At 46.7% G+C, this 222839-nt stretch overlaps 9 protein-coding genes, 2 long non-coding RNA genes and 1 pseudogene across 23 annotated transcripts in view; 5 read left to right on the top strand and 7 right to left on the bottom strand.

The window, feature by feature from the left end:
* The window catches only part of SFTPC (surfactant protein C), a 5784-nt gene extending 5546 nt beyond the window's left edge, over positions 1-238 (top strand). For both annotated transcript variants that reach the window (XM_081923026.1, XM_081923027.1), the window contains exon 5: positions 1-238. This exon is cut by the window's left edge and continues 134 nt beyond it. In XM_081923026.1, coding sequence (XP_081779152.1) covers position 1 — 1 coding nt within the window. In that variant the 3' untranslated portion in view covers positions 2-238.
* A 19190-nt stretch (positions 239-19428) lies between these two features.
* On the top strand, positions 19429-23156 carry LOC309376338. The gene is made up of 2 exons (XR_014171170.1): positions 19429-19857; positions 22936-23156. It is a non-coding gene; the product is annotated as an uncharacterized lncRNA (long non-coding RNA).
* Positions 23157-25144: 1988 nt separating this feature from the next.
* LOC309376289 (uncharacterized protein) lies at positions 25145-121191 on the bottom strand. Of its 4 annotated transcripts, XM_081922530.1 has the most exons (32): positions 121063-121173; positions 118550-118698; positions 79410-79477; positions 79095-79263; positions 76816-76957; positions 76619-76737; positions 76356-76505; positions 76099-76241; positions 75831-75945; positions 75583-75719; positions 75284-75403; positions 75049-75163; positions 74647-74781; positions 33447-33514; positions 33132-33300; positions 32143-32284; positions 31946-32064; positions 31683-31832; positions 31426-31568; positions 31158-31272; positions 30910-31046; positions 30618-30737; positions 30383-30497; positions 29981-30115; positions 29668-29832; positions 29210-29374; positions 28997-29101; positions 28774-28879; positions 28462-28524; positions 28033-28215; positions 27775-27943; positions 25145-25409 (listed from the first exon to the last, which is right to left on the bottom strand). In XM_081922530.1, exons 4-31 carry the CDS (start codon positions 79164-79166, stop codon positions 27930-27932), a joined length of 3462 nt encoding a protein of 1153 aa, XP_081778656.1. In that variant the 5' UTR covers positions 79167-79263; positions 79410-79477; positions 118550-118698; positions 121063-121173; the 3' UTR covers positions 25145-25409; positions 27775-27929. The 4 variants fall into 4 exon arrangements, with proteins under 4 accessions (XP_081778656.1, XP_081778657.1, XP_081778654.1 ...); XM_081922531.1 differs by lacking the exon at positions 118550-118698 and having other exon boundaries at positions 121063-121191; XM_081922528.1 differs by lacking the exons at positions 118550-118698; positions 121063-121173 and adding an exon at positions 92223-92352.
* Positions 72445-74088, bottom strand: LOC309376313 (uncharacterized protein). Its single transcript, XM_081922594.1, has 6 exons — positions 73876-74088; positions 73663-73767; positions 73440-73545; positions 73132-73194; positions 72703-72885; positions 72445-72613 (listed from the first exon to the last, which is right to left on the bottom strand). Exons 1-6 carry the CDS (start codon positions 74074-74076, stop codon positions 72579-72581), a joined length of 693 nt encoding a protein of 230 aa, XP_081778720.1. The 5' UTR covers positions 74077-74088; the 3' UTR covers positions 72445-72578.
* A 106-nt stretch (positions 121192-121297) lies between the features above and the next one.
* On the bottom strand, positions 121298-123083 carry LOC309376314 (uncharacterized protein). Its single transcript, XM_081922595.1, has 6 exons — positions 122952-123083; positions 122494-122658; positions 122281-122385; positions 122058-122163; positions 121750-121812; positions 121298-121503 (listed from the first exon to the last, which is right to left on the bottom strand). Exons 1-6 carry the CDS (start codon positions 122985-122987, stop codon positions 121313-121315), a joined length of 666 nt encoding a protein of 221 aa, XP_081778721.1. The 5' UTR covers positions 122988-123083; the 3' UTR covers positions 121298-121312.
* A 2-nt stretch (positions 123084-123085) lies between these two features.
* Positions 123086-169281, bottom strand: LOC309376304 (uncharacterized protein). 6 transcript variants are annotated; one of them, XM_081922574.1, is made up of 8 exons: positions 169132-169281; positions 128029-128096; positions 127714-127882; positions 125435-125576; positions 125238-125356; positions 124975-125124; positions 124450-124860; positions 124217-124338 (listed from the first exon to the last, which is right to left on the bottom strand). In XM_081922574.1, exons 1-7 carry the CDS (start codon positions 169177-169179, stop codon positions 124687-124689), a joined length of 870 nt encoding a protein of 289 aa, XP_081778700.1. In that variant the 5' UTR covers positions 169180-169281; the 3' UTR covers positions 124217-124338; positions 124450-124686. The 6 variants fall into 6 exon arrangements, with proteins under 6 accessions (XP_081778703.1, XP_081778700.1, XP_081778701.1 ...); XM_081922575.1 differs by lacking the exon at positions 169132-169281 and adding an exon at positions 140292-140455; XM_081922576.1 differs by lacking the exon at positions 169132-169281 and adding an exon at positions 136748-136768.
* A 1-nt stretch (position 169282) lies between these two features.
* Positions 169283-171144, bottom strand: LOC309376315 (uncharacterized protein). Its single transcript, XM_081922596.1, has 6 exons — positions 171021-171144; positions 170563-170727; positions 170350-170454; positions 170127-170232; positions 169819-169881; positions 169283-169572 (listed from the first exon to the last, which is right to left on the bottom strand). Exons 1-6 carry the CDS (start codon positions 171054-171056, stop codon positions 169382-169384), a joined length of 666 nt encoding a protein of 221 aa, XP_081778722.1. The 5' UTR covers positions 171057-171144; the 3' UTR covers positions 169283-169381.
* A 140-nt stretch (positions 171145-171284) lies between these two features.
* Positions 171285-182767, bottom strand: LOC309376299 (uncharacterized protein; the record flags this gene model as incomplete). 2 transcript variants are annotated; one of them, XM_081922558.1, is made up of 12 exons in its annotated part: positions 182617-182767; positions 174814-174881; positions 174499-174667; positions 173508-173649; positions 173311-173429; positions 173048-173197; positions 172791-172933; positions 172523-172637; positions 172275-172411; positions 171976-172095; positions 171741-171855; positions 171285-171473 (listed from the first exon to the last, which is right to left on the bottom strand). In XM_081922558.1, exons 1-12 carry the CDS (start codon positions 182638-182640, stop codon positions 171285-171287), a joined length of 1491 nt encoding a protein of 496 aa, XP_081778684.1. In that variant the 5' UTR covers positions 182641-182767. The 2 variants fall into 2 exon arrangements, with proteins under 2 accessions (XP_081778684.1, XP_081778685.1); XM_081922559.1 differs by lacking the exon at positions 182617-182767 and adding an exon at positions 175241-175366 and having other exon boundaries at positions 174814-175039.
* A 9054-nt stretch (positions 182768-191821) lies between these two features.
* LOC309376311 (surfactant protein C-like) lies at positions 191822-200593 on the top strand. 2 transcript variants are annotated; one of them, XM_081922588.1, is made up of 6 exons: positions 191822-191972; positions 194265-194591; positions 195310-195447; positions 197647-197748; positions 199474-199585; positions 200310-200593. In XM_081922588.1, exons 1-5 carry the CDS (start codon positions 191910-191912, stop codon positions 199579-199581), a joined length of 738 nt encoding a protein of 245 aa, XP_081778714.1. In that variant the 5' UTR covers positions 191822-191909; the 3' UTR covers positions 199582-199585; positions 200310-200593. The 2 variants fall into 2 exon arrangements, with proteins under 2 accessions (XP_081778714.1, XP_081778715.1); XM_081922589.1 differs by having other exon boundaries at positions 191824-191972; positions 199483-199585.
* A 428-nt stretch (positions 200594-201021) lies between these two features.
* Positions 201022-204017, top strand: LOC309376332. Its single transcript, XR_014171164.1, has 2 exons — positions 201022-202678; positions 203026-204017. It is a non-coding gene; the product is annotated as an uncharacterized lncRNA (long non-coding RNA).
* Positions 204018-206544: 2527 nt separating this feature from the next.
* LOC309376322 (uncharacterized protein) lies at positions 206545-215669 on the bottom strand. The gene is made up of 2 exons (XM_081922603.1): positions 215393-215669; positions 206545-207792 (listed from the first exon to the last, which is right to left on the bottom strand). The coding sequence occupies exon 2, from the start codon at positions 207780-207782 to the stop codon at positions 207306-207308; it is 477 nt and encodes a 158-aa protein (XP_081778729.1). The 5' UTR covers positions 207783-207792; positions 215393-215669; the 3' UTR covers positions 206545-207305.
* LOC309375742 (iron-sulfur cluster assembly 1 homolog, mitochondrial pseudogene) lies at positions 212036-212629 on the top strand (annotated as a pseudogene). Its single transcript has one exon. The product of its transcript is annotated as an iron-sulfur cluster assembly 1 homolog, mitochondrial pseudogene (transcript).
* Positions 215670-222839: the final 7170 nt, after the last annotated feature.

Below are 222839 nucleotides of genomic sequence, written 5' to 3'. Positions count from 1 at the left end.
GAGGAGGAGAGATGGGTGAGAGAAGTGAAGACCAAAGACCCAACAGAACATGCACACCAGCAACGAAAGTCAAACTTCCTGCAACAGGGATGCTGTGCAAGAGAGATCCCTAAATGGCCCTGTGGGAACCCTCAACCTTTATGTAGAGATAACAGAATCGCAGAATTAGAAGGGACCTAAAGTCTCATGTAGTTCAACCCTCTGCAATGAAGGAATCACAACAAATAGATAGATAGATGATAGATAGATAGATAGATAGATAGATAGATAGATAGATAGATAGATCTGCAAACAACACCCCTTTGCTAATGTCTTGGCCTCAGGGGATAAAGTCCATTCTCGGTCAATTGCCACATGCAACAAACACATGGATTGAAGCATTGCTAGACTAAGCCATTTCATGGGAAGGGGAGCCATTCCTCAAAGGCAGAGCCTATGCAGAAACTCCCAAGTTCAAGCCCTGGTATCTCCAAGGTGAAAGGCTCATGCCTGAAATCATGAGGAATCAGATGGTGGAGAACATGCTGAGCTAGGTGGACCCATCGGGGCTCAGGCTACAGATAGAAGCTGGAGTGCATGCTGTCCTGTCTGCACACACTTCTGGCATGGTATTTCATAATTATTTTATTTCACAAAATTTGTACTCAGCTTGATCGTAAAAAGAGCAACAACCTCAAAGCGGTTCGCAAAAAAAAGATAAAAGCAAAAAATTACCAATTAGAAACACTAACAACAATAATTTAAGACCTACAAAAGTAGGGTTGCCATACATCCGGACTTTCGCAGACATACATGGATTACCGCAGTTGGAAGCAGTGTCCGGGTGGAAAATGGGCAAAAAGTCTGTGAAAATCCGGACGTCTGGCAACCATGTATGGCAGTGTCGTTTTTGCCGATTTTTCTTAAAAATTGCTGGAAAACGTCCTTTTTATTGTGATTTCACCAAAAAAAAAGCGCAAGAACTTTGGGCAAAAAACCCCAAAACAAAACAAACCATCTCAACAACATTGCCGGGGGGGGGGGCGGGCGAAATTTAACAACTTTTGTGTCCAGATTTTCACTTTTTGAAATATGGCAACCCCACGAAAAGTTAAAATAACAACGGGCTAAAAAGCAGATTAAAACTCATATCAACCTTCTAAATATCTGAGTTAGGCTGGCCTAAAGCTTAAATATTTTTAGCAGGTGCTGAAAAGAGTACAGGGAATATGTGTGCCTGGTATCAATAGGCAGGGAGTTCCAAAGTCCTAAAAGCCTGAGTTCATACAAATGTGGAACAGGTATTACGTGGCCCCTGTAGCAGTGCCAGTTCTGCCAAAGAGGTCCAGCGGGCAAGGCAATCTTGCGGGTAATAACTCTTTCCATGCCAGCTTAGTATGTGCAGAATGCTAGTCCAACATGTACAGAGAGAGAGAGTTTGCTTTCAGATGGTGATGGGATGGGACATCCAAACATTTAATCCACCAGCTGCAATTTGAGGGAAGGCTAAGTGCCCAACCATGTTATCATTATGTATCCTGGTCCTAAGCTGATGGGAATTCAAGGCAAGGCAAGAAAACACATTTTATGTACTAAACCTTTAAAAAAAATCTATTGTTATAAGAATACAGTAATTCTGCTTGAACATCTCTAGCTGCTGATATCAACCATGCACATCTTTTTATTGTATACTTTGTACTGGTCGTCTGCTGGTTATGTTCCCTTTTTCTTAATGCTGCTTGTCAAATCTATAATCATCAATAAATTGCAGGAAGGCAAAATCTGAGCTGTTGTGGGGCGGGAATGTCTTAATAATGCCAGAAAAGATCTGGGCTTGAGTTTGCTGTGAGTTTGCTGGAAGATCCAGTACGTATAAAAATAAGTATTTCTTTATGCAGCACATAGTTGAACTATTGTTGTAAACAAAAAAATCTGCCCTTTCCCCCCTTATGGGGAATCCAAGAGCCCATATAGAGTCCTTACGTAGGTTTCCTATTGGTAGGAGAAAACAGCAGAGGCCAACCAGAGAATATTGAGAAGCAAAGCAGCTAGTAAGCCTGATCTTTATTGATCTGTTGCAACAGAGTCCTCGCTCACCACATGCAGGAGGGAGGAGGAACCCAGAACAATGGCGCTCAAGGGCTTATATAGACATTTTAAATTCCCTGCCCTGGAGCTCAAGACCACCCCTCCATACATCATACATACATCACAGAAGGGGGGGGGGTAACCTAAGGCCACCCCCCAGATACATCATACCTACATCACAGAAAAGGCGGTCTACAGCAGAAATCTGAGTGACTTGTTTATCTCGTCTGACAGGTTACCTGTTTAATGGTCACTTGATTGGATTGCCTGGGGAGCCTGGCCAGTCTTTTGTAATGATAAAGACTTAGTTCCTGGGCCAGGTCACAGGCTCACACCCTGTTCATGTCTTAAATGTGCCCTTAAGACAGGATTTGTGAAGGAAAAGACAATGGGGAGGTTTCCCACTTTGACCTTGCAGAGAAATAATTGAGGTCAATTTTTTCTGTGGGGTTTTCAGACATGTGGTTTATATTTTTATGTACGTGTTTGCTTGGTACATTTATGAACATTTATTACATATCTAAGACCTTAAAATTATCATCACACTATGACAGGGGGCAGTGATAGCCACCAATATTTGACTGGACAAATTTGTGGAGGAAAGGGCTATTGGTGGCTCCTAGCCACCCAAGTTTGTGGCTATCGCTGCTTCCTGTGGGAGCAAGTTCCATAGATTAACAATCTTAGCACAAGAATCGCTTGCTAACATGGACAGCCTGTGGCCCACAGCCGCTAGACTGGCTTCTCCTCTCCACGATTTAGGAAACTGCTCAGATAATTCTGGCCTAAAACAGAACAGCTGCCGTTTGGAAGATCGCGTGAGATCTTTCCTATGAACACATACTAAATGGTTTAGCAGTACATCTCTGCTGCTGTCATAACAGCTGAGCTCTGCCAATACACAAGGAAGGTTCACTTAGTGCTGCGGACAACGGAGAAAGGTAGGGCAAAGGCATATTGATGACACGGAATGCTTATCCTTGCTTCAGCTCACCCACAGTTAACCTCATACAAGGTGCTGATGGAATAGAGGACTATCCCACTGTTATAGGAATTCTAAGGTCTTATACTGTATATAAAAAATAAATGTTCATAGATGTACAAGGCAAACACACATGCATAAGTATAGTGTCTGAAACAGTACAGGAGAGCAATCCTGAAGTCATTTTGTCTCTCCCAAATTGACCTCAAATATTTCTCTGCAAGGAGGAAGGAAATGGGGAAAGCTTTCCAATTGTCTTTGGACTGTAGGGGCTTACACCTCCCTGTAAATACAGTCTGGCAAGTATCTGTTAAGCTGAGGACACTATCAATATGCGTAAGAGCATGGGTAGGCAACCTAAGGCCCGGGGGCCGCAAGTGGCTCAATCGCCTTCTCAATCCGGCCTGCGGACGGTCCGGCAATCTGTGTGTTCTTATATGAGTAGAATGTGTCCTTTTATTTAAAATGCATCTCTGGGTTATTTGTGGGGCATAGGAATTTGTTCATTTTCTTTTTCAAAATATAGTCCGGCCACCCCACCCCCACCCATCTTCCCTGTCACCTGAAGCGTATGCAACCCGAGGTACCACTGTATCCTAAAGACCCCACAGTGAGCATCATGCCAAAGGACCAGCGCACTCTGTATAGCCCGAAGCCTCTCACTGTTTGAGAGTTTGGGCTGCATGAAACAATATGGCTCCTTTTGTCAGTGCTAGCGCCACGACTGCAGGAAGCTGAAACAGGGTGTCTGAAGAAGGAATATTTCAGAACAAGCTTGCGAGGAGTCCTCTGCACAGACAAACAGACAGAGTGACTGAATAATACATTTCCACAGCAGTTTGGGGATGGGCGCCTGAGCACAAGGCTCCCTTTTAAAGTAGTGACTCAGAGAAGCACTCTCTGCTATGAATAAGTGAAAGCTCCTGTTTCTGAGGGAGGTTGATCCGTTGGGGGGTCTCATCCAAAGATGTTGGGGGAAAGCCTTAGGAGTGGATCGTCATTCACACTGGGCAATAGATATCGGTCATAATATAGACAGAGAAGCATGGGAGCGACTGTGGAATACAGATATAAAATTTACAGCATGTTATGGTTTAAGATGGTGACAGCAGTCATGAAATTAAAAGACGCCTGCTTCTTGGGAGAAAAGCAATGACAAACCTAGACAGCATCCTAAAAAGCAGAGACATCACCTTGCCAAAAAAGGTCCGTCTAGTTCAAGCTATGGTTTTCCCAGTAGTGATGTATGGAAGTGAGAGCTGGACCATAAAGAAGGCTGATCGCCGAAGAATGGATGCTTTTGAATTATGGTGCTGGAGGAGACTCTTGAGAGTCCCATGGACTGCAAGAAGATCAAACCTATCCATTCTTAAGGAAATCAGCCCTGAGTGCTCACTGGAAGGACAGATCCTGAAGCTGAGGCTCCAATACTTTGGCCACCTCATGAGAAGAGAAGACTCCCTGGAAAAGACCCTGATGTTGGGAAAGATGGAGGGCACAAGGAGAAGGGGACGACAGAGGACGAGATGGTGGGGCAGTGTTCTCAAAGCTACGAACATGAGTTTGACCAAACCGCAGAAGGCAGTGGAAGACAGGCGCTCCTGGCGTGCTCTAGCCCATGGGTTCACGAAGAGTCGGACACAACTAAACAACTAAACAACAACACGGTTTAAGAGAAAATTATATGAAAATGATATATCATTGGTATCTAACACCAAGTAATCTGGCAAAAATGTAGAAATCTAAATCAAACATGCGTTGGAAATGTAAAGAGAGAGAAGGTTATTTTTATCATATGTGGTGGCCTTGTAGTAAGGTTAAAGCTTACTGGGAAATGAAATGAAGGGGAAATGTGTGTGCGTCCTATGGAGCGAAGAAGCCGTAGCCCCACGACCCTCTCCCGGCTGGAGAGGTGACGCGCGGCTATGGCAGGAGCCTCTTTAGCCGCAAGCCACCTCTCCAGCCGGGAGAGCGCGCGCAGGGCTAAAGAAGCCATAGCCCCGCGACCCTCTCCTGGCTGGAGAGGTGACGTGAGGATACGGCAGCAGCCTCTCCGCTGCGCGCCTTTCCGCTGCTCCCCGACCTGCTCTTTGGGGCTGGTGGTGGGCTTCCCCCCGCCAGCCCCAAAGAGCAGGTCGAAAGGAACCTGAAGCCTGGAGAGCGACCCCTCTTGCTCTCCAGGCTTCCAAGGTAGCCGCATAAAGGTGACTGAACGCACCTTAAACGGCACCTTGTCTTAGAGGGGGAAAACAAGAGGGGGGAAATTCTCCCCCTCTCTGCACAGTACCTCCTGCCGCTTTGCTGAAGGGGCGCTGGGCAGAGAGGCGGAGAATTTTTTTTTCTTGTTCTGCCCCCTCTAAAACAAGGTGCGTCCTATTGTCCGGTGCGTCCTATAGAGCGAAAAACAAGGTATTTGATTTTAATTTGTAAATTTTAGCCAATTTTTCCCGTAGTTAAGTACCATTGGTACACCATTTTCATGAAATTTTCTCTGATTGTGTAACATGCCGTGAATTTAATATCATATTTCCATAATTTCTCCCATTGGTCCAGCCGAATTACATATCCTATATCACATGCCCATTTAGTCATAACTTCTTTTACTTCTTCAGCCTTTAATTCCCATTCTAATCATAAATTATGCATTTTGGATATATTCTTTTTTGAGTTTTGTAATAATACTTTTCAAAATTTTGATTCTTCTTTTTCAAATCCTATTGCTTTATCCTGATTGAATATTTGGGCAATTTGGTGATATTGTAACCATGTGGTACAATATGGGGTCACCTCTTCATATGGTCTTAGTTTTAATTGGCCCTGTTCTTCCTTTAGGAGCTGCTAGTATGTTGCCATTTTTCCTATCATATTTTTCTTTTTAACCGATATTACTTCTAACGGCGAGACCCACCATGGGGTTTTCGGTTCTAACAACCTTCTATGTCTCACCCAGACCTTGTATAATGCATTTCTAATTACATGACTGAGAAATTCTTTATGTACTGCCACTTTGTTGTATATTAGATAGGCATGCCAACTGTATCTGTTGTTCCATCCCTCCAGGTCTAAAATGTCACTGTTATCCAATTTGATCCAATCCTTGATCCAACTAAAGCATGCTGCATCGTAATATAGTCTCAGGTCTGGGAGTCCAAAGCCTCCCTGCTCTTTTATGTCGGTTAGTAATTTATGTTTGATCCGTGGCTTTTTGCCTTGCCATATAAACTTTGTTAGGTCCATTTTCCATTTTTTAAAACAATCATCTTTACCTATTATGGGAATCATTTGAAAAAGGAACAAGAGTTTTGGTAAAATATTCATTTTAATAGCCGAAATTCTACCCCAGAGTGTTAAATTCAATCTTGTCCAAATTTCCATTTCTCTTTTTGTTTCTTCCCAATTTTTTTTATAATTATCTTCAAACAAATTTATATTTTTCATTGTTATTTGGATTCCTAAATATTTCACTTTTTTTACAATTTGTAATCCAAATTTTTCTACCAGTTCCTTTTTCTCTTGGTCTCCCATGTTCTTTACCATTAGTTTCGTTTTTTCTTTATTCAAAGCAAAACCTGAAACCCTTCCAAAGTTTTCCATTTTTTCTAGAGCCTTTGCTATGCTTTCCTTTGGATTTTCCACCATTAACACTAAATCATCCGCAAATGCCCTTATTTTGTATATTTTCTCCCCTAGGGATATTCCATTTATTTCTTGATCCAGTCTGATTTCTTGATTTAGTATTTCCAAAATCAAAATGAATAATAATGGTGAAAGTGGGGACCCTTGTCTGGTGCCCTTCTGTATTTTAAAATAATCAGTCGTGTCATTATTTATTATTATATTTGATTCTTGTTGTTCATAAATTGCTTTTAACCCTCTTGTTTTTTAAAAAAATAATATTTATTGAAATTTCATAAGATTACAAAGATAAGAAAATAATAATAATAATAAAACAAAAAAAATACAAAATACTGAAAAATAAAAACAATTAAAAACAAATCAATTTTTCCATAACATATCTTTCATTTACTTATTTCCTTGACCTCCTCACACCTCCCTTTTTTGTATTCTACTTCAGTTAGTTAATTCAGCAAATCCTCTCCATCTTTGTTTTTATCTTAATCCTTTATCTTAATATATTGTAACTTTACATTCTCACCTGTTAACAACCCATTTTTACATACTCCTTTATAACATTACTGCTAAAACCACATAACTTCATTCCAGCATCCTTCTAACATTCATTAATTTTACAGTGTTTCTGTAGATAGTCTTTAAATTTCTTCCAACACTCTTCTACCGATTCTTCTCCCTGGTCTCGGATTCTGCCCGTCATTACCGCCAGTTCCATATAGTCCATCACCTTCATCTGCCATTCTTCCCTGGTGGGTAGATCTTGTGTCTTCCAATACTTCGCAATCAGTATTCTTGCTGCTGCTGTAGCGTACATAAAAAAAGTTCTATCCTTCTTTAACACCAATTGGCCAACCATGCCCAGGAGAAAGGCCTCTGGTTTCTTCAGAAAGGTATATTTAAATACCCTTTTCATTTCATTATAGATCATCTCCCAGAAAGCCTTAATCCTTGGGCACGTCCACCAAAGGTGAAAGAATGTACCTTCGGTCTCTTTACATTTCCAGCATTTATTATCAGGCAAATGATATATTTTTGCAAGCTTGACTGGTGTCATGTACCACCTGTATATCATTTTCATAATATTCTCTCTTAAGGCATTACATGCCGTAAACTTCATGCCTGTGGTCCATAACTGTTCCCAGTCAGCCAACATAATGTTATGTCCAACATCTTGTGCCCATTTAATCATAGCAGATTTCACCATTTCATCCTGAGTATTCCATTTCAGCAGCAGATTATACATCTTTGACAGAGTCTTAGTTTTGGAACCTAACAGTTCTGTTTCCAATTTTGATTTTTCCACCTGGAAGCCAATTTTCTTGTCCAAATCGTATGCCTCCATTATTTGATAATAATGAAGCCAAACTCTCACTTTGTTTTTTAGTTTTTCAAACCTCTGCAGTTTCAATATATCTCCCTCTTGTTCTGAAATTTCCCAATATTTCGGCCATTTGGCCTCCGTATTGAGCTTTTTCTGAGCCTTCGCTTCCATCGGTGACAACCACCTTGGGGTTTTATTTTCAAGTAAGTCCTTATATCTTGTCCAGACATTAAACAATGCTTTCCTGACAATATGGTTTTTAAATGCTTTATGTGCTTTGACCTTATCATACCACAGATATGCATGCCACCCAAATACATTGTTGAAACCTTCTAAGTCCAAAATGTCTGTGTTTTCAAGAAGCAGCCATTCTTTCAGCCAGCAAAATGCAGCTGATTCATAGTAAAGTTTAAGGTCTGGCAGGGCACATCCACCTCTTTCCTTTACATCAGTTAGTATTTTAAATTTTATTCTGGGCTTCTTGCCCTGCCAGACGAATCTAGAAATATCTCTCTGCCACTTCTTGAAACAGTCCATTTTATCCAAAATTTGCAATGTTTGAAACAAAAACAACATTCTTGGCAATACATTCATTTTTATCACAGCGATACGGCCTAGCAATGAAAGCTTCAGATTTGACCATATTTCTAAATCCTTTTTCACTTCCGTCCAACATTTTTCATAGTTATCTTTGAATAAATTCACATTCTTAGCAGTCATATTAACCCCCAGGTATTTCACTTTCTTAACCAATGTTAATCCTGTCTCCTTCTGAAACCTCTCTCTCTCAATCTCTGTTAGATTTTTCTCCAAAACCTTAGTTTTTAACTTGTTCAACTTAAATCCCGCAACCTGACCAAATTCTTGAATCAATTCCAATACACTTTTCGTACTAGATTCTGGCTCCTGTGATGTCAATACTAGATCATCAGCAATGTTTTTAACCCTCTTGTAATTTGGTCTCCCATGTCCATCTGGTCTAATAATATTTTTAGAAATCTCCATGAAACTTTGTCGAAGGTCTGAGGGTATTGACGGCGAGCTTTGCTCCAGTGGCGGTTAGGCATTGGTAGGGGTATTGTTATGTAGATGTATGGGGGGAGGGAAGCGCCATCACCTCCCCCGGATATTGAAGGGTAGTCCGGTAAAGGATTCCGGGGGGCTTGGCCCCGTCGGAAGCCTATGGAGGCCAGGGCCCAAGGCACGCCCCCGAGCGGTGACCCCGGGGGAGTGCCTAGTTGATGTGCATCAGCAGGGCTCCCCCTGCTGGTGTTAACCCTTCCGGGTCTTCAAGCAAGCAGGCCGAAGCTGGATAGTCGGATAGGACCAATAAAGTTGTGGCCAATTTTAGCCCATTAACCTTAAAATAACGGTGTCTTTATTCCTACTGGTGGGAGGCGGGAACTCGCAACGCAACCTGGCTTGGCCAATTCAGCTCACAATGCACTCTCAAAGTCTCTGGGGTCAGTTTGACACCATAGTCCCATGAGAAAGCCCTTTTGAAATTTGCTATCATACAGCCGAGGGGAGTGCTTGAATTACAAGCTGTTGAACACTCCCCCCGCATCGCTATGTCCCTTGTGAAGTGCTCCTCACCAGATTCCCAGAGATTCATTTCCCTTTGTTCGCGATCAAAATGCAGTTGCCTGATTTGGACATGCAGTACTGAAAGGTCCACATTCAGTGCCCCGGCACTCTGTTACCATAAATTCTGTTGGAACCGGTTCAGACCAGTTTGAACCAGGTGAAACCAGTTGGGAAAAGTCCATGTGGGTTCCAACTTGCCCAGACGAGTTTGAACGGGCCTAGACTGGTTAGAAGTGGCTCAGACTGCTTGGAACAGGTCTAGGCTGGTTTGAACCGGCTGGAACAGGTGGATGTCATTTGAAACTGGCCCAAGCTGGTTAGATTGGGTCCAGGTCGGTTGGAACAGGTCTATGTCGCTTGGAACCAGCCCAGCCCAGTTGGAACAAGTTCATACCAGTTGGATCCAGTCCAAGCCGGTTGGAACCATCACAAACCAGCTGGAAAAGGTTGTGGTGGATTGCCCAGACCAGCTTGAACTTGTTCAGACTGGTTGGAACCGGTCTAGGTTGGTTTGAACCGGTCAAGGCTGGTTGGAAGCTGTTTAGACCGGTTTGAACCAATCCAAGCCGGGTTCAACCTGTCGAGGCCGGTTTGAACCGGTCTTGGCCAGTTTCAACCAGCTCAAATCAGTTAGAAAAAGTCCAGGCAGGTTCTAACTTGCCCAGACCAGTTTGAACTGGCCCAGATTGGTTGGAACTAGCGGAGACATCTGCAACAGGTCTAGGCTGCTTTGAACCAGTCAAAACCAATTTGTGCCGGTCCAAGCTAGTTTCAACCAGTCTAGGCCAGTTTGAACCGGCCAAAGCCAGTATGAACATTTCCAAGTGGGTTGGAACTGGCCCAGACCTGTTGGAGCAGCTCCAGGCCAGTTGGAGCAGGTGCAGGTCATTTGAAACTGGCCCAAACTGGTTAGAAAACTCCAGGCCAATTGGAACAGGTCTAGGTCATTTGGAACCAGCACAGACCAGTTGGAACAGGTTCATACCAGTTGGATCCAGTACAAGCCGGTTGGAATCAGTGCAAACCAGTTAGAAAAGGTCCCGTGGGTTCCAACTTGCCCAGAACATTTGGAACTGGTCCAGACTGGTTGGAACAGGTCTAGGTTGGTTTGAACTGGTCCAAGTCAGTTGGAAGCTGTTTAGACCGGTTTGAACCAATCCAAGCCGGGTTCAACCTGTCGAGGCCGGTTTGAACCGGTCTTGGCCAGTTTCAACCGGCCGAAGCCAGTATGAACAGTTCCAAGTGGGTTGGAACTGGCCCAGGCAGGTTGGAGCAGACCCAGGCCAGTTGGAGCAGGTGCAGGTCATTTGAAATTTGCCCAAGCTGGTTGGAACAGGTCCAGGTCGGTTGGAACCAGTCCAAGCCGCTTGGAACCTGTTCAGACCGGTTTGAACAAGTCTAGGCCGGTTTGAACCAGTCCTAGCTCATTTGAACTGGCCTAGGCCAGTTTGAACCGGCCCAGGCCAGTTTGAACCGGTCTAGGCCAGTTTGTGCCCGTCCGAGCCGGTTTGAACAGTTTGAGGCCACTTGGACCAGTTCTGTGTCACTTGGAAGCAGCCCAGACCTGTTGGAACCAGTTCATACCAGTTGGATCCGGTCCCAGCCAGTAGGAACCAGCCCAAACTAGTTAGAAAAGGTCCAGGCGTGTTCCAACTTGCCCAGACTAGTTTGAACTAGCCCAAACTGGTTAGAACTAGCTTACACAGGAACAGGTCTAGACTGTTTTGAACCAGTCCAAGCAGGTTGGAACAGGTCCAAGCCAGTTGGATCCTGTTCAGACCGGGTGGAACCGGTCCAAGCCTGTTTGAAAAGGTCTAGGCCAGCATGAACCGGTCCAGGGTGGTTTGTACTGGTCCAAGCCGGTTTGAACAGTACTAGGCCGGTTTGAACCGGTTGAGGCCAGTATGTTTGAACTGTCCCAAACTCGTTGGAACTAGCTCAGACTAGTTGGAACAGGTCCAGGTCGCTTGGAACAGGTTTATGTCACTTGGAACCAGCCCAAACCTGTTGGAACCAGTTCATACCAGTTGGATCTGGTACAAGTCAGTTGGAACTGGTCCAAGCCGGTTTGAACCAGCTCAAACTAATTGGAGAAAAGTCTAGGCAGGTTTCAACATGCCCAGACCAGTGCCAGACAGGTTGGAACTGGTCTAGGCTGGTTTCAACCGGTCCAAGTTGGTTGAAACAGGTCCAAGCTGGTTGGAATCTGTCTAGGCCCGTTTGAACCGGTCCAGGCCATTTGGAACCTGTTGAGATCGGTTTGAACCAGTCCAAGCCAGTTTGATCCAGCCGAGGCTGGTTTGAACCAGTCTTGGCCAGTTTCAACTGGTATAGGCTGGTTTGAAATGGCCCAAGCCAGTTTAAACAGTTCCAAGTGGGTTGGAACTGACCCAAGCTGGTTAGAACAGGTCCAGGCTGGCTGGAACAGGACTATGTCGCTTGGAACCAGCCCAGACCTGTCGGAACCAGTTCATACAAGTTGGGTCCCGTCAAAGCCGGTTGGAACCAGCCCAAACCTGTTGGAAAAGTCCTGGCAGGTTCCAACTTGCCCACACCAGTTTGAACTGTCCCAGACTGGTTGGAACTGGCTCAGACTGGTTGCAATAGGTCCAGGCTGTTTGGACCAGTCCAAGTCGGTTGAAACAGGTCCACGCTGGCTGGAACCAGTCTAGGTCAGTTTGAAATAGTCTAGCCTGGTTTGTGCCGGTACAAGCCAGTTTGAACCAGTCTTGGCTGGTTTGAACAGGTCTAGGCCGGTTTGAAATAGCCCAAGCCAGTTTGAGCAGTTCCAAGTGGGTTGGAACTGGCCCAGACAGGTTGGAGCAGGTTCAGCCAGTTGGAGCAGGTGCAGGTCATCTGAAACTGAATTTGACCAGTCTAGGCTGGTTTGAACCGGTCTAGGCCGGTTTGTGTCAGTTGAAGCCGGTTGGAACCTGTTGAGACCGGTTGGAACCGGTCCAAGCCGGTTTGAACAGGTCTAGGACAGTTTGAACTGGTCCAAGCCGGTTGGAACCGGTCTAGGCCAGTTTGAAATGGCCCAAGTCAGTTTGAGCAGGTCTAGGCCCGTTTGTACCGGTTGAGGCCTGTTGGTGCCAGTCCAAGTTAGTTTGAAACTGCAAGGGGGTACCGAGTACAGACCCACCCATAGGAATTTGGCTCTGCTGGTGGCACCTCTCCCCTTTGGTTTCGCTCTGCAGTGGCATCTATTCTCCTTTCCTCAGCGTTGAAGATGCCTGCAATCTTGCCACCTGGGCAGATGGGTTACCATGAGTGAGGCCATTAGGTCCTGCATAGCTTGAGGCTTTTCAGAAAAAGGCAGGGTATGGGTTTTCCAGTTTAGCAGGTCAGTACAGTGGTGCACCGCAAGACGAATGCCTCGCAAGACGGAAAACTCACTAGACGAAAGAGTTTTCCGTTTTGGAGGTGCTTCGCAAAACGAATTTCCTATGGGCTTGTTTTGCAAGACGAAAATGTCTTGCGAGTTCCTGCGGGGTTTTTTTCCTCCCCCCCCCTTTTCTAAGCTGATAAGCCGCTAAAAGCCGCTAATCCGCTAAGCCGTCAATGGGCTTGCTTCGCAATACGAAAAAACCGCTAGATGAAGAGACTCGCAGAACAGATTCTTTTCGTCTTGCGAGGCACCACTGTAGTAGTGAATGGCACATATTGCAAGGAAACAGAACCTATGGGCCATGCACCAGTGGGTCGGCCCTGATCATCTGTGGACCCAGGCTCTTGGGGTCCCAAAACTGCTCTCAAAGGGAACATCGGGGCTTAGCCCCCCTTCTTGTTATGAAGGTAATGTCCTCCTTTAGATGGAGGTGGCATGGGGTGGGCTTGTTGCATCACTTTCCTTCATCTTTATTACTAACCTCTTTCCAGTATCACTTCTTGCATCCACAACTGCCCACAGGCCTGACTTTCTCTCAGTGGCTGGAGTGCCTACAGGATTGCTGATGTCACCCCGGGTTGGAGTTGCGGCCACTTCTCCAGGTTCGGCTCCTCCCACAGCTCCCAGGGCCTCCTTTTCCTGGGGGGCTTGGACTTGGGCAATTTGGGCTTGATTTTGTACCAGCACTGGGGCTGGCAAGGAGGGCACATCCGGAATGCTAGATGGAGTTTGTAATAATTGGACTGCAGCGGGTGGCTGGACTGGAGGTGATGGCACAATCCTGGCCGAAGGGGCATATGGAGGCAGAAGGAGAAAATCCTCCTCTTCTGGGTGGCCCTGGTATATCTTCTTAGCAGGGGCTGGAGGCTTGGGTTTATCTGTTTTTTCCGGGCCTCCTGCTTCACTGCTAAAATCCGGCAGGTGTCACCCTTGCACTTCTTCATCCATGGAGGATTTTTCATGCAAGCATTATACCACTGATCAATATAGGGGAATTGATCTGGGTGGCCTCCTGGGTCCCTAGTTACTGAGACCCAAACTAGGCGGCACAATTCCAAATCAAAACTACCTTCTGAAGGCCATTTCGGAAAGGCACTTCCGACCTCGGGAGGAGGTGGTGTTGCGGGCTTCACGCCCCCAACATGTGCGGGGAGGCTGGCTCCCAGCCCCGCGCGATCTGGGGAATCCTTGGCCGTGTCATCCCAGGCCAGCTTTCCTATCCAAGGGGGAGTGCGGTTAACGATGCAATACCACAGGAACTGTGTTCAGTGAGGTATGCCTCCTTTGACCAAGCAGTAAAGTTTATTCAGAGATTCGGCAGGGGAGCCCTGTTAGCTAAGTGTGACATCGAGTCTGCCTTTCGTCTTCTTCCAGTTCACCCGGACGACTTCCGTTGACTGGGTTTTAAATTTGAAGGGGCGTATTTTATAGATAAAGCAATGCCCATGGGATGCTCGGTAGCATGTGCAGCCTTTGAGACCTTTAGCACTTTTCTTTAGCACCTATTTTCAGCAGCTTACTCCATCACCTTTTTCGGCGCCTTGGGAATATGCGAAGTGGTTTGCGACGACCAGCCAGATTCTGTTGCACGTGGGATCCTCTTAAAGAATGTGACATTATCTCACTCAGATCTAGTTCTCCATATTCAGAGCTCAAAAACTGATCAGCTAGGTAAAGGGGCCCTAATTCGGCTTATAGCAACTCAAAAGAAAGGGCCACGCCCAGTAAAGGACGCAAGACTATTTATATATGAGACCAAATACCCCTGGACCATTTTTCATACATGCAGATGGCTCCCGCCTTACAAGACATCAGTTTACATGCGTTATGCCTGAGGCAATTGTTTTCCCCCAGCTGAATTTGTGGCCCACTCATTTCGGATCGGGGCAGCCACTACAGTGGTACACTTAGGCCTACCAGCTGAAAGGATAAAGGATCTGGGTCGATGGAAGTCAGATGCTTTTAAAGGGTACATTCGGAGGTCTTTATGACTGTTTTCATCACCCCATACCCCTCCTTGTTATGCTCTTTTCCTTTTAGGTGACGTGGTTGTGCGTCTTTGGATCAATGGCCATAGTAACGTCCACTGGGCCAGAAACCATGCTGTCAGCCATGGCCAGGGGTGCGGGTTGGATCTGCCAAAACATGTTGAAATCTCCTGGATCACTCGCCATGGAATGCGTTGGGCGGAATTTCTGCCAGCAGTAAAAGCTAGAGCCGCCATGAAAGGTCCACCCGATGCCCTTGTTATTCAGCAGGATGGAAATGATTTGGCCTACCGGAAGAGTGTGGACTTAATGTGGAACATTTTCGATGGTTTTGATGATCGGAGGATTTCTTTCCCAAATTTAGTCATAATTAGGTCATCACTGTTGGAAAGGCGCACTTGGAGGGACTGCCGATGCCCTATTGCTATGAACAAATCCAGAAAGATCCTGGAACGCTCAGTGGCGCGTAGAGTGGCAGCGCTGGGGGTGGATGGGTCATTGACCACCCAAACATCCAGTTCAGCAAGGTGACCCTCTACTGCGAGGATGGCGTGCATATTTCCAATGAGGAAAACAATGTTTGGTTGGCTGACAGATCTGTGGGGATTAGGGATTGGTTGCAGGTCTGAGGGTATTGGCGGCGAGCTTTGCTCGAGTGGCGGTTAGGCAGTGGTATGGGTATTGTTATGTAGATGTCTGGGGAGAGGAGCGCCATCACCTCCCCTGGATATTGAAGGGTAGTCCGGTAAAGGATTCTGGGGAGCATGGCCCCGTCCGAAACCAGGGCGCAAGGCACGCCCCCGAGCGGTGCCCCCGGGGGAGTGCCTAGTTGATGTGTATCAGCAGGGCTCCCCCTGCTGGTGTTAACCCTTCCGGGTCTTCAAGCAGATGGAAAAGTGGAGAGTATGGACACTAAGATTGAGAAAAGTTCCACATTAATAATGGACCTTTCTAATCAAGTGAACCAACTGACAACAAAGAACAAAGAGCTAGACAAGATGGTGCAGGAGATAAAGAATAAGTCATTAAAACAAGAGGAAGCCATGAAAAAAATTCAGGCGGATCAAAGAGATTCAAGGAAAGTCCAAGAGAAAAACAAAGAGGAAACTGAGGAACTGAGGAAGGTTCAGGAAGAGACCCTGGATGCAATTGCTGTCCTTGAGATGAAGGAAAAGGAGATGTTGTTGCGCTTCCGAGGAGTTAAAGAGAACCAGGAGGAAGAAATTTCAACAAAACGATTGAAATAACTGGCGGATTGGTTAGGTGTCGAGGGAGATGAATTACTTTTGGACATTGAAAAAATATTTAGGATTAAGGTGAACAAGTCAAGAAACAAAAAGGGACCAGGAGATGGTTTAGTATTTCTGAACTCGAGGCTACTCAGGGAAAAAATCCTATTAAAGAATAGAACTGATCCCTTGTGTATAGAGGGCAAAGTAATCGAGATTATGAAGGAGATCCCAACCAGGTTGTTGAAGAGGAGAGATAATTCCAGATTCTTAATGACAGCGCTGAAGAAGAATAAAATTCTGTTTAGGTGGGAATTTCCCGAAGGACTTACCTTTACATATAAAGAGAGAAGAAGAACCCTTAGATCGGTGGAGGAGACCAGAATTTTTTGGAGGAAGTACTGGGAGGAGCTGGGAGGAGAAAGGCTCCAAGAGCGAGAAGAAACAAGATAAAGCTAGAATTATAACGACTTCTACCTTTTGTGCCCTTATATTATTATTATTATTTCTTTTTCTTTACCAACTACCCCCGATTTTAAAATAGTTCATATAAACTTAATAAAAGTGTATGGCCTTTAAGTGTATTTCCTGGAATATTAATGGTTTGAACAGTAAATTGAAAAAGAACAAAGTAGAATGTACCTTAAAGAAAGGAAAATGGGATATAATATGTCTACAAGAGACCCATGTATCTAAAAATCATATACGGGTACTAAAAAACAAGAACTTGGGTCTGGAGTTTATAGCCGCAGGAACGGAAAAGAAAAGAGGGGTGGTAATTTATGTAAAACCAGCGTTAAGTCCACAACTAATATTTCAAATGAGGAAGGTAGAATAGTAGGAGTAGAAATACAAATAAATCAAGAAAAGATAATAGTGGCAGGAGTGTATGCTCCAAATAATAATAAATCCGAATTTTACAGAAAATTGGAAGAGAAGCTTTGGGAATTCGAGAATGGAAAGATAATTATGATGGGAGATATGAATGGAGTTATATCTATTGAAATGGACAGAACCGATAGGGGGGAAATCAAACATAGAGGATTCACTAATCATTTGGTGAGAAAGGCCCTATTCGAAGACTGGGAAAGAAATAAAACAATTTTAACAGCCAAAACTCCATGGTGGCTATCACCTATAGAGTCATCAGCCTTGCATAGAAGCAATATGAAAGCTAGCTGGCTAACATATAGGGAACTCGTAGAAGAGATAAAAGATTGCCCAACAGTAAAGAAATTTGAAGAATTAAAAGAGAGGGGGGGTGAATTGGTTAGAATATTTCCAATTAAAAACAATATTTGAGAAGGATAATAACCTTAAGGGATTTGATAAAAAAAATCTCAGTATGGGAAAAAGAAATTTTATATAACAACCAACAAAAGGCTAGTCTGGTAAAGGATTCCCGGGGGCTTGTCCCCGTCGGAAGCCTATGGAGTCCAGGGCCCAAGGCACGCCCCCTAGTGGTGACCCCGGGGGAGTGCCTAGTTGATGTGCATCAGCAGGGCTCCCCCTGCTGGTGTTAACCCTTCCGGGTCTTCAAGCAAGCAGGCCGAAGCCGGATAGTCGGATAGGACCAATAAAGTTGTGGCCAATTTTAGCCCATTAACCTTAAAATAACGGTGTCATGTGTCTTTATTCCTACTGGTGGGAGGCGGGAACTCGCCACGCAACCTGGCTTGGCCAATTCAGCTCACAATGCGTTCTCAAAGTCTCTGGGGTCAGTTAGACACCATAGTCCTGTGAGAAAAGCCCTTTTGAAATTTGCTATCATACAGCCGAGTGGAGTGCTTGAATTACAAGCCGTTGAACACTCCCCCCGCATCGCTATGTCCCTTGTGAAGTGCTACTCACCAGATTCTCAGAGATTCGCTTTCCTTTGTTCCCAATCAAAATTCAGTTGCCTGATTTGGAAATGCGGTACTGAAAGGTCCACATTCAGTGCCCTGGCGCCCTGTTACCATCAATTCTGTTGGAACCGGTTCAGACCGGTTGGAAACCAGTTGGGAAAAGTCCATGCGGGTTCCAACTTGCCCAGACCAGTTGGAACTGGCTCAGACTGCTTGGAACAAGTCTAGGCTGATTTGAACCGGTCCAAGTCGGTTGAAACATGTCCAAGCCGGTTGAAACCATTCTAGGCCAGTATGAACCGGTCTAGGCAGGTTTGTGCCAGTCCAAGCTGGTTTTGACTAGCTTGGACTAGGCTGGTTTGAACAGGTCCAAGCCGGTTGGAACTGGTCTAGGCAGGTTTAAACCAGACTAGGCCAGTTGGTGCCGGTCCAAGCCGGTTTGAGCTGGTCTAGGCCAGTTTGAACTGGTCCAGGCTGGTTTCTGCCGGTCTGAGCCGGTTTGAAGAGGTCTAGGCTGATTGGAACAGCTCTGTGTCACTTGGAAGCAGCCCAGACCTGCTGGGACCCCTGAATACTGGTTGGATCCAGCCCAACCCAGTAGGAACCAGCCCAAAGCAGTTTGAAAAAGTCCAGGCAGATTCTAAGTTCCCAAGGCTGGTTTGAATTGGCCCAGACTGCTTGGAACTGGCTCAGACTGGTTTGAACAGGTCTAGGCTGGTTTGAACCGGTCCAAGTCGGGTGGATTAGGTCCAAGCCGGTTTGAACCAGCTGAAACCAATTGGGAAATGTCCAGGCAGGATCCAACTTGCCCACACCAGTTTGAACTGGCCCAGACTGGAAGTGGCTCGGACTGCTTAGAACTGGTCTAGGCTGGTTTGAATCGGTCCAAGTTGGTTGAAACAGGTCCAAGCCGGTTGGAACCAGTCTGGGCCAGTTTGAAACGGTCTAGGCCAGTTTGAAATGGCCCAAGCCAGTTTCAACAGGTCTAGGCCAGTTTGAAATGGCCCAAGCCAGTTTGAGCAGCTCCAAGTGGGTTGGAACTGGCCCAGACAGGTTGGAGCAGATTCAGGCCAGTTGGAGCAGGTGCAGGTCATTTGAAACTGAATTTGACTGGTTCAAACCAGCCTACACCTGTTCAAACCGGCTTCAACCAGCACAAATCAGCTTGTACTGGTTCAAACCAGTCTAGACCTGTTCCAACCAGTCTGAGTTGGTTCCAACCAGTCTGGGCCAGTTCAAACTGGTCTGGGCAAGTTGGAGCCCACCTGGACCTTTTCCAACTGGTTTCGGCTGGTTCCAACTGGCTTGGGCTGGATCCAACTGGTATGAAATGCTTCCATCTGGTCTGGGCTGCTTCTAAGAACCGGCCTGGACCGGTTCCAACCCACTTGGAACTGTTCAAACCGGCTTAGACTGGTACAAAACTGCCTTGACCAGTTCAAACCGGCTTGGACCCGCAGAAACCGGCCTAGACCGGTTCAAACTGGCCTAGACTGGTTCCAACCAGCTTGGACCTGTTTCAGCCGACTTGGACTGGTTCAAACCAGCCTAGACCTGTTCCAACCAGTCTGGGCCAGTTCCAAGTGGTCTATGCAAGTTGGAACCTGCCTGGACCTTTTGCAACTGCTTTGGGCTGGTTCCAACCGGCGTGGACCGGACCGAACAGGTATGAATTGGTTCCAGTTGATGTGCATCAGCAGGGCTCCCCCTGCTGGTGTTAACCCTTCCGGGCTTTCAAGCAAGCAGTTGGAAAATGTCCAGGTGGGTTCCAACTTGCCCAGGCCAGTTGGAACAGGCCCAGACTGGTTGGAACAGGTCTAGGCTGGTTTGAACCGGTCCAAGTCGGTTGAAACAGGTCCAAGCTGCTTGGAACCAGTCTAGGTCACTATGAACCGGTCTAGGCCGGTTTCTGCCGGTCCAAGCCGGTTTGAACAGTTACAAGTGGGTTGGAACTGGCCCAGACAGGTTGGAGCAGGTCCAGCCCAGTTGGAGCAGGTGCAGATCATTTGAAACTGGCCCAAGCTGGTTACAACAGGTCCAGGCTGGCTGGAACAGGTCTATGTCGCTTGGAACCAGCCCAGACCTGTTGGAATCATTTCATACCAGTAGGATCCAGCCCAAGCCAGTTGGAACCAGCCGAAACCAGTTGGAAAAGGTCCAGGCGTGTTCCAACTTTCCCAGACTGGTTGGAACTAGCTCAGACTGGTTGGAAGAGGTCTAGACTCGTTTGAAACAGTACAAGCCGATTTGTGCTGGTCGAAGCCGGTTTGAACTGACCTAGGCTGGTTTGAACTGGTCAAATTCAGTTTCAAATGACCTGCACGTGCTCCAACTGGTCTGGACCTGCTCCAACCTGTCTGGGCCAGTTCCAACCCACTTGAAACTGCTCAAACTGGCTTGGGCTGTTTAAAACCGGCCTAGACCTGTTCAAACCGGCCTAGACCATTTCAAACTGGCCCAGACTGGTTCCAATCGGCTTGGACCTGTTTCAACCGACTTGGACCGGTTCAAACCAGCCTAGACCTGTTCCAACCAGTCTGAGCCAGTTCTAACCAGTCTGGGCCAGTTCAAACTGGTGTGGGCAAGTTGGAACCCGCATGGACTTTTCCCAACTGGTTTCAGCTGGTTCAAACTGGATTGGACCGGTTCCAACCCGTCTAAACCAGTTCCAATCGGTTTGGACCTGTACCACCCAGCTTGGACTGGTTCAAACAAGGAATTGAAATTGAGCAGAATGAAATTGAGAGAGTGCACCGGGTGTTCACATCACGAGGAGGCTCTGGACTTCCCAGGGTTGTAATTATGGCACTCACAAGAGAGAAGGTAAGAGATCAAATTTATAAATCACTCCGGCAGAAAGCAGACCTGCAGTTTAAACAGCGAAAGGTCATAGTGAGACCAGACTTTTCTCAGGAAACGCTTCAAGACAGGAAATGTATGCAGCGGTTTGCACAAGATTTCTACTATCATAAAATCCTCTTTACCTGGGCCTACCTTGCTACACTGTTGGTTTTTAAAGACAGCAGGAAATATTCTGCTAAGAACCCTGGTGAAGCGGAAAAAAAATGCTAGCTGATTTAGGAGTTGGACTACAAGGACAGACTGAGCAAGAACTCTCATGTTCGGAAGAATTACAGGTAGACCAACAGGGAGAGTCGAGTGAAGAAGCTCAAGAATCTCCAGTGCAGAGACAAGAGAATAAAAGAAGACGGAAGTCGAGAGGGGAAGGAAACAGCAAGAAATAATATATACTAGAGACATCTAAAATGGTCTTTTGTAAATATATATATGTTGCTTTTTTCTGATATAAACTTCCCAAGAGCGAAGGGAGAGGAGTGTGGTTCTCCAAGATACCATGAGACAGGGATCATGCAGATCCCTAAATGAGTCTCGGGGGGAGTTGAATGGGCCAGAATTGAAAATATAATATATGTACACAGAGGGATTCAAAAAATAAACAGTAGCTGGGATAATGGATAGATCCTTAAAGGTTTTATCTTTAAATGTTAACAGGCTGGCCTCAAACACTACAGAGCACTGACACTGGCAAAGAAAACGAAAGTGGATATACTATGGCTTCAGGAGACTCATAGAGCCAAAGCAAAAAACCGACCTTTGTTACGCTCTCAGCAATGGGGCCTAATAGCAGAATCGAAAGCGACAAACAAGGCTAGAGGGGTCGCTATACTATGTAATGCAAATCTTAGGCCAAAAAAGGATAATGATGGTAGATTTATATTCTTAAAAATTAAAGTGTCACAAAAAAATATTTACAATAGCTAATATATACAGCACTAACACCAGACAGAAAAAAATTATAAAGAAAACCTTGAATAGACTGCAGTTTTACGCTGAAGGGGAAGTTATCGTTACAGCAGACTTGAATTGGAATATAAAGAAGGATAGTATTTTCAGATTATCTAAATGGGGATTAAAGGATGTTTCTGAGAGAGGAAACCCCAATACCAAACCTACCTTCTTCTCCAACAGACATAAGACTTTCTCTTATATTGACTATGTGCTAATTAAAGAAGGGAATGAAATCAGTGTTAGAACGGCAAAAACTATGGGAATATGGATTTCAGACCATGCTCCACTATTTGCGGAGCTGGGACTGGAAGAGGATGGAAAAAGTAGGAGATGGCGGTACAATAACCTAATGATGGCAAAAGAGATTGACAGGGAATATATTAGAAAACAAATTGGTTGGTATTTTAAAGAAAACAATGCTTCAGCCAAGATCCCGGTAGGATGGGACGCTTTCAAAGCAGTTATAAGAGGACATTGTATTCTGAAAGAGATTGCGATTAAGAAGGATTGGTACTCGGGGAGACGGGGAAAAAATTAAAGAGATTGAAATCTTGCAACAACAGCAACAGGTTACATTTCTAAGGAGGAGACAGGAGCAGTTAAGAAAGTTAAAACAGGAATTGGATGAGCCGGATAAAGTTGGAAGAGAGATGATATGATCAAAAATGGTTTTCAGAGAACCTCAGTAGGATCATATAAGAGACTGGCAAACTATTTAAAGAAAAGGAGGGATAAACAGAGGGTGAAGGCCATTAAGACCAGAAGGAAAATACTTACACAAAGCTCTAGAGAAATAAGGAAAGAATTTGCAGGATTCTATCAATCTTTATATAAAGAAGAAAATAAAAATATAGGTAGGGAAAGTTTAGGGTTTAAAATCGAAGAAAGTGACAGATTAAGACTGAAGGAGGAAATTTCTCTGGAAGAAATCATTTAAAAGTAAGAAATCTCCAGGATTAGATGGAATTACGGCAGACTTTTATAAAGAAACAATTGATATCCTGGGCTCAGAACTGAAAAAAGAATTTAATAATATCTTAGAAGGGAGGGAAGCCCCAGACACTTGGAAACTAGCAGAAATAGTAGTGATAGAAAAACCACAAAAGGACCCTACAGAGGTGGGGTCACACAGACCAATTAACCTATTAAATCAAGACTATAAGATATTTACAAAGATCCTGGCAAGGCGACTGGAAAAGGTACTACCTAAAATAATTAAGGAAGATCAATATGGATTTGTTAAGGGAAGATACATAGGCCATCCTATAAGAAATGTGTTTAAATAAATACATTTAATAAATACATTTATTTTATATTTTATATTTTATTATTTTTTATTTTTTATTTTTTGTTTTTTGTTTTGTTTTAATAAATACATTTATTAACAAGCAGGGTAAAAGGAAAATTGGTGGTCTTAAAATTGGATGTGTATAAGGCCTTCGACACAATTAGACATAAGTTCTTATGGAATATTATGCAGGAGGTAGGATTAGGAGAGAACTCTGTCGAAGCAATCCGGGAATTGTAGAGAGAAGAGAAGGCTGTGGTCAGAGTGAACGAGGGGGTTTCAGATCAATTCAATATACAAAGAGGAGTTCAACAAGGATGTTCACTCTCACCACTACTATTTGCATTGGGTATGGAGTACTTGGCAGACAGAATACGGAACTCAGTAAGGATAAAAGGATATAAGGAAGGAAAGGAAGAAATGAAGTTAAACATGCATGCAGATGCTATCCTACTATTATTTACAAACCCCTTAGAGGGTGTAAGAGAACTTATGATAATCCTGAAGGACTTTAAAGAGGAGTCGGGATTGGGAGTAAATTTGTCTGAAATTTTAATTGGGGGTGTAAATAAAGAGGAGAAAAAGAAAATTGCAAAAATGACAAAGATGGATATCAATAGGGAAAAAATTGAATACTTGGGGTAAATATTATTAAAAATAGTGCTAGGATTCCAGATGTAAATTACAAAGAAGCGTGGAGAAAGATCAAGAAGGATATAAAGTCGTGGAATAATAAGAATTTATCTATTCTAGGTAGGGTTAGAGCAGTTAAAATGTTTTTGGTACCGAAATTATTATATTTATTTCAAGTAATTACACTACCCATTAGGAAAATATGGTTCAAAACATGGAATAAGGTATTTAAAAAATGGATTTTTGGAAGTAAAAGAGTTAGAACCCCAGCCATAGTAAATTATTCATCTCAAGAAGCGATGGGATGGGGAATACTGAACTTAGAATTTTACTATGAAACGTTCCAATTGAAAAATCTAATAGATATTGGATATAAGGAAGGGATTAAATGGATAAGACTGGAGAATGAAATAAATGAAGGAATAGGAAGAGAAGGGCTATTTAACAGATATATTAACACGGCTTTTAAGAAGACAATAGGACCAAGGAAAACTGCGTTAGGAATCCGGAAGAACTGGAATACAAAATGGATGCCAACATACTCAAGGAGGATGCCGTTAAAATATATGCAGGAGGGTCAAAGGGAGCCTGGTTGGTGGAAGAAATTAGAAGATCAGGGATTTTATAAATTAAAAGATATGTTTGGCTCCTAAGTGGCGTGGTCCATATGCCATCTTCCTTGCAACGCCTACTACGATGAAAGTGGCCGAGGTGACCCCCTGGATTGATCATTCTCATCTGAAGTGGTCTGAGGGTCATTGGAACTGAGAGCAGAATCCTTCGGATCCCCTGAAGTTGAAGATCACCAGGAACCCCTGCCCCTAGCCCCACCAGGAGTGGGGTTAGGGCACGAGCCCCAGACACCCGGTCTGTTCTCACTGCAGACTCTCACTGAGTCTATGCACACCCGAAGACTGAGGAACTGCACCGGCAGATGGGAGGATCTTTACCAGTTGAATTATCAGCCAGCCCTCAATTTGTGCCAGATTTAAATACAGACCAGCTGTACAGATAGTAGTAAGGAATGTGGGTGGGCTAGGGGACATAATTGATGAGTGGGTAGAGTTGTTGGGGGATTACGGATGTCATATCCCCTTGTGTTTTCATGATTGGTACATACCCGTTTGGGTACAAGCATTACCAAGGCAGCTGTGCCTTATACCCATATACCCTTAGAAGGGTTTCGGCCGAGACCAACCTATCATAGGAGGTAAATGCCCGAGGAACCTAAAAGAACTGTAGTCGGGTTCTCCCACCCACCACCCCAAGGTGCACTTCCTCCCACCATACTGGCCACAGTAGCCTTCTTTCCTCCCTTCTTTCCTCCACCCCCCCACAACCCTTTTTGGAGTAGCAATAGCAGGGTGTATACAGTGTGAATTGACCACTCCAGTTTGACTAGAACCCGGGGACCACTAAGAGGCTCTACTGGGTGCGGCTGAACAGAGGGTTGGCTCACTCTCCAGGTATGCTCTGGTCTTGGTTACCTCCAGTTCTTCTTACAGTAATAATAACTGTTCTCCTTCTTATCTTCTTTTACTATCCAGGAGGAATTGTTGATATCCTTGGACTCCTTGAACCCATGGAGTTCCTTGATCATGATGAAGTTGATGTTAACCCTGATGTGCATCTTGACCTTGTGGAGACCAATGACAAAAGAAAATGTTTTTGTAAAGAATGCTAAGCAGATGCTTCAAATATATGTCACCCTTTATTATGAACACCCTAGAAAGTTAGCTGACATGTCCCTCATCCCAGGACTAATCAGGGACCCTGACATTGTCTTGGCAGGCCTACTGTATAATCAAAGTGGCCTTTTCGTGACACCTCCTTCTGAAATGAATGATACCTCCTACCGATATTTCCGGTTCTCCAGAACCACCCAGGGCTTGTGCTTTTGTTGTTATGCCTCTAGATCATGGAACGCCAAATGGAAAGATTGGCCGCATGTCCAGCACCACCAACATAAAGGTTGGCTGGGAAATTACACACAGTGCACTGCTAAGTTTTGGTTGTGGGAATGGTTCCTTCAACGCCTCTTACCAAAGCAACACCACATCCTCAGATCTGTACCCGTACTTTCCCAGTCAACTTCACTGGACAGGGATCCATCTGCTCTGGCTGGCTGATCAAGGACCCCAATCTTTGGTTCTTGTATAATGGACTAGCCACTAATTACCACCCTGGTGATTATCAGTGTGTGGGAATAGGTGCCTTTACTTTCCCTGTGACTGTGGAGGCTTTTCCTCCTCTCCCTCTCTTAGAAACAGAAAGAGGAGAGAAGTCCAAGGGGAACAGTGCAATGATGAGATTTTCCTGGCCTAGTCTGTGGGTGCTGTTGGCGGAGGCTTCGTTAGCATCTTCACCATTGGTATACAGTACATCCGGGAGTTGTGGCTGAACAAAATCGTGAAGCACTATCTGCCCTAACATGCAGGTTGGAGAAAACCATCAATGCCACTACACATATCCTCCGACAGTTGCAGTCTGAGATTGAGGATTTGAACCAGATAGCAGCAGCTAATAGACTTGCTCTTGACTACCTTCTTGCCAAATCAGGAGGTTTTTGTAAAATGGTCCCGGAAGGCAAATGCAGAGTGAAGTTTCATGACCTCAACAACACTATTGAGGAGAGGACGAGTTGCCAAAATTACAGGCCCTTATAAATGATAACCAACCCAGTCAGAATCCTTGGGAATGGATGTGGTCTTGGGTCCCAGGAGTAGGATGGTTACACAGCCTTTTGACCGCCATTGCGGTAGGAGGATTAGTCTTGCTAATACTTCTTCGCATCGCCCCTTGCTGCATATCTCTAGTCAGAGGAATGGTGGCCCAAAGCATTAAGAATCTCACTGAAACCCACATCATGGCCATATACCAAGCCCTGCCCCCTCTGGCAGAAGAAGAGCATGCGTACGCTCGAGTAATTCGTGAAATGCCCCCTGAAGAGATCCCCTTGAGAGACACAGTTGTCTATACCGGGGTTCAACATGAGAGTCAAGCTGGAGAAACAACTGTGACTTGTTTCTAAGCTTGAAAGGGGGGAATGTGGCAAGGCCACCTGGAAGAGTTTTACCTTTACGTTTTATGTATAACCATGTATCCTAATAATGCTTAAATTGTTAAGGCTAGAAGTGCCTAAAATCTTAGGAATCAAGATTATATGCTTGCAACATACGCTTCTGGTTTCTTGTTGAATGATTTTTTAAAAATCTTAATGATTTATTCAAGAACTTTGTTCCAAAAGCTTTTTATCTCCTTACACCCCACCATATATGGTACATTGCTCCTATCTCAGTGTTACATCTCCAGCACACATTGGTTTTTTGCTTATAGATTTTTGCCAATTCCTCGGGGCGGGGGTTAGGTACCATCGGTAGATCATTTCCATTAAATTCTCCCTTATTGTATAACATGCTGTGAACTTGATGTCGCCCAATTTCTGTCCATGTTTGTCTTTTTTACCGTTATCATCTCCACTGGGGATACCCACCAGGGTATTTTGGGCTCTAATAGTCTGTGGTACTTATCCCAGACCTTGTATAATGAAATTCTGACTATATGATTTAAAAAATCCTTATGCACTGCCACTTTGTTGTATGTTAGGTAGGCGTGCCATCCAAACCTCGTATTCCAACCTTCTAAATCTAATATATCAGCCTTCTTCAAGAAGGTGGGGTTGTTTAAAATGATTGTTAAATGTATTATGCTGATTTTGAGTTTGTATTTGTGGGCTGGAGTGCTGTTTCAGGGCTCTTGTTTTGTTTATTAGTGTGCATACGTTAGTCTTGTGGCCATTTTTAGTATGTTTTTATTATTTTAATTTATATTATGTTCTGATATTTTTATTATGAATTTTGTGCAGTGATTATTCGTATTATGTATTTTGTGCTTCGTATACTTGGTGTTGTGAACCACCCTGAGATTCAAAATCAATAAAATCAACAGTCAAAAACAACATCAACAAGAAACACAACAACAACAACAACAAGGTTTCCTACCGCTGTGTACGGAGGGTCGTGAGGGCAGCACCACTCCTCTTGGTCCATCCTGATGATGTTGATGTTCCGGGCGCTGGTCCAGACTGGATCCCGCGGAGAGCAGAAGATGGTTTCACTGCAGCACAACTCTGGTGTTACGTTGCCTTGGCCTGGCGCTACTGCGGATGTTCTATCAGGAGGAGAAAGGGGCTCGTTGAGAAACGCCCCATCCAAACAACCCACCAGATGTCCCAATAGCCCACCAGATGCCTCACTTACCTGGCATGCAGCTCAGGAAGTCCTGCGGGTAAGGTTCCCTGTGAACGCAGTGGAGCAGCCTCCTCAAAAAGCGCTGGACCCTGCCTTTCTTCCGATGTTTATAGGCCCGCTGCATGATGTTCAGGCAGCTCCTCCCTGTCTGCCTGAGCCCTTCTTCCTCGTGCTGCTGCATCTCTTCCAGCCCTGAGTGGAAAGGGAGAAAGGTTGAGCAAGGCGGAGATACACAGGAAAAGAGCCATCCATCAACAATATGAAAACAGCCGTCAGGTGTGTTTGTGTGTGAGAGAGAGCAGTGAAGTCACATTCCAATTCTCTTTGCATGTTCATCTTGTGGCACCTCTGTCTGAACATACATCTGGGAATTTGCCTTTCCCTGAAGACCTTTCTCAGCAGAAGCATCCCTCCCTGCCCTCCGTATGTCTCACTCACATGTTCCATAGGATGCCATGTCTTGATCGTGGATGAAACTGGCATCCCGGAAAGCCAGATGACCTAGAGAGAGAGAGAAATAGGCAAGAAAAGGGACGTCATCTCGATGCAAAGCAAGTGGAGACAGAGGCAGCTCGGCAGGGGGACAGGTATGCTCTAGAGGTCTCCACCCTCACGGAGCACTCAGAGCAAGATCTGGGCACAGATGGAGGCCTACCTAGCAGGTGGCCTGGGGACATGTCCATCCTCCCTGCCATCGTTACCAAGATGTTTCTGTCCATCCCTACCAAGGAAGGACGTTGCTTGACTTACCCAGAAGCAGAGCTGCCACCCTGGAGACTGATGGCAGCCTGTTGGCGGACGGCTTCGTACATGTTAAGGCAGCACTCCGAAGGATGTCCGTGCTGAAGGTCTTGCTCTGTGGGCAAAGACAAAGGAGAAGTGGCATCAGAGAGGCTTGAGAGCGCGGCAGAAGAGCCTTGCACTCCCAGAGACATGCCTGGGCAAAGCTGCCAACGAAGCAGAGGGACCTTACCAGATGCTTGGCAGCCTGGTGGAGAGCAAAGTGGAGGCTAAATTTGTTGGAACGAGCCCACCACTTCACTTGTGGGGCTAGATGGGAAAGAGCCCTCCTTGCGGCCTGCAACACAAGAAGAGAAGAGGGTTACAAATTGCAGTACATAGTCTCGGTAGCTCCTGAGAACAATCCCTCCCTCCTACTGTGTAAGTCCACCTCTTTGGCCCTCACCTTGGCTACCTCGTCCTCGTCTTCGAGGTGAATGAGGACCACAACCAGTTCGTGAATGGCTTCTTCTTCTGTTGTTGTTGTTATGATGGGAAGCCCTTGGTCTCTCACCCAGCCCCGAAGCAGCCCCAGATGTTGGATGGCTGATTCCCGGACGGAGGCTTCCTCCTGTAGGCAGAAAATATCAGAGGTTGTGCTTCTCATCAGATCACTTTCCTTTCCCCTGCCCACTGGGGTGTTTTGAGGCTGCTCAGCCTCCTATCCTCCTCCTGGGGGAGACTGGGGGCAGGGGTGACTCTCCCCCTGCGTTTTCCAGGCAGGCTTCCAAGAGAAGGTGCTCCAGATGAACACCCTCCTGAAGCCAGAACATCTCCGCTGCATGCTAGTCTAAACCCCACCCTTCCTCTTCCAAAGCATTCCTCCTCCACCGGGTGTGATGTCATGTTTTCCTTCGTACTCACATGGGCAGCCAGACCGCAGTAGGTTGCCGCCAGCATCTTCAGGTCTTCTTCTCCCAGCTCCCTGGAATGGTAGGCTTGGTCTACCAGCTCTATCAACTCTGGGAGGACATCAGCTTCTGCAGAAGGGAGGGAATCCAGTAGCAACAGCCGCAGAAGCGAAGGGTCCTACACAAAAGAGAGAATCTTTTCAAAGGTCTGAAAGGCCTCACGCCTTTTAGCACAGGCCCTTCAGTATTGTGCCTGCAAAAGAGTGCTGGACCATGATTAGAATCGAGATCTGTACCCCCCCTCCCTCCCTCTGAGCATCACTTGCCATGTCAGAGTCCAGAAGCAGGGATATCCCTCTGATGCTGAGCTTCTGGACTTGCAGGTGGTCGTGTGCCAGCCAATTGAGGAGCTGCTCCAGTGTATCTTCACAGGGATAGACCTCCAGACGGCAGCTGAGCAGCTAAAGAGGCCCAAAGAGAAAGAAACACTTCAGGGATGAGAGGCTGAGGCAGGTTCTCCTTTTACTCATCATTTGCAATTCTGCACAGAGCAAACCCACTGAAGTGAATGCACCAAAGTTTGTCATGTACATCAAATCCAATGGGTCTACTCTGAGGAGCCCTAAAACAGGAAACAGTCCTTAGGCTCAAAGTAGCCCAACACTCGGCAGAAACCAAGCCAGGGCCTCCTTGCTGCATCCATTTCCTCCCGCGTCAGTCCCCCTCACCTCGATGTAGATAGCTGCCGCGACTTGTGGCATTCCGGCAAACTCCCGGTCCTCAAGAGCAGCAATGATATTTTCCACCATGGGAGGGATCCACCAGTGTTGCTTTCCGACGGCTCTGAAATGGAGAAGGAAATCTCAGTAAGGAAGGGAAAGACACTGCAGAAAGCAAACAGGGGCACAGTCCGATCCCGTGCCTTCAGCTCTGTTTGCCAGACCACTGCGTTCTTCCTCTTACCTCACCATGGCAGACAACCCCTGGCTGAAAGTCTCCCGGCAGAAAAGTTGGTCGACGATGGCCGCCTCCACTTGCTCTCCAGTGGTGCCAAGAAGGAGGTGCAGAACTTCCTTAGCCCCTCTGGAACCAAAGTAAGACCATGTTCAGCAGGAGGGTCATTGTCACACACTCAAATTCCTTCCCCAGCAGCTGCCTGAAGGACAGCCTCCCTTGGAAAACCAAGCTGGACCAGAAACCCCCCGAGGTTGAAGGGGAAAGGACTCCATTGGTCCCTTTGCAACACACTACTCACCCGAGGAATTCCTGATCATAGTGGAAGTTGATAACCATCCCCAGGAGAGCGATCAGCAGCTGTGGGAAGTTCTGGTGCACAGCTGCCTTGAAGTCCTCCATCCTGAGGATGGCGTGCAACAGGCTGGTGAGATGTTGCTGGAAGAGAGAGGGGTGCAAGTCACTTTATCTGCTTTCCTGCAGAATACAGGAATCCCTAGATATTACCCTGGGAAGAAGTAAGCCAGAAAGCAGGTGGTTGGTCCTTACCACTTGGGTGGCAGATTCCGCCAAGGGGCTTTGGTAAATCTGCTCGGCCATGAGATGCATCAGTTGTTCTGGGTTGGCCGATGCTAGAACCTCCCTCCATACTCTCTCGCAGTCTCTGTGAATGCAAAAACAAAAGCAATGGTCAGATTCAAGTCTTCTGCTTGCTGCCATGCTCCAGAGAGAGGAAATGGCAGCAAGGGCTTTCTGAGCAAGCCCTGCAGCTTGCCAACCTCCCCCTTAGCCCAGTAGAACCTGGAGGGCTCCATACCCGAAAGGAAACTGGAGGAGATATTCAACCACTGTCGCCAGGTGGTGGTGCGACAAGATGGACAACGTGAAGACGGCCATGCTTCTGCCTTGCACTGTAGGCCCCTGGCTGATCTTATAGAAGGCCTCCAGCAGCACCTTCACCTGTCAGAGAAAAGGAGAGGGTAACATGTGTCCTGGCCACCCAATGGCATGAGGTTGCCTCCCCTACACCAAAGCAGATAATCTTCTTCTCTCCTACCTTTGCAGATGCCTTACCTCCACTTTTGTGCCGCCAAACTGCTTGATGAATTCTTGCAGTAAGTGGGAGATATCCAGTGGGTTGAAGCTGCTCTCGACAACCAGGTCTCTGGCCAGGAAGCACATTGCCTCCAAGAGCTGCTCCGCAGGGAGAAAGGCGCCAAAGACCTGAAGCAAGAGAGGAAGGTCAGAGATGCCCACAGGGCAGGGCTGGGGAGCAGAAAGCCCAGGTGCTGCCTCTGCAGAAGCCAGAACATGTGGCTTGAGAGACAGCAACTTACCCTGGCAAGATGGTAACAATTATTCGCGAACAATTCAGGAACCGGTCCTCCGGTGGATTTGAGGACCTTCTCAGCTCTGGTGATAAGTATATGGTTCCATGACGTTCGTTCCAGCATCTCTGCAAAGGAAAGCCAAAGGGTTAGTTTGGGTCTTGCCCACCCCCACCCCATGCTGGGATACATTCTTCTAGTCTTACCTTCGTTGCACCGCAGGATGGGCAGAAGATAGCAGAGAGCCTCTGCTGCCCGCTGCCTGCTCTCCGGGTCCGGATCCAATGCACAAAGGCAGGAAATCGCCACCAGTTGGCCAAAGGAGCATGCAGAAACCGCTACCGATGGCTGAGAAGAAACCCAGAGAAGGGACTGATGAGAGAAGCAACCCATCACCATTTTTCCTATAACATTTTTATTAAATCTTCCAAATAGGAGGTGGGGTTGTGGGCTTCATGCCCTCCCCCACGTACTTGGGGGCTGGCTTGCAGCCCCCGCGAGAGCAGGAAATCCTCAGGCGTGTCATCTCCCTTGCCAGCCAATCGGCTGGCCCGGAGGCGTGGTCAGCACTATTTAGGGCCGGCACACCTGAGGATTTCCCTCTTTCTCCCAGTGCCCCAGCAGCTCCGGTTTTCCCACCCTCCCACCCTTTAGGTTTGGCTCTTTGACATTGCTATGGACTTCGGTTGGTCGCCATCAAGGGGCCTGGTAGGAATTTTTCCCACTTGGCAAATTGGCACCAGCCATTTGGATTTTTGCCTACATCGTAGCAAATCATCACAACTTCCTTGGCATTGGCGGTTAGGCATTGGTAAGGGTATTGATATGCAGATGGGGGGGGGGAGGAATCACCTTCCCCCATATGGAAGGGTAGTCTGGTAAAGGATTCCAGGGGGGGGTGGCCCCGTCCGAAGCCTATGGAGGCCAGGGCCCAAGGCACGCCCCCGAGCAGTGACCCCGGGGGAGCTCCTAGTTGATGTACATCAGCAGGACTCCCCCTACTGGTGGTTAACCCTTGCCGGTCTTCTAGCAATCAGGCTGAAGCCGGTTAGTCAATAGGACCAATGCCTAAGCCAATACCGCTCAGTTCCTGTAATCAATAAAGTTGTGGCCTAATTTTGCCCATTAACCTAAAATACTGGTGTCCTGTGTCTTTATTTCCGTGGGGGAGGCGGGAACTCGCCACGCAACTCACATGTTCCTGGATCTTCTGCAGGAAGGTGGAAAGATCTCGGAGCGCCTTCCTTCGGATCTTCCCATTCTTCATCGTTGCGATGACATCCGTAAATCTGTTCTTCAGCCGGTCGCTGCTGACGCTTTCAGGAGGAAGATCAGCCGCATCCAGAGAAGCTGTGGTTGGGATGCTGAGGGGAGAGAGGAGTAGCGCTTTTGTCAAAAGGGTTTATTGCCTCCCATCCTTCAAAGACCCCAAGCACCACCACCATAGAAATGGACCGGGTTGTTTTTTAAAAGCAATTGATTATGGGGGAGGGGATTAGCACAGGATTACCTTGGAGGAAGATCCTCCCCATCTTCCAGGCTGATTTCCGATATTTGATCTTCATCAAAATCAATTCCCTGTCCATGAGTAAAGAGAAAAGAGAAACAGGAACGTCAGAATGTGAAGAATGGATCAGACCCATTCATGTTGGAAAGCACAGACGAGGTAGGTTGGGAAGCAAACTGAAAATCTCTGGCCTCCATTTCCTTAGAGACCTTATTCATCCTTCTATTCTTATAAGCCTTCGGTTAAGAGTTTGGGTGTAATCCTTGACACCTCCCTTTCCATAGAGGCGCAGGTTACAGCAGCCAAGGTGACATTATTCCACCTTCGCCTCATCAAGCAGTTGGCCCCTTACCTTTCCCGCCCCGACCTGGCCACAGTGATCCATGCGACGGTCACCTCCAGGCTTGACTACTGTAATTTGCTCTACCCGGGGCTGCCCTTGAAGCTGTCCCAGAAACTCCAGCAGGTGCAGAATGCTGCAGGGAGGCTCCTCACGGGGTCTCTGCCATGGGAGCATATTCACCCAGTGCTTTCCCAGCTGCACTGGCTCCCGGTGGAGTACAGGGTCAGATTTAAGGTGCTGCTTTTGACCTTTAAAGCCCTACGCAGCCTAGGACCCTCGTACCTACGGGACCGCCTCTCCCGGTCTGCCCCACAGAGAGCCTCAAGGTCCATAAATAGCAACACCCTAGAGGTCCCGGGCCCTAAGGAAGTTAGATTAGCCTCAACCAGAGCCAGGGCCTTCTCAACACTGGCTCCGGCCTGGTGGAACGCTCTGATTCATGAGACCAGGGCCCTGCAGGATCTGATCTCTTTCCGCAGGGCCTGTAAGACAGAGTTGTTCCGCCTGGCCTTTGGCTTGGAGCCAATTTGATTCCCTCCCTCTCTTTCTATTTCCTTTTTCCTCCTGTGAAGAGGCTGCATCCTAATGCTTTAATGTTGTATCTTAATCTTTTAAATTGTATTTTAATCAACTTTTTATTATTATTGGTTGTTAGCCACCCTGAGCCCGGTCTTGGCTGGGGAGGGCGGAGTATAAATCAATTTATTATTATTATTATTATTATTATTATTATTATTATTATTATTTCGAGCATTTGTACCCCTCTCTTAAGCCAAGAAACTCCCTAATGGCAGACTTCTATTGTAAGAAACAATCTGACCAACAGAACACAAAAGGAAAGGGGGCAAGGAGGGCAGAGGAAAAGACAACTCACAAGCTCAGGCCCCAGTGTCTAGAATGCTGTTCTCATCTCTCCCACTGAGGCAGCCTGCTGAAATGGCTGCCGCCAGATGACAGTTGGGGGAGAGGAGACCTGAGGGAGCTGGCCTGTCTCAGCAGAGCCCATGGCGCTGTTTCTCATCCGTCCTTCCTCCAGGAGCAGAGCTCCGCCAGGGCTCAACCCTTTCTTTGACTTTGGATAGCTCTTTGCCTAACTTGGTGATACCATTAATCTAGGTTCCAGATGCCGATGATGCGGTAATTCTATCTAGAACCCCCATTGGACTCAAAAGAGCACTAAGAAAGCTCGCAGCATACTGTGAATCTGAATGTCTCAAAATCAACTATCAAAAAACCAAGATATTCACTTTTGGGGAAAAGCCAAAGCTTAGAAGCTGGGAACTCCAAGGCCATAAATTAGAAGAAGTCACAAACTACAAGTATCTAGGAATGGTGGTACAGACCTCAGGAACCAACAAACGACACATAAACTCCATCGGGAGTTCAGCGGAAAAAACCGCAAACTGTATCCTTAAATTCTTCAGAGCACAAGGGGGCTTCTTCGTCCCCGCAGCTCTAAAATTATACAAGGCCAAAACTTTGGCAGAACTCCTCTATGGTTCCCTCTTGGGCCCACCTTCCTCTGCTTTCTCCCCCCTTGAGAGAGTTCAATCTAGACTTCTTAGAGCTCTCCTCCAAGTCCCCAGATGTGTCTCAAACGCATGGATTGGATTGGAAACGGGGATGATGAGAGTGGAGGCTAGCATCTGCCTAACATCAATCTACAAATGGCTGACATTGAATCTGCTCCCCCGAGGGATAGCCCCTTTGATCCTCTGTGACCAATTCCAGTCGGGCTGGCAGACTGCAGTCCTGAACACCCCCCGGAAACTGGATTTTGCCCCTCAAGCCCTTCTAAGTCTGGGCTTGGGCCAGGCAAAAGCCACGGTCAGGCAAAGAATATTAGATACCGAGAGACAGCAGAACTGTGCAAGGTGCCCCGACTATAGAATTGGAGAAATCGAGAGATATATAGCCGCACCGGCAGCATATCTCTTCTTTCTTGTATCTAGGGATGCAAGAAGGGCCTTTACACTCGCCAGAAGCTCGGCTCTTCCCTCGCCGGTCCTGGATGGAGCCTTTAGAAGGGTATGCTCAGAGACTTTGCACCTGTCCATTGGGAGAGATAGGAAGCCCAGAACACCTGTTCTTTGTTGTTGTTGTTCAGTCGTTTAGTCGTGTCCGACTCTTCGTGGCCCCCTGGACCAGAGCACGCCAGGCACTCCTATCTTCCACTGCCTCCCGCAGTTTGGTCAGACTCATGTTTGTAGCTTCGGGAACACTGTCCAACCATTTCGTCCTCTGTCGTCCCCTTTGCCTTGTGCCCTCAATCTTTCCCAACATCAGGGTCTTTTCCAGGGAGTCTTCTATTCTCATGAGGTGGCCAAAGTCTTGGAGCCTCAGCTTCAGGATCTGTCCTTCCAGTGAGCACTCAGGGCTGATTTCCTGAAGAATGGATTGGTTTGATCTTCTTGCAGTCCATGGGACTCTCAAGAGTCTCCTCCAGCACTATAATTCAAAAGCATTAATTCTTCGGCGATCAGCCTTCTTTATGGTCCAGCTCTCACTTCCATACATCACTAGGGGGGAAACCATAGCTTTAACTATACGGACCTTTGTTGGCAAGGTGATGTCTCTGCTTTTTAAGATGCTGTCTAGGTTTACCATCGCCTTTCTCCCAAGAAGCAAACGTCTTTTAATTTCATGACTGCTGTCACCATCTGCAGTGATCATGGAGCCCAAGAAAGTAAAATCTCTCACTGCCTCCATTTCTTCCCCTTCTATTTGCCAGGAGGTGATGGGCCCAGTGGCCATGATCTTTGTTTTTTTGATGTTGAGCTTCAGACCATATTTTGCGCTCTCCCCTTTCACCCTCATTAAAAGGTTCTTTAATTCCTCTTCACTTTCTGCCATCAAGGTTGTGTGATCTGCATATCTGAGGTTGTTGATATTTCTTCCGGCGATCTTAATTCCGGCTTGGGATTCATCCAGCCCAGCCTTTCGCATGATGAATTCTGCATATAAGTTAAATAAGCAGGGAGACAATATACAGCCTTGCCGTACTCCTTTCCCAATTTTGAACCAAGCAGTTGTTCCATATCGAGTTCTAACTGTAGCTTCTTCTCCCACATAGAGATTTCTCAGGAGACAGATGAGCTGATCAGGCACTCCCATTTCTTTAAGAAGTTGCCATAGTTTGCTGTGATCAACACAGTGAAAGGCTTTTGCATAGTCAATTAAGCAGAAGTAGATGTCTTTCTGGAACTCTCTAGCTTTCTCCATAATCCAGCGCATGTTTGCAATTTGATCTCTGGTTCCTCTGCCCCTTCGAAATTCAGCTTGCACTTCTGGGAGTTCTCGGTCCACATACTGCTTAAGCCTGCCTTGTAGAATTTTAAGCATAACCTTGCTAGCGTGTGAAATGAGTGCAATTGTGCGGTAGTTGGAGCATTCTTTGGCACTGCCCTTCTTTGGGATTGGGATGTAGACTGAGCTTCTCCAATCCTCTGGCCTCTGCTGAGTTTTCCAAATTTGTTGGCATATTGAGTGTAGCACCTTAACAGCATCATCTTTTAAAATTTTAAATAGTTCAGCTGGAATATCATCACTTCCACTGGCCTTGTTATTAGCAGTGCTTTCTAAGGCCCATTTGACTTCACTTTCCAGGATGTCTGGCTCAAGGTCAGCAACCACACTACCTGGGGTATACGAGACATCCATTTCTTTCTGGTATAGTTCCTCTGTGTATTCTTGCCACCTCTTCTTGATGTCTTCTGCTTCTGTTAGGTCCTTTCCACTTTTGTCTTTTATTATGGTAATCTTTGTACAAAATGTTCCTTTCATATCTCCAATTTTCTTGAACAGATCTCTGGTTTTTCCCATTCTATTGTTTTCCTCTATTTCTTTACATTGCTCGTTTAAGAAAGCCTTCTTGTCTCTCCTTGCTATTTTTTGGAAATCTGCATTCAATTTCCTGTATCTTTCACTATCTCCCTCGCATTTTGCTTGCCTTCTCTCCCCCGCTATTTGTAAGGCCTCGTTGGACAGCCACTTTGCTTTCTTGCATTTCCTTTTCATTGGGATGGTTTTAGTTGCTGCCTCCTGTATAATGTTACGAGCCTCCATCCATAGTTCTCCAGGCACTCTGTCCAGGAAATCTAAATCCTTAAACCTGTTCCTCACTTCCACTGTGTATTCATAAGGGATTTGACTTAGATTGTATCTTACCGGCCCAGTGGTTTTTCCTACTTTCTTCAGTTTAAGCTTGAATTTTGCTATAAGAAGCTAATGATCTGAGCCACAGTCAGCTCCAGGTCTTGTTTTTGCTGACTGTATAGAGCTTCTCCATCTTTGGCTGCAGAGAATATAATCAATCTGATTTCGATGCTACCCATCTGGTGATGTCCATGTGTAGAGTCGTCTCTTGTGTTGTTGGAAAAGCGTGTTTGTGATGACCAGCTTGTTCTCTTGACAGAACTCTATTAGCCTTTGCCCTGCTTCGTTTTGAACTCCAAGGCCAAACTTGCCAGTTGTTCCTCTTATCTCTTGACTCCCTACTTTAGCATTCCAATCCCCTATAATGAGAAGAACATCCTTCTTTGGTGTCATTTCTATAAGGTGTTGTAGGTCTTCATAGAATTGGTCAATTTCAGTTTCTTCAGCACCAGTGGTTGGTGCATAAACTTGGATTACTGTGATGTTAAAAGGTCTGCCTTGGATTCGTATCGAGATCATTCTATCATTTTTGAGATTGCATCCCAGTACAGCTTTTGCCACTCTTTTGTTGACTATGAGGGCCACTCCATTTCTTTTATGGGATTCTTGCCCACAGTAGTAGATATGATGGTCATCCGAACTGAATTCGCCCATTCTTGTCCATTTTAGTTGACAATGCCCAGGATGTCAATATTTATTCTTTCTATCTCATTTTTGACCACATCCAGCTTACCAAGGTTCATGGCTCTTACATTCCAGGTTCCTACGCAATATTTTTCTTTACAGCATTGGGCTTTCCTTTCGCTTCCAGGCATATCCGCAACTGAGCGTCCTTTCGGCTTTGGCCCAGCCGCTTCATCAGCTCCGAATCTCCTTGTACTTGTCCTCCGCTCTTCCTCAGTAGCATGTTGGACACCTTCCGACATGAGGGGCTCATCTTCCAGAGACATAACTTTTATATGCCTGTTGTCTTTGTCCATGGAGTTTTCTTGGCAGGAATACTGGAGTGGCTTGCCGGTTCCTGCTCCAGGTGGATCACGTTTGGTCAAAACTCTCCACTATGACCTGTCCATCTTGGGTGGCCCTGCACAGCATAGCTCATAGCTTCTCTGAGTTATTCAAGCCCCTTCGCCACGGCAAGGCAGTGATCCATGAAGGGGACTTGTTCTTTAGATGTCCCTATTATGAAGAGGCACGTAGTAAGATCATGGATCCCCTACTGGTGAGGTTCACCGACCTCCCGCAAAAGCAAAAATTTGACCTTTTGCTGTTAGGCAAAGAGCAGAAGATGACCTGGATGGTTGCCAGATTCTGTGTACAGATCTGTAGGCGCAGACCATCACCCAACTCAAAATAGTGCGGCATGAAAAGCCCTGACTCTGAGTCAACTCCCTGGGATAGTTTATTGTTGTACATTTGTAGTGAAGTTAAGGATTTCAAACTTTGGTCAAGAAAGGAGCAGATTTTGGTGGGTAATCAAAAAGCCACAAGAGTTATGGAAAAGAGGTCTGTTGCTTTAACCCTGCAGACGGACAGTCTCTAAATGTGTAAATTGTTATCTTAGGAAGGAAGTTCTCTAGTTTGATTTGGGGGCTTGACACCTGGGGCTCCAGCTATTCACACCCACCTAGTGTTGTTATCAGTCTTTTAATTACCTGGGAATAAAGATCCTAAGAATGGCTGAGAAAGTGCGCTCTGCAACCTGCGATTTGCCAGGCTGTTAGCGTACCACCTTGCTGGCAGCCATCCTGTGTCTCTTTGTAATGGAGATTCCTGCTGACTTTGCAATGCGGATCTATTGAAGGACTTTGAAACTATCCTATCTCTGTCTTTGTTCTAAGAAGTGAGTATCTTAGTTAGCTATACTAAACAATGTCTTTATTTTATCTGCCTGCAAGATACAAAAGATGTGCCTGCTTTTTAAGCATGTTAACTTTCTGTTTTTTAAAATATTTTTTTTAAAAAAGAAACTTTCTTTTGTCTTATGTGCCAATCTGAGGGAAAATCTAAGTCCAACACCTGACTACTTGGTTCCGCTATACCTGATGAATTTCTGCCTGCAAGTTTGTGGAAGCAGCTTGCAGAGTGGGGCAACTGGTAACAAAGGGGCATAGTCTTCTCCCTTGGACTGTGCCTCCTGGTGCCCTGAGATGGAGTGGTGACAGCACTACCATTTCTGATGCGTTTTGTTTTGTCAAAAAGTAAATGGCTGCCGGCCTCCATTCCAGAAACCTGACCCAGCTGGAGGGTAAGGGCAGGTGAGGGAGGGGCGAGTGGCCAGAGCCCCTTTACTACATGGTGGCAGTGGTGGGATAGAACTTCCCTGCAGAAAGGCACTTTGATTTTAAATTGGCACGAATCTTTTGTGTAGTACAGGTGTTTCATATTTCTTTGGATAGAGATAGTCAGGAATTATGGAAGCTGGGGCTTCCCAGGGATACACTTTGCGTACTGTGGACGAATGGAGAAGGCAGTTCCCTTCCTTCGGAGACAAAGCCCCCCCCCCCCGAACCTCCAAGTCCCAGAGCGGAATCTGCCTCCTGGTTTTTGGGAAATCCCGAATCGGAGAGAGAGCTGGTGGACGCCAGCGAATTAAGTACTGTTCGGAAGGGTGGGGGAGAGTCCTGCAACTTGGAGTGAGGGGGGCGCCAGTTAACCAACCCTTGTCTCCTCGTGAGGAAGTGGGAGCTAGGATGGCCTCCACACGTCCTAGAGGGAACTATCTTGTTTATGCAGAGCCCAAAGAGATGGAGTTTTCAGAGGGCGATGCGGTTGAGTGGGTGCAAAACCCAGGCCAAGGTGGATACCGGTGCTGTGATAAGTTTCCAAAGATGGGCCAGTCCATTCTTATGGGGCCGAGAGTCAGCTGGATGGCTTATGAGTATCAAGATCTGCAGCAGCAGCTACAAGAAGTGTCTGTGAGAGACTAACGTCGAAAGCGTCCATCGCGCGACATTCACAGAACAGTGAGACGGCGTTCACCCAGCCTGGGATGGGTCTACTCGCCAGTAAGAGCTTGGGAAACTCCTGGAGCAGTGCGATAGTACGCAGCAGAGGAGGAGGAATTTCTCCCTAGACCCTCGCATGGATACGCGGCGGCGGAACACCTGCGTCCGGAGGGACAAGCGTCCCAACATCCTGTTCCAAGGTATGACTACAGTCACCAGGAGCCACGAGGAGAAAATCGCAGACAGTCTCCTCCGGGCTAACTTTGAGCAACCTTAACTGGAGGGCATTTCTGAAATATCAGGGCCCCCCCCACTGATGTTCTGAGTTATCTGACTCTTTTTGAAGTAACCTGCCGAGATATGGGGGTGTCCCTGAAAATGTACATGCCAATTTTGCGCTCCCTAATTTGTGGAGACCGAGCCGAATTGATGGTCCATCTCCCCTCATCCCAAATCAATGACTATGAGCGCTTAAAAAAATTAGTCATGCAAAGGCATGGACTTCATCCTGAGAACTATTGGAGGGCTTTCCGAAAAGGGGATAAGTCTGGTCCCTCAGACAGCATTGCTGTGTATTCTGAGAAAATGGCCCAGAACTTTGAACTTTGGCTTTCAGCCGACGGTGTGTGTGGCTTTGAAGAACTTAGGCAGCTGATGCTAATAGAGCAACTTATGCACCACCTGTCTCCAGAAATTGCGAGTTTGGTTGCTGACCAAAGTCCACAATCTTTAGAGGAGGCCACAGAATTCGCAGAATCTTTTAGACTAAATCGTTCTCATCTGGCCAACAGGGGACTGGCTGGTGGGTTCAGACTGGCAGCTTCAGCTTCTGGCGGGAGGTCCGGCCCTCCCGTTAAAGATCAAAGCAGATGTCCCCCTACTCCTGCAAAAGACTCCTCTACAGCAGGTGGGGAACGTGCTAAATTGAGTTCCAGACTGTGCTTTTATTGTAAGAAACTGGGGCATGTAAAAGCAGTTTGCCCCCAATTAAGTGAAAATAAGCCTCCAGTTTTGACTTTGACTCCTGCGGTGCGCATGATCCAGCGATGGAGGAAGGTTGGGAAGCGGAACAGCAAAAATCAGGAACTGAGGAAAGCCCGGTCCTGGAGGGGAAGGGTGGGGCAGCTCCTGATGCTATAGCTTCCAAACCAGCTGTAGCCACTTCAAGTGCAGTTATTGTGGGACCTGTGAGTACTGGTGCTGGTCCAAGTGTGCCTCATCTGAAGTGGGCTAATTCGAAGTTTACAGCCCCCATTGAGATCAACGGAATTGCTGTGAACTCTTTCTGAGACACTGGGTCTGACATTACCAGTGTGTCCAGAGATTTGGTTTTGCCCATGCAGATGCAGGCTAAACCCTTAAAGATTAGCCCCTATGGTGTGAATGAGATTATTCAACCTACTGCCATTGTTCCAGTATCGTATAAGGGGTACTATGGAAACCACCTAATTATAGTACATGATCCTGAAGTGTGCAAAAGTCCTGTCCTGGTGAGGAACGATTTGGAATTTAAGGTTTACCAACAACAACTTGCGGTGAACTCTTTTTCCATCAAGGTCTTACCCACCCAGGTACAGGGGATGGGAAACTGGGGAACAACACCTCAAGGTTTGAGGGCTGAGGGAAGCCTTATCCCAGATGGGAGGGGTGAAGGTTGGGCGCCTGATGCTATAACTCCTAAAACCACTGGAACTGCTGTGCCTGCTGTTCCTGAGAAATCGGTTGGGAAGAGGGTTGGCTAATACGCACTGCCACCCCTGGTATTAACTGGCCCACCTCAGCGTCCAGCAGACCTCCCAGTGTTCACCTTCATCGAATTGTTGTGCCTTCCTTTTGAAGCATAGACTCTGATATTGTGACTCTGCCAAAAGACTTAGTTTTGTCCCAGCTTGACCAGTCCGATTTTCGGAAGAGTAATCCTAGTGGTGGAAATTTAATTCCCCAATCTGCAACTGTTGATTCAGTTCCCTCCCAGGATTTTATGGGGGATCCCTTTGTTCCAGTCCCTGAACCCCAAGTTTGTGCAAACCTTACTTTGGGGGAAGGGGTTTTGAAATCTACCGTTCCCTAGCGACGCAGACTGTGAAAGATGCAAGCGGCGTGTCCTGTCAGCCAAAAGCTGAGAGGCAAGAAGAGAAAGGGGGGCCAGCTCAGCCCAGCCCAGCCAAGCCACTGTGGAGAGTTTTGAGTCCTCTGCCATGGTGGGAGATTTGGCCGCGTTTGAAGTAAAGCAGAAATTTGGTCACTCTCTCCTACTAGGTCATTTAGAAACTGCAGAAAAGTCTCTTTGCGCAATAGAGTTTACCCCTTTTGTGCCTGAAAAAGTGTTTTTCTATCCACAGCTCAAGGACTATAAAGACCCAGTCGATATGTTTATTGTTTTTCAAAAAATGTTTTGTAATGCAAATGTTTGTGTGGAGAAGAAATGGGATTTGGTGGGTCTTTTACAGAACTTTAGTCCTAGGAAACAGTGTGGTTATGTTATGAGTAAAAGTGTTTACAGGTTTGATTGGGATTCCATCCCACCCCACCTCTGTGTTCAAAATCTGTTAGGAATTTTGGTTGAGATTTACTCAAGGAGCCCAGAGTTGTGTCAGACCAGCCAGGTTTTGGCAAGCTCCTAGAAAATCCTTTGTCCATGCTCAGAGGGAGATGGGAGGGATTGGAAGAAGCTGAGTTAATTTTTTCTAAGTCATGGCCAGAACACCTTAAGCATGTGCAGAGAGCTTTGGCCCAATTGCAAGATGCTAACCTGACCCTTAAAATGTATAAATGTCAGTTTGCTCAAGGAGAAGTGAATGATTTCGGATTCCGATTGGGCTTGGGAAACATCAAATCCCTGGGAGGAGAAATCCAGTGTGTACTGGAATGGCTCTTACACCAATTCAAGCGAGCCGCTGAGTTGTTAACACAAGCCCTAGTAAGTTTGTGGGTGATTCTAGCCCCTGACCAGCAGCGTCCTTTTGAAAAGCAAACCAATGCCAGTCAAATAGGATTAGGAGAAACTTTGTTCCAACGGGACAATGAGAGAAGTTGGCAACCTGAGGTGCACCTGAGCAAAGAATTGTTGCCCTGAGAGAAAGACCATCCCACTGCTGAACAAAAAGGTCTTTCTGATCTGGAAATAGTGACTCAAAGTTTTGAGAAAGGAGACTGGGCTGTAACTTTAAATCTTACCAGTCTCCCCCCTAAGCAAGTCGTTTACTGGCCTGGCCTTAGTACATCCGAGGCCAAGCTAAGTCCTGTGCTTTATCAAGAGAAATACCCAAAGGTGCCTAATTCTTTTAGAGAACATCATGCTAATACTGTGAAAATGTATGTGGAACTTGAATTTTCTTTGTTAACTCCTTTTGGAAGTCGAACACAGGTAGCCTTTGTGCACTTGGACTTCCTAGAAGGGTACTAACAGGCTAAAGGTACTTTTGATGTGTTATCCTTGTCTATCCTGTCCAGAACATCGGCTAGGAAGTTTTTTGTTATTTCACAGCTTTTTTACTGTGCCTGCGGTATTGAACCACGATGAGTTATTTGTGCAGCCCCCCTAGTTTTGGGAAGATCAGTTTGAGTGTGCTGCTAGTGATTTTTTTCTTTAAAAGGCTGCTTAACCACTCAGGCTGGAAATGTTTACATCAGTTTGTACATACTTTGTTTTGATGAAATTTAGGGACTTAACCCTGTAATTTCATCTTAGAGGGGAGGGTGTAGTGAAGTTAAGGATTTCAAACTTTGGTCAAGAAAGGAGCAGAGTATGGTGGGTAATCAAAAAGCCACAAGAGTTATGGGAAAGAGGTCTGTTGCTTTAACCCTGCAGACCGACAGTCTCCAAATGTGTAAATTGTTATCTTAGGAAGGAAGTTCTCTAGTTTGATTTGGGGGCTTGACACCTGGGGTTCCAGCTATTCACACCCACCTAGTGTTGTTATCCGTCTTTTAATTACCTGGGAATAAAGATCCTAAGAATGGCTGAGAAAGTGCGCTCTGCAACCTGTGATTTGCCAGGCTGTTAGCGTACCACCTTGCTGGCAGCCTTCCTGTGTCTCTTTGTAATGGAGATTCCTTTCTTAAGAAACTGAAAAGAGGGATTTTTATTTTTTTATTTTTCTTTTACTTTATTATGTTAAATTTTGGTTTTTGTATTTTTTTGTGCTTTTTTATTTTTCTGTTTATTGTTCTGTAACCTTTTTCTGTTAAAATCTAATAAAATATCATTTTAAAAAAAAGTAATGGAGATTCCTGCTGACTTTGTAATGCGGATCTACTGAAGGATTTTGAAACTATCCTATCTCTGTCTTTGTTCTTAGAAGTGAGTATCTTAGTTAGCTATACTAAACTCTGTCTTTATTTTATCTGTCTGCAAGATACAAAAGATGTGCCTGCTTTTTAAGCATGTTAACTTTGTGGTTTTTTAAATAAATTTTTAAAAAAGAAACTTTATTTTGTCTTATGTGCCAATCTGAGGGGAAATCTAAGTCCAACGCCTGACTACTTGGTTACGCTATACCTGATGAATTTCTGCCTGCAAGTTTGTGGAAGCAGCTTGCAGAGTGGGGCAACCGGTAACAAAGGAGCATAGTCTTCTCCCTTGGACTGTGCCTCCTGGTGCCCTGAGATGGAGTGGAGCAGCACTACCATTTCTGTTGCGTTTTGTTTTGTCAAAAAGTAAATGGCTGCCGGCCTCCATTCCAGAAACCTGACCCAGCTGGAGGGTAAGGGCAGGTGAGGGAAGGGCGAGTGGCCGGAGCCCCTTTAGTACAACAAATTATTTCTAAATTTATTGTTGTAGATTGTTTCAATTGTCTGTTTTAACCATATTTGCGCAGCAGTTTCTAATGTTGTGAGTGCCCTCTATTTCAGAGGCTTCTACTCTGCAGCCTCTTATAGTTGTTTTAACTGCGAGTTTTTAAGTTCTTATGCTCTTACAGTTGTTTTAACTGTGTGTCTTTGTTTTTTAGTTCTTATCTGTTTTAACTATCAGTTTTTATCCATCCATTATCCGTGTTTAATCTTGTATTTTATTCAGATGTTTTATCCTATGCCTGTTTCTTGGTCCTCATTTGCTCTAACAATTATCGGTTTTAAAAAAAATAATCCTAACTGCTACTTTATTTATATGCTCTTTCTTTTTTTGTCCTGGTCTGCGACCATAATAATAATAATAATAATAAATTTTATTTATATCCCACCCTCCCTAACAACAATAAAACAGTACAACACAACACTCTAAAATCATTCATTATAAAATTAATTCGAATCAAACCACTGGCAACCATTGGGCCAGAGCTCATAGAGCTAATAAAGTTCATACTAGTAGGTTCCAGAGTTAAGTCCCCTGGCCATGGCAACCTACACTTACCTCCAGGAGTCTTCGGGACGCCATCCTCAGGCCACCTCCTCCAACCTCGGGATGCTCAGGGACCTCAAACGCTCACAAGCTCCGTTGCTAGGCAACGGCAGTTGAGAAGATGGAATTCCCGGCCTCAGTGCCAAGGCTCTAGGAGAGTCCGTGTGGCCTAGTGGTTAGAACAATGTTAATGCCATGCAACGCTAGGGTGATATATATATATATATATATATATATATATATATATATATATATATATATTCTTTGAAATGTACAGTTTAATACTTTTTCTTTTATGTGTATCCTGCTTTGCAGGCTCTTGTTGTCTCCCAAAGAAGCTGACAGGATTGCTCCCCTGTACTTATGTGTTTGCCGTGTACATTTATAATAATAATAATAATAATAATAATAATAATAATATTTTTATTTATACCCTGCCCTCCCCAGCCAAGGCCGGGCTCAGAGCGGCTTACAAGCAATAATAAACACAAGATGAATGATTACAACTTAAAAACAAAAATAAAATACAACATTAAAATAATGGAACATTAAAATATTAAAATGTAGCCTCATTGCAGGAGGAGAAGGAAAAGAAAGAAAGGGGAAAAGAGAGAGAGAGGGAGGGAATCAAGTTGACTCCAAGCCAAAGGCCAGGCGGAACAACTCTGTCTTACAGGCCCTGTGGAAAGAGATCAGATCCTGCAGGGTCCTGGTCTCATGAGGCAGAGCGTTCCACCAGACCGGAGCCAGAGGCCAATCTAACTTCCTTAGGGCCTGGGACCACTAAATTAATGAACGTTTATTTTATATTTGGGGCCTTTGAATTCTTAACTCTGAACTCTGGATTAATAACATTTTAGGAATCTTCCAGTACGGCTAATCCTATTGCTGGGTGGTATGGGGTTGGGGGCAGGTGAGATGGAGCTGCTTGGCAGGGGTGTGTTGTATGCAGAAAGCATGCGCTTCAATTCCCATGACCCACCTCCTTCAGTTACTGGTTTCTTGGGCTTGGGGCTAAATCCATGATGGGTCAGAGAAAAATGAGCGGCAGCAGGAACCAGTCAAAGCAAGGCAGATCTTAATTTTACTGTTGTGACAGAGTTTCTCACCTTACATGTTGCATGGAGGTGAGGAGCCAAGACAAGTGTGTGTAAGAACTTTTAAAGATAATAATAATAATAATTTATTTTTTATACCCCCCCCCTTCAATCTGGCTGGGTTTCCCTTAGCCCCAGAGGTTTTGGACTTTTTTCAGTCCACGGCTCCCTTGACCAACTACATTCTTTCTGTGAGGCTCCGGAGCCCAGCTATGTCTCCCCTTGCCAGCAGAGCTGGCAGCCTCTCGTCCTTTTTCTGACTCCTTCCATTGTGGAGTGTTCCTTCTTCTCCTCTCCCCTCTCCTTAGGAGTCCTCTGGACACCCGCAGTTGCTGCCCCTTCCCCAAAGAGAGGTGCCTCCTCACGCTGCCCCACGGGGGCCTGGGAAGTACCCCCTGGCCAGCTCCAGAGGCACCGGTCGCCTGGGGGGCTTGTAGCCAGGGGTGCTGCAACAAACAGCTGCGCAAGCCTTTGGGAGGCAGAGATGCAAGAAGGCATTGGGAGGAGGGAGAGGGACAGAGGCCAGTGTTCCTCCCAGCACCCTTGACCATCATTCAAGGCACCAAAGGGTGCCACAGCACCCTGGTTGAAAACCGCTGCCCACCCAACAAGCATCATACATGCATCACAGAAAGAGGCAGTCTTGTCTCCTGGCTTGTCTCTTGTCATGATACCTGACAATGTTTGCTGGTTGCCCTTTCCTGACCAGTCTGAGCCTTTCCCTTGAAATGGTAAATACCTCAGTTCTTGAATCCATTGTCACAGATCTACCCCTATTTATGTGAGAGGCTTATAGGTTTTGCAGGATTTGTAAGTGAAAAGAACTATTGGGAAAGGTTTTTCCTTCAACTGCAGAGTAAATATCTGGGGTCATTAAGAGGGTTTCAGGATTGCTCTGTGAACTCAAAGTGTCTTTTTTTCCAGGGAATATTTTATAATTTTTGAATGATGAAGGATTGTTTTTTCTCTAGGGTGCGTGTCTGCTATGTGTGCACCTTAAGATTTGTGTAACACTCATGCCAACTTCTGTTGCCCAGCGCCTGCAACCCCCCTACTGTGACATCATAGAATGCTTGCAGTTGTGTGTTTTTTAAACCACACCAGCCACTGCTCATCAGGAGCAGAACTGAGCAGCTTCTGTGAGTGAAGTGAAGAGCTGTTTCTCAGAAGGGGAAGCCCTGGGAGAGACTAGGGTTCAAATACCTCCTTACTCAGCTATGCAGCTCACTGGGTGACCTGGGGCAGGTTGTCATCTTGAGCTCCTTGGAGTAGGATATCAATGCAGACGCCCTCAGAAGGTGGTGGACTCTTCTTCTTTGGAGGTTTTTTATACACAGAGGTTGGGTGATCATTTGCAAGGGATTCTTGAATTGGATTCCTGTTTTGCAGGCAATTGGACTAGATGCACCTTGGGGTTCTTTCCAAATTTACAATTCTATGATTTTGTTTAAGTGTCATTTTATTGATTAGATAGGAAACCCCTTCGAGACTGCTCTGAGATGCCAGGTTGGATATAAGCGCCATAAATGAGAAAAGAGAGAGACATGTCGGCCTGTGAATGACCCCAGGCAGCTGGCAGAAGGACTCGGACATAGAGGCAGAGGGAACCCGGAGGCTTCAGGACGAAGTTGCTGTTGAGCACTGTGTAGGAATGAAAATCACGGGAGACGAGTAGTAGGTGTCATGTGAGAGGCGTGTGTCCGGGGCAAGCCCCGGGAACTCTCTTTTATTGATTATTACAAACATTGCCACAGGTGTGCTTGTGGCTGATTGGTTGATACAAACACAAAGCAACTTGTTGCTGATTGGTTAACATAAGTACAAGGCGGGAGTTACATATAAATATTAATCACCAATAGATTAAAGGCTGGGAAACGGGGCTGGAACTTAGACAGGTATGAAACCTCCTAATTAAATTATAACTAAAGATTGATATAGCATGACTAAAACAATTACTAGTGATTGATCATAACATGAAAGAATATAACAATCGAGTTCCGTAGAGGTGGTCAGCTATGCATTGAGAACAGGTCATCATGAACTTAAGATGAACTGAGCAAGAAGGGAATGTCTTGGTGTTTGGAACAGATTCGTACAGTGTGTGCAGAAGCAGAGAAAAGCTTATGAGTGAGACTTCCCAGAATGCCAGAGAAAAGAAGCAAGAAGCAAGACTTCCCATAATGCCGCAGTTATGTGCAGAAGGAGAACGAAGCAAGACTTCCCTTCAGGCGTGCCTGGCGTGCTCTGGTCCATAGGGTCATGAAGAGTTGGACATGACTAAACAGCTAAACAACAACATGGCTTAAGAGAAAATTATATGAAAATGACATATCATTGGTATCTAACACCAAGTAAACTGTCAAAAATGTATAAATCTAAATCAAACATGTGTTGGAAATGTAAAGAGAGAGAAGGTTCTTTTTATCATATGTGGTGGCCTTGTAGTAAGGTTAAAGCTTACTGGGAAATGAAATGAAGGGGAAATGTGTGTGCGTCCTATGGAGCGAAGAAGCCATAGCCCCACGACCCTCTCCCGGCTGGAGAGGTGACGCGCGGCTATGGCAGGAGCCTCTTTAGCCGCAAGCCACCTCTCCAGCTGGGAGAGCGTGCGCAGGGCTAAAGAAGCCATAGCCCCGCGACCCTCTCCTGGCTGGAGAGGTGACGTGAGGCTACGGCAGGAGCCTCTCCGCTGCGCGCCTTTCCGCTGCTCCGCGACCTGCTCTTTGGGGCTGGTGGTGGGCTTCCCCCCGCCAGCCCCAAAGAGCAGGTCGAAAGGAACCTGAAGCCTGGAGAGCGACCCCTCTTGCTCTCCAGGCTTCCAAGGTAGCCGCATGAAGGTGACTGAACGCACCTTAAACGGCACCTTGTCTTAGAGGGGGAAAACAAGAGGGGGGAAATTCTCCCCCTCTCTGCACAGTACCTCCTGCCGCTTTGCTGAAGGGGCGCTGGGCAGAGAGGCGGAGAATTTTTTTTTTCTTGTTCTGCCCCCTCTAAAACAAGGTGCGTCCTATTGTCCGGTGCGTCCTATAGAGCGAAAAACAAGGTATTTGATTTTAATTTGTAAATTTTAGCCAATTTTTCCCGTAGTTAAGTACCATTGGTACACCATTTTCATGAAATTTTCTCTGATTGTGTAACATGCCATGAATTTAATATCATATTTCCATAATTTCTCCCATTGGTCCAGCCGAATTACATATCCTATATCACATGCCCGTTTAGTCATAACTTCTTTTACTTCTTCAGCCTTTAATTCCCACTCTAATAATAAATTATACATTTTGGATATATTCTTTTTTGAGTTTTGTAATAATACTTTTCAAAATTTTGATTCTTCTTTTTCAAATCCTATTGCTTTATCCTGATTGAATATTTGGACAATTTGGTGATATTGGAACCATGTGGTACAATATTGGGTCACCTCTTCATATGGTCTCAGTTTTAATTGGCCCTTAGGAGCTGCTAGTATGTTGCCATTTTTCCTATCATATTTTTCTTTTTAACCGATATTACTTCTAACGGTGAGACCCACCAGGGGGTTTCCGGTTCTAACAACCTTCTATGTCGCACCCAGACCTTGTATAATGCATTTCTAATTACATGACTGAGAAATTCTTTATGTACTGGCACTTTGTTGTATATTAGATAGGCATGCCAACCGTATCTCTTGTTCCATCCCTCCAGGTCTAAAATGTCACTGTTATCCAATTTGATCCAATCCTTGATCCAACTAAAGCATGCTGCATCGTAATATAGTCTCAGGTCTGGGAGTCCAAAACCTCCCTGCTCTTTTATGTCGGTTAGTAATTTATGTTTGATCCGTGGCTTTTTGCCTTGCCATATAAACTTTGTTAGGTCCATTTTCCATTTTTTAAAACAATCATCTTTACCTATTATGGGAATCATTTGAAAAAGGAACAAGAGTTTTGGTAAAATATTCATTTTAATAGCCGAAATTCTACCCCAGAGTGTTAAATTCAATCTTGTCCAAATTTCCATTTCTCTTTTTGTTTCTTCCCAATTTTTTTTTATAATTATCTTCAAACAAATTTATATTTTTCATTGTTATTTGGATTCCTAAATATTTCACGTTTTTTTACAATTTGTAATCCAAATTTTTCTACCAGTTCCTTTTTCTCTTGGTCTCCCCTGTTCTTTACCATTAGTTTCGTTTTTTCTTTATTCAAAGCAAAACCTGAAACCCTTCAAAAGTTTTCCATTTTTTCTAGAGCCTTTGCTATGCTTTCCTTTGGATTTTCCACCATTAACACTAAATCATCCGCAAATGCCCTTATTTTGTATATTTTCTCCCCTAGGGATATTCCATTTATTTCTTGATCCAGTCTGATTTCTTGATTTAGTATTTCCAAAACCAAAATGAATAATAATGGAGAAAGTGGGCACCCTTGTCTGGTGCCCTTCTGTATTTTAAAATAATCAGCCGTGTCATTATTTATTATTATATTTGATTCTTGTTGTTCATAAATTGCTTTTAATCCTCTTGGTTTTTTTAAAAAAATAATATTTATTGAAATTTCATAAGATTACAAAGATAAGAAAATAATAATAATAATAATAAAACAAAAAATACAAAATACTGAAAATAAAAACAATTAAAAACAAATCAATTCTTCCATAACATATCTTTCATTTACTTATTTCCTTGACCTCCTCACACCTCCCTTTTTTGTATTCTAGTTCAGTTAGTTAATTCAGCAAATCCTCTCCATCTTTGTTCTTATCTTAATCCTTTATCTTAATATATTGTAACTTTACATTCTCACCTGTTAACAACCCATTTTTACATACTCCTTTATAACATTACTGCTAAAACCACATAACTTCATTCCAGCATCCTTCTAACATTCATTAATTTTACAGTGTTTCTGTAGATAGTCTTTAAATTTCTTCCAACACTCTTCTACCGATTCTTCTCCCTGGTCTCGGATTCTGCCCGTCATTACCGCCAGTTCCATATAGTCCATCACCTTCATCTGCCATTCTTCCCTGGTGGGTAGATCTTGTGTCTTCCAATACTTCGCAATCAGTATTCTTGCTGCTGCTGTAGCGTACATAAAAAAAGTTCTATCCTTCTTTAACACCAATTGGCCAACCATGCCCAGGAGAAAGGCCTCTGGTTTCTTCAGAAAGGTATATTTAAATACCTTTTTCATTTCATTATAGATCATCTCCCAGAAAGCCTTAATCCTTGGGCACGTCCACCAAAGGTGAAAGAATGTACCTTCGGTCTCTTTACATTTCCAGCATTTATTATCAGGCAAATGATATATTTTTGCAAGCTTGACTGGTGTCATGTACCACCTGTATATCATTTTCATAATATTCTCTCTTAAGGCATTACATGCCGTAAACTTCATGCCTGTGGTCCATAACTGTTCCCAGTCAGCCAACATAATGTTATGTCCAACATCTTGTGCCCATTTAATCATAGCAGATTTCACCATTTCATCCTGAGTATTCCATTTCAGCAGCAGATTATACATCTTTGACAGAGTCTTAGTTTTGGAACCTAACAGTTCTGTTTCCAATTTTGATTTTTCCACCTGGAAGCCAATTTTCTTGTCCAAATCGTATGCCTCCATTATTTGATAATAATGAAGCCAAACTCTCACTTTGTTTTTTAGTTTTTCAAACCTCTGCAGTTTCAATATATCTCCCTCTTGTTCTGAAATTTCCCAATATTTCGGCCATTTGGCCTCCGTATTGAGCTTTTTCTGAGCCTTCGCTTCCATCGGTGACAACCACCTTGGGGTTTTATTTTCAAGTAAGTCCTTATATCTTGTCCAGACATTAAACAATGCTTTCCTGACAATATGGTTTTTAAATGCTTTATGTGCTTTGACCTTATCATACCACAGATATGCATGCCACCCAAATACATTGTTGAAACCTTCTAAGTCCAAAATGTCTGTGTTTTCAAGAAGCAGCCATTCTTTCAGCCAGCAAAATGCAGCTGATTCATAGTAAAGTTTAAGGTCTGGCAGGGCACATCCACCTCTTTCCTTTACATCAGTTAGTATTTTAAATTTTATTCTGGGCTTCTTGCCCTGCCAGACGAATCTAGAAATATCTCTCTGCCACTTCTTGAAACAGTCCATTTTATCCAAAATTTGCAATGTTTGAAACAAAAACAACATTCTTGGCAATACATTCATTTTTATCACAGCGATACGGCCTAGCAATGAAAGCTTCAGATTTGACCATATTTCTAAATCCTTTTTCACTTCCGTCCAACATTTTTCATAGTTATCTTTGAATAAATTCACATTCTTAGCAGTCATATTAACCCCCAGGTATTTCACTTTCTTAACCAATGTTAATCCTGTCTCCTTCTGAAACCTCTCTCTCTCAATCTCTGTTAGATTTTTCTCCAAAACCTTAGTTTTTAACTTGTTCAACTTAAATCCCGCAACCTGACCAAATTCTTGAATCAATTCCAATACACTTTTCGTACTAGATTCTGGCTCCTGTGATGTCAATACTAGATCATCAGCAATGTTTTTAACCCTCTTGTAATTTGGTCTCCCATGTCCATCTGGTCTAATAATATTTTTAGAAATCTCCATGAAACTTTGTCGAAGGTCTGAGGGTATTGACGGCGAGCTTTGCTCCAGTGGCGGTTAGGCATTGGTAGGGGTATTGTTATGTAGATGTATGGGGGGAGGGAAGCGCCATCACCTCCCCCGGATATTGAAGGGTAGTCCGGTAAAGGATTCCGGGGGGCTTGGCCCCGTCGGAAGCCTATGGAGGCCAGGGCCCAAGGCACGCCCCCGAGCGGTGACCCCGGGGGAGTGCCTAGTTGATGTGCATCAGCAGGGCTCCCCCTGCTGGTGTTAACCCTTCCGGGTCTTCAAGCAAGCAGGCCGAAGCCAGATAGTCGGATAGGACCAATGCCTAAGACAATACCGCTCATCACCTGTAACCAATAAAGCTGTGGCCAATTTTAGCCCATTAACCTTAAAATAACGGTGTCATGTGTCTCTATTCCTACTGGTGGGAGGCAGGAACTCGCCACGCAACCTGGCTTGGCCAATTCAGCTCACAATGCATTCTGAAAGTCTCTGGGGTCAGTTTGACACCATAGTCCCGTGAGAAAGCCCTTTTGAAATTTGCTATCATACAGCCTAGTGCTTGAATTACAAGCTGTTGAACACTCCCCCCGCATCGCTATGTCCCTTGTGAAGTGCTACTCACCAGATTCCCAGAGATTCATTTCCCTTTGTTCGCGATCAAAATGCAGTTGCCTGATTTGGACATGCAGTACTGAAAGGTCCACATTCAGTGCCCCGGCACTCTGTTACCATAAATTCTGTTGGAACCGGTTCAGACCAGTTTGAACCAGGTGAAACCAGTTGGGAAAAGTCCATGTGGGTTCCAACTTGCCCAGACGAGTTTGAACGGGCCTAGACTGGTTAGAAGTGGCTCAGACTGCTTGGAACAGGTCTAGGCTGGTTTGAACCGGCTGGAACAGGTGGATGTCATTTGAAACTGGCCCAAGCTGGTTAGATTGGGTCCAGGTTGGTTGGAACAGGTCTATGTCGCTTGGAACCAGCCCAGCCCAGTTGGAACAAGTTCATACCAGTTGGATCCAGTCCAAGCCGGTTGGAACCATCACAAACCAGTTGGAAAAGGTTGTGGTGGATTGCCCAGACCAGCTTGAACTTGTTCAGACTGGTTGGAACCGGTCTAGGTTGGTTTGAACCGGTCAAGGCTGGTTGGAAGCTGTTCAGACCGGTTGCAACCTTTCCAAGCCGGTTTGAACAGGGCTAGGCCGGATTGAGCCAGTCCAAGCCAGTTTCAACCAGCTCAAATCAGTTAGAAAAAGTCCAGGCAGGTTCTAACTTGCCCAGACCAGTTTGAACTGGCCCAGATTGGTTGGAACTAGCGGAGACATCTGCAACAGGTCTAGGCTGCTTTGAACCAGTCAAAACCAATTTGTGCCGGTCCAAGCTAGTTTCAACCAGTCTAGGCCAGTTTGAACCGGCCAAAGCCAGTATGAACATTTCCAAGTGGGTTGGAACTGGCCCAGACCTGTTGGAGCAGCTCCAGGCCAGTTGGAGCAGGTGCAGGTCATTTGAAACTGGCCCAAACTGGTTAGAAAACTCCAGGCCAATTGGAACAGGTCTAGGTCATTTGGAACCAGCACAGACCAGTTGGAACAGGTTCATACCAGTTGGATCCAGTACAAGCCGGTTGGAATCAGTGCAAACCAGTTAGAAAAGGTCCCGTGGGTTCCAACTTGCCCAGAACATTTGGAACTGGTCCAGACTGGTTGGAACAGGTCTAGGTTGGTTTGAACTGGTCCAAGTCAGTTGGAAGCTGTTTAGACCGGTTTGAACCAATCCAAGCCGGGTTCAACCTGTCGAGGCCGGTTTGAACCGGTCTTGGCCAGTTTCAACCGGCCGAAGCCAGTATGAACAGTTCCAAGTGGGTTGGAACTGGCCCAGGCAGGTTGGAGCAGACCCAGGCCAGTTGGAGCAGGTGCAGGTCATTTGAAATTTGCCCAAGCTGGTTGGAACAGGTCCAGGTCGGTTGGAACCAGTCCAAGCCGCTTGGAACCTGTTCAGACCGGTTTGAACAAGTCTAGGCCGGTTTGAACCAGTCCTAGCTCATTTGAACTGGCCTAGGCCAGTTTGAACCGGCCCAGGCCAGTTTGAACCGGTCTAGGCCAGTTTGTGCCCGTCCGAGCCGGTTTGAACAGTTTGAGGCCACTTGGACCAGTTCTGTGTCACTTGGAAGCAGCCCAGACCTGTTGGAACCAGTTCATACCAGTTGGATCCGGTCCCAGCCAGTAGGAACCAGCCCAAACTAGTTAGAAAAGGTCCAGGCGTGTTCCAACTTGCCCAGACTAGTTTGAACTAGCCCAAACTGGTTAGAACTAGCTTACACAGGAACAGGTCTAGACTGTTTTGAACCAGTCCAAGCAGGTTGGAACAGGTCCAAGCCAGTTGGATCCTGTTCAGACCGGGTGGAACCGGTCCAAGCCTGTTTGAAAAGGTCTAGGCCAGCATGAACCGGTCCAGGGTGGTTTGTACTGGTCCAAGCCGGTTTGAACAGTACTAGGCCGGTTTGAACCGGTTGAGGCCAGTATGTTTGAACTGTCCCAAACTCGTTGGAACTAGCTCAGACTAGTTGGAACAGGTCCAGGTCGCTTGGAACAGGTTTATGTCACTTGGAACCAGCCCAAACCTGTTGGAACCAGTTCATACCAGTTGGATCTGGTACAAGTCAGTTGGAACTGGTCCAAGCCGGTTTGAACCAGCTCAAACTAATTGGAGAAAAGTCTAGGCAGGTTTCAACATGCCCAGACCAGTGCCAGACAGGTTGGAACTGGTCTAGGCTGGTTTCAACCGGTCCAAGTTGGTTGAAACAGGTCCAAGCTGGTTGGAATCTGTCTAGGCCCGTTTGAACCGGTCCAGGCCATTTGGAACCTGTTGAGATCGGTTTGAACCAGTCCAAGCCAGTTTGATCCAGCCGAGGCTGGTTTGAACCAGTCTTGGCCAGTTTCAACTGGTATAGGCTGGTTTGAAATGGCCCAAGCCAGTTTAAACAGTTCCAAGTGGGTTGGAACTGACCCAAGCTGGTTAGAACAGGTCCAGGCTGGCTGGAACAGGACTATGTCGCTTGGAACCAGCCCAGACCTGTCGGAACCAGTTCATACAAGTTGGGTCCCGTCAAAGCCGGTTGGAACCAGCCCAAACCTGTTGGAAAAGTCCTGGCAGGTTCCAACTTGCCCACACCAGTTTGAACTGTCCCAGACTGGTTGGAACTGGCTCAGACTGGTTGCAATAGGTCCAGGCTGTTTGGACCAGTCCAAGTCGGTTGAAACAGGTCCACGCTGGCTGGAACCAGTCTAGGTCAGTTTGAAATAGTCTAGCCTGGTTTGTGCCGGTACAAGCCAGTTTGAACCAGTCTTGGCTGGTTTGAACAGGTCTAGGCCGGTTTGAAATAGCCCAAGCCAGTTTGAGCAGTTCCAAGTGAGTTGGAACTGGCCCAGACAGGTTGGAGCAGGTTCAGCCAGTTGGAGCAGGTGCAGGTCATCTGAAACTGAATTTGACCAGTCTAGGCTGGTTTGAACCGGTCTAGGCCGGTTTGTGTCAGTTGAAGCCGGTTGGAACCTGTTGAGACCGGTTGGAACCGGTCCAAGCCGGTTTGAACAGGTCTAGGACAGTTTGAACTGGTCCAAGCCGGTTGGAACCGGTCTAGGCCAGTTTGAAATGGCCCAAGTCAGTTTGAGCAGGTCTAGGCCCGTTTGTACCGGTTGAGGCCTGTTGGTGCCAGTCCAAGTTAGTTTGAAACTGCAAGGGGGTACCGAGTACAGACCCACCCATAGGAATTTGGCTCTGCTGGTGGCACCTCCCCCCTTTGGTTTCGCTCTGCAGTGGCATCTATTCTCCTTTCCTCAGCGTTGAAGATGCCTGCAATCTTGCCACCTGGGCAGATGGGTTACCATGAGTGAGGCCATTAGGTCCTGCATAGCTTGAGGCTTTTCAGAAAAAGGCAGGGTATGGGTTTTCCAGTTTAGCAGGTCAGTACAGTGGTGCACCGCAAGACGAATGCCTCGCAAGACGGAAAACTCACTAGACGAAAGAGTTTTCCGTTTTGGAGGTGCTTCGCAAAACGAATTTCCTATGGGCTTGTTTTGCAAGACGAAAATGTCTTGCGAGTTCCTGCGGGGTTTTTTTCCTCCCCCCCCCTTTTCTAAGCTGATAAGCCGCTAAAAGCCGCTAATCCGCTAAGCCGTCAATGGGCTTGCTTCGCAATACGAAAAAACCGCTAGATGAAGAGACTCGCAGAACAGATTCTTTTCGTCTTGCGAGGCACCACTGTAGTAGTGAATGGCACATATTGCAAGGAAACAGAACCTATGGGCCATGCACCAGTGGGTCGGCCCTGATCATCTGTGGACCCAGGCTCTTGGGGTCCCAAAACTGCTCTCAAAGGGAACATCGGGGCTTAGCCCCCCTTCTTGTTATGAAGGTAATGTCCTCCTTTAGATGGAGGTGGCATGGGGTGGGCTTGTTGCATCACTTTCCTTCATCTTTATTACTAACCTCTTTCCAGTATCACTTCTTGCATCCACAACTGCCCACAGGCCTGACTTTCTCTCAGTGGCTGGAGTGCCTACAGGATTGCTGATGTCACCCCGGGTTGGAGTTGCGGCCACTTCTCCAGGTTCGGCTCCTCCCACAGCTCCCAGGGCCTCCTTTTCCTGGGGGGCTTGGACTTGGGCAATTTGGGCTTGATTTTGTACCAGCACTGGGGCTGGCAAGGAGGGCACATCCGGAATGCTAGATGGAGTTTGTAATAATTGGACTGCAGCGGGTGGCTGGACTGGAGGTGATGGCACAATCCTGGCCGAAGGGGCATATGGAGGCAGAAGGAGAAAATCCTCCTCTTCTGGGTGGCCCTGGTATATCTTCTTAGCAGGGGCTGGAGGCTTGGGTTTATCTGTTTTTTCCGGGCCTCCTGCTTCACTGCTAAAATCCGGCAGGTGTCACCCTTGCACTTCTTCATCCATGGAGGATTTTTCATGCAAGCATTATACCACTGATCAATATAGGGGAATTGATCTGGGTGGCCTCCTGGGTCCCTAGTTACTGAGACCCAAACTAGGCGGCACAATTCCAAATCAAAACTACCTTCTGAAGGCCATTTCGGAAAGGCACTTCCGACCTCGGGAGGAGGTGGTGTTGCGGGCTTCACGCCCCCAACATGTGCGGGGAGGCTGGCTCCCAGCCCCGCGCGATCTGGGGAATCCTTGGCCGTGTCATCCCAGGCCAGCTTTCCTATCCAAGGGGGAGTGCGGTTAACGATGCAATACCACAGGAACTGTGTTCAGTGAGGTATGCCTCCTTTGACCAAGCAGTAAAGTTTATTCAGAGATTCGGCAGGGGAGCCCTGTTAGCTAAGTGTGACATCGAGTCTGCCTTTCGTCTTCTTCCAGTTCACCCGGACGACTTCCGTTGACTGGGTTTTAAATTTGAAGGGGCGTATTTTATAGATAAAGCAATGCCCATGGGATGCTCGGTAGCATGTGCAGCCTTTGAGACCTTTAGCACTTTTCTTTAGCACCTATTTTCAGCAGCTTACTCCATCACCTTTTTCGGCGCCTTCGGAATATGCGAAGTGGTTTGCGACGACCAGCCAGATTCTGTTGCACGTGGGATCCTCTTAAAGAATGTGACATTATCTCACTCAGATCTAGTTCTCCATATTCAGAGCTCAAAAACTGATCAGCTAGGTAAAGGGGCCCTAATTCGGCTTATAGCAACTCAAAAGAAAGGGCCACGCCCAGTAAAGGACGCAAGACTATTTATATATGAGACCAAATACCCCTGGACCATTTTTCATACATGCAGATGGCTCCCGCCTTACAAGACATCAGTTTACATGCGTTATGCCTGAGGCAATTGTTTTCCCCCAGCTGAATTTGTGGCCCACTCATTTCGGATCGGGGCAGCCACTACAGTGGTACACTTAGGCCTACCAGCTGAAAGGATAAAGGATCTGGGTCGATGGAAGTCAGATGCTTTTAAAGGGTACATTCGGAGGTCTTTATGACTGTTTTCATCACCCCATACCCCTCCTTGTTATGCTCTTTTCCTTTTAGGTGACGTGGTTGTGCGTCTTTGGATCAATGGCCATAGTAACGTCCACTGGGCCAGAAACCATGCTGTCAGCCATGGCCAGGGGTGCGGGTTGGATCTGCCAAAACATGTTGAAATCTCCTGGATCACTCGCCATGGAATGCGTTGGGCGGAATTTCTGCCAGCAGTAAAAGCTAGAGCCGCCATGAAAGGTCCACCCGATGCCCTTGTTATTCAGCAGGATGGAAATGATTTGGCCTACCGGAAGAGTGTGGACTTAATGTGGAACATTTTCGATGGTTTTGATGATCGGAGGATTTCTTTCCCAAATTTAGTCATAATTAGGTCATCACTGTTGGAAAGGCGCACTTGGAGGGACTGCCGATGCCCTATTGCTATGAACAAATCCAGAAAGATCCTGGAACGCTCAGTGGCGCGTAGAGTGGCAGCGCTGGGGGTGGATGGGTCATTGACCACCCAAACATCCAGTTCAGCAAGGTGACCCTCTACTGCGAGGATGGCGTGCATATTTCCAATGAGGAAAACAATGTTTGGTTGGCTGACAGATCTGTGGGGATTAGGGATTGGTTGCAGGTCTGAGGGTATTGGCGGCGAGCTTTGCTCGAGTGGCGGTTAGGCAGTGGTATGGGTATTGTTATGTAGATGTCTGGGGAGAGGAGCGCCATCACCTCCCCTGGATATTGAAGGGTAGTCCGGTAAAGGATTCTGGGGAGCATGGCCCCGTCCGAAACCAGGGCGCAAGGCACGCCCCCGAGCGGTGCCCCCGGGGGAGTGCCTAGTTGATGTGTATCAGCAGGGCTCCCCCTGCTGGTGTTAACCCTTCCGGGTCTTCAAGCAGATGGAAAAGTGGAGAGTATGGACACTAAGATTGAGAAAAGTTCCACATTAATAATGGACCTTTCTAATCAAGTGAACCAACTGACAACAAAGAACAAAGAGCTAGACAAGATGGTGCAGGAGATAAAGAATAAGTCATTAAAACAAGAGGAAGCCATGAAAAAAATTCAGGCGGATCAAAGAGATTCAAGGAAAGTCCAAGAGAAAAACAAAGAGGAAACTGAGGAACTGAGGAAGGTTCAGGAAGAGACCCTGGATGCAATTGCTGTCCTTGAGATGAAGGAAAAGGAGATGTTGTTGCGCTTCCGAGGAGTTAAAGAGAACCAGGAGGAAGAAATTTCAACAAAACGATTGAAATAACTGGCGGATTGGTTAGGTGTCGAGGGAGATGAATTACTTTTGGACATTGAAAAAATATTTAGGATTAAGGTGAACAAGTCAAGAAACAAAAAGGGACCAGGAGATGGTTTAGTATTTCTGAACTCGAGGCTACTCAGGGAAAAAATCCTATTAAAGAATAGAACTGATCCCTTGTGTATAGAGGGCAAAGTAATCGAGATTATGAAGGAGATCCCAACCAGGTTGTTGAAGAGGAGAGATAATTCCAGATTCTTAATGACAGCGCTGAAGAAGAATAAAATTCTGTTTAGGTGGGAATTTCCCGAAGGACTTACCTTTACATATAAAGAGAGAAGAAGAACCCTTAGATCGGTGGAGGAGACCAGAATTTTTTGGAGGAAGTACTGGGAGGAGCTGGGAGGAGAAAGGCTCCAAGAGCGAGAAGAAACAAGATAAAGCTAGAATTATAACGACTTCTACCTTTTGTGCCCTTATATTATTATTATTATTTCTTTTTCTTTACCAACTACCCCCGATTTTAAAATAGTTCATATAAACTTAATAAAAGTGTATGGCCTTTAAGTGTATTTCCTGGAATATTAATGGTTTGAACAGTAAATTGAAAAAGAACAAAGTAGAATGTACCTTAAAGAAAGGAAAATGGGATATAATATGTCTACAAGAGACCCATGTATCTAAAAATCATATACGGGTACTAAAAAACAAGAACTTGGGTCTGGAGTTTATAGCCGCAGGAACGGAAAAGAAAAGAGGGGTGGTAATTTATGTAAAACCAGCGTTAAGTCCACAACTAATATTTCAAATGAGGAAGGTAGAATAGTAGGAGTAGAAATACAAATAAATCAAGAAAAGATAATAGTGGCAGGAGTGTATGCTCCAAATAATAATAAATCCGAATTTTACAGAAAATTGGAAGAGAAGCTTTGGGAATTCGAGAATGGAAAGATAATTATGATGGGAGATATGAATGGAGTTATATCTATTGAAATGGACAGAACCGATAGGGGGGAAATCAAACATAGAGGATTCACTAATCATTTGGTGAGAAAGGCCCTATTCGAAGACTGGGAAAGAAATAAAACAATTTTAACAGCCAAAACTCCATGGTGGCTATCACCTATAGAGTCATCAGCCTTGCATAGAAGCAATATGAAAGCTAGCTGGCTAACATATAGGGAACTCGTAGAAGAGATAAAAGATTGCCCAACAGTAAAGAAATTTGAAGAATTAAAAGAGAGGGGGGGTGAATTGGTTAGAATATTTCCAATTAAAAACAATATTTGAGAAGGATAATAACCTTAAGGGATTTGATAAAAAAAATCTCAGTATGGGAAAAAGAAATTTTATATAACAACCAACAAAAGGCTAGTCTGGTAAAGGATTCCCGGGGGCTTGTCCCCGTCGGAAGCCTATGGAGTCCAGGGCCCAAGGCACGCCCCCTAGTGGTGACCCCGGGGGAGTGCCTAGTTGATGTGCATCAGCAGGGCTCCCCCTGCTGGTGTTAACCCTTCCGGGTCTTCAAGCAAGCAGGCCGAAGCCGGATAGTCGGATAGGACCAATAAAGTTGTGGCCAATTTTAGCCCATTAACCTTAAAATAACGGTGTCATGTGTCTTTATTCCTACTGGTGGGAGGCGGGAACTCGCCACGCAACCTGGCTTGGCCAATTCAGCTCACAATGCGTTCTCAAAGTCTCTGGGGTCAGTTAGACACCATAGTCCTGTGAGAAAAGCCCTTTTGAAATTTGCTATCATACAGCCGAGTGGAGTGCTTGAATTACAAGCCGTTGAACACTCCCCCCGCATCGCTATGTCCCTTGTGAAGTGCTACTCACCAGATTCTCAGAGATTCGCTTTCCTTTGTTCCCAATCAAAATTCAGTTGCCTGATTTGGAAATGCGGTACTGAAAGGTCCACATTCAGTGCCCTGGCGCCCTGTTACCATCAATTCTGTTGGAACCGGTTCAGACCGGTTGGAAACCAGTTGGGAAAAGTCCATGCGGGTTCCAACTTGCCCAGACCAGTTGGAACTGGCTCAGACTGCTTGGAACAAGTCTAGGCTGATTTGAACCGGTCCAAGTCGGTTGAAACATGTCCAAGCCGGTTGAAACCATTCTAGGCCAGTATGAACCGGTCTAGGCAGGTTTGTGCCAGTCCAAGCTGGTTTTGACTAGCTTGGACTAGGCTGGTTTGAACAGGTCCAAGCCGGTTGGAACTGGTCTAGGCAGGTTTAAACCAGACTAGGCCAGTTGGTGCCGGTCCAAGCCGGTTTGAGCTGGTCTAGGCCAGTTTGAACTGGTCCAGGCTGGTTTCTGCCGGTCTGAGCCGGTTTGAAGAGGTCTAGGCTGATTGGAACAGCTCTGTGTCACTTGGAAGCAGCCCAGACCTGCTGGGACCCCTGAATACTGGTTGGATCCAGCCCAACCCAGTAGGAACCAGCCCAAAGCAGTTTGAAAAAGTCCAGGCAGATTCTAAGTTCCCAAGGCTGGTTTGAATTGGCCCAGACTGCTTGGAACTGGCTCAGACTGGTTTGAACAGGTCTAGGCTGGTTTGAACCGGTCCAAGTCGGGTGGATTAGGTCCAAGCCGGTTTGAACCAGCTGAAACCAATTGGGAAATGTCCAGGCAGGATCCAACTTGCCCACACCAGTTTGAACTGGCCCAGACTGGAAGTGGCTCGGACTGCTTAGAACTGGTCTAGGCTGGTTTGAATCGGTCCAAGTTGGTTGAAACAGGTCCAAGCCGGTTGGAACCAGTCTGGGCCAGTTTGAAACGGTCTAGGCCAGTTTGAAATGGCCCAAGCCAGTTTCAACAGGTCTAGGCCAGTTTGAAATGGCCCAAGCCAGTTTGAGCAGCTCCAAGTGGGTTGGAACTGGCCCAGACAGGTTGGAGCAGATTCAGGCCAGTTGGAGCAGGTGCAGGTCATTTGAAACTGAATTTGACTGGTTCAAACCAGCCTACACCTGTTCAAACCGGCTTCAACCAGCACAAATCAGCTTGTACTGGTTCAAACCAGTCTAGACCTGTTCCAACCAGTCTGAGTTGGTTCCAACCAGTCTGGGCCAGTTCAAACTGGTCTGGGCAAGTTGGAGCCCACCTGGACCTTTTCCAACTGGTTTCGGCTGGTTCCAACTGGCTTGGGCTGGATCCAACTGGTATGAAATGCTTCCATCTGGTCTGGGCTGCTTCTAAGAACCGGCCTGGACCGGTTCCAACCCACTTGGAACTGTTCAAACCGGCTTAGACTGGTACAAAACTGCCTTGACCAGTTCAAACCGGCTTGGACCCGCAGAAACCGGCCTAGACCGGTTCAAACTGGCCTAGACTGGTTCCAACCAGCTTGGACCTGTTTCAGCCGACTTGGACTGGTTCAAACCAGCCTAGACCTGTTCCAACCAGTCTGGGCCAGTTCCAAGTGGTCTATGCAAGTTGGAACCTGCCTGGACCTTTTGCAACTGCTTTGGGCTGGTTCCAACCGGCGTGGACCGGACCGAACAGGTATGAATTGGTTCCAGTTGATGTGCATCAGCAGGGCTCCCCCTGCTGGTGTTAACCCTTCCGGGCTTTCAAGCAAGCAGTTTGAAAATGTCCAGGTGGGTTCCAACTTGCCCAGGCCAGTTGGAACAGGCCCAGACTGGTTGGAACAGGTCTAGGCTGGTTTGAACCGGTCCAAGTCGGTTGAAACAGGTCCAAGCTGCTTGGAACCAGTCTAGGTCACTATGAACCGGTCTAGGCCGGTTTCTGCCGGTCCAAGCCGGTTTGAACAGTTACAAGTGGGTTGGAACTGGCCCAGACAGGTTGGAGCAGGTCCAGCCCAGTTGGAGCAGGTGCAGATCATTTGAAACTGGCCCAAGCTGGTTACAACAGGTCCAGGCTGGCTGGAACAGGTCTATGTCGCTTGGAACCAGCCCAGACCTGTTGGAATCATTTCATACCAGTAGGATCCAGCCCAAGCCAGTTGGAACCAGCCGAAACCAGTTGGAAAAGGTCCAGGCGTGTTCCAACTTTCCCAGACTGGTTGGAACTAGCTCAGACTGGTTGGAAGAGGTCTAGACTCGTTTGAAACAGTACAAGCCGATTTGTGCTGGTCGAAGCCGGTTTGAACTGACCTAGGCTGGTTTGAACTGGTCAAATTCAGTTTCAAATGACCTGCACGTGCTCCAACTGGTCTGGACCTGCTCCAACCTGTCTGGGCCAGTTCCAACCCACTTGAAACTGCTCAAACTGGCTTGGGCTGTTTAAAACCGGCCTAGACCTGTTCAAACCGGCCTAGACCATTTCAAACTGGCCCAGACTGGTTCCAATCGGCTTGGACCTGTTTCAACCGACTTGGACCGGTTCAAACCAGCCTAGACCTGTTCCAACCAGTCTGAGCCAGTTCTAACCAATCTGGGCCAGTTCAAACTGGTGTGGGCAAGTTGGAACCCGCATGGACTTTTCCCAACTGGTTTCAGCTGGTTCAAACTGGATTGGACCGGTTCCAACCCGTCTAAACCAGTTCCAATCGGTTTGGACCTGTACCACCCAGCTTGGACTGGTTCAAACAAGGAATTGAAATTGAGCAGAATGAAATTGAGAGAGTGCACCGGGTGTTCACATCACGAGGAGGCTCTGGACTTCCCAGGGTTGTAATTATGGCACTCACAAGAGAGAAGGTAAGAGATCAAATTTATAAATCACTCCGGCAGAAAGCAGACCTGCAGTTTAAACAGCGAAAGGTCATAGTGAGACCAGACTTTTCTCAGGAAACGCTTCAAGACAGGAAATGTATGCAGCGGTTTGCACAAGATTTCTACTATCATAAAATCCTCTTTACCTGGGCCTACCTTGCTACACTGTTGGTTTTTAAAGACAGCAGGAAATATTCTGCTAAGAACCCTGGTGAAGCGAAAAAAAAATGCTAGCTGATTTAGGAGTTGGACTACAAGGACAGACTGAGCAAGAACTCTCATGTTCGGAAGAATTACAGGTAGACCAACAGGGAGAGTCGAGTGAAGAAGCTCAAGAATCTCCAGTGCAGAGACAAGAGAATAAAAGAAGACGGAAGTCGAGAGGGGAAGGAAACAGCAAGAAATAATATATACTAGAGACATCTAAAATGGTCTTTTGTAAATATATATATGTTGCTTTTTTCTGATATAAACTTCCCAAGAGCGAAGGGAGAGGAGTGTGGTTCTCCAAGATACCATGAGACAGGGATCATGCAGATCCCTAAATGAGTCTCGGGGGGAGTTGAATGGGCCAGAATTGAAAATATAATATATGTACACAGAGGGATTCAAAAAATAAACAGTAGCTGGGATAATGGATAGATCCTTAAAGGTTTTATCTTTAAATGTTAACAGGCTGGCCTCAAACACTACAGAGCACTGACACTGGCAAAGAAAACGAAAGTGGATATACTATGGCTTCAGGAGACTCATAGAGCCAAAGCAAAAAACCGACCTTTGTTACGCTCTCAGCAATGGGGCCTAATAGCAGAATCGAAAGCGACAAACAAGGCTAGAGGGGTCGCTATACTATGTAATGCAAATCTTAGGCCAAAAAAGGATAATGATGGTAGATTTATATTCTTAAAAATTAAAGTGTCACAAAAAAATATTTACAATAGCTAATATATACAGCACTAACACCAGACAGAAAAAAATTATAAAGAAAACCTTGAATAGACTGCAGTTTTACGCTGAAGGGGAAGTTATCGTTACAGCAGACTTGAATTGGAATATAAAGAAGGATAGTATTTTCAGATTATCTAAATGGGGATTAAAGGATGTTTCTGAGAGAGGAAACCCCAATACCAAACCTACCTTCTTCTCCAACAGACATAAGACTTTCTCTTATATTGACTATGTGCTAATTAAAGAAGGGAATGAAATCAGTGTTAGAACGGCAAAAACTATGGGAATATGGATTTCAGACCATGCTCCACTATTTGCGGAGCTGGGACTGGAAGAGGATGGAAAAAGTAGGAGATGGCGGTACAATAACCTAATGATGGCAAAAGAGATTGACAGGGAATATATTAGAAAACAAATTGGTTGGTATTTTAAAGAAAACAATGCTTCAGCCAAGATCCCGGTAGGATGGGACGCTTTCAAAGCAGTTATAAGAGGACATTGTATTCTGAAAGAGATTGCGATTAAGAAGGATTGGTACTCGGGGAGACGGGGAAAAAATTAAAGAGATTGAAATCTTGCAACAACAGCAACAGGTTACATTTCTAAGGAGGAGACAGGAGCAGTTAAGAAAGTTAAAACAGGAATTGGATGAGCCGGATAAAGTTGGAAGAGAGATGATATGATCAAAAATGGTTTTCAGAGAACCTCAGTAGGATCATATAAGAGACTGGCAAACTATTTAAAGAAAAGGAGGGATAAACAGAGGGTGAAGGCCATTAAGACCAGAAGGAAAATACTTACACAAAGCTCTAGAGAAATAAGGAAAGAATTTGCAGGATTCTATCAATCTTTATATAAAGAAGAAAATAAAAATATAGGTAGGGAAAGTTTAGGGTTTAAAATCGAAGAAAGTGACAGATTAAGACTGAAGGAGGAAATTTCTCTGGAAGAAATCATTTAAAAGTAAGAAATCTCCAGGATTAGATGGAATTACGGCAGACTTTTATAAAGAAACAATTGATATCCTGGGCTCAGAACTGAAAAAAGAATTTAATAATATCTTAGAAGGGAGGGAAGCCCCAGACACTTGGAAACTAGCAGAAATAGTAGTGATAGAAAAACCACAAAAGGACCCTACAGAGGTGGGGTCACACAGACCAATTAACCTATTAAATCAAGACTATAAGATATTTACAAAGATCCTGGCAAGGCGACTGGAAAAGGTACTACCTAAAATAATTAAGGAAGATCAATATGGATTTGTTAAGGGAAGATACATAGGCCATCCTATAAGAAATGTGTTTAAATAAATACATTTAATAAATACATTTATTTTATATTTTATATTTTATTATTTTTTATTTTTTATTTTTTGTTTTTTGTTTTGTTTTAATAAATACATTTATTAACAAGCAGGGTAAAAGGAAAATTGGTGGTCTTAAAATTGGATGTGTATAAGGCCTTCGACACAATTAGACATAAGTTCTTATGGAATATTATGCAGGAGGTAGGATTAGGAGAGAACTCTGTCGAAGCAATCCGGGAATTGTAGAGAGAAGAGAAGGCTGTGGTCAGAGTGAACGAGGGGGTTTCAGATCAATTCAATATACAAAGAGGAGTTCAACAAGGATGTTCACTCTCACCACTACTATTTGCATTGGGTATGGAGTACTTGGCAGACAGAATACGGAACTCAGTAAGGATAAAAGGATATAAGGAAGGAAAGGAAGAAATGAAGTTAAACATGCATGCAGATGCTATCCTACTATTATTTACAAACCCCTTAGAGGGTGTAAGAGAACTTATGATAATCCTGAAGGACTTTAAAGAGGAGTCGGGATTGGGAGTAAATTTGTCTGAAATTTTAATTGGGGGTGTAAATAAAGAGGAGAAAAAGAAAATTGCAAAAATGACAAAGATGGATATCAATAGGGAAAAAATTGAATACTTGGGGTAAATATTATTAAAAATAGTGCTAGGATTCCAGATGTAAATTACAAAGAAGCGTGGAGAAAGATCAAGAAGGATATAAAGTCGTGGAATAATAAGAATTTATCTATTCTAGGTAGGGTTAGAGCAGTTAAAATGTTTTTGGTACCGAAATTATTATATTTATTTCAAGTAATTACACTACCCATTAGGAAAATATGGTTCAAAACATGGAATAAGGTATTTAAAAAATGGATTTTTGGAAGTAAAAGAGTTAGAACCCCAGCCATAGTAAATTATTCATCTCAAGAAGCGATGGGATGGGGAATACTGAACTTAGAATTTTACTATGAAACGTTCCAATTTAAAAATCTAATAGATATTGGATATAAGGAAGGGATTAAATGGATAAGACTGGAGAATGAAATAAATGAAGGAATAGGAAGAGAAGGGCTATTTAACAGAGATATTAACACGGCTTTTAAGAAGACAATAGGACCAAGGAAAACTGCGTTAGGAATCCGGAAGAACTGGAATACAAAATGGATGCCAACATACTCAAGGTGGATGCCGTTAAAATATATGCAGGAGGGTCAAAGGGAGCCTGGTTGGTGGAAAAAATTAGAAGATCAGGGATTTTATAAATTAAAAGATATGTTTGGCTCCTAAGTGGCGTGGTCCATATGCCATCTTGCTTGCAACGCCTACCACGGTGAAAGTGGCCGAGGTGACCCCCTGGATTGATCATTCTCATCTGAAGTGGTCTGAGGGTCATTGGAACTGAGAGCAGAATCCTTCGGACCCCCTGAAGTTGAAGATCACCAGGAACCCCTGCCCCTAGCCCCACCGGGAGTGGGGTTAGGGCACGAGCCCCAGACACCCGGTCTGTTCTCACTGCACCGGAAGCCAGTGAGTCTATGCACACCCGAAGATTGAGGAACTGCACCGGCAGATGGGAGGATCTTTACCAGTTGAATTATCAGCCAGCCCTCAATTTGTGCCAGATTTAAATACAGACCAGCTGTACAGATAGTAGTAAGGAATGTGGATGGGCTAGGGAACATAATTGATAAGTGAGTAGAGTTGTTGGAGGATTACGGATGTCATATCCCCTTGTATTTTCATGATTGGTACATACCCGTTTGGGTACAAGCATTACCAAGGCAGCTGTGCCTTATACCCATATACCCTTAGAAGGGTTTCGGCCGAGACCAACCTATCATAGGAGGTAAATGCCTGGGGAACCTAAAAGAACCATAGTCGGGTTCTCTCACCCACCACCCCAAGGTGCACTTCCTCCCACCATACTGGCCACAGTAGCCTTCTTTCCTTCACCACCCACAAACCCTTTTTGAGTGTCAATAGCAGGGTGTATACAGTGTGAATTGACCACTCCAGTTTGACTAGAACCCGGGGACCACTAAGAGGCTCTACTGGGTGCAGCTGAACTCACTCTTCTGGCTCACTCTCCAGGTGTGCTCTGGTCTTGGTTACCTCCAGTTCTTCTTACAGAAATAATAACTGTTCTCCTTCTTATCTTCTTTTACTACCCAGGAGGAATTGTTGATATCCTTGGGCTCCTCGAACCCATGGAGTTCCTTGATCATGATGAAGTTGATGTTAACTCTGATGTGCATCTTGACCTTGAGGAGACCAATGACAAAAGAAAATGTTTTTGTAAAGAATGCTAAGCAGATGCTTCAAATATATGGCGAAAATGTCACCCTTTATTATGAACACCCTAGAAAGGTAGCTGACATGTCCCTCATCCCAGGACTATTCAGGGACCCTGACATTGTCTTGGCAGGCCTACTGTATAATCAAAGAGGCCTGTTCGTGACACCTCCTTCTGAAATGAATGATACCTCCTACCGATATTTCCGGTTCTCCAGAACCACCCAGGGCTTGTGCTTTTGTTGTTATGCCTCTAGATCATGGAACGCCAAATGGAAAGATTGGCCGCATGTCCAGCACCACCAACATAAAGGTTGGCTGGGAAATTACACACAGTGCACTGCTAAGTTTTGGTTGTGGGGTTCCTTCAACGCCTCTTACCAAAGCAACACCACATCCTCAGATCTGCACCCATACTTTCCCAGTCAACTTCACTGGACAGGGATCCATCTGCTCTGGCTGGCTGATCAAGGACCCCAATCTTTGGTTCTTGTATAATGGACTAGCCACTAATTACCACCCTGGTGATTATCAGTGTGTGGGAATAGGTGCCTTTACTTTCCCTGTGACTGTGGAGGCTTTTCCTCCTCTACCCTCTCTTAGAAACAGAAAGAGGAGAGAAGTCCAAGGGGAACAGTGCAGTGATGAGATTTTCCTGGCCTGGTCTGTGGGTGCTGTTGGTGGAGGCTTCGTTAGCATCCTTACCATCGGCAAACATCCGGGAGTTGTGGCTGAACAAAATCGTGAAGCACTATTTGCCCTAACATGCAGGTTGGAGAAAACCATCAATGCCACTACACATATCCCAGTTGCAGTCTGAGATTGAGGATTTGAAGCAGATAGCAGCAGCTAATAGACTTGCTCTTGACTACCTTCTTGCCAAATCAGGAGGTTTTTGTAAAATAGTCCCGGAAGTCAAATGCAGAGTGAAGTTTCATGACCTCAACAACACTATTCAGGACGAGTTGTCAAAATTACAGGCCCTTATAAATGATAACCAACCCAGTCAGACTCCTTGGGAATGGATGTGGTCTTGGGTCCCAGGAGTAGGATGGTTACATAGCCTTTTGACCGCCATTGCGGTAGGAGGATTAGTCTTCCTAATACTTCTTCGCATCGCCCCTTGCTGCATATCTCTAGTCAGAGGAATGGTGGCCCAAAGCATTAAGAATCTCACTGAAACCCACATCATGGCCATATACCAAGCCCTGCCCCCTCTGGCAGAAGAAGAGCATGCGTACGCTCGAGTAATTCGTGAAATGCCCCCTGAAGAGATCCCCTTGAGAGACACAGTTGTCTATACTGGGGTTCAACATGAGAGTTAAGCTGGAGAAACAACTGTGACTTGTTTCTAAACTTGAAAGGGGGGAATGTGGCAAGGCCACCTGGAAGAGTTTTACCTTTACGTTTTATGTATAACCATGTATCTTAATAATGCTTAAATTGTTAAGGATAGAAGTGCCTAGAATCTTAGGAATCAAGATTATATGCTTGCAACATACGCTTCTGGTTTCTTGTTGAATGAGTTTTTAAAAATCTTAATGATTTCTTCATGAACTTGTTCCAAAAGCTTTTTATCTCCTTACACCCCACCATGTATGGTACATTGTTCCTATTCTCGGTGTTACATCTCAAGCACATATTGGTTTTTTACTTATAGATTTTTGCCGATTCCTCGGGGCAGGGGTTAGGTACCATCGGTAGATCATAAGTCCTTATGCACTGCCACTTTGTTGTATGTTAGGTAGGCGTGCCATCCAAACCTCGTATTCCAACCTTCTAAATCTAATATATCAGCCTTCTTCAAGAAGGTGGGGTTGTTTTAAATTATTGTTAAATGTGTTATGTTGATTTAGAGTTTGTATTTCTGGGCTGGGGTGCTGTTTCAGGGCTCTTGTATTGTTTATTAGTGTGCAAACATTAGTCTTGTGGCTATTTTTAGTATGTTTTTATTATTTTAATTTATATTATGTTCTGATATTTTTATTATGAATTTTGTGCAGTGATTATTCAATAAAATCAACAGTCAAAAACAACATCAACAAGAAACACAACAAAAAGGTTTCCTACCGCTGTGTACGGAGGGTCGTGAGGGCAGCACCACTCCTCTTGGTCCATCCTGATGATGTTGATGTTCCGGGCGCTGGTCCAGACTGGATCCCGCGGAGAGCAGAAGATGGTATCTCTGCAGCACAACTCTGGTGTTACGTTGCCTTGGCCTGGCGCTGCTGCGGATGTTCTATCAGGAGGAGAAAGGGGCTCGTTGAGAAACGCCCCATCCAAACAACCCACCAGATGTCCCAATAGCCCACCAGATGCCTCACTCACCTGGCATGCAGCTCAGGAAGTCCTGCGGGTAAGGTTCCCTGTGAACGCAGTGGAGCAGCCTCCTCAAAAAGCGCTGGACCCTGCCTTTCTTCCGATGTTTATAGGCCCGCTGCATGATGTTCAGGCAGCTCCTCCCTGTCTGCCTGAGCCCTTCTTCCTCGTGCTGCTGCATCTCTTCCAGCCCTGAGTGGAAAGGGAGAAAGGTTGAGCAAGGCGGAGATACACAGGAAAAGAGCCATCCATCAACAATATGAAAACAGCCGTCAGGTGTGTTTGTGTGTGAGAGAGAGCAGTGAAGACACATTCCAATTCTCTTTGCATGTTCATCCTGTGGCACCTCTGTCTGAACATACATCTGGGAATTTGCCTTCCCCTGAAGACCTTTCTCAGCAGAAGCATCCCTCCCTGCCCTCCGTACGTCTCACTCACATGTTCCATAGGATGCCATGTCTTGATCGTGGATGAAACTGGCATCCCGAAAAGCCAGATGACCTAGAGAGAGAAATAGGCAAGAAAAGGGACGTCATCTCGATGCAAAGCAAGCGGAGACAGAGGCAGCTCGGCAGGGGGACAGGTATGCTCTAGAGGTCTCCACCCTCACGGAGCACTCAGAGCAAGATCTGGGCACAGATGGAGGCCTACCTAGCAGGTGGCCTGGGGACATGTCCATCCTCCCTGCCATCGTTACCAAGATGTTTCTGTCCATCCCTACCAGGGAAGGACGTTGCTTGACTTACCCAGAAGCAGAGCTGCCACCCTGGAGACTGATGGCAGCCTGTTGGCGGACGGCTTCGTACATGTTAAGGCAGCACTCCGAAGGATGTCCTTGCTGAAGGTCTTGCTCTGTGGGCAAAGACAAAGGAGAAGTGGCATCAGAGAGGCTTGAGAGCGCGGCAGAAGAGCCTTGCACTCCCAGAGACATGCCTGGGCAAAGCTGCCAATGAAGCAGAGGGACCTTACCAGATGCTTGGCAGCCTGGTGGAGAGCAAAGTGGAGGCTAAATTTGTTGGAACGAGCCCACCACTTCACTTGTGGGGCTAGATGGGAAAGAGCCCTCCTTGCGGCCTGCAACACAAGAAGAGAAGAGGGTTACAAATTGCAGTACATAGTCTCGGTAGCTCCTGAGAACAATCCCTCCCTCCTACTGTGTAAGTCCACCTCTTTGGCCCTCACCTTGGCTACCTCGTCCTCGTCTTCGAGGTGAATGAGGACCACAACCAGTTCGTGAATGGCTTCTTCTTCTGTTGTTGTTGTTATGATGGGAAGCCCTTGGTCTCTCACCCAGCCCCGAAGCAGCCCCAGATGTTGGATGGCTGATTCCCGGACGGAGGCTTCCTCCTGTAGGCAGAAAATATCAGAGGTTGTGCTTCTCATCAGATCACTTTCCTTTCCCCTGCCCACTGGGGTGTTTTGAGGCTGCTCAGCCTCCTATCCTCTTCCTGGGGGAGACTGGGGGCAGGGGTGACTCTCCCCCTGCGTTTTCCAGGCAGGCTTCCAAGAGAAGGTGCTCCAGATGAACACCCTCCTGAAGCCAGAACATCTCCGCTGCATGCTAGTCTAAACCCCACCCTTCCTCTTCCAAAGCATTCCTCCTCCACCGGGTGTGATGTCATGTTTTCCTTCGTACTCACATGGGCAGCCAGACCGCAGTAGGTTGCCGCCAGCATCTTCAGGTCTTCTTCTCCCAGCTCCCTGGAATGGTAGGCTTGGTCTACCAGCTCTATCAACTCTGGGAGGACATCGGCTTCTGCAGAAGGGAGGGAATCCAGCAGCAACAGCCGCAGAAGCGAAGGGTCCTACACAAAAGAGAGAATCTTTTCAAAGGTCTGAAAGGCCTCACGCCTTTTAGCACTGGCCCTTCAGTATTGTGCCTGCAAAAGAGTGCTGGACCATGATTAGAATCAAGATCTGTACCCCCCCTCCCTCCCTCTGAGCATCACTTGCCATGTCAGAGTCCAGAAGCAGGGATATCCCTCTGATGCTGAGCTTCTGGACTTGCAGGTGGTCGTGTGCCAGCCAGTTGAGGAGCTGCTCCAGTGTATCTTCACAGGGATAGACCTCCAGACGGCAGCTGAGCAGCTAAAGAGGCCCAAAGAGAAAGAAACACTTCAGGGATGAGAGGCTGAGGCAGGTTCTCCTTTTACTCATCATTTGCAATTCTGCACAGAGCAAACCCACTGAAGTGAATGCACCAAAGTTTGTCATGTACATCAAATCCAATGGGTCTACTCTGAGGAGCCCTAAAACAGGAAACAGTCCTTAGGCTCAAAGTAGCCCAACACTCGGCAGAAACCAAGCCAGGGCCTCCTTGCTGCATCCATTTCCTCCCGCGTCAGTCCCCCTCACCTCGATGTAGATAGCTGCCGCGACTTGTGGCATTCCGGCAAACTCCCGGTCCTCAAGAGCAGCGATGATATTTTCCACCATGGGAGGGATCCACCAGTGTTGCTTTCCGACGGCTCTGAAATGGAGAAGGAGATCTCGGTAAGGAAGGGAAAGACACTGCAGAAAGCAAACAGGGGCACAGTCCGATCCCGTGCCTTCAGCTCTGTTTGCCAGACCACTGCGTTCTTCCTCTTACCTCACCATGGCAGACAACCCCTGGCTGAAAGTCTCCCGGCAGAAAAGTTGGTCGACGATGGCCGCCTCCACTTGCTCTCCAGTGGTGCCAAGAAGGAGGTGCAGAACTTCCTTAGCCCCTCTGGAACCAAAGCAAGGCCATGTTCACCAGGAGGGTCATTGTCACACACTCAAATTCCTTCCCCAGCAGCTGCCTGAAGGACAGCCTCCCTTGGAAAACCAAGCTGGACCAGAACCGCCCCCCCCCCCGAGCTTGAAGGGGAAAGGACTCCATTGGTCCCTTTGCAACACACTACTCACCCGAGGAATTCCTGATCATAGTGGAAGTTGATAACCATCCCCAGGAGAGCGATCAGCAGCTGTGGGAAGTTCTGGTGCACAGCTGCCTTGAAGTCCTCCATCCTGAGGATGGCGTGCAACAGGCTGGTGAGATGTTGCTGGAAGAGAGAGGGGTGCAAGTTACTTTCCCTGCTTTCCTGCAAAATACAGGAATCCCTAGATATTACCCTGGGAAGAAGTAAGCCAGAAAGCAGGTGGTTGGTCCTTACCACTTGGGTGGCAGATTCCGCCAAGGGGCTTTGGTAAATCTGCTCGGCCATGAGATGCATCAGTTGTTCTGGGTTGGCCGATGCTAGAACCTCCCTCCATACTCTCTCGCAGTCTCTGTGAATGCAAAAACAAAAGCAATGGTCAGATTCAAGTCTTCTGCTTGCTGCCATGCTCCAGAGAGAGGAAATGGCAGCAAGGGCTTTCTGAGCAAGCCCTGCAGCTTGCCAACCTCCCCCTTAGCCCAGTAGAACCTGGAGGGCTCCATACCCGAAAGGAAACTGGAGGAGATATTCAACCACTGTCGCCAGGTGGTGGTGTGACAAGATGGACAACGTGAAGACGCCCATGCTTCTGCCTTGCACTGTAGGCCCCTGGCTGATCTTATAGAAGGCCTCCAGCAGCACCTTCACCTGTCAGAGAAAAGGAGAGGGTAACATGTGTCCTGGCCACCCAATGGCATGAGGTTGCCTCCCCTACACCAAAGCAGATAATCTTCTTCTCTCCTACCTTTGCAGATGCCTTACCTCCACTTTTGTGCCGCCAAACTGCTTGATGAATTCTTGCAGTAAGTGGGAGATATCCAGTGGGTTGAAGCTGCTCTCGACAACCAGGTCTCTGGCCAGGAAGCACATTGCCTCCAAGAGCTGCTCCGCAGGGAGAAAGGCGCCAAAGACCTGAAGCAAGAGAGGAAGGTCAGAGATGCCCACAGGGCAGGGCTGGGGAGCAGAAAGCCCAGGTGCTGCCTCTGCAGAACGCAGAACATGTGTCTTGAGAGACAGCAACTTACCCTGGCAAGATGGTAGCAATTATTCACGAACAATTCAGGAACCGGTCCTCCGGTGGATTTGAGGACCTTCTCAGCTCTGGTGATAAGTATATGGTTCCATGACGTTCGTTCCAGCATCTCTGCAAAGGAAAGCCAAAGGGTTAGTTTGGGTCTTGCCCACCCCCACCCCATGCTGGGATACATTCTTCTAGTCTTACCTTCGTTGCACCGCAGGATGGGCAGAAGATAGCAGAGAGCCTCTGCTGCCCGCTGCCTGCTCTCCGGGTCCGGATCCAATGCACAAAGGCAGGAAATCGCCACCAGTTGGCCAAAGGAGCATGCAGAAACCGCTACCGATGGCTGAGAAGAAACCCAGAGAAGGGACTGATGAGAGAAGCAACCCATCACCATTTTTCCTATAACATTTTTATTAAATCTTCCAAATATTCCAAAACATTTAGCATCCTCTACAGAAAAAAACCCATTTCTTTTTGACTTCCCACCCCTCTTTTCCTAATGTTTGCTTTTTTCTTCTTTTCTCAGCCATTTTACTCACTATGGCCCAGCTCTGTTCTCCAAACTGAGTAGGTGCTGGGCTGCCTGATTGTCCCTTGGGCACCTTGCAGGGTGGGCCTAGAAGTAGCAGCCTGAAGGCCTTGACAGCCCTGCATGTTTGCAATGCTTCCCTTCAGTAAAGCCACTTATACGCTGGATAGGAGGTGGGGTTGTGGGCTTCATGCCCTCCCCCACGTACTCGGGGGCTGGCTTGCAGCCCCCGTGAGAGTAGGGAATCCTCGGCCGCGTCATCTCCCTTGCCAGCCAATCGGCTGGCCCGGGAGGCGTGGTCAGCACTATTTAGGGCCGGCGCACCTGAGGATTTCCCTCTTTCTCCCAGTGCCCCAGCAGCTCCGGTTTTCCCACCCTTTAGGTTTGGCTCTTTGACATTGCTATGGACTTCGGTTGGTCGCCGTCAAGTTGCCTGGTAGGAATTTTTTCCACTTGGCAAATTGGCACCAGCCATTTGGATTTTTGCCTACATCGTAGCAAATCATCACAACTTCCTTGGCATTGGCGGTTAGGCATTGGTAAGGGTATTGATATGCAGATGGGGGGGAGGAATCACCATCACCTTCCCCCATATCGAAGGGTAGTTTGGTAAAGCAGTGTTTTTCAACCACTATTCCGCGGCACACTAGTGTGTCGCGAGATGTTGCCTGGTGTGCCATGGGAAAAATTGAAAAATTCAAAAGATTTTTTTTTTAAAAAAATTCAAATTTTCGCCCACTAGACAGGCGCCGGACTGTGTCCTGGGTATGGGGGGGGTTGACCCCACCCTCGGCCAGCAGGGGCGCCGATTGGCGCTCCTCAGGGGGACACCCTCCACTTTTCTGATGTCCGGGCTGTGATTGGTCCAGACTCCAGCCTGGACCTATCACAGTAGGAAATCATTTTCTGACTTCCTTCCCGCCCGAGCACAGTGTGCGCAGCAGTGGAGAGAAGAAGACGTCACGACTCGAGTCACCAGGAGGACCGGAGAAGTTGTCATTTTATTTCTCTTCAGTCTCCCCTGAATGCCTTGACTGGGTTAGGGACCCTTATAGCTCAGCATCAGTTGGTGGAAAGGACATGACTTTACAGGAGCAGGAGGAACTAACTGAACTGAGACAAAATCGTGGTTTCAAGCTAAGATTTGCTGATCTACCTTTGGACAGTTTTTGGTTGGATACTGCCAAGGAGTTCCCCCTTCTGGCAAACAAAGCTATTATGACATTGCTCCCATTTTCCACTGCATATCTGTGTGAGATGAGCTTTTCAAGCATGATTGCTATAAAAACTAAATACAGAGAGAGACTGAGAGCTGTTGACGACGAGGTACGTGTGTGTCTTTCTTTGATTCCAGCCAGAATATCAGCTTTGTGTTCAGCCAAACAAGCCCAGGTTGCGCACTGAATAAAGTATTTTATAATTTTTCATATTTCTGTTTAATTACTATTTCATAATAAAGTAATTATAAAATACTTTCTTTGTGTTTATTTGATTCCTATTCAAGAGAATTACTTTATACATAGTCAATATAGGCACAGAGTTAATTTTTTTAACATTTTCTAATGGTGGTGTGCCTCGTGATTTTTTTCATGAAACAAGTGTGACTTTGACCAAAAGAGGTTGAAAAACACTGCGGTAAAGGATTCCGGGGGGCGTGGCCCCGTCCGAAGCCTATGGAGGCCAGGGCCCAAGGCACGCCCCCGAGCAGTGACCCCGGGGGAGCTGCTAGTTGATGTACATCAGCAGGACTCCCCCTACTGGTGGTTAACCCTTGCCGGTCTTCTAGCAATCAGGCTGAAGCCGGTTAGTCAATAGGACCAATGCCTAAGCCAATACCGCTCAATTCCTGTAATCAATAAAGTTGTGGCCTAATTTTGCCCATTAACCTAAAATACTGGTGTCCTGTGTCTTTATTTCCGTGGGGGAGGCGGGAACTCGCCACGCAACTCACATGTTCCTGGATCTTCTGCAGGAAGGTGGAAAGATCTCGGAGCGCCTTCCTTCGGATCTTCCCATTCTTCATCGTTGCGATGACATCCGTAAATCTGTTCTTCAGCCGGTCGCTGCTGACGCTTTCAGGAGGAAGATCAGCCGCATCCAGAGAAGCTGTGGTTGGGATGCTGAGGGGAGAGAGGAGTAGCGCTTTTGTCAAAAGGGTTTATTGCCTCCCATCCTTCAAAGACCCCAAGCACCCCCACCATAGAAATGGACCGGGTTGTTTTTTAAAAGCAATTGATTATGGGGGAGGGGATTAGCACAGGATTACCTTGGAGGAAGATCCTCCCCATCTTCCAGGCTGATTTCCGATATTTGATCTTCATCAAAATCAATTCCCTGTCCATGAGAAAAGAGAAACAGGAACGTCAGAATGTGAAGAATGGATCAGACCCATTCATGTTGGAAAGCATAGACGAGGTAGGTTGGGAAGCAAACTGAAAATCTCTGGCCTCCATTTCCTTAGAGACCTTATTCATCCTTCTATTCATTTAAGCCTTCGGTTAAGAGTCTGGGTGTAATCCTTGACACCTCCCTTTCCATGGAGGCGCAGGTTACAACAGCCAAGGCAACATTATCCCACCTTCGCCTCATCAAGCAGTTGGTGCCTTACATTTCCCGCCCCGACCTGGCCACAGTGATCCATGCAACGGTCACCTCCAGGCTTGACTACTGTAATTCGCTCTACGTGGGGCTGCCCTTGAAGCTGTCCCAGAAACTCCAGCAGGTGCAGAATGCTGCAGCGAGGCTCCTCACGGGGTCTCTGCCATGGGAGCATATTCACCCAGTGCTTTCCCAGCTGCACTGGCTCCCAGTGGAGTACAGGGTCAGATTTAAGGTGCTGCTTTTGACCTTTAAAGCCCTTCACGGCCTAGGACCCTCGTACCTATGGGACCGCCTCTCCTGGTATGCGCCCTGGAGGACCTCAAGGTCCATAAATAGCAACACCCTAGAGGTCCCGGGCCCTAAGGAAGTTAGATTAGCCTCAACCAGAGCCAGGGCCTTCTCAACACTGGCTCCGGTCTGGTGGAACACTCTGTCTCATGAGACCAGGGCCCTGCAGGATCTGATTTCTTTCCGCAGGGCCTGTAAGACAGAGTTGTTTTGCCTGGCCTTTGGGCTTAGAATCAGTTTGATTCCCTCCCCCTCTTTCTATTTCCTTTCTCCTCCTGTGAAGAGGCTGCATCCTAATGTTTTAATGTTGTATCTTAATCTTTTAAATTGTATTTTAATCAACTTGTTTTTATTATTGGTTGTTAGCAGCCCTGAGCCCAGTCTTGGCTGGGGAGGGTGGAGTATAAATAAAATATTATTATTATTATTATTATTATTATTATTATTATTATTATTATTATTATTTTGAGCATTTGCACCCCTCTCTTAAGCCCAAAAGGCTCCAAGAGAGCCTTCCATGAAATCAAATGCAAGAAACTCCCTAATGGCAGACTTCTATTGTAAGAAACAATCTGACCAACAGAACACACAAGGAAAGGGGGCGAGGAGGGCAGAGGAAAAGACAACTCACAAGCTCAGGCCCCAGTGTCTAGAATGCTGTTGTCATCTCTCCCACTGAGGCAGCCTGCTGAAATGGCTGCCGCCAGATGACAGTTGGGGGAGAGGAGACCTGAGGGAGCTGGCCTGTCTCAGCAGAGCCCATGGCGCTGTTTCTCATCCGTCCTTCCTCCAGGAGCAGAGCTCCGCCAGGGCTCAACCCTTTCTTTGACTTTGGATAGCTATTTGCCTAACTTGGTGATACCATTAATCTAGGTTCCAGATGCCGATGATGCGGTAATTCTATCTAGAACCCCCATTGGACTCAAAAGAGCACTAAGAAAGCTCGCAGCATACTGTGAATCTGAATGTCTCAAAATCAACTATCAAAAAACCAAGATATTCACTTTTGGGGAAAAGCCAAAGCTTAGAAGCTGGGAACTCCAAGGCCATAAATTAGAAGAAGTCACAAACTACAAGTATCTAGGAATGGTGGTACAGGCCTCAGGAACCAACAAACGACACATAAACTCCATCGGGAGTTCAGCGGAAAAAAACGCAAACTGTATCCTTAAATTCTTCAGAGCACAAGGGGGCTTCTTCGTCCCCGCAGCTCTAAAATTATACAAGGCCAAAACTTTGGCACAACTCCTCTATGGTTCCCTCTTGGGCCCACCTTCCTCTGCTTTCTCCCCCCTTGAGAGAGTTCAATCTAGACTTCTTAGAGCTCTCCTCCAAGTCCCCAGATGTGTCTCAAACGCATGGATTGGATTGGAAAACGGGGATGATGAGAGTGGAGGCTAGCATCTGCCTAACATCAATCTACAAATGGCTGACACTGAATCTGCTCCCCTGAGGGATAGCCCCTTTGATCCTCTGTGACCAATTCCAGTCGGGCTGGCAGACTGCAGTCCTGAACACCCCCCGGAAACTGGGTTTTGCCCCTCAAGCCCTTCTAAGTCTGGGCTTGGGCCAGGCAAAAGCCACGGTCAGGCAAAGAATATTAGATACCGAGAGACAGCAGAACTGTGCAAGGTGCCCCGACTATAGAATTGGAGAAATCAAGAGATATATAGCCGCACCGGCAGCATATCTCTTCTTTCTTGTATCTAGGGATGCAAGAAGGGCCTTTACACTCGCCAGAAGCTCGGCTCTTCCCTCGCCGGTCCTGGATGGAGCCTTTAGAAGGGTATGTTCAGAGACTTTGCACCTGTCCATTGAGAGATAGGAAGCCCAGAACACCTGTTCTTTGTTGTTGTTGTTCAGTCGTTTAGTCGTGTCCGACTCTTAGTGGCCCCATGGACCAGAGCACGCCAGGCACTCCTATCTTCCACTGCCTCCCGCAGTTTGGTCAGACTCATGTTTGTAGCTTCGGGAACACTGTCCAACCATTTCGTCCTCTGTCGTCCCCTTTGCCTTGTGCCCTCAATCTTTCCCAACATCAGGGTCTTTTCCAGGGAGTCTTCTATTCTCATGAGGTGGCCAAAGTCTTGGAGCCTCAGCTTCAGGATCTGTCCTTCCAGTGAGCACTCAGGGCTGATTTCCTGAAGAATGGATTGGTTTGATCTTCTTGCAGTCCATGGGACTCTCAAGAGTCTCCTCCAGCACTATAATTCAAAAGCATTAATTCTTCGGCGATCAGCCTTCTTTATGGTCCAGCTCTCACTTCCATACATCACTAGGGGGGAAACCATAGCTTTAACTGTACGGACCTTTGTTGGCAAGGTGATGTCTCTGCTTTTTAAGATGCTGTCTAGGTTTACCATCACCTTTCTCCCAAGAAGCAAACGTCTTTTAATTTCATGACTGCTGTCACCATCTGCAGTGATCATGGAGCCCAAGAAAGTAAAATCTCTCACTGCCTCCATTTCTTCCCCTTCTATTTGCCAGGAGGTGATGGGCCCAGTGGCCATGATCTTTGTTTTTTTGATGTTGAGCTTCAGACCATATTTTGCGCTCTCCCCTTTCACCCTCATTAAAAGGTTCTTTAATTCCTCTTCACTTTCTGCCATCAAGGTTGTGTCATCTGCATATCTGAGGTTGTTGATATTTCTTCCGGCGATCTTAATTCCGGCTTGGGATTCATCCAGCCCAGCCTTTCGCATGATGAATTCTGCATATAAGTTAAATAAGCAGGGAGACAATATACAGCCTTGCCGTACTCCTTTCCCAATTTTGAACCAAGCAGTTGTTCCATATCGAGTTCTAACTGTAGCTTCTTGTCCCACATAGAGATTTCTCAGGAGACAGATGAGGTGATCAGGCACTCCCATTTCTTTAAGAAGTTGCCATAGTTTGCTGTGATCGACACAGTGAAAGGCTTTTGCATAGTCAATTAAGCAGAAGTAGATGTCTTTCTGGAACTCTCTAGCTTTCTCCATAATCCAGCGCATGTTTGCAATTTGATCTCTGGTTCCTCTGCCCCTTCGAAATTCAGCTTGCACTTCTGGGAGTTCTCGGTCCACATACTGCTTAAGCCTGCCTTGTAGAATTTTAAGCATAACCTTGCTAGCGTGTGAAATGAGTGCAATTGTGCGGTAGTTGGAGCATTCTTTGGCACTGCCCTTCTTTGGGACTGGGATGTAGACTGATCTTCTCCAATCCTCTGGCCACTGCTGAGTTTTCCAAATTTGTTGGCATATTGAGTGTAGCACCTTAACAGCATCATCTTTTAAATTTTTAAATAGTTCAGCTGGAATATCATCCCTTCCACTGGCCTTGTTATTAGCAGTGCTTTCTAAGGCCCATTTGACTTCACTCTCCAGGATATCTGGCTCAAGGTCAGCAACCACACTACCTGGGGTATACGAGATATCCATTTCTTTCTGGTATAGTTCCTCTGTGTATTCTTGCCACCTCTTCTTGATGTCTTCTGCTTCTGTTAGGTCCTTTCCACTTTTGTCTTTTATTATGGTAATCTTTGTACAAAATGTTCCTTTCATATCTCCAATTTTCTTGGACAGATCTCTGGTTTTTCCCATTCTATTGTTTTCCTCTATTTCTTTACATTGCTCGTTTAAGAAGGCCTTCTTGTCTCTCCTTGCTATTTTTTGGAAATCTGCATTCAATTTCCTGTATCTTTCACTATCTCCCTTGCATTTTGCTTGCCTTCTCTCCCCCGCTATTTGTAAGGCCTCATCGGACAGCCACTTTGCTTTCTTGCATTTCCTTTTCATTGGGATGGTTTTCATTGCTGCCTCCTGTATAATGTTACGAGCCTCCATCCATAGTTCTCCAGGCACTCTGTCCAGCAAATCTAAATCCTTAAACCTGTTCCTCACTTCCACTGTGTATTCATAAGGGATTTGACTTAGATTGTATCTTACCGGCCCAGTGGTTTTTCCTACTTTCTCCAGTTTAAGCTTGAATTTTGCTATAAGAAGCTAATGATCTGAGCCACAGTCAGCTCCAGGTCTTGTTTTTGCTGACTGTATAGAGCTTCTCCATCTTTGGCTGCAGAGAATATAATCAATCTGATTTCGATGCTGCCCATCTGGTGATGTCCATGTGTAGAGTCGTCTCTTGTGTTGTTGGAAAAGAGTGTTTGTGATGACCAGCTTGTTCTCTTGACAGAACTCTATTAGCCTTTGCCCTGCTTCGTTTTGAACTCCAAGGCCAAACTTGCCAGTTGTTCCTTTTATCTCTTGACTCCCTACTTTAGCATTCCAATCCCCTATAATGAGAAGAACATCCTTCTTTGGTGTCATTTCTATAAGGTGTTGTAGGTCTTCATAGAATTGGTCAATTTCAGTTTCTTCAGCACCAGTGGTTGGTGCATAAACTTGGATTACTGTGATGTTAAAAGGTCTGCCTTGGATTCGTATCGAGATCATTCTATCATTTTTGAGATTGCATCCCAGTACAGCTTTTGCCACTCTTTTGTTGACTATGAGGGCCACTCCATTTCTTTAATGGGATTCTTGCCCACAGTAGTAAATATGATGGTCATCCGAACTGAATTCGCCCATTCTTGTCCATTTTAGTTGACAATGCCCAGGATGTCAATATTTATTCTTTCTATCTCAATTTTGACCACATCCAGCTTACCAAGGTTCATGGCTCTTACATTCCAGGTTCCTATGCAATATTTTTCTTTACAGCATTGGGCTTTCCTTTCGCTTCCAGGCATATCCGCAACTGCGGGTCCTTTCGGCTTTGGCCCAGCCGCTTCATCAGCTCCGAATTTCCTTGTACTTGTCCTCCGCTCTTCCTCAGTAGCATGTTGGACGCCTTCCGACATGAGGGGCTCATCTTCCAGAGTCATAACTTTTATATGCCTGTTGTCTTTGTCCATGGAGTTTTCTTGGCAGGAATACTGGAGTGGCTTGCCGGTTCCTCCTCCAGGTGGATCACGTTTGGTCAAAACTCTCCACTATGACCTGTCCATCTTGGGTGGCCCTGCACAGCATAGCTCATAGCTTCTCTGAGTTATTCAAGCCCCTTCGCCACGGCAAGGCAGTGATCCATGAAGGGGACTTGTTCTTTAGATGTCCCTATTATGAAGAGGCACGTAGTAAGATCATGGATCCCCTACTGGTGAGGTTCACCGACCTCCCGCAAAAGCAAAAATTTGACCTTTTGCTGTTAGGCAAAGAGCAGAAGATGACCTGGTTGGTCGCCAAATTCTGTGTACAGATCTGTAGGCGCAGACCATCACCCAACTCAAAATAGTGCGGCATGAAAAGCCCTGACTCTGAGTCAACTCCCTGGGATAGTTTATTGTTGTACATTTGTAGTGAAGTTAAGGATTTCAAACTTTGGTCAAGAAAGGAGCAGATTTTGGTGGGTAATCAAAAAGCCACAAGAGTTATGGAAAAGAGGTCTGTTGCTTTAACCCTGCAGACGGACAGTCTCCAAATGTGTAAATTGTTATCTTAGGAAGGAAGTTCTCTAGTTTGATTTGGGGGCTTGACACCTGGGGCTCCAGCTATTCACACCCACCTAGTGTTGTTATCAGTCTTTTAATTACCTGGGAATAAAGATCCTAAGAATGGCTGAGAAAGTGCGCTCTGCAACCTGCGATTTGCCAGGCTGTTAGCGTACCACCTTGCTGGCAGCCATCCTGTGTCTCTTTGTAATGGAGATTCCTGCTGACTTTGCAATGCGGATCTACTGAAGGACTTTGAAACTATCCTATCTCTGTCTTTGTTCTAAGAAGTGAGTATCTTAGTTAGCTATACTAAACAATGTTTTTATTTTATCTGCCTGCAAGATACAAAAGATGTGCCTGCTTTTTAAGCATGTTAACTTTCTGTTTTTTAAAATAATTTTTTAAAAAAAGAAACTTTCTTTTGTCTTATGTGCCAATCTGAGGGAAAATCTAAGTCCAACACCTGACTACTTGGTTCCGCTATACCTGATGAATTTCTGCCTGCAAGTTTGTGGAAGCAGCTTGCAGAGTGGGGCAACTGGTAACAAAGGAGCATAGTCTTCTCCCTTGAACTGTGCCTCCTGGTGCCCTGAGATGGAGTGGTGACAGCACTACCATTTCTGATGCGTTTTGTTTTGTCAAAAAGTAAATGGCTGCCGGCCTCCATTCCAGAAACCTGACCCAGCTGGAGGGTAAGGGCAGGTGAGGGAGGGGCGAGTGGCCGGAGCCCCTTTACTACATGGTGGCAGTGGTGGGATGGAACTTCCCTGCAGAAAGGCACTTTGATTTTAAATTGGCACGAATCTTTTGTGTAGTACAGGTGTTTCATATTTCTTTGGATAGAGATAGTCAGGAATTATGGAAGCCGGGGCTTCCCAGGGATACACTTTGCGTACTGTGGACGAATGGGGTCCGGGTGGAGAAGGCAGTTCCCTTCCTTCGGAGACAACGCCCCCCAACCTCCAAGTCCCAGAGCGGAATCCGCCTCCTGGTTTTGGGGAGATCCCGGGTCGGAGAGAGAGCTGGTGGATGCCAGCGAACTAAGGACTGTTCGGAAGGGTGGGCGAGAGTCCTGCAACTTGGAGAGAGTGAGGGGGGCGTCAGTTAACCAACCCTTGTCTCCTCGTGAGGAAGTGGAAGCTAGGATGGCCTCCACACGTCCTAGAGGGAACTATCTTGTTTATGCAGAGCCCAAAGAGATGCAGTTGAGTGGGTGCAAAACCCAGGCCAAGGTGGATACCGGTGCCATGATAAGTTTCCAAAGACGGGCCAGTTCATTCTTATGGGGCCGAGAGTCAGCTGGATGGCTTATGAGCATCAAGATCTGCGGCAGCAGCTGCAAGAAGTGTCTGTGAGAGACTAACGTCGAGAGCGTCCATCGCGCGACATTCGCAGAACAGTGAGACGGCGTTCGCCCAGCCCGGGATGGGTCTACTCGCCAGTAAGAGCTTGGGAAACTCGTGGAGCAGTACGCTGCAGAGGAGGAGGAGGAATTTCTCCCTAGACCCTCGCATGGATACGCGGCGGTGGAACACCTGCGTCCGGAGGGACAAGCGTCTCAACATCCTGTTCCAAGGTATGACTACAGTCACAAGGAGCCACGAGGAGAAAATCGCAGACAGTCTCCTCCGGGCTAACTTTGAGCAACCTTAACTGGAGGGCATTTCTGAAATATCAGCCCCTCCCCACTGATGTTCTGAGTTATCTGACTCTTTTTGAAGTAACCTGCCGAGATATGGGGGTGTCCCTGAAAATGTACATGCCAATTTTGCGCTCCCTAATTTGTGGAGACCTAGCCGAATTGATGGGCCATCTCCCCTCATCCCAAATCAATGACTATGAGCGCTTAAAAAAATTGTCATGCAAAGGCATGGACTTCATCCTGAGAACTATCGGAGGGCTTTCCGAAAAGGGGATAAGTCTGGTCCCTCAGACAGCATTGCTGTGTATTCTGAGAAAATGGCCCAGAACTTTGAACTTTGGCTTTCAGCCGAAGGTGTGTGTGGCTTTGAAGAACTTAGGCAGCTGATGCTAGTAGAGCAACTTATGCACCACCTGTCTCCAGAAACTGCGAGTTTGGTTGCTGACCAAAGTCCACGATCTTTAGAGGAGGCCACAGAATTCGCAGAATCTTTTAGACTAAATCGTTCTCATCTGGCCAACAGGGGACTGGCTGGTGGGTACAGACTGGCAGCTTCAGCTTCTGGCCGGGACCTCCCTTTAAAGATCAAAGCAGGGGGTCCCCTACTCCTGCAAAAGACTCCTCTACAGCAGGTGGGGAACGTGCTAAATTGTCTCCGAGATCCAGACTGTGCTTTTATTGTAAGAAACTGGGCATGTAAAAGCAGTTTGCCCCCAATTAAGTGAAAATAAGCCTCCAGTTTTGACTTTGACTCCTGGGTGCGCATGATCCATTGACTGGTGGAAGATTGGGAAGCGGAACAGCAAAAATCAGGAACTGAGGAAAGCCCGGTCCTGGAGGGGAAGGGTGGGGCAACTCCTCACGCTATAGCTTCCAAACCAGCTGTAGCCACTTCAAGTGCAGTTATTGTGAGACCTGTGAGAACTGGTGCTGGTCCAAGTGTGCCTCATCTGAAGTGGGCTAATTCAAAGTTTACAGCCCCCATTGAGATCAACGGAATTGCTGTGAACTCTTTCTGAGACACTGGGTCTGACGTTACCAGTGTGTCCAGAGATTTGGTTTTGCCCATGCAGATGCAGGCTAAACCCTTAAAGATTAGCCCCTATGGTGTGAATGAGATTTTTCAACCTACTGCCATTGTTCCAGTATCGTATAAGGGGTACTATGGAAACCACCAAATTATAGTACATGATCCTGAGGTGTGCAAAAGTCCTGTCCTGGTGTGGAACGATTTGGGATTTAAGGTTTACCAACAACAACTTGCGGTGAACTCTTTTTCCATCAAGGTCTTACCCACCCAGGTACAGGGGATGGGAAACTGGGGAACAACACCTCAAGGTTTGAGGGCTGAGGGAAGCCTTATCCCAGATGGGAGGGGTGAAGGTTGGGCGCCTGATGCTATAACTCCCAAAACCACTGGAACTGCTGTGACTGCTGTTCCTGAGAAATCGGTTGGGAAGAGGGTTGGCTAATACGCACTGCCACCCCTGGTGTTAACTGGCCCACCTCAGTGTCCAGCACACCTCCCAGTGTTCACCTTCATCGAATTGTTGTGCCTTCCTTTTGAAGCATAGACTCTGATATTGTGACTCTGCCAAAAGACTTAGTTTTGTCCCAGCTGAACCAGTCCGATTTTCGGAAGAGTAATCCTAGTGGTGGAAATTTAATTCCCCAATCTGCAACTGTTGATTCAGTTCCCTCCCAGGATTTTATGGGGGATCCCTTTGTTCCAGTCCCTGAACCCCAAGTTTGTGCAAACCTTACTTTGGGGGAAGGGGTTTTGAAATCTACAGTTCCCTAGCGACGCAGACTGTGAAAGATGCAAGAGCGTGTCCTGTCAGCCAAAAGCTGAGAGGCAAGAAGAGAAAGGGGGGCCAGCTCAGCCCAGCCCAGCCAAGCCACTGTGGAGAGTTTTGAGTCCTCTGCCATGGTGGGAGATTTGGCCGCGTTTGAAGTAAAGCAGAGATTTGGTCACTCTCTCCTAGGTCATTTAGAAACTGCAGAAAAGTCTCTTTGCGCAATAGAGTTTAGCCCTTTTGTGCCTGAAAAAGAGTTTTTCTATCCACAGTTCAAGAACTATAAAGACCCAGTCAATATGTTTATTGTTTTTCAAAAAATGTTTTGTAATGCAAATGTTTGTGTGGAGAAGAAATGGGATTTGGTGGGTCCTTTACAGAACTTTAGTCCTAGGAAACAGTGTGGTTATGTTATGAGTAAAAGTGTTTTCAGGTTTGATTGGGATTCCATCCCACCCCACCTCTGTGTTCAAAATCTGTTAGGAATTTTGGTTGAGATTTACTCAAGGAACCCAGAGTTTCTGTCAGACCAGCCAGGTTTTGGCAAGCTCCTAGAAAATCCTTTGTCCACGCTCAGAGGGAGATGGGAGGGATTGGAAGAAGTTGAGTTAATTTTTTCTAAGTCATGGCCAGAACACCTTAAGCATGTGCAGAGAGCTTTGGCCCAATTGTAAGATGCAAACCTGACCGTTAAAATGTATAAATGTCAGTTTGCTCAAGGAGAAGTGAATGATTTCGGATTCAGATTGGGCTTGGGAAACATCAAATCCCTGGGAGCAGAAATCCAGTGTGTACTGGAATGGCTCTTACACCAATTCAAGCAAGCCGCTGAGTTGTTAACACAAGCCCTAGTAAGTTTGTGGGTGAGTCTAGCCCTGACCAGCAGCGTCCTTTTGAAATGCAAACCAATGCCAGTCAAATAGGATTAGGAGAAACTTTGTTCCAACAGGACGATGAGAGAAGTTGGCAACCTGAGGTGCACCTGAGCAAAGAATTGTTGCCCTGAGAGAAAGACCATCCCACTGCTGAACAAAAAGGTCTTTCTGATCTGGAAATAGTGACTCAAAGTTTTGAGAAAGGAGACTGGGCTGTAACATTAAATCTTACCAGTCTCCCCCCTAAGCAAGTCGTTTACTGGCCTGGCCTTAGTACATCTGAGGCCAAGCTACCGTAAGTCCTGTGCTTTATCAAGAGAAATACCCAAAGGTGCCTAATTCTTTTAGAGAACATCATGTTAATACTGTGAAAATGTATGTGGAACTTGAATTTTCTTTGTTAACTCCTTTTGGAAGTCGAACACAGGTAGCCTTTGTGCACTTGGACTTCCTAGAAGGGTACAAACAGGCTACAGGTACTTTTGATGTGTTATCCTTGTCTATCCTGTCCAGAACATCGGCTAGGAAGTTTTTTGTTATTTCACAGCTTTTTTACTGTGCCTGCGGTATTGACCCACGATGAGTTATTTGTGCAACCCCCCTAGTTTTGGGAAGATCAGTTTGAGTGTGCTGCTAGTGATTTTTTCCTTTAAAAGGCTGCTTAACCACTCAAGCTGGAAATGTTTACATCAGTTTGTACATACTTTGTTTTGATGAAATTTAGGGACTTAACCCTGTAATTTCATCTTAGAGGGGAGGGTGTAGTGAAGTTAAGGATTTCAAACTTTGGTCAAGAAAGGAGCAGAGTATGGTGGATAATCAAAAAGCCACAAGAGTTATGGGAAAGAGGTCTGTTGCTTTAACCCTGCAGACCGACAGTCTCCAAATGTGTAAATTGTTATCTTAGGAAGGAAGTTCTCTAGTTTGATTTGGGGGCTTGACACCTGGGGCTCCAGCTATTCACACCCACCTAGTGTTGTTATCGGTCTTTTAATTACCTGGGAATAAAGATCCTAAGAATGGCTGAGAAAGTGCGCTCTGCAACCTGTGATTTGCCAGGCTGTTAGCGTACCACCTTGCTGGCAGCCATCCTGTGTCTCTTTGTAATGGAGATTCCTTTCTTAAGAAACTGAAAAGAGGGATTTTTATTTTTTTATTTTTCTTTTACTTTATTATGTTAAATTTTGGTTTTTGTATTTTTTTGTGCTTTTTTATTTTTCTGTTTATTGTTCTGTAACCTTTTTCTGTTAAAATCTAATAAAATATCATTTTTAAAAAAAGTAATGGAGATTCCTGCTGACATTGTAATGCGGATCTACTGAAGGATTTTGAAACTATCCTATCTCTGTCTTTGTTCTTAGAAGTGAGTATCTTAGTTAGCTATACTAAACTCTGTCTTTATTTTATCTGTCTGCAAGATACAAAAGATGTGCCTGCTTTTTAAGCATGTTAACTTTGTGGTTTTTTAAATAAATTTTTAAAAAAGAAACTTTATTTTGTCTTATGTGCCAATCTGAGGGGAAATCTAAGTCCAACGCCTGACTACTTGGTTACGCTATACCTGATGAATTTCTGCCTGCAAGTTTGTGGAAGCAGCTTGCAGAGTGGGGCAACCGGTAACAAAGGAGCATAGTCTTCTCCCTTGGACTGTGCCTCCTGGTGCCCTGAGATGGAGTGGAGCAGCACTACCATTTCTGTTGCGTTTTGTTTTGTCAAAAAGTAAATGGCTGCCGGCCTCCATTCCAGAAACCTGACCCAGCTGGAGGGGAAGGGCAGGTGAGGGAGGGGCGAGTGGCCGGAGCCCCTTTACTACAACAAATTATTTCTAAATTTATTGTTGTACATTGTTTCAATTGTCTGTTTTAACCATATTTGCGCAGCAGTTTCTAATGTTGTGAGTGCCCTCTATTTCAGAGGCTTCTACTCTGCAGCCTCTTATAGTTGTTTTAACTGCGAGTTTTTAAGTTCTTATGCTCTTACAGTTGTTTTAACTGCGTGTCTTTGTTTTTTAGTTCTTATCTGTTTTAATTATCAGTTTTTATCCATCCATTATCCATGTTTAATCTTGTATTTTATTCAGATGTTTTATCCTATGCCTGTTTCTTGGTCCTCATTTGCTCTAACAATTATCGGTTTTTTAAAAAATAATCCTAACTGCTACTTTATTTATATGCTCTTTCTTTTTTTGTCCTGGTCTGCGACCATAATAATAATAATAATAAATTTTATTTATATCCCACCCTCCCTAACAACAATAAAACAGTACAACACAACACTCTAAAATCATTCATTATAAAATTAATTCGAATCAAACCACTGGCAACCATTGGGCCAGAGCTCATAGAGCTAATAAAGTTCATACTAGTAGGTTCCAGAGTTAAGTCCCCTGGCCATGGCAACCTGCACTTACCTCCAGGAGTCTTCGGGACGCCATCCTCAGGCCACCTCCTCCAACCTCGGGATGCTCAGGGACCTCAAACGCTCACAAGCTCCGTTGCTAGGCAACGGCAGTTGAGAAGATGGAATTCCCGGCCTCAGTGCCAAGGCTCTAGGAGAGTCCGTGTGGCCTAGTGGTTAGAACAATGTTAATGCCATGCAACGCTAGGGTGATATATATATATATATATATATATATATATATATATATATATATATATATATGCAGGTTTTGGTGTCCTCGGGTGTCTTCCCGTGTAAAAGTTGGGGTGTCTAGGCGACGTTTCGACGAGGTCTCACTCGTCATCTTCAGGCTGGTGCTTTCGGCTTCTAGTTACTGGAACAGAGCAGGATCTCAGTGTTTGAGTTCCTATAAATACTGTTGAGGGGGTGTGGTGTATAGCCTCCAATGTTCTGGGCAGAGAGGAAGTTCCCAGGCTAGTGTGCCTTTTCTTCTTTTGTTCCTTAATTACTTGAGGTATCCCTCAAGATATCTTGAGGGATATCTTGATATCCAAATTGCTCTTTAACATGGAACATCACCACAAGAGAATAATCATGGAAGCCATCGAGATAGAGAAACACCCTCACAACATGAACAAGCGTGACGACACATCCCGCTTGCCAGACATCTGGAAATTAGCCCTCCCCACAAAAACTGACACCAGATCCAGAGGCACACAGAACGCCATCACCAATCAACCACACCAGACCCAAACCCAGACCCTCTCCACAGATAAATTACAGACACCATCCAGTAGCCAAACCATGGTGGCACCTCCGGATGCTGCACCCCCCTGCAATCCCTACACAGATCTGGCTGACACAGGCCACAAAACCACAGCTCGCCCCTACACACGAAGCCAAGCCAGAGCACAACTAAGTGCAGTACAGCCATCTTCTCAGAAAAACTCTTCACAAAGTTCAAGAGGTCAAGACACAAAGACTTTAGCAACTAATCCACACCTAATGACCCACCTAAGTGGTACTCAGGATATCACTCAAGAAATCACTCAAGATATCCCTCAAGTAATTAAGGAACAAAAGAAGAAAAGGCACACTAGCCTGGGAACTTCCTCTCTGCCCAGAACATTGGAGGCTATACACCACACCCCCTCAACAGTATTTATAGGAACTCAAACACTGAGATCTTGCTCTGTTCCAGTAACAAGAAGCCGAAAGCACCAGCCTGAAGATGACGAGTGAGACCTCGTCGAAACGTCGCCTAGACACCCCAACTTTTACACGGGAAGACACCCGAGGACACCAAAACCTGCATTCCTGTACCCGTGAAAATCTACGAAAGCATATATATATATATATATATATGCAGGTTTTGGTGTCCTCGGGTGTCTTCCCGTGTAAAAGTTATATAATTTGTTGTACTAAAGGGGCTCCGGCCACTCGCCCCTCCCTCACCTGCCCTTACCCTCCAGCTGGGTCAGGTTTCTGGAATGGAGGCCGGCAGCCATTTACTTTTTGACAAAACAAAACGCAACAGAAATGGTAATGCTGCTCCACTCCATCTCAGGGCACCAGGAGGCACAGTCCAAGGGAGAAGACTATGCTCCTTTGTTACCGGTTGCCCCACTCTGCAAGCTGCTTCCACAAACTTGCAGGCAGAAATTCATCAGGTATAGCGGAACCAAGTAGTCAGGTGTTGGACTTAGATTTCCCCTCAGATTGGCACATAAGACAAAAGAAAGTTTCTTTTTTAAAAAATTTATTAAAAAAACCACAAAGTTAACATGCTTAAAAAGTTAACATGCTTAAAAAGCAGGCACATCTTTTGTATCTTGCAGGCAGATAAAATAAAGACAGAGTTTAGTATAGCTAACTAAGATACTCACTTATGCAACATGTAAGGTGAGAAACTCTGTCGCAACAGTAAAATTAAGATCTGTGTTGCTTTGACTGGTTCCTGCCGCCGCTCATTTTTCTCTGACCCATCATGGATTTAGCCCCAACCCCAAGAAACCAGTAACTGAAGGAGGTGGGTCATGGGAATTGAAGCGCATGCTTTCTGCATACAACACACCCCTGCCAAGCAGCTCCATCTCACCTGCCCCCAACCCCATACCACCCTCTCTCCTCAAATAGACCGGGGCCACTGAGTCCTTCCCAGCAGTAGAATTAGCCGTTCTGGAAGATTCCTAAAATGTTATTAATCCAGAGTTCAGAATTCAAAGGCCCCAAATATAAAATAAACGTTCATAAATTTAGTGGTCTCAGGCCCTAAGGAAGTTAGATTAGCCTCAACCAGAGCCAGGGCCTTCTCAACACTGGCTCCGGTCTGGTGGAACGCTCTGCCTCATGAGACCAGGGCCCTGCAGGATCTGATCTCTTTCCGCAGGGCCTGTAAGACAGAGTTGTTCCGCCTGGCCTTTGGCTTGGAGCCAATTTGATTCCCTCCCTCTCTCTCTCTTTTTCCCCCTTTCTTTCTTTTCCTTCTCCTCCTGCGATGAGGCTACATTTTAATATTTTAATGTTCCATTATTTTAATGTTGTATTTTATTTTTGTTTTAAAGTTGTAATCATTCATCTTGTTTTTATTATTGCTTGTAAGCCGCTCTGAGCCCGGCCTTGGTTGGGTAGGGCGGGGTATAAATAAAAATATTATTATTATTATTATTATTATTATTATTATTATTATTATTATTACTATTATTATTACTATTATTATTATAAATGTACACGGCAAACACATAAGTACAGGGGAGCAATCCTGTCAGCTTCTTTAGGAGACAACAAGAGTCTGCAGGATACAAATAATAGAAAAAGTATTAAACTGTACATTTCAAAGAATATATATATATATATTCTTTGAAATGTACAGTTTAATACTTTTTCTATTATATATATATCTATTATATATCTATTCTATTATTATTATATATATATATATATATATATATATATATATATATATATATATGCTTTCGTAGATTTTCACGGGTACAGGAATGCAGGTTTTGGTGTCCTCGGGTGTCTTCCCGTGTAAAAGTTGGGGTGTCAAGGCGACGTTTCGACGAGGTCTCACTCGTCATCTTCAGGCTGGTGCTTTCGGCTTCTTGTTACTGGAACAGAGCAGGATCTCAGTGTTTGAGTTCCTATAAATACTATATATATATATCAATCACCCTAGCGTTGCATGGCATTCATATATATATATATATATTCTTTGAAATGTACAGTTTAATACTTTTTCTATTATTTGTATCCTGCAGACTCTTGTTGTCTCCTAAAGAAGCTGACAGGATTGCTCCCCTGTACTTACTTATGTGTTTGACATGTACATTTATGAACGTTTATTTTATATTTGGGACCTTTGAATTCTGAACTCTGGATTAATAACATTTTAGGAATCTTCCAGAACGGCTAATTCTATTGCTGGGAAGGACTCAGTGGCCCCGGTCTATTTGAGGAGAGAGGGTGGTATGGGGTTGGGGGCAGGTGAGATGGAGCTGCTTGGCAGGGGTGTGTTGTATGCAGAAAGCATGCGCTTCAATTCCCATGACCCACCTCCTTCAGTTACTGGTTTCTTGGGGTTGGGGCTAAATCCATGATGGGTCAGAGAAAAATGAGCGGCGGCAGGAACCAGTCAAAGCAAGGCAGATCTTAATTTTACTGTTGTGACAGAGTTTCTCACCTTACATGTTGCATGGAGGTGAGGAACAGTGGCGTAGCGTGGGGGGTGCAGGGGGGGCCGGCCGCACCGGGCGCAACATCTGGGGGTTAGGGGGCGCAAATCCACGGGTTAGGGGGTGCAAATTACTTGCCTTGCCCCGGGTGCTGACAACCCACGCTACGCCACTGGTGAGGAACCAAGACAAGTGTGTGTAAGAACTTTTAAAGATAATAATAATAATTTATTTTTTATACCCCCCGCCCTTCAATCTGGATGGGTTTCCCTTAGCCCAAGAGGCTTTGGACTTTTTTGAGTCCACGGCTCCCTTGACCAACTACATTCTGTGAGGCTCCGGAGCCCAGCTATGTCACCCCTTGCCAGCAGAGCTGGCAGCCTCTCGTCCTTTTTCTGACTCCTTCCATTGTGGAGTGTTCCTTCTTCTCCTCTCCCCTCTCCTTAGGAGTCCTCTGGACACCCGCAGTTGCTGCCCCTTCCCCAAAAAGAGGTGCCTCCTCACGCTGCCCCACGGGGGCCTGGGAAGTACCCCCTGGCCAGCTCCAGAGGGACCGTTCGCCTGGGGAGCTTGTAGCCAGGGGTGCTGCAACAAACAGCTGCGCAAACCTTTGGAGGCAGAGATGCAAGAAGGCATTGGGAGGAGGGAGAGGGACAGAGGCCAGTGTTGCTCCCAGCACCCTTGACCAAGCACCCTTGACCATCATTCAAGGCACCAAAGGGTGCCACAGCACCCTGGTTGAAAACCACTGCCCACCCAACAAGCATCATACATGCATCACAGAAAGAGGCAGTCTTGTCTCCTGGCTTGTCTCTTGTCATGATACCTGACAATGTTTGCTGGTTGCCCTTTCCTGACCAGTCTGAGCCTTTCCCTTGAAATGGTAAATACCTCAGTTCTTGAATCCATTGTCACAGATCTACCCCTATTTATGTGAGAGGCTTATAGGTTTTGCAGGATTTGTAAGTGAAAAGAACTATTGGGAAAGGTTTTTCCTTCAACTGCAGAGTAAATATCTGGGGTCCTTAAGAGGGTTTCAGGATTGCTCTGTGAACTCAAAGTGTCTTTTTTCCAGGGAATATTTTATAATTTTTGAATGGTGAAGGATTGTTTTTTCTCTAGGGTGCGTGTCTGCTATGTGTGCACCTTAAGATTTGTGTAACACTCATGCCAACTTCTGTTGCCCAGCGCCTGCAAACCCCCTACTGTGACATCATAGAATGCTTGCAGTTGTGTGTTTTTTAAACCACACCAGCCACTGCTCATCAGGAGCAGAACTGAGCAGCTTCTGTGAGTGAAGTGAAGAGCTGTTTCCCAGAAGGGGAAGCCCTGGGAGAGACTAGGGTTCAAATACCTCCTTACTCAGCTATGCAGCTCACTGGGTGACCTGGGGCAGGTTGTCATCTTGAGCTCCTTGGAGTAGGATATCAATGCAGACGCCCTCAGAAGGTGGTGGACTCTTCTTCTTTGGAGGTTTTTTATACACAGAGGTTGGGTGGCCATTTGCAAGGGATTCTTGAATTGGATTCCTGTTTTGCAGGCAATTGGACTAGATGCACCTTGGGATTCTTTCCAAATTTACAATTCTATGATTTTGTTTAAGTGTCATTTTATTGATTAGATAGGAAACCCCTTCGAGACTGCTCTGAGATGCCAGGTTGGATATAAGCGCCATAAATGAGAAAAGAGAGAGACATGTCGGCCTGTGAATGACCCCAGGCAGCTGGCAGAAGGACTCGGACAGAGGCAGAGGGAACCCGGAGGCTTCAGGACGAAGTTGCTGTTAAGCACTGTGTAGGAATGAAAATCACGGGAGACGAGTAGTAGGTGTCATGTGAGAGGCGTGTGTCCGGGGCAAGCCCCGGGAACTCTCTTTTATTGATTATTACAAACATTGCCACAGGTGTGCTTGTGGCTGATTGGTTGATACAAACACAAAGCAACTTGTTGCTGATTGGTTAACATAAGTACAAGGCGGGAGTTACATATAAATATTAATCACCAATAGATTAAAGGCTGGGAAACGGGCCTGGAACTTAGACAGTCATGAAACTTCCTAATTAAATTATAACTAAAGACTGATATAGCATGACTAAAACAATTACTAATGATTGATCATAACATGAAAGAATATAACAATCGAGTTCCGTAGAGGTGGTCAGCTATGCATTGAGAACAGGTCATCATGAACTTAAGATGAACTGAGCAAGGAGGGAATGTCTTGGTGTTTGGAACAGATTCGTACAGTGTGTGCAGAAGCAGAGAAAAGCTTATGAGTGAGACTTCCCAGAATGCCAGAGAAAAGAAGCAAGAAGCAAGACTTCCCATAATGCCGCAGTTATGTGCAGAAGGAGAACGAAGCAATACTTCCCTTCAGGCGTGCCTGGCAGCTCTGGTCCATGGGGTCATGAAGAGTTGGACATGACTAAACAGCTAAACAACAACATGGCTTAAGAGAAAATTATATGAAAATGACATATCATTGGTATCTAACACCAAGTAAACTGTCAAAAATGTATAAATCTAAATCAAACATGTGTTGGAAATGTAAAGAGAGAGAAGGTTCTTTTTATCATATGTGGTGGCCTTGTAGTAAGGTTAAAGCTTACTGGGAAATGAAATGAAGGGGAAATGTGTGTGCGTCCTATGGAGCGAAGAAGCCATAGCCCCACGACCCTCTCCCGGCTGGAGAGGTGACGCGCGGCTATGGCAGGAGCCTCTTTAGCCGCAAGCCACCTCTCCAGCTGGGAGAGCGTGCGCAGGGCTAAAGAAGCCATAGCCCCGCGACCCTCTCCTGGCTGGAGAGGTGACGTGAGGCTACGGCAGGAGCCTCTCCGCTGCGCGCCTTTCCGCTGCTCCCCGACCTGCTCTTTGGGGCTGGTGGTGGGCTTCCCCCCGCCAGCCCCAAAGAGCAGGTCGAAAGGAACCTGAAGCCTGGAGAGCGACCCCTCTCGCTCTCCAGGCTTCCAAGGTAGCCGCATAAAGGTGACTGAACGCACCTTAAACGGCACCTTGTCTTAGAGGGGGAAAACAAGAGGGGGGAAATTCTCCCCCTCTCTGCACAGTACCTCCTGCCGCTTTGCTGAAGGGGCGCTGGGCAGAGAGGCGGAGAATTTTTTTTTTCTTGTTCTGCCCCCTCTAAAACAAGGTGCGTCCTATTGTCCGGTGCGTCCTATAGAGCGAAAAACAAGGTATTTGATTTTAATTTGTAAATTTTAGCCAATTTTTCCCGTAGTTAAGTACCATTGGTACACCATTTTCATGAAATTTTCTCTGATTGTGTAACATGCCATGAATTTAATATCATATTTCCATAATTTCTCCCATTGGTCCAGCCGAATTACATATCCTATATCACATGCCCGTTTAGTCATAACTTCTTTTACTTCTTCAGCCTTTAATTCCCACTCTAATAATAAATTATACATTTTGGATATATTCTTTTTTGAGTTTTGTAATAATACTTTTCAAAATTTTGATTCTTCTTTTTCAAATCCTATTGCTTTATCCTGATTGAATATTTGGACAATTTGGTGATATTGGAACCATGTGGTACAATATTGGGTCACCTCTTCATATGGTCTCAGCTTTAATTGGCCCTTAGGAGCTGCTAGTATGTTGCCATTTTTCCTATCATATTTTTCTTTTTAACCGATATTACTTCTAACGGTGAGACCCACCAGGGGGTTTCCGGTTCTAACAACCTTCTATGTCGCACCCAGACCTTGTATAATGCATTTCTAATTACATGACTGAGAAATTCTTTATGTACTGCCACTTTGTTGTATATTAGATAGGCATGCCCACCGTATCTGTTGTTCCATCCCTCCAAAACCAAAATGTCACTGTTATCCAATTTGATCCAATCCTTGATCCAACTAAAGCATGCTGCATCGTAATATAGTCTCAGGTCTGGGAGTCCAATGCCTCCCCGCTCTTTTATGTCGGTTAGTAATTTATGTTTGATCCGTGGCTTTTTGCCTTGCCATATAAACTTTGTTAGGTCCATTTTCCATTTTTTAAAACAATCATCTTTACCTATTATGGGAATCATTTGAAAAAGGAACAAGAGTTTTAGTAAAATATTCATTTTAATAGCCGAAATTCTACCCCAGAGTGTTAAATTCAATCTTGTCCAAATTTCCATTTCTCTTTTTGTTTCTTCCCAATTTTTTTATAATTATCTTCAAACAAATTTATATTTTTCATTGTTATTTGGATTCCTAAATATTTCACTTTTTTTACAATTTGTAATCCAAATTTTTCTACCAGTTCCTTTTTCTCTTGGTCTCCCATGTTCTTTACCATTAGTTTCATTTTTTCTTTATTCAAAGCAAAACCTGAGACCCTTCCAAAGTTTTCCATTTTTTCTAGAGCCTTTGCTATGCTTTCCTTTGGATTTTCCACCATTAACACTAAATCATCGGCAAATGCCCTTATTTTGTATATTTTCTCCCCTAGGGATATTCCATTTATTTCTTGATCCAGTCTGATTTCTTGATTTAGTATTTCCAAAATCAAAATGAATAATAATGGTGAAAGTGGGCACCCTTGTCTGGTGCCCTTCTGTATTTTAAAATAATCAGTCGTGTCATTATTTATTATTATATTTGATTCTTGTTGTTCATAAATTGCTTTTAACCCTCTTGTTTTTTAAAAAAATAATATTTATTGAAATTTCATAAGATTACAAAGATAAGAAAATAATAATAACAATAAAACAAAAAATACAAAATACTGAAAAATAAAAACAATTAAAAACAAATCACTTTTTCCATAACATATCTTTCATTTACTTATTTCCTTGACCTCCTCACACCTCCCTTTTTTGTATTCTACTTCAGTTAGTTAATTCAGCAAATCCTCTCCATCTTTGTTTTTATCTTAATCCTTTATCTTAATATATTGTAACTTTACATTCTCACCTGTGAACAACCCATTTTTACATACTCCTTTATAACATTGCTGCTAAAACCACATAACTTCATTCCAGCATCCTTCTAACATTCATTAATTTTACAGTGTTTGTGTAGATAGTCTTTAAATTTCTTCCAACCCTCTTCTACCGATTCTTCTCCCTGGTCTCGGATTCTGCCCGTCATTTCCGCCAGTTCCATATAGTCCATCACCTTCATCTGCCATTCTTCCCTGGTGGGTAGATCTTGTGTCTTCCAATACTTCGCAATCGGTATTCTTGCTGCTGCTGTAGCGTACATAAAAAAAGTTCTATCCTTCTTTAACACCAATTGGCCAACCATGCCCAGGAGAAAGGCCTCTGGTTTCTTCAGAAAGGTATATTTAAATACCTTTTTCATTTCATTATAGATCATCTCCCAGAAAGCCTTAATCCTTGGGCACGTCCACCAAAGGTGAAAGAATGTACCTTCGGTCTCTTTACATTTCCAGCATTTATTATCAGGCAAATGATATATTTTTGCAAGCTTGACTGGTGTCATGTACCACCTGTATATCATTTTCATAATATTCTCTCTTAAGGCATTACATGCCGTAAACTTCATGCCTGTGGTCCATAACTGTTCCCAGTCAGCCAACATAATGTTATGTCCAACATCTTGTGCCCATTTAATCATAGCAGATTTCACCATTTCATCCTGAGTATTCCATTTCAGCAGCAGATTATACATCCTTGACAGAGTCTTAGTTTTGGAATCTAACAGTTCTGTTTCCAATTTTGATTTTTCCACCTGGAAGCCAATTTTCTTGTCCAAATCGTATGCCTCCATTATTTGATAATAATGAAGCCAATCTCTCACTTTGTTTTTTAGTTTTTCAAACCTCTGCAGTTTCAATTTATCTCCCTCTTGTTCCGAAATTTCCCAATATTTCGGCCATTTGGCCTCCATATTGAGCTTTTTCTGAGCCTTCGCTTCCATCGGTGACAACCACCTTGGGTGGTTTTCAAGTAAGTCCTTATATCTTGTCCAGACATTAAACAATGCTTTCCTGACAATATGTTTTTTAAATGCTTTATGTGCTTTGACCTTATCATACCACAGATATGCATGCCACCCAAATACATTGTTGAAACCTTCTAAGTCCAAAATGTCTGTGTTTTAAAGAAGCAGCCATTCTTTCAGCCAGCAAAATGAGGCTGATTCATAGTAAAGTTTAAGGTTTGGCAGGGCACATCCACCTCTTTCCTTTACATCAGTTAGTATTTTAAATTTTATTCTAGGCTTCTTGCCCTGCCAGACGAATCTAGAAATATCTCTCTGCCACTTCTTGAAACAGTCCATTTTATCCAAAATTTGCAATGTTTGAAACAAAAACAACATTCTTGGCAATACATTCATTTTTATCACAGCGATACGGCCTAGCAATGAAAGCTTCAGATTTGACCATATTTCTAAATCCTTTAGATTTAAGCCGGCGAGCTTTGCTCCAGTGGCGGTTAGGCATTGGTATGGGTATTGTTATGTAGATGTATGGGGAGGGAAGCGCCATCACCTCCCCCGAAGATTGAAGGCTAGTCCGGTAAAGGATTCCGGGGGGCTTGGCCCTATCGGAAGCCTATTGAGGCCAGGGCCCAAGGCACGCCCCCCGAGCGGTGACCCCGGGGGAGTGCCTAGTTGATGTGCATCAGCAGGGCTCCCCCTGCTGGTGTTAACCCTTCCGGGTCTTCAAGCAAGCAGGCCGAAGCCAGATTGTTGGATAGGACCAATGCCTAAGCCAAAACTGCTCATCACCTGTAACCAATAAAGTTGTGGCCAATTTTAGCCCATTAACCTTAAAATAACAGCGTCATGTGTCCTTCCTAGTGGTGGGAGGCGGGAACTCGCCACGCAACCTGGCTTGGCCAATTCAGCTCACAATGCATTCTCAAAGTCTCTGGGGTCAGTTTGACACCATAGTCCCCTGAGAAAGCCCTTTTGAAAGTTGCTATCATACAGCCGAGTGGAGTGCTTGAATTACAAGCTGTTCAGCACTCCCCCCGCATCGCTATGTCCCTTGTGAAGTGCTACTCACCAGATTCTCAGAGATTCATTTCCCTTTGTTCGCGATCAAAATGCCGTCGCCTGATTTGGAAATGCGGTAGTGAAAAGTCCACATTCAGTGCCCCAGCACCCTGTTACCATCAATTCTGTTGGAACCGGTTCAGACCAGTCTGAACCAGCTGAAATCAATTGGGAAAAGTCCATGTGGGTTCCAACTTGCCCAGACGAGTTTGAACAGGCCTAGAGTAGTTGGAACTGGTTCAGACTGCTTGGAACAGGTCTAGGCTGGTTTGAACCGGTTGGAACAGGTGGATGTCATTTGAAACTGGCCCAAGCTGCTTAGATTGGGTCCAGGTCGGTTGTAACAGGTCTATGTCGCTTGGAAACCAGCCCAGCCCAGTTGGAACAAGTTCATACCAGTTGGATCCAGTCCAAGCAGGTTGGAACCAGCACAAACCAGTTGGAAAAAGGTTGTGGTGGATTGCCCAGACCAGTTTGAACTGGTTCAGACTGGTTTGAACCGGTCTAGGTTGGTTTGAACCGGTCAAGGCTGGTTGGAAGCTGTTCAGACCGGTTGGAACCTTTCCAAGCCGGTTTGAACAGGTCTAGGCCAGTTTGAGCCAGTCCAAGCCGGTTTCAACCAGCTCAAATCAGTTAGAAAAAGTATAGGCAGGTTCTAACTTGCCCAGACCAGTTTGAACTGGCCCAGATTGGTTGGAACTAGCTGAGACGTCTGCAACAGGTCTAGGCTGCTTTGAACCAGTCAAAACCAACTTGTGCCGGTCCAAGCTAGTTTCAACCGGTCTAGGCCAGTTTGAACCGGTCTAGGCCAGTTTGAACCGGCCAAAGCCAGTATGAACATTTCCAAGTGGGTTGGAACTGGCCCAGACCTGTTGGAGCAGGTCCAGGCCAGTTGGAGCAGGTGCAGGTCATTTGAAACTGGCCCAAGCTGGTTAGAAAACTCCAGGCCAGTTGGAACAGGTCTATGTCGCTTGGAACCAGCCCAGCCCAGTTGGAACAGGTTCATACCAGTTGGATCCAGTACAAGCCGGTTGGAACCAGTGCAAACCAGTTGGAAAAGGTCCCGTGGGTTCCTACTTGCCCAGAACAGTTGGAACTGGTCCAGACTGGTTGGAACCAATCTAGGTTGGTTTGAACCGGTCCAAGTCAGTTGGAAGCTGTTTAGACCAGTTTGAACTGGTCTTGGCCAGTTCCAACCGGTCTAGGCCAGTTTGAACTGGCCGAAGCCAGTATGAACAGTTCCAAGTGGGTTGGAACTGGCCCAGACAGGTTGGAGCAGGTGCAGGTCATTTGAAATTTGCCCAAACTGGTTGGAACAGGTCCAGGTTGGTTGGAACCAGTCCAAGCCGCTTGGAACCTGTTCAGGCCAGTTTGAACCGGTCCTAGCTGATTTGAACTGGTCTAGGCCAGTTTGAACCCGTCTAGGCCAGTTTGTGCCCGTCCGAGCCGGTTTGAACAGTTTGAGGCCACTTGGACCAGTTCTGTGTCACTTGGAAGCAGCCCGGACTTGTTGGAACCAGTTCATACCAGTTGGATCCGGTCCCAGCCAGTAGGAACCAGCCCAAACTAGTTAGAAAAGGTCCAGGCGTGTTCCAACTTGCCCAGACTAGTTTGAACTAGCCCAAACCGGTTGGAACTAGCTTACACAGGAACAGATCTAGACTGTTTTGAACCAGTCCAAGCAGGTTGGAACAGGTCCAAGCTAGTTGGATCCTGATCAGACCGGGTGGAACCGGTCCAAGCCTGTTTGAAAAGGTCTAGGCCAGCATGAACCGGTCCAGGCCGGTTCATACTGGTCCAAGCAGGTTTGAACAGGACTAGGCTGCTTTGTACTGCTCCAAGCCGGTTTGAACCGATTGAGGCCAGTATGTGCCGGTCCAAAGTTTGAACTTGCCCAGACTCGTTGGAACTAGCTCAGACTAGTTGGAACAGGTCCAGGTTGCTTGGAACAGGTTTATGTCACTTGGAACCAGCCCAAACCTGTTGGAACCAGTTCGTACTGGTTGGATACGGTACAAGTCAGTTGGAACCGGTCCAAGCCGGTTTGAACCAGCTCAAACTAATTGGAGAAAAGTTCAGGCAGGTTTCAAACTGCCCATACCAGTTTCAACTGGGCCAGACAGGTTCGAACTTGCTCAGACTGGTTGGAACTGGTCTAGGCTGGTTTCAACTGGTCCAGGTTGGTTGAAACAGGTCCAAGCTGGTCGGAATCTGTCTAGGCCCGTTTGAGCCGGTCCAAGCCATTTGGAAGCTGTTCAGATCGGTTTGAACCAGTCCAAGCCAGTTTGATCCGGCTGAGGCCGGTTTGAACCAGTCTTGGCCAGTTTCAACTGGTCTAGGCTGGTTTGAAATGGCCCAAGCCAGTTTAAACAGTTCCAAGTGGGTTGGAACTGGCCCAAGATGGTTAGAACAGGTCCAGGCTGGTTCAAACAGGACTATGTCGCTTGGAACCAGTCCAGACCTGTCAGAACCAGTTCATACAAGTTGGGTCCCGTCGAAGCTGGTTGGAACCAGCCTAAACCTGTTGCGAAAGTCCTGGCAGGTTCCAACTTGCCCACACCAGTTTGAATTGTCCCAGACTGGTTGGAACTGGCTCAGACTGCTTGGAACAGGTCTAGGCTGTTTGAACCGGTCCTAGTCGGTTGAAACAGGTCCAAGCCGGTTTGAACAGGTCTAGGATGGTTTGAACTGGTCCAAGCCGGTTGGAACAGGTCTAGGCCAGTTTGAAATGGCCCAAGTCAGTTTGAGCAGGTCTAGGCCCATTTGAACCGGTTGAGGCCAGTTGGTGCCAGTCCAAGCCAGTTTGAAACTGCAAGGGGGTACCGAGTACAGACCCACCCATAGGAGTTTGGCTCTGCTGGTGGCACCTCCCCCCTTTGGTTTTGCTCTGCAGTGGCATCTATTCTCCTTGCCTCAGCGTTGAAGATGCCTGCAATCTTGCCACCTGGGCAGATGGGTTACCTTGAGTGAGGCCATTAGGTCCTGCATAGCTTGAGGCTTTTCAGAAAAAGGCAGGGTATGGGTTTTCCAGTTTAGCAGGTCAGTACAGTGGTGCCCCGCAAGACGAATGCCTCGCAAGACGGAAAACTCGCTAGACGAAAGAGTTTTCCGTTTTGGAGGTGCTTCGCAAAACGAATTTCCTATGGGCTTGCTTTGCAAGACGAAAATGTCTTACGAGTTCCTGCGGGGGTTTTTTCCTCCCCCCCTTTTTCTAAGCCGCTAAGCCGCTTATCCGCTAAGCCGATAAGCCGCTAAAAGCCGCTAATCCGCTAAGCCGTCAATGGGCTTGCTTCGCAAGACGAAAAAACCGCTAGATGAAGAGACTCGCAGAACGGATTCTTTTCGTCTTGCGAGGCACCACTGTAGTAGTGAATGGCACATATTGCAAGGTAACAGAACCTATGGGCCATGCACTGGTGGGGCGGCCCTGATCATCTGTGGGCCCGGGCTCTTGGGGTCCCAAAACGGCTCTCAAAGGGAACATCGGGGCTTGGCCCCCCTTCTTGTTACGAAGGTAATGTCCTCCTTTAGATGGAAGTGGCATTGGGGGGGGGCTTGTTGCATCACTTTCCGTCATCTTTATTACTAACCTCTTTCCAGTATCACTTCTTGCATCCATAACTGCCCACAGGCCTGACTTTCTCTCAGTGTCTGGAGTGCCTACAGAGTTGCTGATGTCACCCCGGGTTGGAGTTGCGGCCACTTCTCCAGGTTCGGCTCCTCCCACAGCTCCCAGGGCCTCCTTTTCCTGGGGGGCTTGGACTTGGGCAATTTGGGCTTGATTTTGTACCAGCACTGGGGCTGGCAAGGAGGGCACATCCGGAATGCTAGATGGAGCTTGTAATAATTGGACTGCAGCGGGTGGCTGGACTGGAGGTGATGGCACAATCCTGGCCGAAGGGGCATATGAAGGCAGAAGGAGATAATCCTCCTCTTCTGGGTGGCCCTTGTATATCTTCTTAGCAGGGGCTGGAGGCTTGGGTTTATCTATGTTTTTTTCCGGGCCTCCTGCTTCACTGCTAAAATCTGGCAGGTGTCGCCCTTGCACTTCTTCATCCATGGAGGATTTTTCATGCAAACATTATACCACTGATCAATATAGGGGAATTGATCTGGGTGGCCTCCTGGGTCCCTAGTTACTGAGACCCAAACTAGGCGGCTCAATTCCACATCAAAACTACCTTCCGAAGGCCATTTCGGAAAGCCACTTCCGACCTCGGGAGGAGGTGTTGTTGCGGGCTTCTGGCTCCCAGCCCCGCGCGATCTTGGGAATCCTCGGCCGTGTCATCCCGGGCCAGCTTTCCTATCCAAGGGGGAGTTCGGTTAATGATGCAATACAACAGGAACTGTGTTCCGTGAGGTATGCCTCCTTTGACCAAGCAGTAAAGCTTATTCAGAGATTCGGCAGGGGAGCCCTGTTAGCTAAGTGTGACATCGAGTCTGCCTTTCGTCTTCTTCCAGTTCACCCGAACGACTTCCGTTGGCTGGGTTTTAAATTTGAAGGGGCATATTTTATAGATAAAGCCATGCCCATGGGATGCTCGGTAGCATGTGCAGCCTTTGAGACCTTTAGCACCTTTCTTTAGCACCTATTTTCAGCAGCTTACTCCATCACCTTTTTCGGCGCCTTGTGAATATGCGAAGTGGTTTGCGACGACCAGCCAGATTCTGTTGCACGTGGGATCCTCTTAAAGAATGTGACATTATCTCGCTCAGATCTAGTTCGCCATATTAGGAGCTCAAAAACTGATCAGCTAGGTAAAGGGGCCCTAATTCGGCTTATAGCAACTCAAAAGAAAGGGCCACGCCCAGTAAAGGACGCAAGACAATTTATATATATGAGACCAAATACCCCTGGACCATTTTTTATACATGCAGATGGCTCCTGCCTTACAAGACATAAGTTTACATGCGTTATGCCTAAGGCAATTGCTGCTTGTGGTTTCCCCCAGCTGAATTTCTGGCCCACTCATTCGGATCGGGGCAGCCACCTACTGGCTGAAAGGATAAAAGATCTGGTGCCGATGGAAGTCAGATGCTTTTAAAGGGTACATTCGGAGGCCTTTATGACTGTTTTCATCACCCCTGACCCCTCCTTGTTATGCTCTTTTCCTTTTAGGTGACGTGGTTGTGCGCGTTTGGATCATAGGCCATAGTAACGTCCACTGGACCAGAAACCGTGCTGTCAACCGTGGCCAGGGGTGTGGGTTAGATCTGCCAAAGCATGTTGAAATCTCCTGGATCACTCGCTGTGGAATGCGTTGGGCGGAATTTCTGCCAGCAGTAAAAGCTAGAGCCGCCATGAAAGGCCCACCCGATGCCCTTCTTATTCAGCAGGATGGAAATGATTTGGCCTACCGGAAGAGCGTGGACTTAATGTGGAACATTTTCGATGGTTTTGATGATCGGAGGATTTCTTCCCCAAATTTAGTCATAATTTGGTCATCACTGTTGGAAAGGCGCACTTGGAGGGACTGCCGATGCCCTATTGCTATGAACAAATCCAGAAAGATCCTGGAACGCTCAGTGGCGCGTAGAGTGGCAGTGCTGGGGGTGGGTGGGTCATTGACCACCCCAACATCCAGTTCAGCAAGGTGACCCTCTACTGCGAGGATGGCGTGCATATTTCCAATGAGGAAAACGATGTTTGGTTGGCTGACAGATCTGTGGGGATTAGGGATTGGTTGCAGGTCTGAGGGTATTGGCGGCGAGCTTTGCTCGAGTGGCGGTTAGGCATTGGTATGGGTATTGTTATGTAGATGTCTGGGGAGAGGAGCGCCATCACCTCCCCCGGATATTGAAGGGTAGTCCGGTAAAGGATTCTGGGGAGCATGGCCCCGTCCAAAACCAGGGCCCAAGGCATGCCCCCCGAGCGGTGACCCCGGGGGAGTGCCTAGTTGATGTGTATCAGCAGGGCTCCCCCTGCTGGTGTTAACCCTTCCGGATCTTCAAGCAAGCAGTTGGAAAAGTGGAGAGTATGGACACTAAGATTGAGAAAAAATCCACATTAATAATGGACCTTTCTAATCAAGTGAACCAACTGACAACAAAGAACAAAGAGCTAGACAAGATGGTGCAGGAGATAAAGAATAAGTCATGAAAACAAGAGGAAGCCATGAAAAAAATTCAGGCGGATCAAAGAGATTCAAACAAAGAGGAAACTGAGGAACTGAGGAAGGTTCAGGAAGAGACCCTGGATGCAATTGCTGTCCTTGAGATGAAGGAAAAGGAGATGTTGTTGCGCTTCCGAGGAGTTAAAGAGAACCAGGAGGAAGAAATTTCAACAAAACTATTGAAATAACTGGCGGATTGGTTAGGGATCAAGGGAGATGAATTACTTTTGGACATTGAAAAAATATTTAGGATTAAGGTGAACAAGTCAAGAAACAAAAAGGGACCAGGAGATTGTTTAGTATTTCTGAACTCGAGGCTACTCAGGGAAAAAATCCTATTAAAGAATAGAAATGATCCCTTGTGTATAGAGGGCAAAGTAATCGAGATTATGAAGGTGATCCCAACCAGGTTGTTGAAGAGGAGAGATAATTCCAGATTCTTAATGACAGCGCTGAAGAAGAATAAAATTCTGTTTAGGTGGGAATTTCCTGAAGGACTTACCTTTACATATAAAGAGAGAAGAAGAACCCTTAGATCGGTGGAGGAGACCAGAATTTTTGGGAGGAAGTACTGGGAGGAGCTGGGAGGAGAAAGGCTCCAAGAGCGAGAAGAAACAAGATAAAGCTAGAATTATTATAACGACTTCTACCTTTTGTGCCCTTATATTATTATTATTTTTTCTTTTTCTTTTTCTTTACCAACTACCCCTGATTTTAAAGTAGTTCATATAAATTTAATAAAAGTGTATGGCCTTTAAGTGTATTTCCTGGAATATTAATGGTTTGAACAGTAAATTGAAAAAGAACAAAGTAGAATGTACCTTAAAGAAAGGAAAATGGGATATAATATGTCTACAAGAGACCCATGTATCTAAAAATCATATACGGGTACTAAAAAACAAGAACTTGGGTCTGGAGTTTATAGCCGCAGGAGCGGAAAAGAAAAGAGGGGTGGTAATTTATGTAAAACCAGCGTTAAGTCCACAACTAATATTTCAAGACGAGGAAGGTAGAATAGTAGGAGTAGAAATACAAATAAATCAAGAAAAGATAATAGTGGCAGGAGTGTATACTCCAAATAATAATAAATCTGAATTTTACAGAAAATTGGAAGAGAAGCTTTGGGAATTTGAGAATGGAAAGATAATTATGATGGGAGATATGAATGGAGTTATATCTATTGAAATGGATAGAACCAAGAGAGAGGGAAAATCAAACTCAGGCAGACTACCATTATCGTTCTTCTAGTTGACTGATAATCTTAATTTATTCGATACCTGGAGATTGAAGCAACCCACTGAGAAGGATATTACCTATTTTTCTGAAGATAAAAAATCGGGAGGGAGAATAGACGCAATTTGGGCCTTGAAAAAATTGACATTGAGCTTGGTAAAAGCAGAGATTCTGAATAAATCTCTCCCAGACCATAATCCAGTTACTATACACATAAGCTTGAAAAAACATACGAGAGGGAAGTGGAGGATGAATGATGAGGTTTGGAGAGATGAGCAAAAGGTGAATTAAATGAGGGAATTGGCGCGAAGGGTGGATAACCTTATTACCAGCCCCGCGTCTCCAGCCGGGAGACGGTCGCGGGGGGCTGCTTTAGCCCCGTGCGCGCTCTCCCAGCTGGAGTGGTGACACGCGCCTATGGAGGCTCCTGCCATAGGCGCGCGTCACCTCTCCAGCCGGGAGAGGGTCGCGGGGGGCTGCTTTAGCCCCGCGCGCGCCGTCCCGGCTGGAGAAGTGACGCGCGCCTATGGCAGGAGCCTCCATAGGCGCGCGTCACCTCTCCAGCCGGGAGAGCACGCACGGGGCTAAAGCAGCCCCCCGCGACCCTCTCCCGGCTGGAGAGGTGACGCGCGCCTATGGCAGGAGCCTCCATAGGCGCGCGTCACCTCTCCAGCCGGGAGAGCACGCACGGGGCTAAAGCAGCCCCCTGCGACCCTCTCCCGGCTGGAGAGGTGACGCGCGCCTATGGCAGGAGCCTCCATAGGCGCGCGTCACCTCTCCAGCCGGGAGAGCACGCACGTTGCTAAAGCAGCCCCCCGCGACCCTCTCCCGGCTGGAGAGGTGACGCGCGCCTATGGCAGGAGCCTCCATAGGCGCGCGTCACCTCTCCAGCCGGGAGAGCACGCACGGGGCTAAAGCAGCCCCCCGCGACCCTCTCCCGGCTGGAGAGGTGATGCGCGCCTATGGCCGCTGCTCCCTGACCTGCTCTTTGGGGCTGGTGGTGGGCTTCCCCCGCCAGCCCCAAAGAGCAGGTCGAAAGGAACCTGAAGCCTGGAGAGTGAGAAGGGTCGGTGCGCACCGACCCCTCTCGCTCTCCAGGCTTCCAAGGTAGTCGCCTGAATGCACCTTAAATGGCACCTTGTTTTAGAGCGGGATAACAAAAGGGGGAAAATTCTCCCACTCTCTGCGCAGTGCTTCCTGCCGCTTCGCTGAAGGGGCGCTGGGCAGAGAGCAGAAGAATTTTTTTTCCTTGTTCTCCCCCCTCTAAAACAAGGTGCGTCCTATTGTCCGGTGCGTCCTATGGTGCGAAAAATACGGTAATACAAGAATAGTGATTGATCTTCTAGAATATATTGATATGAAACCTAGTAAGAAGGTGTCAGTGTTACTGGTAGATGCGGAGAAAGCTCTTGACAGTGTGGACTAGAATTTTCTGGTCCACACTATGGAAAGTTTGAAACTTGGGAACAAAATTTCGAATGGTATTAAAGCGATCTATGAGAACCAGAAAGCTAAGTTAATAATTAACAATGAAATAACTGAAGAATTCCAAATTGAAAGAGGCACCAGACAAGGATGCCCTCTATCCCCACTTTTGTTTATTATGATGCTGGAAACACTCCTAATAGCAATAAGAAAGGAGCCAAAAATCAAGAGGATTAGTCTAGGTAATAGACAATATAAAGTTAAAGTGTTTGCGGACGATGTAATCATGACTACAGAAAACCCAGAAGAAAGTATACCAGAAGCACTAAAGAAATTGTTTGAATATGGAGGAGTTTCAGGCTTTAAGTTAAATAAAGAAAAATCTAAATTATTAACAAAAAATATGGGGGTAAAGGAACAGGAAGAATTGGAAAGAGTAACAGGCCTTAAAATGACCACGAAAGTTAAGTATTTGGGGATCTGGATCATAAATAAAAATACAAATTTGTACAAGGATAACTATGTGAAGAAGTGGAAGGAAATAAAAGGACATCTAAATAAATGGAATAAATTGAACTTGTCCTTATGGGGAAGGATATCCTTCATAAAAATGCTCTTCCTTTTCCAGATGATCCCAATAATTATCGGGACAAAATGTTTTAAAGGTTGGCAAAAGGATCTACCTAATTTTATCTGGCAAGGTAAGAAGCCAAGAGTAAGGTTCAAAATACTGGTGGAGCCGAGAGAAAGGGGCGGGTTCGCAGTCCCAAACCTCAAGCTGTATTTTGAGGCTGCATGGCTGAAAGATTGGATGCTACTGACAGATACCGAAATCTTAGACCTGGAGGGCTGGGACAAAGTTTTCGGGTGGCATGGCTACCTGGGTCACGATAAAATAAAAGCACATAGAGGATTCACTAATCATTTGGTGAGAAAGACCCTATTCGAAGTCTGGGAAAGAAATAAAACAATAGTAACAGCCAAAACTCCATGGTGGCTATCACCTATAGAGTCATCAGCCTTGCATAGAAGCAATATGAAAGCTAGCTGGCTAACATATAGGGAACTCGTAGAAGAGATCAAAGCTTGCCCAACAGTAAAGAAATTTGAAGAATCAAAAGAGAGGGGGGGGTGAATTGGTTAGAATATTTCCAATTAAAAACAATATTTGAGAAGGATAATAACATTAAGGGGTTTGATAAAAAAAATCTCAGTATGGGAAAAAGAAATTTTATATAACAACCAACAAAAGGCTAGTCCGGTAAAGGATTCCAGGGGGCTTGGCCCTGTCGGAAGCCTATGGAGGCCAGGGCCCAAGGCACGCCCCCTGAGCGGTGACCCCGGGGGAGTGCCTAGTTGATGTGCATCAGCAGGGCTCCCCCTGCTGGTGTTAACCCTTCCGGGTCTTCAAGCAAGCAGGCCGAAGCCGGATAGTCGGATAGGACCAATAAAGTTGTGGCCAATTTTAGCCCATTAACCTTAAAATAACGGTGTCTTTATTCCTGCTGGTGGGAGGCGGGAACTCGCAACGCAACCTGGCTTGGCCAATTCAGCTCACAATGCATTCTCAAAGTCTCTGGGGTCAGTTTGACACCATAGTCCCCTGAGAAAGCCCTTTTGAAATTTGCTATCATACAGCCTAGTGGAGTGCTTGAATTACAAGCCGTTGAACACTCCCCCCGCATCGCTATGTCCCTTGTGAAGTGCTACTTACCAGATTCTCAGAGATTCGCTTCCCTTTGTTCCCGATCAAAATGCAGTCGCCTGATTTGGAAATGCGGTACTGAAAGGTCCACATTCAGTGCCCCGGCGCCCTGTTACCATCAATTCTGTTGGAACCGGTTCAGGCCGGTTGGAAACCAGTTGGGAAAAGTCCATGCGGGTTCCAACTTGCCCAGACCAGTTTGAACTGGCCCAGACTGGTTGGAACTGGCTCAGACTGCTTGGAACAAGTCTAGGCTGATTTGAACCGGTCCAAGTCGGTTGAAACATGTCCAAGCCGGTTGGAACCAGTCTAGGCCAGTATGAACCGGTCCAGGCAGGTTTGTGCCAGTCCAAGCTGGTTTGGACTAGCTTGGACTAGGCTGGTTTGAACCGGTCCAAGCCGGTTGGAACTGGTCTAGGCCAGTTTAAACCAGACTAGGCCAGTTGGTGCCGGTCCAAGCCGGTTTGAGCTGGTCTAGGCCGGTTTGAACTGGTCCAGGCTGGTTTCTGCCGGTCTGAGCCGGTTTGAAGAGGTCTAGGCTGGTTGGAACAGCTCTGTGTCACTTGGAAGCAGCCCAGACCTGCTGGGACCCCTGAATACTGGTTGGATCCAGCCCAACCCAGTAGGAACCAGCCCAAAGCAGTTTGAAAAAGTCCAGGCAGATTCTAAGTTCCCAAGGCTGGTTTGAATTGGCCCAGACTGCTTGGAACTGGCTCAGACTGGTTTGAACAGGTCTAGGCTGGTTTCAACCAGCTGAAACCAATTGGGAAATGTCCAGGCGGGATCCAACTTGCCCACACCAGTTTGAACTGGCCCAGACTGGTTGGAAGTGGCTCAGACTGCTTAGAACTGGTCTAGGCTGGTTTGAACCGGTCCAAGTCGGGTGGAACCAGTCCAATCCAGTTTGAACCAGCTGAAACCAGTTGGGAAAAGTCCAGGCAGGATCCAACTTGCCCACACCAGTTTGAACTGGCCCAGACTGGTTAGAACTGGCTCAGACTGGTTGGAACAGGTCTAGGCTGGTTTGAACCGGTCCAAGTCAGGTAAAACAGGTCCAAGCCGGTTGGAACCAGTCTGGGCCAGTTTGAACCGGTCTTGGCCGGTTTGAACAGGTCTAGGCCGGTTTTAAACAGCCCAAGCCAGTTTGAGCAGTTCCAAGTGGGTTGGAACTGGCCCAGACAGGTTGGAGCAGATTCAGGCCAGTTGGAGCAGGTGCAGGTCATTTGAAACTGAATTTGACTGGTTCAAACCAGCCTACACCTGTTCAAACCGGCTTCAACCAGCACAAATCAGCTTGGACTGGTTCAAACCAGTCTAGACCTGTTCCAACCAGTCTGAGTTGGTTCCAACCAGTCTGGGCCAGTTCAAACTGGTCTGGGCAAGTTGGAGCCCACCTGGACCTTTTCCAACTGGTTTCGGCTGGTTCCAACTGGCTTGGGCTGGATCCACCTGGTATGAAATGCTTCCATCTGGTCTGGGCTGCTTCTAAGAACCGGCCTGGACCGGTTCCAACCCACTTGGAACTGTTCAAACCGGCTTAGACTGGTACAAAACTGCCTTGACCAGTTCAAACCGGCTTGGACCCGCAGAAACCGGCCTAGACCGGTTCAAACTGGCCTAGACTGGTTCCAACCAGCTTGGACTTGTTTCAGCCGACTTGGACTGGTTCAAACCAGCCTAGACCTGTTCCAACCAGTCTGGGCCAGTTCCAAGTGGTCTATGCAAGTTGGAACCTGCCTGGACCTTTTGCAACTGCTTTGGGCTGGTTCCAACCAGTGTGGACCGGACACAACAGGTATGAATTGGTTCCAGTTGATGTGCATCAGCAGAGGTCCCCCTGCTGGTGTTAACCCTTCCGGGCTTTCAAGCAAGCAGTTGGAAAATGTCCAGGTGGGTTCCAACTTGCCGAGGCCAATTGGAACAGGCCCAGACTGGTTGGAACAGGTCTAGGCTGGTTTGAACCGGTCCAAGTCGGTTGAAACAGGTTCAAGCTGGTTGGAACCAGTCTAGGCCAGTTTGAACTGGTCTAGGCCGGTTTCTGCGGGTCCAAGCCAGTTTGAACTGGTCAAGACAGTTTTGTACCGGTCTAAGCCGGTTTGAACAGTTCCAAGTGGGTTGGAACTGGCCCAGACAGGTTGGAGCAGGTCCAGCCCAGTTGGAGCAGGTGCAGATCATTTGAAACTGGCCCAAGCTGGTTACAACAGGTCCAGGCTGGCTGGAACAGGTCTATGTCGCTTGGAACCAGCCCAGACCTGTTGGAATCATTTCATACCAGTAGGATCCAGCCCAAGCCAGTTGGAACCAGCCGAAACCAGTTGGAAAAGGTCCAGGCGTGTTCCAACTTTCCCAGACTGGTTGGAATTAGCTCAGACTGGTTGGAAGAGGTCTAGACTCGTTTGAAACAGTACAAGCCGATTTGTGCTGGTCGAAGCCGGTTTGAACTGGCCTAGGCTGGTTTGAACTGGTCAAATTCAGTTTCAAATGACCTGCACCTGCTCCAACTGGTCTGGACCTGCTCCAACCTGTCTGGGCCAGTTCCAACCCACTTGGAACTGCTCAAACTGGATTGGGCTGTTTAAAACCGGCCTAGACCTGTTCAAACCGGCCAAGACCGGTTCAAACTGGCCTAGACGGTTCCAACCGGCTTGGACCTGTTTCAACCGACTTGGACCGGTTCAAACCAGCCTAGACCTGTTCCAACCAGTCTGAGCCAGTTCTAACCAGTCTGGGCCAGTTCAAACTGGTGTGGGCAAGTTGAAACCCGCATGGACTTTTCCCAACTGGTTTCAGCTGGTTCAAACTGGATTGGACCGGTTCCAACCCGTCTAAACCAGTTCCAACCGGTTTGGACCTGTACCACCCAGCTTGAACTGGTTCAAACAAGGAATTGAAATTGAGCAGAATGAAATTGAGAGAGTGCACCGGGTGTTCACATCACGAGGAGGCTCTGGACTTCCCAGGGTTGTAATTATGGCATTCACAAGAGAGAAGGTAAGAGATCAAATTTATAAATCACTCCGGCAGAAAGCAGACCTGCAGTTTAAACAGCGAAAGGTCATAGTGAGACCAGACTTTTCTCAGGAAACGCTTCAAAACAGGAAATGTATGCAGCAGTTTGCACAAGATTTCTACTATCATAAAATCCTCTTTACCTGGGCCTACCTTGCTACACTGTTGGTTTTTAAAGACAGCAGGAAATATTCTGCTAAGAACCCTGGTGAAGCAAAAAAAAATGCTAGCTGATTTAGGAGTTGGACTACAAGGACAGACTGAGCAAGAACTCTCATGTTCGGAAGAATTACAGGTAGACCAACAGGGAGCGTCGAGTGAAGAATCTCAAGAATCTCCAGTACAGAGACAAGAGAATAAGAGAAGACGGAAGTCAAGAGGGGAAGGAAACAGCAAGAAATAATATATACTAGAGACATCTAAAATGGTCTTTTGTAAATATATATATGTTGCTTTTTTCTGATATAAACTTTCCAAGAGCGAAGGGAGAGGAGTGTGGTTCTCCGAGATACCATGAGACAGGGATCATGCAGATCCCTAACTGAGTCTCAGGGGGGAGTTGAATGGGCCAGAATTGAAAATATAATATATGTACACAGAGGGATTCAAAAAACAAACAGTAGCTGGGATAATGGATAGATCTTTAAAGGTTTTATCTTTAAATGTTAACAGGCTGGCCTCAAACACTACAGAGCACTGACACTGGCAAAGAAAACGAAAGTGGATATACTATGGCTTCAGGAGACTCATAGAGCCAAAGCAAAAAACCGACCTTTGTTACGCTCTCAGCAATGGGGCCTAATAGCAGAATCGAAAGCGACAAACAAGGCTAGAGGGGTCGCTATACTATGTAATGCAAATCTTAGGCCGAAAAAAGATAATGATGGTAGATTTATATTCTTAAAAATTAAAGTGTCACAAAAAATATTTACAATAGCTAATATATACAGCACTAACAGCAGACAGAAAAAAATTATAAAGAAAACCTTGAATAGACTGCAGTTTTACGCTGAAGGGGAAGTTATCGTTACAGCAGACTTTAATTGGAATATAAAGAACGATAGTACTTTCAGATTATCTAAATGGGGATTAAAGGATGTTTCTGAGAGAGGAAACCCCAATACCAAACCTACCTTCTTCTCCAACAGACATAAGACTTTCTCTTATATTGACTACGTGCTAATTAAAGAAGGGACTGAAATCAGTGTTAGAACGGCAAAAACTATGGGAATATGGATTTCAGACCATGCTCCACTATTTGGGGAGCTGGGACTGGAAGAGGATGGAAAAAGTAGGAGATGGCGGTACAATAACCTAATAATGGCAAAAGAGATTGACAGGGAATATATTAGAAAACAAATTGGTTGGTATTTTAAAGAAAACAATGCTTCAGCCGAGATCCCGGTAGGATGGGACGCTTTCAAAGCTGTTATATGAGGACATTGTATACTGAAAGAGATTGCGATTAAGAAGGATTGGTACTCGGGGAGACGGGGGAAAAATTAAAGAGATTGAAATCTTGCAACAACAGCAACAGGTTGCTCCTCTAAGGAGGAGACAGGAGCAGTTAAGAAAGGTCTGTTCTCACTGCAGACTCTCACTGAGTCTATGCACACCCGAAGATTGAGGAACTGCACCGGCAGATGGGAGGATGTTTACCAGTTGAATTATCAGCCAGCCCTCAATTTGTGCCACATTTAAATACAGACCAGCTGTACAGATAGTAGTAAGGAATGTGGATGGGCTAGGGGACATAATTGATGAGTGGGTAGAGTTGTTGGGGGATTACGGATGTCATATCCCCTTGTATTTTCATGATTGGTACATACCCGTTTGGGTACAAGCATTACCAAGGCAGCTGTGCCTTATACCCATATACCCTTAGAAGGGTTTCGGCCGAGACCAACCTATCATAGGAGGTAAATGGCCGGGGAACCTAAAAGAACTGTAGTCGGGTTCTCCCACCCACCACCCCAAGGTGCACTTCCTCCCACCATACTGGCCACAGTAGCCTTCTTTCCTCCCTTCTTTCCTCCACCCCCCCCACAACCCTTTTTTGAGTAGCAATAGCAGGGTGTATCAGTGTGAATTGACCACTCCAGTTTGACTAGAACCCAGGGACCACTAAGAGGCTCTACTGGGTGCAGCTGAACTCACTCTCCTGGCTCACTCTCCAGGTGTGCTCTGGTCTTGGTTACCTCCAGTTCTTCTTACAGTAATAATAACTGTTCTCCTTCTTATCTTCTTTTACTATCCAGGAGGAATTGTTGATATCCTTGGACTCCTTGAACCCATGGAGTTCCTTGATCATGATGAAGTTGATGTTAACCCTGATGTGCATCTTGACCTTGAGGAGACCAATGACAAAAGAAATGCTTTTGTAAAGAATGCTAAGCAGATGCTTCAAATATATGGGGGAAATGTCACCCTTTATTATGAACACCCTAGAAAGGTAGCTGACATGTCCCTCATCCCAGGACTAATCAGGGACCCTGACATTGTCTTGGCAGGCCTACTGTATAATCAAAGAGGCCTTTTCGTGACACCTCCTTCTGAAATGAATGATACCTCCTACCGATATTTCCGGTTCTCCAGAACCACCCAGGGCTTGTGCTTTTGTTGTTATGCCTCTAGATCATGGAACGCCAAATGGAAAGATTGGCCGCATGTCCAGCACCACCAACATAAAGGTTGGATGGGAAATTACACACAGTGCACTGCTAAGTTTTGGTTGTGGGGTTCCTTCAACGCCTCTTACCAAAGCAACACCACATCCTCAGATCTGTATCCATACTTTCACCAATATAGAGTCAACTTCACCGGACAGGGATCCATCTGTTCTGGCTGGCTGATCAAGGACCCCAATCTTTGGTTCTTGTATAATGGACTAGCCACTAATTACCACCCTGGTGATTATCAGTGTGTGGGAATAGGTGGCTTTACTTTCCCTGTGACTGTGGAGGCTTTTCCTCCTCTACCCTCTCTTAGAAACAGAAAGAGGAGAGAAGTCCAAGGGGAACAGTGCAGTGATTGGATTTTCCTGGCCTGGTCTGTGGGTGCTGTTGGTGGAGGCTTCGTTAGCATCCTCACCATCGGCAAACATCCGGGAGTTGTGGCTGAACAAAATCGTGAAGCACTATTTGCCCTAACATGCAGGTTGGAGAAAACCATCAATGCCACTACACATATCCCAGTTGCAGTCTGAGATTGAGGATTTGAAGCAGATAGCAGCAGCTAATAGACTTGCTCTTGACTACCTTCTTGCCAAATCAGGAGGTTTTTGTAAAATAGTCCCGGAAGTCAAATGCAGAGTGAAGTTTCATGACCTCAACAACACTATTCAGGACGAGTTGTCAAAATTACAGGCCCTTATAAATGATAACCAACCCAGTCAGACTCCTTGGGAATGGATGTGGTCTTGGGTCCCAGGAGTAGGATGGTTACATAGCCTTTTGACCGCCATTGCGGTAGGAGGATTAGTCTTCCTAATACTTCTTCGCATCGCCCCTTGCTGCATATCTCTAGTCAGAGGAATGGTGGCCCAAAGCATTAAGAATCTCACTGAAACCCACATCATGGCCATATACCAAGCCCTGCCCCCTCTGGCAGAAGAAGAGCATGCGTACGCTCGAGTAATTCGTGAAATGCCCCCTGAAGAGATCCCCTTGAGAGACACAGTTGTCTATACCGGGGTTCAACATGAGAGTTAAGCTGGAGAAACAACTGTGACTTGTTTCTAAACTTGAAAGGGGGGAATGTGGCAAGGCCACCTGGAAGAGTTTTACCTTTACGTTTTATGTATAACCATGTATCCTAATAATGCTTAAATTGTTAAGGCTAGAAGTGCCTAAAATCTTAGGAATCAAGATTATATGCTTGCAACATACGCTTCTGGTTTCTTGTTGAATGATTTTTTTAAAATCTTAATGATTTATTCAAGAACTTTGTTCCAAAAGCTTTTTATCTCCTTACACCCCACCATATATGGTGCATTGCTCCTATCTCAGTGTTACATCTCCAGCACACATTGGTTTTTTGCTTATAGATTTTTGCCAATTCCTCGGGGCGGGGGTTAGGTACCATCGGTAGATCATTTCCATTAAATTCTCCCTTATTGTATAACATGCTGTGAACTTGATGTTGCCCAATTTGTGTCCATGTTTGTCTTTTTTACCGTTATCATCTCCACTGGGGATACCCACCAGAGTATTTTGGGCTCTAATAGTCTGTGGTACTTATCCCAGACCTTGTATAATGAAATTCTGACTATATGATTTAAAAAGTCCTTATGCACTGCCACTTTGTTGTATGTTAGGTAGGCGTGCCATCCAAACCTCGTATTCCAACCTTCTAAATCTAATATATCAGCCTTCTTCAAGAAGGTTAGGGTTGTTTAAAATGATTGTTAAATGTGTTATGTTGATTTAGAGTTTGTATTTGTGGGCTGGAGTGCTGTTTCAGGGCTCTTGTATTGTTTATTAGTGTGCAAACATTAGTCTTGTGGCTATTTTTAGTATGTTTTTATTATTTTAATTTATATTATGTTCTGATATTTTTATTATGAATTTTGTGCAGTGATTATTCGTATTATGTATTTTGTTCTTCATATACTTGGTGTTGTGAACCACCCTGAGATTCAAAATCAATAAAATCAACAGTCAAAAACAACATCAACAAGAAACACAACAACAACAACAACAAGGTTTCCTACCGCTGTGTACGGAGGGTCGTGAGGGCAGCACCACTCCTCTTGGTCCATCCTGATGATGTTGATGTTCCAGGCGCTGGTCCAGACTGGATCCCGCGGAGAGCAGAAGATGGTTTCACTGCAGCACAACTCTGGTGTTACGTTGCCTTGGCCTGGCGCTGCTGCGGATGTTCTATCAGGAGGAGAAAGGGGCTCGTTGAGAAACGCCCCATCCAAACAACCCACCAGATGTCCCAATAGCCCACCAGATGCCTCACTCACCTGGCATGCAGCTCAGGAAGTCCTGCGGATAAGGTTCCCTGTGAACGCAGTGGAGCAGCCTCCTCAAAAAGCGCTGGACCCTGCCTTTCTTCCGATGTTTATAGGCCCGCTGCATGATGTTCAGGCAGCTCCTCCCTGTCTGCCTGAGCCCTTCTTCCTCGTGCTGCTGCATCTCTTCCAGCCCTGAGTGGAAAGGGAGAAAGGTTGAGCAAGGCGGAGATACACAGGAAAAGAGCCATCCATCAACAATATGAAAACAGCCGTCAGGTGTGTTTGTGTGTGAGAGAGAGCAGTGAAGTCACATTCCAATTCTCTTTGCATGTTCATCTTGTGGCACCTCTGTCTGAACATACATCTGGGAATTTGCCTTCCCCTGAAGACCTTTCTCAGCAGAAGCATCCCTCCCTGCCCTCCGTACGTCTCACTCACATGTTCCATAGGATGCCATGTCTTGATCGTGGATGAAACTGGCATCCCGGAAAGCCAGATGACCTAGAGAGAGAAATAGGCAAGAAAAGGGACGTCATCTCGATGCAAAGCAAGCGGAGACAGAGGCAGCTCGGCAGGGGGACAGGTATGCTCTAGAGGCCTCCACCCTTGCGGAGCACTCAGAGCAAGATCTGGGCACAGATGGAGGCCTACCTAGCAGGTGGCCTGGAGACATGTCCATCCTCCCTGCCATCGTTACCAAGACGTTTCTGTCCATCCCTACCAAGGAAGGACGTTGCTTGACTTACCCAGAAGCAGAGCTGCCACCCTGGAGACTGATGGCAGCCTGTTGGCGGACGGCTTCGTACATGTTAAGGCAGCACTCCGAAGGATGTCCTTGCTGAAGGTCTTGCTCTGTGGGCAAAGACAAAGGAGAAGTGGCATCAGAGAGGCTTGAGAGCACGGCAGAAGAGCCTTGCACTCCCAGAGACATGCCTGCGCAAAGCTGCAAACGAAGCAGAGGGACCTTACCAGATGCTTGGCAGCCTGGTGCAGAGCAAAGTGGAGGCTAAATTTGTTGGAACGAGCCCACCACTTCACTTGTGGGGCTAGATGGGAAAGAGCCCTCCTTGCGGCCTGCAACACAAGAAGAGAAGAGGGTTACAAATTGCAGTACATAGTCTCGGTAGCTCCTGAGAACAATCCCTCCCTCCTACTGTGTAAGTCCACCTCTTTGGCCCTCACCTTGGCTACCTCGTCCTCGTCTTCGAGGTGAATGAGGACCACAACTAGTTCGTGAATGGCTTCTTCTTCTGTTGTTGTTGTTATGATGGGAAGCCCTTGGTCTCTCACCCAGCCCCGAAGCAGCCCCAGGTGTTGGATGGCTGATTCCCGGACGGAGGCTTCCTCCTGTAGGCAGAAAATATCAGAGGTTGTGCTTCTCATCAGATCACTTTCCTTTCCCCTGCCCACTGGGGTGTTTTGAGGCTGCTCAGCCTCCTATCCTCCTCCTGGGGGAGACTGGGGGCAGGGGTGACTCTCCCCCTGCGTTTTCCAGGCAGGCTTCCAAGAGAAGGTGCTCCAGATGAACACCCTCCTGAAGCCAGAACATCTCCACTGCATGCTAGTCTAAACCCCACCCTTCCTCTTCCAAAGCATTCCTCCTCCACCGGGTGTGATGTCATGTTTTCCTTCGTACTCACATGGGCAGCCAGACCGCAGTAGGTTGCCGCCAGCATCTTCAGGTCTTCTTCTCCCAGCTCCCTGGAATGGTAGGCTTGGTCTACCAGCTCTATCAACTCTGGGAGGGCATCGGCTTCTGCAGAAGGGAGGGAATCCAGTAGCAACAGCCGCAGAAGCGAAGGGTCCTACACAAAAGAGAGAATCTTTTCAAAGGTCTGAAAGGCCTCACGCCTTTTAGCACAGGCCCTTCAGTATTGTGCCAGCAAAAGAGTGCTGGACCATGATTAGAATCGAGATCTGTACCCCCCCCTCCCTCCCTCCCTCTGAGCATCACTTGCCATGTCAGAGTCCAGAAGCAGGGATATCCCTCTGATGCTGAGCTTCTGGACTTGCAGGTGGTCGTGTGCCAGCCAATTGAGGAGCTGCTCCAGTGTATCTTCACAGGGATAGACCTCCAGACGGCAGCTGAGCAGCTAAAGAGGCCCAAAGAGAAAGAAACACTTCAGGGATGAGAGGCTGAGGCAGGTTCTCCTTTTACTCATCATTTGCAATTCTGCACAGAGCAAACCCACTGAAGTGAATGCACCAAAGTTTGTCATGTACATCAAATCCAATGGGTCTACTCTGAGGAGTACTAAAACAGGAAAAAGTCCTTAGGCTCAAAGTAGCCCAACACTCGGCAGAAACCAAGCCAGGGCCTCCTTGCTGCACCCATTTCCTCCCGCGTCAGTCCCCCTCACCTCGATGTAGATAGCTGCCGCGACTTGTGGCATTCCGGCAAACTCCCGGTCCTCAAGAGCAGCGATGATATTTTCCACCATGGGAGGGATCCACCAGTGTTGCTTTCCGACGGCTCTGAAATGGAGAAGGAGATCTCGGTAAGGAAGGGAAAGACACTGCAGAAAGCAAACAGGGGCACAGTCCGATCCCGTGCCTTCAGCTCTGTTTGCCAGACCACTGCATTCTTCCTCTTACCTCACCATGGCAGACAACCCCTGGCTGAAAGTCTCCCGGCAGAAAAGTTGGTCAACGATGGCCGCCTCCACTTGCTCTCCAGTGGTGCCAAGAAGGAGGTGCAGAACTTCCTTAGCCCCTCTGGAACCAAAGTAAGACCATGTTCACCAGGAGGGTCATTGTCACACACTCAAATTCCTTCCCCAGCAGCTGCCTGAAGGACAGCCTCCCTTGGAAAACCAAGCTGGACCAGACCCCCCCCCCCGAGCTTGAAGGGGAAAGGACTCCATTGGTCCCTTTGCAACACACTACTCACCCGAGGAATTCCTGATCATAGTGGAAGTTCATAACCATCCCCAGGAGAGCGATCAGCAGCTGTGGGAAGTTCTGGTGCACAGCTGCCTTGAAGTCCTCCATCCTGAGGATGGCGTGCAACAGGCTGGTGAGATGTTGCTGGAAGAGAGAGGGGTGCAAGTTACTTTCCCTGCTTTCCTGCAAAATACAGGAATCCCTAGATATTACCCTGGGAAGAAGTAAGCCAGAAAGCAGGTGGTTCGTCCTTACCACTTGGGTGGCAGATTCTGCCAAGGGGCTTTGGTAAATCTGCTCGGCCATGAGATGCATCAGTTGTTCTGGGTTGGCCGATGCTAGAACCTCCCTCCATACTCTCTCGCAGTCTCTGTGAATGCAAAAACAAAAGCAATGGTCAGATTCAAGTCTTCTGCTTGCTGCCATGCTCCAGAGAGAGGAAATGGCAGCAAGGGCTTTCTGAGCAAGCCCTGCAGCTTGCCAACCTCCCCCTTAGCCCAGTAGAACCTGGAGGGCTCCATACCCGAAAGGAAACTGGAGGAGATATTCAACCACTGTCGCCAGGTGGTGGTGTGACAAGATGGACAACGTGAAGACGCCCATGCTTCTGCCTTGCACTGTAGGCCCCTGGCTGATCTTATAGAAGGCCTCCAGCAGCACCTTCACCTGTCAGAGAAAAGGAGAGGGTAACATGTGTCCTGGCCACCCAATGGCATGAGGTTGCCTCCCCTACACCAAAGCAGATAATCTTCTTCTCTCCTACCTTTGCAGATGCCTTACCTCCACTTTTGTGCCGCCAAACTGCTTGATGAATTCTTGCAGTAAGTGGGAGATATCCAGTGGGTTGAAGCTGCTCTCGACAACCAGGTCTCTGGCCAGGAAGCACATTGCCTCCAAGAGCTGCTCCGCAGGGAGAAAGGCGCCAAAGACCTGAAGCAAGAGAGGAAGGTCAGAGATGCCCACAGGGCAGGGCTGGGGAGCAGAAAGCCCAGGTGCTGCCTCTGCAGAACGCAGAACATGTGTCTTGAGAGACAGCAACTTACCCTGGCAAGATGGTAGCAATTATTCACGAACAATTCAGGAACCGGTCCTCCGGTGGATTTGAGGACCTTCTCAGCTCTGGTGATAAGTATATGGTTCCATGACGTTCGTTCCAGCATCTCTGCAAAGGAAAGCCAAAGGGTTAGTTTGGGTCTTGCCCACCCCCACCCCATGCTGGGATACATTCTTCTAGTCTTACCTTCGTTGCACCGCAGGATGGGCAGAAGATAGCAGAGAGCCTCTGCTGCCCGCTGCCTGCTCTCCGGGTCCGGATCCAATGCACAAAGGCAGGAAATCGCCACCAGTTGGCCAAAGGAGCATGCAGAAACCGCTACCGATGGCTGAGAAGAAACCCAGAGAAGGGACTGATGAGAGAAGCAACCCATCACCATTTTTCCTATAACATTTTTATTAAATCTTCCAAATATTCCAAAACATTTAGCATCCTCTACAGAAAAAAACCCATTTCTTTTTGACTTCCCACCCCTCTTTTCCTAATGTTTGCTTTTTTCTTCTTTTCTCAGCCATTTTACTCACTATGGCCCAGCTCTGTTCTCCAAACTGAGTAGGTGCTGGGCTGCCTGATTGTCCCTTGGGCACCTTGCAGGGTGGGCCTAGAAGTAGCAGCCTGAAGGCCTTGACAGCCCTGCATGTTTGCAATGCTTCCCTTCAGTAAAGCCACTTATACGCTGGATAGGAGGTGGGGTTGTGGGCTTCATGCCCTCCCCCACGTACTCGGGGGCTGGCTTGCAGCCCCCGTGAGAGTAGGGAATCCTCGGCCGCGTCATCTCCCTTGCCAGCCAATCGGCTGGCCCGGGAGGCGTGGTCAGCACTATTTAGGGCCGGCGCACCTGAGGATTTCCCTCTTTCTCCCAGTGCCCCAGCAGCTCCGGTTTTCCCACCCTTTAGGTTTGGCTCTTTGACATTGCTATGGACTTCGGTTGGTCGCCGTCAAGTTGCCTGGTAGGAATTTTTTCCACTTGGCAAATTGGCACCAGCCATTTGGATTTTTGCCTACATCGTAGCAAATCATCACAACTTCCTTGGCATTGGCGGTTAGGCATTGGTAAGGGTATTGATATGCAGATGGGGGGGAGGAATCACCATCACCTTCCCCCATATCGAAGGGTAGTTTGGTAAAGCAGTGTTTTTCAACCACTATTCCGCGGCACACTAGTGTGTCGCGAGATGTTGCCTGGTGTGCCATGGGAAAAATTGAAAAATTCAAAAGATTTTTTTTAAAAAAAAATTCAAATTTTCGCCCACTAGACAGGCGCCGGACTGTGTCCTGGGTATGGGGGGGGTTGACCCCACCCTCGGCCAGCAGGGGCGCCGATTGGCGCTCCTCAGGGGGACACCCTCCACTTTTCTGATGTCCGGGCTGTGATTGGTCCAGACTCCAGCCTGGACCTATCACAGTAGGAAATCATTTTCTGACTTCCTTCCCGCCCGAGCACAGTGTGCGCAGCAGTGGAGAGAAGAAGACGTCACGACTCGAGTCACCAGGAGGACCGGAGAAGTTGTCATTTTATTTCTCTTCAGTCTCCCCTGAATGCCTTGACTGGGTTAGGGACCCTTATAGCTCAGCATCAGTTGGTGGAAAGGACATGACTTTACAGGAGCAGGAGGAACTAACTGAACTGAGACAAAATCGTGGTTTCAAGCTAAGATTTGCTGATCTACCTTTGGACAGTTTTTGGTTGGATACTGCCAAGGAGTTCCCCCTTCTGGCAAACAAAGCTATTATGACATTGCTCCCATTTTCCACTGCATATCTGTGTGAGATGAGCTTTTCAAGCATGATTGCTATAAAAACTAAATACAGAGAGAGACTGAGAGCTGTTGACGACGAGGTACGTGTGTGTCTTTCTTTGATTCCAGCCAGAATATCAGCTTTGTGTTCAGCCAAACAAGCCCAGGTTGCGCACTGAATAAAGTATTTTATAATTTTTCATATTTCTGTTTAATTACTATTTCATAATAAAGTAATTATAAAATACTTTCTTTGTGTTTATTTGATTCCTATTCAAGAGAATTACTTTATACATAGTCAATATAGGCACAGAGTTAATTTTTTTAACATTTTCTAATGGTGGTGTGCCTCGTGATTTTTTTCATGAAACAAGTGTGACTTTGACCAAAAGAGGTTGAAAAACACTGCGGTAAAGGATTCCGGGGGGCGTGGCCCCGTCCGAAGCCTATGGAGGCCAGGGCCCAAGGCACGCCCCCGAGCAGTGACCCCGGGGGAGCTGCTAGTTGATGTACATCAGCAGGACTCCCCCTACTGGTGGTTAACCCTTGCCGGTCTTCTAGCAATCAGGCTGAAGCCGGTTAGTCAATAGGACCAATGCCTAAGCCAATACCGCTCAGTTCCTGTAATCAATAAAGTTGTGGCCTAATTTTGCCCATTAACCTAAAATACTGGTGTCCTGTGTCTTTATTTCCGTGGGGGAGGCGGGAACTCGCCACGCAACTCACATGTTCCTGGATCTTCTGCAGGAAGGTGGAAAGATCTCGGAGCGCCTTCCTTCGGATCTTCCCATTCTTCATCGTTGCGATGACATCCGCAAATCTGTTCTTCAGCCGGTCGCTGCTGACGCTTTCAGGAGGAAGATCAGCCGCATCCAGAGAAGCTGTGGTTGGGATGCTGAGGGGAGAGAGGAGTAGCGCTTTTGTCAAAAGGGTTTATTGCCTCCCATCCTTCAAAGACCCCAAGCACCCCCACCATAGAAATGGACCGGGTTGTTTTTTAAAAGCAATTGATTATGGGGGAGGGGATTAGCACAGGATTACCTTGGAGGAAGATCCTCCCCATCTTCCAGGCTGATTTCCGATATTTGATCTTCATCAAAATCAATTCCCTGTCCATGAGAAAAGAGAAACAGGAACGTCAGAATGTGAAGAATGGATCAGACCCATTCATGTTGGAAAGCATAGACGAGGTAGGTTGGGAAGCAAACTGAAAATCTCTGGCCTCCATTTCCTTAGAGACCTTATTCATCCTTCTATTCATTTAAGCCTTCGGTTAAGAGTCTGGGTGTAATCCTTGACACCTCCCTTTCCATGGAGGCGCAGGTTACAACAGCCAAGGCAACATTATCCCACCTTCGCCTCATCAAGCAGTTGGTGCCTTACATTTCCCGCCCCGACCTGGCCACAGTGATCCATGCAACGGTCACCTCCAGGCTTGACTACTGTAATTCGCTCTACGTGGGGCTGCCCTTGAAGCTGTCCCAGAAACTCCAGCAGGTGCAGAATGCTGCAGCGAGGCTCCTCACGGGGTCTCTGCCATGGGAGCATATTCACCCAGTGCTTTCCCAGCTGCACTGGCTCCCAGTGGAGTACAGGGTCAGATTTAAGGTGCTGCTTTTGACCTTTAAAGCCCTTCACGGCCTAGGACCCTCGTACCTATGGGACCGCCTCTCCTGGTATGCGCCCTGGAGGACCTCAAGGTCCATAAATAGCAACACCCTAGAGGTCCCGGGCCCTAAGGAAGTTAGATTAGCCTCAACCAGAGCCAGGGCCTTCTCAACACTGGCTCCGGTCTGGTGGAACACTCTGTCTCATGAGACCAGGGCCCTGCAGGATCTGATTTCTTTCCGCAGGGCCTGTAAGACAGAGTTGTTTTGCCTGGCCTTTGGGCTTAGAATCAGTTTGATTCCCTCCCCCTCTTTCTATTTCCTTTCTCCTCCTGTGAAGAGGCTGCATCCTAATGTTTTAATGTTGTATCTTAATCTTTTAAATTGTATTTTAATCAACTTGTTTTTATTATTGGTTGTTAGCAGCCCTGAGCCCAGTCTTGGCTGGGGAGGGTGGAGTATAAATAAAATATTATTATTATTATTATTATTATTATTATTATTATTATTATTATTATTATTTTGAGCATTTGCACCCCTCTCTTAAGCCCAAAAGGCTCCAAGAGAGCCTTCCATGAAATCAAATGCAAGAAACTCCCTAATGGCAGACTTCTATTGTAAGAAACAATCTGACCAACAGAACACACAAGGAAAGGGGGCGAGGAGGGCAGAGGAAAAGACAACTCACAAGCTCAGGCCCCAGTGTCTAGAATGCTGTTGTCATCTCTCCCACTGAGGCAGCCTGCTGAAATGGCTGCCGCCAGATGACAGTTGGGGGAGAGGAGACCTGAGGGAGCTGGCCTGTCTCAGCAGAGCCCATGGCGCTGTTTCTCATCCGTCCTTCCTCCAGGAGCAGAGCTCCGCCAGGGCTCAACCCTTTCTTTGACTTTGGATAGCTATTTGCCTAACTTGGTGATACCATTAATCTAGGTTCCAGATGCCGATGATGCGGTAATTCTATCTAGAACCCCCATTGGACTCAAAAGAGCACTAAGAAAGCTCGCAGCATACTGTGAATCTGAATGTCTCAAAATCAACTATCAAAAAACCAAGATATTCACTTTTGGGGAAAAGCCAAAGCTTAGAAGCTGGGAACTCCAAGGCCATAAATTAGAAGAAGTCACAAACTACAAGTATCTAGGAATGGTGGTACAGGCCTCAGGAACCAACAAACGACACATAAACTCCATCGGGAGTTCAGCGGAAAAAAACGCAAACTGTATCCTTAAATTCTTCAGAGCACAAGGGGGCTTCTTCGTCCCCGCAGCTCTAAAATTATACAAGGCCAAAACTTTGGCACAACTCCTCTATGGTTCCCTCTTGGGCCCACCTTCCTCTGCTTTCTCCCCCCTTGAGAGAGTTCAATCTAGACTTCTTAGAGCTCTCCTCCAAGTCCCCAGATGTGTCTCAAACGCATGGATTGGATTGGAAAACGGGGATGATGAGAGTGGAGGCTAGCATCTGCCTAACATCAATCTACAAATGGCTGACACTGAATCTGCTCCCCTGAGGGATAGCCCCTTTGATCCTCTGTGACCAATTCCAGTCGGGCTGGCAGACTGCAGTCCTGAACACCCCCCGGAAACTGGGTTTTGCCCCTCAAGCCCTTCTAAGTCTGGGCTTGGGCCAGGCAAAAGCCACGGTCAGGCAAAGAATATTAGATACCGAGAGACAGCAGAACTGTGCAAGGTGCCCCGACTATAGAATTGGAGAAATCAAGAGATATATAGCCGCACCGGCAGCATATCTCTTCTTTCTTGTATCTAGGGATGCAAGAAGGGCCTTTACACTCGCCAGAAGCTCGGCTCTTCCCTCGCCGGTCCTGGATGGAGCCTTTAGAAGGGTATGTTCAGAGACTTTGCACCTGTCCATTGAGAGATAGGAAGCCCAGAACACCTGTTCTTTGTTGTTGTTGTTCAGTCGTTTAGTCGTGTCCGACTCTTAGTGGCCCCATGGACCAGAGCACGCCAGGCACTCCTATCTTCCACTGCCTCCCGCAGTTTGGTCAGACTCATGTTTGTAGCTTCAAGAACACTGTCCAACCATTTCGTCCTCTGTCGTCCCCTTCGCCTTGTGCCCTCCATCTTTCCCAACATCAGGGTCTTTTCCAGGGAGTCTTCTCTTCTCATGAGGTGGCCAAAGTATTGGAGCCTCAGCTTCAGGATCTGTCCTTCCAGTGAGCACTCAGGGCTGATTTCCTGAAGAATGGATTGGTTTGATCTTCTTGCAGTCCATGGGACACTCAAGAGTCTCCTCCAGCACCATAATTCAAAAGCAATTCTTCGGCGATCAGCCTTCTTTATGGTCCAGCTCTCACTTCCATACATCACAACTGGGAAAATCATGGCTTTAACTATACGGACCTTTGTTGGTAAGGTGATGTCTCTGCTTTTTAAGATGCTGTCTAGGTTTACCATCGCCTTTCTCCCAAGGAGCAGACGTCTTTTAATTTCATGACTGCTGTCACCATCTGCAGTGATCATGGAGCCCAAGAAAGTAAAATCTTTCACTGCCTTCCTTTCTTCCCCTTCTATTTGCCAGGAGGTGATGGGCCCAGTGGCCATGATCTTTGTTTTTTTTTTATGTTGAGCTTCAGACCATATTTTGCACTCTCCCCTTTCACCCTCATTAAAAGGTTCTTTAATTCCTCTTCACTTTCTGCCATCAAGGTTGTGTCATCTGCATATCTGAGGTTGTTGATATTTCTTCCAGCGATCTTAATTCCGGCTTGGGATTCATCCAGCCCAGCCTTTCGCATGATGAATTCTGCATATAAGTTAAATAAGCAGGGAGACAATATACAGCCTTGCCGTACTCCATTCCCAATTTTGAACCAAGCAGTTGTTCCATATCGAGTTCTAACTGTAGCTTCTTGTCCCACATAGAGCTTCTTGTCCCACCTAGGGTATACGAGATATCCATTTCTTTCTGGTATAGTTCCTCTGTGTATTCTTGCCACCTCTTCTTGATGTCTTCTGCTTCTGTTAGGTCCTTTCCACTTTTGTCTTTTATTATGGTAATCTTTGTACAAAATGTTCCTTTCATATCTCCAATTTTCTTGGACAGATCTCTGGTTTTTCCCATTCTATTGTTTTCCTTTATTTCTTTACATTGCTCGTTTAAGAAGGCCTTCTTGTCTCTCCTTGCTATTTTTTGGAAATCTGCATTCAATTTCCTGTATCTTTCACTATCTCCCTTGCATTTTGCTTGCCTTCTCTCCCCCGCTATTTGTAAGGCCTCGTTGGACAGCCACTTTGCTTTCTTGCATTTCCTTTTCATTGGGATGGTTTTCGTTGCTGCCTCCTGTATAATGTTACGAGCCTCCATCCATAGTTCTCCAGGCACTCTGTCCAGAAAATCTAAATCCTTAAACCTGTTCCTCACTTCCACTGTGTATTCATAAGGGATTTGACTTAGATTGTATCTTACCGGCCCAGTGGTTTTTCCTACTTTCTTCAGTTTAAGCTTGAATTTTGCTATAAGAAGCTAATGATCTGAGCCACAGTCAGCTCCAGGTCTTGTTTTTGCTGACTGTATAGAGCTTCTCCATCTTTGGCTGCAGAGAATATAATCAATCTGATTTCGATGCTGCCCATCTGGTGATGTCCATGTGTAGAGTCGTCTCTTGTGTTGTTGGAAAAGCGTGCTTGTGATGACCAGCTTGTTCTCTTGACAGAACTCTATTACCCTTTGCCCTGCTTCGTTTTGAACTCCAAGGCCAAACTTGCCAGTTATTCCTTTTATCTCTTGACTCCCTACTTTAGCATTCCAATCCCCTATAATGAGAAGAACATCCTTCTTTGGTGTCATTTCTATAAGGTGTTGTAGGTCTTCAAAGTATTGGTCAATTTCAGTTTCTTCAGCACCAGTGCATAAACTTGGATTACTGTGATGTTAAAAGGTCTGCCTTGGATTCGTATCGAGATCATTCTATCATTTTTGAGATTGCATCCCAGTACAGCTTTTGCCACTCTTTTGTTGACTATGAGGGCCACTTCATTTCTTTTATGTGATTCTTGCTCACAGTAGTAGATATGATGGTCATCCGAACTGAATTCGCCCATTCTTGTCCATTTTAGTTCACGATGCCCAGGATGTCAATATTTATTCTTTCTATCTCATTTTTGACCACATCCAGCTTACCAAGGTTCATGGCTCTTACATTCCAGGTTCCTATGCAATATTTTTCTTTACAGCATTGGGCTTTCCTTTCGCTTCCAGGCATATCCGCAACTGCGCGTCCTTTCGGCTTTGGCCCAGCCGCTTCATCAGCTCCGAATCTCCTTGTACCTGTCCTCCGCTCTTCCTCAGTAGCATGTTGGACGCCTTCCGACATGAGGGGCTCATCTTCCAGAGTCATAACTTTTATATGCCTGTTGTCTTTGTCCATGGAGTTTTCTTGGCAGGAATACTGGAGTGGCTTGCCGGTTCCTGCTCCAGGTGGATCACGTTTGGTCAAAACTCTCCACTATGACCTGTCCATCTTGGGTGGCCCTGCACAGCATAGCTCATAGCTTCTCTGAGTTATTCAAGCCCCTTCGCCACGGCAAGGCAGTGATCCATGAAGGGGACTTGTTCTTTAGATGTCCCTATTATGAAGAGGCACGTAGTAAGATCATGGATCCCCTACTGGTGAGGTTCACCGACCTCCCGCAAAAACCAAAAATTTGACCTTTTGCTGTTAGGCAAAGAGCAGAAGATGACCTGGATGGTTGCCAGATTCTGTGTACAGATCTGTAGGCGCAGACCATCACCCAACTCAAAATAGTGCGGCATGAAAAGCCCTGACTCTGAGTCAACTCCCTGGGATAGTTTATTGTTGTACATTTGTAGTGAAGTTAAGGATTTCAAACTTTGGTCAAGAAAGGAGCAGATTTTGGTGGGTAATCAAAAAGCCACAAGAGTTATGGAAAAGAGGTCTGTTGCTTTAACCCTGCAGACGGACAGTCTCCAAATGTGTAAATTGTTATCTTAGGAAGGAAGTTCTCTAGTTTGATTTGGGGGCTTGACACCTGGGGCTCCAGCTATTCACACCCACCTAGTGTTGTTATCAGTCTTTTAATTACCTGGGAATAAAGATCCTAAGAATGGCTGAGAAAGTGCGCTCTGCAACCTGCGATTTGCCAGGCTGTAGGCTGTTAGCGTACCACCTTGCTGGCAGCCATCCTGTGTCTCTTTGTAATGGAGATTCCTGCTGACTTTGCAATGCGGATCTACTGAAGGACTTTGAAACTATCCTATCTCTGTCTTTGTTCTAAGAAGTGAGTATCTTAGTTAGCTATACTAAACAATGTTATTATTTTATCTGCCTGCAAGATACAAAAGATGTGCCTGCTTTTTAAGCATGTTAACTTTCTGTTTTTTAAAATAATTTTTTTAAAAAAGAAACTTTCTTTTGTCTTATGTGCCAATCTGAGGGAAAATCTAAGTCCAACACCTGACTACTTGGTTCCGCTATACCTGATGAATTTCTGCCTGCAAGTTTGTGGAAGCAGCTTGCAGAGTGGGGCAACTGGTAACAAAGGAGCATAGTCTTCTCCCTTGGACTGTGCCTCCTGGTGCCCTGAGATGGAGTGGTGACAGCATTACCATTTCTGTTGCGTTTTGTTTTGTCAAAAAGTAAATGGCTGCCGGCCTCCATTCCAGAAACCTGACCCAGCTGGAGGGTAAGGGCAGGTGAGGGAGGGGCGAGTGGCCGGAGCCCCTTTACTACATGGTGGCAGTGGTGGGATGGAACTTCCCTGCAGAAAGGCACTTTGATTTTAAATTGGCACGAATCTTTTGTGTAGTACAGGTGTTTCATATTTCTTTGGATAGAGATAGTCAGGAATTATGGAAGCCGGGTCTTCCCAGGAATACACTTTGCGTACTGTGGACGAATGGGGTCCGGGTGGAGAAGGCAGTTCCCTTCCTTCGGAGACAACGCCCCCCATCCTCCAAAACCCAGAGCGGAATCTGCCTCCTGGTTTTTGGGAGATCCCGGGTCGGAGAGAGAGCTGGTGGATGCCAGCGAACTAAGGACTGTTCGGAAGGGTGGGCGAGAGTCCTGCAACTTGGAGAGAGTGAGGGGGGCGTCAGTTAACCAACCCTTGTCTCCTCGTGAGGAAGTGGAAGCTAGGATGGCCTCCACACGTCCTAGAGGGAACTATCTTGTTTATGCAGAGCCCAAAGAGATGCAGTTGAGTGGGTGCAAAACCCAGGCCAAGGTGGATACCGGTGCCATGATAAGTTTCCAAAGACGGGCCAGTTCATTCTTATGGGGCCGAGAGTCAGCTGGATGGCTTATGAGCATCAAGATCTGCGGCAGCAGCTGCAAGAAGTGTCTGTGAGAGACTAACGTCGAGAGCGTCCATCGCGCGACATTCGCAGAACAGTGAGACGGCGTTCGCCCAGCCCGGGATGGGTCTACTCGCCAGTAAGAGCTTGGGAAACTCGTGGAGCAGTACGCTGCAGAGGAGGAGGAGGAATTTCTCCCTAGACCCTCGCATGGATACGCGGCGGTGGAACACCTGCGTCCGGAGGGACAAGCGTCTCAACATCCTGTTCCAAGGTATGACTACAGTCACAAGGAGCCACGAGGAGAAAATCGCAGACAGTCTCCTCCGGGCTAACTTTGAGCAACCTTAACTGGAGGGCATTTCTGAAATATCAGCCCCTCCCCACTGATGTTCTGAGTTATCTGACTCTTTTTGAAGTAACCTGCCGAGATATGGGGGTGTCCCTGAAAATGTACATGCCAATTTTGCGCTCCCTAATTTGTGGAGACCTAGCCGAATTGATGGGCCATCTCCCCTCATCCCAAATCAATGACTATGAGCGCTTAAAAAAATTGTCATGCAAAGGCATGGACTTCATCCTGAGAACTATCGGAGGGCTTTCCGAAAAGGGGATAAGTCTGGTCCCTCAGACAGCATTGCTGTGTATTCTGAGAAAATGGCCCAGAACTTTGAACTTTGGCTTTCAGCCGAAGGTGTGTGTGGCTTTGAAGAACTTAGGCAGCTGATGCTAGTAGAGCAACTTATGCACCACCTGTCTCCAGAAACTGCGAGTTTGGTTGCTGACCAAAGTCCACGATCTTTAGAGGAGGCCACAGAATTCGCAGAATCTTTTAGACTAAATCGTTCTCATCTGGCCAACAGGGGACTGGCTGGTGGGTACAGACTGGCAGCTTCAGCTTCTGGCCGGGACCTCCCTTTAAAGATCAAAGCAGGGGGTCCCCTACTCCTGCAAAAGACTCCTCTACAGCAGGTGGGGAACGTGCTAAATTGTCTCCGAGATCCAGACTGTGCTTTTATTGTAAGAAACTGGGCATGTAAAAGCAGTTTGCCCCCAATTAAGTGAAAATAAGCCTCCAGTTTTGACTTTGACTCCTGGGTGCGCATGATCCATTGACTGGTGGAAGATTGGGAAGCGGAACAGCAAAAATCAGGAACTGAGGAAAGCCCGGTCCTGGAGGGGAAGGGTGGGGCAACTCCTCACGCTATAGCTTCCAAACCAGCTGTAGCCACTTCAAGTGCAGTTATTGTGAGACCTGTGAGAACTGGTGCTGGTCCAAGTGTGCCTCATCTGAAGTGGGCTAATTCAAAGTTTACAGCCCCCATTGAGATCAACGGAATTGCTGTGAACTCTTTCTGAGACACTGGGTCTGACGTTACCAGTGTGTCCAGAGATTTGGTTTTGCCCATGCAGATGCAGGCTAAACCCTTAAAGATTAGCCCCTATGGTGTGAATGAGATTTTTCAACCTACTGCCATTGTTCCAGTATCGTATAAGGGGTACTATGGAAACCACCAAATTATAGTACATGATCCTGAGGTGTGCAAAAGTCCTGTCCTGGTGTGGAACGATTTGGGATTTAAGGTTTACCAACAACAACTTGCGGTGAACTCTTTTTCCATCAAGGTCTTACCCACCCAGGTACAGGGGATGGGAAACTGGGGAACAACACCTCAAGGTTTGAGGGCTGAGGGAAGCCTTATCCCAGATGGGAGGGGTGAAGGTTGGGCGCCTGATGCTATAACTCCCAAAACCACTGGAACTGCTGTGACTGCTGTTCCTGAGAAATCGGTTGGGAAGAGGGTTGGCTAATACGCACTGCCACCCCTGGTGTTAACTGGCCCACCTCAGTGTCCAGCACACCTCCCAGTGTTCACCTTCATCGAATTGTTGTGCCTTCCTTTTGAAGCATAGACTCTGATATTGTGACTCTGCCAAAAGACTTAGTTTTGTCCCAGCTGAACCAGTCCGATTTTCGGAAGAGTAATCCTAGTGGTGGAAATTTAATTCCCCAATCTGCAACTGTTGATTCAGTTCCCTCCCAGGATTTTATGGGGGATCCCTTTGTTCCAGTCCCTGAACCCCAAGTTTGTGCAAACCTTACTTTGGGGGAAGGGGTTTTGAAATCTACAGTTCCCTAGCGACGCAGACTGTGAAAGATGCAAGAGCGTGTCCTGTCAGCCAAAAGCTGAGAGGCAAGAAGAGAAAGGGGGGCCAGCTCAGCCCAGCCCAGCCAAGCCACTGTGGAGAGTTTTGAGTCCTCTGCCATGGTGGGAGATTTGGCCGCGTTTGAAGTAAAGCAGAGATTTGGTCACTCTCTCCTAGGTCATTTAGAAACTGCAGAAAAGTCTCTTTGCGCAATAGAGTTTAGCCCTTTTGTGCCTGAAAAAGAGTTTTTCTATCCACAGTTCAAGAACTATAAAGACCCAGTCAATATGTTTATTGTTTTTCAAAAAATGTTTTGTAATGCAAATGTTTGTGTGGAGAAGAAATGGGATTTGGTGGGTCCTTTACAGAACTTTAGTCCTAGGAAACAGTGTGGTTATGTTATGAGTAAAAGTGTTTTCAGGTTTGATTGGGATTCCATCCCACCCCACCTCTGTGTTCAAAATCTGTTAGGAATTTTGGTTGAGATTTACTCAAGGAACCCAGAGTTTCTGTCAGACCAGCCAGGTTTTGGCAAGCTCCTAGAAAATCCTTTGTCCACGCTCAGAGGGAGATGGGAGGGATTGGAAGAAGTTGAGTTAATTTTTTCTAAGTCATGGCCAGAACACCTTAAGCATGTGCAGAGAGCTTTGGCCCAATTGTAAGATGCAAACCTGACCGTTAAAATGTATAAATGTCAGTTTGCTCAAGGAGAAGTGAATGATTTCGGATTCAGATTGGGCTTGGGAAACATCAAATCCCTGGGAGCAGAAATCCAGTGTGTACTGGAATGGCTCTTACACCAATTCAAGCAAGCCGCTGAGTTGTTAACACAAGCCCTAGTAAGTTTGTGGGTGAGTCTAGCCCTGACCAGCAGCGTCCTTTTGAAATGCAAACCAATGCCAGTCAAATAGGATTAGGAGAAACTTTGTTCCAACAGGACGATGAGAGAAGTTGGCAACCTGAGGTGCACCTGAGCAAAGAATTGTTGCCCTGAGAGAAAGACCATCCCACTGCTGAACAAAAAGGTCTTTCTGATCTGGAAATAGTGACTCAAAGTTTTGAGAAAGGAGACTGGGCTGTAACATTAAATCTTACCAGTCTCCCCCCTAAGCAAGTCGTTTACTGGCCTGGCCTTAGTACATCTGAGGCCAAGCTACCGTAAGTCCTGTGCTTTATCAAGAGAAATACCCAAAGGTGCCTAATTCTTTTAGAGAACATCATGTTAATACTGTGAAAATGTATGTGGAACTTGAATTTTCTTTGTTAACTCCTTTTGGAAGTCGAACACAGGTAGCCTTTGTGCACTTGGACTTCCTAGAAGGGTACAAACAGGCTACAGGTACTTTTGATGTGTTATCCTTGTCTATCCTGTCCAGAACATCGGCTAGGAAGTTTTTTGTTATTTCACAGCTTTTTTACTGTGCCTGCGGTATTGACCCACGATGAGTTATTTGTGCAACCCCCCTAGTTTTGGGAAGATCAGTTTGAGTGTGCTGCTAGTGATTTTTTCCTTTAAAAGGCTGCTTAACCACTCAAGCTGGAAATGTTTACATCAGTTTGTACATACTTTGTTTTGATGAAATTTAGGGACTTAACCCTGTAATTTCATCTTAGAGGGGAGGGTGTAGTGAAGTTAAGGATTTCAAACTTTGGTCAAGAAAGGAGCAGAGTATGGTGGATAATCAAAAAGCCACAAGAGTTATGGGAAAGAGGTCTGTTGCTTTAACCCTGCAGACCGACAGTCTCCAAATGTGTAAATTGTTATCTTAGGAAGGAAGTTCTCTAGTTTGATTTGGGGGCTTGACACCTGGGGCTCCAGCTATTCACACCCACCTAGTGTTGTTATCGGTCTTTTAATTACCTGGGAATAAAGATCCTAAGAATGGCTGAGAAAGTGCGCTCTGCAACCTGTGATTTGCCAGGCTGTTAGCGTACCACCTTGCTGGCAGCCATCCTGTGTCTCTTTGTAATGGAGATTCCTTTCTTAAGAAACTGAAAAGAGGGATTTTTATTTTTTTATTTTTCTTTTACTTTATTATGTTAAATTTTGGTTTTTGTATTTTTTTGTGCTTTTTTATTTTTCTGTTTATTGTTCTGTAACCTTTTTCTGTTAAAATCTAATAAAATATCATTTTTAAAAAAAGTAATGGAGATTCCTGCTGACATTGTAATGCGGATCTACTGAAGGATTTTGAAACTATCCTATCTCTGTCTTTGTTCTTAGAAGTGAGTATCTTAGTTAGCTATACTAAACTCTGTCTTTATTTTATCTGTCTGCAAGATACAAAAGATGTGCCTGCTTTTTAAGCATGTTAACTTTGTGGTTTTTTAAATAAATTTTTAAAAAAGAAACTTTATTTTGTCTTATGTGCCAATCTGAGGGGAAATCTAAGTCCAACGCCTGACTACTTGGTTACGCTATACCTGATGAATTTCTGCCTGCAAGTTTGTGGAAGCAGCTTGCAGAGTGGGGCAACCGGTAACAAAGGAGCATAGTCTTCTCCCTTGGACTGTGCCTCCTGGTGCCCTGAGATGGAGTGGAGCAGCACTACCATTTCTGTTGCGTTTTGTTTTGTCAAAAAGTAAATGGCTGCCGGCCTCCATTCCAGAAACCTGACCCAGCTGGAGGGGAAGGGCAGGTGAGGGAGGGGCGAGTGGCCGGAGCCCCTTTACTACAACAAATTATTTCTAAATTTATTGTTGTACATTGTTTCAATTGTCTGTTTTAACCATATTTGCGCAGCAGTTTCTAATGTTGTGAGTGCCCTCTATTTCAGAGGCTTCTACTCTGCAGCCTCTTATAGTTGTTTTAACTGCGAGTTTTTAAGTTCTTATGCTCTTACAGTTGTTTTAACTGCGTGTCTTTGTTTTTTAGTTCTTATCTGTTTTAATTATCAGTTTTTATCCATCCATTATCCATGTTTAATCTTGTATTTTATTCAGATGTTTTATCCTATGCCTGTTTCTTGGTCCTCATTTGCTCTAACAATTATCGGTTTTTTAAAAAATAATCCTAACTGCTACTTTATTTATATGCTCTTTCTTTTTTTGTCCTGGTCTGCGACCATAATAATAATAATAATAAATTTTATTTATATCCCACCCTCCCTAACAACAATAAAACAGTACAACACAACACTCTAAAATCATTCATTATAAAATTAATTCGAATCAAACCACTGGCAACCATTGGGCCAGAGCTCATAGAGCTAATAAAGTTCATACTAGTAGGTTCCAGAGTTAAGTCCCCTGGCCATGGCAACCTGCACTTACCTCCAGGAGTCTTCGGGACGCCATCCTCAGGCCACCTCCTCCAACCTCGGGATGCTCAGGGACCTCAAACGCTCACAAGCTCCGTTGCTAGGCAACGGCAGTTGAGAAGATGGAATTCCCGGCCTCAGTGCCAAGGCTCTAGGAGAGTCCGTGTGGCCTAGTGGTTAGAACAATGTTAATGCCATGCAACGCTAGGGTGATATATATATATATATATATATATATATATATATATATATATATATATATATGCAGGTTTTGGTGTCCTCGGGTGTCTTCCCGTGTAAAAGTTGGGGTGTCTAGGCGACGTTTCGACGAGGTCTCACTCGTCATCTTCAGGCTGGTGCTTTCGGCTTCTAGTTACTGGAACAGAGCAGGATCTCAGTGTTTGAGTTCCTATAAATACTGTTGAGGGGGTGTGGTGTATAGCCTCCAATGTTCTGGGCAGAGAGGAAGTTCCCAGGCTAGTGTGCCTTTTCTTCTTTTGTTCCTTAATTACTTGAGGTATCCCTCAAGATATCTTGAGGGATATCTTGATATCCAAATTGCTCTTTAACATGGAACATCACCACAAGAGAATAATCATGGAAGCCATCGAGATAGAGAAACACCCTCACAACATGAACAAGCGTGACGACACATCCCGCTTGCCAGACATCTGGAAATTAGCCCTCCCCACAAAAACTGACACCAGATCCAGAGGCACACAGAACGCCATCACCAATCAACCACACCAGACCCAAACCCAGACCCTCTCCACAGATAAATTACAGACACCATCCAGTAGCCAAACCATGGTGGCACCTCCGGATGCTGCACCCCCCTGCAATCCCTACACAGATCTGGCTGACACAGGCCACAAAACCACAGCTCGCCCCTACACACGAAGCCAAGCCAGAGCACAACTAAGTGCAGTACAGCCATCTTCTCAGAAAAACTCTTCACAAAGTTCAAGAGGTCAAGACACAAAGACTTTAGCAACTAATCCACACCTAATGACCCACCTAAGTGGTACTCAGGATATCACTCAAGAAATCACTCAAGATATCCCTCAAGTAATTAAGGAACAAAAGAAGAAAAGGCACACTAGCCTGGGAACTTCCTCTCTGCCCAGAACATTGGAGGCTATACACCACACCCCCTCAACAGTATTTATAGGAACTCAAACACTGAGATCTTGCTCTGTTCCAGTAACAAGAAGCCGAAAGCACCAGCCTGAAGATGACGAGTGAGACCTCGTCGAAACGTCGCCTAGACACCCCAACTTTTACACGGGAAGACACCCGAGGACACCAAAACCTGCATTCCTGTACCCGTGAAAATCTACGAAAGCATATATATATATATATATATATGCAGGTTTTGGTGTCCTCGGGTGTCTTCCCGTGTAAAAGTTATATAATTTGTTGTACTAAAGGGGCTCCGGCCACTCGCCCCTCCCTCACCTGCCCTTACCCTCCAGCTGGGTCAGGTTTCTGGAATGGAGGCCGGCAGCCATTTACTTTTTGACAAAACAAAACGCAACAGAAATGGTAATGCTGCTCCACTCCATCTCAGGGCACCAGGAGGCACAGTCCAAGGGAGAAGACTATGCTCCTTTGTTACCGGTTGCCCCACTCTGCAAGCTGCTTCCACAAACTTGCAGGCAGAAATTCATCAGGTATAGCGGAACCAAGTAGTCAGGTGTTGGACTTAGATTTCCCCTCAGATTGGCACATAAGACAAAAGAAAGTTTCTTTTTTAAAAAATTTATTAAAAAAACCACAAAGTTAACATGCTTAAAAAGTTAACATGCTTAAAAAGCAGGCACATCTTTTGTATCTTGCAGGCAGATAAAATAAAGACAGAGTTTAGTATAGCTAACTAAGATACTCACTTATGCAACATGTAAGGTGAGAAACTCTGTCGCAACAGTAAAATTAAGATCTGTGTTGCTTTGACTGGTTCCTGCCGCCGCTCATTTTTCTCTGACCCATCATGGATTTAGCCCCAACCCCAAGAAACCAGTAACTGAAGGAGGTGGGTCATGGGAATTGAAGCGCATGCTTTCTGCATACAACACACCCCTGCCAAGCAGCTCCATCTCACCTGCCCCCAACCCCATACCACCCTCTCTCCTCAAATAGACCGGGGCCACTGAGTCCTTCCCAGCAGTAGAATTAGCCGTTCTGGAAGATTCCTAAAATGTTATTAATCCAGAGTTCAGAATTCAAAGGCCCCAAATATAAAATAAACGTTCATAAATTTAGTGGTCTCAGGCCCTAAGGAAGTTAGATTAGCCTCAACCAGAGCCAGGGCCTTCTCAACACTGGCTCCGGTCTGGTGGAACGCTCTGCCTCATGAGACCAGGGCCCTGCAGGATCTGATCTCTTTCCGCAGGGCCTGTAAGACAGAGTTGTTCCGCCTGGCCTTTGGCTTGGAGCCAATTTGATTCCCTCCCTCTCTCTCTCTTTTTCCCCCTTTCTTTCTTTTCCTTCTCCTCCTGCGATGAGGCTACATTTTAATATTTTAATGTTCCATTATTTTAATGTTGTATTTTATTTTTGTTTTAAAGTTGTAATCATTCATCTTGTTTTTATTATTGCTTGTAAGCCGCTCTGAGCCCGGCCTTGGTTGGGTAGGGCGGGGTATAAATAAAAATATTATTATTATTATTATTATTATTATTATTATTATTATTATTATTACTATTATTATTACTATTATTATTATAAATGTACACGGCAAACACATAAGTACAGGGGAGCAATCCTGTCAGCTTCTTTAGGAGACAACAAGAGTCTGCAGGATACAAATAATAGAAAAAGTATTAAACTGTACATTTCAAAGAATATATATATATATATTCTTTGAAATGTACAGTTTAATACTTTTTCTATTATATATATATCTATTATATATCTATTCTATTATTATTATATATATATATATATATATATATATATATATATATATATATATGCTTTCGTAGATTTTCACGGGTACAGGAATGCAGGTTTTGGTGTCCTCGGGTGTCTTCCCGTGTAAAAGTTGGGGTGTCAAGGCGACGTTTCGACGAGGTCTCACTCGTCATCTTCAGGCTGGTGCTTTCGGCTTCTTGTTACTGGAACAGAGCAGGATCTCAGTGTTTGAGTTCCTATAAATACTATATATATATATCAATCACCCTAGCGTTGCATGGCATTCATATATATATATATATATTCTTTGAAATGTACAGTTTAATACTTTTTCTATTATTTGTATCCTGCAGACTCTTGTTGTCTCCTAAAGAAGCTGACAGGATTGCTCCCCTGTACTTACTTATGTGTTTGACATGTACATTTATGAACGTTTATTTTATATTTGGGACCTTTGAATTCTGAACTCTGGATTAATAACATTTTAGGAATCTTCCAGAACGGCTAATTCTATTGCTGGGAAGGACTCAGTGGCCCCGGTCTATTTGAGGAGAGAGGGTGGTATGGGGTTGGGGGCAGGTGAGATGGAGCTGCTTGGCAGGGGTGTGTTGTATGCAGAAAGCATGCGCTTCAATTCCCATGACCCACCTCCTTCAGTTACTGGTTTCTTGGGGTTGGGGCTAAATCCATGATGGGTCAGAGAAAAATGAGCGGCGGCAGGAACCAGTCAAAGCAAGGCAGATCTTAATTTTACTGTTGTGACAGAGTTTCTCACCTTACATGTTGCATGGAGGTGAGGAACAGTGGCGTAGCGTGGGGGGTGCAGGGGGGGCCGGCCGCACCGGGCGCAACATCTGGGGGTTAGGGGGCGCAAATCCACGGGTTAGGGGGTGCAAATTACTTGCCTTGCCCCGGGTGCTGACAACCCACGCTACGCCACTGGTGAGGAACCAAGACAAGTGTGTGTAAGAACTTTTAAAGATAATAATAATAATTTATTTTTTATACCCCCCGCCCTTCAATCTGGATGGGTTTCCCTTAGCCCAAGAGGCTTTGGACTTTTTTGAGTCCACGGCTCCCTTGACCAACTACATTCTGTGAGGCTCCGGAGCCCAGCTATGTCACCCCTTGCCAGCAGAGCTGGCAGCCTCTCGTCCTTTTTCTGACTCCTTCCATTGTGGAGTGTTCCTTCTTCTCCTCTCCCCTCTCCTTAGGAGTCCTCTGGACACCCGCAGTTGCTGCCCCTTCCCCAAAAAGAGGTGCCTCCTCACGCTGCCCCACGGGGGCCTGGGAAGTACCCCCTGGCCAGCTCCAGAGGGACCGTTCGCCTGGGGAGCTTGTAGCCAGGGGTGCTGCAACAAACAGCTGCGCAAACCTTTGGAGGCAGAGATGCAAGAAGGCATTGGGAGGAGGGAGAGGGACAGAGGCCAGTGTTGCTCCCAGCACCCTTGACCAAGCACCCTTGACCATCATTCAAGGCACCAAAGGGTGCCACAGCACCCTGGTTGAAAACCACTGCCCACCCAACAAGCATCATACATGCATCACAGAAAGAGGCAGTCTTGTCTCCTGGCTTGTCTCTTGTCATGATACCTGACAATGTTTGCTGGTTGCCCTTTCCTGACCAGTCTGAGCCTTTCCCTTGAAATGGTAAATACCTCAGTTCTTGAATCCATTGTCACAGATCTACCCCTATTTATGTGAGAGGCTTATAGGTTTTGCAGGATTTGTAAGTGAAAAGAACTATTGGGAAAGGTTTTTCCTTCAACTGCAGAGTAAATATCTGGGGTCCTTAAGAGGGTTTCAGGATTGCTCTGTGAACTCAAAGTGTCTTTTTTCCAGGGAATATTTTATAATTTTTGAATGGTGAAGGATTGTTTTTTCTCTAGGGTGCGTGTCTGCTATGTGTGCACCTTAAGATTTGTGTAACACTCATGCCAACTTCTGTTGCCCAGCGCCTGCAAACCCCCTACTGTGACATCATAGAATGCTTGCAGTTGTGTGTTTTTTAAACCACACCAGCCACTGCTCATCAGGAGCAGAACTGAGCAGCTTCTGTGAGTGAAGTGAAGAGCTGTTTCCCAGAAGGGGAAGCCCTGGGAGAGACTAGGGTTCAAATACCTCCTTACTCAGCTATGCAGCTCACTGGGTGACCTGGGGCAGGTTGTCATCTTGAGCTCCTTGGAGTAGGATATCAATGCAGACGCCCTCAGAAGGTGGTGGACTCTTCTTCTTTGGAGGTTTTTTATACACAGAGGTTGGGTGGCCATTTGCAAGGGATTCTTGAATTGGATTCCTGTTTTGCAGGCAATTGGACTAGATGCACCTTGGGATTCTTTCCAAATTTACAATTCTATGATTTTGTTTAAGTGTCATTTTATTGATTAGATAGGAAACCCCTTCGAGACTGCTCTGAGATGCCAGGTTGGATATAAGCGCCATAAATGAGAAAAGAGAGAGACATGTCGGCCTGTGAATGACCCCAGGCAGCTGGCAGAAGGACTCGGACAGAGGCAGAGGGAACCCGGAGGCTTCAGGACGAAGTTGCTGTTAAGCACTGTGTAGGAATGAAAATCACGGGAGACGAGTAGTAGGTGTCATGTGAGAGGCGTGTGTCCGGGGCAAGCCCCGGGAACTCTCTTTTATTGATTATTACAAACATTGCCACAGGTGTGCTTGTGGCTGATTGGTTGATACAAACACAAAGCAACTTGTTGCTGATTGGTTAACATAAGTACAAGGCGGGAGTTACATATAAATATTAATCACCAATAGATTAAAGGCTGGGAAACGGGCCTGGAACTTAGACAGTCATGAAACTTCCTAATTAAATTATAACTAAAGACTGATATAGCATGACTAAAACAATTACTAATGATTGATCATAACATGAAAGAATATAACAATCGAGTTCCGTAGAGGTGGTCAGCTATGCATTGAGAACAGGTCATCATGAACTTAAGATGAACTGAGCAAGGAGGGAATGTCTTGGTGTTTGGAACAGATTCGTACAGTGTGTGCAGAAGCAGAGAAAAGCTTATGAGTGAGACTTCCCAGAATGCCAGAGAAAAGAAGCAAGAAGCAAGACTTCCCATAATGCCGCAGTTATGTGCAGAAGGAGAACGAAGCAATACTTCCCTTCAGGCGTGCCTGGCAGCTCTGGTCCATGGGGTCATGAAGAGTTGGACATGACTAAACAGCTAAACAACAACATGGCTTAAGAGAAAATTATATGAAAATGACATATCATTGGTATCTAACACCAAGTAAACTGTCAAAAATGTATAAATCTAAATCAAACATGTGTTGGAAATGTAAAGAGAGAGAAGGTTCTTTTTATCATATGTGGTGGCCTTGTAGTAAGGTTAAAGCTTACTGGGAAATGAAATGAAGGGGAAATGTGTGTGCGTCCTATGGAGCGAAGAAGCCATAGCCCCACGACCCTCTCCCGGCTGGAGAGGTGACGCGCGGCTATGGCAGGAGCCTCTTTAGCCGCAAGCCACCTCTCCAGCTGGGAGAGCGTGCGCAGGGCTAAAGAAGCCATAGCCCCGCGACCCTCTCCTGGCTGGAGAGGTGACGTGAGGCTACGGCAGGAGCCTCTCCGCTGCGCGCCTTTCCGCTGCTCCCCGACCTGCTCTTTGGGGCTGGTGGTGGGCTTCCCCCCGCCAGCCCCAAAGAGCAGGTCGAAAGGAACCTGAAGCCTGGAGAGCGACCCCTCTCGCTCTCCAGGCTTCCAAGGTAGCCGCATAAAGGTGACTGAACGCACCTTAAACGGCACCTTGTCTTAGAGGGGGAAAACAAGAGGGGGGAAATTCTCCCCCTCTCTGCACAGTACCTCCTGCCGCTTTGCTGAAGGGGCGCTGGGCAGAGAGGCGGAGAATTTTTTTTTTCTTGTTCTGCCCCCTCTAAAACAAGGTGCGTCCTATTGTCCGGTGCGTCCTATAGAGCGAAAAACAAGGTATTTGATTTTAATTTGTAAATTTTAGCCAATTTTTCCCGTAGTTAAGTACCATTGGTACACCATTTTCATGAAATTTTCTCTGATTGTGTAACATGCCATGAATTTAATATCATATTTCCATAATTTCTCCCATTGGTCCAGCCGAATTACATATCCTATATCACATGCCCGTTTAGTCATAACTTCTTTTACTTCTTCAGCCTTTAATTCCCACTCTAATAATAAATTATACATTTTGGATATATTCTTTTTTGAGTTTTGTAATAATACTTTTCAAAATTTTGATTCTTCTTTTTCAAATCCTATTGCTTTATCCTGATTGAATATTTGGACAATTTGGTGATATTGGAACCATGTGGTACAATATTGGGTCACCTCTTCATATGGTCTCAGCTTTAATTGGCCCTTAGGAGCTGCTAGTATGTTGCCATTTTTCCTATCATATTTTTCTTTTTAACCGATATTACTTCTAACGGTGAGACCCACCAGGGGGTTTCCGGTTCTAACAACCTTCTATGTCGCACCCAGACCTTGTATAATGCATTTCTAATTACATGACTGAGAAATTCTTTATGTACTGCCACTTTGTTGTATATTAGATAGGCATGCCCACCGTATCTGTTGTTCCATCCCTCCAAAACCAAAATGTCACTGTTATCCAATTTGATCCAATCCTTGATCCAACTAAAGCATGCTGCATCGTAATATAGTCTCAGGTCTGGGAGTCCAATGCCTCCCCGCTCTTTTATGTCGGTTAGTAATTTATGTTTGATCCGTGGCTTTTTGCCTTGCCATATAAACTTTGTTAGGTCCATTTTCCATTTTTTAAAACAATCATCTTTACCTATTATGGGAATCATTTGAAAAAGGAACAAGAGTTTTAGTAAAATATTCATTTTAATAGCCGAAATTCTACCCCAGAGTGTTAAATTCAATCTTGTCCAAATTTCCATTTCTCTTTTTGTTTCTTCCCAATTTTTTTATAATTATCTTCAAACAAATTTATATTTTTCATTGTTATTTGGATTCCTAAATATTTCACTTTTTTTACAATTTGTAATCCAAATTTTTCTACCAGTTCCTTTTTCTCTTGGTCTCCCATGTTCTTTACCATTAGTTTCATTTTTTCTTTATTCAAAGCAAAACCTGAGACCCTTCCAAAGTTTTCCATTTTTTCTAGAGCCTTTGCTATGCTTTCCTTTGGATTTTCCACCATTAACACTAAATCATCGGCAAATGCCCTTATTTTGTATATTTTCTCCCCTAGGGATATTCCATTTATTTCTTGATCCAGTCTGATTTCTTGATTTAGTATTTCCAAAATCAAAATGAATAATAATGGTGAAAGTGGGCACCCTTGTCTGGTGCCCTTCTGTATTTTAAAATAATCAGTCGTGTCATTATTTATTATTATATTTGATTCTTGTTGTTCATAAATTGCTTTTAACCCTCTTGTTTTTTAAAAAAATAATATTTATTGAAATTTCATAAGATTACAAAGATAAGAAAATAATAATAACAATAAAACAAAAAATACAAAATACTGAAAAATAAAAACAATTAAAAACAAATCACTTTTTCCATAACATATCTTTCATTTACTTATTTCCTTGACCTCCTCACACCTCCCTTTTTTGTATTCTACTTCAGTTAGTTAATTCAGCAAATCCTCTCCATCTTTGTTTTTATCTTAATCCTTTATCTTAATATATTGTAACTTTACATTCTCACCTGTGAACAACCCATTTTTACATACTCCTTTATAACATTGCTGCTAAAACCACATAACTTCATTCCAGCATCCTTCTAACATTCATTAATTTTACAGTGTTTGTGTAGATAGTCTTTAAATTTCTTCCAACCCTCTTCTACCGATTCTTCTCCCTGGTCTCGGATTCTGCCCGTCATTTCCGCCAGTTCCATATAGTCCATCACCTTCATCTGCCATTCTTCCCTGGTGGGTAGATCTTGTGTCTTCCAATACTTCGCAATCGGTATTCTTGCTGCTGCTGTAGCGTACATAAAAAAAGTTCTATCCTTCTTTAACACCAATTGGCCAACCATGCCCAGGAGAAAGGCCTCTGGTTTCTTCAGAAAGGTATATTTAAATACCTTTTTCATTTCATTATAGATCATCTCCCAGAAAGCCTTAATCCTTGGGCACGTCCACCAAAGGTGAAAGAATGTACCTTCGGTCTCTTTACATTTCCAGCATTTATTATCAGGCAAATGATATATTTTTGCAAGCTTGACTGGTGTCATGTACCACCTGTATATCATTTTCATAATATTCTCTCTTAAGGCATTACATGCCGTAAACTTCATGCCTGTGGTCCATAACTGTTCCCAGTCAGCCAACATAATGTTATGTCCAACATCTTGTGCCCATTTAATCATAGCAGATTTCACCATTTCATCCTGAGTATTCCATTTCAGCAGCAGATTATACATCCTTGACAGAGTCTTAGTTTTGGAATCTAACAGTTCTGTTTCCAATTTTGATTTTTCCACCTGGAAGCCAATTTTCTTGTCCAAATCGTATGCCTCCATTATTTGATAATAATGAAGCCAATCTCTCACTTTGTTTTTTAGTTTTTCAAACCTCTGCAGTTTCAATTTATCTCCCTCTTGTTCCGAAATTTCCCAATATTTCGGCCATTTGGCCTCCATATTGAGCTTTTTCTGAGCCTTCGCTTCCATCGGTGACAACCACCTTGGGTGGTTTTCAAGTAAGTCCTTATATCTTGTCCAGACATTAAACAATGCTTTCCTGACAATATGTTTTTTAAATGCTTTATGTGCTTTGACCTTATCATACCACAGATATGCATGCCACCCAAATACATTGTTGAAACCTTCTAAGTCCAAAATGTCTGTGTTTTAAAGAAGCAGCCATTCTTTCAGCCAGCAAAATGAGGCTGATTCATAGTAAAGTTTAAGGTTTGGCAGGGCACATCCACCTCTTTCCTTTACATCAGTTAGTATTTTAAATTTTATTCTAGGCTTCTTGCCCTGCCAGACGAATCTAGAAATATCTCTCTGCCACTTCTTGAAACAGTCCATTTTATCCAAAATTTGCAATGTTTGAAACAAAAACAACATTCTTGGCAATACATTCATTTTTATCACAGCGATACGGCCTAGCAATGAAAGCTTCAGATTTGACCATATTTCTAAATCCTTTAGATTTAAGCCGGCGAGCTTTGCTCCAGTGGCGGTTAGGCATTGGTATGGGTATTGTTATGTAGATGTATGGGGAGGGAAGCGCCATCACCTCCCCCGAAGATTGAAGGCTAGTCCGGTAAAGGATTCCGGGGGGCTTGGCCCTATCGGAAGCCTATTGAGGCCAGGGCCCAAGGCACGCCCCCCGAGCGGTGACCCCGGGGGAGTGCCTAGTTGATGTGCATCAGCAGGGCTCCCCCTGCTGGTGTTAACCCTTCCGGGTCTTCAAGCAAGCAGGCCGAAGCCAGATTGTTGGATAGGACCAATGCCTAAGCCAAAACTGCTCATCACCTGTAACCAATAAAGTTGTGGCCAATTTTAGCCCATTAACCTTAAAATAACAGCGTCATGTGTCCTTCCTAGTGGTGGGAGGCGGGAACTCGCCACGCAACCTGGCTTGGCCAATTCAGCTCACAATGCATTCTCAAAGTCTCTGGGGTCAGTTTGACACCATAGTCCCCTGAGAAAGCCCTTTTGAAAGTTGCTATCATACAGCCGAGTGGAGTGCTTGAATTACAAGCTGTTCAGCACTCCCCCCGCATCGCTATGTCCCTTGTGAAGTGCTACTCACCAGATTCTCAGAGATTCATTTCCCTTTGTTCGCGATCAAAATGCCGTCGCCTGATTTGGAAATGCGGTAGTGAAAAGTCCACATTCAGTGCCCCAGCACCCTGTTACCATCAATTCTGTTGGAACCGGTTCAGACCAGTCTGAACCAGCTGAAATCAATTGGGAAAAGTCCATGTGGGTTCCAACTTGCCCAGACGAGTTTGAACAGGCCTAGAGTAGTTGGAACTGGTTCAGACTGCTTGGAACAGGTCTAGGCTGGTTTGAACCGGTTGGAACAGGTGGATGTCATTTGAAACTGGCCCAAGCTGCTTAGATTGGGTCCAGGTCGGTTGTAACAGGTCTATGTCGCTTGGAAACCAGCCCAGCCCAGTTGGAACAAGTTCATACCAGTTGGATCCAGTCCAAGCAGGTTGGAACCAGCACAAACCAGTTGGAAAAAGGTTGTGGTGGATTGCCCAGACCAGTTTGAACTGGTTCAGACTGGTTTGAACCGGTCTAGGTTGGTTTGAACCGGTCAAGGCTGGTTGGAAGCTGTTCAGACCGGTTGGAACCTTTCCAAGCCGGTTTGAACAGGTCTAGGCCAGTTTGAGCCAGTCCAAGCCGGTTTCAACCAGCTCAAATCAGTTAGAAAAAGTATAGGCAGGTTCTAACTTGCCCAGACCAGTTTGAACTGGCCCAGATTGGTTGGAACTAGCTGAGACGTCTGCAACAGGTCTAGGCTGCTTTGAACCAGTCAAAACCAACTTGTGCCGGTCCAAGCTAGTTTCAACCGGTCTAGGCCAGTTTGAACCGGTCTAGGCCAGTTTGAACCGGCCAAAGCCAGTATGAACATTTCCAAGTGGGTTGGAACTGGCCCAGACCTGTTGGAGCAGGTCCAGGCCAGTTGGAGCAGGTGCAGGTCATTTGAAACTGGCCCAAGCTGGTTAGAAAACTCCAGGCCAGTTGGAACAGGTCTATGTCGCTTGGAACCAGCCCAGCCCAGTTGGAACAGGTTCATACCAGTTGGATCCAGTACAAGCCGGTTGGAACCAGTGCAAACCAGTTGGAAAAGGTCCCGTGGGTTCCTACTTGCCCAGAACAGTTGGAACTGGTCCAGACTGGTTGGAACCAATCTAGGTTGGTTTGAACCGGTCCAAGTCAGTTGGAAGCTGTTTAGACCAGTTTGAACTGGTCTTGGCCAGTTCCAACCGGTCTAGGCCAGTTTGAACTGGCCGAAGCCAGTATGAACAGTTCCAAGTGGGTTGGAACTGGCCCAGACAGGTTGGAGCAGGTGCAGGTCATTTGAAATTTGCCCAAACTGGTTGGAACAGGTCCAGGTTGGTTGGAACCAGTCCAAGCCGCTTGGAACCTGTTCAGGCCAGTTTGAACCGGTCCTAGCTGATTTGAACTGGTCTAGGCCAGTTTGAACCCGTCTAGGCCAGTTTGTGCCCGTCCGAGCCGGTTTGAACAGTTTGAGGCCACTTGGACCAGTTCTGTGTCACTTGGAAGCAGCCCGGACTTGTTGGAACCAGTTCATACCAGTTGGATCCGGTCCCAGCCAGTAGGAACCAGCCCAAACTAGTTAGAAAAGGTCCAGGCGTGTTCCAACTTGCCCAGACTAGTTTGAACTAGCCCAAACCGGTTGGAACTAGCTTACACAGGAACAGATCTAGACTGTTTTGAACCAGTCCAAGCAGGTTGGAACAGGTCCAAGCTAGTTGGATCCTGATCAGACCGGGTGGAACCGGTCCAAGCCTGTTTGAAAAGGTCTAGGCCAGCATGAACCGGTCCAGGCCGGTTCATACTGGTCCAAGCAGGTTTGAACAGGACTAGGCTGCTTTGTACTGCTCCAAGCCGGTTTGAACCGATTGAGGCCAGTATGTGCCGGTCCAAAGTTTGAACTTGCCCAGACTCGTTGGAACTAGCTCAGACTAGTTGGAACAGGTCCAGGTTGCTTGGAACAGGTTTATGTCACTTGGAACCAGCCCAAACCTGTTGGAACCAGTTCGTACTGGTTGGATACGGTACAAGTCAGTTGGAACCGGTCCAAGCCGGTTTGAACCAGCTCAAACTAATTGGAGAAAAGTTCAGGCAGGTTTCAAACTGCCCATACCAGTTTCAACTGGGCCAGACAGGTTCGAACTTGCTCAGACTGGTTGGAACTGGTCTAGGCTGGTTTCAACTGGTCCAGGTTGGTTGAAACAGGTCCAAGCTGGTCGGAATCTGTCTAGGCCCGTTTGAGCCGGTCCAAGCCATTTGGAAGCTGTTCAGATCGGTTTGAACCAGTCCAAGCCAGTTTGATCCGGCTGAGGCCGGTTTGAACCAGTCTTGGCCAGTTTCAACTGGTCTAGGCTGGTTTGAAATGGCCCAAGCCAGTTTAAACAGTTCCAAGTGGGTTGGAACTGGCCCAAGATGGTTAGAACAGGTCCAGGCTGGTTCAAACAGGACTATGTCGCTTGGAACCAGTCCAGACCTGTCAGAACCAGTTCATACAAGTTGGGTCCCGTCGAAGCTGGTTGGAACCAGCCTAAACCTGTTGCGAAAGTCCTGGCAGGTTCCAACTTGCCCACACCAGTTTGAATTGTCCCAGACTGGTTGGAACTGGCTCAGACTGCTTGGAACAGGTCTAGGCTGTTTGAACCGGTCCTAGTCGGTTGAAACAGGTCCAAGCCGGTTTGAACAGGTCTAGGATGGTTTGAACTGGTCCAAGCCGGTTGGAACAGGTCTAGGCCAGTTTGAAATGGCCCAAGTCAGTTTGAGCAGGTCTAGGCCCATTTGAACCGGTTGAGGCCAGTTGGTGCCAGTCCAAGCCAGTTTGAAACTGCAAGGGGGTACCGAGTACAGACCCACCCATAGGAGTTTGGCTCTGCTGGTGGCACCTCCCCCCTTTGGTTTTGCTCTGCAGTGGCATCTATTCTCCTTGCCTCAGCGTTGAAGATGCCTGCAATCTTGCCACCTGGGCAGATGGGTTACCTTGAGTGAGGCCATTAGGTCCTGCATAGCTTGAGGCTTTTCAGAAAAAGGCAGGGTATGGGTTTTCCAGTTTAGCAGGTCAGTACAGTGGTGCCCCGCAAGACGAATGCCTCGCAAGACGGAAAACTCGCTAGACGAAAGAGTTTTCCGTTTTGGAGGTGCTTCGCAAAACGAATTTCCTATGGGCTTGCTTTGCAAGACGAAAATGTCTTACGAGTTCCTGCGGGGGTTTTTTCCTCCCCCCCTTTTTCTAAGCCGCTAAGCCGCTTATCCGCTAAGCCGATAAGCCGCTAAAAGCCGCTAATCCGCTAAGCCGTCAATGGGCTTGCTTCGCAAGACGAAAAAACCGCTAGATGAAGAGACTCGCAGAACGGATTCTTTTCGTCTTGCGAGGCACCACTGTAGTAGTGAATGGCACATATTGCAAGGTAACAGAACCTATGGGCCATGCACTGGTGGGGCGGCCCTGATCATCTGTGGGCCCGGGCTCTTGGGGTCCCAAAACGGCTCTCAAAGGGAACATCGGGGCTTGGCCCCCCTTCTTGTTACGAAGGTAATGTCCTCCTTTAGATGGAAGTGGCATTGGGGGGGGGCTTGTTGCATCACTTTCCGTCATCTTTATTACTAACCTCTTTCCAGTATCACTTCTTGCATCCATAACTGCCCACAGGCCTGACTTTCTCTCAGTGTCTGGAGTGCCTACAGAGTTGCTGATGTCACCCCGGGTTGGAGTTGCGGCCACTTCTCCAGGTTCGGCTCCTCCCACAGCTCCCAGGGCCTCCTTTTCCTGGGGGGCTTGGACTTGGGCAATTTGGGCTTGATTTTGTACCAGCACTGGGGCTGGCAAGGAGGGCACATCCGGAATGCTAGATGGAGCTTGTAATAATTGGACTGCAGCGGGTGGCTGGACTGGAGGTGATGGCACAATCCTGGCCGAAGGGGCATATGAAGGCAGAAGGAGATAATCCTCCTCTTCTGGGTGGCCCTTGTATATCTTCTTAGCAGGGGCTGGAGGCTTGGGTTTATCTATGTTTTTTTCCGGGCCTCCTGCTTCACTGCTAAAATCTGGCAGGTGTCGCCCTTGCACTTCTTCATCCATGGAGGATTTTTCATGCAAACATTATACCACTGATCAATATAGGGGAATTGATCTGGGTGGCCTCCTGGGTCCCTAGTTACTGAGACCCAAACTAGGCGGCTCAATTCCACATCAAAACTACCTTCCGAAGGCCATTTCGGAAAGCCACTTCCGACCTCGGGAGGAGGTGTTGTTGCGGGCTTCTGGCTCCCAGCCCCGCGCGATCTTGGGAATCCTCGGCCGTGTCATCCCGGGCCAGCTTTCCTATCCAAGGGGGAGTTCGGTTAATGATGCAATACAACAGGAACTGTGTTCCGTGAGGTATGCCTCCTTTGACCAAGCAGTAAAGCTTATTCAGAGATTCGGCAGGGGAGCCCTGTTAGCTAAGTGTGACATCGAGTCTGCCTTTCGTCTTCTTCCAGTTCACCCGAACGACTTCCGTTGGCTGGGTTTTAAATTTGAAGGGGCATATTTTATAGATAAAGCCATGCCCATGGGATGCTCGGTAGCATGTGCAGCCTTTGAGACCTTTAGCACCTTTCTTTAGCACCTATTTTCAGCAGCTTACTCCATCACCTTTTTCGGCGCCTTGTGAATATGCGAAGTGGTTTGCGACGACCAGCCAGATTCTGTTGCACGTGGGATCCTCTTAAAGAATGTGACATTATCTCGCTCAGATCTAGTTCGCCATATTAGGAGCTCAAAAACTGATCAGCTAGGTAAAGGGGCCCTAATTCGGCTTATAGCAACTCAAAAGAAAGGGCCACGCCCAGTAAAGGACGCAAGACAATTTATATATATGAGACCAAATACCCCTGGACCATTTTTTATACATGCAGATGGCTCCTGCCTTACAAGACATAAGTTTACATGCGTTATGCCTAAGGCAATTGCTGCTTGTGGTTTCCCCCAGCTGAATTTCTGGCCCACTCATTCGGATCGGGGCAGCCACCTACTGGCTGAAAGGATAAAAGATCTGGTGCCGATGGAAGTCAGATGCTTTTAAAGGGTACATTCGGAGGCCTTTATGACTGTTTTCATCACCCCTGACCCCTCCTTGTTATGCTCTTTTCCTTTTAGGTGACGTGGTTGTGCGCGTTTGGATCATAGGCCATAGTAACGTCCACTGGACCAGAAACCGTGCTGTCAACCGTGGCCAGGGGTGTGGGTTAGATCTGCCAAAGCATGTTGAAATCTCCTGGATCACTCGCTGTGGAATGCGTTGGGCGGAATTTCTGCCAGCAGTAAAAGCTAGAGCCGCCATGAAAGGCCCACCCGATGCCCTTCTTATTCAGCAGGATGGAAATGATTTGGCCTACCGGAAGAGCGTGGACTTAATGTGGAACATTTTCGATGGTTTTGATGATCGGAGGATTTCTTCCCCAAATTTAGTCATAATTTGGTCATCACTGTTGGAAAGGCGCACTTGGAGGGACTGCCGATGCCCTATTGCTATGAACAAATCCAGAAAGATCCTGGAACGCTCAGTGGCGCGTAGAGTGGCAGTGCTGGGGGTGGGTGGGTCATTGACCACCCCAACATCCAGTTCAGCAAGGTGACCCTCTACTGCGAGGATGGCGTGCATATTTCCAATGAGGAAAACGATGTTTGGTTGGCTGACAGATCTGTGGGGATTAGGGATTGGTTGCAGGTCTGAGGGTATTGGCGGCGAGCTTTGCTCGAGTGGCGGTTAGGCATTGGTATGGGTATTGTTATGTAGATGTCTGGGGAGAGGAGCGCCATCACCTCCCCCGGATATTGAAGGGTAGTCCGGTAAAGGATTCTGGGGAGCATGGCCCCGTCCAAAACCAGGGCCCAAGGCATGCCCCCCGAGCGGTGACCCCGGGGGAGTGCCTAGTTGATGTGTATCAGCAGGGCTCCCCCTGCTGGTGTTAACCCTTCCGGATCTTCAAGCAAGCAGTTGGAAAAGTGGAGAGTATGGACACTAAGATTGAGAAAAAATCCACATTAATAATGGACCTTTCTAATCAAGTGAACCAACTGACAACAAAGAACAAAGAGCTAGACAAGATGGTGCAGGAGATAAAGAATAAGTCATGAAAACAAGAGGAAGCCATGAAAAAAATTCAGGCGGATCAAAGAGATTCAAACAAAGAGGAAACTGAGGAACTGAGGAAGGTTCAGGAAGAGACCCTGGATGCAATTGCTGTCCTTGAGATGAAGGAAAAGGAGATGTTGTTGCGCTTCCGAGGAGTTAAAGAGAACCAGGAGGAAGAAATTTCAACAAAACTATTGAAATAACTGGCGGATTGGTTAGGGATCAAGGGAGATGAATTACTTTTGGACATTGAAAAAATATTTAGGATTAAGGTGAACAAGTCAAGAAACAAAAAGGGACCAGGAGATTGTTTAGTATTTCTGAACTCGAGGCTACTCAGGGAAAAAATCCTATTAAAGAATAGAAATGATCCCTTGTGTATAGAGGGCAAAGTAATCGAGATTATGAAGGTGATCCCAACCAGGTTGTTGAAGAGGAGAGATAATTCCAGATTCTTAATGACAGCGCTGAAGAAGAATAAAATTCTGTTTAGGTGGGAATTTCCTGAAGGACTTACCTTTACATATAAAGAGAGAAGAAGAACCCTTAGATCGGTGGAGGAGACCAGAATTTTTGGGAGGAAGTACTGGGAGGAGCTGGGAGGAGAAAGGCTCCAAGAGCGAGAAGAAACAAGATAAAGCTAGAATTATTATAACGACTTCTACCTTTTGTGCCCTTATATTATTATTATTTTTTCTTTTTCTTTTTCTTTACCAACTACCCCTGATTTTAAAGTAGTTCATATAAATTTAATAAAAGTGTATGGCCTTTAAGTGTATTTCCTGGAATATTAATGGTTTGAACAGTAAATTGAAAAAGAACAAAGTAGAATGTACCTTAAAGAAAGGAAAATGGGATATAATATGTCTACAAGAGACCCATGTATCTAAAAATCATATACGGGTACTAAAAAACAAGAACTTGGGTCTGGAGTTTATAGCCGCAGGAGCGGAAAAGAAAAGAGGGGTGGTAATTTATGTAAAACCAGCGTTAAGTCCACAACTAATATTTCAAGACGAGGAAGGTAGAATAGTAGGAGTAGAAATACAAATAAATCAAGAAAAGATAATAGTGGCAGGAGTGTATACTCCAAATAATAATAAATCTGAATTTTACAGAAAATTGGAAGAGAAGCTTTGGGAATTTGAGAATGGAAAGATAATTATGATGGGAGATATGAATGGAGTTATATCTATTGAAATGGATAGAACCAAGAGAGAGGGAAAATCAAACTCAGGCAGACTACCATTATCGTTCTTCTAGTTGACTGATAATCTTAATTTATTCGATACCTGGAGATTGAAGCAACCCACTGAGAAGGATATTACCTATTTTTCTGAAGATAAAAAATCGGGAGGGAGAATAGACGCAATTTGGGCCTTGAAAAAATTGACATTGAGCTTGGTAAAAGCAGAGATTCTGAATAAATCTCTCCCAGACCATAATCCAGTTACTATACACATAAGCTTGAAAAAACATACGAGAGGGAAGTGGAGGATGAATGATGAGGTTTGGAGAGATGAGCAAAAGGTGAATTAAATGAGGGAATTGGCGCGAAGGGTGGATAACCTTATTACCAGCCCCGCGTCTCCAGCCGGGAGACGGTCGCGGGGGGCTGCTTTAGCCCCGTGCGCGCTCTCCCAGCTGGAGTGGTGACACGCGCCTATGGAGGCTCCTGCCATAGGCGCGCGTCACCTCTCCAGCCGGGAGAGGGTCGCGGGGGGCTGCTTTAGCCCCGCGCGCGCCGTCCCGGCTGGAGAAGTGACGCGCGCCTATGGCAGGAGCCTCCATAGGCGCGCGTCACCTCTCCAGCCGGGAGAGCACGCACGGGGCTAAAGCAGCCCCCCGCGACCCTCTCCCGGCTGGAGAGGTGACGCGCGCCTATGGCAGGAGCCTCCATAGGCGCGCGTCACCTCTCCAGCCGGGAGAGCACGCACGGGGCTAAAGCAGCCCCCTGCGACCCTCTCCCGGCTGGAGAGGTGACGCGCGCCTATGGCAGGAGCCTCCATAGGCGCGCGTCACCTCTCCAGCCGGGAGAGCACGCACGTTGCTAAAGCAGCCCCCCGCGACCCTCTCCCGGCTGGAGAGGTGACGCGCGCCTATGGCAGGAGCCTCCATAGGCGCGCGTCACCTCTCCAGCCGGGAGAGCACGCACGGGGCTAAAGCAGCCCCCCGCGACCCTCTCCCGGCTGGAGAGGTGATGCGCGCCTATGGCCGCTGCTCCCTGACCTGCTCTTTGGGGCTGGTGGTGGGCTTCCCCCGCCAGCCCCAAAGAGCAGGTCGAAAGGAACCTGAAGCCTGGAGAGTGAGAAGGGTCGGTGCGCACCGACCCCTCTCGCTCTCCAGGCTTCCAAGGTAGTCGCCTGAATGCACCTTAAATGGCACCTTGTTTTAGAGCGGGATAACAAAAGGGGGAAAATTCTCCCACTCTCTGCGCAGTGCTTCCTGCCGCTTCGCTGAAGGGGCGCTGGGCAGAGAGCAGAAGAATTTTTTTTCCTTGTTCTCCCCCCTCTAAAACAAGGTGCGTCCTATTGTCCGGTGCGTCCTATGGTGCGAAAAATACGGTAATACAAGAATAGTGATTGATCTTCTAGAATATATTGATATGAAACCTAGTAAGAAGGTGTCAGTGTTACTGGTAGATGCGGAGAAAGCTCTTGACAGTGTGGACTAGAATTTTCTGGTCCACACTATGGAAAGTTTGAAACTTGGGAACAAAATTTCGAATGGTATTAAAGCGATCTATGAGAACCAGAAAGCTAAGTTAATAATTAACAATGAAATAACTGAAGAATTCCAAATTGAAAGAGGCACCAGACAAGGATGCCCTCTATCCCCACTTTTGTTTATTATGATGCTGGAAACACTCCTAATAGCAATAAGAAAGGAGCCAAAAATCAAGAGGATTAGTCTAGGTAATAGACAATATAAAGTTAAAGTGTTTGCGGACGATGTAATCATGACTACAGAAAACCCAGAAGAAAGTATACCAGAAGCACTAAAGAAATTGTTTGAATATGGAGGAGTTTCAGGCTTTAAGTTAAATAAAGAAAAATCTAAATTATTAACAAAAAATATGGGGGTAAAGGAACAGGAAGAATTGGAAAGAGTAACAGGCCTTAAAATGACCACGAAAGTTAAGTATTTGGGGATCTGGATCATAAATAAAAATACAAATTTGTACAAGGATAACTATGTGAAGAAGTGGAAGGAAATAAAAGGACATCTAAATAAATGGAATAAATTGAACTTGTCCTTATGGGGAAGGATATCCTTCATAAAAATGCTCTTCCTTTTCCAGATGATCCCAATAATTATCGGGACAAAATGTTTTAAAGGTTGGCAAAAGGATCTACCTAATTTTATCTGGCAAGGTAAGAAGCCAAGAGTAAGGTTCAAAATACTGGTGGAGCCGAGAGAAAGGGGCGGGTTCGCAGTCCCAAACCTCAAGCTGTATTTTGAGGCTGCATGGCTGAAAGATTGGATGCTACTGACAGATACCGAAATCTTAGACCTGGAGGGCTGGGACAAAGTTTTCGGGTGGCATGGCTACCTGGGTCACGATAAAATAAAAGCACATAGAGGATTCACTAATCATTTGGTGAGAAAGACCCTATTCGAAGTCTGGGAAAGAAATAAAACAATAGTAACAGCCAAAACTCCATGGTGGCTATCACCTATAGAGTCATCAGCCTTGCATAGAAGCAATATGAAAGCTAGCTGGCTAACATATAGGGAACTCGTAGAAGAGATCAAAGCTTGCCCAACAGTAAAGAAATTTGAAGAATCAAAAGAGAGGGGGGGGTGAATTGGTTAGAATATTTCCAATTAAAAACAATATTTGAGAAGGATAATAACATTAAGGGGTTTGATAAAAAAAATCTCAGTATGGGAAAAAGAAATTTTATATAACAACCAACAAAAGGCTAGTCCGGTAAAGGATTCCAGGGGGCTTGGCCCTGTCGGAAGCCTATGGAGGCCAGGGCCCAAGGCACGCCCCCTGAGCGGTGACCCCGGGGGAGTGCCTAGTTGATGTGCATCAGCAGGGCTCCCCCTGCTGGTGTTAACCCTTCCGGGTCTTCAAGCAAGCAGGCCGAAGCCGGATAGTCGGATAGGACCAATAAAGTTGTGGCCAATTTTAGCCCATTAACCTTAAAATAACGGTGTCTTTATTCCTGCTGGTGGGAGGCGGGAACTCGCAACGCAACCTGGCTTGGCCAATTCAGCTCACAATGCATTCTCAAAGTCTCTGGGGTCAGTTTGACACCATAGTCCCCTGAGAAAGCCCTTTTGAAATTTGCTATCATACAGCCTAGTGGAGTGCTTGAATTACAAGCCGTTGAACACTCCCCCCGCATCGCTATGTCCCTTGTGAAGTGCTACTTACCAGATTCTCAGAGATTCGCTTCCCTTTGTTCCCGATCAAAATGCAGTCGCCTGATTTGGAAATGCGGTACTGAAAGGTCCACATTCAGTGCCCCGGCGCCCTGTTACCATCAATTCTGTTGGAACCGGTTCAGACCGGTTGGAAACCAGTTGGGAAAAGTCCATGCGGGTTCCAACTTGCCCAGACCAGTTTGAACTGGCCCAGACTGGTTGGAACTGGCTCAGACTGCTTGGAACAAGTCTAGGCTGATTTGAACCGGTCCAAGTCGGTTGAAACATGTCCAAGCCGGTTGGAACCAGTCTAGGCCAGTATGAACCGGTCCAGGCAGGTTTGTGCCAGTCCAAGCTGGTTTGGACTAGCTTGGACTAGGCTGGTTTGAACCGGTCCAAGCCGGTTGGAACTGGTCTAGGCCAGTTTAAACCAGACTAGGCCAGTTGGTGCCGGTCCAAGCCGGTTTGAGCTGGTCTAGGCCGGTTTGAACTGGTCCAGGCTGGTTTCTGCCGGTCTGAGCCGGTTTGAAGAGGTCTAGGCTGGTTGGAACAGCTCTGTGTCACTTGGAAGCAGCCCAGACCTGCTGGGACCCCTGAATACTGGTTGGATCCAGCCCAACCCAGTAGGAACCAGCCCAAAGCAGTTTGAAAAAGTCCAGGCAGATTCTAAGTTCCCAAGGCTGGTTTGAATTGGCCCAGACTGCTTGGAACTGGCTCAGACTGGTTTGAACAGGTCTAGGCTGGTTTCAACCAGCTGAAACCAATTGGGAAATGTCCAGGCGGGATCCAACTTGCCCACACCAGTTTGAACTGGCCCAGACTGGTTGGAAGTGGCTCAGACTGCTTAGAACTGGTCTAGGCTGGTTTGAACCGGTCCAAGTCGGGTGGAACCAGTCCAATCCAGTTTGAACCAGCTGAAACCAGTTGGGAAAAGTCCAGGCAGGATCCAACTTGCCCACACCAGTTTGAACTGGCCCAGACTGGTTAGAACTGGCTCAGACTGGTTGGAACAGGTCTAGGCTGGTTTGAACCGGTCCAAGTCAGGTAAAACAGGTCCAAGCCGGTTGGAACCAGTCTGGGCCAGTTTGAACCGGTCTTGGCCGGTTTGAACAGGTCTAGGCCGGTTTTAAACAGCCCAAGCCAGTTTGAGCAGTTCCAAGTGGGTTGGAACTGGCCCAGACAGGTTGGAGCAGATTCAGGCCAGTTGGAGCAGGTGCAGGTCATTTGAAACTGAATTTGACTGGTTCAAACCAGCCTACACCTGTTCAAACCGGCTTCAACCAGCACAAATCAGCTTGGACTGGTTCAAACCAGTCTAGACCTGTTCCAACCAGTCTGAGTTGGTTCCAACCAGTCTGGGCCAGTTCAAACTGGTCTGGGCAAGTTGGAGCCCACCTGGACCTTTTCCAACTGGTTTCGGCTGGTTCCAACTGGCTTGGGCTGGATCCACCTGGTATGAAATGCTTCCATCTGGTCTGGGCTGCTTCTAAGAACCGGCCTGGACCGGTTCCAACCCACTTGGAACTGTTCAAACCGGCTTAGACTGGTACAAAACTGCCTTGACCAGTTCAAACCGGCTTGGACCCGCAGAAACCGGCCTAGACCGGTTCAAACTGGCCTAGACTGGTTCCAACCAGCTTGGACTTGTTTCAGCCGACTTGGACTGGTTCAAACCAGCCTAGACCTGTTCCAACCAGTCTGGGCCAGTTCCAAGTGGTCTATGCAAGTTGGAACCTGCCTGGACCTTTTGCAACTGCTTTGGGCTGGTTCCAACCAGTGTGGACCGGACACAACAGGTATGAATTGGTTCCAGTTGATGTGCATCAGCAGAGGTCCCCCTGCTGGTGTTAACCCTTCCGGGCTTTCAAGCAAGCAGTTGGAAAATGTCCAGGTGGGTTCCAACTTGCCGAGGCCAATTGGAACAGGCCCAGACTGGTTGGAACAGGTCTAGGCTGGTTTGAACCGGTCCAAGTCGGTTGAAACAGGTTCAAGCTGGTTGGAACCAGTCTAGGCCAGTTTGAACTGGTCTAGGCCGGTTTCTGCGGGTCCAAGCCAGTTTGAACTGGTCAAGACAGTTTTGTACCGGTCTAAGCCGGTTTGAACAGTTCCAAGTGGGTTGGAACTGGCCCAGACAGGTTGGAGCAGGTCCAGCCCAGTTGGAGCAGGTGCAGATCATTTGAAACTGGCCCAAGCTGGTTACAACAGGTCCAGGCTGGCTGGAACAGGTCTATGTCGCTTGGAACCAGCCCAGACCTGTTGGAATCATTTCATACCAGTAGGATCCAGCCCAAGCCAGTTGGAACCAGCCGAAACCAGTTGGAAAAGGTCCAGGCGTGTTCCAACTTTCCCAGACTGGTTGGAATTAGCTCAGACTGGTTGGAAGAGGTCTAGACTCGTTTGAAACAGTACAAGCCGATTTGTGCTGGTCGAAGCCGGTTTGAACTGGCCTAGGCTGGTTTGAACTGGTCAAATTCAGTTTCAAATGACCTGCACCTGCTCCAACTGGTCTGGACCTGCTCCAACCTGTCTGGGCCAGTTCCAACCCACTTGGAACTGCTCAAACTGGATTGGGCTGTTTAAAACCGGCCTAGACCTGTTCAAACCGGCCAAGACCGGTTCAAACTGGCCTAGACGGTTCCAACCGGCTTGGACCTGTTTCAACCGACTTGGACCGGTTCAAACCAGCCTAGACCTGTTCCAACCAGTCTGAGCCAGTTCTAACCAGTCTGGGCCAGTTCAAACTGGTGTGGGCAAGTTGAAACCCGCATGGACTTTTCCCAACTGGTTTCAGCTGGTTCAAACTGGATTGGACCGGTTCCAACCCGTCTAAACCAGTTCCAACCGGTTTGGACCTGTACCACCCAGCTTGAACTGGTTCAAACAAGGAATTGAAATTGAGCAGAATGAAATTGAGAGAGTGCACCGGGTGTTCACATCACGAGGAGGCTCTGGACTTCCCAGGGTTGTAATTATGGCATTCACAAGAGAGAAGGTAAGAGATCAAATTTATAAATCACTCCGGCAGAAAGCAGACCTGCAGTTTAAACAGCGAAAGGTCATAGTGAGACCAGACTTTTCTCAGGAAACGCTTCAAAACAGGAAATGTATGCAGCAGTTTGCACAAGATTTCTACTATCATAAAATCCTCTTTACCTGGGCCTACCTTGCTACACTGTTGGTTTTTAAAGACAGCAGGAAATATTCTGCTAAGAACCCTGGTGAAGCAAAAAAAAATGCTAGCTGATTTAGGAGTTGGACTACAAGGACAGACTGAGCAAGAACTCTCATGTTCGGAAGAATTACAGGTAGACCAACAGGGAGCGTCGAGTGAAGAATCTCAAGAATCTCCAGTACAGAGACAAGAGAATAAGAGAAGACGGAAGTCAAGAGGGGAAGGAAACAGCAAGAAATAATATATACTAGAGACATCTAAAATGGTCTTTTGTAAATATATATATGTTGCTTTTTTCTGATATAAACTTTCCAAGAGCGAAGGGAGAGGAGTGTGGTTCTCCGAGATACCATGAGACAGGGATCATGCAGATCCCTAACTGAGTCTCAGGGGGGAGTTGAATGGGCCAGAATTGAAAATATAATATATGTACACAGAGGGATTCAAAAAACAAACAGTAGCTGGGATAATGGATAGATCTTTAAAGGTTTTATCTTTAAATGTTAACAGGCTGGCCTCAAACACTACAGAGCACTGACACTGGCAAAGAAAACGAAAGTGGATATACTATGGCTTCAGGAGACTCATAGAGCCAAAGCAAAAAACCGACCTTTGTTACGCTCTCAGCAATGGGGCCTAATAGCAGAATCGAAAGCGACAAACAAGGCTAGAGGGGTCGCTATACTATGTAATGCAAATCTTAGGCCGAAAAAAGATAATGATGGTAGATTTATATTCTTAAAAATTAAAGTGTCACAAAAAATATTTACAATAGCTAATATATACAGCACTAACAGCAGACAGAAAAAAATTATAAAGAAAACCTTGAATAGACTGCAGTTTTACGCTGAAGGGGAAGTTATCGTTACAGCAGACTTTAATTGGAATATAAAGAACGATAGTACTTTCAGATTATCTAAATGGGGATTAAAGGATGTTTCTGAGAGAGGAAACCCCAATACCAAACCTACCTTCTTCTCCAACAGACATAAGACTTTCTCTTATATTGACTACGTGCTAATTAAAGAAGGGACTGAAATCAGTGTTAGAACGGCAAAAACTATGGGAATATGGATTTCAGACCATGCTCCACTATTTGGGGAGCTGGGACTGGAAGAGGATGGAAAAAGTAGGAGATGGCGGTACAATAACCTAATAATGGCAAAAGAGATTGACAGGGAATATATTAGAAAACAAATTGGTTGGTATTTTAAAGAAAACAATGCTTCAGCCGAGATCCCGGTAGGATGGGACGCTTTCAAAGCTGTTATATGAGGACATTGTATACTGAAAGAGATTGCGATTAAGAAGGATTGGTACTCGGGGAGACGGGGGAAAAATTAAAGAGATTGAAATCTTGCAACAACAGCAACAGGTTGCTCCTCTAAGGAGGAGACAGGAGCAGTTAAGAAAGGTCTGTTCTCACTGCAGACTCTCACTGAGTCTATGCACACCCGAAGATTGAGGAACTGCACCGGCAGATGGGAGGATGTTTACCAGTTGAATTATCAGCCAGCCCTCAATTTGTGCCACATTTAAATACAGACCAGCTGTACAGATAGTAGTAAGGAATGTGGATGGGCTAGGGGACATAATTGATGAGTGGGTAGAGTTGTTGGGGGATTACGGATGTCATATCCCCTTGTATTTTCATGATTGGTACATACCCGTTTGGGTACAAGCATTACCAAGGCAGCTGTGCCTTATACCCATATACCCTTAGAAGGGTTTCGGCCGAGACCAACCTATCATAGGAGGTAAATGGCCGGGGAACCTAAAAGAACTGTAGTCGGGTTCTCCCACCCACCACCCCAAGGTGCACTTCCTCCCACCATACTGGCCACAGTAGCCTTCTTTCCTCCCTTCTTTCCTCCACCCCCCCCACAACCCTTTTTTGAGTAGCAATAGCAGGGTGTATCAGTGTGAATTGACCACTCCAGTTTGACTAGAACCCAGGGACCACTAAGAGGCTCTACTGGGTGCAGCTGAACTCACTCTCCTGGCTCACTCTCCAGGTGTGCTCTGGTCTTGGTTACCTCCAGTTCTTCTTACAGTAATAATAACTGTTCTCCTTCTTATCTTCTTTTACTATCCAGGAGGAATTGTTGATATCCTTGGACTCCTTGAACCCATGGAGTTCCTTGATCATGATGAAGTTGATGTTAACCCTGATGTGCATCTTGACCTTGAGGAGACCAATGACAAAAGAAATGCTTTTGTAAAGAATGCTAAGCAGATGCTTCAAATATATGGGGGAAATGTCACCCTTTATTATGAACACCCTAGAAAGGTAGCTGACATGTCCCTCATCCCAGGACTAATCAGGGACCCTGACATTGTCTTGGCAGGCCTACTGTATAATCAAAGAGGCCTTTTCGTGACACCTCCTTCTGAAATGAATGATACCTCCTACCGATATTTCCGGTTCTCCAGAACCACCCAGGGCTTGTGCTTTTGTTGTTATGCCTCTAGATCATGGAACGCCAAATGGAAAGATTGGCCGCATGTCCAGCACCACCAACATAAAGGTTGGATGGGAAATTACACACAGTGCACTGCTAAGTTTTGGTTGTGGGGTTCCTTCAACGCCTCTTACCAAAGCAACACCACATCCTCAGATCTGTATCCATACTTTCACCAATATAGAGTCAACTTCACCGGACAGGGATCCATCTGTTCTGGCTGGCTGATCAAGGACCCCAATCTTTGGTTCTTGTATAATGGACTAGCCACTAATTACCACCCTGGTGATTATCAGTGTGTGGGAATAGGTGGCTTTACTTTCCCTGTGACTGTGGAGGCTTTTCCTCCTCTACCCTCTCTTAGAAACAGAAAGAGGAGAGAAGTCCAAGGGGAACAGTGCAGTGATTGGATTTTCCTGGCCTGGTCTGTGGGTGCTGTTGGTGGAGGCTTCGTTAGCATCCTCACCATCGGCAAACATCCGGGAGTTGTGGCTGAACAAAATCGTGAAGCACTATTTGCCCTAACATGCAGGTTGGAGAAAACCATCAATGCCACTACACATATCCCAGTTGCAGTCTGAGATTGAGGATTTGAAGCAGATAGCAGCAGCTAATAGACTTGCTCTTGACTACCTTCTTGCCAAATCAGGAGGTTTTTGTAAAATAGTCCCGGAAGTCAAATGCAGAGTGAAGTTTCATGACCTCAACAACACTATTCAGGACGAGTTGTCAAAATTACAGGCCCTTATAAATGATAACCAACCCAGTCAGACTCCTTGGGAATGGATGTGGTCTTGGGTCCCAGGAGTAGGATGGTTACATAGCCTTTTGACCGCCATTGCGGTAGGAGGATTAGTCTTCCTAATACTTCTTCGCATCGCCCCTTGCTGCATATCTCTAGTCAGAGGAATGGTGGCCCAAAGCATTAAGAATCTCACTGAAACCCACATCATGGCCATATACCAAGCCCTGCCCCCTCTGGCAGAAGAAGAGCATGCGTACGCTCAAGTAATTCGTGAAATGCCCCCTGAAGAGATCCCCTTGAGAGACACAGTTGTCTATACCGGGGTTCAACATGAGAGTTAAGCTGGAGAAACAACTGTGACTTGTTTCTAAACTTGAAAGGGGGGAATGTGGCAAGGCCACCTGGAAGAGTTTTACCTTTACGTTTTATGTATAACCATGTATCCTAATAATGCTTAAATTGTTAAGGCTAGAAGTGCCTAAAATCTTAGGAATCAAAATTATATGCTTGCAACATACGCTTCTGGTTTCTTGTTGAATGATTTTTTTAAAATCTTAATGATTTATTCAAGAACTTTGTTCCAAAAGCTTTTTATCTCCTTACACCCCACCATATATGGTGCATTGCTCCTATCTCAGTGTTACATCTCCAGCACACATTGGTTTTTTGCTTATAGATTTTTGCCAATTCCTCGGGGCGGGGGTTAGGTACCATCGGTAGATCATTTCCATTAAATTCTCCCTTATTGTATAACATGCTGTGAACTTGATGTCGCCCAATTTGTGTCCATGTTTGTCTTTTTTACCGTTATCATCTCCACTGGGGATACCCACCAGAGTATTTTGGGCTCTAATAGTCTGTGGTACTTATCCCAGACCTTGTATAATGAAATTCTGACTATATGATTTAAAAAGTCCTTATGCACTGCCACTTTGTTGTATGTTAGGTAGGCGTGCCATCCAAACCTCGTATTCCAACCTTCTAAATCTAATATATCAGCCTTCTTCAAGAAGGTTAGGGTTGTTTAAAATGATTGTTAAATGTGTTATGTTGATTTAGAGTTTGTATTTGTGGGCTGGAGTGCTGTTTCAGGGCTCTTGTATTGTTTATTAGTGTGCAAACATTAGTCTTGTGGCTATTTTTAGTATGTTTTTATTATTTTAATTTATATTATGTTCTGATATTTTTATTATGAATTTTGTGCAGTGATTATTCGTATTATGTATTTTGTTCTTCATATACTTGGTGTTGTGAACCACCCTGAGATTCAAAATCAATAAAATCAACAGTCAAAAACAACATCAACAAGAAACACAACAACAACAACAACAAGGTTTCCTACCGCTGTGTACGGAGGGTCGTGAGGGCAGCACCACTCCTCTTGGTCCATCCTGATGATGTTGATGTTCCAGGCGCTGGTCCAGACTGGATCCCGCGGAGAGCAGAAGATGGTTTCACTGCAGCACAACTCTGGTGTTACGTTGCCTTGGCCTGGCGCTGCTGCGGATGTTCTATCAGGAGGAGAAAGGGGCTCGTTGAGAAACGCCCCATCCAAACAACCCACCAGATGTCCCAATAGCCCACCAGATGCCTCACTCACCTGGCATGCAGCTCAGGAAGTCCTGCGGATAAGGTTCCCTGTGAACGCAGTGGAGCAGCCTCCTCAAAAAGCGCTGGACCCTGCCTTTCTTCCGATGTTTATAGGCCCGCTGCATGATGTTCAGGCAGCTCCTCCCTGTCTGCCTGAGCCCTTCTTCCTCGTGCTGCTGCATCTCTTCCAGCCCTGAGTGGAAAGGGAGAAAGGTTGAGCAAGGCGGAGATACACAGGAAAAGAGCCATCCATCAACAATATGAAAACAGCCGTCAGGTGTGTTTGTGTGTGAGAGAGAGCAGTGAAGTCACATTCCAATTCTCTTTGCATGTTCATCTTGTGGCACCTCTGTCTGAACATACATCTGGGAATTTGCCTTCCCCTGAAGACCTTTCTCAGCAGAAGCATCCCTCCCTGCCCTCCGTACGTCTCACTCACATGTTCCATAGGATGCCATGTCTTGATCGTGGATGAAACTGGCATCCCGGAAAGCCAGATGACCTAGAGAGAGAAATAGGCAAGAAAAGGGACGTCATCTCGATGCAAAGCAAGCGGAGACAGAGGCAGCTCGGCAGGGGGACAGGTATGCTCTAGAGGCCTCCACCCTTGCGGAGCACTCAGAGCAAGATCTGGGCACAGATGGAGGCCTACCTAGCAGGTGGCCTGGAGACATGTCCATCCTCCCTGCCATCGTTACCAAGACGTTTCTGTCCATCCCTACCAAGGAAGGACGTTGCTTGACTTACCCAGAAGCAGAGCTGCCACCCTGGAGACTGATGGCAGCCTGTTGGCGGACGGCTTCGTACATGTTAAGGCAGCACTCCGAAGGATGTCCTTGCTGAAGGTCTTGCTCTGTGGGCAAAGACAAAGGAGAAGTGGCATCAGAGAGGCTTGAGAGCACGGCAGAAGAGCCTTGCACTCCCAGAGACATGCCTGCGCAAAGCTGCAAACGAAGCAGAGGGACCTTACCAGATGCTTGGCAGCCTGGTGCAGAGCAAAGTGGAGGCTAAATTTGTTGGAACGAGCCCACCACTTCACTTGTGGGGCTAGATGGGAAAGAGCCCTCCTTGCGGCCTGCAACACAAGAAGAGAAGAGGGTTACAAATTGCAGTACATAGTCTCGGTAGCTCCTGAGAACAATCCCTCCCTCCTACTGTGTAAGTCCACCTCTTTGGCCCTCACCTTGGCTACCTCGTCCTCGTCTTCGAGGTGAATGAGGACCACAACTAGTTCGTGAATGGCTTCTTCTTCTGTTGTTGTTGTTATGATGGGAAGCCCTTGGTCTCTCACCCAGCCCCGAAGCAGCCCCAGGTGTTGGATGGCTGATTCCCGGACGGAGGCTTCCTCCTGTAGGCAGAAAATATCAGAGGTTGTGCTTCTCATCAGATCACTTTCCTTTCCCCTGCCCACTGGGGTGTTTTGAGGCTGCTCAGCCTCCTATCCTCCTCCTGGGGGAGACTGGGGGCAGGGGTGACTCTCCCCCTGCGTTTTCCAGGCAGGCTTCCAAGAGAAGGTGCTCCAGATGAACACCCTCCTGAAGCCAGAACATCTCCACTGCATGCTAGTCTAAACCCCACCCTTCCTCTTCCAAAGCATTCCTCCTCCACCGGGTGTGATGTCATGTTTTCCTTCGTACTCACATGGGCAGCCAGACCGCAGTAGGTTGCCGCCAGCATCTTCAGGTCTTCTTCTCCCAGCTCCCTGGAATGGTAGGCTTGGTCTACCAGCTCTATCAACTCTGGGAGGGCATCGGCTTCTGCAGAAGGGAGGGAATCCAGTAGCAACAGCCGCAGAAGCGAAGGGTCCTACACAAAAGAGAGAATCTTTTCAAAGGTCTGAAAGGCCTCACGCCTTTTAGCACAGGCCCTTCAGTATTGTGCCAGCAAAAGAGTGCTGGACCATGATTAGAATCGAGATCTGTACCCCCCCCTCCCTCCCTCCCTCTGAGCATCACTTGCCATGTCAGAGTCCAGAAGCAGGGATATCCCTCTGATGCTGAGCTTCTGGACTTGCAGGTGGTCGTGTGCCAGCCAATTGAGGAGCTGCTCCAGTGTATCTTCACAGGGATAGACCTCCAGACGGCAGCTGAGCAGCTAAAGAGGCCCAAAGAGAAAGAAACACTTCAGGGATGAGAGGCTGAGGCAGGTTCTCCTTTTACTCATCATTTGCAATTCTGCACAGAGCAAACCCACTGAAGTGAATGCACCAAAGTTTGTCATGTACATCAAATCCAATGGGTCTACTCTGAGGAGTACTAAAACAGGAAAAAGTCCTTAGGCTCAAAGTAGCCCAACACTCGGCAGAAACCAAGCCAGGGCCTCCTTGCTGCACCCATTTCCTCCCGCGTCAGTCCCCCTCACCTCGATGTAGATAGCTGCCGCGACTTGTGGCATTCCGGCAAACTCCCGGTCCTCAAGAGCAGCGATGATATTTTCCACCATGGGAGGGATCCACCAGTGTTGCTTTCCGACGGCTCTGAAATGGAGAAGGAGATCTCGGTAAGGAAGGGAAAGACACTGCAGAAAGCAAACAGGGGCACAGTCCGATCCCGTGCCTTCAGCTCTGTTTGCCAGACCACTGCGTTCTTCCTCTTACCTCACCATGGCAGACAACCCCTGGCTGAAAGTCTCCCGGCAGAAAAGTTGGTCGACGATGGCCGCCTCCACTTGCTCTCCAGTGGTGCCAAGAAGGAGGTGCAGAACTTCCTTAGCCCCTCTGGAACCAAAGCAAGGCCATGTTCACCAGGAGGGTCATTGTCACACACTCAAATTCCTTCCCCAGCAGCTGCCTGAAGGACAGCCTCCCTTGGAAAACCAAGCTGGACCAGAACCGCCCCCCCCCCCGAGCTTGAAGGGGAAAGGACTCCATTGGTCCCTTTGCAACACACTACTCACCCGAGGAATTCCTGATCATAGTGGAAGTTGATAACCATCCCCAGGAGAGCGATCAGCAGCTGTGGGAAGTTCTGGTGCACAGCTGCCTTGAAGTCCTCCATCCTGAGGATGGCGTGCAACAGGCTGGTGAGATGTTGCTGGAAGAGAGAGAGGTGCAAGTCACTTTATCTGCTTTCCTGCAGAATACAGGAATCCCTAGATATTACCCTGGGAAGAAGTAAGCCAGAAAGCAGGTGGTTGGTCCTTACCACTTGGGTGGCAGATTCCGCCAAGGGGCTTTGGTAAATCTGCTCGGCCATGAGATGGGTCAGTTGTTCTGGGTTGGCCGATGCTAGAACCTCCCTCCATACTCTCTCGCAGTCTCTGTGAATGCAAAAACAAAAGCAATGGTCAGATTCAAGTCTTCTGCTTGCTGCCATGCTCCAGAGAGAGGAAATGGCAGCAAGGGCTTTCTGAGCAAGCCCTGCAGCTTGCCAACCTCCCCCTTAGCCCAGTAGAACCTGGAGGGCTCCATACCCGAAAGGAAACTGGAGGAGATATTCAACCACTGTCGCCAGGTGGTGGTGCGACAAGATGGACAACGTGAAGACGGCCATGCTTCTGCCTTGCACTGTAGGCCCCTGGCTGATCTTATAGAAGGCCTCCAGCAGCACCTTCACCTGTCAGAGAAAAGGAGAGGGTAACATGTGTCCTGGCCACCCAATGGCATGAGGTTGCCTCCCCTACACCAAAGCAGATAATCTTCTTCTCTCCTACCTTTGCAGATGCCTTACCTCCACTTTTGTGCCGCCAAACTGCTTGATGAATTCTTGCAGTAAGTGGGAGATATCCAGTGGGTTGAAGCTGCTCTCGACAACCAGGTCTTTGGCCAGGAAGCACATTGCCTCCAAGAGCTGCTCCGCAGGGAGAAAGGCGCCAAAGACCTGAAGCAAGAGAGGAAGGTCAGAGATGCCCACAGGGCAGGGCTGGGGAGCAGAAAGCCCAGGTGCTGCCTCTGCAGAACCCAGAACATGTGGCTTGAGAGACAGCAACTTACCCTGGCAAGATGGTAACAATTATTCACGAACAATTCAGGAACCGGTCCTCCGGTGGATTTGAGGACCTTCTCAGCTCTGGTGATAAGTATATGGTTCCATGACGTTCGTTCCAGCATCTCTGCAAAGGAAAGCCAAAGGGTTAGTTTGGGTCTTGCCCACCCCCACCCCATGCTGGGATACATTCTTCTAGTCTTACCTTCGTTGCACCGCAGGATGGGCAGAAGATAGCAGAGAGCCTCTGCTGCCCGCTGCCTGCTCTCCGGGTCCGGATCCAATGCACAAAGGCAGGAAATCGCCACCAGTTGGCCAAAGGAGCATGCAGAAACCGCTACCGATGGCTGAGAAGAAACCCAGAGAAGGGACTGATGAGAGAAGCAACCCATCACCATTTTTCCTATAACATTTTTATTAAATCTTCCAAATAGGAGGTGGGGTTGTGGGCTTCATGCCCTCCCCCACGTACTCGGGGCTGGCTTGCAGCCCCCGCGAGAGCAGGAAATCCTCAGGCGTGTCATCTCCCTTGCCAGCCAATCGGCTGGCCCGGAGGCGTGGTCAGCACTATTTAGGGCCGGCGCACCTGAGGATTTCCCTCTTTCTCCCAGTGCCCCAGCAGCTCCGGTTTTCCCACCCTCCCACCCTTTAGGTTTGGCTCTTTGACATTGCTATGGACTTCGGTTGGTCGCCATCAAGGGGCCTGGTAGGAATTTTTCCCACTTGGCAAATCGGCACCAACCATTTGGATTTTTGCCTACATCGCAGGAAATCATCACAACTTCCTTGGCATTGGCGGTTAGGCATTGGTAAGGGTATTGATATGCAGATGGGGGGGGAGGAATCACCATCACCTTCCCCCATATGGAAGGGTAGTCCGGTAAAGGATTCCGGGGGGCGTGGCCCCGTCCGAAGCCTATGGAGGCCAGGGCCCAAGGCACGCCCCCGAGCAGTGACCCCGGGGGAGCTCCTAGTTGATGTACATCAGCAGGACTCCCCCTACTGGTGGTTAACCCTTGCCGGTCTTCTAGCAATCAGGCTGAAGCCGGTTAGTCAATAGGACCAATGCCTAAGCCAATACCGCTCAGTTCCTGTAATCAATAAAGTTGTGGCCTAATTTTGCCCATTAACCTAAAATACTGGTGTCCTGTGTCTTTATTTCCGTGGGGGAGGCGGGAACTCGCCACGCAACTCACATGTTCCTGGATCTTCTGCAGGAAGGTGGAAAGATCTCGGAGCGCCTTCCTTCGGATCTTCCCATTCTTCATCGTTGCGATGACATCCGTAAATCTGTTCTTCAGCCGGTCGCTGCTGACACTTTCAGGAGGAAGATCAGCCGCATCCAGAGAAGCTGTGGTTGGGATGCTGAGGGGAGAGAGGAGTAGCGCTTTTGTCAAAAGGGTTTATTGCCTCCCATCCTTCAAAGACCCCAAGCACCCCCACCATAGAAATGGACCGGGTTGTTTTTTAAAAGCAATTGATTATGGGGGAGGGGATTAGCACAGGATTACCTTGGAGGAAGATCCTCCCCATCTTCCAGGCTGATTTCCGATATTTGATCTTCATCAAAATCAATTCCCTGTCCATGAGAAAAGAGAAACAGGAACGTCAGAATGTGAAGAATGGATCAGACCCATTCATGTTGGAAAGCACAGACGAGGTAGGTTGGGAAGCAAACTGAAAATCTCTGGCCTCCCTTTCCTTAGAGACCTTATTCATCCTTCTATTCATTTAAGCCTTCGGTTAAGAGTCTGGGTGTAATCCTTGACACCTCCCTTTCCATAGAGGCGCAGGTTACAACAGCCAAGGCGACATTATCCCACCTTCACCTCATCAAGCAGTTGGTCCCTTACCTTTCCCGCCCCGACCTGGCCACAGTGATCCATGCGACGGTCACCTCCAGGCTTGACTACTGTAATTTGCTCTACCCGGGGCTGCCCTTGAAGCTGTCCCAGAAACTCCAGCGGGTGCAGAATGCTGCAGGGAGGCTCCTCACGGGGTCTCTGCCAGGGGAGCATATTCACCCAGTGCTTTCCCAGCTGCACTGGCTCCCGGTGGAGTACAGGGCCAGATTTAAGGTGCTGCTTTTGACCTTTAAAGCCCTACGCAGCCTAGGACCCTCGTACCTACGGGACCGCCTCTCCCGGTCTGCCCCACGGAGAGCCTCAAGGTCCATAAATAGCAACACCCTAGAGGTCCCGGGCCCTAAGGAAGTTAAATTAGCCTCAACCACAGCCAGGGCCTTCTCAACTCTGGCTCCGGTCTGGTGGAACGCTCTGTCTCATGAGACCAGGGCCCTGCAGGATCTGATCTCTTTCCGCAGGGCCTGTAAGACAGAGTTGTTCCGCCTGGCCTTTGGCTTAGAATCAGTTTGAATCCCTCCCCCTCTTTCTATTTCCTTTTCCCTCCTGTGAAGAGGCTGCATCCTAATGCTTTAATATTGTATCTTAATCTTTTAAATTGTATTTTAATCAACTTTTTTTTATTATTGGTTGTTAGCCACCCTTATCCCGGTCTTGGCTGGGGAGGGCGGGGTATAAATTTATTATTATTATTATTATTATTATTATTATTATTATTATTATTATTATTATTATTTAGAGCATTTGTACCCCTCTCTTAAGCCAAAAAGGCTCCAAGAGAGCCTTCCATGAAATCAAATGCAAGAAACTCCCTAATGGCAGACTTCTATTGTAAGAAACAATCTGACCAACAGAACACACAAGGAAAGGGGGCGAGGAGGGCAGAGGAAAAGACAACTCACAAGCTCAGGCCCCAGTGTCTAGAATGCTGTTCTCATCTCTTCCACTGAGGCAGCCTGCTGAAATGGCTGCCGCCAGATGACAGTGGGGGGAGAGGAGACCTGAGGGAGCTGGCCTGTCTCAGCAGAGCCCATGGCGCTGTTTCTCATCCGTCCTTCCTCCAGGAGCAGAGTTCCGCCAGGGCTCAACCCTTTCTTTGACTTTGGATAGCTCTTTGCCTAACTTGGTGATACCATTAATCTAGGTTCCAGATGCCGATGATGCGGTAATTCTATCTAGAACCCCCATTGGACTCAAAAGAGCACTAAGAAAGCTCGCAGCATACTGTGAATCTGAATGCCTCAAAATCAACTATCAAAAGACCAAGATACTCGCTTTTGGGGAAAAGCCAAAGCTTAGAAGCTGGGAACTCCAAGGCCATAAATTAGAAGAAGTCACAAACTACAAGTATCTAGGAATGGTGGTACAGGCCTCAGGAACCAACAAACGACACATAAACTCCATCGGGAGTTCAGCGGAAAAAAACGCAAACTGTATCCTTAAATTCTTCAGAGCACAAGGGGGCTTCTTCGTCCCCGCAGCTCTAAAATTATACAAGGCCAAAACTTTGGCAGAACTCCTCTATGGTTCCCTCTTGGGCCCACCTTCCTCTGCTTTCTCCCCCCTTGAGAGAGTTCAATCTAGACTTCTTAGAGCTCTCCTCCAAGTCCCCAGATGTGTCTCAAACGCATGGATTGGATTGGAAACGGGGATGATGAGAGTGGAGGCTAGCATCTGCCTAACATCAATCTACAAATGGCTGACACTGAATCTGCTCCCCTGAGGGATAGCCCCTTTGATCCTCTGTGACCAATTCCAGTCGAGCTGGCAGACTGCAGTCCTGAACACCCCCCGGAAACTGGATTTTGCCCCTCAAGCCCTTCTAAGTCTGGGCTTGGGCCAGGCAAAAGCCACGGTCAGGCAAAGAATATTAGATACCGAGAGACAGCAGAACTGTGCAAGGTGCCCCGACTATAGAATTGGAGAAATCGAGAGAGATATAGCCGCACCGGCAGCATATCTCTTCTTTCTTGTATCTAGGGATGCAAGAAGGGGCTTTACACTCGCCAGAAGCTCGGCTCTTCCCTCGCCGGTCCTGGATGGAGCCTTTAGAAGGGTATGCTCAGAGACTTTGCACCTGTCCATTGGGAGAGATAGGAAGCCCAGAACACTTGTTCTTTGTTGTTGTTGTTCTGTCGTTTAGTTGTGTCCGACTCTTCGTGACCCCATGGACCAGAGCACACCAGGGACTCCTATCTTCCACTGCCTCCCACAGACTCATGTTTGTAGCTTCGAGAACACTGTCCAACCATTTCGTCCTCTGTCGTCCCCTTCGCCTTGTGCCCTCAATCTTTCTCAACCTCAGGGTCTTTTCCAGGGAGTCTTCTCTTCTCATGAGGTGGCCAAAGTATTGGAGCCTCAGCTTCAGGATCTGTCCTTCCAGTGAGCACTCAGGGCTGATTTCCTTCAGAATGGAGAGGTTTGATCTTCTTGCAGTCCATGGAACTCTCAAGAGTCTCCTCCAGCACCATAATTCAAAAGCATCAATTCTTTGGTGATCAGCCTTCTTTATGGTCCAGCTCTCACTTCCATACATCACTACTGGGAAAACCATGGCTTTAACTATACGGACCTTTGTTGGCAAGGTGATGTCTCTGCTTTTTAAGATGCTGTCTAGGTTTACCATCGCCTTTCTCCCAAGGAGCAGACGTCTTTTAATTTCGTGACTGCTGTCACCATCTGCAGTGATCATGGAACCCAAGAAAGTAAAATCTCTCACTGCCTGCATTTCTTCCCCTTCTATTTGCCAGGAGGTGATGGGCCCAGTGGCCATGATCTTTGTTTTTTTGATGCTGAGCTTCAGACCATATTTTGTGCTCTCCTCTTTTACCCTCATTAAAAGGTTCTTTAATTCCTCTTCACTTTCTGCCATCAAGGTTGTGTCATTTACATAGCTGAGGTTGTTCATATTTCTTCCAGCGATCTTAATTCCGGCTTGGGATTCATCCAGCCCAGCCTTTCGCATGATGAATTCTGCATATAAGTTAAATAAGCAGGGAGACAATATACAGCCTTGTCGTACTCCTTTCCCAATTTTGAACCAATCAGTTGTTCCATATCCAGTTCTAACTGTAGCTTCTTGTCCCACATAGAGATTTCTCAGGAGACAGATGAGGTGATCAGGCACTCCCATTTCTTTAAGAACTTGCCATAGTTTGCTGTGGTCGACACAGTCAAAGGCTTTTGCATAGTCAATGAAGCAAAAGTAGATGTCTTTCTGGAACTCTCTAGCTTTCTCCATAATCCAGCGCATGTTTGCAATTTGGTCTCTGGTTCCTCTGCCCCTTCAAAATCCAGCTTGCACTTCTGGGAGTTCTCGGTCCACATACTGCTTAAGCCTGCCTTGTAGAATTTTAAGCATAACCTTGCTAGCGTGTGAAATGAGTGCAATTGTGCAGTAGTTGGAGCATTCTTTGGCACTGCCCTTCTTTGGGACTGGGATGTAGACTGATCTTCTCCAATCCTCTGGCCTCTGCTGAGTTTTCCAAATTTGTTGGCATATTGAGTGTAGCACCTTAACAGCATCATCTTTTAAAATTTTAAATAGTTCAGCTGGAATATCATCACTTCCACTGGCCTTGTTATTAGCAGTGCTTTCTAAGGCCCATTTGACTTCACTCTCCAGGATATCTGGCTCAAGGTCAGCAACCACACTACCTGGGGTATACGAGATATCCATTTCTTTCTGGTATAGTTCCTCTGTGTATTCTTGCCACCTCTTCTTGATATCTTCTGCTTCTGTTAGGTCCTTTCCACTTTTGTCTTTTATTATGGTAATCTTTGAACAAAATGTTCCTTTCATATCTCCAATTTTCTTGAACAGATCTCTGGTTTTTCCCATTCTATTGTTTTCCTCTATTTCTTTACATTGCTCGTTTAAGAAGGCCTTCTTGTCTCTCCTTGCTATTTTTTGGAAAGCTGCATTCAATTTCCTGTATCTTTCACTATCTCCCTCGCATTTTGCTTGCCTTCTCTCCCCCGCTATTTGTAAGGCCTCGTTGGACAGCCACTTTGCTTTCTTGCATTTCCTTTTCATTGGGATGGTTTTCGTTGCTGCCTCCTGTATAATGTTACGAGCCTCCATCCATAGTTCTTCAGGCACTCTGTCCAGCAAATCTAAATCCTTAAACCTGTTCCTCACTTCCACTGTGTATTCATAAGGGATTTGACTTAGATTGTATCTTACCGGCCCAGTGGTTTTTCCTACTTTCTTCAGTTTAAGCTTGAATTTTGCTATAAGAAGCTAATGATCTGAGCCACAGTCAGCTCCAGGTCTTGTTTTTGCTGACTGTATAGAGCTTCTCCATCTTTGGCTGTAGAGAATATAATCAATCTGTTTTCGATGCTGTTTTCGATCAGAGGCTGATGTGCATGTGTAGAGTCGTCTCTTGTGTTGTTGGAAAAGAGTGTTTGTGATGACCAGCTTGTTCTCTTGACAGAACTCTATTAGCCCTTGCCCTGCTTCGTTTTGAACTCCAAGGCCAAACTTGCCAGTTGTTCCTTTTATCTCTTGACTCCCTACTTTAGCATTCCAATCCCCTATAATGAGAAGAACATCCTTCTTTGGTGTCATTTCTATAAGGTGTTGTAGGTCTTCATAGAATTGGTCAATTTCAGTTTCTTCAGCACCAGTGGTTGGTGCATAAACTTGGATTACTGTGATGTTAAAAGGTCTGCCTTGGATTCGTATCGAGATCATTCTATCATTTTTGAGATTGCATCCCAGTACAGCTTTTGCCACTCTTTTGTTGACTATGAGGGCCACTTCATTTCTTTTATGGGATTCTTGCCCACAGTAGTAGATATGATGGTCATCCGAACTGAATTCGCCCATTCTTGTCCATTTTAGTTCACGATGCCCAGGATGTCAATATTTATTCTTTCTATCTCATTTTTGACCACATCCAGCTTACCAAGGTTCATGGCTCTTACATTCCAGGTTCCTATGCAATATTTTTCTTTACAGCATTGGGCTTTCCTTTCGCTTCCAGGCATATCCGCAACTGAGCGTCCTTTCGGCTTTGGCCCAGCCGCTTCATCAGCTCCGAATCTCCTTGTACTTGTCCTCCGCTCTTCCTCAGTAGCATGTTGGACGCCTTCCGACATGAGGGGCTCATCTTCCAGCGTCATAACTTTTATATGCCTGTTGTCTTTGTCCATGGAGTTTTCTTGGCAGGAATACTGGAGTGGCTTGCCGGTTCCTGCTCCAGGTGGATCACGTTTGGTCAAAACTCTCCACTATGACCTGTCCATCTTGGGTGGCCCTGCACGGCACAGCTCATAACTTCTCTGAGTTATTCAAGCCCCTTCGCCACAGCAAGGCAGTGATCCATGAAGGGGACTTGTTCTTTAGATGTCCCTTTTATGAAGAGGCACGTAGTAAGATCATGGATCCCCTACTGGTGAGGTTCACCGACCTCCCGCAAAAGCAAAAATTTGACCTTTTGCTGTTAGGCAAAGAGCAGAAGATGACCTGGATGGTCGCCAGATTCTGTGTACAGATCTGTAGGCGCAGACCATCACCCAACTCAAAATAGTGTGGCATAAAAAGCCCTGACTCTGAGTCAACTCCCTGGGATAGTTTATTATTGTACATTTGTAGTGAAGTTAAGGATTTCAAACTTTGGTCAAGAAAGGAGCAGATTTTGGTGGGTAATCAAAAAGCCACAAGAGTTATGGGAAAGAGGTCTGTTGCTTTAACCCTGCAGACCAACAGTCTCCAAATGTGTAAATTGTTATCTTAGGAAGGAAGTTCTCTAGTTTGATTTGGGGGCTTGACACCTGGGGCTCCAGCTATTCACACCCACCTAGTGTTGTTATCAGTCTTTTAATTACCTGGGAACAGTGGCGTGTAACGTGGGGGCTGCAGGGGGCCCGGCCGCACCGGGCGCAACATCTGAGGGTTAGGGTTAGGGGGCGCAAATCCACGGGTTAGGGGGCGCAAATCCATGGGTTAGGGGGCGCAAATTACTTGCCTTGCCCCGGGTGCTGACAACCCACGCTACGCCACTGCCTGGGAATGTGCATCTGTGAAACATCTGAGGAAAGGGGTGAGTCCTTTGATCAAGGTTCTGGGAACTTAATGAGCTCAGCTGTCACAAGTTAAAATTATTAGCCCATAAGCTGGTCATTGGTGGATTTGAATGCAATCAAGAATTGTGATTGAGTCTGGGTTCTGGTTCCAAGTGAGATTTGTGAGTAAAGATCCTAAGAAAGGCTGCGAAAGTGCACTCTGCAACCTGCGATTTGCCCAGCTGTTAGCTTACCACCTTGCTGGCAGCCGGCCTGTGTCTCTTTGTAATGGAGATTCCTGCTGACTTTGTAATGCGGATCTACTGAAGGACTTTGAAACTACCCTATCTCTGTCTTTGTTCTTAGAAGTGAGTATCTTAGTTAGCTATACTAAACACTGTCTTTATTTTATCTGCCTGCAAGATACAAAAGATGTGCCTGCTTTTTAAGCATGATAACTTTGTGGTTTTTTAAAATAAATTTTTAAAAAAGAAACTTTCTTTTGTTTTATGTGCCAATCTGAGGGAAAATCTAAGTCCAACGCCTGACTACTTGGTTACGCTATACCTGATGAATTTCTGCCTGCAAGTTTGTGGAAGCAGCTTGCAGAGTGGGGCAACCGGTAACAAAGGAGCATAGTCTTCTCCCTTGGACTGTGCCATCCTCAGGCCACTGTGCCTCCTGGTGCCCTGAGACAGAGTGGTGACAGCACTACCATTTCTGATGCGTTTTGTTTTGTCAAAAAGTAAATGGCTGCCGGCCTCCGTTCCAGAAACCTGACCCAGCTGGAGGGTAAGGGCAGGTGAGGGAGGGGCGAGTGGCCGGAGCCCCTTTAGTACAACAAATTATTTCTAAATTTATTGTTGTAGATTGTTTCAATTGTCTGTTTTAACCATATTTGCGCAGCAGTTTCTAATGTTGTGAGTGCCCTCTATTTCAGAGGCTTCTACTCTGCAGCCTCTTATAGTTGTTTTAACTGCGAGTTTTTAAGTTCCCTATGCTCTTACAGTTGTTTTAACTGCGTGTCTTTGTTTTTTAGTTCTTATCTGTTTTAACTATCAGTTTTTATCCATCCATTATCCGTGTTTAATCTTGTATTTTATTCAGATGTTTTATCCTATGCCTGTTTCTTGGTCCTCATTTGCTCTAACAATTATCGGTTTTAAAAAAAATAATCCTAACTGCTACTTTATTTATATGCTCTTTCTTTTTTTGTCCTGGTCTGCGACCATAATAATAATAATAATAATAAATTTTATTTATATCCCACCCTCCCTAACAACAATAAAACAGTACAACACAACACTCTAAAATCATTCATTATAAAATTAATTCGAATCAAACCACTGGCAACCATTGGGCCAGAGCTCATAGAGCTAATAAAGTTCATACTAGTAGGTTCCAGAGTTAAGTCCCCTGGCCATGGCAACCTACACTTACCTCCAGGAGTCTTCGGGACGCCATCCTCAGGCCACCTCCTCCAACCTCGGGATGCTCAGGGACCTCAAACGCTCACAAGCTCCGTTGCTAGGCAACGGCAGTTGAGAAGATGGAATTCCCGGCCTCAGTGCCAAGGCTCTAGGAGAGTCCGTGTGGCCTAGTGGTTAGAACAATGTTTATGCCATGCAACGCTAGGGTGATATATATATATATATATATATATATATATATTTTCTTTGAAATGTACAGTTTAATACTTTTTCTATTATGTGTATCCTGCTTTGCAGGCTCTTGTTGTCTCCCAAAGAAGCTGACAGGATTGCTCCCCTGTACTTATGTGTTTGCCGTGTACATTTATAATAATAATAATAATAATAATAATAATAATAATAATAATAATAATAATAATATTTTTATTTATACCCTGCCCTCCCCAGCCAAGGCCGGGCTCAGAGCGGCTTACAAGCAATAATAAACACAAGATGAATGATTACAACTTAAAAACAAAAATAAAATACAACATTAAAATAATGGAACATTAAAATATTAAAATGTAGCCTCATTGCAGGAGGAGAAGGAAAAGAAAGAAAGGGGAAAAGAGAGAGAGAGAGGGAGGGAATCAAGTTGACTCCAAGCCAAAGGCCAGGCGGAACAACTCTGTCTTACAGGCCCTGTGGAAAGAGATCAGATCCTGCAGGGTCCTGGTCTCATGAGGCAGAGCGTTCCACCAGACCGGAGCCAGAGGCCAATCTAACTTCCTTAGGGCCTGGGACCACTAAATTAATGAACGTTTATTTTATATTTGGGGCCTTTGAATTCTTAACTCTGAACTCTGGATTAATAACATTTTAGGAATCTTCCAGTACGGCTAATCCTATTGCTGGGTGGTATGGGGTTGGGGGCAGGTGAGATGGAGCTGCTTGGCAGGGGTGTGTTGTATGCAGAAAGCATGCGCTTCAATTCCCATGACCCACCTCCTTCAGTTACTGGTTTCTTGGGCTTGGGGCTAAATCCATGATGGGTCAGAGAAAAATGAGCGGCGGCAGGAACCAGTCAAAGCAAGGCAGATCTTAATTTCACTGTTGTGACAGAGTTTCTCACCTTACATGTTGCATGGAGGTGAGGAACCAAGACAAGTGTGTGTAAGAACTTTTAAAGATAATAATAATAATAATTTATTTTTTATACCCCCCCCCCTTCAATCTGGCTGGGTTTCCCTTAGCCCCAGAGGTTTTGGACTTTTTTGAGTCCACAGCTCCCTTGACCAACTACATTCCTTCTGTGAGGCTCCGGAGCCCAGCTATGTCTCCCCTTGCCAGCAGAGCTGGCAGCCTCTCGTCCTTTTTCTGACTCCTTCCATTGTGGAGTGTTCCTTCTTCTCCTCTCCCCTCTCCTTAGGAGTCCTCTGGACACCCGCAGCTGCCGCCCCTTCCCCAAAAAGAGGTGCCTCCTCACGCTGCCCCACGGGGGCCTGGGAAGTACCCCCTGGCCAGCTCCAGAGGCACCGGTCGCCTGGGGAGCTTGTAGCCAGGGGTGCTGCAACAAACAGCTGTGCAAACCTTTGGAGGCAGAGATGCAAGAAGGCATGGGGGGGGAGAAAGAGGGACAGAGGCCAGTGTTGCTCCCAGCACCCTTGACCAAGCACCCTTGACCATCATTCAAGGCACCAAAGGGTGCCACAGCACCCTGGTTGAAAACCGCTGCCCACCCAACAAGCATCATACATGCATCACAGAAAGAGGCAGTCTTGTCTCCTGGCTTGTCTCTTGTCATGATACCTGACAATGTTTGCTGGTTGCCCTTTCCTGACCAGTCTGAGCCTTTCCCTTGAAATGGTAAATACCTCAGTTCTTGAATCTATTGTCACAAATCTACCCCTATTTGTGTGAGATGTTTGCAGGCACATGCGCTAAACCCTGTCTGTGGTGCCTACCCCTTTTCCTAAATGATAAGACAAGGAGACCAGAGTATGGGTTCAAATTGGCCACAACTTTATTGAATTTCAGAAGTGGGAAACTTGGCACAGGCCTTGGCAGGTAACCCTCTCAGCCCACCTGGCTGAGGATATGCAGGCAGTTGAGGCCCAGTGAGAGGGGACTGCAAAGCGCAAACTTACACAGCATGCCCTTCCACTGACCTCGCCCGGGGAGTTTGACCAACATGCCGCCGCTCTAGGGCCAGGGACTCCCGGTTTGCCCTTTAACGGGCCCTGCAAGCACCACCGCATAGTGAGGGAGCATGAATGCATCCCCCCCCAACTTGATGTTAGACTAAAGGCTACCTTGCCAATGCCTAAAACTGCCACTCGAGGCCCTAAGACTGCTCTGAGATGCCAGGTTGGATATAAGCGCCATAAATGAGAAAAGAGAGAGACGCGTCGGCCTGTGAATGACCCCAGGCAGAAGGACTCGGACATAGAGGCAGAGGGAACCTGGATGCTTCAGGACGAAGTTGCTGTTAAGCACTGGACGCAGTGCCAAATGGAAAAGGTGAGTGGCCGTCTGCAAGATCTTACAGAGCTCATGAGATCTTGTGAGATTTCAAGATCTTGCTAGTGTTGTAAACAAGAATTGCCCTTTTCCCATATAGAGTCCTTACATAGGTTCCCTATTGGTAGGAGAAAATAACAGAGGCCAACCAAAGAATATTGAGAAGCAAAGCAGCTAGTAAGCTTAATCTTTATTGATCTGCTGCAACAGGGTCTCCACTCACACGCAGGAAAGGAGGAGGACCCAGAAAAATGGTGTGCAAGGCCTTATAAAGACTTTTGAAATTGGCACCCTGTAGATCAAGACCACCCCCAGAAACATCATACATACATCACAGAAGGGGTGTAACCTAAGACCACCCCTCAGATACATCATACCTACATCACAGAAAAGGCGGTCTAAACAGAAATTTAAATGTTGTTTATCTCTTGTCCTTGTTTATCTCCTGTCTGGCAGGTTACTTGATTGGATTGCCTGGGGAGCCTGGCCAGTCTTTTGTAGTGATAAATACTTAGTTCCTGGGCCAGGTCACAGGCTCACACCCTATTGCAACAGAGACATACCCTTAAGACAGGATTTGTGAAGGAAAAGACAATGGGGAGGCTTTTCCAGTTTGACTTTGCAGAAAAAACATTTGCTCAGTTTAGGAATCAAAATGGTTCCAGGTTGGCCCTCCCGTGCTGATCTATGTACGTGCCCGGTTGGTACACTCACGAACATTACCATATATCTAAGACCTCAAAATCCCTATCACACTAGCCCAATACTGCTATTAAACCAACTAGATTTAGTAGGATTATGCATAGGGTACTCTGAATAGTGACACCAGGGACCTAGAAGGTGCAGGGCTTGTCAGTCCAACCCCTGCACAGACCTTAAGGGAATTGGAACAATTGGGCCCTGTAGGCCACTCCTAAAGGGGCCCTCACACCAGGGCAAGCTAGATGGATTTTATTTATATCTATGAGATTTTGCAGACTTTGGCTGTGAACTGGGGCCCTACAAAAAAAACCTAAAGTTAGGCCCCACTTCTTCAAATTGGGCCCCCACTGGCTAGCCCTGAGTCTCATAGTTGCTGGGCCTGAGTTTCCTTGCCCTTGCATGAAGTCTTGGGTTTCCAATTTTGAGAGAGGGGAGACTGCGGCACTGGGGAGATGGCAGGCTGCTGAGGCCCCCTAGATTTAGAGACCCAAGTTGCCCTGCCCTCGCATGAAGTCTTGGGTTTGCAATTTTGGGAGGGGGGAGACTGCGGCACTGGGGAGATGGCAGGCTGCTGAGGCCCCCTAGATTTAGAGACCCAAGTTGCCCTGCCCTCGCATGAAGTCTTGGGTTTGCAATTTTGGGAGGGGGAGCTTGCCTGCTGGGGAGCGGGCAGGCTGGCCAGGCCCCCTAGATTTAGAGGCGCTAGGATTCAGCCTACTTAGCCTATACATAAATCTGGCACTGGCTATATCCTATACAGGAGCAGGGCCATCTTAACCATTGGCACTAGGGGTGCACGGCACCAGGACGCCGGGCTCTCAGAGACACCAGGCCGAGTCCGGGGCCGAGCATTGGAGTCCGGGGAAGAGCCGCCGACAGTCAAGCGGAGCAGAGCCCGTTGGAGTGCCACCGGCTCTTCTGCTGCAGGCGGCTCTTCCCCAGACTCCAACACTCACCCCTGAACTCACGCCGAGCCGCAACAGCAGAAGAGCCCATGGCTCCCCAACAGGCTCGGCTCTTGGCTCTTGCACCAGCTGCATGGCAGCAAACTGTTTTGGCGCTGCACCCAGAGTGCCGTGTAACGTTGTGATGGGATCTGCCGGGCGCCGACAGCACTGAAGGCAGGAGCAAAACCTGACAAATAGGAGCATACAGATCCTGTCTGGAGATGTTGCCTCTGATGCCGCTTGCATTCCCCATCGTTCTGCACTGGCACCCCATGTTGGACGGTGCTGGGAGCGTGCGCTGACAGCCAAGGAACCCGCAGCTTGGCACACACAACAGGATGCGTTGCACAGTGCCCACAATGTTACACGGCACTCCGGGTGCTTCACACGCAGCCAAAACAGTTAACTGCCATGCAGGAGGGGGCAGCAGGTGGACAGCATGGCGACTGTGCGTGCTGCCCGACATTTTGTCCCCCCCCCCAGCATGGAACCCACACACCCCTTCGTATACCCCTGTGCCTGGGGTGCTGGCACCCCTTTTGGTTGGCGCTGGGAGTTCCTGTTTCCCACAACCGTTCTAAAGGTAAAAAAACTATTTCTTTTAAAAAGCCAACAACTTTGGGGTCCCCCACCTCTTAAAAAAAGGTCAACAACAAACCTCTTCTGATCAGCAAGTCCTAGGCTCTGTGGTTTAACCCACGTCCCTAAAGTTAAGATACTGACAGGAATATTATCTGAGAAACCATAAACTTGTTAATGTTTGTAAAATACACTTGGTTTTTTGGTTCACTTTTAACAGCTGACTGGACTCAGTGTTTTACCAGAGAGTAACTGGTTGGTGGAGGGACGCGGGTGGCGCAGTGGGTAAAAGCCTCAGCGCCTAGGGCTTGCCGATCGAAAGGTCGGCGGTTCGAATCCCCGCGGTGGGGTGCGCTCCCGTTGCTCGGTCCCAGCGCCTGCCAACCTAGCAGTTCGAAAGCACCTCCGGGTGCAAGTAGATAAATAGGGACCGCTTTCTAGCGGGAAGGTAAACGGCGTTTCCGTGTGCAGCTCTGGCTCGCCAGAGCAGCGATGTCACACTGGCCACGTGACCCGGAAGTGTCTTCGGACAGCGCTGGCCCCCGGCCTCTTCAGTGAGATGGGCGCACAACCCCAGAGTCTGGCAAGACTGGCCCGTATGGGCAGGGGTACCTTTACCTTTACCTTTAACTGGTTGGTGGAAGCAGGGAAGCGAGCACAGTGGTGGCACAGGGATCAATAGACCGTTAAACGTCCGGGGACCCTGTGTGATCGCCACACCTCTGAACACCAGTTGCTGGAAATCAGGGAAGGAAAGGGCTCTTGTGCTCAGATCCTGTTTGCAGGTTTCCCAGAGGCACCAGGGACTAGATGAACCCTTGGCCTGATCCAGCAGACCCTTCTTACGTTAAGGCCTTTTAAAAAACACAATATAACAATGCAGCCTATTTCTGGATCGCACTCGCAGTGGGGAGCAGGCATTTGGTGATGTTGTAACAGTGCTTCACTTGTCAGCTGCCCTCTCTGGAGGGCACCCTCCTTGCTGCACCTCGCAAGCATCACCCTCTTGGCAGGAACATCAGGGAAATTTAGTGGGCAGCCCATGACAGGATTGGGGAGCACTTAACCCAGTGGAGAGGGTGGGCTCAAGGAGGGCACAGGCATGGCTTGGGTTCCTATAAGGGCCCTCACTTCCCTCAAGGATCTCCTTGAGGGCTCGTTGAAGCCTTCCCAGAAACCCAGGCCAGGACGTTGTGCTAACAAATACACCTAAGAACATGGGCATATCCAATTATGAAGTTGGTTGGATTCAGAAAAGCAAACACTTTACCTCTTTTCTTTTTTGTATAATTTTTTATTAAGTTTTTCTATTTCACGTTTTAGAATATTCATTCCAACAACCTTAAAATATCACTCACTTCCCTCCTTCTCTTTCCATGGTTCAGTTTGTTTCCCATAAATCCCTGCATATTTCAACCATTCAGTATTCCATTATTACATCCATCAAAACTTATTTACACTGTTGAATTTATCTTAATGCTGCCAATGTTTTTAAGTGTACACAATCCCCCCATATATTCAATAAACATTTTCCAATCTTCTTTAAACATATGTTCTTCTTGTACTCTTATTCTATAAGTAAAGTCTGCAAGCTATGCATATTCCATCTTCAGTTTAAGTTGCCATTCCTCACTCGTTTTCCATTTTACACTTTAAGGTAAAGGTAAAGGGACCCCTGACCATTAGGTCCAGTCGTGACTGACTCTGGGGTTGCGGCACTCATCTCCCTTTATTGGCCGAGGGAGCCAGCGTACAGCTTCATGTGACCAGCATGACTAAGCCGCTTCTGGCGAACCAGAGCAGCACGCAGAAACTCCGTTTACCTTCCCACCAGAGTGGTACCTATTTATCTACTTGCACTTTGATGTGCTTTCGAACTGCTAGATTGGCAGGAGCAGGGACCGAGCAACAGGAGATCACCCCGTCGCAGGGATTCGAACCGCCGACCTTCTGATCGGCAAGTCCTAGGCTCTGTGGTTTAACCCACAGCGCCACCCTCTTTCCAAATCCCTGAAAAAGTACTTGTGGACCCCTGGAATCTGCACCTTTGGAATTGCTTAGAGGGGCTGGTTGAGGAGCACAAGATCAAGGCCAGCAGTGAGAGCAGAAAGAGCAATTCAAATTCAAGAACAGGCTGCTGGATCAGACCAACGGCCCATCTAGTCCAGCAACCTGTTCTCACAGTGGCCAAGCAGATGTCCTAATGGGAAATCCATGAGCAGAATTTGATCACCAGAACACTTTTCCCTCCTGGGGTTTCCAGCAACTGGTATTCAGAAGCATTTACTGAGGCAGGGCATAGCCGTCATGCTTAGTAGCTGTTGGTAGCCGCTGCCCAGAGCCATCTTTCCTATTGGGACTACTGGTGCGTTGCGCCAGGGTGCTGGCCTCTCAGGGGTGCCCAGCGAGTGGGGGAGCTGCGTGGAACGACCTCCCCTTTCCCTGCACGCCCGCCAGCTGTGCCTCGTCAACCATCTGGCTGGCTGGCGGGGAATGGGGTAACTGTGCCCCTGAAGAACCAGGTGCGCAGCCTGGGAGTCATTCTGGACTCACAGCTGTCCATGGAAGCACAGGTCAATTCTGTGTCTAGGGCAGCTGTTTATCAGCTCCATCTGGTATGCAGGCTGAGACCCAATCTGCCCGCAGACTGTCTCGCCAGAGTGGTGCATGCTGTGGTTATCTCTCGCTTGGACTACTGCAATGCGCTCTACGTGGGGCTACCTTTGAAAGTGACTTGGAAACTCCAATTAATCCAGAATGCACCAGCTAAACTGGTGACTGGAAGTGGCCGCTGAAACCACATAATAAGACCTACATTGGCTCCCAGTTTCCAAGCACAATTCAAAGTGTTGGTGCTGACCTTTAAAGCCCTAAATGGCCTCGGTCCTGTATACCTGAAGGAGCATCTCCACCCCCATCGTTCTACCGGGACACTGAGGTCCAGCGCCGAGGGCCTTCTGGCGGTTCCCTCGCTGTGAGAAGTCAAGTTACAGGGAACCAGGCAGAGGGCCTTCTTGGTAGTGGCACCCGCCCTGTGCAACGCCCTCCCACCAGAAGTCAAAGAGAAAAACAACTACCAGACTTTTAGAAATCACCTGAAGGCAGCCCTGTTTAGGGAAGCTTTTAATGTTTAATAGATTATTGTATTTTAATATTTTGTTGGAAGCGGCCCAAAGTGGCTGGGGAAACCCAGCAGATGGACGGGGTATAAATAATAATAATAATAATAATAATAATAATTATTATTATTATTATTATTATTATTATTATTATTATCCCTGCAGAGGCTTAGGATGGAAGCTGCACCCCACCAACTATATGGCGATCCCTGCAGAGGCTTGGGAAAAGGTCGACAACTCTGGGAGGGATCCAGAGGGATCTTTGCACCACGGCAATGGATATGCTTAAGATGGCCCTGCCGCTGCCTCTGTGAATTTGTCCAATTTTTAAGAATCATTTTAATGTTGACTTTTAAATTGTTGTAACCTGCCCTGGGACCTTAGGGTGAAGGGTGGGTAATAAATTAAGGTAACATCACCATCAACAATAACTTCAGGGTTGCACCCCTCTGCTCCCTGGAATAAATAGAGAACCTGATCTCTGCTAAACAGTACAGAACCCTCCCTGGGAATAATGAAGAAACGTCAAAAGAATCATGCTGGACAAGAGGCATCAATGTGGAGACTTCAAATTGCTGGATTTCCAACTCCCATTTCCCCTCCTCATTGACTGTGCTGACGGAGGATGATGGGAGTTGGAGTCCAACCGAGAGCAAGTGGAGTAATCCATATGACCTACTCCTGAGACTGGAGGCTCCCTGGCCCAAAGGCTCATGGGAGGAGGCTGGCTTATTAATTTATTCATTTACTTATATTACATTTCTAGCCCATCTTTTTCTCCAAGAGCTCAAGGTGACGTCCATAGTTCTCCCCGTCATTTAATCCCCACAGCAACCCTGTGAGGTAGGTTAGGCTGAGAGGCAGTGACAGGCCTTCAAGGTCACCCAGTGAGTTTCATGGCCAAGGGGAGATTTGAACCCTGGTCTTTCTCGCAAGTCCAAGTCCGGCACACTAACTGCCACACCACCACGGTTTCTCAAATGATTTCGAAATGATTACTTTGAACATTTCAATCTCTTCAAGAAAGAGCTGGTCAAGGACGTGAAAAGAGGGCACCTTAACCATGAGTAGATATGTTCGTCATGAGGACAAGGTGGCCCCATCATGAGGACCTCACTTAAGTCCTCAGGAGACCAATGTTTGCAGTTCTCTAAACCACAAGGGCTCTGTTCCTGGGGACAAGGGTCCTTTGAGGTGGCTTAATGGCAAGGACCTCTCTGGCCACTTCTGTGGAACTCGGCTTTGAAGTATGAAGGGCTGGTGGTGGAGAACTAGGTTCTCACAACCCAAAAGCCAAGGGAAGGCCTGGCTCTCAGCCAGGCCAGCAGCCTGGAGGACTCACAGCCCACCTGGGTCACTGCCCCTCTAGGCCGCCACATATCTATCTATCTATATATATCTGACATGCTCCCTTCAGAGAGCAGGCTGGGAGCAGGGATTACAGACAGAGTCAGGCTATGGAGATCAAGGAGACGATGGAAATTGTCACGCAAGAAGCTCTGCTCCGAGCACCAACAGTGGTGAGTCCCTCCCTGCATTGAGATGGGAGTCTTTTCTTTCTTTCTTTCTTTCTTTCTTTCTTTCTTTCTTTCTTTCTTTCTTTCTTTCTTTCTTTCTTTCTTATTACGTACGTTCTGAAAATAAATATTCTGATTTTTAGCACTTTGTAGGCTGTTGCATATGCGTGGGATCATGCTTATTATTATCTGAATTCTTCAAAACAACTACTTTATTTCTTAAGCTGCAAATGTAACAAGACGATGGTGACGATAGAAACAATAAAAACATTCCATCAATCCTAATTTAAATGTATACGTTTATCTAGGCAGCTCATATGTCCAAAAAGGTATCTAATCAAGACTGAGAACTAAATACCTCATTGGAGATGCTACCTATTTATATTTTTATTGGGTTTTGCAAGATAAATGAAACCACGCATCACATTTTACAAACAATAACACTTGCACCCACTTACAAGGGAGTAATCCCCACTGAACTCACTGGGACTTGCACCTCTGTAGGCATGTACAGGTTTGTGCAGCTAGGGACTCAGGAAATACCGTATTTTTCGCTCTATAAGACGCACCAGACCATAAGACGCACCTAGTTTTTGGAGGAGGAAAACAAGAAAAAAAATATTCTGAATCTCAGAAGCTAGAACAACAAGAGGGATCACTGCGCAGCGAAAGCAGCAATCCCTCTTGCTCTTCTGGCTTCTAGGATAGCTGCGCAGCCTGCATTCGCCCCATAAGACGCACACACATTTCCCCTTACTTTTTAGGAGGGAAAAAGTCTTATAGAGTCTTATAGAGCAAAAAATACGGTACTTGATCTTGGCTGAGGATTGTGCAAAACTGTGTTGCAATATCTCGTATTCATTCCACCCATTTCTACAGTACCAGGGGGCCTCCAGACATCCTTTTCATTTCACAGTCGTGATGATTTGTGCTCATGATGCTTCCCGGGTGGTCACACACAATCCCACTTTCAATACTGTGACGTGCCACTCCAATCTCTGAGCGGTGAGACAATCCAGGGTTTCCACGTGCCTACCCAGGTTTAGCTTCCTTGGAATGAAGGTCAGGCAAAGACTGTGGTGCCTTTAGGATATATGGTTTTATTTACATCTGAGCAGAAGACATTCACACCCAAACAGATCTTGCATCTCCTTTAGCCCCAGCCTTGGATCCAGTACAGAACAAGCAGGGCTCTGTGCCGCCAGTTCCCAGCCTGCTCCCAGATCATCTCTCTCTCTCTCTCTCTCTCTCTCTCTCTCTCTCTCTCTCACACACACACACACACACACACACACACACACACATACACACACACACACACACACAGAAAACCTGGCTCATTCTTTTGAGATGCTGATGAAGACCCTCAAGTTTCCACCTATGGCCATATTGTCTTACAATAAACCAGTTTCATGAGATTTTGAATAAATGTGCAACTAATCGTTGCTGTTTGAATTTTATTGTGTTATTTTCTTCCTTAGTGGTTAATATAAACAGTTATGTTCAATCAATCAACCCTTATGGGCATACAGAGAAGGCTGGAATATATGAATCGAAACATAAAATTGGCATCTGTTCACAGGAGGAGATGCTTTAAGATAAAACTATACAGGCTTAGTAAGGTTAAAAAGTACCATTCAGGTCTTATGAAGACGTAGTTTCAATACGTGGGTAGGCAAACTAAGGCCTGGGGGCCGGATCCGGCCCAATCGGCCCAATTGCCTTCTAAATCCGGCCCGCGGATGGTCCAGAAATCAGCGTGTTTTTACATGAGTAGCATGTGTCCTTTTATTTAAAATGCATCTCTGGGTTATTTGTGGGGCATAGGAATTCATTCATATCCCCCCCCAATATAGTCCGGCCCCCCACAAGGTCTGAGGGACAGTGGACCGGCCCCCTTCTCCAAAAGTTTGCTGATCCCTGGTCTAGACTGACACACACTCCAACCCAAGTTGGCATTTATTTGGGATTTGTGAAGCACCTGAAAACAAGTCTCTGCATGTATCACACCCAGTTCTGGTGAGAGCCAGTGTGGTGTAGTGGTTCAGAGCGGTGGACTTGTAATCTGGTGAACCGGGTTCGCTTCCCCGCTCCTCCACATGCAGCTGCTGGGTGACCTTGGGCTAGTCACACTTCTCTGAAGTCTCTCAGCCCCACTCACCTCACAGAGTGTTTGTTGTGGGGGAGGAAGGGAAAGGAGAATGTTCGCCGCTTTGAGACTCCTTCAGGTTGTGATAAAGCGGGATATCAAATCCAAACTCGTCTTCTTCTTCTTCTTCTCTCCCCCTCTGCAAGGACTACCATGCCCTGGACCCGGAGTTTGTGGGCTGCCCCTGCTGCGGCTGCTGCGACTGCTGTGGCTGTGACTGCTGCGGCTCCTGCCCCACCTGCTGCGGCTGCTGCCCCAACTGCTGCCCCAGCTGCTGCCCCCCCAGCTGCGCCTGCTGCTGCCGCTGGTGCTGCTGCCTGCCCAGGCTCCTGCTCCACCTGCCCAAGATGCCCAGCTGCCCCGTGCACATCAAGAGGCTCCTGATCATCGTGGTGATCGTCGTCCTCATCGTGGTGATCATCGTGGGGGCTCTCCTGATGGGCCTCTACGTCACCCAGGTGCACACGGAGGCGGTGAGCAGAGCGAGGATGCCATGGGACATTTGGGGCAGGTGTTGTGGGACACCAACCAGCATGGCCAACGTTCAGGGGTGGTGAAGTTTTACAGGGGGTTGACCTAGGTGACCCTCCAACTCTACAATTCTGTGGTTCTAGGCTAGGCATAGGCAAACTCGCCCTCCAGATGTTTTGGGACTACAACTCCCATCATCCCTAACTAGCAGGACCAGTGGTGGGAATTGTAGTCCTCCCAAAACATCTGGAGTTTGTCTATAACTGTTCTAGGCTGTAGTACCAATAAGATCAGGATGAGGAAAGGTGTGAAATGAGCAGAGCCTAGGACAAAATGTTGCAGCGTGGTGTGTTCCTGTTTGAGGCTCCAGCCAGCCATGACCTTTTCCAGGATATTCCATTACATATCCTCCCCTGGTTTTCTGCCTGCCTGTCCTCCAACCAGCAGCGAAAATGCAGTGTCCGCTAAGCATGCTTAGTTCCTACCCACCGGGGGGGGATCATAGCTCCACAAACTGTGGAGTTCTCCAAGTTTGATGATACTTCCAGCTATTGGGCATGGATCATAATCTTTTCGCTACAGAAGTCTAGGCCCTTGGTCAGTGAGTTTGCTAAGGATTGGGGCCCGCAGGAAGGCAGGGGATGCTACTCCTGGGAGTAGTTGTTGCTGGAAAGAAGGGGGAACAAGACACCTCTTGTTAACACACTCCATCACTTGCAGGTTTTGCAGATGACCATTGAGGGCCTGGAAGGAGGAGACTCGCAGCTGAACCTCTCTGTCAATATGGAAGAAGCGGCCACTTTCTACGTCAAGGACCAGACTAACGATCCAGCCACAGTCATTTATGACTTCAGCAAGGTGAGGGGCAACTGGCAAGTGAGTTGTGCCACATCTACACTGCACCAGGGTATAGCCGCATCAGGCTGTTTATACTTTGCTTCTGAATGCTCAAAAGTCAAGCCACCATTCGCCACCCCACAGCATTTGCCTCCTGAGGCCATCACCTCACTTTGCCCAATGATAGGGCCAACCCAGGCTGGGTGGGAGCCATATTCACAAATTCATGTGAGAGAATTTTAAGGAGAGTTTTACCTGGCAACTTTTAGCTTTAGCACAGAGGGATTTTACAGTCTGAGCTGACCTAGAAAACGAAGCCACCTTCCTTACAGACATTGCCTTTTTTTTTCTTTCTTTCATTTTGGTGGCAGGACTCATTGGTACAGAGTACTGGCACACACACACCCCTTTTTTTTTGCTGTCCATGGTAGTCATTTTGACCTAGCACCCACAGTATTTTTATCAAGGTGTGAGTACAACCAACACCTCCATTTTTTTAAAAAAAGAAGAGCACACCCATTTCCATGCCATCTGTACCCAAACCTGAAAACTGGTATAAGAACCTAAGACAGGCATCCCCAACCTCCAGATGTTTTGGACTACAATTCCCATCGTCCCTGACCACTGGTCCTGTTAGCTAGGGATCATGGGAGTTGTAGGCCAAAATATCTGGAGGGCTGCAGGTTGGGGGTGCCTGACCTAAGAAGAGGCTGCTGGATCAGGCCAAGGGCCCATCTAATCCATCATCCTCCCCCCCCTCCATCCCGCTTTATATTTTTAATAACAATCTCAAAGTGGTTTACAGCATATTAGATCAGGGGTCAGCGCCTCGGGCCGGTGTCTCCAGCGCCAATCGCACAGTGGGCCAAAGGGCAGGGGAGCGAGTGCCCATACGCTATTTCCAGCGCACTTCCGGGTCAGAGGAGCACCGGAAATAGCTTGTGCGCATGTGCATGGGCCTCCTCCAACCCGGATGTGCACCGGAAATAACGCTTGCGCATGCGCAAATAACGCATGCGCACAAGCTATTTCCGGTGCTCCTCCGACCCAAAAGTGGGCAGCCGTGCAGCACAGTGCCAGTAAGAGTGGGCAGCGGCAGCGGATGGTGGGGGTCGCTGCGGGCCGGATAAATGAGTCCGTCGGGCCTTATCCAGCCCACGGGCCTTAGTTTGGGGACCCCTGTATTAGATCAATCAATCAATAGCTGATGTTCCTCCGGCCTCATGAGCAGCCTCTTCAATACGGCTGGATGGGTCTGGGTCACAGTGTGTCACAGTAACCAACCAGATGCCCCAAAAGGAAACCCACAAGTAGGATTCAATCACAAGAGTGATTTCCCTTCCTGTGGTTTCCGGCAACTGGTATTCAGAAGCATTGTTGCCTCTGACTGTGGAGGCAGAGCAGAGAGATCCTGGCTAGGAGCCATCGATAGCCCTCTCCTCCTCCATGAATTAGTCTAACCAGCTTTTAAAGCCATCCATGTTGGTGGCCATAACTGCCTCCTGTGGGAGGGAGTTCCATAGTTTAACTTTGCACTAAGAAGCACTTTCTTTTATGTGTCCTGAAACTTCCATCATCCAGTTTCATTGGACGCCCGCAAATTCTAGTGCTATGAGGGAGAAAAGCTTTTCTTGTCAACAGATGCCTTGGCATCTAACTGTGTACATACTGCAGAATATATTTTATAAATATATATATAATTTTTATCAGTTTTTCAACATATAATTTTCAACAATAATTAAACGTACTTTTACATCTTATACAATTTTTTACTTCCCTTAATCACATCTGAAAATTTTCCAATCTATTCTATTCACTTAATTTACATTTCTTATTTTCACTATTACTTTTAAATCTCATAACTAATATCTCTTTTCTTTCTCTTCTTTGCAATATTTCATATATTTCTCCTTACAAAACTTCTTGTAGTCCTACTAGCATAATTTGTTGATTACAGTTGCTTTCCAAATAATTTGTATGTTTCTTCCAATCTTCTGTAAATCTCTGGTCTTGCAGGTTTCGAATCCTTCCTGTCATTTTATCCATTAATTTTGTCTGCCATTCTTCTTTCGTCGGTATTTCTTCTTGCTTCCATTTTGCATTACCCAGTGTAATACCTTTGATATTCTGCAGAAGCAATGGAAGCATACTGAAGAATATCAAAGGTATTACACTGGGTGATGACATATAACTGAAAGTACCTGCTCTGTCTGCTCCCAGTTGCTGATTGGCTACAAACCTTGGCCCGGACAAGCCTGCTATGTCACCAAGATGGACAAGGAGAACATCCAAGGCCTGGACACGATCCTCAAGGAATTCCAGGTGAGGGCAGGAACCTTCTGAAGGCGGAAGTGGTTTGAAGAAGAGCAGTGGCTACTCCATTTGGGCAAGGGGGCCCCTGCCCCACAAAACTCAGCCAGCCCTTACTCGCTTCCCCCTAACTGACAACCAGGCCAGCGGGGTAGACCTGTCTGTCCATTTCCTTTGTCTCAGTATTGCCCTTTGTAGAACTCAGCAGGGAAGAGGAGGGGTGTGTGGACAGAAGTGGGAGGAGTCTGCTTTGCCGGTCGTTGGCTCTAGCGCCACCTGCTGCTGGCCTCCCTGCCTTCCGCCCCATTAGTTCCAAGGAGCACCAGCCACCGCTGGGTTAGGAACTCTTGGACCTCCTCATCCAAAAGTCTTTGTGGGTTGAGGGTGGCAAACGCACGGTAGGCAGATGATGAGCAGACGGTGGTGGAGTCAGAGACTCACTCGCTTCTTCTTCCACGGGACTCTTCTTACGAAGGAGGGCAAAGCAGTTGCAGTAGTTCATGTACTGGTGACTTCAAGACTGGACTACTGCAGTGCGCTCTATGTGGTGCTTCCTGTGGCGATCACACAGGGTCCCCGGATGTTTCACCATCTATTGATCCCTGTGCCACCACTTTGTTTCTCGCTGGCACCACCCAGGCCCTACCTGGTACAATATTGAGTCCAGTCAGGGTTAAAGGTAAAGGTAAAGGGACCCCTGACCATTAGGCCCAGTCGTGGCCAACTCTGGGGTTGCAGTTTGAATCCCCGCGACGGGGTGAGCTCCCATTGCTCGGTCCCTGCTCCTGCCAACCTAGCAGTTTGAAAGCACGTCAAAGTGCAAGTAGATAAATAGGTACCGCTCTGGCGGGAAGGTAAACGGCATTTTCGTGCGCTGCTCTGGTTCGCCAGAAATGGCTTAGTCATGCTGGCCACATGACCCGGAAGCTGTACGCCGGCTCCCTCGGCCAATAAAGCGAGATGAGCGTCGCAACCCCAGAGTCGGCCACGACTGGACCTAATGGTCCCTTTACTTTTATCCAGATGTGTAGAAAATTGGTGCAAGTTTTCATCTGCCCATTTTTACTTTAACTTTTCAGAAGTCTTATGTTATTGCTGTAAAATTTTCCTTCATCATAATTTTATTGTTTTATCTTTTTTTCTAAACCTCTTTGAGGTGTTATTATTATCTATTTATTTATTTCATTAAATTTATACACTGCTTGATTGTTAAACAGAAAAAGCTCAAAGTGGTTTACAAAAAAAAGATAAAATAGTAAAATCAAGAAAAAGAGTCACAACCCTTCTTTAAAACTTGCAAAAGTTAAAATACTCACCTGTAGGACTATAAATCATTTAATGTGTTAATGCAAATGGAATTCATTAAAATTGCAGGGTTTGTTATTCTGACCGGAGTGTAAAGGAAATTTGTAAGATTTTGGAACGAGAACTATAGTAAATCATCAAATCATCAAACCATCACACCGGAGGCCACCTAAATTATATAATTTGGCTTTTGAATTATTGTTATTTTTAATGGTATTATCATTTGGCATTGTTATAATGTGGCTTTTATTGGATTATTGTAATTGAAAACTAATAAGATTTAAAAAAAAGGTTTAAATACTAAAACAGATTAGCATTACCTCAACTTTCTAAGCAACTGGGTGGGCTTGTCGAAACAGGATTTTTTTTTAGCAAGCACCAAAAAGAGTACATTTATTCATAAAATACAAAATAACCTCTCCTGTCTTCTAGACTGCTCTGAGGGAGAAGGAGGCATTCCTGACAACTCTGGTTGATCGCTCCATCCTGGGCACCACATTTAACATCCTCTGCAGTCATGTTCCAGTCTTTCAGACATAGTGAGGTGAGTGATGAAGAAAGGTGTGAATTAGAGATTAGAGATACTCAGAAATTGAGGAGGAGTTATAACTTCATGCCCTAGCAGCTTCCACCGAGACACACTAGTGCTGTGCTGCAAATTTCTCTGACCCTTTCCTGTTTTTAACCATTTCTCTGTTAACAAGAAAGGAAACAGATCCAAGGGGAGAGAAAATGTCAGTGAAAATCTTGAGTGAGGGGTGCAGGGTTTGGGGTCAAGCTTTCCTCCTTTCTGTGTCAGCACAGAAATTGTGAGTGTCCCTTGGGTCGTCCTACAAATGATCCTACCCATGGCCTGTGCTTCGTCCACCTCCTTGGCTGCCCTCTTCTGGGCCTCTGTTTTGGATCAGGAAATGTAGGCACCAGCGGCTGTGAAAACAGGAGGCTGGACTAGATGGGCCATTGGCCTGACTCAACAGGACTGTTTTACTGTATTTTTTGCTCTATAAGACTCACTTTTTCCCTCCTAAAAAGTAAGGGGAAATGTGTGTGCGTCTTATGGAGTGAATACAGGCTGCGCAGCTATCCCAGAAGCCAGAACAGCAAGAGGGATCACTGTTTTCGCTGCGCAGCGATCCCTCTTGCTGTTCTGGCTTCTGAGATTCAGAATATTTTTTTCCCCTTGTTTTCCTCCTCCAAAAACTAGGTGCGTCTTATGGTCTGGTGCGTCTTATAGAGCGAAAAATACGGTACTTTCTTATGCCTTGCAGGTGCATGCTGGAAGGGCTTCAACTCTCCGGAGAATTGCAAGAATGCTGCTTCCCTTGGACTCCCTTTGTACAGAGCTCAATCTCAGGTGGCTTTCTGGGTTTTTGCTTCAGGAGCGATCACACAGCTAATTCTGTAAGAGATTTGACCTATGGTGGTTTTGGACATTATTGAGGGGCACAGAGGCAGGAAAGTGGCTTCCTGGGTTTCTGCTGGGGGTGGGGGAATTAATCTGGTTCACTCTGCATTTGAATAGGAACCCGCTCAGTTCTCACAGAATCCAAAACAGCCTTTGAAATCTGCACTTCTCTGAAGTTTGCAAGGAAATTCTCCAGCCAAGATGTGCACACAAAAATATATATCTGTGGCTTAGGAGAAAAGGCGTATTAAAAAATGTTCTGTTGTTGTTTAGTCGTTTAGTCGTGTCTGACTCTTCGTGACCCCATGGACCAGAGCACGCCAGGCACTCCTGTCTTCCACTGCCTCCCGCAGTTTGGTCAAACTCATGCTGGTAGCTTTGAGAACACTGTCCCACCATCTCGTCCTCTGTCGTCCCCTTCTCCTTGTGCCCTCCATCTTTCCCAACATCAGGGTCTTTTCCAGGGAGTCTTCTCTTCTCATGAGGTGGCCAAAATATTGGAGCCTCAGCTTCAAGATCTGTCCTTCCAGTGAGCACTCAGGGCTGATTTCCTTCAGAATGGAGAGGTTTGATCTTCTTGCAGGTTTTTTTTTTTTTTGCTTTTTTTGGTGCAAATAACATACAAGAATGCATTATATTAGGAGAAATTGCTTGCAATGATGTGTATATTGAGCAAAATTGCATTAAAATTGTGTGTATATGGGGAAATGCCCATTAAAACGGTGATGAGATTTTGTGAGGCCCCTTTAAAAAAATAATTTAAAAGGCTGCAAACTGATGTGGAAATGGGGAGAACTGAACTTCAGATTAAATATGGGAAACCAATACTGACAGATACATTCGTCCAGAGTTCATGCCTATTATTAACACCTCAAGCTGGGACCACAAAGGTAGTCCTGAGCACGGGGGGGGGGGGGGTGAGCCCCCTAGATTGCAGGCTCACTGGTGCAGTTATGAATTTCAGTGGCCACGCCAACATGCCCAGGTGCTTGCTCTCTCTCTTTCAGGGCCCAGGGCTCCCCTCCCTCTTCTTGCTCTTATCTGGACAGCAGAAAGCCTAGCTTGCTCTTGCCAATGCTGCCTGGCATAATTAGCATCCAGACCCACTGCCTCACATAGGGGAGGGATGTCTCTGCATGTGGGGTAGGAGAGAGAGAGAGAGAGAGAGAGAGAGAGAGAGAGAGAGAGAGAGAGAGGAATTCAGAAAGAAGCTGGAGCTTTCCCCCAAGTTCCTCATCTCCCCAGGTTATTATCACGTCTGGTAGGACACAAGCAAAAATGGGAAAGCACTTAAATAAATGATAGCTGCCCAATTTACACTAACCCAAAGTGGCAGCTGTAGAGTTTCAGGAAGTGGTGAATAATAGATTGTTACGGGTTATTGCCTCCTTGCAGGCAGCTGATCTGAGAAGAGGCAAGATCCAGGAGAAAGAGTTAGCTGTCGCGTGGAAGAGGGGGGCAATTGACGGTTCCATCCTCCTTCTCAAGTCTTGGTTGTCCCAAGACGTCAATCATGGGGAGGTTTGGCCGAGCGCATTTTCCTTTGAACTAGCTTCCCTCAAATTCTGGTGCCCTCAAGGAGCTTTGGGACCCCCAGCACCACATGGCCATGATCCCTGGGGCTGGTGCGAGTTGTAATCCAAAACATTTGGAGGGCACCAGGTTGGGGAAGGCAGCGCCAGAGGAAAATGAAAGCTGTGGCTAGAAGCAACCTCTAAGAATACCCCAATGCTGGCCCTTCACATCAGGCACCTGGGATGCTGTTTTCAGCAGAGCTTACCTTAAAGAGCTCAGTGGGGAGCACACACAGGAACAACCCCCTAAGTCATCTTCCAAGTCTTCCGGTTTGAAGTTTCCACACAGACCCATCGACCAAAGAGAGCTGAAATGGTGCAACGATTTCAGTGTCTGACTGGAATCACCTGGGAGACCAGGGTTCGAATCCCCACTCAAACATGTGGCTCACTTTGGGGGCCTGCCTTTCAGCCTAACCTACCTCACAGGGTTGTTGTGGGGACTAAATGAGTGAGGGGAGAGGCGAGGCGCGTACACCACCTTGAGGGCCTTGGACGGAAAAGGTGAGATATCGATGTAATAAATAATAGAAAACCAGGACTGCCCGGAATATCCCATGGCACATCCCGAACTGTACATTCAGTTCTTGTGGGACATGAGCTGGACACCCCCCTCTTGCTCAGTGCTCAAATTATTAGATCAAATCTATGCTGTCAGGTGGGTCATGGGTGGCACTGTGGGTTAAACCACAGAGCCTAGGACTTGCCGATCAGAAGGTTGGCGGTTCGAATCCCCTAGACGGGGTGAGCTCCCGTTGCTCTCTCCCAGCTCCTGCCAACCTAGGAGTTTGAAAGCACGTTCGAAAGCACTTCCCGGCAGGAAGGTAAACAGCATATCCATGCGCTGCTCTGGTTTGCCAGAAGCGGCTTAGTCATGCTGGCCACATGACCCAGAAGCTGTACGCTGGCTCCCTCAGCCACTAAAGTGAAATGAGCGCCGCAACCCCAGAGTCGGTCACGACTGGACCTAACGGTCAGGGGTCCCTTTACCTTTTATGCTTTCAGGTGCCATAAGAAAGCTGCAGAGATAGCGTAGGATAGTACACACCCCAGAAATGATCTCTTTCAGCTTCTGCCCTCTGGAAGAAGGTATAGGGGTTATAAAGACCAGGACTAACCGCCTGAGAAACAGTTTCTACGCAAATGCAATTCTGGTTCTAAATGCAGTATAAGGAGTCTCTATAGTATATTGTATTTTAAAATGGGGTTTCAGAGTTTTTAGGAGTTTTTGAATGTTTTATGTAGATTTCCAATTTCATTGTTCTGTATGGGACAATGACAATAAAGATATCGTATACCGTATTTTTTTGCTCTATAACACTCACTTTTTCCCTCCTAAAAAGTAAGGGGAAATGTGTCTGCGTCTTATGGAGCGAATGCAGGCTGCGCAGCTATTCCAGAAGCCAGAACAGCAAGAGGGATCGCTGCTTTCGCTGCGCAGCGATCCCTCTTGTTGTTCTGGCTTCTGAGATTCAGAATATTTTTTTCTTGTTTTCCTCCTCCAAAAACTAGGTGCGTCTTATGGTCTGGTGCATCTTATAGAGCGAAAAATACGGTATATTGCAAAGGGTTGGTTTGTCCTCAGTTAAGCCCACAGGCTCCAACCTCCCATTCCTGCTTCTCCCACCAGAGACCTACCTAAGATGTGGGGTGGAAGCCCTCTATGGCCTCTATGTGCTGCCCTTGTGGGACAGGATGAACCTAAACTGCCTTCAGTGACCTTTGCTTGGCCTCATTAATTGACTGCCGGTTAGCCCTGGCCTGGAAATGGAAAGAGCATACAGTAAATTCCTTTTCTGTCCAAATTTGCTTGGGGACTTGCTTTGCTCCACCTGCAGAGGGCGCCCTCGTGCATGCAATTCGCTTGCAAAAAAAAAACCCCTCCGTTGCAGATTATCCTCACCGCTTTCATAACGTAGCTATTTACATGGAAAGTTTGTGACTTTGCTATTTTGTTTGGATTGAGAGTTACTTTCAATAAAAGCATTTGCACCTGCTGCCCTGAACGAAGTTGCTTTATTACAATGTGCAGTGGGCAGAGATTAGGGTTGCATTGTCCCAACACACCAGCACCTATAAATAAAAATTAGGCTGTTTCTGTGACTGATCCTGTTGAGGCTGACAAGAGAAGCAAACAAACAGAAAAGGGACACATTTATTTGGAGCAAAAGTAGCCGTTTGATTATTAAATCCAACCATTTATTTCCTTAAAAACAGCAAAATAAAGTGAATTACAGGGGTGCAGATATTTGCAAATATGTCATAATTCTTCTATTAAAATTATGCCGCCACAGAAAACCCAGAAGAGAAATATCCCACCAGGCCCCCAGTCAAACGATATTTGCACACCTCAGCGGGTTGCAACATAAGCTGCACCCCTATATAAAAGCACCATTCAGCACCTGAAAGAAGAAGCCCTCAGTATCATCAGCAATGGTGCTGAGCATCTGATTGGTGCAGACAGGGGGGGCTGCAGTCGGTTATCACCCCCCGCATTCCTTGTGAGCAGCATTAATGCCAAGGAGCGGTTTTCCAAAGCCCAGAAAAACAGCAGGACTTCTGTTCCCACCTGAGCCCTGCATAGACTCTCTTTTCAAAACTATGCAGGGGATTGGACTGCATGATCCTTCCAGCTCCACAGTTCTGTGATTATATGAACACCTCCCTTAATAGCATACAGGGAACATGGGCTGTTATTTTATGTTTGGACCAGGCATGGTCAAACTTGGCCTGCCAGATGTTTTGGGACTACAACTCCCATCACCCTTAGCTAACAGGACCAGTAGTCAGGGATGATGGGAACTGTAGTCCCAAAAACATCTGCAGGGCAAAGTTTGGCCATGCCTGGTTTAGAACATTTGAAAGGAGCAGGGAGGAACCTCTGGCCCGAGGTGACACCACTGTCCCTGGTCCTTAACCTCCTTGGGCGATTTGGCCTGTGCCCTGGAACTCTGGCCAGGCCTCTTGATCGCCTGCACAGAGAGATGGGCTTTGGAAAGTCCTCTAATTGGACTACTTAACCAAGCCTGGTTTAAAGAAGGGAGGGGGAGGAGGGGGAGGCAAGTGGGGCCTTGAAGTGGCCATCACATTCACCCGGTGCTATACCAGCTGCACTGGCTCCCGGTGGGGTACAGGATCAGGTTTAAGGTGCTGGTTTTAACCTTTAAAGCCCTATATGGCCTAGAACCCTCGTACCTACGGGACCGCCTCTCCTGGTATGTCCCACAGAGGACCTTACGGTCTTCAAACAAAAACATCTTGAAGGTCCCAGGCCACAGAGAGGTTAGGCTGGCCTCAACCAGAGCCAGGGCTTTTTCGGCTGTGGCTCAGATCTGGTGGAATGCTCCGTCACAAGAGACTAGGGTCCCGCGGGACTTGACATCTTTCCGCAGGGCCTGCAAGACAGAGCTGTTCCACCAGGCCTTTGGCCAAGGCACAGCCTTCGGTAATCCTCGCAAAACTCTAGCCCAATAGTTGCCATTAATTAGATTTTGAATTGAATTTAGAATGAATTGATTTTAGAATGTGTATCATTTTATTGTTGTTAGCCGCTCTGAGCCCGGGTTCGGCTGGGGAGGGTGGGATATAAATAAAATTATATTATTATTATTATTATTATTATTATTATTATTATTATTATCCAGGTCACCAGAGGGAGGTGTTCTGCAGAGCTTTGCTGCCCGTCCCTCTCTTCCCTAAGAAGCTGGGGAGACCAGCAGCAGAGCTAGTTGGCCCCTTATGGGATTCTCCTCGAGTTGCCCGCTTCACCCAGCCTCATGGGAGTGTGGGGTTGATGTGTTGCAGTTGCGCAAGGAAAGGGAGTGAGAGAGGCCTCTCTTGGGCACCCTCCCCTTTGATGCAAGGGATTCTCCACCCGTTTTAAAGCTTCTACCTTCACCGGGGTGGCCCCTCCAATTACGCCGCCTGAGGCCAAAGAGAAAGGTCTGCTCTGCTGCCGAAGTCTCCCTGCCCTTCCAAAGCTATGGGCTGTGTGGCAGTGAGCTATGGGCTGTGTGGCAGTGCCAGGTTAGAACTTGTAAGGTTCTGGCGAGATTTCTCATCGTGTTGCAGGAATTTAGGTATAGGTGGGGGGGGTTGCCCCTCCAGCAGATATCATGCACATGCAGCCCACTACCAAAAGCAGCACAATTGCTTTTGTGACTTTTGTGATTTGTCCCCACTTCATCACAGTTTCTTCCTATCTATTCAAAGGGCCTCTGCTGCACGACACCAAATGTAAGAATTCACTGATAAATGTATCTATGTGCTGGCTCACTGGGGGAACTTCAGAAATTAATATAGACATGTGAGCTCAGCTACTCAGCAGCCCCTCTGCCTGAGTGATAATTCCTGACATCCTGATACCTGAGGGCCAGACAGGTAGCCATTCCAGAAATAACACACCCAGATGAAGACAAAAGGGTGTGATTAACTTGGCTGGGAAACAGGGAAATATAGATATCTCTTTTGTTACACCTGATGGGTGTTTGGTGGAGGGCAAGGGGAACCATGGCGCAATGTCCAGGATGCTCAGATTACTGCCACCAGACCTCCCCTTTCATGATGTAACCGTGATGTATGAGTGATGTAGTTTGAGGGGGTGTAACATGGGGATTGACATCTAATAAAAGTTTGGGTTTTCTTTTGTTCGGGGCTTCCATCTTGTTCCACCTTGTGGCAGGTGGGAGTCCTGTCACGACAGTCTTCAATAAAGACCAAGCCTACTGGCTGCTGTTTTGCTCTGGTATTCCTGGCTGGTGTCCTTTGTTTTTTGTCCAAGGGAGCCCTCAGATTTCTCCGTTAACGGTTGGAAGCCACCACCCCTTCTCCACTGGCAGTGGGGCACCGGCATGGGCACTGCCTCTTGGGCTGTACCTGCCTCAGCCCACCTCATGAGAGCCAGCGTGGTGTAGTGGTTAGGAGCAGTGGACTCGTAATCTGGTGAACTGGGTTTGATTCCCTGCTCCTCCACATGCAGCTGCTGGGTGACCTTGGGCCAGTCACACTTCTCTGAAGTCTCTCAGCCCCACTCACCTCACAGAGTGTTTGTTGTGGGGGAGGAAGGGAAAAGGAGATTGTTAGCCGCTTTGAGACTCCCTAGGGTAGTGATACAGCGGGATATCAAATCCAAACTCTTCATGGGCAGGCTGGCCCTGACCTTTGCCACCGCTGAACCTCACACCAGCCTCTTTCTCACTACAAGCTATCACAAACACCATCCTTCACACCACAGCACACAATGCCCTCCAGGGCCTGCTCCTCTCTGGAGACGAAAGGACTCTTGCTCAGCCCTGAAGCAGGAGGCAGGTGACACCCCACACCACGGGGGAGAACGTCAGGAGGGTCCCTGCCCGGGGGTCCTTGGCCGCTTTACTGTAGAGCTCGCCTTGCATCATGGGGTCCGACCAGTTGGGGTTCTGGAATCCGGGCTGCGACATCTGCTTGCCGGCTGACGAAGAGCCTTGCCCTCCTCGGGAGAAGCGAGACCTCCCAAGGGAGCTCAGGCCGTATCCCACGGCTGCCCCCACGGCTGCGGCCCCTGCCATCTTCGCGCCACGGCTGCCGCTGGAACTTTGCCCGCTGCTGCTGCTCTTTGGCAGGGAGTGGAACCCGCCACGCGATGACCCTCCGCTTTTGCTGCCCCCGCTGCTGCCACCACCGCCTCCTCCTCTTCCTCCTCCCCTGCGGCAAAAGGCAGGCTCGCTGACGAGAGCGACCAGGAGCACCAGGACCCAGTACCAGGCAGCCCAGCTCTTCCTCATGGTCTTGTACCTGAAACAGAAAGAGAAAGTGGAAGATCCTAGAATTGTAGAGTCGGAAGCGACTTCCAAGGTTCATCCAGTTGTAATAAATGTAAATCTGCCCTTATTCCCTTATGGGGGACATATGAGCCCTTATAGAGTCCTTTGCAGGTTCTCCATCGGTTGGAGGAAATAACAGAGGCCAACCAGAGAATATTGAGGAGCAAAGCAGCTAGTAAGCCTGATCTTTATTAACTGTCGCAACAGGGTGCTCCCCTCACACGCAGGAAAGGAGGAGGACCCAGAACAAAAGTGTGTCTGCCCTTATACAGACATTTAAAATTGCCCGCCCAGGAGTCCACGACCACCCCTAGAAACATACATACATCACAGAAGGGGTGGTCTACAACAGAAATCTGAGTGCATTGTTTATGTCAGTGTTTGTAAAAAAAAGGAAGGGTTCTGACCTCCCTTTGTCACCTTAGCCTGGTCCTCGGACCCTTGTCAGCATAAAAGAGTCCACGAGAAAAGTATCCTTGTGGAGTACTTTCTGCTTTTTATTCTTAAAAGTCTTTCTGCAAAAGCGACTGACCAGCTTTCACTAACCAACCAACCAATCCAACACCAAACTTAACATTTCTCACTCTATATATACAATCCGGTGCAGGCTGCTGACTGATGCTGACCCAGCTTTTTTAAGCATTAAAGAAACAGCGGCCATTTTAGCCGTGACAGTTTACCTCCTGTCTGGCAGGTTACCTGTTAATGCTTACTTGATTGGATACCCCGGGGAGCCTGGCCAGTCTTTTGTAATGATAAATACTTAGTTCCTGAGCTAGGTCAGACTCACACCCTATTCAAACACAGACAGACACCCTTAAGACAGGATTTGTGAAGGAAAAAACAATGGGGAGGCTTTTTCATTTTCCTTTGCCTTTGCAGAGAAAACATTTGGTCAGTTTGGGAGCCAAAATGGCTTCATGGCTGTTCTCCTGTGCTGCTTCAGACATCTGGTTTATGTATTTATGTACGTGTTTGCTTGGTACATTTATGAACATTTATTAAAGCAACAATCCTAGCCTTTTCCCTGCAGCTTGAGTGACTCCCCACAGAATAGTTCTGGATTCTAACCCTGCCTGCTCCTGAGAGAGTTGCAGCCATTCTGGGATGCCTCAGCTTAGAGGTGGCATTCCTGGCAAAGTCTGGCATGGAATGCGTCTCAGGCACAAAAGGCATTTGCTTTACTGGTTTCCAGGCAGAAGGCTGGTTTATGTGGCTGCCGAGACCACATAACACTGGTCTTGAAAGACCTACATTGGCTCCCAGTACGTTTCCGAGCACAATTCAAAGTGTTGGTTTGGGAGTTGATCTTTAAAGCCCTAAACAGCCTTGGTCCAGTATACCTGAAGGAGCGTCTGCACCCCCATCGTTCTGCCTGGACACTGACGTCCAGCGCTGAGGGCCTTCTGGTGGTTCCCTCACTGCGAGAAGTCAAGTTACAGGGAACCAGGCAGAGGGCCTTCTCGGTAGTGGCACCTGCCCTGTGGAACGCCCTCCCACCAGATGGGTACAATAATTGGTGGGGTACAAATAAATTATTATTATTATTATTATTATTATTATGAACATCAGAACAACAGAAGAGCCTGCTGGATCAGGCCAAAGGAGCCCCATCTAGTCTATCATCCTGTTTTCGCAGTGGCCAATGAGCAGGATCCCAGAACAAGAGCCCTCTCTCCCCTCCTGTGGTTTCCAGCAACTGGTGTTCAGGGGCATCGCTGCCTCCAACCGTGGAAGCAGAACAGAGCCACCCTGGCTAGGAGCCAATGATTGCTTAATAATCCTCCTTGGATTTGCCCAATCCTCTTTTAAAGCCATCCAGGTTGGCACCCGCCACTTACTCCCAAAGCTCCATAATTCAACTCTGCACTGCGGGAGAAACCCTTCCTTTTAACTGTCCAGCCCTCAGCTTCATTGGATGCCAACAAAGCTGAGTTTTATGAGAGAGGGAGGAAAACTTTTCTCTAAACACTTTCTCCAAGCCATGCATGATTTCATAAACGTCTGTCATGTTGCCTTGCCACTTTCCCTGCAAAATCTTCCTCTTTCATGGAAAACCCAGATTGCCGTTTGTTCTGTAAAGGTAAAAAGTAAAGGGACCCCTGACCATTAGGTCCAGTCATGGCCGACTCTGGGGCTGCGGTGCTCATCTCACTTTATTGGCCGAGGGAACCGGCGTACAGCTTCCGGGTCATGTGGCCAGCATGACTAAGCCGCTTCTGGCGAACCAGAGTAACACACAGAAACACCGTTTACCTTCCAGCCAGAGTGGTACCTATTTATCTACTTGGTGCTGACCTTTAAAGCCCTAAACAGCCTCGGTCCAGTATACCTGAAGGAGCGTCTCCACCCCCATCATTCTGCCCGGACGCTGAGGTCCAGCGCCGAGGGCCTTCTGGCAGTTCCCTCATTGCGAGAAGCAAAGCTACAGGGAACCAGGCAGAGGGCCTTCTCGGTAGTGGCGCCCACCCTGTGGAACGCCCTTCCAGCAGATGTCAAAGCAATAAACAACTACCTGACATTCAGAAGACATCTTAAGGCAGCCCTGTTCAGGGAAGTTTTTAACGTGTGATTTTACTGTATTTTTGGTTTTTATGGAAGCCGCCCAGAGTGGCTGGGGAGGCCCAGCCAGATGGGCGGGGTATAAATAATAAATTATTATTATTATTATTGCACTTTGACATGCTTTCGAACTGCTAGGTTGGCAGGAGCAGGGACTGAGCAACTGGAGCTCACCCCTCGCGGGGATTCGAACCGCCGACCTTCTGATCAGCAAGTCCTAGGCTCTGTGGTTTAACCCACAGCGCCCCCCTGATTCAGCATCAAAAGCAGGTTTTCTTGGGAAAAGGAAAATGGAAAAAGTGCTCAGACATGAAGCAGGAAAGCGCAGGCCTGTGCCTAGAAAGTGCAGGGCAAAAGTTACGTGTGGATGAGCCCTTACTGGCCTTTCCTGTAAACTGAAAAGTCCCTGCGCTCAACACAATAATCCAGGCCTAATGACAGGGCAGAACCTTCTGGGAACAGCAGCACAACAAAGAGGGTGAAATTGCTGAGCCATTGGCCCTCCAGGGCTTGCCACTCACATGACTCGTTTGCACAAAAGCCTGAGTCCCAGGAAAGAAAACAATACTCCAGTCCGAATGCACATGCACCCTTCAGCTGCTGTCACCCACAGGCCAACTGCCAGAGGCTTCTGGCTCAGCAGTTCTCTGCTGTTGCCCCCAACCCTCCCCCCCCAAAAAACTCCCTTTTGCAAGAACTCCAAAGGGAAGAAGTTGGAGTGGCTTCCCTGAGGGGCCACTGGGGGGCAATAAAGTCAAGTCAAGTCACCTTTATTGGCCTCGCATAAGAACATTCAGAAAACATTCAGAATAGCTAGGCCAGTGCGATCTTGTTGCCACCCCAATGGCACGTCACCCGCCAAAGGGCAGAAGAGGCGAGCAATCGGCCTCATCTCAGTGGGTTTCCAGCAAGGGCAGGATTAGTTCCTGGCAAACTATGTCCCACAGCCTAGTTTTTAAAATGGTCTTGGCGAATGGGAAAGCCACAGCGCCCAGGAGATCCTCTGGAAGCCCGGATCTTTGTGCAAAACAGTTGTAGCCCCGGGGAAGTATGGAACTCCTTCCTGCAGGAAGCAGTGGTGGCCACCAGCCCAAGGTAAAGGTAAAGGGACCCCTGACCATTAGGTCCAGTTGTGGCCGACTCTGGGGTTGTGGCGCTCATCTCGCTTTATTGGCCGAGGGAGCCAGTGTGCAGCTTCCGGGTCATGTGGCCAGCATGACTAAGCCGTTTCTGGCGAAACAGAGCAGCGCACGGAAACGCCGTTTACCTTCCCGCCGGAGCGGTACCTATTTATCTACTTGCACTTTGACGTGCTTTCGCTAGGTGGGCAGGAGCAGGGACTGAGCAATGGGAGCTCATCCCGTCGCAGGGATTCGAACCACCAACCTTCTAATCGGCAAGTCCTACCACCAGCCTAGATGGCTTCCAATGAGGATTAGACAAATTCATAGATGACTGTGCTCTGCCTCTACAGCTGGAGGCAGCATACCAATTGCTGGAAGCCACAGGAGAGAGTTGCCCTTGTGCATGAGCCCTGCTTGCAGGTTTGCCAGAGGCATCGGACTAGATGGTCCGATCCACAGCACAAATCCCAGCTTGTCAATAACCTTCATAAACTCTACTCCACCCGCGTGCTGTGACACCCAGCTATGCGTCGCTCCGTCCGCCATGTCCATGGACAACCTGAGAGGACGGGGCTGAAAGGGCAGAGCGGGAGAGATGGCCTCTCCCATGCTCAGAGCCACCGTTCAGGCCGTGAGCAAGAGGACGATTCAGGCCACTAGAGCCGCCCTTACACTCACCCCATCTGCTGGGCGGAAGATAAAACAACTGCTTAAAGACCAACCTGACCATGTAGGCGTTATAGTTGGTGTCCGTACAAGAGGCTGTAATGGGCTTTCTTATACACTAGAATACACAAAATCAAAGGGGGACTCTGATGAGGAAGTAGTACAGGATGGTGTTAGAGTGTTTACTGAAAAGAAAGCGCAGCTCACACTTCTAGGAACTGAAATGGACTATATAGAAGACAAACTGTCCGGTGAATTTGTTTTCAATAAGCCAAACATCAAAGGAGTGTGTGGTTGTGGAGAAAGCTTTAACATTTAAAACATCAGGACTGTCACTTGTAAGACCACAAAACTGCTTTCTGAAGTAATCACTCGGTGTGTGTGCATTTTCACATCTTTAGGCTTTGTCATATACAGCTACCTTTCCAGGAGAATAAAAGTACTGTATTTTGAAAGTGAAAAGACAAACAAACAAACAAACTCTACTCCAGGCCTGACCAAGGTAGAATGGAGTAGTTCTATTACTTCCCTTGATCTAGAATTGCGATAGCTTTTTCTGCTGCTTCATCACATTGTTGGCTCATGTCCTGCTGTCAAGCCAGCTCCCCCCCCTCCATTTCTGTATCTGGTTATCCATGCCAAAGTGTCCCTATTGAAATTTATTTGAGCCCACTTTGGGCCAGTAAAGTTCCATTAAAAGGCAGCCTGGCTGTGCAGGGTCTTGATAGCTTAGGGAAATCTGAGGCCCTTTCTCTTAGTGGTGGGAGCGCCCTAACTTACTGCATAAAGATTTCCTCCTTGTATAGGTCAGGCCTCTGACTCGCGACCTGTGCCATGTCATAGAATAGAATCATAGAATCATAGAGTTGGAAGAGATCACAAGGGCCATCGAGTCCAACCCCCTGCCAAGCAGGAAACACCATCAGAGCACTCCTGACACATGGTTGTCAAGCCTCTGCTTAAAGACCTCCAAAGAAGGAGACTCCACCACACTCCTTGGCAGCAAATTCCACAGTCGAACAGCTCTTACTGTCAGGAAGTTCTTCCTAATGTTTAGGTGGAATCTTCTTTCTTGTAGTTTGGATCCATTGCTCCGTGTCCGCTTCTCTGGAGCAGCAGAAAACAACCTTTCTCCCTCCTCTATGTGACACCCTTTTATATATTTGAACATGGCTATCATATCACCCCTTAACCTCCTCTTCTCCAGGCTAAACATGCCCATGTCATTTGTGCTGAATGTACTGCTGTCACTGGGGTTTTGTTTCCAGTGAGAAAAATGTCTTGCAACAAGGGAAATATGAGAGAGCCGATTCCCGGTGAGCTTTTGACTTTACGCTCCTTGAGGATTAATAATCCATGAAGCATGTGAAACAATGTGTGTGTGTGTGTGTGTGTGCGCGCGCGTGCATTGCATTTCTTAAGTGCAAATGTGGAACAGAAGCAGAGCAATTATTGTGAGATTAGATTCAAGTTCATTTCCCCGTCCTAACTAGACATGATGCTCAATACCATGTTGCAGAGAATCAAAGCGGATAAGCATATCGTAGTAGGTTTGGGCTGGGGGAGGGTCAGTCTGCATGATGCCCCAAGTCCCTTCCAATTCTTGGGGTCCAGTATTGGGGGGGGCGGGGAGGGAGAGTTAGAAGGTATGACAGCAAACTTGGCACACCAAGTCAAGCATCATGATTATCCTAACCAAAGCAGTTGCTCTGTGCCACAGAGCATGTGAATGGGCCATTTACACACACACACACACACACACACACACACGACAGAGAGAAACTTGAAGGCATTGGTTTGTGTCCTACTCTCCAGAGCAGAAGACAAGCTTGCTCCATTTTCCATGTGACGGCCCTAAGTGTTCTCTTCTCCAGGTTTTTTATTGTTGTTTAATCGTTTAGTCGTGTCTGACTCTTCGTGGCCCCATGGACCAGAGCACGCCAGGCACTCCTGTCTTCCACTGCCTCCCGCACTTTGGTCAGACTCATGTTGGTAGCTTTGAGAACACTGTCCAACCATCTCGTCCTCTGTCGTCCCCTTCTCCTTGTGCCCTCAATCCTTCCCAACATCAGGGTCTTTTCCAGGGAGTCTTCTCTTCTCATGAGGTGGCCAAAGTCTTGGAGCCTCAGCTTCACAACCTGTCCTTCCAGTGAGCACTCAGGGCTGATTTCCTTCAGAATGGAGAGGTTTGATCTTCTTGCAGTCCATGGGACTCTCAAGAGTCTCCTCCAGCACCATAATTCAAAAGCATCAATTCTTCGGCGATCTGCCTTCTTTATGGTCCAGCTCTCACTTCCATACATCACTACTGGGAAAACCATAGCTTTAACCTTTGTTGGCAAGGTGATGTCTCTGCTTTTTTTCCTCCAGGTTAAACATACCCAACTCCCTCGACAGTTCCTCATAAGGCTTGCCTTCCAAACCCTTGTTCATCTTGGCTGCCCTCTCTGCACACCTTCCAGCTGGTCAATATCCTTCTTAAACTGAGGTGCCCAGAACAGGACACAGGACCTCAGGTGGGGTCTGACCAAGGAAGAATAGAGGAGGAGTATAACTTTCCTCAATGTGGACACTTGACTTCTGTTGATGCCACCTCAAATGGCATCAGCTTTTTTTGTTGCTGCATCACACTTTTGACTTATGTTAAGCTTGTGGTCTATTAAGACCCCAAATCGTTTTTGCATGCAAGTCGGATGTCCTACATCTTATATTTGTGCAGCTGGTTATCTCTGCCTAAGTGAAGAACCTTTCATTTGTCCCTATTGAAGTGAGATCTGTCAGGCTGCTAATGCTATGAACCCCTCCATTTTATTCTCAGGTTGTATATATGTTTAAATACAACTATATATCCTAAAGACACCACAGTCTCTGCTGATCTTTGTTCCAATGAAACCAAACCTAGAACCCTTGGAATCTCTCAGCACTCCAAGTTTGGGTTGGTGTGCAACAATATAATAGCAAGTGCAAGGGAGGCTATTTGTCTCCACTGGACAGGAAGGGATGCTCCCTTCGCTCCCTAGCTGGGATCTTCATGGAGATCTGTTGCTGCCCCCCCCCCCAATGATGCAATTAGTGAGAGGAAAAAAGTGGTAGGTTGGAATAAGCACAAACTCACAGGAAGCAAATTGTTTGGATTGCAGCTGAAGTGTTAAAACCCCCCAAAGGAAGGCAGAAAACTCACAATCTAAACCAGCAGGTAAGAAAGTCCATTGCACTTACTTTCTCCTAGGAGCAACCACGAGCAGCGGATGAGGACCCTCAGGGGCAAAGGTTCTCTGCCTGTGAAAGGCTGCTGACAGCGTGAATCCTCTGTAAGCTGGAAACAGAGTTGTTGTCAGAGCACATCAGGGCTCCCCAGAATGGAACAAAAGCTTGATGCCTCATCGCCACCTGACTGGTCAGTGGAGCAAGCTAGGCTCTTTAGACAGTCATCCTGCACAACTCGTGACCCACACACACACACAAAGTTCAGGATCCTGGCCAAACAACACATCCAGCAGGCTTATCAACGCCCTGCGGAGCTGCCAACCTGGGTCATCTTGAGTTGTACAGGGCTGGTTCACACCCAGTGGATCTCCTCAGGAGAAGAGGGTTGTGACAGAAAAGTTTGTTTTTGCTGGGCAGGTTGGGTCACCAGGTGTTTTCCTTTTTCCCTGCCAGCAAACGGTTAATGAACGGCAGCTTCTGATTGGCCAGGGTTCCAGGAGGGGGAGTTGAAAAGGAGAGGATTTTGAGCAGGCTTCCTCAACCTCGGCCCTCCAGATGTTTTGAGACTACAATTCCCATCATCCCTGACCACTGGTCCTGCTAGCTAGGGATCATGGGAGTTGTAGGCCAAAAACATCTGGAAGGCCGAGGTTGAGGAAGCCTGATTTTGAGAGACAGTTCTTTAGGTTGGGATAGAGGTTGGGAGATAGGGAGTAAGAAGAGAGAGAGTTGGTTCTGGGTAGAAACATCCACTCTGAGGAATATATCAAAACTAGAAAAAGGAGTCTCTGAGCTTAGTGTGAAGGACAGGGTGTGGTGTCCTGTAAGAGCAATAGACCAGGAATTAACTGAGAGGCTGAGGTGGAGACAGGAGAAGTAGAAGCTGGAAAGATACAGTTTACTTAGGTCTCATTCTGGTCAGGAGGGGAGAGATTCTACGAAAAGAGAAGACCCCCAAACCAGTTAAGAGGGGTGTGGTGATCCCTTGGGTCTATTACTTGGAGTATCTCCAGAGTAGGGTTGTCTAAGGGGTGGGTAACTGACAGAAAATACCACCTTGTTTAAGAACCAAAGTTTAAGAACCAAAGTACAGTGGTGACCCACAAGACGAACGCCTCGCAAGACGGAAAACCTGCTAGACGAAAGGGTTTTCCGTTTTGGAGGCGCTTTGCAAAACAAATTTCCCTATGGGGTTGCTTCGCAAGACGAAAATGTCTTACGAGTCCCCGCGGGGTTTTTCCGCTTTTTTCGCCCTTTTCCTAAGCCGCTAAGCCACTTAACAGCTGATCCGCTGATAAGTCGCTTAACAGCTGATCGCTAGAAGCCGCTAGACCGCTAATAGTGCTAATCCGCTAAGCTGTCAATGGGCTTGCTTCGCAAGACGAAAAAAACGCTAGACGAAGAGAATCGCGGAACGGATTCTTTTCGTCTTGCGAGGCACCACTGTATTTGGTTTAAGAACCAAAGTATTAAGCGGCAACAACTGAGAAAGAACTGAAGTGAAATAACATTATAATCTGAAGTATCTTGTGTTTTACCCACTTCGTGTCATAAGCTTCCTTTGTTTAATAAAATCTTTCTTGTTTATTTGATGAAATCCTGCCCAGGACTCCACAGTATTAAGTCTTCCCTCAAACAAGTCCCCCACAAGATAATCTGGGGTAGTTTGTAGGAATCCGTGGAATTGGTGTTCTGTGAGGTGGGTGCACTATATTTAAGTGAGGGTGGGCGCAACGGAAAAAGTGCCGTCGCAAAGGTCCTCAGGGCTCTCTGTCACCTGCTACTTAAGATGTGCACCAAGGATGGTGAGTGAACATCTTTATTCAGGACAAACTCAAGATGGCATCAGGCATGACAGAAGTTCACCCCTTCAAGGCCATGACTCCACTTTTGCCTGTGACCATTCACCAGGTACGTAGATCTAGGTAGCTACCTGGTTATCCCAAATGCCCCAGAGAAAGGGGTTGTGAGCCCATGGGAGAGCCCTAGCTTCGCACACAAAGTACAGTGGTACCTCAAGTTAAGTACTTAATTTGTTCCGGAGGTCCGTACTTAACCTGAAACTGTTCTTAACCTGAAGCACCACTTTAGCTAATGGGGCCTTCTGCTGCTGCCGCGCCACCGGAGCACGATTTTTGTTCTCATCCTGAAGCAAAGTTCTAAACCTGAAGCACTATTTCTGGGTTAGCGGAGTCTGTAACCTGAAGCGTATGTAACCTGAGGTACCACTGTATTGGGCAAAGACTCCTGGCAATGTGCTAACTTGAGACAAGGTAGCTTCCTGTTTCTTAACTGGAACTGGTAACAGCTGTATGTCAGTGTCCTTACTTGACATTGCAGTTGGCAGCTTCTCAGGTCATAGCCAGACAACCTGTTTATTGATTTATCTTGATTTGTTCGTGGGGAGGCTACTCCACACTTTCCTGTGCATTTTTCCTTATCGGAAAAAGTCAGATCATTTGGGAAAGTGGATTTGTTGTTACACAAGAACTCCAAATCAGCCTTAATTGGGCCACCTGAATCTCATAGAATTATAGGAGTTGCAGGGGACCCAACCCACAAGGGCCATCTAGTCCTTCTTCTTCTTTGGCAATCACTCGTAGCCGAGTAAGATTGTCTTCCATAAACACAGTTTTAACAATGAGTCCGCAAGTGACTGTGGAGGCCAGTTCTGGATCCACATGTCTTTCCACAGTGGGGACATTGGTTTCCGGGCGGGAGTTGATCAAGGTGTGGATTTGCCAAGCGTGCCTTCCTCTTTGCACGTTTCTCCCTTGCGTCCTGAGTTTGAGTGTCTCCAAAGCCCATGACACCTTTGGTAAAGGCTGTTCTCCAACAGGCCAGTGTTTCCCAGTTGTCAGTGTTTATACTACATTTTGCGTGTGTGATTTGCCAATGTGAGGTTGAATTCCCTCCCCTACTAGTGACAGTCTAGAAGTGCACTAAACCCACCAATATTATTTGCAAGCAGCTTAAAACTTAAAAGCAATAGTGTGACCTCAGCTGAGAATTTCTTGCATAAGCCTGGGCAAAGAGGCATATCTTAAACAAGGAAAAGTTTATTGAGAAGAACAATGTAGAGTTTCAGGGAGTCGGTCCCTTTCCTGCCTACTAAATTAATTCAACTTCTTCCTCACATAACTCCAAACCTTCCAGAGCTGTGAGGGTCTCAGATCCAAACTGTGCCCTCATTTCATTCTTCCCAATTTCTTCCCACAACAATAGAATAAAACCAGAGGACCACTGTTGCATTTCTATTGACAAAGTGCTTTAATTAAAACAAAATAATCTAGTTCCATGTGCTTCATACTATATAAAGTGGTATTCACAAGGTGGTTTTATGAAATCCATGGTCCAAACCTCTCCCCCCACAGCACAAGCCTTTGAGAGAACCATGGATAAAAGAAAGTTTTTTTCCAATCCAGCTAAATATAAATTCTGAAGATAGCGCTGCTGCAGATGGAAGACTTGGGACACCAAGTATTATATTGCATGTGAATGACAGATCAAGATATTGCTAGCTCAGCTCAGCAAAAACAGCTGCTTTCTCACTAGGGGTTGTGGGGGAAATTCCACGCACATGCATCCATACACTCACGCATCCCTGGATGCTTATTAACTTTGTGCCCTGCAAGCTCAAAGCCTCAGGATACTTCCCTTTTCGCCTGATGGAAGCCTCCCAACAGAAGCTTTTCCAGAAAAGGTCCCCTGCAGTTCTGTTCAGAACGGAGACTTCAATTTATTCTTACCAAGCAACAAATAATATTGTCTGAAGCAGGTGAAACCCCGTGGATTAAGAGTGGAGAACTTGCAGCAGCCCTCCAAGAGCTGTTGGACTCCTGGTCCCATCAGCTCCAGCTAGCATGGCCAACAGCCAGGGATGATGGGAGTCAGAGTCAAGCCTGCATCCAGAGGGCCACAGCTTAAGTCAGCCGCGATGTAAACACAGATCTAAGGGCGATAAGCTTTAAGAACAGCTTAAAGCCAACTTGCACGTTCTGAAGTGTGGAGTGCTAAAGCATTTCTGGACAGGACCAATTCGGTTTCAAGGGTGGCCATTGCAAATCTTAGTCATCCTCCACCTGGTAAACTCACAGCACATGTAGCATGCCAGAATGCCACCTACTCATTTGCCCAGTGTGCTATTGGTCCATGTGCGTGCCTCATTCAAAGAAGCAACTCCCCTCCAGCCTGAAATGGTATATTCCAGGAAAAGCACCGCCACAGGGTTCTACTTTGGATCTGAACTAGGCCTTAGGAGCAATTTTTTGGCACTTTTTTTGGGGGGGGTCTGGTAGTGGGGAGAGGGACTTTTCTTCCTAGCCAATCATTTCATTTGCAAAAGCCGCACTATATAATAATTGTTGGATGCTGGGTGGCTTCCAACAAAAATTAAAAATACATTAAAATGTCACACATTAAAAACTTCCCTGAACAGGGCTGCCTTCAGATGTCTTCTAGTTGTTTATCTCTTTGACATCTGGAGGGAGGGCATTCCACAGGGCGGGTGCCACTACCAAGAAGGCCCTCTGCCTGGTTCCCTATAGCTTTGCTTCTCACAATGAGGGAACCGCCAGAAGGCCTTCAGAGCTGGACCTCAGTGTCCGGGCAGAACGATGGGAGTGGAAACACTCCTTCAGATATACATTTTGTGCAGGGTAAGAGATTATTAAGGTGACACGGGAGCTATCTTCGAATATTTGGGAGGCTTATCACATAGAGATGATGGAGCAAAATTTATTTCCTCCAGAGAGCAGTACTCAAGTCAATGGGTTCAACCTACAATAATTTCAACTATGCATTAGGAAGACTTTCCAGACGAGGCAAGGCTGCCTTGGATGGCGGCAGTGGGCGGCCCTCATTGACTAAATGGCTTCCGAGGTTAACCTTCCAACGCTATGAAGATTCTCTGAACAATTTTCTGTGCTCTGGGATAGAAGCCGCACCAAGGACTTCCTTCCCCCAAGGCCTGCTGGCCCCTAAGAAGGCAAGGGCTGGAAGCATCAAAAGACATCTCTTGCTCACCTCCAAGATCAGAGCCAGCCGTATGGGCTCCTTGGAGCAGAGGGAGGATGGTCGTAAGCAGTGCCTTGCGACAAAACCCTCCCCTCTTCAGGAGGCTGGGTGTGGTTGCAAAGAACAGTGGTTTTCAAACAGTGTGCCTTGCCACCCTGGGGTGCCTTGAATGATGGGCAACACTGGCCTCTGTCTCCCTTTCCTTCCCTCCCTTTGATTCCCTCTTGCATCTCTGCCTCCCAAAGGCTTGCACAGCTGTTTGTTGCAGCAGCCCTGGCTACAAGCTCCCCAGGCGAATGATGCCTCTGGGGCTGGCCAGGGGGTGCTTCCCAGGCCCCAGTGGGAGGAGGACCTCGCTTTGGGGTGGGGGAGCAACTCAGAGACCATAGGTGGTGGTAGCAGCTGCCTGAAGGACTCCCAAGGAGAGGGGAGGAGACTGAGGGAACACTCCACAAGGGAGGGCGGAGTTGGCTGGCTGCCTCAGTGTCTCACTGGCTCGGTCACCCCCCAACTCACAGCGCAGAGCCGCCCGCAGAAGAGCCCGCCACAGTTCTCCAACCGACAAGCTGGCTCTTTCCCATACTCAGCTCTCGGGCCCTGGACTCTCGGGCTAGCGCCCGGGTGCCCTGCACCCATAGAGCCTATGGGTTGGACGGCCCTGTGCATTTGGTCAAGGAAGCTGTGGACCGAAAAAGGTTGAAATCCCCTAGCATAGATCATTGGACACAGTAGAGAAATCTGCCCAATAAGACCCCAGAAAAGAACCAGACATAGGCCTGATTAGTACATAGAATCTCAGAATTGTAGCGCTGTAAGGGACCCAACCCCCTGCAAAGCAGGAACCATAGCTAAAGAGTCCCTGACCGATGGCCATCCAACCTCTGCTTAAAAACCTCTACCTTCTGCTGAGGGGGGTTGTCCCACTGTCAAACAGCTCCTACTGTCAGGAAGTTGTAAAGAACACATGTAAAACAAACAGCAGTTCACCCACTTTTTAGCCAAAAACATAGCATTTATATCTGCATTCTAAGATGTCAAAGCTCACCACATACATAACCTCTGCAATCCTTACAACAGCTCTGAAAAATAGACCTGTATTATCTCCCCTCCATTCTACAAAAGGGGCATCGAGGCAGAGAAAGGGGTTTGTGTATGGGCACCTAATGAATTCACAGTAGAGGTAAGACTTGAACTCGGGCCCTCTCAGTTCATAGCTTTCAGAGACTACGTTACGCTGTCAAGAGTACATTTCTATTATTGCTAAATCTCACACAGGTAACTCCAGTTGCAATCGGAGGTGTGTCGCCCATCAGCCAACCCTGTGCCAAAATGAGGGCACTTTGCTGGGTGGCCCTTGTTTACATGACAAAGTTTAATACGCCAGGATATTCATGGATTTGCGACCTAGAGGGTCATTTAGTCCAACCCCCTGTGGTTCAATTCCTTCAGGATCGCCCTTAAAGCACAAGATGGTTGGCAACTCTCCACTGGCCCATTGCTCAGGTACGGCTTCCGTAATCCTGCGAAGGTGTGTCTACTTCAGGCACTAGGTCCTGGGTCAGACGTGCACTTTTTACCACTGGTTAGTTGCAAAATCTTGCATGGGCGGGACCCTCTGCAGATTTCGCATGACCTCACGCACAACACAAGCCAGTTCACACTTTCAGTTGCCCACTGTCAAAAGATGCACATCCCTGTTTGTGAGAGACCAAACCCTTAGCCAGAGCAATGCAAGTCAGCTTTTGCAATCCTGAGATGCTCTTGCTTAGATCCCAAGAGTTCTTAAAATATCTCCCCCCCCCCAGAAAACAGAAAAAACACCTTTTTAAAAAAACACCTTTTTAAAAAGGTGGACCACCCTCTAGTTTCCACCAGAGACTGAAACCATGAGCAAGAATGGAATGAAATGTACATTTGGACTAAAGAGTGTACAGCAGTCATTCCATTCCGCCCCCCCCCCCGGTGGAAACAGTGGGGTTACTAGTGGGGGAGGGATGCTAAGAGGCAAGGAGGTGTCTAGAGGTGTAATTGGCTGATAATAATAACAGCTTTATTATTTTTACCCCATTGAAGAGCTAGTATCACTGGATCAAGTTCATCACTTTTGATGAATCAATTAAACTAAATACTTTTAACTGGATTATGGGTATGTGCAATTTTTACCATTTTGAGTTATCTTCTTTAGCAGGTGGCGCAAACTGCTATCCCGGACAATCCTTTTTACAGGGTAGGGGTCACTGGGGTTGAGTTTATGGAACCAAGGGAGAGGTGGCCCCCCAAAAAAGTGGGGGAACCACTGGTGTACAGGGCTGGACACAGACCTAGACCTACTTAAGAGTTGACCCAATGAAGTACTGTACCATCGATTTCAGTGGGACTCTCCAAGTACAGTTAAACGTGGATCCAGCCCACAGGCTACAATCATCGTTGCAAATCTGTTTGT

The sequence above is a fragment of the Podarcis melisellensis genome, assembly GCF_964234715.1.
Source record: "Podarcis melisellensis genome assembly, chromosome: 8".
Classification (NCBI taxonomy): domain Eukaryota; kingdom Metazoa; phylum Chordata; class Lepidosauria; order Squamata; family Lacertidae; genus Podarcis; species Podarcis melisellensis.
This window is presented reverse-complemented; position numbering and strand designations above follow the sequence as displayed.

Excerpts from the sequence above, each read along its gene's own strand:
- LOC309376322 (XM_081922603.1), bottom strand. The coding sequence starts at position 207,782 with ATGAGGAAGAGCTGGGCTGCCTGGTACTGGGTCCTGGTGCTCCTGGTC.
- LOC309376314 (XM_081922595.1), bottom strand. The coding sequence starts at position 122,987 with ATGCTGGCGGCAACCTACTGCGGTCTGGCTGCCCAT. Across the intron at positions 122,386-122,493 it reads ACGAGGACGAGGTAGCCAAG|GCCGCAAGGAGGGCTCTTTC; the intron begins GTGAGGGCCAAA and ends CTTGTGTTGCAG. Across the intron at positions 122,164-122,280 it reads ACCAGGCTGCCAAGCATCTG|AGCAAGACCTTCAGCAAGGA; the intron begins GTAAGGTCCCTC and ends CTTTGCCCACAG.
- LOC309376289 (XM_081922531.1), bottom strand. The coding sequence starts at position 121,110 with ATGGACCAAGAGGAGTGGTGCTGCCCTCACGACCCTCCGTACACAGCG. Across the intron at positions 31,273-31,425 it reads CTCCTCCAGTTTCCTTTCGG|AGACTGCGAGAGAGTATGGA; the intron begins GTATGGAGCCCT and ends TTGCATTCACAG. Across the intron at positions 28,525-28,773 it reads GGTGGCAGCTCTGCTTCTGG|GTCATCTGGCTTTCCGGGAT; the intron begins GTAAGTCAAGCA and ends CTCTCTCTCTAG.
- LOC309376315 (XM_081922596.1), bottom strand. The coding sequence starts at position 171,056 with ATGCTGGCGGCAACCTACTGCGGTCTGGCTGCCCAT. Across the intron at positions 170,233-170,349 it reads ACCAGGCTGCCAAGCATCTG|AGCAAGACCTTCAGCAAGGA; the intron begins GTAAGGTCCCTC and ends CTTTGCCCACAG. Across the intron at positions 169,573-169,818 it reads CATGGCATCCTATGGAACAT|GGCTGGAAGAGATGCAGCAG; the intron begins GTGAGTGAGACG and ends CTTTCCACTCAG.
- LOC309376311 (XM_081922588.1), top strand. The coding sequence starts at position 191,910 with ATGGAGATCAAGGAGACGATGGAAATTGTCACGCAAGAAGCTCTGCTC. Across the intron at positions 195,448-197,646 it reads TCATTTATGACTTCAGCAAG|TTGCTGATTGGCTACAAACC; the intron begins GTGAGGGGCAAC and ends GTCTGCTCCCAG. Across the intron at positions 197,749-199,473 it reads CGATCCTCAAGGAATTCCAG|ACTGCTCTGAGGGAGAAGGA; the intron begins GTGAGGGCAGGA and ends CCTGTCTTCTAG.
- LOC309376313 (XM_081922594.1), bottom strand. The coding sequence starts at position 74,076 with ATGAGAAGCACAACCTCTGATATTTTCTGCCTACAGGAGGAAGCCTCC. Across the intron at positions 73,195-73,439 it reads GGTGGCAGCTCTGCTTCTGG|GTCATCTGGCTTTTCGGGAT; the intron begins GTAAGTCAAGCA and ends TTCTCTCTCTAG. Across the intron at positions 72,886-73,131 it reads CATGGCATCCTATGGAACAT|GGCTGGAAGAGATGCAGCAG; the intron begins GTGAGTGAGACG and ends CTTTCCACTCAG.
- LOC309376304 (XM_081922573.1), bottom strand. The coding sequence starts at position 134,397 with ATGAAACACCTGTACTACACAAAAGATTCGTGCCAATTTAAAATCAAA. Across the intron at positions 128,097-134,307 it reads CATCCCACCACTGCCACCAT|GGAATTGATTTTGATGAAGA; the intron begins GTAGTAAAGGGG and ends TCTCATGGACAG. Across the intron at positions 124,861-124,974 it reads TTGGCGGCACAAAAGTGGAG|GTGAAGGTGCTGCTGGAGGC; the intron begins GTAAGGCATCTG and ends TTTCTCTGACAG.